This window comes from Ambystoma mexicanum, chromosome 5q, assembly GCF_040938575.1.
Source record: "Ambystoma mexicanum isolate Mex_15411 chromosome 5q, UKY_AmexF1_1, whole genome shotgun sequence".
Classification (NCBI taxonomy): Eukaryota; Metazoa; Chordata; class Amphibia; order Caudata; family Ambystomatidae; genus Ambystoma; species Ambystoma mexicanum.
The window spans coordinates 1,171,185,495-1,171,473,852 of record NC_090933.1 but is presented as its reverse complement, the minus strand read 5'-3'; positions in this window follow the sequence as shown (position 1 = coordinate 1,171,473,852).

Below are 288,358 nucleotides of genomic sequence, written 5' to 3'. Positions count from 1 at the left end.
AAAGGGGCAGAAGAGTCAATGGGTTAGATGCAGCCAGGAGACACAGGATGGATGGAATATGCAGCACCAGTATTATGTGACACAAAGAGGAGAACACAGCAAAAGTCGGGGCAAAGGGGCAGAAGAGTCAATGGGGTAGATGCAGCCAGGAGACACAGGATGGATGGAATATGCAGCACCAGTAGTATGTGACACAAAGAGGAGAACACAGCAACAGTCGGGGCAAAGGGGCAGAAGAGTCAATGGGGTAGATGCAGCCAGGAGACACAGGATGGATGGAATATGCAGCACCAGTAGTATGTGACACAAAGAGGAGAACACAGCAACAGTCGGGGCAAAGGGGCAGCAGAGTCAATGGGTTAGATGCAGCCAGGAGACACAGGATGGATGGAATATGCAGCACCAGTAGTATGTGACACAAAGAGGAGAACACAGCAACAGTCGGGGCAAAGGGGCAGAAGAGTCAATGGGGTAGATGCAGCCAGGAGACACAGGATGGATGGAATATGCAGCACCAGTAGTATGTGACACAAAGAGGAGAACACAGCAACAGTCGGGGCAAAGGGGCAGGTACTAAGTTTCTTAATTATTATATGGGGCGAGACAATCTAGGTGCTATTCTTACAAGATTGTCTGCGAAAATACACATTTGGTCTCGCTGGGAGCAGCAACAAACTTCAACGACTTATCTCCGCCAAGAACGTATGCTCTACCGTTCTGAGCAGTGTTTTGAGTTTGTGAGGCCCTGATGCAGAGATTACACATGAAACAGTGTCTAGTTTGAATGCACAAATGCGGTTTCACAATGCGCAATCAGCATTCCACATGATAATACTTTGATGTGCGTTACACATACAAACGTCTACCACTACCTAAATAAGATAGGAGGTTATTTCCTAGTCAGTTTGTACACACCCCTGACCCCCTCAGTGTCATTCTGTAGGTGCCTGATTGATTTTCTTGGACTGGTCTTCTTTTACCTCCCAGTGATTCTGACTTCCAATCATACCATTATCCCATGTGTACCATGCCACTTACCTGCTTTCTGAAAGCTACCCACAATATTTTCACTGATGTAGGCTGTAAACATCTCCGTGCTCAATCCTAACTCCTTTTTGGATAGATATGTACATGATCAACGTTTCTTTTCCACTACCAACATACCCTCAACTCAGTGTTGTTTGTATGTTCAAGGTATGTTCGGCATGCCGTGAACGTTCTGTTGTGATTTGCATTGACATGACAGCTATATATGTGATATGCATCTGCCACCCATTACAATCACATACATGAAAGTGAATGTGTGGACGCAGATGTACCCAGTACTGAGGCTCTATTCCTCAAACAACTTCTGCCCATGTCATTTCTTTGGGCATTTCTCTTTTGCACCTTTTAGTTTAGAATTTGGTTTGGAGCTTGTTCCAATATTTGTTGTCACTTCATTATGACCTGTGGGCATGAAGATGATTCAGTAAGGTTCCCTCTCAGATCTGTGCACATATGACATAATGAGTCATGATTTATACATGGGACTTTTAGGAGAAAACATGATTCGTTGCAGGTGCAAGGGAAGTGCAACCAGTCCTACCACACATATTCAGGTGCAATTCACAGTCATGATGCGTTGACACACGTTGGTCACCACAGCGACCTAAATGGTGGCTATTTTCAGTAGTGACAAGCCATAAAAGACAAGTAAGTGTGGATGCATTTTTGTGGAAATGTAAAATGTTAAAAGAAGCAAATGTGTTTCTATTTTGGACAGAGCAATAGTATGAGAGGCCTTTTCAGGGGCTTTTCAGAGGCTTGGAAGCATTGAATCTGGTTCTCGAACACACAGAGGCAGGATAACACTCGTCTGTGTGCCCTTAATAAAATCACAACTTTCGATCCCTGGCTGCATCACCATTCAGTGGCAGGCCAGGGATGCTCCTATTATTCTGGTTTAAAGCTCAGACATCAAACTTATGCCAGATATAAAATAGTCTTACAATAAATTACGCGCTGAAATCAAACATATTAGACCAATCTATGGCACTGAGGATATCTTCCAATCCTTGCAGCTTTTCAGTAATCATTGAATGCCATTGCCCCCAAACAGAGTGCGCATCAAAAGAGGGTATGTCAAAGACCACTGGTGAGAGCTCCCACCACACCTATTTGGCTATGATGGTGGAGGGGGCCGGCGTGTGGGGACATTTGAAGGACATACAAACTGAGACAAAGATTCCCTCATCTCTTTTGTAGCCACTTAATACAATGTAAGACCCCAAACTACAGGAAGCCTGGGGAAATCATAGAACACTGATTACTCCACCAGCTTACAACCTGATTTTGTCCTTTGAGAATTGGAAAACCAGACTCCCACAGGGGAATACGATGCTTACTAATCTCTCACTCTACTTTGCCGATCCATGTCATCTCTTTCTCCACCTGCACTCCCTCTTACTATAAGGTTTCATGGTCTGTCGCCCGACACAAATGATCTCCAGGGCGATCTACTCTAATTTTACCTATCTTTCGTCCTTGCCTCCAAGAACATTTTCTTTCCCCATCTTCTCCCACTACTCTTGCAATCGTAACCTTAAATTCCCAACCTATATGTAAAACAATCGCAATATTCTCGGATCGCTTTGATTTTCATGCTGCCCACCCCGTTGATGAGCCATGGTTAACACTGAGTCTTGTATCACTGAGACTTGTATCAACCCTTTTGCTATTTCTACCCCTGATTCCATACACACCAACTTTTCTATTGTCACTGCTATTTTCTTGCATTCTTCCCTATCCTATTAAAGCAGAGGTAGGGTTTGTCTGATGATCATGAAGGCCCATCCATCTGACCACTTCCTCCCTCTGATATTCTACTGCTATCCTCTTTTACTGTCACACAACTTGCGCACCACATCTTTTTACATCGTCTAATCTATAAACCCACAACTCCTTCAATTCCTCTGTGTGTGCCTTCTTTTCTAATCTGTAACTCTTTATCAACTCGATTCCAAATGAAGATCTAGTTTGTGACACCCACCAACTTGAATTTAACTCCCATACCAAACTCATCAATCTGCATAAAGACTTGTATTGTGTGGGATGTATTTACCCATGCATCCGGGCCCTACCTCAAAACTGTGCAGTACTGGCATTGAAAACATCATAATGGCCAGAGCTCCCCAGAAAATGCACAGGAAAATCCCATTTTGCCTATATTGTGAGTTCAGAGATGCAATGCTGATTGCCAAAAGCAAACCCATACTGTTGGGAATTCATTTTTCTTGAATGTCAAATATGGCAAAATCATGGGCACAGAATTACTTTACTGCAGAAACACACCAATGCCATGTCCTGAACATGGACAATCTACTCCATATAATATCACTTGCTGAAAGGAATCAATCTAAAAAAAAAAAAAATCCCAAGGATGGATGCAGTAACCACAAAATCCTGATGGTGGCGCTAGCGGTCTAAACTCTGACAGGAGAGCTGTCTTGCAAACTGCATGAGTGCAAAGAAAAGGGTCTTATTTCATCAAAGGTTCAAAGGGGTTGCCTGTCCTGAGAACTCTTGACACTTCAGAACTCAACACAAGAAGCCCGGAAATAACAGGGTTCTGTTAATTAAATGCAAAGTGGCCCCCTGGCCTCCTGATGTGAGCTTGCCAGACACCACACAAAGGACCCTTTCCTCTGAAAGGAATATGTTAATTCTGGATGTTTGCTGTCAACAAAGATCTGCCAGCCAGCAGAGATCTGTTGACTGACCCACCCAAGTCTTGGAGGCGGACTTCAACACTCTGAGGACTGAATTGAAAGTAAAATATATATTTTACAAAAACACTGATAACTCTTTGTAATCAAATGACAGAAATGTATAACTTTGAGAGCTTTAATTTAAAAAATGTACCTTTAATTCAAGCCCAAACTCCAATTTGTGTGATGTTCTGGGGCAAAACCCCATTGTTTATTAATATTACAGACTCCCTGTTTCAGCTAGACAAACGAAAATGCATTGGTATGTGGGTAGATATGTGAGGAACAGTTGTATAAAATTTAATGAAGATCCAATGTTGTTCAGCACATGAAAAAGTGCTAGAAGTTGCCATTTTTGAATGCAAGCTCCTAGAAAGAGCAGATTTGGACAGAGACATGGCTAAATTCAGCCACACCATGTATGTGTAATTTCAAACAACTGTGTAACTGTGAAATATGGATTTTGATCATATATAGATTTGGGTGCACAGATGATAGGGGAGTTGTTTCAAGAGATCATAAATGGATGACATCACTCTAACTCACAGCTCCTTCGCCAATCAAATGAGAAATGGAAGTTTGACCAATTAGAAGCTGAGAGAGAGGTAGGGTCAGTGATGCTAGAACACACCCACATTCTAAACACATAAAAGCAGACAGACAGGACAGATAGAGACCTTCAATTCCATCTGCAGCTGGAAGCTCTGCCGGAAAAATCCATACTTACCTCCATCAACCTCCAGAAAGCCAAACTAGAGACTTCAATCTATCCAGAACTAAGAGACCAGACCAGAGAGAAGGCAGTGCTGTATCCAGAGAGACCCAGACCAGCAGAGAGAGCTGACCCAGATCACTGTGAAGTGCAGAGGCCAGACCAGACCAGACCAGAGTCCAGTTTAAAACCCTGACCAGATCCGTGACGAGGCCCATTTAATTCAAGAATATAGTGTGAGTACCCAGCAGAACTGTGTAGAACCAATCTCTTAGTTTAAATTCATCTAATTCAATCTATTTAACCTAAGTAGAACTGCCTGATAGATCCAAATCTGTCACCTGTCATTCTAGCTGCAAAATGTGTCACTTGTCATTTTGAGCTTTTAAAATTTGCAAAACCAAAAACGACCTCTATTAAATCGGTCATAACTCTGTAACCGTTTGGGCTAGAGACTTGCAGAATCGTGGCTTTCCTATGAACCTAGAACCGCATTCCTACCCCTTATAGTTTTACCGCAATCGCGGAACACGCATTCGCGAATTTTACCGCGATTTGCAAATTTCTTCACATGTAAAAACTGCTGCTGCTTGCCTTCCATTTGCCAGAAATTCGTTTAACCTGCTAATTATCCCTGCATCATTGCTAGTGTGAGCCTGGACTAATATTAACTAGATACCACTCACCCTGAACCTCTGAAAGGGAATTAAAAGCATTTCCAGCATATTTCTCATCCATTGCTAGCACATATCAAAGCATTTTGCCTGTGTTTTCAAAACTCCTATCTGTTTTCTGTAGTGTAAGCTTGCTGGGGTGAACTGATTTACATTGATTGCATTTCTGAGAACTGTGTGTTTTCCTTCCATTTCCTTGCCTTGCATCAAGGGGGGGAGGGGATTGCCAGAGAAAAGTGATTACATTGTTTGGTTGAAATCATATTGAGTATTTTCTGTACTGCATTCATTGAATATTGCATCCACCTGAGCTTACATAAAGCATCCTCTACCACATTATACTTTTGTTCCTATTTACCAGTGTGCTACCTTATCCATTTCATGTCAACTCATTAGTGATTATAAGAAGTGTGCTAGTGCCAGATTCTCCGTTGTTGATCTTTATCATATCAGATTAAGTGTGCTATTCAATTATTAATTTATTATAAAGTGTGATATATATATTTTAAATTATCAAATAAACGTTTTAAACTTGCAAAACAGAACTACTTCTTGGCTCAGTGGGGTCAGGGGGATTCCAAGAGAGGGGTGTTATATAGGGGTAGTCATCCAGAACGCATGAACTGGACATAAAGATATATCAATAAGGGTTTTCATTCAGTATTATAGACTAGGCGTTGACTTAGCTGTAGTGTTGAATTGAATCCTCTTACAAATTGGGGGCTCGAGCCGGACGTTTGGGTTAGAATACCACTTGTGCAGCTTAATACAGTGTGCTAACTGACGGGATACATACATCCGGTCGGATCACCACGCTGCATTACGCTGTGAAGCATTCCTCAAATGGGACACTCCAAGAAAAGTTCTGTTCTGCAAAAATAAAATACTAACTTCTGTAAGTCAGGACAGAGACCAATCTCTAGAATGACGACCTTAGTAGACATGAAAATAGCCAGAGAGCACCTCTTGCATAAGCTATTTGTGAGAGGTGAATGGACTGAACAGGGCCAGGATGCCTGGTTGCAGCCATCACGCGACAGGTCACTGAAACAGGGTCAGATATATATAGAGATCAGGGTCCCTTACATGTGGCCCTGAGTGAACTATATATGGCTCCTAAAGCCAAAGAGGAACACAATAAGATTGCCAGGATAGCAGCATACCTGTACCTATATATGGGAGACATGCAGGATAGATGTGCTGAAAGCCAAAATCTGGCAAATAGGCAACAGATGGTGTTAGAGAAGGTCCAATCTGACCTGGTCTCTTCTGAGCAGAGGCTGCAGAGGAGCCAGGAGTCAGAAAATGACAGCAGACGGTACATCACTAAAATAAAGGAGGATATGGATATACTGCAACAGGAAAAGGTAGAACAGGATACTAGATTTCTGGCCCTGCAGAAGGAGCACCAAGACAGTTTGGACTCCTTACTGCAGAGCCAGAAAAAGCTGGAGCAACAATTAGACTTTAACAGGGCATGCACGGAGCAGGTAGCCACCCTGCAAAGTCATCTAGATAGAGTGAAGGTAGAGAGCAACAAGCTGATCTTGAAAGACCTGGATACCCAGGCAGAGTTTGATGAAGAACGCCAGAAAGCTGGTGCCTTTCAAAGGCAGAGGGACGACCTGGCGGCACAAATGCAGGCTCTTAGTCAGGAAAGAGACGCCTTAGGCCAGGAAGTCTGCCATTTAAAAAGGAAAATGGAAGAAAATCACCTGGCCCACCAGGGACTGGGTGACCTCCAAAAAGAACACCAGAACTTGTTAGAGCACACCAGGAGGGTGGAGGATGCTCTAGCAAGAAAGGAGCAGGCCAATAGGGACACAGCTCAGGAGGTAACCCTCCTGCAGCAAAGACTGGCCCAGTTCTCCAGGACCAACCAGGAAGCACAGAGGGAAAATGAGGCTCTCTGCCAGCACAATGAGAGGCTCCAGTAACAGGTAGCGATGCAGGAGAAACTGATAGAGTCGAGTAAGGCCTTAACAGAGGAACTGAAAGCACAAATGCAGGCTCTTGCATTGCAACAGGGAGCAGGGGCGGATAGAGATGAGGTCCGCTGGGAAAGAGAGACTCCTGACCATAACCGCAGGAGCCCTAACACCAGGGGCCTTCATCTCCCCCAGTCCCTGGACTCTACCACCCCCATGTCCCCTGGCGCACATGAGCACAGGGCTGCAGGGATGGCAGATTACTATCCAGCTAAGAGTATGGGGCTCATAGGCCAGTACCACTCAGGAATGGAGGGGTGGGCATCCGGGTATGGGCACCCAAGTACAGTACAGTTCGATGGGGAACCCCAGGAGAGTAGTCCCATTAAGGGCATCCTGAAAACCTCTGCCCAGTTAGGTCAGTGGAGGGGGTACCCATCAAATCCTGGCAGCAAGGAGGAATCTGAAGACTCCTCTGAACTGCGCAGGACACAGGAGACCAGGTCCCCACATTCTGCCAGCCATTCCCAGGCTCGCAGAATCCGGGAAAACCTGGAAGAACAGACGGGAACCTCTGGGAGCAGTGCCTCTGAGTCCGAGGATGAATGGACAAGGGTTACCCGAACCAAAAAGGCCAATAAGGCAAAAAGGGCCTTGCTTAAGGACCCCTTAAAGCAGGTTAAGGCGATCAGGAGCGTCATCACGCCTTGCCATAAGAACGCTAAGTATTCTGTTTGGGAGCACTTAGAGTTGTTTGAACAAATGATGGAGACTTTCCATTTGAAGGACAGCCAAAGCTTTATTCAATATGTAAAGTGGACCTTCTCCCCGGAATACTCCAGTTTCTTTGCGGGGCTGGAGGACCAAAATCATTTAAGATGGTCCACCTATAAGGCGGCCATCTTGAAACATTTTTCTGTTCACAGAAATCCTCAAGAGGCTCGCAAGGCAGCCTACAATTTGCAATGTGGGGAGGATCAGGCCCCACAAGAATTTGTGCAGGAGTTAAAGCGTGCTTTTGCACAGACCACAAGAAGGGTGCGCACGGATAGCAGGGAATTTATTAATACGTTTTTCCATGCCTTGCCCAAATATATCATGACCCAGCTCGTGAGGGATTTTCACGAGAAAAGATCTTTAGACTGGGTCATTGAACAGGCTACCCGGATCTATGAGGTGCAGAAACCGGTAGATAGCAAAAGTAATGCCCAGAAAAACCCCAAAGCCAACAGCACCCCTGCTGCTGCCAAGGTGGCAGAGGTAAAGGTCACCCCCATTTTGGATTTGGAGATGGGGGGGCCTAAAAACCTACCTGCACCTAATAATGCTAGGCCCAGAAGGTCCTCGGGCCAGTCACAGACAGGGAGCCAGGGAGGCAGCCCCACAAATGGGGTCCCTCGCTCTCCTGATTATGTAAGTCCCCGTTACAAGGGAAATCGACCCATCCTGGGTTATATGTGGACTCCTCCAGCCCAAGGGGGGGGATCCAGCCAAGCACCTAACCCAGGGAACTTCCCTCCAAACTTCCCACAGGAGGGCAGAAATTTACCAAACCCTGGGCAGAACTTTTTCCCCAGATATCCACCCGACTTTCAGCCCCAAAACCATCCATCCTTCTTTCCCCAATTCCCTGAGCCCAGACCACTGAATCCGGGAGAGGGGAGGCCAAGGGTGGAGGGGTACCCAAATCTTCCCAACCCGGGGTATTACCAGAGGAGGGACAGCTACCCTTCCCGGGATCAGCCCAGGGGAGAAAACAGGGCCCCGTATCAGCCTGAGCGGGTTTCCCAGTTAGAGCGCCAGGTTCAAAACATGGCGCGGGATCTGGGTCACATACTGAGGGCTCAGCAGAACCCTCAGATGGGCGTGCCGGCGCAGAACGCACCCAACTCTGGACCTGGTGCTCCAGAACAATGACGGGGGCTGCACCCCGATAACTCACCGGTTCCCAGGGAGGAGGCACAAAGGGAAGGGGGGTGTAAAGCCTTGGAGGAAGCTTCCTTCCTCACTTGTAAACAGCCCCTGGAAACCCAGGAACCGGAAACGAAATCTCTTGCCCCTGAAAGTCTGCCTCCTAAGGAGCAGAGGGGGGGTAGGAGAAACAAAAGACCCAAACAGACTCAGTTTGAGGAGGAGGTACAGATCTTCCAATTTGAGGGAGAGGGATCCTCAGAGGATCCTGGGAAAAGGATCTTCTCCTTCAGAGAGGGGGAACTCCCCCCAAAGAAAAATGGGTCCCTAGGGATGCAAATCCAGACTGGGGAGATGTGGAGACTGAGCTACCGCCGCCCACCATCTCATCCCAGAACCAACAGCAAGAAAATCCCCTGGTTCAAACCCATCCTGGGGACTGCCTCCAAAAAGGGGGGGGCAGCCCAGAACCGGAACCAGGGGAGCCCACAATGGCTCTGATCTCCAGTTGCCAACTTTTTCTTTCAGATTCCCAAGACTCTCCACAGAATTCTGCCCAAATCTCTTCGCTATCGATGTCCAAAACCAGAAAGTTAGCCCACCAGTTGTCCAAAAATGTGCATTATCTGTGCCCCCTTGAGGAGAAGGAGGGAAGATATTATGCCCCGGTACAAGTACAGGGGCAGGGTACAATCTCGGCACTGGTGGACACGGGATCTCAAGCTACCCTTCTGTCCAGAAGGGCCTTTGACGAACTGAATGCAGGAAGGGGAGAGAATTACCAAATTCCTCTCACCTCTCTTCCTGGACAACTACAGAACTTTGACGGGAAGGAAATTCCCGTCGAGGGGACGGCAGATTTGGACATTAAAATTGGGCGACATAAGTTGAAACACCCGGTCATAGTTGTGACCCCAGAGGGCACCCCTTGTTTACTAGGGAATGACCTCCTGAGAAGGTTGTCACCCCTAATAGATTGCGTAAACAAGGTCCTCTGGACCCAGACTAGCCGACCGATAAAATTAAAACAGAGTGTCAACCATGTTAGTTTAAACGGCACCTGCCACATGGTTGAACAAAAATCTGACCAAGTAGAATTTCACTTCCAGAACAACCAAATTCCAGACGTGACAGTCATAGCAGTAGGACAACAGACTGGTGATGGGGGGTCCTCTCTATTTCTGAAAATCAACCTTCCTTCCAGTCTAAAGTGGTATTCCACGCTGGAAGGAAACACTTTGAAATTCTATACCAATCCACAATCTGAAACTCCCACTCCTATAGTCCAGAAAGATGTGAAATCAGCTCAAAGCCTGGCTGATATTCAGCAAATTGGAGAGCAGTTGTTCATCCCTGTCCAGTTAAATGATGGGAAGGACTCTGTTCTCGCTCGAGTGTGTGTGAACAACGGTAAGAGCTTCATCAGCGAAGCCATGTTTCGCCAACTTCCAAAAGATCCAGCCATTCCCACCTTCAAACTGATAGACAAATGGGAAATGGACCTGGAAGCACCCAATTCAAAACATCTCCTGCCAAGCAGGTGTATGCTCAAAATCTCCATTGGCAACAAGAGCATAGTCCATAATTGTTGGGTCGTGCGAGACGTCACTGCCGCCTTTTACTTAGGCAGTGACATTCTCAATCGCTTTGCCATTAGTTTGGACCTAATAAACTTCAAAGCTTGGTCCCGATTAGCGGATAATCCCATGGGCTTTGATGATCCAGAAAAAGCATTTAGGTCAGCTCAATTGCTACCTTATGCAGTTGAAATTCAGGTTAAAGAGGAAGTCACCATCCCAGAAAGGACCCGACAATTCTCCCTGGAAGTGAAAGTTAAAAGGGGACAAGAGTTGAAAAACCCTGATGCTTACATACATCTAAATGCTTCTTTCCAACAGCAAGGGTTGGGGGTAAACCCAACTCCATTAGTCAACATAGAACATGACACCATTCCAATAGAGGTGGATAACAGCGACTTAAAGAGTATTACTCTAGCCGCAGGCATCATTATTGGAATGGCGGTCGATGACCGACATTTTTCCACCGACTTAGTAAATGAACTGTTAGGACCAATCCCCAAGGACTGTTTTGACAGTGACAGTGATGACAATACAACACCAGACAGGATCTTTACCCGGCATGGGGGGAACTTCCTGGTGTACACTTCCTGCCCCTATGGTAAGGAAGATGTGACTTGTGACTTCAGAAGGGATGAGGTGATTTTCCAGGTCCATGAGGGCTGCCTTTCCCACCTGAAGCCTCCGGTCCAAATCAGCACTCTGACCAGGGACTTCTCCACCCAGCTGGAGGAGGCCGCGGAAATAGCCAAACCAGAAGTCTTTCCAGGCTTCAGGCAGATGGTGGAAGAGAGAGTCAACCTAGCTGATGCCTGTGTGACTCTGGAACAAAAGCAAAAGTTGAAACAAGTTTTCTTGGATTTCCAAGATCTCTTTGCGGTAGACTCATATGACTGTGGTCGCACTGACATCCACACAACAACAATCCCCACGGACCCTGGCATGACTCCTGTGTTTGTGAAGCAATATCGCTTGCCTCTCGCATCAATGGAGTCCCTTACTGAAATAATTAAGAACCTTGAGTCCCGGGGAATAATCCGTCCAGTCCACAGCACCTTCAATAATCCGGTGCTGGGAATATTGAAGCCAAACGGCCAGTGGAGACTCTGTGCCAACCTCAGGGAGCTCAACAAACGGGTCCATACTTCCCGATGGCCTCTGCCCTACATTGACCAAGGGCTGGCCCAGATCCAGGGGTCACAGGTATTCACTGCAATAGACCTGACCAATGGATACTGGACTGTGCCTGTCAGTAGGGAGGACCAATACAAGCTGGCTTTTACCTTTGGGGGCCAGCAGTACACCTGGACCCGGACTCCCTTCGGATACCTCAACTCCGGCAATGAATTCAACATTTTTCTACACAAGGCCATGCCTGACTTGGGTGCAAGGGGTAACCTGGCTTATGTAGATGATGTCCTCATCAAAAGTTCATCTGTGGAGGAACACATAGCGGAGATCCGTTATGTTCTGACACAGTTGAGGGCTGCCGGAGCAAAACTTTCCTTTCAGAAAGCACAGTGGTGTAGAACCCGTGTTAATTTCTTGGGGCATGAGATTACTCCTCAGGGTCTCTGTCCCCAGGAAAAGAAAGTGGAAGCACTTCAGAAACTGAAAGACCCCACAACTCTGCGGGAACTAAGGAGCCTCCTTGGACTGACTAATTACAGCAGAAAGTTCATTGAGGGCTACGCAGAGATCACCAGACCCCTGATTCATCTCCTGAAGGGGGGGGTCAAGTGGGAATGGGGTCCAGAACAAGCCGAGGCGGTAAAACAACTCAAAAGAAGCCTCTCACAAGCGCCTTGCCTAGCTTACCCTGTCAGAAACAAGGAGTTCTTCCTGGAGACGGGGTTCTCTGATACGTGCTTGACGGCAGTATTATACCAAAAGCATGACAAGGTCAATAAAGTAATCTCCTATGCGAGCAAAACTTTATCCTCTGTGGAGGAAAAATTCAACGATTGTGAGAAGGCACTCCTGGCAACGGTGTGGGCATTGAAGAATTACCGCCCGTTTATCCAGGGGGAACACATCATAGTGGAGACTCCACACCAGCCTCTGCAATATCTCCAAAGTGACAGAATCCGGGCCGGAAATGTGAGTAATTCCCGAATTACTTCCTGGATTCTGTCAATGCAAGGCTTTCCTGTGGAGGTCAGATATGGCCAAAACAAGAAGAGTCCCCTCGCGCAAGGTCTGGCTGACTTGCATGATTGTGCCAGAGAAAACTGTCTCGAGGACGAAAGTCTGAAAATCAAGGACAACATGGAGGCATACCTTAATTCCCCACACAAAGTCTTTGAAGAAGACAAGTGTGAGGGAATGCCCACTGTGTATGTGGATGGAGGCTCTTACCATGTTGACAACAACGGGGAGAAAGAACTGGTGGCCGGCGTAGGGAATGCATGGGTGAATGAGTCCCCAGAACCCTCCGCTGGATACAAAATTGGTCCCCGAAGTAGTCAGGTGGCAGAATTGATGGCTGTGCATCAGGCCATCCTCACTGCTGTCCAGCATCAACTCCACGAACTGGTCATAATCACAGATTCGGATTATGTACGGAACGGGTTCGTGGAGCACCTGGTTAATTGGAAAACCAGAGGCATGTTATGTGTTAACAACAAACCCTTGAAACATGGGAAGTTGATCCAAAACATTGATGATCTGGTCACATCGAATGGGATGACCATCTACTGGAAAAAGATCAAGGGTCATTCCAAAGTAGAGGGACCAGACAAAACTGGAAATGACTTAGCTGATCAGCTGGCCAAAACCGGGGCCATCCAAGGGGATCTAATTGAGATTGAGTCCCTGTTGGGGGAAATCCAGGTCACTGCTATCACTAGGTCCCAGACAAATGCTCACAACGACCTTTCAATTGCACAATGGAGTAAGGAGACCCCTGATGATGATTTGATTACTGCTCAGAAGGGGGATCCAATTATTGGTAAATTTTACTAGCACCTTGAGGACCCTGAGAACTTTCCCCTGACGGATACCGATTACATTGGGAAAGAGGACCTAAGAGTGTTGATGAAATGTCCAAAAATGTTCCGGATTCAAGACGGTTTGCTGGTAAGGAAATCCAAAGCTGGCCACGATCAGTGGGTGGTTCCTACCTCATTCCGAAGCCTGATGTTAAGTCACGCCCATGATGCGGCCACCGCCGGTCATAGGGGGTTTCACACAACATTGGAAATCTTAAGAGAGGTTGCATACTGGCCACACATGGGGCAGGACCTTGACCAATACTTGAAGGGGTGTCTTGTGTGTGCACAATTTCAGCCATCATCCCTCACGCACCGTGCGCCTCTCCAAAAGAGGGGGATGACACTGCCATGGTCAGATTTACAAATCGACTTTGTAGGCCCTGTGATTCGCTCGGCTAGGGGGAATAAGTACATGTTGACTGTGACATGCTTGTTTACCAAGTGGGTGGAATGTCTCCCAGCCCCAAATTGCAAGGCAGAAACTGCAGCTGCCTTGATGATTAACCACATCTTTTCCCGTTTTGGTCTACCTCAAAGGATTGAGTCAGACAGAGGTAGCCACTTCACCAGTGAAGTAATGATAAAGATGTGGGAGATACTGGGGGTCAAAAGGAAGTTGCATATTGCTTATCGGCCAGCTTCTTCTGGGGCAGTAGAGAGATATAACCGGACAATTGTGAGCATATTAAAGAAGTTTGTGGCAGATTCTGGGCCAAGTTGGGATATCCGATTACCTCTGGTCCTAATGGCCATCAGATCTACCCCTTCATCTGCAACCAAAATGTCACCATTTGAGTTGATGACTGGGCGCAAGATGGTGCTTCCTCAGCATTTGCTCTACAGGACCCAAGAGCAGACACTGATAAATGCCTCCACTACTCATGAGTATGTAGAGAATTTAAGGAAACACCTCCAACATGCTTTTGCTTATGCTCAGCGGAATCTAGAAAGATCAGCTGATAGCATGAAGACCCATTATGACCTGAAAGCTTCCAGGAAGGAATATCAGGTGGGAGACCGGGTCTATCTATACAACTTCCAAAGGAACCAGGCCAAGCAGCGCAAATTTTTGCCTACATGGAAGGGACCCTTTGAGATCGTCGATAAGATCTCCCCTGTGGCCTACAAGATCCGCATCCCCAAAGGCGGTTCGGCAGAGGGGGAAGACAAGTGGGTCCACATAAACCAGTTGAAATGTTGCCATCCCAGGCACACTCTGCAACAACTGGAGGAATCCTCTGGAATCCTAGCGGGTACTGTATCAGACTAATTCAGTTCCAATCATAAAACATACCACATCTAGTCTCTAACATACTGTGATTTGTATGAAACTGTCTCTTAGTCATACTGTTTTTATTAAAATAAGAATGTATGTTTCGTTAGGATAAAATGCATATGCTGCCCCACTATCTCAACAGTGGTGGAAAAAAAAAATCGTCTATGAGTAGATATTGCCGCTTTTGCTTTATCATCCTAGGAGAGATGAAACCATGAAGAATGACCAAGAAGGACGATCCGGAGACCGGGAACGAAGATCCAATGGGCCCAGTGGACCGCCCAATACTCCCATCAGGACCGGCGAGGAGAACCGATCGATCCGACCGGATGGAGGAAAAGATGCTGAACTGTGCCATTTATCGGAAGAAGAGGAGAACTACATCCCAGATCTTGCGGGTCCCATTAGTGAAGGATCAGATGGCCACCGCAAGAAGGGGGGCTTGTGGGATGTATTTACCCATGCATCCGGGCCCTACCTCAAAACTGTGCAGTACTGGCATTGAAAACATCATAATGGCCAGAGCTCCCCAGAAAATGCACAGGAAAATCCCATTTTGCCTATATTGTGAGTTCAGAGATGCAATGCTGATTGCCAAAAGCAAACCCATACTGTTGGGAATTCATTTTTCTTGAATGTCAAATATGGCAAAATCATGGGCACAGAATTACTTTACTGCAGAAACACACCAATGCCATGTCCTGAACATGGACAATCTACTCCATATAATATCACTTGCTGAAAGGAATCAATCTAAAAAAAAAAAAAAATCCCAAGGATGGATGCAGTAACCACAAAATCCTGATGGTGGCGCTAGCGGTCTAAACTCTGACAGGAGAGCTGTCTTGCAAACTGCATGAGTGCAAAGAAAAGGGTCTTATTTCATCAAAGGTTCAAAGGGGTTGCCTGTCCTGAGAACTCTTGACACTTCAGAACTCAACACAAGAAGCCAGGAAATAACAGGGTTATGTTAATTAAATGCAAAGTGGCCCCCTGGCCTCCTGATGTGAGCTTGCCAGACACCACACAAAGGACCCTTTCCTCTGAAAGGAATATGTTAATTCTGGATGTTTGCTGTCAACAAAGATCTGCCAGCCAGCAGAGATCTGTGACTGACCCACCCAAGTCTTGGAGGCGGACTTCAACACTCTGAGGACTGAATTGAAAGTAAAATATATATTTTACAAAAACACTGATAACTCTTTGTAATCAAATGACAGAAATGTATAACTTTGAGAGCTTTAATTTAAAAAATGTACCTTTAATTCAAGCCCAAACTCCAATTTGTGTGATGTTCTGGGGCAAAACCCCATTGTTTATTAATATTACAGACTCCCTGTTTCAGCTAGACAAACGAAAATGCATTGGTATGTGGGTAGATATGTGAGGAACAGTTGTATAAAATTTAATGAAGATCCAATGTTGTTCAGCACATGAAAAAGTGCTAGAAGTTGCCATTTTTGAATGCAAGCTCCTAGAAAGAGCAGATTTGGACAGAGACATGGCTAAATTCAGCCACACCATGTATGTGTAATTTCAAACAACTGTGTAACTGTGAAATATGGATTTTGATCATATATAGATTTGGGTGCACAGATGATAGGGGAGTTGTTTCAAGAGATCATAAATGGATGACATCACTCTAACTCACAGCTCCTTCGCCAATCAAATGAGAAATGGAAGTTTGACCAATTAGAAGCTGAGAGAGAGGTAGGGTCAGTGATGCTAGAACACACCCACATTCTAAACACATAAAAGCAGACAGACAGGACAGATAGAGACCTTCAATTCCATCTGCAGCTGGAAGCTCTGCCGGAAAAATCCATACTTACCTCCATCAACCTCCAGAAAGCCAAACTAGAGACTTCAATCTATCCAGAACTAAGAGACCAGACCAGAGAGAAGGCAGTGCTGTATCCAGAGAGACCCAGACCAGCAGAGAGAGCTGACCCAGATCACTGTGAAGTGCAGAGGCCAGACCAGACCAGACCAGAGTCCAGTTTAAAACCCTGACCAGATCCGTGACGAGGCCCATTTAATTCAAGAATATAGTGTGAGTACCCAGCAGAACTGTGTAGAACCAATCTCTTAGTTTAAATTCATCTAATTCAATCTATTTAACCTAAGTAGAACTGCCTGATAGATCCAAATCTGTCACCTGTCATTCTAGCTGCAAAATTTGTCACTTGTCATTTTGAGCTTTTAAAATTTGCAAAACCAAAAACGACCTCTATTAAATTGGTCCTAACTCTGTAACCGTTTGGGCTAGAGACTTGCAGTAACTTTTATCTGAAAGCTTAGAATCGTGGCTTTCCTATGAACCTAGAACCGCATTCCTACCCCTTATAGTTTTACCGCAATCGCGGAACACGCATTCGCGAATTTTACCAAATTTCTTCACATGTAAAAACTGCTGCTGCTTGCCTTCCATTTGCCAGAAATTCGTTTAACCTGCTAATTATCCCTGCATCATTGCAAGTGTGAGCCTGGACTAATATTAACTAGATACCACTCACCCTGAACCTCTGAAAGGGAATTAAAAGCATTTCCAGCATATTTCTCATCCATTGCTAGCACATATCAAAGCATTTTGCCTGTGTTTTCAAAACTCCTATCTGTTTTCTGTAGTGTAAGCTTGCTGGGGTGAACTGATTTACATTGATTGCATTTCTGAGAACTGTGTGTTTTCCTTCCATTTCCTTGCCTTGCATCACGGGGGGGAGGGGATTGCCAGAGAAAAGTGATTACATTGTTTGGTTGAAATCATATTGAGTATTTTCTGTACTGCATTCATTGAATATTGCATCCACCTGAGCTTACATAAAGCATCCTCTACCACATTATACTTTTGTTCCTATTTACCAGTGTGCTACCTTATCCATTTCATGTCAACTCATTAGTGATTATAAGAAGTGTGCTAGTGCCAGATTCTCCGTTGTTGATCTTTATCATATCAGATTAAGTGTGCTATTCAATTATTCATTTATTATAAAGTGTGATATATATATATTTTAAATTATCAAATAAACCTTTTAAACTTGCAAAACAGAACTACTTCTTGGGTCAGTGGGGTCAGGGGGATTCCAAGAGAGGGGTGTTATATAGGGGTAGTCATCCAGAACGCATGAACTGGACATAAAGATATATCAATAAGGGTTTTCATTCAGTATTATAGACTAGGCGTTGACTTAGCTGTAGTGTTGAATTGAATCCTCTTACAAATGAAATTATCTTAAACTTGTCTTGCTTCACTGCTCACTCCTCACATCTTATCTCACTAAAGACCCTTCCCCTCATGACTACTATAATTGGTTATAATTATAATTGGTTATTTATAACGCTCTTAATACCTATAGGTTTCTAACCGCGGACCCATGGATCAAACCTGTGTTGCTCCACGTCGCCTTGCTTACAAAGTGAGCGTGTTGCCCCTGAGCTATTCTTGGGTCCTTTTACTCCACCCTCAACTTCAGTGTCACCATTTGCCCCAACTTTTCCTCCCTCCAATCCCCACCATTTCAACTTGCAAATTCAAATATGACTTTATATCATAGGCCCTGATTTTAACCTGGATCTCTGCTCTACATTGATCATCAATATCCCTCTCACTCATTCACCCCCTCTACTCTTTAATCAAACCCGGGGTCACCCCTCAGATACAACTTTTCAAAATGGGCATTCAATGCCACCAACATATGTGGAGCAAGTCCTGATAAACAAAATGTTTTCTCCAATATAAGAATGCCCTCCTCCCCTTCAATTTGGCCTTCCCTACCAAATTCCCAAATCTAATTACCACTCATCAATCTCATGACCACACTCCCTTCTACCCTCTCTTACCCTCATTGACAAACGTGGACACAATACCAACAGAATTATTGCTAAGTCAGCTGGCTGCTTACCTAGAAGCCATGCAGGCTCCTCCTTAATCTTGTGCTGTCTCCTCTTCCCTATCCTCTAATTACTTTGTTCATTACTTCTCTAAAAGTGAAAAAGTGGATACACTTGCTTCCTTCCTATCCCTCACCTCAGCCCCATCTTTCTCCTCTCCAATACCAATCTCCACCACCTCCGTCGTGCACTCCTTTGAGATCCCCTCCTGGTGCATTGATGCCTATCCATAGAAATCACAGCCTCTCTTGCACCTTTGCTAACCAGTTTTCCCCATAAATGTGAAGCAACTGGCACATCTTCACTGCTCCTATCTGTCCTGAATCTTAAACTTCAAAATATCCTCAGGAATCTTTCCTGACTGTGTTCAGGCTACCAATCTTAAAGGAGCCCTTGGCTGATCCCATCAAGTATGCCATCTATAGGTCATGATCTCTCTTTCCTCACTACTAAAATTGTATTTATTTTATTCATGGAACTTTTAGAGTGATAGAGCAGATCACATCACAGAACATTCAGATAAAAACATCACAATACAGTTCACAACAATATAAATAAAGAACCACTGTGTTAGGCAGAATCATACGCAGTACCCTTTGGGAACACCACACACAATTAAGACTACAAGTGCAAGTACAAATTCACCTTTGGTACAAGCCTGTACTACACAGTAAAGTGGTAGCGATGGCTGAGCAGCCAGACTTATCTCAAGAGTAAAGTGAGCAGTTTCAGAAGTTACACAAAGGACAGTAATTACTATGGTTCAAACAAACACGACTCAAGGTTTCTGAGTAAAAGAATATACATTCATTAACACATTCATTTGTAAAATAGTTCACTAAATAAAGCATCAGATAAATCACACTCTTAATATACTACACAACACCCAATCAATTCTGGACAAGTTAAGCTCAAAATGAAGTGTGAGCAAAATGGCACTCGAGCAATTTAAAAAGGGAGGGAAAGACGAGGTTATACAAAATTAAGCTGCACCAACAAGTAAGTAGGCATGGCAATTTAGAAAAGGCTTGCTACCATGAGGATTCAAATCAATAGGCCTTGGCCAATGTTAATGGTTCAGAGTCTTTGCAGAGGATCACACAGTTCAGAGTAGTTTGCGGTTAAGTCTTTGCCAAGAGTTTGAAACAAAGTTGGTCGGAAGAAAAGTTACTTAAAAGAATAGGGAAGGACAAACCCTCGGATTGGTGAAAGATTTAAAACACTTTCACTGCGGTTGGACAGAACGAACAACCGGGTTTGAACTGTACCTTTAGAAGAAGAATGATGCTGTAGCTGAGGCAGAAGTTCCTGGCAGATCCTGCAGGCTCACCGTTCCTGAAACGACTGTCTGACTGACACAAAGAAGGAAGACTGGAGGGTCCTGCACTGCCCAGGGAAGAATCCAGCAGCAGAGCAAAGCAATGACTAAAAAGTGTGCTCCTTAAAACCAATGCAGGGTACGGTCCTCCTGGCTATCCAGTTCATTGCAGCTGTGCACAGCAAATTCGACCAGGGGAGGGAGGTTTTGCTTGCTGTTTGGCGAACTGGTTGGTCCCACCAGCTCAAGGGCAGAAGATTCCTTGCAGATCTTCTCTGTCGTCGAAGATTGGAGATTTGTACCCGCAGCAGGGCTCCACCGGGAGGTTCAGTCGTGGTAGTAGTCCTCTTCCTTCAGCTTCTCTTCAGTTCTCTCGATCCAGTGGCGACTCTATATGCAGTTTTCCCCCATTCACACAGCCTGGCTGTCAATCACACAGCAGGGTGGCTGTCCTGGCAGGACAGTCACCTAGCCAATCAAACAAGAGTGTGACTTGGGTTTCCAAGGGAACCCATGGCAGGGGTCCTAAAACCCCTCCCTCACATCCTGTCTACCGAGACTCTAATCCGCCTAAGGAAGGCTTCTGTGCAGAAGCCCACCAAAGGATGACGAACAAAGGAACCAAACATGGTTTGGTGCACAGAGTAAAACACGAGAAAGTCCTTTACAAAAAGAAATGGAGAATAAACCTATCCGGAACCAAATAAAAGTAAATGGTGTCCAGCGGATTAAAGTTCGAGGCTACTAACCTAGCCCAAAACAGTACCAAGGCTATTTTCATAGACCATGGTGGGAAAACTATGGTAGATACCACTGCCACCAGACAAATCTTAAAGAAAGGGAACAAAATAATGTTCGATGAGAGACAGACAAAAAGGGATCACTATTAACCCTTTCCAGTACTCTATGTAAGAAAGTTTGTACTGGATCTGTGAATTTTCAAAGAATAATAAAGTCAATGGGAACTTTGCATGTTCTGGGAGACAGTAGTCAGTCCCAGAAAATGGAGTTTAAAGTGAGAAGTCTGAAAAAGACAACCCTGTGTCACTGCAGTAAAGGTGCTGTGTGACACACAGTAAAAAGATGATGCCAATGGAGTAGGTGATGCTCCACAGTCTATGAACCCAAAATGTTAAACAGACAGCAAAACACATGCAAGAGTGGGAAAAAAACCTCACACTCTTACCAGGTGAAACAAAAAATCCTAGAAATCCAGCAAAGCTGCTGAGGGACTCAGAAGGTAAGCAACATTAGCCATTCGGAGAAGTCTCCCTAACATGCTATTAACATATAAATAAAACACACATGATCTAAGTAAAACATAATACAAATTTGAGAAAAATTGAGTCATCATTTAGGAAAAATATACATGTTTAATAATGTTCTAAATTCCAACAAAGTCAGAACAGTATGAATATGTGAATTGTTGAAGAAAGTTGCAACATCATTTAAAAAGGCCTGTCTCTGAGGCTGTTACTTATTAACAATGAGAATACTAAGAACAATTGAATATCTTTGTCAAGAGCTTTAATTCATTCCTTAAAAATGAAGTTTCTCTGCATGATAGGCAGGGTGGTGGTATCTCAAGGTTTTAAAGTTAGGTAGCCTAATTTAAAAAGAATGTAGTGAATTTAAAGTAGTCCAATGTAAGGAATTTGAAATTGGAGAGACAAAGTCAGATTTATTTGCTCTTACAACAAATGTATCCACAGAGTGAAATGTTAGTTACAGGGGTCGGAAAGTAGGTTCAGAGACCACAATCAAAATCACATTACCCGCACCAATAGCCAATACAACAATGAACAACAGAATCAAAGGAATTTGAGGGTAACTAATATGTTATCCTCAAGAGAGGAAAGGTTGCTAGAATACCTCTTGCAATGATTGGCCACAGGAGAAATCATTGAAAGAGTGCAGTTGAGAAGAAATCCTAAGATACTAGGAGTAGAGTTTGCTTTTAAGGCTATGATTCTATTAAGCTATAAAAGCAACCAAAATTGGACAAAGTTGAACATTTTATCCCAAGCCAAACAGTAAACATTTGGAGTCATCTCTCCTTCAATGTCGTCCAGGCAATGCCCCAGGCAACAGGCATCCTGTTCTGATGACATTGATAGATATAAAGTAGTGGCATCTGCATATTGATGGATGGACATATCGTCTTTGTAAACTAGATAACTGAGCAAGTCAATGGCAAATCCTTGAATGTTTCGTCTCTAATAGGATATCCTCCTATCTGGACACCAATAACCTCACGGACATTTCGCCAAATCAGATTTTAACAGCTGTAATTCCAATGAACTAGCCCTCATCCACACCACTGACTATCTGACCTCTGATATCCCACATGCAAAAACATTCCCTCTTCAAACATCTACTGCTTGTTTTTAAATGCCTGTATGTGGTTGCACTTCTGTCTCCTAAGCTTACACTATCTTCCGCTACTCTCCTCAATGTACGTTCCACTCTAGTACTCTCCCCATTATCTTCATTCCCCAACCATCCTGCAATTAATGTAGCTTCTGTTCTTTCTCTCTTCATGCCCCACACCACTGGAACTCCACTCTGCTTCATGTTATAATCACAAATCAATGTACACTTTCAAATCAGCAAGAAGCTACACACTCCACTTACTCCCATATTTCACCCTCTGGATGACTGCCCTTCAACTAACTTCACTGTGGTTACTACCTTGTATATTTTCAATCCATTCAGAATAATGTGGATTATCTGTCCTGACCCCACACCTCTGTTCAAGTATCCCCCACCATCCACCCATCAGTTGATCACTACCTCTACCACTTATTTAATCGCCCTGACTCAGGATTGCCCCATTGACTGTCATTTCCTGTTTGTAAGTATAACTAGTTGATACACCCTGCATCCTTAAAAGATTAATAATGCAGTAAATACAATTCATTTAATGGAAGAATCGTGTAACCTTCAGTTGGGTGTTCACGTACTAGACCCAACAAACACGTGTATGGGGTTGCTGGTGGTACTCTCGTTCAGGTTGGAATTGCCATTGCATTTCGGTGCTGGACTGCCCCTGGGCAGGACAAAGACTGATATGCAAATGGATATTTCCCATCTGTGAAAGGCACAGTGAGTAAAAGCAGTGGCTGCGAACTCTGAAGTGGTTAATAACCACTGAACAGGTTATCAGGCCTTGTTCTGTCGAGAGAGGGGCGCCCGCTACCTTTGCAAACTAAATTTCAAGGAACCTGGGATTGGTAACCCTAGGTCTCCTGGGGGCAACCAGACGTGGTCTCCCTCTCACTGTGCTTAGAGAGGCATCAGCTTCACCTCACTGATGATCCCCAACAAGGGTGAAACACGTGTATGGGGTTGCTGGTGGTACTCTCGTTCAGGTTGGAATTGCCATTGCATTTCGGTGCTGGACTGCCCCTGGGCAGGACAAAGACTGATATGCAAATGGATATTTCCCATCTGTGAAAGGCACAGTGAGTAAAAGCAGTGGCTGCGAACTCTCAAGTGGTTAATAACCACTGAACAGGTTATCAGGCCTTGTTCTGTCGAGAGAGGGGCGCCCGCTACCTTTGCAAACTAAATTTCAAGGAACCTGGGATTGGTAACCCTAGGTCTCCTGGGGGCAACCAGACGTGGTCTCCCTCTCACTGTGCTTAGAGAGGCATCAGCTTCACCTCACTGATGATCCCCAACAAGGGTGAAACACGTGTATGGGGTTGCTGGTGGTACTCTCGTTCAGGTTGGAATTGCCATTGCATTTCGGTGCTGGACTGCCCCTGGGCAGGACAAAGACTGATATGCAAATGGATATTTCCCATCTGTGAAAGGCACAGTGAGTAAAAGCAGTGGCTGCGAACTCTCAAGTGGTTAATAACCACTGAACAGGTTATCAGGCCTTGTTCTGTCGAGAGAGGGGCGCCCGCTACCTTTACAAACTAAATTTCAAGGAACCTGGGATTGGTAACCCTAGGTCTCCTGGGGGCAACCAGACGTGGTCTCCCTCTCACTGTGCTTAGAGAGGCATCAGCTTCACCTCACTGATGATCCCCAACAAGGGTGAAACACGTGTATGGGGTTGCTGGTGGTACTCTCGTTCAGGTTGGAATTGCCATTGCATTTCGGTGCTGGACTGCCCCTGGGCAGGACAAAGACTGATATGCAAATGGATATTTCCCATCTGTGAAAGGCACAGTGAGTAAAAGCAGTGGCTGCGAACTCTCAAGTGGTTAATAACCACTGAACAGGTTATCAGGCCTTGTTCTGTCGAGAGAGGGGCGCCCGCTACCTTTACAAACTAAATTTCAAGGAACCTGGGATTGGTAACCCTAGGTCTCCTGGGGGCAACCAGACGTGGTCTCCCTCTCACTGTGCTTAGCGAGGCATCAGCTTCACCTCACTGATGATCCCCAACAAGGGTGAAAAACGTGTATGGGGTTGCTGGTGGTACTCTCGTTCAGGTTGGAATTGCCATTGCATTTCGGTGCTGGACTGCCCCTGGGCAGGACAAAGACTGATATGCAAATGGATATTTCCCATCTGTGAAAGGCACAGTGAGTAAAAGCAGTGGCTGCGAACTCTCAAGTGGTTAATAACCACTGAACAGGTTATCAGGCCTTGTTCTGTCGAGAGAGGGGCGCCCGCTACCTTTACAAACTAAATTTCAAGGAACCTGGGATTGGTAACCCTAGGTCTCCTGGGGGCAACCAGACGTGGTCTCCCTCTCACTGTGCTTAGAGAGGCATCAGCTTCACCTCACTGATGATCCCCAACAAGGGTGAAACACGTGTATGGGGTTGCTGGTGGTACTCTCGTTCAGGTTGGAATTGCCATTGCATTTCGGTGCTGGACTGCCCCTGGGCAGGACAAAGACTGATATGCAAATGGATATTTCCCATCTGTGAAAGGCACAGTGAGTAAAAGCAGTGGCTGCGAACTCTCAAGTGGTTAATAACCACTGAACAGGTTATCAGGCCTTGTTCTGTCGAGAGAGAGGGGCGCCCGCTACCTTTACAAACTAAATTTCAAGGAACCTGGGATTGGTAACCCTAGGTCTCCTGGGGGCAACCAGACGTGGTCTCCCTCTCACTGTGCTTAGAGAGGCATCAGCTTCACCTCACTGATGATCCCCAACAAGGGTGAAACACGTGTATGGGGTTGCTGGTGGTACTGTCGTTCAGGTTGGAATTGCCATTGCATTTCGGTGCTGGACTGCCCCTGGGCAGGACAAAGACTGATATGCAAATGGATATTTCCCATCTGTGAAAGGCACAGTGAGTAAAAGCAGTGGCTGCGAACTCTCAAGTGGTTAATAACCACTGAACAGGTTATCAGGCCTTGTTCTGTCGAGAGAGGGGCGCCCGCTACCTTTACAAACAACATTTCATTATTACTTGTGCATGAACAGCTGGATGAAAAAAGCAGCACCCTCCCTACCATGGCAAGCCAGGAATTTGATGCAAGGGAGTGGATTGAGAGGAAAATGGTGTATGCACATTCTTCTTCTGGGTTTCTCATGGGACATCAGTCCCTGTAATTGGAGCACATAGTTGGATTCTACACCTGTTAAACTTGGATTTCATAAGGCTAGGGAGCACAGTTTGTCTGAGGGCAGGCCTCTGCTGTTTCTTTAGAGGCAAATGCATGAGTGGTGTGGGCACTAGACTTACCTAAAAGCAAGCCCCTGCTTTAGGTGCTGCTGATGTATCTGCTGAGGAGGACTACTCAGGACCAGGGAGGTGTCCTGCTTGCCTGAGAGTACACCCATGCAATAACCTCAAAGGACTGGACTGGAGTCAGAGATGATAAACGCTAGGCCCAAGAGCAGGTCTCTTGGTGGAAATCTGCTGATTGCCATAGTACATGTGTATTTTAAGAATACATGGGCCATCTGTACTGCACCAATGTGTCCCTCAACTGCTAGATGGTGGAGTACAGCCAGCGACAAATCAAGCTTTAAGTTAACTTGACTTGGCTGCTGACCTTGCCTCTTCCCCTTCTAGCATCCTACATGCTCCCCCACCTGTTATGGAATTTTCCCCCAAGTCCCCTCCTTTCTAATGGTATTGCTTGCCCATGTCCAGTTTGTATTCCTAATGCTGTTGGAGTTTAATCACTCTGGCCTTTTTTTTGGACACTGTTTGAACATGTATTTGTGTTTCTCCAATCTGGACATCTTTTCCAAGGAAATAAGTTTATACCTGTCCTTCATTTAACTCACATTTGACATTGTATTTGTTGGGCTCTGCTCCACAGATTGTTCAGGAAACTTTGACCTCCTCCTTCACTAGGGTAACAATATCTTTCGCATCCATGGCAGTTTAAATGCATTATGTGTAATTAAACATTTGGTGTGGTCATTGCTTTAGATGTATGTTCACAGAGAAGGGAATGAATGAGATCTGAAGAAATTATTTCTGTGATACATTTTGATGATAAAACACATCATCTAAATACTCATAAGTGGAATTGCATTTCATTATATATATATGTGATATGATATTATATGGCATTTGTAACGCGCCTATACACAAGTGTTTCAATATATATATATAGTTCTTTTATACCTTGGTATAAAGTTGATGGAGTGCACTCCAAAAAGCAGTCCAGTGAGACTGTTCTACACCGAACACAGAGTCCAAAAACAAAGAATCTCCAAGCATTAAAAATATTCTTTAATTAGGTAAATGCCATGGACAGAAGAAAAGTGAACACAAAAATGACGCGTTTCACGGCAGAATGGCTGCTTGATCACGTTTCGGGTGCAAACACAAAGGAAGGACATATAAACCAGCGTGCTCTCTATGGTACTGATGTATAGATCGACGTGCACTAACACAACAGCTTATTTTACAAAATCCGCCATATTTGAACATGTTGCAGGCCCCAGTAGGTCGTGTTAAATACACTGGAATACATTCAAAAAAAGAAAGGACATCACATAAACTGTCAGTATTGCTCTTTTCTCAACAATATTTTAACCTGCGCAGTAGTCATTTTATGTTCACAATATAAATAATATGCAGTAGTATTTGTGGCATACAGAGAGTTACATATGTTGAGCCTCCTCTTCATGTGAATTTTCTTAATTACTGTTTGCAATCGGGATCATAAAAGGCATGAGGCAGCAAAACCCTGCATTGTTACAAGTGAAATAATGCCATAAACACATGGATCCGCCTGGTGTGCGGTTGCAATGGCCCCATTGTGTTTCCCTGCATGCCAGGTAGATATCCGATTTTTTGACAGACTCTGTGTCTGTTTGTATATCCGGCATGGATGAGACTGCATGTTTTTATATATAAATGAATGGCCAGTAAGCTCTAAAGTTGGAGACTGTGTCTATCGAGAAAGGTATTTCTCGCGAGGTAGAAAGTGAAGTTGCTAAAGTACATGGTGCTTTCGGCAATGACATATCAAGGTTTGTGGAGTTAGAGTTTTTTTTATATATTTTTTTTTTATAAATTGTTTTTACGTTACTAGGTATTGCTTCTTTAAAGTGCAAATGCCTCTATATGCTGTCTATGCAATTATGCAATAGACAATCTATTGCTAGTAAAGTGCAAGGTGCATTTATAGCAGCAATTTTAGTATTCCCTATATAGGGATACATTAAGTGCAAGTGCCTATATGTGCAAATATGCAGCAACCAACCCACAGTGGGTAAAGTGCAAAATGCAATTTAGCAGCCAATGATATACCCTATATGGGGGTATATAAAGTGCTTGGTGCGTGCAATACCTGAACATCAAATAGAAATAACTCACATTGCCAAATAAGAAATGATACAATTAAAATGCATAGCTACAAAAATTATAACACCACTATGATAAAACCTTAATACATTATGAGACACTTAATTATTTGCTGGCCAAATGCGCAGTTTAGAAAAGACATGTAAAGTTATTATAACTCTGCCAGTTAACTTGTGTTCCTAAATAACAAAGCAAAAGCACTGCCCACCCTTAAGAAACAAAGAAGATTAAAATTAGATAGCTAAAATGGAGAGAGACTAAAATTCATTCAATTTCTTTTTTGTCAGTAAAATATTGAATTGATAGTTTCTCTGTCCTTAAAAGCTAATCTGAAAAACTTTATGTCTGTCAACGAAATATAAACCTCTGTATATTATCAATAGATTCCATTATGAGTTTCTAAGAAAACTCACCTGTGTAGGATATACTGGTGTAACTAGAGATTATATTAAAAGTTGCCAGGGAATAGTGCAAAATAGAAGAGCGGTAATAGTGATAAAATCTACACTGTATGTAAAATGCCTTCATTACAGATTCCAGATACAAATACAGTCTGTTTGCTCAAGTGCCTAGAAAGGTATAAGGTTCCTCATCCAGATTGTGGCCCTTTGGCCTCTTTGTTTCCAGATCCAGAATGTACTTAGTCTCGGATTGTCTGAGGAGGAGCTTGCGATTGCCTCCTCTCGGTGCCTTCAGAACTGTGTATATCCCAAAGTAGGCGAAACCTTCTAATTACCTCCATGCTTTTCCTGAAAATGTAGGGCCATCAGATATGTGGGATCAGTATTCTTGATGGCTCTTATATGTTGTAGTATCCTAAGTTTCAGTTTACCAATAGTACTACCCACATACCATTTGTCACACGGACATATGGGTACATACAAAACATACTCAGTTTCACATGTGATCCGTGATTTTATAGTCATATTTTTGTGTAGTATTGGATGAAGGTATTTTTTGGTATTTTTGGCAAATTTACATGCCTTGCATTTCATGCATTTCTGAAAGCCATCTGATGTGACACTCAGCCAACTTTGACCTGCTGGAATTATTTTGGGGCTCATGTAGCTGGATACAAGGTTGTCCCGGAGTGAGGTAGGAATATATATATATATATGTATATATATATATATATATATATATATATATATATATATATATATATATTACACAGCCACAGTAGTAGTCCCTGTTTGCCTGTTTGTTTATTTATTTGTATGGCACACCGTACCCACTGGTATCTGGGTGCCTTTAGCACTGTTAAGCGTCTTCACTTCAACACTACAGCTAAGTCAATGCCTAATCTGGGATGCTGAGGGAAACCCTTATTGATATATTTTTAGGTCCAGTTCATGTACTCTGGATGACAACCCTTATATAACACCCCTCTTTTAGAATCCCCCTGACCCCACTGAGCCAAGAAGTAGGTCTGTTTTGCAAATTTAAAAGGTTTATTTGAGAAACATAACGATATCTATCTATCACACTTTTATAATAAATTAATATTGCATATCACACTTAAAATATGACAGTGATCAACAATGGATAATGTTCTACTGGTAAACTGATTTGGTTACTTAGAAGTAGTATAGAGGATGAGGTAGCTGAAATGCTTTATGGTTTCAAGGAAATGCAAGGTGGAATAAATTCAGTACAGAAAATAAACTGATATGGTTTCACAAGAGATAATATGTTCACTTTTCCCCTGGTGGCAATTCACCCCGCCCCCCCTATATGCAATGCAAGGAGATGGAAGTAACACACACAGTCTTCAGGAATACAATCAAATACAATACGGAATTCAGTTCCCCCCCAGCAAGCTTAGACAACAGGTATGCTTTTTAAAACACAGGCCCAAAATGCTTTTAAATGTGATGGCAATGGATGGGAAAAGGTGCTAACTGATTTTAATTCCCTCTAGAGATTCAGGGTGCGTGAGAGATGCTTGTTGGTATTAGTTCAGGCTCACTTTAGCAATTCTCTATGAGTTATTACCAGGTTGCAAACGGATTTTAACAAAGGAAAGAATGGAGCTGCTATTTTAACAAGTGGAGAAATTGAGCCAAATCGCAAATCACGGTAAATTTCGCGAGTGCGTAAATCGCGATTGTGGAAAAAAGTATAGGGCGTAGGAAGACGATTCTAGGTTAGTTGGAAATCACAGCTTTAAAATGAAAGTTAAATTTCGTTCCTAGCCCAAACGGTTCAAGAGATACGGACGATTTAATAAAGGTAGTTTTTCGGATTTAAAGTAAACTGAAAATGCCAGGTGACAGCTTGCAGCTGCAGAATTGACAGGTGACAGTTGTGCAGCTTTAAAAATGACAGATGACACGATTTCTAGGAGGCTGTTCTAATTAGGTTAAAATAGTTTGGATTGGATTATTTTAACTAAGAGATTGGGTTCTGCACAGTTCTGGCAGATACTCACTCCTAATTTTGAAATGAATTGGCCTTGTCATGGATCTGGTCAACACGTCCAGCGGCGGTTCTCTCTGCTCGGCGGGTCAATCAGGCACTGGTTCTGCTCACAGCGATCCGGGTCTGGTCTGCGGTTCCGGCAAAAATTCTGATTTTCAAACAGCTCTTGCTTGATTCTGAAGGCCTGCTGAGAATACGTTTGCTTGCAGTGGGCCTTCTTGGTTCAAATTTCTGTAGTCTCTGTTTAGCTTGGAAGTCTAAGTGTTGGATCTCTGGATGTGAAGTCGTCAGTCAGCACGCTCCGCAGCAAATGGAATTGAATGTCTCTACCTGCCCCAGCAGTCTCTTTTTTGTGTTTTGGAAGTGGGTGTGTGCGTGGCATAACTGAGCCTGCCCCTCTCTACTTGTCATTGGCCCAATTCTCCCCTCTCCCATGATTGGGGGAAGGAAATGGATTGTCATCATGATGAGGTCTGTTTATGGGTCAGAGGATCCTCCCCTGGTCAATTTGCCCACAAATCTATATTTGATTCAAATACATATTTCCCAGATACACAATTTGTTGAAATTACATGTACACATTATATATTCCTTATGGTCCATGCTTGTCCGCCTCTGATCTTCCTGGGGGCTTGCATTAAAAAATGACAACATTTTGCACTTTTTGACTGGTTTACCAATATCGGACATTTACCAAAAATTACACACATGTGCGCAAGGAGTATGGACATTAACTGATGAAGTGTCAGATTTTTAACATGCAGACATTTGGAGTAAGACCCTATTTTCCGCTAGCAACCCCCCAGCATACACCACAGGGTCCTAACACCTCTTAAAACGTGCACAGAAAATCACAAGAATAATGATATTACTTATATAATTCTGACAAGTCCGTACTATCCATCTTTTTTTAAATTATGCTCTGGCCCAGATGGGTGTGGTTTAGGTTCCAAAGCACATGGGGGGAACTTCTGTCTGCCCCCGCCTCCAGCTCGGGTGGCTCCCAGAGGCGCTTCTCCTCCCACTTCTCCCAAAAGGAAGCCACTTTACGGCCCCCCCAATATAACATTTGCCTGAGTCAAGGACCTCCTGCAGGTGCCCCTCCCCTAATCTAATCAGAGAGGTGTCAACTCCTTTTGGTGGGGAAGCAGGATGCAGCTAGGCCTGGGAAGAGTGGCTGAGCAGGTTTCTCCTGTCGGGGGTAGTTGTCGGGCAGAATTCAGCTAAATGTCACTTTAGTTCCCAGTTTAAATCAAACTTACAATGTTTACATATACATTAAATAATTATTTCCTTCAAGTCATTTCAGAATATAGTTTTACATTGTGTCCACCTCTTAGCAAGTCTTTCCATGGCCTGGTTTGGGTTCCTCTGTTCAGTTTTACACAAAATTCTGGTGGTTTTAAAACGCTGGCTTTCTGATAGTGGTGAGTACCGGTATTGCATCCATTTTTGGGATCTGTCTCGAATTACTGCATTTCAATAGAGTGGTCTTTTGCTTGATAGTATAGGACCCTTGCTTAACATTGTTTTGATGGCATCCTTACAGTAGAGTGGTGATATGGAACCCCCCACAAGAAGGTTGTCTCTTTGGAGTGGTCTTGTGCCAACTGCGCAGTTCTCCTGGATTCTGGCGTGAATGTGGGCGGCGATAGCTCATCCCCACATCCACCCAGTCTATTGATTTAGTTTGTTCTGGGATAGAATAATGGGCGGCGACCACTCATCCCCACATCTACCCAGTCTAAGGATTCAACATGGGTCAAAACCTTTGACAGCACATAGGATACAAGTATACTTTTAGCTTGGTTACAGCAGATGCAATATACAATAAGAAACATAGAAATATACAGGTTATACAAGAAGAGGATTTCGACATGATTTCTACATACAATGCAAAGAGTAATACAGTGAATGTCTATATACAGCGGCAACAGTAGAATAATGTGCCAGTTAAGGTAAATGGTACAAGATGGGGTAAAGGGATTATAAATATAATGTTCCAGGGCAGGGGTAGGAAGTCATAATCAGAATATGCAGTGTATAAGTCAGGAGGTCATGTAACCTAGTATAGGGCAAGACAGGGGCTATCCTGAATCGGTAGAAACCAACCAGTTTATGGTGTTACGCCTGAACATGTAGAATGGTTGGTTGGTTCTCAGTGAGATGGTTAAAGATTTCCAGGCTTGTGCTGCTTTGATGGGGAAGCTACTTCCTCATGCTTTTTTTAGTTTAAATCTAGGTACTACTAGACAGGATGAGTTGACTGACCTTGTGGGTCGTGAGGAGGATTATTTCATGATTCGCTCAGTGAGGTAAGTAGGGGCAGCTTGATTGAGGCATGTGTGTGTTAGAGATACAGTTTTAAGCATGATTTTGTCTTTAGTGGAGAGCCATTTTATCTATTTTCTCAAGTGCGGAATACGATGGGCAGCTCCAAGGGCGTTATTTTGCAGGATTTGGATTTTGTTGGTGATGTAGTTACTTGCTCCTGAATACAGAACATTACAATAATCCAATTTGGAGAGGATGAGGGCTCTGGCTAAGGAAGTGCAGTTATCTTTTGGAAGGAAGGGTCTACATGCCCTGATCAGTTTACAAGTATACGCAATGGAGAAAGCCATGGCGCTGACTTGTTTATTGAGTGTAAAGGTGGAATCAAGGTAAAAACCTAGGGTTTTTACTTCTTTAACCACTTTGAGGCTGTTACCGTCTATATTAAAGGCGGTGTAGTTTGGCCTTAGTTTGTTGAGGTTGGCTGTGTAAACCTGTCCAAATAAACATACACAACAACACATTTATAACTCCGAACACATCCACAACTGGCAATTCAAACACAATGTCATATTCCAAATAGATTTTCTCTGGTGTAAAATATAGAATATGCATGACCCTCCCTTCTTCCATTACAAACAATGGGTGCTTATTTGAAAAATATCCCACAAAATCACAAGATGATTAATTGAACTTTTCTCACTTTAAAGTTTATAATTGTTCTCACTTTAAAGTTGATTTCTTGTAACATAGGATGTATTCTCCTGTTAGCTGAATTACATTTCTTCCACATTTGGGCCTTAGTATTCATGGGTGTGCAGTTATATTGCTTCAAAGTTCTCCATTAATTCAAATTACACATACACTCATTCAAACTCAGTATTTGGGGAAAATGTACTCCAGGGCTCAATGTTGTTCTTAGAATGGGGTAGATCTCCATTGATCTTTGATTCTCCACACACTGAGCCACATGCCTTAGATTTAAAAGAAAGAACACACTAAACAGTTTTTGGGGTCAGTTTACCTTAGAGAAACAGTTGTGGGTTCCATTTTTGATAATGACATTGACACATCACCCAACTGACTCCCACCTCCACTGGCCCCCCATTACCCAGAGAATTGCTTTCAGAGGAATCTGCATTGTATACAAAAAACATCCAACTAAGAACACCATCCAACCTTCACAACAAACCGAAAACTATCAAATACACAAGCACAAGAGAAGCCCACCAACATCTCCTAGACATTTCACTCTGCCTACTAAACTGCACAATGATTCACGAAGTTGGCACCCGGAGTGTGAAAAACTCTATCACTCCACATCTGTACCAAAACCTCCATCATCACTATCTGCATAAGCCTCAAAACATAACACTGTTTGCACACCAGCCGGACCACGTGTCCTGCCATCCTCTTTCTATCCCGGTATCCCTATCCTGTCAGGAAAATGTTGTACATTCTTTCTTTTTCACATGCTCCCTTCTGACATTTAAAAGATTCTCTGAGATCATCTGGGTAGGGACAGCGCTGGACAAAAATGCTAATAATATAAATAAAATTAAAAAAAGGAAGTGATCCATGACTATATTTGGTGCCATGTGTATCCCTAACCCACGCTCATGGGAGTAATGTCCAGCAGCAAATCTTCCTGCAGGGTTTTATAAAGGATGCCCCGGAGACACACAAGCAGGGTGCATAGTATTTGCCATCATACATATGGGTGCTCCCAGCCAGCCTGTAAAAGGATGCGATACATGCTGCAACCTCCCTTGCGCTCAGGAACTTCAACAAATTACCTCTCAAACTCGCAACGAAAACATCAACTTCTCAGATAAACCAAGCAGCATTTTTGAAGAAGTTGTAGGGCTATTGCCACAGCGCCCCAGCTTAGAATGTTCAATTTTACAATGTAAAAGAAGAGTACAGATTGTGTTTGAGAATTAGGCGCACAATGGCATCCTATGCAGTGAAATGTGAATGTGACAAGGCCAACAGCATACACGTACAGAAGCGAATTGTAGGTTATTACACTCTCAAGCAATGCTTTCATATCTGAAGCCATTGCCCGTGCAACATGCTTCGTTTACTTTTTCATAAACAGCATTCATGAAAAAATAAAGGCATTTTTAAATAGAGAGTTTGATGAAAGCCTATTCATCCTGAACTATAGATGTGATCTGGTATACTGATGAACTCGAATTCCTCACACGTCCATTACATTAATCTCAACAAATTAACAAAGAGTATGGTTCTAACTAATACAGAATTATGGCAAGCTGCTTTCTGTTGAGAACTCTACAAACAATTTGAATTCACAGGAGAAGCTACAATTCCATTCTAATGACTACAGCTCACGTGGTAAGCATGGATGCACTACATGCGTGTGCCGGGTTTCATATGGTGCAAATCTTGCATTGAAGTGAATCGAGCAATTTACGATAAGGGGATAGAATAACATGGTGGAGTCTTGCGTATAAAATTAAGAGTAGGCTAATACAGATACTCTTGGAAGCACATATGCAGAGAAACATCAACTTTAGAAGTCAAGCATTTTGCTTTTGTGTGTTCGCTCTGCGGCAGGCCTGGACATCACAGCTGCAAGGCATCATCACTCGATGCAAAGCCTGCTTCCTCCTGAATGCATAGTGATGTGCTCAGACACCACCGCACTCAGGCATTGTCTCGAGGTGGCCAGAGAAGAACAAAGTGTCAGAATGAAGATATACAGACGAGGCAGGGTGCTGACAGCATCAGAGAAAAACCTCTCGCTCAGGCCACAAGAGGTGCTTCATTTTGGGCATAATGCGGCTGGGGAGAGATCCAGCCTCCTCGACGAGAGCCAAGATGCCATGTTCCAGATGCAGCAAGCACCAGCCCATCTGCTCTGGGAAATCAGAGATGAGATGCCCGATCACACTGCTGCGCAAGGGGGGCCAGGACTCGACAGCCCGCCGGAGAAGGCCAGGAACCAGAAGATGCTCATAAAAGCCTAACTAACAGGCCATTGTGTGCCAGCGAGCTGCCTTTATGCTGGCCAAGTGCGACAAGGGAGACACGATTGAAATCAGTGCCTTGCACAGGACTCCTACATCTGAGTTATCATTGCACATAAATCTTTCCCTGAAACAAAAAGATTCAAGGATTGTATTCCATTGTGAAAGTGTGTTTGCTCTCCATTACAATAGCTTCACTATTCATTTATTATTTAATTATAAATATCTTATATAACAGAAACGAGATATGTCTTCATCATATTCCATGTTGTATTTACATTCATAATCGACCATCCATTGCCTTCTCTGTTCTGTGAAAAAGTAAATAATTTGTAATAAACATGTTGCTTTTTAAACTTTTTTCTTAAACTCAATTTGCGTATACCACTCTATACAATGTGAACTCTTTGTCTGTTCTTAGGCCAAGCATTTGCAACATACTGGTTGCCAGTCCAGAAGTACACACTTACATTGCATTATATTGATAGAGGCAGAACTATTAGTGGAAGTAGGAGAAATAACGTTATTAGAGTAGATTTGAAGCTGTCGCCAGCAAACTAATTTAAAAGCGATACATCACATGCATTTGAACTTATAGTTACAATTCTATGCACTGCTCTTAACAGCACATATTGGCCAGATTTTTGAAAGCGAAAGCCCTTAGTAATTTCCAGGAAACTATAATGAGAAGCACGCGTTGCTAGGAAACAAAGGTTTATTACAGAGAATTAACGTCCGGGAGAAGTCAATCAGTCGCGTATGACCGAAAAGCTCAGAACTCGCCATGCCCGCATTAGTAAGTGGTATTTAGAGTCAAAAAACCACAAGAGTAGAATACATTTGCATGTAATCTAAATATTATGTATAACTGCATTCTAAGCATCGTATTGGCACCTGCCCAGATAAAACCTTAGTCAGCACATACTGCACTATTCTGATAGGACAGTACATGTCCCTATTCTCAATGGTTAGTGCATTTCCCTACTCCCATTGGTTAGTACAAAAACATGTCACATTTTGATGTGCATCTCCAAGCAGCTGACCTAATCATGCACGGTCAGAAAGAAGAGTGAAATAAACTAAATACAATGCCATTCTCCGTGAGACCCGATAACATGGCATCCTGTGCCATTCCCCGCGCCTGCAGCTCTCCCACTTTATAGCCTTCCAGTATTCCTATCACACAGGTGTCTCCCTCTGACACAGCCAAGTGTATCAGTGGCCTAACCCTTAGAAAAATAGCTATTATGAATGCTGCCTGGCCTTCCGTCCACATATTTGGAAGTTCACAGGCTCGGTGGGATGTGGTAGAAATGAAACTTAATTCAAAATGGCAGAGACTCTAAACTAAAATGGCTAAACAATGTGAGGCATACTTCCTGATAGAATGGTTAATATGGTACTTGTGCTGCTAGTTCACTCTTTGACTTGACAGCCCATAGCCTCTCTAGAATGATGCAGAAACAAAGCCTAATTCAATAAAATGGAAAGACCCCTTTGTTAATAGCAATCACACAGCATATATGTTCTCTTACTTTGAGGCCATTTCACCCCCATATTACATTTTTCAAAATGTTTTGGGCACAAGTGAGGACTGGAGAGGTGCAAGCGCAACTCCTCACTTGTAAAAAAAAAAACAGCAGCACAATTGTAGATGCACACATTCAGATGCTCTATTTATCACATTTGCACATTTCAACAAATAAGTGAGCATTTCCTGTCATTTAAAATCACATCCCAATTTCACAAACCTAACAGGCTCCCAGACATAGGGGGAGGTGCAAATCATGATAGGGTCTTTCACTGGCATGATTTTGTTTTTTAAAGTGTTTTTTAAAGTTTTTAAAGTGGGGCAGTCGTGGTTTAAACCCCCAAAGAATTAAATACCCCATCTTGGATGAATGTGCTCAGTGCAACCACGTGGCTGTTGGGAGTCTATCATAGCTTAGTGTCAGAACCTCAATACGAACCCTAATGAGTCTTGAGACAGCCCAATCTTCAGTCGTGGCCAAAAGAGACTCCTCTGGGAACAGCAGTCAGGATGAAATCCCATCATCAATACCAGGGCATCATCAGAGAGACCAACCACTGATGAACTAGGCAATCAGGTGAGGAGAGCATGTGTCATCACTTCTGGTTTGTGACTTCACTTTCTGTCTGTAACATCACTTACTGCCGCCATCTTAAAAATGTGACATCACTTCCTGCCACCACCTTGGATTGTTAACATCACAGCAATCTGGGATTGGTGCCGTCACTTCCTGTAGCCATCTTGGGCTGGTAACATAATTTCCTGTGGCCATTTTGAATTTGCCCAATCTCTAACGGTAGCCCTCTGAGAACAACCATCAGGAAGACAATGCCTCATCAGAGCAATGCCAGTGACAAAATCAGTGAGACCAACCAATGATGGACTTTGCAATGAAATGACGAGAGCAAGTGCCATCTCTACTGAACCCCCTAGGGGTGTTCAGTCAGGGGCTACCCAAGTGTGGGTGGAAGAGTGAAGGGTGAAGACCATCCACTGACCAGCCTCTTTGCCTCTTCACCTAGGACCTATTTGCTTTTGCCTTCTTCCCTGCTGAACCTGTGAGTACCCATATCTTGCTAAATACTGCACTGTCTCTCCACTCTTCACCTATTATATATTCACTCCTGCTGCTCCTTCTGCTCTTCCTACTCACCTCTCTCTATGCTTTGTCCAATCATGCTTCAACTTCCTCCTTTCCTATCCCATCTCAAAACTCCTACTACTCGATCACTCTTGCACCTTTTACTTCTAAAATGTAGAACACACTACTTCTAAAAAAACGAAGCTGACGAGCTAACCATGCCTCCCCTAATTGCCCAAATCACCTCTCTTCCTCTGAGAGTCAACCTCTCTTGTTTTCCTTACTGCATCAACTGAACATTTCACTCTGGACTGCTCAGTCTGTTGCAACAAAACCTCTTCATCACTGATTTCTTTCACACAAGCTCTCCTCCCCTAGACTTCCTTAGCATCACTTAAACCTGGATTTCTCCAACTGACACTCTGGCAGTCTTACATGACTCCAAACTATCCTTTATTTACTCTCATTGTCTAACTGGCATAGGAGGAGGCATAGGACACCTACTCTCTTCATACCTCAACACCTCACAAATCTCCAATGCCATGTCCTTTCCTACCTCTTTTGAATTCACCATCTTCACTTTTGTTCCCTCACTCTATCCACATCATCTCCATCTATCGCTGTCAAGTCCTACTGAACAATGCTTTGATGAACTTGGTCAACTCCTTGATTCTCTTTCCACTAGACATCAACTCAATCTCTTACGTGACTTTAATCTTCCCTCTCCAACGTCTTGTCAGAAATATAAACTACAGTCTTGTCTTAATGAGCATGCTCTCTACTCCAAAACCATCTCCTTTCCACCCACTGACCACTCCTTAGCGCTAGCCTTACCTATTGCTACAGGGAATATTAAACCTTCTACCTTGCCTCCCTTTCTCTCAGGCCTACAGTTCTCACTCTACTTCTTCACATCTGATGCCTCTTCCTCTTCCACTAACACTGCCTTTTCCAGTTTCCAACCTCTACTATATACGCAGTCTCCGCACAGACATGTCGGCTGCTGTGCAAATTGAGGCATGCCCACACGCAGGATGACGTCCAACTCTATGTCTCTGCCCTGAACTCTCCCAAGTCCCGTATTGATAGAACGAAAATGGAATTCTACCTCACCCTCATTGACTTTCACTCCAACCATCCTCACCGGTTACAAGGCGCCCTAAACTCACTCTTCCTAAAAAGATGACTATCAACTACACTCTCACAGCTAATGAACTAGTTGAATTTTTGCAAAATTAAAGACTCTTTTCTGACCTTCCTCACAATTCCTTCTCCTATATTCTACACTCCACCTACTTTACCAACATCCTCTGCCTTCATCTCTTAAATTAGTCACACTAATACTGAAGAAGCAGTATCTATATTGATAAAGACTAACCCCTCTTGTGCCCTATCAGGCGATCTTTCTCTTCAGCTAGTCATGCATATAGCCCTGTTAGTGGCCTCTCACCTCACTGAACTCATTAACCTGTCCTTTGACTCTGCTTGCTTTCCCACTATTTTCAAAACGACACTCATCCCTCTCCTGAAAAAAGGGGTTAACCCGAAACTACTGCTATCTTTTGCCCTGTGTATCTCCCTCCACGTTTCCCTAAAGTATGCAAATGGGTTGTGTTCAACTGTCTTACAAATTTCTTACCAGGAAAAAGAGCATGACAGACTGACCACCCCTCCCTCTAAGGTCTATCGACGACACAGATTGAGGTGCTTAGAAACTATTGCATGATTTTTTTATAAAAAACTATTAGTTGTTAATAGTATGCATGACATCAGAAAAACCAACTGTTTTTTCTGATGTCATGCATACTATTAACAACTAATATGCACAAAGAAAATGTAAATTGCTGAACCCTTATGTTACAGTACGAATGAATTAGTATGAAAGGTATGAATGGTGTATGAAAAAGCCAATAAATGCACAGTTTTTTTATAAAAATGTGTTTTTTTACCAAATTATTAAAATGATTTATACTTTTGTAATTTCACAGTCTGAGTCTAATAATCAGCGTCTTCAATAAGTACTTATTGCAAATTCATGCAATAGTTTCTAAGCACCTCAATCTGTGTCGTCAATAGACCTTAGAGAGAGGGGTAGTCAGTCTGTAATGCTCATTTTCCTGTTGAGAATCTCCCTGTTTACAGACTCCACCCCCCGATAACAAAACATTTTGGGAGTACCCATTGCTATAACTTACAAATTTCTTAGACACTCACAACCTTTGAGACGAGGCATGTTTTTGCTCCTGTTACTCCCTGGAAACTGCTTACATGAATGTCTCCAACTTCATCACCTCTGCTAACCACTCCAACCTATCCTCTATCCTAATTCTCCTTGACCCGGCTGCTGCCTATGACAAGGTAAATCCCTCTGATCTTGTTAATACTCTCTTTCCTTGGGATTTGTGATTAAGCCCTTTCCTGGATTAAATCCTGCCGGGTAACTTACCAATTCTCTGTCTACTAAAACAACAATACCTTTTGACTCACAACTTCAAATGTTGTTTGCTCCACAAGGCTCCTCTTGGGTCTCTTCCCATTCACACATTACACCGCTGCTCTTGGGGCACTAATCTACTCATTTGGATACTCATACTAATGTTTCACAGACATCTTCCTTTTTCCTGAACTCTCGTCTGATCTCTTTATCAAAATTCTGTACCATCTCTCTGCCATTAAATATTGGTTGGATTCACACTCTTTGATGTTAAACTCTACTAAAACATAGGTCCTTGTCTTGCCTGCCCAGTTCCCACCTGACAACCTCCCCTACTCTTATTCAGCTAGAAACCTCAGTGCCATCAATGACCCTTCTCTACTTTCATCTCCAAAACTGTAATGGCAGATCACCTCAAACTCCTAATTATTAGGAAAATCAAGCAATTCCTTTCAACACCACCAAGCATTGCTTAACCACTCTTACCTTCTCTAAAATGGACTACTGTGCCAGCATCCTCTTTGGTCTCCCCCTATATGTGTTCTGTCCTTTTGTGCAGATCATTAACTCTGGTACCAGGACTCTCTTTGAACTCCATCACTCCACACCTACTTCCTCGTACTGTCACCAGGCTGTATGACTGACGATGCAAAACAGGGTAGATTTCTATTTCTTCTCCTGGTTCACAAATCAACCCATGGTAAGGCACCACTGCATAGGTGTTGCTAAGGGGGTGGCTCAGGGGGCTATAGCCACGGGTCTTTTGGTTGTAGCCCCGGATAGCACCTCAGGGACTGCAACCAAAAGGCTATAGCTAGCACCTAATCCCACCAGTCCCGACATTAGATTAGCCCCTGATCTTTTCCAAACCCAGAAACACCCAAGCACCACTGTATGTATCCTCCTTTTTCCAACTCTACAAGCCTTCACATAATCTCTGCATTGCCTAGTCGCCTTCCCTTGTGGCACCTCAACCTCCCTGTGCTTCCTCTCACTTCCTCTTACTCGCCTCTTGATCCACCTATATGGAATTCTCTTCCCCTGGACATAAGAGAAGCAGTCCCAAACGTTAGGCTAAAAGCCAAACTAAAATCCTACCTCCTTGCCTCTGAGTTACCCTCTTAACCTACCTTTCATCTGGCTTCTAGCTAACATGTTTACCTTGCCTCTAACCTGCATCTGTCCCTCACTTTCTCTGCCTCCACTCTAGCACTTCATCCTTCGTGCCCACCTCCCTAACACAACTGGCTATACTGCTTACCTGCACTTAAAAAATATCTAATTTTGATTGTCATCGATCTATGAACGTCCATTCATGTTTTGTACCTGGTGACATTTACTCCCCTCCACAACCTTGTCAGAATGTCACTCTAACTCACAACTTTGTAAGAAACGTGTGGCTTCCCAATAAAGCTGATTTCTTATCTATTGTACATTCGTTTCTATTGTACATTCAAAAGAGCATTGTTCATTCCTGTATATAAGCAAATAAAGTATGCAACTTTACACCACTGTCCAGCCGCTCCTGAATTGCTCTGCTCACCTTTGAGATAAAGCTGATCTGAGCATTTCAGAAAGTATGCTAACACTGTCTACATGTTTGTTGGGTTATTTGGTAGTACAACATAGTGGTCATTTCAGTACAATGCAAAATAATGCAAAAAAAGAATGCAAACATAAATACATAAATAACTATACGTTTTATTAAGTGTTTTAGAGCGTGTGCAGAAATGTATGTTTTGCCATGAAGAAGACAAGACTTGCACAATAGTTTGGCCTGGTTTCTCGTTGAAATCAGCAAATTGGCAGTTGGGCGTCAGCAACAAAACATGCTGGACCTCAATAGATATATATATTATAATTCCTGGAAGAGCCTTGTCACTTCACTGGTTGGCATTTGAATAAAACTGACACCTGAGTGGCACCTTAATGAATGTTAGGCACGTTAATGACTTTTGAATGAATGGCACCTGAATTCGTTATGGAATCAATTGATGTCTCGCTCTTTGCACTTTAATATTTGCATTTTCTGTCTGTCTTGTCTGTCCTCTTATTACATCCTGATTGACTGTATGCTCATTCGCCCAATACAATGCTCAAATTAAATTGTATGGAATGTTTTGACTCTGCTCCGTGTATATATTACGATATTTATGCACTATGGTTTTTCTATGTAGGGTTTAGGTGATTTGTTTCCTATTATAAATACATTTCAACTTAACTCTAATGCAGTTTGGTATTTGCAGAAGAAGTTGCTTTGAAAGTAAGAATGCATCGATTGAAAAGTAAATGATTAGTCAGAAAGCATTTTGTGCTGGTGTGTGTAGAAGGTTTAACCAGGCTCTTTGTGATTTTCTTCTGTATTATATATATATATTTAATAAAATAGTGCACATTTAAAGGAACGTATTATCTGTGTTCCTTTCATTTGTTTTAGTATTTTAGCATCTGTCCCATTGTATTGTTGCTGTGCACACCTGGGGTCAGGTTACAGAAGCTTTGCTCCGGCACAAGTGCAAAGTTTGCACGGTATTAGTACTAGGGCAAAGTTTGCCCTATTTATAAAAAAAACGTGCAAATATTAGAAAAACATTGCTCCATGACAAGTGCATTGTGGCATGTTATAAGCAGTAGGTCAAACATTGCAAACATTGTACTAATGCAAAAAAAAGATACATTTTCACTGTATTCTTGCACCAGGGCAAAGTTCGCACTAGTGCTAATACAGAAAGATGTTAGCACTAGGGCAAACTTTGCCCCGGTGGGAAAAATGCATCACAAATTTATATTTTTGCACTGCTTAGAACATGCCAAAATGCACTTGTCATTGTGCAATAGTTTTCTAATATTTACAAGTGTTTTTTAGAAATAGGGCCAACGTTGCCCTCGTGCTAATACCTTGCAACCTTTGCACTTTCCCCAGTGCTACATGTCTGTAATCTGGCCTATGTCTTTTACATTCCACCGCATTGTGTGCATAGGTTGAACTACAGGTGTTGATGATCTGTACACACAGAAGGTGTGAGCAAGCCTTGTCCGGAGGCACAACCCTCATTCCTCACTATACACTTACATTTTTAAGGGTCAAGGGTCAGGAATAATGACCATATATTCCATTAAGTGTTCAAGAATGTACATGAGGCATTGTAATAACAAGTGACGCGTGATGCCCCGGTAAACCCGGTAAACCCACTACTAAATGCAGTGATGACAGATGAGAAATTGAGGTAGTTGTTATATATGTTACCCCCTAGATTCTGGTCTGCTTGAGCTAGATGTGTACTCAGCAGTGATCAGGACCACTGCTGCAATAGGGCTGTTCAGCCAGTTGCGTGGGCTGCATCCAGCACAGCAGCACCAGGGGCTCGATGTGTGCGATAAAAAAAAAAGAAGTTACACCCGTTTAAGAGGGGAGCCAAGATAAGATGGCTGCGTGAACGAGGAGCAATGCATCATGCCAATGGCCCAGACAGCGAGGAACAACGTGAGCAACTGCATAGCAGGTGATCAGTGACTGAGCTGCTCAGATATGTCACAGAGCGAAGAAAACAGGACATTTTAAATAATAATATAAATATGTCAAAACGGAAGTTGCTGAATGGTAATGCATTAGAAAATGGTAACTGACTTTTAAACAGCCAACAGGGATATTTTAATATAGGGTTGCTTAGTGGAATGCAGGCAACACAATGATAATGTTTTGCGCAGCATTTATGATAGGAAAAACACAAAACACAACATATTCCGATACCCCGAGCCCCAGCAATGCAGTAGTTGAAGAATCATCGATAACAGTACAATGTATGTAATTCCCAAGCAGATCACATTACTTAACCAGAATCCATGTACGCAGTATTTACATCTCAGTGAGTATGGGGTTACAACTACAAAACCGGAGAGGACGGGGGAGGTGACAAACTCAAGACATGGCAAGCATCATCAAACACAACAATGCAAAAGTTCCCATGCGATTTATCAAGCATAGAGCTCAGTGAAGGCTTAGCATAGCGAATTGTGAAACTCCATATATCTATGTGGAGCACTTTTCGAACCCGATTGCGTCTTCAAGTCCTGAATCCAACGTTCCAGATTTGGCATCTTTCTTCTCTTCCAAATTCTCGGTATTTGTCTCTTTGTCGTCGCTGTGGACTTATAAAAGATGGTGACTCAAGAGGCTCTTGGCTTGGAAACATTTTACCTAACACAAGATCCATCCTACTGAGAGCCTAACTCCACAGATGTTAGAATTACTTGAAATCACATATGCAAGAAGCATCCCAAGCAGTCATGATGGCCCATCGTTCAATTTCGGTTTTTGCAATGTGTCCAATGCAATCGAACCTATGCTCTTGCATGAACTTCAGCTAAAGGACGGCTTACAGGCATGAAGTGTATCATACTTTCCATGCCCTCTTTCTGCTAATGTGTTCCTCCCTAGCTCGAGTTCCCAGGTTTCCTGTAGCAACTTCCATTCATTCAGGATAGTAATTCCATCATCTTTCCTTGTTTGCATGGTAGCTACTGGGGAAGTGTATTTCCAAGTACAGCACATAGTGCAAGCTCTGCTAGAGTGTCCCAAGTCTGCCTGACCATAACCCTTTCCAGAATATGTTTTCTTGGAGTGCATCAAACGGTCTGAAAACTGAACATTTTCTGACCCACCCATGCATCATCATTCGGTATGCACCTGGACAACAAGGCCCTCAAGCAAATCTTTCTGTGCCACAAACTAACAATGTTGGCTGAGGAACCAATCTCCTCCAGATTGAGGGACAAAAAGAATGTGCCAGTGCCTCCACCCAAGCCCTAGAAGATGGCAGAGATATCTTACACACCAATCAAAGAAGAGATGCTAGCAATAATATGGGCAGCATACAAGTTCAGGTCGTTTGCTTGGGGCATACGGTCAGGAATACCGTAGAAGCGAGAAATAGGGGGTTCTTCTACAACTTTCTCACAATTGTCTTCAAATGTACCCATGTGCTGCCCCCCATCTCTCTGATTTACCTCGTTCTATGTGCCATCTTGCCCTCTCAGATCACAGAATGTATTTATTTTAACTGGTCCCGAACATCCCTTTGCTTTTTATCGCTTCCGATCTTTTGCTATACAGGTGCCCATAAAATTAGAACTCCATTCCCCGCTCACTGTGTTCTGCCTCATCTATCTATGTATTCCAATCAAACCCTAAAACCCATTCTTATCTTGGCTTGTCCGTTAATCCTCTTGCTTTCCCTTCTTCTGTTTTTACCCATGTTTACATTTTATCACAATCGGACCCTTGATCTATTTTGTTCCACGCCTTTGGCGAGAGGTGCTCTATGAATCCAATAAAATGCATGTAAATGAAATACTCACCACCATCAGATTCTGAAACTGATCTTGAATGTAAAGGACCTAGACAACGTTTTCTCTAGAATATGAAAAGGAGGAACACACATTCAATGCAATATATGTTTCCGGCTGTCAAAAATAGAAATGGCGGACTCGTCCTTCCCAAGAAATTCACTGGGAATGGCACAAAGACTGCAAGGAGGACGTATTTCTGTCAGGGCCTACTAAGAAGATAAACAAGACAACACTGAAGATCTTGGGACAAGAACCTTAGTGGGAAATCTTTTGCCGAAGGTAACAGTCTAAAAGGGGAGACATAATCATAGCCCCCAAAAATATTTGGCACCACATCATACATTTGGGGCACAAGGGATAACCGAAATAATACATTGATTAGTGTTGGCCCAGATATGATGTAAAAGTTGAAATACATGTGAGGGGATGTATCCTCTCTGAGCAAAGTGAATAGGTGTGTCTGAGTCACTGAAGTCTGATGACCAAAACCGCTGTTTCCTAGTTTACCTCAAGAGAGGTTTCCACAGCAGGGGAGGTCCAGCGTAATGGATGTTGTTCATTGATCTTTTGGAACTGTGGGTGGAGGTTACAATCCCTGGAAACATGAATATGAGCATAGTGATATATTTTCTGGATGCAGCATTTAGGGGGGAGTGTTTCAATAATATCCTTCTAACAGAAAACAACATCCGGGTAATGTTCAGGGAAAAAGGAGCTATCTTAGTGAACATGCAATAGAGCAATGCAATAGACCACTGTAGTAGTGCCATATGCCAATCCTAAACCAATGGGTTAGTCAAAAGACTCAACAAAATCTTTCAACATACCCCAAGGCAGACACAATCTTGCCAAAGCACTGCTATAGGGTCATCAAGAGTCTTATTAACCAATCTGTAAAACCCATTTCTTTAAAGAGTACATTCCAGGTATGACCAGTTTGCAATATAAAAAGCTTCCCCAGCATCAAAGAAACCCCCTGTTTTAGAGTCCTACCTACCATATTTCATTGAAGTTAAAGAAGATGACAATAGACTGCATCACTCCTACCTTATCATTATTTCAGAAGCTCACCTGTGATGCGTGATTGATATCTTAAAAAAGTGTATTTAGCCTCATGCATTATCGTCCATCATCCACAATTACTTGCACTTTGTTAAAGCTGACGGTAACCCGAATTGCCATGTATCACCAACGCAAGCTGACTTTATACACCTGTTGTGTTGGGTGTCCTGACCCACGTTTGAGCTATCATGCTGCAACATTTGGTGCTGTGGGCTTTGAAAATCCAAGATGGCCAAAAAACCCACATGTGCGCCAAAATCCAGGAGAACCACACCGTTTGTGCACACTAATATGGTTGCCTAACTTGCCACCCACCAGTGCGAGCAGGATGGGCCGGGATGCCATGAGTGAAATGTGTGCCAAAGGAAAAACCGCACTTTAAAATTACCTTTGGTTTCTCTGAATGCCAGCTCAAAAAGCCTATTTTCAAACATTGCAACACATCCAAAAATCTCACTGAACACCAGCGGACATCTGGCAGAATGAAGTATGTGTGCATACTAAATCTGGGAAGTTGAAGAGCCCCAAAACAATGTTCATAACAAGACTGGCTGAGCTCTGCAGGTCTGCAGCAGCCTAACTGAAACTGGATTTAAAACTACCAAAAATCGAAAATGTTTAAATTAACTGAGTGACCTACTTTTGAGTGTCACATAGTTTGTAACTGTTAAAATGTCATCGTTTTGAACTTAGAATCAGCATTCTAGCTGCATATGTAAAAATTGTCTTGACTTAAACTGGGGAACAAAAACTGACATTTTACCTGAAACCTGGCTTAAGGAAACTGGAATTCTGCCAGACAGCTACCCCCGACAGGAGTGGGGGCTTGCCCAACAAATGCATTCCCAGGCCTGGCTGCATTCTGTTGCTCCTGCCAAAAGGAGGTCACACACTCTCTGATTGAATTACCAGGGGATTGAAAGAAACTAAAGAAAGGGCCCAGGCAGATGGTTTATTAGGGTGGTCGTAAATGGCTTCCTTTTGAACAAAGCCCTGCCTTGACTCAGGCAGATGGTTTATTGGGGGGACCGTAAAACAGCTTCCTCTTGGCAGAGTTGGGAGGGGCAGGGTCTCTGAGCTTGGCAGAAACTGGATAAACTGGTTTCTATACCATGTGACCTGAAAAGACACACCCCTGTTGGCCAGAATATGATTCTAAGAAAGATGTATAACTCACTGTGCGGACTTGTCAAAATTATTTAAATGATACCATAATTCTTGTGATTTTTCGATGCACGTTTTAAGACGCGTTGGGAATTTGTGTGATGTTCTGGGGCAAAACCCCGCTATTTATTGACACCACAGACTCTGTGTTTAAGCTAGAGACATGGGAATTTACTGGAGTATGTATGGACAGGCCGTGTATATGTGTATAATTTTTAATGAAAAACCAATGTTGCAAAACCAGTTAAAAAACGCAAAATGTTGCCAGTTCTGAATGCGAGCTCTTAGAAACATCAGAGTTTGAACAGAGTATACCTCATGTGATCCGTGATGGGTGCATGTAATTTCAAACCACTGTGTATCTATGAAATATGTCTTTAGGTCAAATATAGATTTGTGTGTAATTAACAGGGGAGTATCCTTTCTGAAAGCCATTAAATGACATCATTCTGACACACAATCCTGTTCTCCAGTGAGAACGCAAAGAATTCTCCAACCTATCAGAACTCTGAAGGGGTTTGGCCTAGAAAGCTAGCCTCTCCACCCACTTTCAAAACACATAAAAAGAGACTGCTGGGACAGGTAGAGACATTCAATTCCATTTGCTGCGGAGCATGCTGACCGACGACTTCAAATCCAGAGATCCTACACTTAGACTTCCAAGCTAAACAGAGACTACAGAACTTTGAACCAAGAAGGCCCACTGCAAGCAAAAGTATTTCTCAGCAGGCCCAAAAATCATTTGCAGACTATCAACAGCCGGGAGAGCTGTTTGAATTCCCTGCCTAGAACATTGCCGGGACCAGTAGCAGTGTCCAGGAGCCGTGCAGATCAGCGCTGTGTCCGGAGAAAGCGGGACCAGGAGCCGTGCAGACCGGTACTAGACCAGACCAGCAGAACCCAAGATCCAGGAGCAGTGTCGGTGACCCAGAAAGCAGAGCTGTACTCGGAACCGGAGACCAGATCGCTGTGAAGTGCTGTGCGCAGTGACCGGATCCGTGACAAAGTCGCCTTCCTGTCCAAAATCTCTTGTGAGTACTCAGCAAAACTCAGAACATATCCCTTAGCTTAATATAATATAATTCAATCTACTTAACCTAAGTAGAACTGTCACCTGTCATTTTCTAGCTGCAAGCTGTAACCTGTCGCTTTGAACTTTTAAAATTTCAAATCCGAAAAACTACCTTTATTTAATCGTCCGTATCTCTGGAACCGTCTGGGCTAGGAACTTGGTTTAACTTTCCTCTGAAAGCTTAGAATCTCAGCTTTTCAATAAGCTTAGAACCGACTTGCTATATATGGTCAGTATACTCCTTATACGTTTGCCATAATCACGATTCACGCACTTGCGAATTTTACCGCGATTTGCGATTTGGTTAAAAATCCAGCCACGTGTAACCATGAGCAGTCATCTCTCTCTCTTTCCTTGCTAAAAATTTGTTTGCCTCTTAATCACCATCTCTGAATTATTGCTAAAGTGAGCCTGAACTCATATTAACTAGATACCACTCACCCTGAACCTCCTGAAGGGAATTAAAAGTATTTTCAGCATATTTCTCGCTGCATTGTCACCATATTCAAAGCATTTTGCCTGTGTTTCAAAACTCCTATTGTTGTATAAGCTTGCTGGGGTGAACTGAATTACATTTGATTGCATTTCTAAGAACTGTGTGCTCTCCTCTTCATTTCCTTACATTGCATAAGGGGGGGGGGGTGGATTGCCAGAGAAAAGTGATTACATTGTTTTGTTGAAATCATATTGAGTATTTTCTGTATTGCATTTTCATTCAACATTGCATCCATCTGAAACTAGATAAAGCATTCTCTACCACCTTATTCTTCTGTTCCTATTCCCAAGCGTGCTACCTCATCCTTTATACTACTCCTGGGTAACCAAATCAGTTTATTAGTAGAACATTACCCATTGTTGTTAACTGCTCATGTTCTGAAGTGTGATATTAATTATTAATTCATCATAAAAGTGTGATATATATATATATATATATATTGTTTAATTTTTCTCAAATAAACCTTTTAAACTTGCAAAACAGAACTACTTCTTGGCTCAGTGGGGTCAGGGGGATTCTAAGAGACGGGTGTTATATAGGGGTAGTCATCCAGAACTCATGAACTGGACATAAAGATATATCAATAAGGGTTTCCATTCAGTATCCCAGACTAGGCATTGACTTAGCTGTAGTGTTGAATTGAATCCTCTTACAGTTGGTCAGCTAAAATGGAACTATACTGTATTGTAATGTCTTTGTTCACATACGAAATGCCCCTAGATATCCTTGGGTTAGGTGCACTATAGAAATGCATAAATAACTAAATGATTAGCACATTTCTTTTGCATTATCTTGATGTCTGTATTCATTGATGAAAGATGTCTGTAGTTACCACATTGAGTGTGGTCCTTACTTGACTTGGTGAATAGAGAAATAAGGGCTACACAAATTGTTTCACATAGGTATGCTCTATCTATGGAAACATTTAAGAGACTGAATAGTGCTGGAGTGAGGTTTTGGGAGAAGCCGTGGTAGAACAATACTGCACGATCAATCATCACTAGTGACACAGCCAGATCCATCTATCCCGCAGACAACAGTACTGGGGACCTCATGAAGTTCAACAGTTCCTTCTAATTTCTCAAGATTCTCAACTTTCAGCTGGATCAATGTTCTGGAACAAGGAGCCCAGCACCAGTGCTATGGGATGCAACGGCTTATGGTATATGTTTTTCTAAAATGTGCCAATCACTGCCCTATTTTCTCTCACATTCTTTTTAACTTCAATGCAAAGTCTTCCTGCTGTTTTCCGTGCATGTTAACCTATCTGTTAGTATTCACCACTTTCTGTTTAACTTTATCAATCACTAATATTTCCAATTCCTGTTACATTGACTGCAGTGCATGTTTGCCCCTCGATATGTTACGACATCGTCATTATCAATATCCTTTATCTTGACCACGAGTTTAGAAGTTTAGAACTTCAGAGTGACAAATGATTACCACCCGTGCACTGTCATATTAATTGAGTACCATACTGCTCTCGTAGAGAGGCAAATCATTTTTAGGAACTCTCACACGCAATGCATTGAGAGGTCACTTCACTGGTCCATCAATATGAGCCTTCAATGTTATTACTGCTGGAGCATGATCAGATATCGCAATGCCTTGATGTTTCGACTTGCTCACCTTACTCAAGACAATAGAATAATCAATATGTGAGTAGGAGTTAGACTATCATGTAACCCATGAACACCACCCACTAATAATGGCGAGTTGTCAATTAAGACATCTGCTATAGCAAATATATATTCACAGATTGCAGCAAGCTGCTGAGACATGGAAGATCGGTGGGAACAACCCTTTTGCTTACTGGGAAGTTTTGACTTACTATGACCAGATAACCTCCATTCCAGGAGATGCTATCTGCCATAACAGCCCAATCTTAATATGGTGAGTAAGTAACAGCTTGCATTGCTGCTATCAAATCAACCATGGTCAAGAATGATGAGGACTAGGAGGCACTTAACATAAAGGCAGACATTGTAGGGAAAAGAATTACCAAAGGAAAGAGAACAGCCAAATTTTGATAGTCAGACTGAGGCCATTTCCAACTAATCTGACAGATTGACTACCATGGTCTCAAGAATGGCAAGCTTCACCTGTAGGAGCAACATAAGGGTGTCTGGATCTCCCTAGGCCGCAAAGAAGGGGGGCCTAACAGAATTACTCCAGAGGCACTTCCAAAGTTGTGCAATCTCCCCAAGGCCACGTTGCTAAAGCTAGGGATCAACTGAGAATTGATCTTTAACTTGATGAGGCATTAAGACCCTGACAATTCATTGTGGCATTTTTAAGGTACCCCGGTGAAGAAAGGATTTGTCAGATGAACTATGGAATGGGGAGATCTTCTACAGAGAGACAACAATGCAAAACAAAATATGACTTGCAGAGAGGTTGTGGACAAGTATACCGATTTCACCAAGGCAAAGGAAAACCCGTGACAGACACAACTGGCATCATTTATGGCGTTTCCAGACACACGTAAACTGGTTGTTAGAGGTTCAAGAGCAGATTTGTACTGAACAGCATAATACTGAGCCCATTCAAGGAGACCTAAATAGAGAGCCAATGGAGCAGTACACATCCACTTGAGTTTAGTTCACGAAAACAGGACATACAACTGTGGTCATATTGGTATTCTGGCATTTGACGTATTGAAGGCTCCTTGGGCGCTATAGCACATTGAGGCCTGGATTGGATAGCTTTATATATGTCAGTCTGTTAATTCTTCGGAGCAATGTTCACTGTGCCTGATGGTTGAGTATCAGTAGACAGATAAGAAAGATGCAGCATCTGGGGAGAATGTCTGCAGCCCGTTTCTATTTTTCTTTAATGTTGTTATTTTACTTTGCAATTTTTGGGGCTTTAGAAATGGCAGCACAATGGTTGTGTCACCCCCCCCCCTTTTATTTAATAAATCGTAAACACAGGGGCTCTCGTGCTGCAGAGTGCCTTATTCCTTGGGGATGAGTGCAGGGTCGCTGCAGTTTTCGCCCCTTTACACACTTGTGTATAGGCGCGTTATAAATGCCATATCATATCACAATAGGGAAATGTGTAAATGTCATGGGGAAGCAGAGCACCTAGGAGAGTGCCCGAGAGGCACTGACCTAACGTTTACATGATCAGTGTCTCTTCCACAAACTGCTGACAACTCCGCATTACTGTTAGGAGTGCTGGGGATGAGGAGAGGGATGTTTAGCTCTGTCACCTGTACTAAGCATCCTGGCCCTGGGCTAGCAGATAACCTGGTGAAACATTGGCGCAAAAAGGGGGTCCATCTGCTGGTTCCTGGACTCTGTATCCCATGTAATACAGGTGCCAACACAGACCCGCAGGCATATTTTGGGGATAAGCGGCAGGGGGCATAAGGCAGCCTGGTGCTCGGTTCCCAGGCTTTAGCGTGTGGCTGAACCCTGGTGGACAGGTGGGAGAGTGGCTATGATTTGGCCAAAGGCTGGTATTTACATTGATTAGACCTAGTTGTGTCACTGGCATGCAGAAATCATTAGGTGCCCGGGTCTACTTTATTGGCACTTGCTGTATCATTTGTGATGCATGATTGGTTAATGTGCTAGGGATTGGGGTCATGGTTGGTTAAACAAAGCTGGCTCATTCACTTCTCACACTTACTGAAAAGCATGCTGATTGATAATGATAGTGATAATGATGTGTTATTTATATAGCGCCTTTATCCAAAGCGCTTTACAGAGCACATATTTACATACAATATCACCCGACCGAAATTGGTACACTGATAAGGATGCTGGTGTGCAGCCTCTGCCTCTTCAACCCTTATTACGATCAGACATGTTCAGTAGAGCCCAACCAGTCACAGTCAAATACACTGCAATGTATTCTAGTCATGCACATTGATATTACACACTGCTTTCTTTTTTCTTTTGACCCCCATATTTCGGAATAGAAAGGCTGTTCGTGCCTCTGATCTATATACATTTAGAGCTGGGCTAAGGCACCACTGCAATGTGTATTGGCAAATCTAAGGAGCTCGTTACTTGATAGCTCAAGTATCAGTTGCAATGTCTCCAACTGTTTGTTACCTGATGTGCATTTACTTTCACATCTGATGCCTAAGTAGTCATAGATGGATACTTGTTTGAAAGGTATTCTTTCTCTGTCGGCCACACAATGTTGACCACGAAGAGGAGAATTGTATCCTGACAAGATTTCGGAGCATCAGTCGGCATATTAATAATACACAGGCAGACCAGTGTTGTTGCAAGAACTGAACCTTGTTGCACATATGCATATGGAATACCGTTAAGTGTCTCACCTAAACGCTCCATCGGACAACTGCTTCATTAGTACAGTTTAAGGTTATGAGAGCTTTGACTAACGGTGGTGGGGTAGCACATCCGTTAACCTTTCCCAAAGCAACATGGGGGCCACAGTCAAAGGCTCTTTCAAGATCTACAGAAGTACATAGAGTTAACATGTCTCAATGCAACATCATTGATAAAAATTAACAATAGCCTAAAGCACTGGCCGTGTGTGCTCACCCTGCGCTGAAGCCCCGCCTGAAGATGCTTTTAAACCTAGACGACCCTCATTCCAGTCATTCAGATGGCCCTATAAGACTCTGGCATATGTTTTATCGGCTGCAAACAGCTTACATTGATATACAATTACTAATAATATCTCTGCTCCCCTGTTTTTGGATTGGGATAATTTCAACCTTGGTCTTAGAGGTGAGTAGTAAAGAATGTGTACATTACTCCTGTCTCCCGCTTCTTTGTCTTGGTACCCCATTAGTGATTCATTATATCACACCTGCTCCTGCATCCTCGTCACCGTATTCATTCGTTCCAAATTACCCCACCTGGCGCCCATCCTCCATCCCAGTTCCTCACACTCATTCACTGTCGCAATCCCCCATGTGCGTCCACATCACAGTCCCTTGTATGCATCCTCATCACAGACCCTCACGCATCCTTCTGACAGTCCCTCATTCACCTCAACATCATCATTGTCCTTCAAACACATCCACCTCACAGTTCTTTGCATGCATTCTAGTCACAGACACTTTATTTCATTACTTATCCCTCTTCTGTGTTTCAGTCCCTGTTCCTCTTCCTAGCCCCATTTGCCCCTCCTTTTCCACAATGGTTGGCAATGCAGGAGACAGGCTATGGTGAAAGACTGAACCCTAAAGAAGTCATAGGACATATTCCGTGGCCAGATTACCTGATATGGGAAGAAACACATAGGGCCCGATTCATGGAATTATGTGTGCGTAAATCAGGAACGTGTGTGTCAAACTGCATGCTAAACACTACTCGCCGATACATGGAACTGACTGCGTGGGACTTTTCCAGGACTTGCGTGGAGCTCGAGCAGACTCAGCATGGTTCTGCAAGTGGCTGAATGCATTGCACGAGACTCCACACAGCGGTTGGGCGTGGCCTGCGTAGGGGCCGGGATAGGGGGCAGAACATGCAAAATGGGGAAGCACAAGCCAGAAAGTGGGCGATACGAGGGGCAGACCACAGGCCATCCATAGCACATCCACAAATTAGCACAAAAAAATGTATTCATGGATGTGACCGTGCAACTTCTCGCCTGTGAAATTCCCATGCATTGACCTTAAAATTTCTGCCACCCGGAAGCAGACAAATGGACTTGTAGGAATCATAAATCTGGGGGTGTGTTTGCATGCCAGATTTAGGGGTGCCTGCATGCAGACGGGGGTTCCGATCATACTGAGCGCAGTGCGTACACAGCATAGCAGGGATTTTTTTTCAGGGTTTAGCATGCAATTGGACCGGGTAAAGACATGCTTTCAGTGAAACTTTACGCATGTCCTCCGAGTGCCGGGTTGCAGTTATGGGGGACCCTGCACAGGTTCCCCAAGATGCAGGCACCCTTGCGGGGAACCCCTCACACTCTTTGAAGGGTGCATGTATTCACAACAGGAGGTGTAGCAAAGGTAGCTGTTCTGGCTGTTTTTGCTTTGCATGGGGGCGTGTTGGGGCGTTATGGGCTCTACCTGCGTATACGGTTACTTTGCGCAGACAATTCCATGAATACACACGGCGCGCATTTTGTGAAAAATAGCACAACAAAACTCTTGAAATTCAGTAAAAACATGTTGAGGTAAAGTGATGTTAAGATGCCTGTTAAATCAACAAAACCTAATAATTTTGGCAGGTGTTGGAAGCTACACAACACTAACTCCAAACTGCGCAATTGTGCGGTTCATGAGCACACTTATGACATCACTGATGACATTTCATATGAAATCACATAATGCATCTCTTAAATCATCATCAAAGACATCACTTAAAACTAGACCACATTGATGACATCACAAATTCACATCACTTATGACATCGCTGGAAAGTAAATGTCAGTATGAAAAATCAATGTCTATTTTTGAGAAACATTCTACCTGTACAATGTTAGTGTTTCCTAACAAATGAGAAATATACACCTTCAGTATGTCATGCCTTTCAAAATGAAATTCAAGGGGCCTCATTACGACCCTGGCGCTAATGGGTTAACGGCGCTGTGAAAGGCTGCGGCGCCGTTAACCCATTAGCGCCTGATTACGAGGTCCCTTTGCGGGACCCGACCTTAACTGCTGGTCTAAACCAGCCGTTAAAGTAGGGACCCGCAAAGGGACTTTGGTGCTAAGTACGGTACTGCAATTTGAGGTACGGTACTTAGCGCCTTCCCCATTCCCATTCAGCCCTATGGGGCAAAAATGGGAATGGGGAAGGGCCATGGAGGAAGGGGGAATTACCGCCCCGCCAACCTTGTAATGGGCTTGTAATTCCCCCTTTCTCCATGGCGGAGTCAGTAAGTTACCGGCATGGACCATGGTACTATTAGCAGCATGGTTTTCCACCTGGGTCGTAATGAGGCCCATAACGTGCTATATAAATGCCAAATAAGATAACATAACATAACATAACATTTGATTCAGATGGGAACTGCAGCCTGAATAGTATTGGCAGACTCCAGGAGTCCAAAGAGAACTGACTGATTTCCACACTGTTTGAGATACAGAAATGATGTCCATCTGATTGGAAACCAGTACTGCTATCACACACGGAGTCGGTAAGTTACCAGCATGGATTAGCACTATGGTTTTCCGCCTGGGTCGTAATGAGGCCCAAGGTCCAGAAAACTCCATTACATATACAGGTAATGAGATTGAAAGTTTTAGTGAACAATTGCATCCTCTTCCTCTCTTCTAACAACCTATAGCCTCCAAACATGCAATTAATGTTCCTCAAGAATGACCTTTAACTGTCCTCTTACTGAAGCATAACCATTTTACATGGTACCTTGCTGTATTCTCCTAGGAAGAACAGGCACTTTTTTGTAGAGTGCTCTTGGATCTACCCATCCAGAATTAACATCTGAAAGACTTTGTAATGTAATGTAGCAATATTTATAAAGTACAACACTAGGGCTCTAACGCATTTAGGCGCTAAAACAGACAGTGAGACCGCACCTCTAAAAGAAGCAAAAAAGAGAGTAGATTGAAATTTAGAAACAATAGATTTCAGAGCTTTCGAAAATGCATGTACATGATAAATCATCTAATAAAGGAAGAGTGTGGCTTTAAAAGATACTCTCCAGGCCTTCCAATGGGAAAGCCTGATCTAGCGTATTCGGTGTACTGTTTTTTGTTGCTCAAGCCTTACAAATGTGTTGTACGGTTAACAATCAGACAGACGGATGTCTTTTATATGCATCTGCGTCGTCTTCCCCAGATCACCTCAACACCCAAAGGTTATCAGATTTAAGAGAGAGCTGTTGGCAAACTGTGCCCATTTGAGCTTAATCACAAGCTTGTAGCGCGGAAGCAGCCAGAACGGCCTGAGTGAAGTCACACACAGCCCGTGGAATACCCAAAATGGAGCACAGAGGTTTCCCCTCTAATCTGTCTAACCACTTGAAGTGTTTTGATTGTAAACCTTCGATGCCATATTGTATTGCCGCAATAACGCTTGCTTTATATGTTTCAAGGAAATCCTCAACATTATAGCTGCCCTTCCTTAAAATAAATTTGTGAATTGCTGACCATTTCCTAAGGACTATCAGGTATTTGTGTAGAGTGACAGGTGAAGAGAAAACATACTATCCTGCTATTAAGCAGACTCATCCTGGCTGCAGTAGAGGTACCAATAAAAAGTGGTGTAGGTGGATATTTTTCACAAACAGGATACAAATGACTCAGGATTGGAGAGCAAGGCAAGTAGGAATCGTTAGTGATTTCTGTGTTCCAGGCGATGGAGAAGAAATGCATGGAGAGGAAGGTGGCAACCCAGTTTAGGGTGTTAACCTGTATTCCACGGGTGTCCAAAGGAGAGGGGGTGGTCTAACATAATGAAGGCAGCTGAGAGTTTGAAAAGAGTTAGAATAAAGGAGAGTTATTCATGATGACTATAGGCCAGAATGGTATAGGCTTAGATAAAATGAGTTTCAGTAGTCCTGCATTCATATTTATTTGTCTTATTTGTGTATAGGAGCTAACTGTTCTCTGATATATTGCTAATAACTGTCAAATGTTGTTTTGGCTAGAAAAAGCAAAGCAAGATACCCATTACTCCACACCAAGTTAAAACATCTGCAATCTCATTGACAATTAGCAATACCAAGTAATGAGGGGGGCTCTTTGTTGGATTGGCTATTCTGTAGTAGCCAGAGTCAGGTGATTGGTGGAAGTCTGTCTCCTTCTGTCTACCTTGCTCAGTTCACGTTTTGTTTCTTTTAATAATCTGCCACGTATATATCTTCTCATGTCACTTTATTTATTTTTTGTAGAAGGCAGACATCTATTTATTGTTGCATGGCTAAACACTTGTACAGGAGGGCGGAGTGACCTCTGACTGGGTCCATGGGATCAGAGGGCACCCTCGAGTACCTTTAAGATGAGATAGCTGCACCTTGAGGTGGATGGGGTGCGGGATTCTCTTACTCCAACATTAATCAATAAGGACAACTCAATGCTTTGGCAAAGGGAAGTCCGTTTAATGACAAGTACAAAAAACGGGGAAACAATAGGAAAGCCGAAGTTCAGTACACCCCTAATGTAATCTTATTTGGATAACAGTGATACGATTGCCCGTCTCACTTCAACTTCCAAAATCTTCATTCAAGCAGCAATTCTATAGGCAAAATTTGTCATCATTGACGTGTAACACTCGAAAGTTTGTCATGCAAGTCTATTGGTTGGAAAAGGTAACTTGAGTATAGGTACTATATCTGTATATGGTAACAGGGTGTGAGGATTGGATAACTCTTATCGGGTGGGCGTCTACGCCCATCCCTCTACATCACTCGTGCTAGACGTCACTACAAGTACGACCTCTTATTGGTTCTACTAGCTATAGGACCCTAGATTACTTGGCCCATTGTGATTGGGTCGGTTACACCCCTAGACATAAATCTCCACTTTAATTAGCAGCATGCAGAATGTTCCCGGGTGCGGTATGCCCCAAGATTCACCCTGCCTCCCTTCCCTCAATCAGTACTTTAGGGCTATGTGTCAATTAGTTGGCTGAGGATGGCCTCGAAACTGTAACTTCTTATCGGGAAAAAGTCTGCATTTTGGTTTTGGGTGACATCAGATGTTGGAACCTCTTTGCGTTTGGCTGGTCACATGTCAGTACACAGTGAATACGCTTAATTTTCCCTCTATTTGTGTATTTGATTCTCCCTTAGGCCTTGCCACCTGGCTGGGCCTCCTTATACTGACCTTCACGGGGCTGGCTGCTATGCTCTTAAGTTTCGATTCTTCGAAGTTGCCGCTCTCCTCCCTTCCTTAGGTTGACCTTGAATTCCCAGGCATGTGCTGCTTCTTGCTTAGTTTCGATTATGCTCTTTCGTCTGGCTTTGTGCTGGTATATGAATCCTGGCCTGTTTGACCCCTACCATCCTGGGCTTAATTCTGCTTTCATGTAGAGTGGACTGCACTTATATAATGTGCTTCATTGAGGTAGATATATATATATATTTGGCGCATGCCACTCTATTCTTCTACTAAGCATAGCAAGCAGTAATGTTTTCTTAGCTTCTTGCGTTACAAGCCTATGTACAGGCCTTCACTTTTGCATACTTTCATCCTGCTTTATGGTTACGTTTCTTTACCGTCTCTTCTATGTCTGTGATATCTTTATCCGTGGTGTTTCGTCTTAGTGTGTCATCTTTTTGGTTATTGTTTCGTTTATCTGTACATCTGTCAGGGCCCTTGTGTCGTCAACATTCGCCTAATGATTAAGGGCCTTTGGGTTTCTTCTGGGACAGTTTGAAAGTAGTCTTCATATCGTGTCAGCTGTTGGTACGGTTGTCTCAATGGGTACCTTGCTGTCCATGGTTGTCTGGTTATTGGCACTTCAACAGGTATTGCTCTTCCGATGGGCAGTGGGCAAAGCCCTAGCGTGGCTCTCTGCTGGTTTATTTGCTCATCATACGTAACATATCTTGGTGTTTGCTCAACATACGTCACATATCTTGGTGTTCCTGGTGCTTCAAAATGGGTGGCTGGAGTGCAGGCCATATCTGGGACCTCCTCTACCCACGGACAAATGTAGTTTGGCTAAAGAAAAAATTTGGTGTTTAACTCCACTCACCTAAATCTAGAACATCTGCTTAAGTTAATAAAAGTGAGACCTGCTAGTAGATGCGTTAATTCTCAATAGAAATGATCTCCTGGTAACATTACGCTGAAGATGACAGGCCTACTGAGTTTGCTGGAGAAATAGATGTAGAATGTTCCCCATTAGAGTTTCTTTTAGTTCATTGACAGAGCAGCTGACTTAACACGGTGCATGGATAAAGACGAAACAATAGTTTTGGCCATGAAAAATATGCAGCATTCGCTTTGATCCATGCTAAACTAGAACATCTACTAAAGTGAAAGAGGGACATGTATCTATGTTAAGTTGTAAATGTTAATAATTTGAGATGCAATCTGATTTATTGTTTGGAGGCAGATCTGGCAATTTTCTTGTGCTTATAACAAATAACAAATGCCAATAAACAGATTTGAAAATAAATAATCCAGAAGCGAATCTTTCATTCTTCCTGAAAATTAGCAAAAAAGCTGCTTATTGCTTAATATTGGTGGGTCTGTTACTGGATCTGCCATATCGTATAATCCGGGACTACTCCGGGACTACTTTGTAATTTGGGAATCTAGGGCTGTGCCGATTAGCATATTTAGTATTCGGCCGAATACTGAATAGTTTGTGAACTATTCGGCCGAATATGAGGCCTAACAGTTGCTTTAATTAAGAAATCGTTCTCCAAACTTGAATAAACACACTTATTATTAAAAAAATAATAAAGCACAATTTTAAATGCATTCTATACTAATTTCTCTTAATTATAATCAATGCAGCATCTTTATTTAAAGTATAAAATCCAGAAAAAAAAGCAGATTTAACCTTCATTGTCTGATTGCTCTGAGTAGGTGTAGGGTGTTTTCTCTCTGCGTGGTCGGGGAGTTGGGAGGTCATGCAGGGATTTATGTTTAGCAGCGATGGGCAAGCAGAATCCCAGGTAGCAGATTTGTGTTGTTGGGATGGGAGGTGAATGCCATGTATGGTATTTGTGTAAGAGATTCGCAGGCCCCAAGAAGGATGTTTATGGAGGTGTTTGGGAGGCAGGATGCAAGTAAGGTGGGCTTGCACTGTACGCCAGTAGAGCAATGGTGTTGTTGGTTCCAAGACTTGCATGCTCATTTTGTCGTTTTAGCCCTTGTTTGCCACCTGGAGCCAAGTCAGACTCCAAGACTCGGCCGGACTTGGCCCATCCCAGGAATTCTCTGGATCTCCCAACTCTACATCCTACAAATTCCACCAACAGCGCATAGGTCTCTGACTGTCTCATACAGAGTCCTCACATCTGTCTTGACCTGCTGTCAGACACTGGCTCACTTTGGAACTGGAGAAATTACTCAACATAAATTCCTCTGAGAGGTCTGTTATGTCAGGCAGACTAATATTCTCCCACCTAACCGAGCCCTGCCAGTCCCTACTACCTATTGTGAAGTCTTTATATTTCTACATGAGCCTGGCCTTTAGGAGCAAATGCTGCTCACTTTTCAATTATCCTGACCACTCCTTCTCGCCAGTACACAAACATATGCACCTTATCATTCCTGTTAAAATATCAGATAATGTAAAACTCAGGACTCAAGTCGTTAAAAAAAGAAAAGGGGGGAATATGACGTACGCAATGGGAAGTGACATGACAGGAACTGAATGTTTCCTGAAGTGAAAAATGCACATTTCTTTCAGTTTGTCTTTTCCAACTGAAGAAAGTGCACTTTGCTTATAGATATTCACCAAACGAAAAGGTTTTCCTATATTGTCGCTGGCTAAGTATAAAAGGTTCTTTCATGTCTAAGAATGTGTAACAAAACATGCCCTAAAGAGCAGATTACAATATAAGATATTTTTACAGCTGTGTGATAGCAATTTGCCTGGTCTTGTGGCTAAGTGTCTGGTATGATTGTATTCAGTTTTGCAAACTGATGTCTATATTTGCCTTTCTGAGTTCTTGTTGCATTGTATTCAAATGAGAATGACAAAGTATTCAGTAAGAGCCGAATAGCAAGAAACTATTCGGCAGCAGCCGGATAGCTTTTTTTTCAGCCAGAATTTGGCTGTATACTTACTTGAAGCCGAAGTTCAGTACACCCCTAATGTAATCTTATTAGGATAACACAATGGGCCTCATTACGACCCTGGCGCTAAGTGTTTAACGGCGCCGTAAAAGGCTGCGGCGCCGTTAAACACTTAGCGCCTTACTATGAGGTCCATTTGCGGGACCCGACCTGAATGGCTGGTCTAGACCAGCCTTTAAAGTAGGGGCCCGCAAAGGGACCTTGGTGCTAAGTACGGTACCACAATTTGTGGTACTGTACTTAGCACCTTCCCCATTTCCATAGAGCCCTATGGGGCGAAAATGGGAATGGGGAAGGGCCATGGTTCAATGGGGAATTACCACCCCGCCAACCTTGGAATGGGGTGGAAATTCCCCATTGAACCATGGCGGACCCGTTACAACACCGGCACCAACCGTGGTGCTAATAGCGCCATGGTTTAGCGCCGGTGTTGTAATGAGGGCCATTATCAGTGCTCAGGCAGTATTTGTACTGTTGTTATATGCTTTGCAATGTAAATCTGAAATTACAGTTCAAAAGAAAGAGATGTGTCGTTCTCCTGCATACACCCCAATCTAAACCGACTCCTAAAATAAATAGGGTCGAGCTGCTACATGGAGGAAAAACATTACATCTACCTAAAAAGTAGCCAAGCAATGAAAAAAACAACATGTCAAAAAAGGCATATTTGTATTCTGTACTTTGTAGTTCCTGTGGCCTTCTGTCACTGGCAAGCTGCCAAGTTTCCTTGCTTTGGCAGCTTGCTGGAATTCGCAAAAACGTTTTGTCCCTTCCTAAATGTTTAGTGATTAGTTTCTATTATGAAATTCTTTGGGAGGTTCTTACAGAGTCTGGCCCTAAGAACCAAGAATGCCCTGTTTCCCCATTTTCAGAATATGGTTTTTGGGATTTGAATCTGTGAAATACTCCTGAAGTGGAGTGCACATCTGGGAAATAGCATTGCAATTTGCACCTGAGGACATGTGTCCCTTGACCTTGAAGGGCACAATGGTCTATGCATAGGGATTTAAATATAATGTATATTAATACTGGTAGCCAATATTCATACCATAGCACCATAGATATGTGGTCAGATGTCTTCATATAGAGGAAGAGGAATTCTGTTTCTTTCTGGACTCACTGAGCACCACTATGATGTGTGGCAAAGAATTAGTTTGTGGTCCAACAACACCACTAGATTTGTCAACAACAGGTAAGATTGTTGACCTACTCCCACTGATGGATGCCAGACGGAAAATGACTAGGTCAATTTCAACATTTTCAAACTTGGAGGGATTTCATTTTAAGGTGTTTCGGCTCATCCAGTTATTGACTGCAAGGAGGCATTGCGAGAAAGCCAGGATGATGTCCTTAAGGCCGGGATGACATTTAAGAATCAGTTTGGTGTTTTGTACACAATTATACACTGACACACTGAAGAATTGATGATCCAAGTAAAGGAAGGATGTTGATACGGAATCGCAGAAATAGAATGATTCTTCTGAAGCCCACACTTGTGAAGTATCTATTTATTTTCAATTATTTTATTTTGGATATTTATTGGAAACAATCCTAGATTTGAAGTGCAGAGGACCTCTGTAAATCATATGTTTATATGATGCAATTTTAAGGGGCATATGTTGCAACAGGGTTCTATTAAATTACATTGTGTGGGGTGGGGACTGCTGGGGGTGGCATGGAGTGGTAATGTGTGTGATGAAGGTGTTCCTTGAAGAGGAGAGTCTTGGGATCTTTTCTGTAGATGTCTAGGGTGTGTTGTGAGTCTGATGTTGACAGGTATGAGGTTTCACAGATAGGTTGTAATTTTTGTTTCTCAGTTGGGTGCTTCTTGTGGAGCATTGGCTGCCAGCGATGGTGAACATGTGAGCCAGGCAGGTGGATGGTGCAGGTGACAGCTTTGTAATTGATGCAGGTAGATTTGAAGGTGATACATGCTTGAAGGGGCAGAACATGTTAGTGCATAATGTGGTCATGGTTGTTGCGGTACACTGGAGGTTGTTGGATACTTTGCCACCATCCAGTTGAGAAAGCAGAAGGGCCTGTACCATAGATGTGCATGTATAATCTCAAAGGAATGACTTGATTCTAAGCATGAGAGCTAGCTGCTTTTAAACTAACTGCATGATTGAACAGAGAGATGACTGTCAATGTGGGTTCCCAGGGACTTGGCACATGGTGTCAGATGTGGGGTACCTCTAGGACCATAATTGGCAGTCGTGTCTGGCTTTGGGTGTGTTCACTGAAATTTAAAAGGTGGAAATATTCTGTGTTAGTGGGATTTATTTTAATTATGCACTGAACATCCAGGATTGTACCAGGGAAACACAAACCTTGATGTTGTGGATATCTTTAATAGAAGATATTTTGAGGTAGATTTGTGTATCATCTTCATTGTGGTGTGCATGAATGTTGTAGTTGGACAGTAGGATTCGCAGGGGTTCCATGTAGGCGATAAAGATCAAGGATGAGAGGATGGATCCTCATGGGACTCCACAGGCGACAGATAGTGCAGGTGATCTGAAGGCAGGTATCTTGTACAACTACTGCCAGCCTTCTAGGTATGAGGTAAATTACTGTTTGATAATCTCACCAGTTCCAATGGGGATGTGCAGTATGCCAATGATTGATTGATGTTTTACTGTATTAAAGGCTGTGGGAATATCAAGTTGTACCAGAAGACAGATATGTCCATCAATGATGATTCAGGGAGTACTGTCTACCCACTTGCATCATGGCAGATCAGGGTATGAAACCATATTTATAGGTCTGTAAGAGATTGCTGGTGTCAATATGTGCTTGAAGTGTGTGGCTTTGGCTCTTTGAAACATCTTGCCTCAAAGTGGAAGGTAAGCAATGGAGCAGTAGATGACAAGGCCATCAGTCTCTAGTATTTTTGTAGCAGTGGGATTATTTGTCCAGTGTTTAGGGTACTAGAAAATTATTATTTGGGTGAGTTATGCATTTGAAAAAGGCAGTAAAAGATGGAGTGCTTCTGTGGGGAGTGTTTTGAGGATAATGGCTAGCAAGTTGCCATCTGAGTACAGGGTAGCTTTGGTAGTTGCCAGACTATTATTCAAGACCACCATGTAGAGTTTTGAAGGTGGTCCTTTGTGTTGTTCCTCATGATGTGATGAGTGCAGCAGTGTGTGTTATGTAGTTGGTGCAGATGTTTTGGTGGATTTTTCTGATCTTCTCAATAAAAAAGGTTGTTGATGGTAGTCGATATCACAATGGAATTAAAGTTTTAACGTTTTGGGAGAGGGCTGATGCACTGTTAAACTGCCAGGTTAGGTAAACGTGTGCCATGTTTTCCCTTGGTTTTGTATGACTCTTTTGCTGATGTTAAGTTATTTCATGTAGCTGGAGGCTGATGATTCATGTCTAATGGTGTGTTATTTCAATATAACATGCATGTTGATATCGTTTTTAGTTTGTTGAGATCTCCTAGGATGTTGATTCACTACTTAATTCCAGCTTCAGGTAGGGAGATGATTATGTTTTTGTGGTCATAAATGAGTGTTTCTAAATTAAATTCTTTGTAGGGGTGGAAGATCAGCTTGATAGGCTTACGTTATATCCAATTGATTGGAGCTATGATGCCGATATTGAAGGGAATGATGAAGTGATCAAATCAGTCATGGCTCATAGGTCTGTTGAAATGGAAGGTTGGTATGACAGTGATAATAACGCCTAGGAAATGTCCTTCCTTGTGAGCTGTGTTAGGAATGTGCATTAGCTGAAGTTCAGTGTGTCTAATAGGCTGAGCAGTGATGCCTTCATAGTCCTAGTGGCCATGCTTCCTGGGAGGTTGATGTCCCCAAAGACAATGTGGTAAGTGCATATGAGGGACATGTTGGTGACAAGGTTTGAACAATCGTCAATGAAGGAGGTGTTGGGCTTGAGGCCAGTAGATGGCATTGCAGTTGATTATTTCAATTGATGAGAGGGGACATTGGCAGGACAATTCTCTGAAGAAGCAAAGAGTGGCTACTATTATTCAGGTGCCAGGCCAAGAAGAGTTGTGGATGATGGCAAGTCATCTGCCTGTCTTGTTCAGCCTGTCTCTGAGTTGAATACTGTGACAGGTGGGGTGGAGATATCATGGATGTTGTTTGAGTAGAGGATGAGCCAGGCTTCTGTTATGAAGAGTGAATCCAGAACATATTTAATACCCTCTGCATAATCCACTAGGATTCTGGGGCCAGGGGCCGCACTATCTACAATGCTCTCTTCCTAAATATTCTTCCTCTAGAGCCCTCCACGCGTCCTCCTCCAACTCTTTGCGGGTGAACAATTTTTCAAACAGAGACTTGGGGATAGATTCTTATCTGCAGCAGGTGCCACCATCTGGAACAGCCTCCCTGCCTCTCTCTGTCTTGAGTCCTCAACACCTTCCTGTTCTATTCTTCCTTCTCTCTCCATCTCCCCTGCTAACCTCCTTTCTTTTCTCTCCTGCCTCCTTCCTCCTCTCTTCCCTAACTCTGTTCAGCCTCTTGCGGACTCCTCACCTGGTTCAACTCAAGAGCCTTACAGGTCCCAGGCTCCCCCACCAGTCTTGCACTTCCCTCTGGGCCTCTGCACTATCTTCCACACTACTGCACTTCAGCAAACGCCCCAGGTGAGGGATAACCTCTCTGAACTTAACCCAGGGCCGTGTGGACTGGGCACACTTGTTTCCCCCGTCCCCCTTCCTCGCACTACCGTCTGTACACTTGCATGACCTGAATGTACTAGTACTAGTAAGTGCATTTGACCTGCCCCCTCGCCCCCCACACTTTTTGTCTCCATTCCCTAGCTTGGTCACACCTGAAACACTTCATGCGCTTGCACTAGGAGAATTGCTGTCAAGACTATTACGCTAGTTTTTTGTTAGAGCATTTGGAAACTTCAAGCCCTAAGAATGACTACTGTATTCTTTTGTTCCCTTCCTGCCTTGAAGCGCTTTGAAGCAACCCACCTGCGTATAAGCGCTGTATAAATAAACAATTAGAATTACAATTACAATGGTTGGTAATGTTTTCTGTGGGCTGCATGTGTTATTGATGCATTGATGAGCTTCCACTTCTCCATGTTAGTAGGGGGTTCAGTTTATGTTTTGGTTTGAGTAGAATTTGGATTAAGCTGTTGTCATATAGATTCCATTATAGTGATATAATTGTGTGTTGTCTGCATTGTCTTATGATGGTAGCGATAGACAGTGAAAAAGAGGAATGAGACTCATGATATGGGCTTATCTGTGTTGTCTGCTATAGGGGTCCTAGGTCCTCCAGGCCCAAAGAAGGACACCCTGTTGAGGAGGGTTTAAAAGCAGAAATTTAGTTGGGAAGAACCGCACATAGGACTGAAGGTGGGTGGGGGTGAACATAAGAGGGAAAAGCAAGCAAAAAGGAGAAGAGAGGAACAGTACAAGGGGTTGGAGGCATGCAGGCGAGAAAAAACAGAATGGGAAAAAAATGGGATATGGGAGGAGAAGTAGAGCTCAAATGGTCGGAGGCAGTTTGGGAGAAAAACAGAAAAAGAAATGGCCTGATAATTCAGACGCAAAAGAGGGGAAGATCCCAGAATGCTAGAGATGGGTGGTGGAAAAAAACAATAAAAACGTCAAAAAGTAGGCCTGTAGCCAGTGTCAAATGATGGGTTTCAAGTAAGCAGAATGGGCCTAAGACAAACTACTAAATTTGGTTTGAGAAGTAGAATGTCAGCCCACTTAAGGCAGTCCCGTTGATGTCCACAGCCACAGGTCTGTCATACGGAATGTTGTAGCTCATATTTTGAAAAGCAACTGAGAATGGAAGAAGGAACAGAGTCCACTGCTGCCTTCCTCTGTCATAATCTGCAGGTTGCCACGAATTTCGGTAACATCTCTCTCTGGCCCATGGAAGGGGCATGAGCCTGACTGGTTTGATACTTTGAAACTGTTTTTGCCCAACAGGGATTGTTCAGATAGGACAGAGGATTGCCATGCTTTTTTGTCATTTAAACTTTATTGTGACGTATTTGACAGTGTACCAAAAACGGTGACCGTACATATCCATCATGGAACAACGTCGGCCATATTATCACAGAAAATTCAAGAGGACACATGAAAGAACTGCTGTTACAATACAATGGTGTTTGAGTAAAGAACTTTTAAACGATTTTAACACTTTTGAAAAAAGGAAACAAAAATAATACATATCCAAAATCAGCCATACTTGATGGAAAAAACAGGTTTCAAATACAGTGCATAGTGTGTATATAGGTACACATTCTACGTCCCATTTCACTGGTGACAATAATGAAAAAGATGACAACTCGTGTGGCTTGTGATGAATGCTGGGATCATCGTGGTCATTCATGAAGATTATCGACAGGCTCCAATCTGACAGAAATTGCGTAATTTTTATCTCGCAATGGCGCATAGCGGCCACAATTCACACCCATACCCACCCTTCCAGTGGGACCTTGGATTTCCAGTGTGTTGCAATCACAAGATGTGCTGCCACCAAAAAGTGAGAGGTCAACCTACAGCTTCGGGCATTCAGCTCGTAATGGCCCTAGGAGTCTTTGTTACCTAAGACAAAACTAGGGGGTCCATTTACAGTTCAAACCTACATATTCCCCATATCTGGTTGATCACTGCCCAAAAGAATAGAATTTTGGGACATCCCCCACCACATGTGAAAATAGGAGCCTGGCAATGCACCACACCACCAACAATGGGGGGAGAGCGCAGGAGACATCGGGCCTCATTACACGGTAGGCGGTAGCCATTGTGCTATTAGTGCCATGGCTACCCCCTTACCGCATTCTGGGTCCGTGTTCACGGAATGGGGACTTACCGGGTCATTCCGACCTTGGAGGACCCGGTAAGTCGCCATTCCGGGAACCATTCCCCATTCCCATTTGAGCCCCCATAGGGCTCAATGGGAATGGGGATGGAGCTAATAACGGGCCCATTAGCTCTGAAGTCCCTCAACGGGTCCCTTCCATAATGCCTGGTACCGGTGGCGGTAATCCCTTACCGCTTACTGTGCAATGAGTCCCATCTTCTGTATCTGCGCTGACGTGAGATATCATTGCATAACCACTTGACACTAGTTTCCCTCAGTTGCACAGCTTGAGATGTCTTGTTAGCCCTTGTCCAAATATGGTAACAGGCCCGATCATCAATGGGTGCTCCTATGTATTCCTCCCACCTAGACATGTGCTGTGCAGGGATTTAAACCTAGCTGCATTCAGCACCTTTTATAGTTATGTCAATCTAGCTGCCAGTGGGTCACCTACGAATAAATCCTCAAATTGAGTTGTATCCCGCCTCCCCTGAGATGCTACATTCATTCTAGATACCCAATGCCCGAGCTGCAAGTACCTAAACCCACCCCTCTCCTCAACCATGTGGGCCTGCTTGCATTCCTCAAATGTGAGAGGCCGATGGTCTCTGAACAACTGGCAGAGCCTGTACAGACCTCCCTCCTTCCAGTGGCGAAAGCCGTTCTGTGTCCATCCCCGGGGGGAACTCAGCATTATCCCAGATGCCAGTCATAGGTGAGGGGAAAGTGGTTGTGTCATATATACGTGCCACCTTTTCCCAGTACTCTAGGGTAGTTCTCGATGTTGGAAGTCCCCGCCCTTCCCATCTCCAGGACCCCAGGGAATGCCAACACCAGCAATGCAGGTGAGCTCCTAGGGTGTCTTGTTCAATAGTCACCCAGCGCTTGGGATTCCGCCTATTTGCCTGACTTTCCAGATTGGGAGCCAATTAATCTCCATATATGTAGTTTTCGATATCTGGCACTGTTAATCCCAACGCACTCTTAGATGCCATTAGTGTGTGTCTGGCTACTCTTGCAAACTTTCTTGACCTTATAAATCGGAACACATGTGACTGCAAATCTCTTAGCACCTGGGGATTGCCATGTTACAGAAATCTTGATGAGCATTCCTGAGACGACCCGAGGCATATGCAAACTTTAGAGAGTTTGGAAATATTCAACAGACCAAGATAAATTAATGACCTCTAAATATTTTAAAACTATAACTGGCATTTTGAAAATATGTGTATATTGATGATGGAAAGAGGCATTAGGGGAAACCAGGCATTTGTGTGCTTCCACTAACTTGACTAGTTTCACATTGGAGAGTGGAGTCAAGAGGGCATGCTAGCCTGTGCAGTACATTTAGGGGCATTGTGCATTACTTAAACATTGCTTTTCAAAAACAAAATGTCTCCAACACATTTTTCAGAGAAGTGTTTAAAATCTTATCGTTTAAAGCCGATGCATGTATGGGTGCAATTTGGGATCTTGGGTACTTCGCAAATATGAAAGGTTCCTCTATTATTAGTTTTGCAAGTTGTTATCCTCTATATCTTCAAATCCAGACCTATTTACTTCACCGCTGTATGTTTACCCTGCATTGAAGTTCATCCACAAATTGGTTTAATAACAGACATATAGTTTGAAGCGTTTTCCCTTTTAAGCTGTTTAGTCCTCAGTTTCTGAGGTGTTTCTCTGCAAAATGGCTGTTAAAAAAACAGATTCGATTTGCTTAAAGTTTAAATATTCTAAATACTTTCCAATACATTACATTTTAAACAAAACAATCAAAGTTCTTCCAAGTGGCAAAAAAGGAATTACTTACTCTTAATGATTGATTTTAGCAATATATGTCAATGGAAATATATTGACTGCCAAGTCAGGGTGGACAATTACTTGCTTAATTACGCTGCAAACAAAAAATCAGACATGTAGACAATCTTACTTTGGTGTTCAGGTCGGGGCGGGGCTCTGGTGAGTTTGGGCACACAGTTTATGCATATAGGGTTGGAGTTTGTGACCAGTCTTGTAGGCAGAGGCAGAAGGTCATTGCCAGCACAGCTATTGAAGATAAGAGTTTTGGAGATAACAGTGTTCACTTTTTAGAAAATCCCAGAGTTGGTTTGCAACATGAGATAACATTCAGTACTGGAAATAAGAGTTGTATCTTTCATCTATCTGTGGCTATAGAGAAGAGAGTCCCTAGTGGCCACCTTGCATAAGATCCACACACACACCCACACACACCACATATTATCAATAATCACCTGGGATGATATCATCTCAGAGTTGTCTGGTTCTAAGTACATTTAGCGGCTGTAACTGAGTGTGTAACACACATGCTATGGTGTTGCTAGGCGATCTCAGTAACCAAATCTAATGACATCCAAGTAAGGGACATTTCCTTTTAGTCACTAAGAAGGAGGTGACACTCCTCTAGAATTGTTCAGAGTTGAGAGATTTCATTTAGTGGCTAAAACTGTGACATCTTTTGTGTCTAGGAAGAGGACATTCGCTGTGACAAACTTGCAAGACATACACTCACGTGAACATTGTTGAGTGACAAATAAAGATGGGATGGATCCCAAAGTTGGCTGGTGGGTTTGCATGCTTCAATGCACTGTAACTGAGTAACAATACACATGCTAGTTAATTGTGACTTCTGTCTTGTAAATAATGTGAGTGAAAATCATCCATGACATACACACACACATGATGCATGTTGTTATTTTCTTCTATGGCATGGAACATGTCAGAGGTTTTGGGAGGCAAGAGATTACATTCAGAGGATGGACCTGAGTGTGATATATGTGTGTGAATAGGCAATAGAACAACTTAATGATCAGCTTACATGACATTGACATACAACATCTACTGTCTGAAATTACTAAAGAGGAGACCAGCTCAGGCTTAAATACAGGTAGAACCGTTCCTTCAGTGGACATAAATGGGAGTGCAACAAACTATCCATCTTACTGGAAACAGGGAGGAGTGTATCCAAAAGACCAACTTGTCTGACATGCATGTATCCATCAAGTGTTGTGAGTAACTACTATTAGAGGGATACAATTCCCCTTGGAGTTAGTTGTGTGCTGATTTGAAATCCATGAATTAATGCCATTTCTAAGTTTTAATATAGCTGTTCTGAAAATTAAATGTTGACTACATGTACATCCTACACACGCATACATTGGAGTGAGGGACTAGTTTGGTCAAACTATGAGATGGTCATGCATGTGTTAGATGGTTGATAACCATAATGAAAGTTCCCTGTTGTGGTTAAAACACAGAACTGGTTATATTTGGCTTAGGAAGTGTGTGAAATGATTATTTCTCAGTTATGGTAAACGTTCCAGTTATTGATATTATTTGTGTTATGATATGAGAATGCATAATGTGCACAGCAGCACTTTTCATTATCTCCAGGTGCTCTGGTATATTTGAAAGAGAGTGGGTGGGATTGGTAAATGGGGTTAGAGATGGAAAAACAAGATAGCTTTTACTTTGTGTTGATGTTTGCAGGTTTAATGTATTCTGAGAGCTGAGTACAAGGTAAGATTTTAGGTGTTCAAGAGCATTGAGCCACTTGTGTCCAGAAAGGATATCTCTTGTGAACATAATGCTGGGACGCAGTGGTTGTAGATGTGATATGCACATCAAGGGTATTAGGAAGTTATGTGTTAGTCACTTAGTTGGCGTGTAGTGTGTTTGGTGGCCAACACTGAGCAGAATTTACAGAGCAGATGTATTTTTTTACATATGCACCACAGCACCACTGACAACTCACAGGCTAATTCATAGAATCACGCGCACAAGTAGCGCACGCGGCTGGCGCACAGCGTGCGCCTGCGATAGTCTGCGCCAGGCACGTGCGCTAAAACAGATTTCCGCGCACAGCGTATTCATGGATTTCAAGCTCCCAAACCAGCCGTGGCGCAGAGAATCGCAGCGAGCCTGCAGCAGCGCCAGTAACGCCCCCAAGAACGCCCTCGCGCAAGGAAAAGCCATCAAAATCGCTAAATCATCGCTAAGGGCTGCGCTAACCCTGGACCACTTCACAGGGCAGGCAAACAAGAAAAGCAAAGCGGGCAATCTTCAAATCATGAGTACGCGGGAAGTACTACACGCGACTAGGCAGGGAACGTGAATTACAGGGGTACGCGGGAATCACCACACGCGAACAGCCAGGGTGCGTGTATTACAGGGGTACGCGTGAAGTAGAACACGCGATAGGCCAGGGAACGTGTATTACAGGGGTACGCGGGAATCACCACACGCGAACAGCCAGGGTACGTGTATTACAGTGGTACGCGTGAAGTAGAACACGCGATAGGCCAGGGAACGTGTATTACAGGGGTACGCGGGAATCATCACACGCGAACAGCCAGGGTGCGTGTATTACAGGGGTAGCGGGAAGTCCAACACGCGATTGGCCAGGGTACGTGTATTACAGGGGTACGCGTGAAGTAGAACACGCGATAGGCCAGGGAACGTGTATTACAGGGGTACGCGGGAATCATCACACGCGAACAGCCAGGGTGCGTGTATTACAGGGGTAGCCGGAAGTCCAACACGCGATTGGCCAGGGTACGTGTATTACAGGGGTACGCGTGAAGTAGAACACGCGATAGGCCAGGGAACGTGTATGACAGGGGTACGCGGGAATTATCACACGCGAACAGCCAGGGTGCGTGTATTACAGGGGTAGCGGGAAGTCCAACACGCGATTGGCCAGGGAACGTGTATTACAGGGGGACGCGTGAAGTAGAACACGCGATAGGCCAGGGAACGTGTATCACAGGGGTACGCGGGAATTATCACACGCGAATAGGCTGGGTGGGCCCTCACAGGTGTACCCTGTACACCCTCCACGGCCCCTGCAGGCAGCCCACAAAACAGTGGACTACCCTGCACACCTGATCATGTCCCCCTGCACCCCCATCCACCAGGGGCACCCTCCACCAGGCCCCCACCCATGTCTCCCACCACCCCCACCCCCCAGCAGTGCAGGGGCACCTGCCATCAGGCCCCCACCCATGTCTCCCACCACCCCCACCCCCCATCCACCAGGGGCACCCTCCACCAGGCCCCCACCCATGTCTCCCACCACCCCCACCCACCAGCACTGTGGGGCACGTGGCCAGCAGGCAGTCAGGCAGCAGCAGATGGCAGGTGGGAGCGTGCTCAGGGCTCTGGGGGACTTTAATTTGGCCTCCTGGCCAGGAGCGTGGTCTTTCGTGTTTGAACGCGTGGACAGCCTGATAGGGAGTGATTTTGCACGTGAAAACCCCACACTCAGCGAATCGCGCGAAAAGCCGTCACCAGCATATGTGCGTCAATAGTTACCTGCACGTGCAGTGTCAAAGCGTGTGATTGGTGAAAAAGGATCTACACGCAGGAGTGACAAAGCATGTGATTGGTGAAAAGTGAGCTACACGCAGGAGTGTCAAAGCGTGTGATTGGTGAAAAAGGATCCACACGCAGGAGTGACAAAGCGTGTGATTGGTGAAAAGTGAGCTACACGCAGGAGTGTCAAAGCGTGTGATTGGTGAAAAAGGATCCACACGCAGAAGTGACAAAGCGTGTGATTGGTGAACATGGGCCAAGCACGTACACGCCGTAAGTGACGCTGTACGTGTGGGCCTGTATAAAAGGTAGTGTTGAACACCATTTCCTTGTACGTGCTTTTCGTGGAGAGCGAGTGGGTGAATTCTGTACTTCTTGTCGTTTCACACGCGATTTACTTCACGGCGTTTCCAGTTCGTACTCCCTGTTACCTCTGACAGCTTTTTCTCTTTTTCCTCTAGTACTGGTTTACCTGGGCCTGTTCCCTCAAACAGTGTCCCCTTCTACTGTTGTCCTGTCTCCTCAGACAGCGTACACATCTTCTTTTGGCGGGGGTGTTGCCAACCAAACGCGCTCATTTTTCACGCTCTTTTACCTGGCAGACGGTGAGTCACGCACGTATCTAACTTCTGTGCTTGCCCCGTGTGTAGCCTACCCCTTCAGAGGTCATTCTAGGCTGCGTGTGACACGCATACGTTCATTGTGTTACTGGATGCCACAGCGTAGTGCAGGGTTTTCCATCAGCACACGTGGTCTAGGAGGGGTATTGTGCACGTTCCTTAACTTTTTTGGGGTGCCTGTGCGTTGCGTGACCCGTCATCTTTCCCCAGGGGTGTCATATAGCCTTGCCACTGCACTAGGGTACGAATACCATCTGGTACCCAACCCCTTTGACACCCAATTGCCCAGGACAATTGTGCACACCGACTCCCATACGCACAATACCATCAGTGCCATGGTTGGGAGGCGTGCAAGCCGTAAGGGTGGCAAAGGTGGCCGAGCCACACGTGGTGGCCGTGGAGGATCCACTAGGGGACGTGGTTGTGACTTGCAGGGTGCCCCTGTCCCCCCCAGTCTGGAGGACCAGTCAGGGACACCCATGCCCCCCCCCCCCCCAGTTGAGAGTCATGTGGCTGATACCAACCCTGATCAGCCCTTGTCGGACCAGGCCATTGTGGCACCAGACCTGTCCGAGGGTGATCCCATCGCTGACATCCAGGTCAGCAGGTCCACTGCACGTGCACCGGTGCACATTGGTGTCATCAGGGCACGCGCATCTATGCCAGATAGGTCATCTGCTGGCCCCCGTAGCCAGGGTGTGGCTCCATCCACCCCACCTCTCATACACCCTGCCAAGACTGTGTCGGTCCTAGTTCATGCACCTCAGATCAGGCCTGACCCCATCCCACTACCCCCAATGCCTGCACCTACTCCCATGCTGAGTGGGCAATCCCACACACCCAGTACTGAGTCCACCACGGCTCCTGCCCCTAGTGTCCACAGCGGCGTAGGACACACTGGATCCCCACCCCCTTCCAAGCGCAAGAGGAAGAGTGCACGTCCGGCACAGGCTGATGCACCAGGCACGGCTGCACAGTCCGGCCCATCAAGGAAGCCAAGCTTCACAGACGCCGAACTGAATGCACTTGTTCAGTATGTGTCAGATCATGATAGGGAAATGGTCATCGTTGCAGGGTCCAAGACCACACATGCCAGACGCCAGGCACACTGGCAGACCATTGCTGACAGAATAAGTGCCCTTGGAGTAGTGAGGCGCACAGCTAGTGATTGCCAGAAGCGCTGGAATGACCTTAAGCGCAGGGCAAAGGATAAGCTGGCCTCAAGTCATGCCGCAACCTTGGTGACTGGAGGTGGGTCCCCAGCACAGGAAATAGAACTCACACCACACGAGTCCGTAGCTGGATCCTACGTCACCGAGGGACAACTCCAAGGTGTGGGAGACCTCCCTGATTACGAGGCATCATCCGGTGAGTGCACATGCATGTGTGTATTATCCATGTGCATGGTGTGTGTGTGAAGCATTCATGTTGGGTGCCTGTCAAGGGGGTGTGTGGCAGAGTTGATAGTGGCACCCATGTGCCCCATCCAGTATGTTCAGTGCAACACCATCTGCCCACAGCACTATCCCTACTGGCAACAGTGCACATATGGCCCGACACCATGGAAGTTGCCCTTGAATTGTCATTTTGTCACTACATTGTTGCTCATACTCCCCTGTCTATTCATCTGATGTCTTACATACCATTCCTATACTTTCCCCCAGCCATTCAAGTTTCATCTTCACATGCCTGACATGCAATGATACCACATGCTAATGCGTCCTCTGTATATAAATGCCAACCAACATGCTGTCATACTGTGGATGTTGCCTTGACATCCACCTCCTACCTGTGGGCTTTGGTACCGTCTGGTTTCGAGCCCCATTCCCTCACACTCCATGCTGCTCTTCATGGTCTATCTTCCATGACTTCTACAGTTCAGACCATCGTGCCCTACTCACGACACCTGCTTGCCAAAAGTCAAATGAGGGCACCCTGCCCTCCAATGCGACCCACCCTATTGCTGACCAGTGCATCTGAGCCTACTCAAAGCTAACTCTCACTGACATCTGCTCATACATGCCTTTGCCTGTCCCATAGACCCTTCACATGGTCCCTGTCCTCTCTCCTTGCTCCTCTTCCACCATCAATGGTGGGACCCGTTGGGGTGTACTCCTGGCCTCCTTCCAATCCTCAGAGGCCACTATTGATGTGCATGGTAATGGGAGCGTCCCAGTCCAAGGCCCTTAGGCCAACCTCAATCTCCTTGAGAAATGCTACCCACATCTCATCAACTTCCTTACCTCTCCTGCTGTCCCCCCTCCTCTCTCCTCATCAATCCTGCACTGCCTCCCTGCACCCTCCCATGAACCTTCTCCGCCTCCCACTCCAACTCCTACACATGCTGCACCCCTGATCTCTAGCACTCCCCGTAAGTCCTACAAGGCTGTCAACCTCCTCCACAATTACACTCCTTTCACTGCGGCTGCATCAGGCATTCCTCCGATATCTGTCACTTACATGAGGTTATGCACCTTGACATCCTTGGTCTCATGGAAACATGTCTGACGGCCAGCTCTGTCTGCATCCTTCACACACTCCTACCTGATGTTCAGGAGACCCTCTCCTTGGCCCGCCACTACTGTGCAGGGGGGGCGTGCCCTTGGCTTCCCTGAGGGTATTCCTGCCACTGTCACTCCTACTTAGACCTACTCCACTCTGGAATGGCTTGTGTGACGTCTCTCTCCACCACACCTTGACATTCTCAAACAGTGCGTACTGTGTCTGGGAAAACTGGTCAAATGTACTACTTCCTTTCTGAGTGTCCTCACCTCTCCTCCTCACTCATGTCCCCAGACACAGAAATCCTCATCCTTGGTGCTGTACGCATCCACCTGCATGCTTGTTGACGCCCCCACGTGACCTTTCTGTGACCTCAGCAACTCCCTCTCACCCTCTAGACTCCCGTCTGTCCCTACTCATTCTGCAGGGCACACTCTTGATGCTCTGATCTCATCTGACTTTCCCCTCTCCGTCCATCTCTGCACTCCTCTCTCCTGGAGTGATCACATTCTCCTCTCCTCCCAGCTCACCCTCACCACCCCACAGGCAAAGCCACCCTCACCACTGTCACACACCTTCTTGGTATTCCGACCCATGAAGTGTGTGTCAGTCGAGGCTCATGCTGCCAAAATCTCCCCCCCATCCAGCTCCCCCTTAGGCTCACTCCCATCCTGACAGGGCCCACTCCATGCTCCACTCCATGTCAGGTACACTGGATGTCTTTGCCACGGTCATGACCACCTGTCTGAAGCCCCATGCCAATGCAGAGTCCTGGCATGACTCGGATCTTGTGAACCCAAACCACAGGTGCCCGGTGGCAGAGAGGGAATGTCCTGCATCATGGCCATCCTCTGGCAAACTGGCCTGCCACATGCTCCAAAGGCAATAGCGCCTCACCCTTTTCACCAAGATGAGATCCCCAATCCAAGGGCACATATCTGCGGCATGTGACAACTCTGCAGGACACATAGAAATCTGCAAGGACCTTGCCGAGCCAGATGCAGTGTGTACCTCCCCTGTCCCCTCCGAGCCCACAGCACTGCATGATTGACTCTGTACCCCTATAGGCCACCCCCCCAGAACTTGTCTGCGCCTAACACCATCTGCCCTTGACGTCAAGTCCTACTTACCTTGTACAGCACTTCCAGCCGCCACTTCCCCTTGCACTTCATTGTGCCACCCACCCCTGCACTTGCGTGACATGAATGACACCAGCACCAGTAGGATTGTTGACTGGCATCCCCTTCTGCCCCACCACCCCTCAGTGCTCCGCTGTACCTTCATACATTTCTGGACCGGTGCTTCACGAATGCAATATGAATCCTTTACAGGTGATGGGGAGGTGGAATCACATTGTTTACTGCATTTTGTTGATGTAGACAAGGCACTGTGCATCGTGGCCTATTTGGACTAGCAGATCCATGTACAACATGTATACTTATTGAAGTGACGATGCAATGTCAGGACCAGAGTGGTTGAAATCCAAAAAACTCGCCCTCCTCTCCCTCTTCACTTGGTGGCTATGTCACATGCCATGTGTGTGATGGCATGTGCCTTTGACATGGCAATCACCGGCCAATGTGTGATGGCAGTGCTAGGCAGCATGGTGAGCAGGCGTTGCTCTCCAATCTGTACATTGTATGCCCTGAGCCTCCCCTACAGACCCAGTGATGGTGAATGCATAGGAGGTCTCCCAGTCATGTGGGACATGTGTCGTAGAACTACTGCCTCTGTTGTTCATCAGCCCTTGTTGCATGCCATGGTGCTAATGCCTGTTTCCATTTTTCTCTTTCATGTCTTTGCAGGGGACGAAGCACTTGTTGATGCTGGGGATGTGGTGGTTGAGCCGTCCCAGGAGGGCAACCCGGGCCGACCTACCACAAGTGAGGGACGTGGTGTGTTTGTGGGTGAAAACCCACAAGTGCTGCAGGTCGTGCTGTCGAGGGGTGTCTCTGGGGGTTCCTCCCCCGAGCAGTATTCAGGTGTAGACTCGGAGGATGACACCTATGTGCAGTCGCAGGTGAGTGTTCTTGGGAGAGAATCTCCTCTGTCCGACCCACCTGCAGCCGGGCCATTGCCCTCAATGGGGATGTCAGTGTCGGCAGATCAGCCTCCGGTGGTTACGGATGCAGGGCCACACCACCCAATCTCTGATCCTGTTCCTGGGGCTGCAGATCAGAGAGGGAATGCAGTCCTGCAGCCTGAGGCCTTGCCGGCACAGCAAGGCGCAGTCCGCCTTGCCCCAGGCAGGTGTGGTGCCCGTCAACGTGGTGGCCGTATGCCACCTGGCAATACCGTTTGGGAGCAATCCATCTACGGTATGGCCACCCAACAGGCAGCATCATCCGAGATGATTGCACAGGCCATGGATAGGGTGGCCACTTCCATTGTCCCCCCAGAAAGGCTGATGGAGCGACTGGAGCAGGCTACAGAGTCCATCTGCCAGGCACACAGGGAGGATATGTTGGCGTCCAACATGGACAGGCGGGCGGCACTGGCGACTCTGCGGGAATCACTTTCCATGGAGTCCCAGCGCCACAGGGAAGGCCTGAGGGAAGAACTCCGTCACCTCAGGTCGACCCTGTTAGAGCTTGAGGCTTCATCCCATAGAAGGACAGAGGAGCAGCTGGAGCGTCTGACACGGACGCTCTCGGCCGAGATGCAGGCAACTCGTGCGGAGGTCAGGTCATCCCGGGAGTTACTGCATGGGGACCTCCGCATGATTATAACCCAGAACCAGAACTACCAGACCCGCCTGCTTGCAGCCATGGAGGAGCAAACTCGTGCTTTGCGTGGGCTGCCTCCCATTGTCACACCATCTTCTGAGGCAGCTCCCCCACCTCCAGAGTCAGCTGCAGGGTCTGGCCAGAGCCATAGCGACTCATCTCCCACAACAGAGTAGCCGTGTGGGCCACGAGCCTATGGGGTGTTTTCGTTTCCCATGATCCACACAGGTGGATTGTGGCGTGCATCCTGTCCTCGGACCTCATAGGTGCCCCCCCCCCCGCCGGCCCTTTCATGGCCATTTTTTCTCTATTTTATTTTTATTTTGCAAGAGTGTTGCCTTGTGTGGGTACCTGGGCATACACTGTATTGTGGCTGGGCACATGCAGGCTTGTCCTGAGTTTGGTTTCGATGCTTGGGTAGCAGACATCCACACCCCTCCTGCTTCCGTTTCCATGGGCTTGCAAAGGGTGTGCCCAAGTGACATCAAATTACACAGTGACATTGGACTCCCATGAGCTGTTGGCCAGTCCATAGTCAATACTGTGTAGACATTCATAGTGTTCATTGTTGTTGCACCTAACTATGCATGATGGTTTGATATGTGCCTCTACTTACATATGTTGCTCATGTTTTGCAGGTATTTCACACAGATCTTCACAAGGGCATACTCTCTGGAGTCAGACTACATGTCGGTAGATGTGCACTGACACTTTTGCATGGCGCCATCACTGTACATCTGGACGGTGAGGACATACCAGCAGAATCAGGTAATGAGACTACCATTGATTACATGCATTGGGCCTCATTACGACCCAGGCGGTAAGTTACCGCCTGGGCCGTGACTTTACCACCATGGCGTAAACTACGTTTACGCCATGGTGGTTGGCGGACTTACCGCCCCATTCCGAGGTCGGCGGGGCGGTAAGTCCCCAATCCCCATTTACCCTTCCCCATTCCCATTTTTGCCCCATAGGGCATAATGGGAGTGGGGAAGGCGTTAATTACGCCACCGTAAATTACGGTGGCGTAATTAACTCCATGGTCCCTTAGCGCCATGGATTTTAACACCTGCTAAAAGCAGGTGTTAAAAGCGCCATGGCGCTAAGGGACCTCGTAATTGGCGGTAAGGGGTCGGCGCAGCTAACGCTGGCGCTAACCCCTTACCGCCAGGGTCGTAATGAGGCCCATTGTGTCTTGTTTGGGTGGGCTTCAGGGTGGGTTGGTGTGTAATTTGATTGAAATTACTCTTACACAGGTGTGTAGTAGTGGCTCCAGGTCCGTTAGCTGCTCAAGTGCGGCTATGTTCCATTTGGGGCACTGCTATTTGTGACACTGGTGTCATGTTGTGATGGCCAGTTTGTTTGCTGTCACATACCATGACATGGTGTCCTCAGTGGCGGGACTGTGAAGGGAATGGGTGACATGGCAATGTTGTCATGTAGTGAATCGCCTGTGGCAATGCATATTAGATTGATGGAGTTGTGTCTTTGCGTTGTGATGCATTGCTGGTGTATGTGTAGCTAGGGGTGCACACATATTGACACTTCCATGTTAACAATCTCAGGCTGATGTGTATCTGACAGTTTATTGTCAAGTAAATTTCAGACATTGTCAGGTAGTGTCATCATTGATTGTCAGATGGTATGTGCCAGAGCAGTGTGCACTAGCCAGCACTGTGATTCCTAGGTGAAGAAGTTGGCCACCAGTTGCGTACGGGCTGCCTCCCCCCGTGCCCTTTCCCCTCCCATGGGCAGCGGGCGTGCATGTGGTTGTGGATGTGGGGCCCCACCATGTCCACGGGCAGGCCCCGGCGTGTTGCAACGTTGTGCAGGACACATGCTGCCACTATGATCCTGCACACTATTCGGGGAGCATATAACAGCTGCCCGCCAGAACGGTCAAGGGAGCGAAAGCGTGACTTGAGCACTCCGAATGTGCGCTCCACTATGCCCCGTGTTGCAATGTGGGCTGTGTTGTACCTTACCTGGGGTGGCGTGGTGGGGTTCCGGATTGGGGTCATCATGTGGGGGCTGATAGGGTAGGCACTGTCCCCTGTGGAGGTGGTGATGGGTATCATTAGTGGTGTTGTGTCATGACCCAGTATCTGACATGCATGCATGTGCAGTGGCATTCATGCTCACCAAGCAGCCATGTATCTCCATGCTGTCCAGCCTCTAGGTCCTGGCATAGGGTAGACATTCTGTAGATGAAGCTGTCGTGGGTGGACCCTGGATAGTTGGCATATACTGATGTGATTATTCCCTTGGCATTGCATACAACTTGCACGTTGATGGAATGCCAGTGCTTGTGGTTTCTATAGATGTGCTCTGTTGCCCTGGGTGGACGTAGAGCCACATGTGTGCAGTCAATTGCACCAAGCACTTTGGGGAATTGAGCCACACCATAGAATTCCTGGATGCACGTCCGCCTTTCTGCATGAGTCCTGGGGAGATATATGTGCCTGCGGACTGATGGCCGTGCAGTGATGATGTTCAAGACCTGGTGTAGGCAGCGTGACTGCGTGGCCTGTGACACACCACCCACTATGGCACTTGTCCGCTGAAAGGATCCAGTGGCCAAGAAGTGCAGTACATTCAGGACCTTCTGCAGGGGGCTGAGTGCTTGGGAGCACAGGGTGGGTGATGTGAGGTTATCCTCCCACTCACTGACCAGGTCCAGTATGATGTGTGCTGGAAACCTGTACCTCCCATACACCTGGTCATCAGGCATCCCGAATAGGCTGGTTCTGGGTGTGAATATTCTGGCCCTGACTCTCCTCCTCCTCCTCCTTTGGTAGCCCACTGCCACTGCTGCTAGGAACGGTATGTTCATCCTGGCATCTGGCTTGTTTATTGAAAAGTGCGCAAATTAATGCCTTGCGCGTGTTGTAGGCGAGCGTGTGAGCCTCGCACCCCTGGAATCGAGTTCCCACTCCAATCGCGTGTGGAAATTCCCACGCAGCAGGCATACAGGTGCGCTGACGTACTTGCTTGTGTAAGTGGCCGCGCACCCCTGAAATACACGTACTTATGCCAATGGCGTGTACGCGCACTTTTGCCCAATTACACGCGATGAAATACACGTACATAGGCCAATGGCGTGTACGCGCACTTTTGGCCAATTACACGCGATGAAATACACGTACATAGGCCAATGGCGTGTACGCGCACTTTTGGCCAATTACACGCGATGACACTCTGACGTGCAGTATTTCCGCGTGTGCTCCGTCTTCACGTGCTGAGTGAGGAACGCCCGTGCGGATCACGTCAGACGCGCTTACGCGATGAGGGACTCTGGTCCAATAGAATCGCGTATGCGTGCTGACGCACTTACGCGCTAAGGGCCTTTCCTCGGATTTCACGCTGACGTGCAGGAATTTCACGTGCCAAATCACTCCGTATCAAGCTGGCCACCCGAAAACACACGGAACACCACGCTCCTGCCCCGAAGGCCGAGTTACTGCCCCCACAGTGCCCTGAGCAGCCTCCCACGTGCTATCTGCTGCTGCCTGCCTGCCTGCCTGCCTGCTGCCACCGTGCCCTGCCATTTGGTGCCTGCACATCAGCCATCTGCAGGGGTCCAGTTGCTGTGTCCACCCCTGCTGGAACTGAAGACTCCCAACTGGGATTACATCGCTCCACAGCCCAGCCCCAGGACCCAGTTGCCCACCCACACCTGCCTCTGGGGTTGCCATGTCGGGCACTTCTACATCTGGCACCAGTGGCAACCCCGGGCCAGAGGGGCAGAGGGGCACCAGCTTCACTGCCACCGAAGTTGGTGTCCTGGTGGAGCATGTCCTGGGGCAGTATGATGCCCTCTTTGGATCGTCCAGCGCCAGCAAGGAAGGACGGGAGAGGATCTGGGTCGACTGTGTGGTTGCCATCAACGCGGAGGGGGTGGCAACCCGCAACGTCTTGAAGATCAAGAAGCGCTGGGAGGACTTGAGGTCCAGGACCCTTGTGAAGGCCCGGCGCCTCGTGGAGGGGGGCCGGGGCCACATGAGTTCCATCCAGAAGAGGGTCCTGGAACGCGTACGCCCAGCGCTCCACGCCCAGATCCTTGAGAGGGAGACCCGTCTGGAGTTGAGCGGTAAGTGTCCAAGCATCACTGTGTGAGACAGTGCATGTTGCGGTGTGCTGGTTCTATGATACTTGCCTGTATGTGTGCCATGGGCCATGTATGCATGTATGTGTGCTGGGACATCATGGTAATGCATGTGCGACCAGTGATGTGTGACCCACATGGTTGTTGCATGTGTTGAAATGCGGCATGGGGAGCACTATGCAGATTTGGGACATGAGAGCATGCCAGTCTCTGTACCTGGACATGGATGGGGGTGAAGGATGGGTGCTGATGCCAGGTACATATATGGTAGCCATGTCTGTGTGCCTGACCTGCATGTCTGTGACTTGTGCATGCCATGGATGCATGACACATGTGTGTGACAATGCACAGATTCAGTGACGCACCCAACTTCCCCTTGTTTTGCCTGTGTTCGGTGTGATTGGGGCCAGATGGATGTGACTGAGGTGAAGTGTGTGCATGTGATATGCATGAGCCATGATGCATGTGAGTTACATATCATTGAATGTTTCAAGAGTCAATTGGACATGCATGGAAATGTGCATGGCATGCACCATGCCTGTTACTGTGTGTGTTTTGCCTGGACTGACCCATGTGTTGTGGAGGGACATGATGGAAGTGTACTTTGACAGGGGTGCTCATCTGCTATTGCTTCCTGTCTAGGGGACCATTGTACAGTAGCCTGATGCTTGTGTCCTTTGTCTCCCTCTACGCAGCGGCTAGTGAAGAAGAGGGCGGAGACGGCGCTGTGGAGCAAGGCGGCGGGGATGCCCCCACGGCTGCAGCGGAAGGGGTGGGTGAGCCCCCACAGGGGCCTGCTACGGCGGGAGACGGTGAGGAGCCATCCAGGTTGGTGGTTTGCACAGAGGAGGAGGAGGCCGACACTGGTGCACACATGGGGCCTGGTGGGAGCATCCCTGCTGGTGCAAGTGGTGCAGTCCAGGGCCAGGGGCAGGAGGCAGCACAGGTCACCGTGGAGGTGCCTGTGCATGTCGCTGTCCCTGACCCTGTGAGTGCACCACCATGCACCAGCAGGGATGCCCCGTCCCAGGCCCGTCCGCAGGTAGAGGGGATGTCCATGTCAACTGACTCCCCTCCACCTGCGGCCGTGGGAACCCCTGGCCGCGTGGAGCAGGTCCTGATTGGGGTCGCGATGCGCACGGCTGTGATTCGTGATGCCGTGAATGCTTCCCGGGAGGAGCACGCACGTCATCACGAAGTGCACCGTGCCGACGTGGCCCAATTGGGATCGGCCATGTTCGGGGGGTTCCTGCATGTGTTGGCCAATCTGACGGCCCTCTCCTCCTCTGTGCAGGCTATCCACCGGTCGTTCTCCTTGCCGTCTTCCGGCCCAGATGCCACCATGGCCCCCTGTGGACCTGCCCCGACCAATGCAGCCAGCTCGGTGGGGATCCCATCCCTGCCGCAGTTGGGAGTCGGAGGTCCAGCAGGGGTGGACGACACAGCAAGTGGACCCCAGCAGATGGAAGATGTGCCGGCATCATCGGGCAGGGCACGTGCACGACGGCGTCGGTGGTTACCATCAGCCTGGATGCCGTCGTGCTGGCAGAGGCAGTGGCGTCGGAGGCAGCAGCGGGCTCGACGTGGGAGGCATCATGGCTCAGGGCCATCAAGATCAGAGGGGCAGGCATCGGCCGGAGGGCAGGGCAACCCTGGCATGGCGGTGTGTTCCGTGTGGGAGGAGTTTGGCCAGCGGATAGGTGCGGAGCGGCAGCGGGCGGAAGAGGAGCGGCTCGCCATGGCCAGGGCGGAGATCTCCATGCATCAGGCATTGAGGCGGGCTGAGTGCCTCGAGGAGGCTCGCAGGGAATTTGGTGAGCACATGGGGTTGTCCCTGCGAGACCTCGGGGCCAGGACTGAGTCCCGCCTCCAGGACATTGACATGGAGTTCGAGGATGCCCTGGCCAGCATCACCAAGTGAGCCGCAGGACTAGCCCGCTGCCTTTGTATATAGTTTTTTAGTTAGTTAGTGCTAGGTTTCCTTTATTTCTTTTTATTATTTTGGACCGCTTGGACAATGGCCACTTTTTTGTACATATTTTTTAACTTAGTTAGTATTAGGTTTCATTAGTGGTGTTGGGCTCATGGACCCTTGAACATTCCTGTATATATTGTTATTTTTTGGGAGATACATTTTTTTAATTTCATATTGTTTACACCATGTCGTAATGGTTTTTCTTTGATTTCATGCTACATGTGTTTGCTTTGGACAAAATCTATTGATTTTTCTATCCTTTGTTTTTTGGTTTCTCATTTTTGTTCCCGGACATGGACCTTTTATTTGCTTTGCCAGATAGTTGTATTAGTTTACTTATTTTTTTATTTAATACATTTTTATATTATCTTACACTTGTGTCATTTTTTCTTTGGTTTCTTACATGTCATGATATGGGTTTTGACATTCACTTGCACCCATTGTGTATGTGTGTGTGGCGGACATGTGTTCTTTTCCATACTTGCCTTTGGGGTTGTGTCATGTGATTGCATTCACTATGTGGGTGCATGCAATCCTTGCCTGGGTGTTTGTGCTGGGTATGCTGGCCATTACTGCCATTATTGTGTATCGTCAGGACCAGGGGCCAGGGGGACATGGGTGGGGGCCTGGTGGAGGGTGTCCCTGGTGGATGGGGGGTTGGGGGTGGTGGGAGACATGGGTTGGACATGGGTGGGGGCCTGCTGGCAGGTTCCCCACAGTGCTGGGGGTGGGGGTGGTGGGAGACATGGGTGGGGGCCTGGTGGAGGGTGCCCCTGGTGGATGGGGGGTTGGGGGTGGTGGGAGACATGGGTTGGACATGGGTGGGGGCCTGCTGGCAGGTTCCCCACAGTGCTGGGGGTGGGGGTGGTGGGAGACATGGGTGGGGGCCTGGTGGAGGGTGTCCCTGGTGGATGGGGGGTTGGGGGTGGTGGGAGACATGGGTTGGACATGGGTGGGGGCCTGCTGGCAGGTTCCCCACAGTGCTGGGGGTGGGGGTGGTGGGAGACATGGGTGGGGGCCTGGTGGAGGGTGCCCCTGGTGGATGGGGGGTTGGGGGTGGTGGGAGACATGGGTTGGACATGGGTGGGGGCCTGCTGGCAGGTTCCCCACAGTGCTGGGGGTGGGGGTGGTGGGAGACATGGGTGGGGGCCTGGTGGAGGGTGTCCCTGGTGGATGGGGGGTTGGGGGTGGTGGGAGACATGGGTTGGACATGGGTGGGGGCCTGCTGGCAGGTTCCCCACAGTGCTGGGGGTGGGGGTGGTGGGAGACATGGGTGGGGGCCTGGTGGAGGGTGCCCCTGGTGGATGGGGGGTTGGGGGTGGTGGGAGACATGGGTTGGACATGGGTGGGGGCCTGCTGGCAGGTTCCCCACAGTGCTGGGGGTGGGGGTGGTGGGAGACATGGGTGGGGGCCTGGTGGAGGGTGTCCCTGGTGGATGGGGGGTTGGGGGTGGTGGGAGACATGGGTGGGGGCCTGGTGGAGGGTGTCCCTGGTGGATGGGGATTGGGGGTGGTGGGAGACATGGGTTGGACATGGGTGGGGGCCTGCTGGCAGGTTCCCCACAGTGCTGGGGGTGGGGGTGGTGGGAGACATGGGTGGGGGCCTGGTGGAGGGTGCCCCTGGTGGATGGGGGGTTGGGGGTGGTGGGAGACATGGGTGGGGGCCTGGTGGAGGGTGTCCCTGGTGGATGGGGGTTGGGGGTGGTGGGAGACATGGGTTGGACATGGGTGGGGGCCTGCTGACAGGTTCCCCACAGTGGTGGGGGTGGGGGTGGTGGGAGACATGGGTGGGGGCCTGGTGGAGGGTGTCCCTGGTGGATGGGGGGTTGGGGGTGGTGGGAGACATGGGTTGGACATGGGTGGGGGCCTGGTGGAGGGTGCCCCTGGTGGATGGGGGGTTGGGGGTGGTGGGAGACATGGGTGGGGGCCTGGTGGAGGGTGTCCCTGGTGGATGGGGGTTGGGGGTGGTGGGAGACATGGGTTGGACATGGGTGGGGGCCTGCTGGCAGGTTCCCCACAGTGCTGGGGGTGGGGGTGGTGGGAGACATGGGTGGGGGCCTGGTGGAGGGTGCCCCTGGTGGATGGGGGGTTGGGGGTGGTGGGAGACATGGGTTGGACATGGGTGGGGGCCTGCTGGCAGGTTCACCACAGTGCTGGGGGTGGGGGTGGTGGGAGACATGGGTGGGGGCCTGGTGGAGGGTGTCCCTGGTGGATGGGGGGTGGGGGTGGTGGGAGACATGAGCAGGTGTGCAGGGTAGTTCCCTGTTGTGTGTGCTGCCTGCAGGGGCCGTGGAGGGTGTACAGGTAATGCCTGGGAGCACATAGCCAATTCGCGTGTGGAACTTCCCGCGCACTCCTGCAATCCACGTACCCGGCCATATCGCGTGTGGTACTTCCCGCGCACCCCTGGAATCCACGTAGCCGGCCATATCGCGTGTGGAACTTCCCGCGCACCCCTGGAATCCACGTACCCTGCCATATCGCGTGTGCAACTTCCCGCGCACCCCTGGAATCCACGTAGCCGGCCATATCGCGTGTGGAACTTCCCGCGCACCCCTGAAATCCACGTAGCCCGCCATTTCGCGTGTGGAACTTCCCGCGCACCCCTGAAATCCACGTAGCCGGCCATTTCGCGTGTGCAACTTCCCGCGCACCCCTGAAATCCACGTACCCTGCCATATCGCGTGTGGAACTTCCCGCGCACCTCTGCAATCCACGTAGCCGGCCATATCGCGTGTGGAACTTCCCGCGCACCCCTGAAATCCACGTTCCCTGCCATATCGCGTGTTGAACTTCCCGCGCACCCCTGTAATCCACGTAGCCGGCCATTTCGCGTGTGGAACTTCCCGCGCACCCCTGCAATCCACGTACCCTGCCATATCGCGTGTGGAACTTCCCGCGCACCCCTGCAATCCACGTACCGGGCCATATCGCGTGTGGGACTTCCCGCGCACCCCTGAAATCCACGTAGCCGGCCATTTCGCGTGTGCAACTTCCCGCGCACCCCTGGAATCCACGTACCCTGCCATATCGCGTGTGGAACTTCCCGCGCACCCCTGGAATCCACGTAGCCGGCCATTTCGCGTGTGCAACTTCCCGCGCACCCCTGAAATCCACGTACCCTGCCATATCGCGTGTGTAACTTCCCGCGCACCCCTGCAATCCACGTAGCCGGCCATATCGCGTGTGGAACTTCCCGCGCACCCCTGAAATCCACGTTCCCTGCCATATCGCGTGTGGAACTTCCCGCGCACCCCTGTAATCCACGTAGCTGGCCATTTCGCGTGTGGAACTTCCCGCGCACCCCTGCAATCCACGTACCCTGCCATATCGCGTGTGGAACTTCCCGCGCACCCCTGCAATCCACGTACCGGGCCATATCGCGTGTGGAACTTCCCGCGCACCCCTGGGATCCACGTAGCCGGCCATATCGCGTGTGGAACTTCCCGCGCACCCCTGTAATCCACGTACCCTGCCATATCGCGTGTGGAACTTCCCGCGCACCCCTGAAATCCACGTACCCGGCCATATCGCGTGTGCAACTTACCGCGCACCCCGGTATGCACGCACACGTTTATTTTTTCTCTCTGCGCGTGTCTGTGTTTGTGGGTACCCCTTTGTACGTCATTTGTCCTGGAGGGCCACAGTATTGGACATTGATCATGTCTGTATATAGGTGCTATTTGTTGGCGCACCTTTTAGCGCACATTTCTTGCAGGCGCAGAGACGCTACCGCCTGCTTTCTTGTGGCGGTCGTGTTTGTGCCTGTTTGTGCCTGTGCGCTGCTTTGAGCGTGCGCTTTTTTGCCCTATTCTATTCCATGAATACGTGTTGTATGCGAGCGTGTGGGCGTTCCGCGCACTTGCCTCCTAAACTTTCCCCGTGCCGCCCACATTCTTCCCCATTCCGAGTGTTGTGCCCCATTTTATTCCCCATTCCGAGTGTCCCGCCCTGTGTCCCGCCTACTTTAGAGCTGTGCGCTGCGCTCGGAGTGATGGCGCAGTGGCCGTGGCGCACGACGTTGGTTGACCTGTGCGCCGGCCTGCGCCGCGCGTTTTTTCCGCGCACGTCCTCTGCTTTTCTTGCGCAGGGACTTCCATGAATCGACGTGCGCTGGTTTCCCTGCGCTTTGCGCTGATTTTAGGCGCAGCGCACGTATTGGCCCCTCTGCGCCGGGATTTTCGGCGCACATTTATTCCATGAATCGGCCTGATAGTTGTTTGACTGTCACCCAAAAGATGAGCATATGTAATAAGCTCACCTCCAGCTAGCTAGCTGGGTTTTTTCTCTGGGGTTTAGTGTAGTGGGAAGGGTATTAAGAAGACATGTGTGAATGGTTTAGTTGATTTGTGTAGTGCGTTTGAGAGCAGAGCTTGAAAAATGAGTGGCTATGCTACGTACAGACTATAGTGAAACATTAGGGAGCAGATATCGTTTAATTTCCCATATAGTATAGGTGTTTGGGTTCCAATCACACCTTGCTTTGGTGTATGGTGTGACATTTGGGACAAGGTACCAGTGGAAGAATGAGAAGGAACAGGCAAGTCTTGTATTCTGTGGGGAAACTGAGAGCAAAAGTCACATTATGTTTAAACCTGTTTTGTGGAAAGGGAAACCAGACTATCTATCAATCCTTCATCGTTTGACTGAGGCTGAAAGGGTGATAAGATGCCATTAGCTAAATGCTGAGTTTGTAGTGGTGAAGAAAACTGTGAGGCCTCTGTTTGCTGCTGGATTAGGTATTGAAAAGCAAGGCCTATCATGTTCCTGAAACTTAGCTGATCCTTGGGTGTGCAGATTCCCTTTGATATAGGGTTTCAGAGTGTGACTACCATGTTGCAGAAAGCCAATCCTCTGTGTCTCACTCTAGTTTGTGTGTGGTTGCTAGTAGTAGTTCCGTAATAGATCTTAATCTACTTCTTGGTTGGTAATGAATGATCATATCTAAGATGAATTGAGCTGCATGGCCCTAAATGCCTCTGTGTGTGATACATGTTTTAGAGAATCCACGAGTTTAACAGCATCCACAGATACAGCTTTCTAAACACGTGATGTCTCTCAGGACTCGTGATACAACCATAGAAGCAATGGTTTCCCTCCCAGAGGTCTACATGTTTGCAAAAAAAGCAAATTGATATGAGAGGAACACAATATTGAAAAAAGCTCCTCAGAGAATACGTGCAATACCCCATTGTCAGGAAATCAACCCCGACTGCAGAAGAGAAATAGCAGGAAAACAATATAGACAGTTATAGGACCACATTGCTGAGCTGGAATGGATGTTGTGCAATTTTAAGGAGAGCTCAACACAATGACGCATAACTTTAAAATCCTCTCTGATTTAGGTGCTATCAGCCTTTGGGAGAACCCATCAGCCTGTTCAGATTCAATAATGGCTTCTCAGAAAGAGGAAGCACAATCAAGATTAAGGCAATGCTTGGAGACAAAAGTAGGATGGCTCAAACATGGCCCCGTACTTGCCCATCCTCTTGATGGGCAAACATAATTTCTATTTGGATGAAATTACTCCTGCTTATGAACAATCCCTATATATTTGCCCCAGACTGGGGATGTTACAAACAGCATACTTTACTAGTTCATGGTCTGATGTGGGGTCAGGTCTGTGCCTAATGTCTAAGACCGCAAATGAAATATTAATACATTGCATGCTAATTTATCCTACCACCCTGAGCCTAAGACACACCTATCTGAAAACGATATTGAAGGAAGCAGGGATCGGTCATGCAAGAGGTGCTATGATATACCTAATACAATTCGTACACCGCCAAGTTATCTTTGCAACTGCAAGACATACATATAGAACATGGCTTCAAAGAGGGCAGATTTTGGAAAGTGCCTCTTTTAGAGATTGAATAACAAGCAGCTGCAACTCTTCTGTATGTATCCTTTGTTATGAAAAGAGTAGGGCCAAATTGTTTTTAACAATGGTACTCAAAATGAGATTGTAAGAAAGGACCGGATTTTGGCCCAGCAACTGAGGCTGCAAGCAATGCTCTCCTCATAATAATATGTTTAGAAATAGGATTTTATGGAGCTATTCTTATTAACAGCCTAAACATGTTTGTTTTTAAATTAAACTAGCACTTATGCCTGGAAACATTGTTTTTTACATGCCTCTGTTTTGACTATGTGAAGAGCTACAGCTAAATGTTAACTGATAAATGCTCACTTTGAATTTAGTGTTTTACATGAATTTTGTGCTCAAATATATTTTACTGAATAAAAGTTTTTTGACTGACTGGGTTTATTTATTTATTTAAATATGTATGTATTTATTTTGATGTATTGATGCTCACTACACAATGATATTGCACCTCATTACAAGTATTGGGGTCTGGAAATAAGTGTGCTGGTAGCAACGTACCGGACCTTTATACTATGATGATGCCAGTATGGATCACACAGCAGGACTGCTCCCAGGGATTTTCTTATCTTATTTTTTTATTTTTATTTTTATTTTTAATACGAGTATATAATCACCGAAGTGATTTTTACAAGAAGATGAACATAACATTTCACAGCATATTTATCCAGACAAGAGAATAAGACTATAGTCTTATCTTATCACAATTACCCCTACTGGCATGGTTGACACAGAGGCACCGGCACCGTAAGTACCGGTGCCAGTATTTCTGTGTCTCCATTTCTATGGAGACGTATGGGACTCCATGGAAGTGGGGAGTAACCATTACCACCAACACTTATGGTATCCCAGTGGCACCAGGATATTAGGAGGTGGAACGGCTGTTACAGGGTTGACGGAAGTCTGTCACCTGCCGGCGGGCTTTCCAGCAACCCCGTTATGGGGGCCTGTTAGGCAGAATTACATGCAGTGCCCTTTGGGAACACTACACACAATTAAGACCACAGGTGTAAGCACAATCTCACCTTTGGTATAAGTCTGTACTATACGGTTTTGTGGTAGCAGGGCTGAGCAGCCAGGCTTATCTCAAGAGGGATGTGAGCAGTACAAGGTGTTACACAAAGGACTTGCAATGACAGTGGTACAAACTAACACTTACTCAAGGTTTCTTGGTAAAACAATATTCATTTATTTACACAGTTAGTTAGAAAACATTCCACTAGTATAAGCAGGTCAATATCACACTATAATACACTACAGTTCCAAACCAATAGGTTTCTGAACAAGTTAGGCTCCTCTGAAGTGGCACTTCAGTAACTTTCAAAAGTGGTAAAAAGACAAAGGTTATAAGAATCAAAACACAATTACTTTCATAGGCAGGGCAAATAGTTGCAGTTCACTACAAGAGACACTTCAAATCAATAGGTCTGCGCAAAAGTTAATGGATCAGCGTCTTGGATAGGATAGCACAGTTATGGTAGTAAAGGGTTAAGTCTTTGCCAATGTTCTTAGAAATAGTTTGCACGAAAAAGAGTTATATGTCGGATTAGGAGCAAACAAGACTCCAAAGTTGGCAAAGAGGATTTCTCTACCACATTTGCACAGTACCTTTTGAATGAAGAAAAGCTGTAGCTGAGGCAGCTGTTCCTGGCAGTTCCTGCAGATCTCGCTCTGTTCCTGAACCTCATTCATGGGGACAAGAGGGGGGACATCGGGAGGTGCCTGCACATCTAGAAGCTTGGCAAAATGTTGATTTAAGGTGTGAGTGCCTTAAAGTCCACAATCTGGTATTGTTCTCACTGGCTATCCAGTTTTCAACAGCATTCTGAAGAAAAATTGACCAGTATGGAGATGGTTTCCAGGTGGCTTGCAAGTTGATTGTTCCCACCATCTCAAGGGAAGAAGTTGTCCTTGAAGGGGCTTCTCTGTTGAGGGAGTTTCATGCAATTCGGACCTGCAGCAGGGCAAACCAACGGTCCAGGAGTTGCAGCAGTCGTCTTCCTTCAGCACATCTTCGGTTCTTTCATTCCAGTGGTCCACTCTGCCTTCCAATTCCCAGAGACCTGCTTTTAAACAGTTTTCTCCCATTCATTCCAGCCTGGCTGTCACTCACACAGCAGGGTGGCTGTTCGTGCTGGACAGTCAACCAGCCAATCATGCCAGGGTGCTTTCAGGTCTCCTAGGAAACTAAGCACAGGGAGTTTTGGGCACCTCCCTCACATCCTGTCCACCCCAGACACTCAGGCACCAGAGCGGGGCTTCAGTACGAAGCCCGCCAAAGGCAAACAAACAAAGGGACCTTTAAAAAAAAAAATGTCGAAAGAAGTCGATCGGAATCTGCTTGTACGACGCCATCTTGAAAAACATGGCTCCAGTGGATTCAGCTAGCGGAGCGTTTAAACGGGTTACGGTCGGGGGAATTATGGTAATACCACTGCCACCAGCCATTCTGAGAGGAAAGGGTAGCTTTTGAGGGCTACATTAGTTTTTTCTAGGCATAGGGAACACTAGGTATTCCCTCCAGCACTCTGCTGTAAGGCAGGGTGTGCTGAGTCTAGTAATTTAAAAAGACTAGCAAAGTCAATTTAACTTTAAATTCACTGGGAGACAGTAATCACTCCCAGAGAAGGTATTTAAACCTTGGGAAATCTAAAAGACATCCCTGTGTCACTGCACTGAGGGTGCCGTGTGACACACAAGAAAGTGATGATGCCCATGGAGTTGTCTAAAACTCCATATCCAAAGAACACAAAAGTAAAACACACATCAAAATACACGAAAGAGTGGGAAAGAAGGCTAATACTCTTTCCAGGTAAAAATTAAAGTCCTAGAAATCCAGCAAAGTTGCTGGGGGTGTCAAAAGGTAAGGGAAATTAGCACATTTATGAGAATTCTCCCTAACAGGGCCCTTGTTTTATTCCTGCCTTATTGGACCATGTGATCACTGGCTTTTTTACAACATTGTGCCTCTTTTTAGCCATGCTGTTTGACATATTGAATATGTAATTGCAGTGGTGGGATGTAACCACTAAATGCAGTTTGCGAAATGTCCACATGGTTTACTATTGATGTATCTTTCTGTTATCGGCATGGGTTTTCCCCTGCTCCACTGAATGCCTGGGTTCCCCATTGCCTTCTTAATGACATGCACAGCTATATGCCCTGCCGATGTACCACTGATCCAAAATGCATAGGCTTTTTACAGCTTTTTGGTATTTTCTGCAGTATAGTGGTTAACGCATTGAATACAACATTGCTTTGTCTCAACAAAAATGTGTAGTTGTGTACCTTTTTCAACATACAAATACAACAAGATCACTGACACCATTAAGGTATTTTGCTCTGGCTCTTTAGCCAGATTAAGGGTGTGCAACCCACACCACTGGCTTTCACTAGCCAAGGTCCACAGTTCTGCCATTATCTTGAATGCCATGTGCAGATGCATTTTCCAACACGTAGACACCTCTCACTTTGACATGAAATAGAATAACCAATAAACAATTGAGAATACTGAACCTAACTTTAGCGATGCCCGCTCACACCCAATATTGATACCACGTTAGTGTCTTCAATGGGGTTTTCTTTTTATTCCTTGAGAAGATTCACATGGCAAATGTGAGTTTTGATTTTTCTATCTTTTTGCGAGACTAAGTATTCGTACGGCCCTGTTTGATCTATTATTTAGTAAGAACCATAGCACCTAGAGAGCATTTTGTTTTCGGAAGAGAGGAGGAAAACTATGACTCTTTGGGCCTCATTACACGGTAGGCGGTAGCCATGGCGCTGTTAGCGCCATGACTACCCCCTACCACCGTCGGAGTCCGGGTTCCCGGAATAGGGACTTACCGGTCTATTTCGACCTTTGCGGGACCGGTAAGTCCCCATTCCGGGAACCATTTCCCATTCCCATTTGAGCCCCCATAGGGCTCAATGGGAATAGGGAAGGAGCTAATAGCGGTACCGCAATTTGCGGTACCGTTATTAGCTCTGAAATCCCTCAGCGGGAACCATCCATAACGCCTAGGCAGACCACACGTTAAGGACGGGACCCGCTGAGGGACCTCGTAGTAGGGCGGAAGGGGATTATCGGCACCAGTGCCCTTACCGGTGCCAGTAATCCCCTACCACCTACCGTGTAATGAGGCCCTTTGTCCAATTGAAAAGGACCTTAATACAGCTTTTCTATCATGGTAGGCCTTGTGGTGTTCCATGGTCTTTTAACTGCCATGGGTTTTCCCCCCAGTGCCAAATCCTTTTTTGGTGATTTTGGTATTTCGCCATTCTATGCCTTCTAACGTTTTCTGTTTCATTAACCCCTTAAGTGCCAAGGACGAGGTATCTCGTCCTTGGCAACAGGAAGGTAATCCCAAGGACGAGATACTTCGCCCCTGGCACTTCATGTTTGTCTGCACTATGGTTCTAACTGCCGCCATTTGCTCTTTCAGTCTCGGGAAAGTTTAGGATAGTGGTTCTTGTTTTGCAAATTCTGTTGTAAATTCTTTGACCGTGTGGCACAAAACAGCTGTGTGCCTGTGTTTACACAAACAAACACAATGTTTATTTGCAGTGGCGGACGTGGTGGTGGATGTGATACTATGCTAGGTGCCTTCCTCTAGGCTGCAAGCTGTAAGCAGTGCGGTGCAGCGCTGGAGTGAGGATCTCTCTTGTTCTGCCGCACCAGCCAATGTTGAGTCCTGTTGGGTGCTGAAGAAAACGCAGAGGAAAAAGTGGGAGAGAACTGCCTCAGACAAACAGACCTGTGGGTATTGTAAACCCCCCACTCCCCATGGTGGTAAGCCAAGCTGTTTAGGAGCTGGGCAGAATGAGGCCCCGGGAGTTCTATTGTGCGTCTCCTTGTATTACTGCTTATTTGTCTTGTGTACGTCCGGTGCGTGCAATTGGCACCTTGTTGGTGACACAGCTGGAGCTGGACACAGCGGAGATGGTTCCTTTAAACATTCACCTTATTAATTGTAGGGTCTCCCTTCTGGTTATTAGAAACTGGAGATGCCCAGCAGTTCACTTATTATTAGATCTGTAAAGTGAGGCTACCGCAAGTTGCATATGCCTCTAAATATCAAAGGTGTGTGCTACGCAAAATCAATAACTACGACTTTTTCTTTATTCATGTATACCCTTTCCATGCTTTGGGAATTTCACCGGGTAGCTCCATTCATTCATTTCTGTGATACACAGCAAACTACTTGCCCCAAGGCTACTAAAACCAGACCAGGCTGTGGGCTGTCTTAATGCCATTTGAACTTCTTTCCTCCGCCGTAAGCAGTGTGGGACACTTAAGTGGTGTGCTTCTTTATTCACTTCGAGACACATAGCAAATTACTTGTCTGAGGACGGCTGTGACCACAAAATAGTGTGGTGACTGCGGGGGTGTGTAAGCGCCACTTGAACCACTCCACAACGCCGTTAGCCTGAATGGCGGATGGAGATAGCAGAGCACTGACAACAGGTGATAGGATCAAGGTCTGTTGTAATCTGTATGTAGATCAGGGCAACAGTGCTATGGACATTATCCCAGAGGCGACCTCAGACAAGGCAGCAGTCATTGATGCATGCACTTATCCATTCAGGCACCCATATCCACCTCCCCACCCCCACCCGCCCCCCATGGTAATACAAGCACCAGCAGGGATAAACAACTCATTGAGAAATACGGTCCTAAAGAATTACTAACTTTGTTCTGATATGTGATGATCGAGCGAACAGGTATCTCAACTTGCTGTAACTCGAACTTTCCGAGAGACTAGCATGCCAGGGCCCTACAGTGACAGACACTATTATTGATGTAATCTCCCTGGAACATTTTAACTTGTCTAAGGGACCATTGACTAAGGGGTTGAAAGCGTCTTTTGCAATTATGGCACTATCGAGGACCAATCTACCTGTTTGCAGCCTTTTTCTCTGGGAGTTGTTGCTGTGGGCGGGTCGGAAAATGTGACAGCAGGCAGTCCAAACCAGGCCACTCATGGGGACCTATATGCAGTCACTGAATATGTTCTGTGCAGATTATAGTGATATACCTGATGTATCGAACCATATAGAATTGGCTGATGCTGCAGGCAGGAGAGGACATGATTGAGCTATTAGCGCCATGGCTACCCCCTTACCACATTCCAGGTCCGTGTTCCCGAAATAGGGACTTACTGGGTCATTCCGACCTTGCAGGACCCGGTAAGTCCCCATTCCCTGAACCATTCCCCATTCCCATTCAAGCCCCCATAGGGCTCAATGGGAATGCCATGGAACGGGCCCGCTATTAGCGGGCCCTTTATTAGCTCTGAAGTCCCTTACCGGGTCCTTTCCATAACGCCTGGTAAAACCAGGCATTGAGGAAGGGACCCGCTAAGGGACCTCGGAATAGGATGGTTAGGGATTACCGGCACGGGTGTCCTTTCCAGTGCTGGTAATCCCTTACCGCCCACCTCATAATGAGGCACTAAGTGTGTTATGGATGAAAATAGTTAGGTGGAGTCCAAACAGACCGTTATTGGCAGTGGCTGTACATTTCAAACAGAATCCCTGGTAATAGACTGTTGTGCTCTTGTAATTCCAGGGGGCATTCACATTACACACATGGGGGACCATATGGGAGACCATATGGAGATTTTTGGTATAGTGATGCTACATGAAACCTGGTCTATCGACCTGTATGCAATGCATGGGTTTGCCTCAATATCTACAGTAGCTCATAAAGGACCAATTGGAAGACCTAGAGGAAGTCTCCTCACTGCAGTAAACAACATATGGAGCATTGAAAAAGTGCATACTGGCTGTGAATGTGTTTGGGTAGGTAAACTGGCTGATATACCTACTACGGATATGTGTACCACCCTCCTACTAGAGCTATGCATGTCATTATCATGCACAAGGCAGAGGAGTCACTAGCCATAGTAGGCACTCAACACATCCTGGTAATTGTTGAAGGGGATTTTAATGCCCGTATTTCACCACACACTAGTAAGGAAGTATGGGAGGAAGTGATTTACATGTTCATACCTATTGTATACATATGGTTGTGTGGGCCTAAATGGCTATTGTACTAGGGACAAAGCAGGTGGATAAACTAGGGTAAATAGACACGGTGGATCCATTATTGATTATATCTTTGTTAACCAATATATGCTTCCTTTAAAAATTGATATGGGTATTGTATATTGAGAGGAAACCGAACATGTCCCTCTATGTGAACTTTTTGATATAAAGAGGCAGAACTGTAGCTGTGATATTTGTGGTGAGATCTCAGTTAACATTGCTGGTAATCACATCAGATGGAACCACATACGATTGTTAAAGGCTAATGATATAGCCAGTGAGGCTCTTGGAATCACTGATGGAGACTGTATTATGAGATTTGAAAACAAGAGGGTGGTTAGAGAGAGTACTATAACACACAAACCATCTGTAATTATCGCTATGATCGCAAGATGCATGCCGAAAAAAGGCCTTGAGACAGAATATAGAGCAAATGGTTAAACATCTCAAGTATGACATGGGGAAGGACGAGAGTGCCAATCTTGCAAGACTGATTAAGGAGTGACATAATACTTATCGCACTTGGGTATGCAGATATTTCAAACAGGTGCAACGGGCAAAGTGGCACATTTTATCACCATGTGCCACTAGTGGGAACACTCTAGAATTCTGGAAAATCATAGCCGATACTGACATCCAACATTCTCTGATCTCAGGGGTGTCAGGTACATATTGGGAGGGACACATTGGTAACACTCTGGGTAAGATGTGACACCAATTATAAGCATCTTGTTAATTACGATGCACAGTGCTACGGTGTCCTCTCTATCTCAGAACATTTGGGTATTATCAAAAAGTTAAACTGCTCCCGACCTGCAGGGAGGGATGGTACATGCGCCCTGTTGAAAAATTCTCCTGTGGTATGGGCAGAGGCACTGTGTGACTTGATGGCTTGCATCAGTACTACTGGCATTGTTCCCAGCTCTTGGACTGATAGTAACATTGTACCACTGTATAGAAAACTGTACACCAGGCAACTATCACAAGCTTGCAGTGATGGATATTCCATCAAACATATTTGCCAAGTTCTGCTTAAGGAACTCAATGCATGGGCAGATGATAACCAGCTGGTTCGGCACTTGGCTTGGTGTCAAGCAAGCGTGCCTACTTGCACTGACTCTATTTAATCTATATCTGACAGACTGCAACAGGCCCTTCATAGAGCCGACACCAGTGCAGTTAAGTACTGGAAGCATGGCGTATCATGTTTGGGGTACGCAACTGACATCATGATTATGATTATGGATTATACACTAAGGGTCTACAAAAAAGGCCACATGCACGTGAGAATTATGACATATTGAATGGTCTCTGTTGGGGGGCTGCTCCGGGTCACCGGGCAGCCCCCATACTCATGTGGGGTGACACCCGACGGGACTCACAGGTGCAGCGATCACGCCGCGGATACAAGGGTGGGGGGTCACCCCACCCGCTACGGACCACCGGAGCGACACACGTGGCCGGGGGCACCCGGCGCACAGCGGCCCCGGATCTGAGGGCACCCATGCCGGGGACGCCTCCCAGACCCGCCTCAAATGGTTAGGGGGACCTACAGGGACAGCGTTGCCATGCAGGGACACCGCCCGGACAGCGTTGCCCAGCAGGGGCACTGTCCTCAAGCTGAGCCCTGTCCTTGGGCCCAGCGCATGAAGCAGAGCAACAGCATCATGCTCCAAGGAACGACGCTGGAGCCAGTTGGTGGTCAGACTGTCGAGCCGGAAATAGCTCAGTACTTTTATTATGTTGGTCACGTGGCTACTGCCATGTGACCCATGACAACATCCTGGGAGCTACCATGCTCCCCGGGAGGTTACTTTACAACAGTCTCCCGATTAATGTCAGTAAAACAAAAGTCATGGAATTCAGAATGGGTTGGATAAAAAGAAGTAGTACTGTGTGCAGTGAAAATAACAGTTGGGTCGAGGTGGTCTTGGGTTACACATATCTAGTTGTGATTGATGACCAACTACCCTGGTGCGCACACTGGGAGTACATGCATGGTAAGGTACAGCAATGATTAGGTGCACTGAGGAAGATTGTTGGGATAAATGGAGGACACACTTTTAATACTTTTCTTACCATCTATCAAGCAAGTATACGATCCCTTATATTATATGGTGTGGACGTATGGGGGGCACAAATTCACCAGAGAACTAATAGTAAATCCCTGAAAACACTCTTGAGGCTTCCTCGGCGTATGCCCAGTGTGTACATAATGCTTGAGTGAGGTCTGTATAGTATTGGCATTGCAGTCTCGATAAAACTATTACTGCTGACTAGGACTAGGTCGAGGTGGTCTTGGGTTACACATATCTAGTTGTGATTGATGACCAACTACCCTGGTGCGCACACTGGGAGTACATGCATGGTAAGGTACAGCAATGATTAGGTGCACTGAGGAAGATTGTTGGGATAAATGGAGGACACACTTTTAATACTTTTCTTACCATCTATCAAGCAAGTATACGATCCCTTATATTATATGGTGTGGACGTATGGAGGGCACAAATTCACCAGAGAACTAATAGTAAATCCCTGAAAACACTCTTGAGGCTTCCTCGGAGTATGCCCAGTGTGTACATAATGCTTGACTGAGGTCTGTATAGTATTGGCATTGCAGTCTCGATAAAACTATTACTGCTGTCTAGGACAATTAATTCAATGGAACCGTCTGCTCTCATTCATATAGTGGCTGGAAAAATGCCCATGCACAACTATTGTTTGTAATGGGCAAGAAAGACTGATGTTTACTGAACTGATCCATTGCGTGGCAGCTTGGGGGGATTAACATTTTCTAAGTATAAATAGAGGGTGAAGAAATTGTTGAAAACCACTAATAAAGAGCAGCAGTCTGTTGGTATAGCAGTCTGTTGATCTGGCTACATAGAAAAACAGTAATAAATTAATGGGTTAATTTGATAAAAGGACAAACAACCCTAAATACCTCAGGTCATATCCAAATGCTGCCATAATTAGCAATTGTATGTTAATAAAAGTAAACTTTGAATTCATTGGTGCATGCATTGTCATCGTCTGTGAGCAGTGGTTCTTTAGATTCTGCTGGGAATCCGTTATTGAAACTATGAGGGATGTGTTTGTTGATTGTTTGAGTCTGAATGTCATTTGGTACCAACATTGTATTACATTCAGCAAGTATTGTTTTAGACGTTCTAAACAGGAGCTCTGGAAACGTTTTATGGGTGGGGACAAACTTAATATTTTGTATTTTTGTGTTTGATTTATTTATTGGTTATTTTGAATGCGCATATACACGTTGTTCGAGGTGCACAAAGACAAGAGAGGGACCAGGGTGAGCCAACAGTAACAATCCTACTAGACCTTGTGATATTCAGATCATGCAAGTGCACTAATGAGAAGTGCAGGGGAGAAGGGAAGGGGGAACTGCAGGTTAGTGCGGAGGAGCCCATAAGAAGGTGAGTGCCACGGGAGGCTAGGTAGACAGAACAAGGGAAAGCAGACAAAACAGTGGAAGAGGGTCAACTAACTAATTCCGAGGTAAGGGGCTGAAAGGGCTAAAAGGTGTGTTAAGGATTTCAATCAGGCACACACCCGGGTCTCGCCTAGCATGTAATGCACAAATGAAATACTTATTTATTAAGTTTATAGGTTAACAATTCTGAGTGATATACCACTCATATCACACCAGTCTCAAAATACCCCCCAGGTCACAGTGGAACAGGAATCAGGCTGGATTGTAAAGGTATCTATTTATTTATTTATTTATTTAAAATTCAATTCACACATCATTTTATATATATATATATTCAATGAAAAAACTTTGTTAAAAGGGACGTTATGGTTAAGTTGCGCTACTAAAAACCTATCAAATTCAGTAAAAAACTTTGTTAAAGGGACGTTATGGTTCAAAGTAAAACCGAAAAACCCCTGAAGTTCGGCAGTTATGGTAAGATAAGCAACCATAACTCCCACCACCGTGCACTGCTAACACTAACACCCAGGACATCAAAGATGGCATCACAAATGTCATTGATGACATCACTGATGACATCACATGGCTGGCTCTCACTTTTTTTCCTTTACTGACATATCTAAGCCACATAGTTTTCTTCAGTAACAGTCAGGAAGTAAAAATTGAAAAGGTGACACACGCCCTAGAGCTCATTCTCATTGTGTTTCTGGCTATTCCACAGAGCACACTGCATTTTGCTGCATACTTTGCAGATTTTGAGATTTCCATCTCCAAGACGATGACATCCATGGCTCCACAATTGCCACCTGGTGCTACATCTGCCTCAGCACCACCCACACCCTCTCCACCACCACCATCTCCCCAAGGGCCTGAAGAGGGGAACAGGAGTGAGGATACAGAGGAGGAAGAAGAGGATGACGAGAATGAGATAGAGGAAATTTCTACTACCCGCCCTCGGAGTGATTCTTGGGTGTGGCGGTTGTTTACCGTTCATGGGAATGTTCCTAAGGCTCGTGCGAACCGTGTCACCTGCAATGAATACAAAATGGTACTCAGTCGAGGGAGGCATGGTGCGTACAGCTTTGGGACCACGACCATGAAGCGACACCTGAACTCATTCCACACTTGGGCCATTCGCCAGGTTGTACCTTGCGAAGAGCATAGTAGGTTGATTGCCTCTACTTCATCCTCCGTTTCTGATCCTGTCACCACAAGGACCACCTCTGTGGGACAGCGTCTTCCTCAAGCTGCCTCACAGGCCATACAGAATTCTGATGACCCTTACCTTTTGGGGGTCACAGTTGTATGTATGTACTGTGACACAGTACTCTGCAGGGGGGAGCGACTTCGGAGTGCTTTTGAGACTATCGTCTCAGAGCACGAGAAGACCTGCTCACTACCCAAAAAAAACCCACTCTACATCTTCCTCTCTCAGCTCTCCCTTTCTTATCCCTGTGGTTGGTGTCCCCCCCTTTACCCTCCTTTCCCCTCCTCTCCTAGTGTGTCATGTATAAAAAAACAAAAAAAATACAAAATAACAAAAATAAAAAAATAAATGAGGCTCTTTTCAGAGCCGCCTTTCACAGTTAAAAAATAGAAGTGAAGATAAATAAAGCAGGGCCCTTTGTATATCTTAAAAGTCCGCAGACAGTACGCGAACATAAAAAAAATTGGGGTGCTACCCTATTGTAACCATTGCATTTTTCTCTGGGAGCAAGTGGTGGCTCTGAAAAGAGCCTTTGGGAGGTGTTTGTATGTCAAAAACTATAAATACTTAACACCTACTTCAAAATGGATGCTGTATTTCTAAAAAAGGTTGCAATGCATTTTGCACATTTCTCAGAAAAATCTGATTGCCAGCATAAGTAAGATGGACTCCATCTCTGCGAAAAATGTATGTACTACGAAACATAATATTTTCATTGTGAAAAGAGGACATGCCAAAATCTTTTACGAAGGCACAAACAGCCTTATTGACATTACGCCTTGCTTTCTCCATTTGTGGACCACATGAGAAAGAACAAAGCCACATTTGTCTCGGCGCAATCTGTGAAAAAATTACTTTGGAGTTTGGAAACATGTCCATGATCTTCTGAAGTCCATCTTTCATTGCAAATTGCAAAGAAATTCCAGAGACATGTCCTAAACTGTTCCCTCCACAATGAATTACAATTATGTCTGGATGTTCCTCTATCTTCAAAGTTGCACAGAGAGGTAGCAAGTCCAACCACTTCATTCCACGCACTCCATGCCAGTGCGCTTCCACATGTGGGAATCCAAGATCTATAGATACTCCACAACTTTCTGCATGCACCTTCAACCAATGTATCCACGAGTTTCCCAAAATCCACACACCATCTGTTTTTTGAAACACTCAGCCATAGCCATCTGTTCTTCTCTCATCAAAAAGAATATCTGAGAAAACCTCTCCTAGCACAACACACTCACTAAACTTTACTGACCAATCCCTTTGCTACATTCAATCTCATTTGCATACCTCCCCACCCCAAATTCCCCGGATGTAATACGCGGTGTCCTAGAACTACGGCCATGTCCGCGAACATATCGTAACATGGAGAGCCCTTCTACCATTTCCACTTCACTCTCTGTACCATTCCCTCATTGGATGTAGCTAAGAAATCACATGACCATCCACCAATCAAATCCAAGACCTCTACATGTAACTGAATCATCATAGATCAGCACTGCAAATGTACAGTGAATCTCTCGGAGTACAAGTCTCATACCATTGGCAAGCACGATCTACGAGAAATACTATACAAGTCTCCAAGATATCTACTTGCAGCTTCGTCCATATCCATATGCATGAACACAAACTACAGGCATGCATATTTTCTATACAGTACATGAACACATTTTCTAACCGACTTTTACCTTGTATAATCTGTAAAATGAATCTACGATAATTTTTTCACTGTCCTAAAATGAACTGTGACTTACAAACCTTTATACCGTTTAATTTCTTCATACACACACACACACACGCAAGTAATGTTAAACCAACATTTTTGAAATAAAATATATGGACTACAAATAATCAAACAAAAGCACATGCACACTCTATGATCAAATCTCAAACAATAATATTTGTACAAACACATAATTGGTTTTAATTTTTTCAATTTATATAATTACTTACAATTATATAGGACAAGCAGGCTATGACATTGACTCACTATTACGTGGAAAAGCAGGCTATGACATTAACTCACTATTACGTGGAAAAGCTTAGTTACAGGAATAGTGGTATACAGTGGTACATTATGAATTTCACAAGCCATAGTAAAGTTATTTTCTTTCCTACAGCTAGTCATAAGATAGTTTTAATGGTTTTGAGGAAGGCGCTGAGCATTTCAATTTAAAAAATCTATGTCTAAATTAAAAACAGTGTTATATACAAACCAAATTACTAATTTGTTTCTTTTACAATTGCAGTGAAGACCATTCTCCAGAAAAGAAGCAGTCGAATTTGAAGTACAAAGAACAACTAAGAAGTAAACTGCTCATTTTCGAAAAAAAGTAAATAAAATGTTACCATAATATTTGAATTATTACTCAAACACACGGGTTAATTCATGCTATTTCTGTGCCTTAAAATAGAGATTCTGCACCATTCTGACCAAAAATCCCCCGTCGTAAACAGTGATTTACTGGCAGAATGGTCCACAACTTCCTATTTTTCGACACACAAGTTAACCCAATTCAGCCGCTAGAATTTAGATGTTGTAGAACAAACAACTCTTTTAATTGTATAGCTTTAGATATACTATTTATACTTCTCCAAACCACTGGCTTACTTTTTTCTGTCATCTGAACCCCAGTTTAGTAACACATTAATTCAAGAATACCCATCCCTAGTAGTAGTACTTCCCAAAGCACAATCACACACCATTACATACATCTTTATCACCTTACTCAAACACTCATGCACACAACACACATGCATTCCAGAACACTGCAACCAATACCTTCTGTATTTTTTTCAACAGATCTTAAAGAATGCCTACCAAAAGCAACTCCGTAGAAAGGAACGCAGAAGTAGAGCAAATGAAAAGAAAACTCTCCAACATAAACATCCATCTATAGCAGAATTTGTGAAAAAAAGTTGAAACACAACAGCTAATACAGTCATGTAGTGAAACAGAAGAAGTTTCTAGTACAAAAACTTTGCCTCCTCTATCAAAAAGTAAAACAAACCAAAAAACAAATAACAGAAAATGAACTATCACTACAAATAAAAGTTCTTCTATAAATCTTGATGTAGTACAAAGTAAGCCTACCAAGAAAAGTATATTAGCCAAAATGTTCCGTCACAAAGTCCTTCAAAATCTTATGAAAACAGGAGAGAAACCAGGTTCAACACTTCAAACCTATTGCAGAAAAGTAATCTTAGAAGCATTGATAGACAGTGCAATTCTTCTCAAAAGAAAGTTATTTATTTTAGTGTTAAACAGAATAAAACCACTAACAAAACTAATAACTAAATTACAAAAAAGACCTCTCAATAAATGAAATGTCAACAGAAATAACTTCTTAAATATCTGTGGAGGTGAATGGAGTCACACTACAAGCACAGAACCATACTTTAATGAAGAAGCGTACAAACAAAAGCAAACAAATACAATTGCCATACATAGCAGTGGTCGAGGTTATGAAAAAGTTAATAATACCATAATGGAACAAGAAGTACTCCTTACAAAAATATGACCTGAAAACGTAGATTTACCCCTCCATTCAACTGAATCAGAACATCTAGTGTACAAATGGCCATGCACGTCAATGTGTAACATTCCCAAAAAAATGCTCAAGTCTTTACGCCAATTCCTCAATCAATATGTGAAAAGCAAAGACAAGCAAGGACATTCATTGGCCTGCATTACAGGACCTTCTTGCAAAACAACCTTCCATGATATCAAAAGAATATCAACACATCATGCAAGTATAATAAATCTAGTTTATAAACTGTACTATGCTAAAAGTCCTGCTTTAGCACTAGCCAATTTAAATAACATTCTTCTACATGGTACAGCAATGACCTACTAAAAGAAATCGACTATGTCCAGACAAAATATTTTGGAAGTGAAACCCACTTACAAGATGAATTAGCTGTAAACCAACTTTGTAAGTACTTCAGCTGAAGTACCAAACCACGTGTGTGTATGTTGCCGCAGAACTTTTTATAAAAGTAACACAAAAACTCTAGACCTATCATACAAAATAGAAGACAATGAAGAATCTAAATGGTTTGAATTAGCTCTCTACCTTATAGCAGAAAACAAATACGAAATAACTGACCCCATAATACTTTGCAGTTACTGCACTACAAAACTTGAAAACAACCAAACTCCTTCACGTGCTATCACAAATAACTTGGAATTATATCCACTACCAAAACCCTTTCAACAACTTAATTTATATGAGAGCATCATAATTCAACTGTTCACCCATTTCAAGCAATAATATACCTTCAACCAAAACCTGCAAAATTACCTCCCTCTGAATTAGTGAAAGGCATTTGTGGAAAAGTAGTGTATTTACCATTAGATCTAAAAGAAAATATGCACACTTTAGGAGTGCAACGTCCAATGCAACAATCTTTAATTATCTTGGTAAATGGAGTACCTACAAAAGACAAAAAAAATTGGCAACAACTGGTAGATTTACATAAAGCTAGAAAAGCCCTGCAATGTCTTAAAGAGAATAATGAATATTACAAAGAAATTAATATTGAAGAAAACTTGAAAGATACAACTGAAATAATTCAAGAGACACAAGAAGCTGGTCAATTTGAGCTTCTAGATCCTGCTACAATATCAAACACTTTAGACCATTATACAATTCATTCATTGCACTCTAATGACACCATAGAAGATGCACTGGAAACGAACCAAATGCGTCAAACAAAAGGATCACCAATCAGCATATGGGAAAAAAGTATAGAAACACGTGCTTTTCCTCTACTCTTTACGACTGGCAAAGGAGGAAGATACGATGATAGACCTATTCAAATATTGGCATCAGAATATCGCTCATTACAAATGTATTCTGAAGATCCCAGATTTTGACAAAATGTGGACTACATATTCCACCTACTCTTTGAAAGTGAACTAGCAACTTTATGTTACGGAGTTGCACACATATTAAAATCAGGATCACACTTTCAAAATATGACAGCTACACAATTATTACAAAAAGTTCAACAAAAAGATGAGGTTTTACAAGCAAATCCTACAAATCTATAAGCAAATACGCGTTGTACTAAAAAGTACTGGTTTCGAGGTCATGGAGATGTACATTGTATGTTCAGAAACCTTGGCCCACCCACTTGGCTTGTTACATTCAGTTGTGCAGAATATGCATTGGAAGATTTACATGCTTTCCTACGCATATCAAACGATAACAAAACAAACATAGTCTCACCTGGAGACTTTGTTCTCAGGATCCTGTTAATGTTTCAAGATATTTTCACCATCGCTTCATTGCTATGCTACATTTTATTTGTACTAAAACTGTTCCTCCCCTTGGAGAAGTGCAACACTTCTATTGGAGAAAAGAATACCAAGCCAGAGGAGGACCACATGTCCACATGCTTTTATGGATTAAAAATGCTCCTAAATTTGGTCATGTTTATTGAAAAATATGTCACTTGCGAAATTCCATCAGAATCCACAAATAGTGATCTTCATGCAAAAATGTAACAATTCCAAAGACCATAAATGTGGCAAATATTGTCGACGCAAATACAAAAACAAAGGGAAATACTACACCAAATGCCGATTGGTTTCCCTAGATCAGTTACAAATACAGGTCAGGTGAACAACCTCATGTCTTCAGTTAGACATAGTGTTAAAGGTAAGTCACCTAAAAATACATATTGCATAAAATGAAAAGAAGAAGAAAAATATATCAATGATTACAATGCAATCATTGCCCACTTATGGAATGCGAACGTAGATGTGCAGTACATTGCAGACAATTCTACTGCAGTTGCACAATATGTCACAGCATACTTAACCAAATCAGAAAAGACAGAGCTCCAAGACCTCTGGAATGACCTGTCATCAGATAAAACAGTGTCTCAGAAATTGTACAGCTTGGGCATGAAAATGCTGTCCCATAGAGAATGTGGATCCTATGAAGCAGCTGATCGATTAACTGGTACTGCATTGCATGGTAAATCTGCAAATATAGTATGGCTAAATCTTGGTCCAGCTAAATCTGGAAAAAGAGTTCTAAAATCATACGAAGATATAGAAACAATAGCCAAACATGATCCCAACAACCAAGACATTTTAAAAAACAATTTATTGGACACATACTACCCAAACAGGAATACCACTTTGGAAACCATGTGTCTATACCACATAGCCCAAAACTACACATACAAAAATAATATAAAATCTGATGAACAAAACCGTAAATACAAAATGACAAACTTTGAAGGCAGCTTAGTAAAACTCACCAAACCAAATTTAATTAATCATACCAAATTGTCATTCAAGACTCCTCAACATAAACAAGTATATCACATGTCCCTGCTACAACTCTTTAAACCATGGAGAAAAGAAGAAGAAATACTAGATAACTATGACTCATATGAAGACACTTTCAAAGCAAATGAAGCAGTATAACTGATGCAAATTTTGCACAGTACAAAACAATGTTGCACAATGAACAGCAACACGAAGAACTCCAGGCCCAACTAGATAAGGACACTCCTGACAGTAGTCAACCTACTGTCACAGGAAACCAAGAACCACTGGGAGACCCTCTAATAACAAATGAGGCAGAATTAGCTATGATAGAAGTAGAAAACACCATGTGTCAGTATTAAGATAAAGAAGACTTAACTATACTACAATGAAAGCTAAACAATGAGCAACATAGCATTTTTCAAGAAGTAACAACAGAAATTGCACATGGTGTACAGCATGAAAACAAAGAATACACCTGTCAAAATTACAAACCTATACTATTGTATGTAAGTGGTCAAGCTGGTTCTGGCAAAACATTCCTAATCTAAATCATCAGAAAGTTCTTTCAACAATTGACAAACAACAAACTGTCAGCTGTTGTCACTGCTCTCACAGGTTTAGCTGTCTACTACATAGGTGGTGTCACTTTACACCGATTACTACTATTGCCAGTAGAACACCAGAACAAATCAGATTATTACAAACTTTCTGCAGAAGCTGCAATGGAACTACACAGAGTATGGAAACAAATGAAAATGCTACTAATAGATGAAGTGAGCATTGTGTCCAACCTAATGTTGGCTTTGATTGACCTCAGATTACAAGAAGTACTCAAAACAAACTATGAAGAGCTCTTTGCAGAAAAACACATTATTGTTTTCGGAGATCTTCTTCAATTGAGACCAGTAAAAGGTGAGCCTATTTTTAAAACATTAGGACACAAACTCTGCCGTAAAACTGTTGGCAGCATAGGAAATGTCAACCTTTGGCAACATTTCCAATACAGAGAATTAACAGAAAACATGTGCCAATCTGCAGATCTCATTTATGCCAACATCTTAAAAAGTATCAGAGTTGGTATACTTTCTAAAGAAGCAGAAGCAACATTGAAAACCCGGCACATTCATGCACTTTATGGTGATAATGCATGTGCTACAGATGTTATGGAACAATTAGCCCACAAAAATGTCAATTGTATGGCCTTAATGCCAACTCTTGCAAGCTGTTTCAAATTCAATGAAATAATGTTAAGTAAAGAAATGCAACCAATAATGGAAATTAGCGCCACAGACAAACTAGATGTACATGGAATGACACTACCCATGTGTGACCAAGCCACAACAAGACTAAATAGTTTAGAAAAATCAATCTCAAACACAACAGGCTTGGAAAAGATATTAAAATTATCCTTAAATTGCAGAGTAATGCTGAAACGTAACCTTGGCGTGGACCAAGGACTAGTTAATGGAGCACTGGGTACAGTTGTTGGCTTTCAAACATACCCACATGACAACAAAATTCAGTTTGTCAATATTCTCTTTGCCAAACTTTCAGAAGTAAAAAGAATAGGATGCTCAACAGCTCGATTCCTTCTCTTCAAAGACATGTATGTACGCAGAGAACAATTTTCTCTAACTCTTGCATACGCAGACACCATTCAAAAATCACAAGGTCTTACCCTAGACAAACCAATGATAGACTTTGGTAACACAGTCTTTAAAGAAGGCATGAGCTACGTAGCACTATCACGCTTACGTACACTTGGCGGTCTATTTCTAATCAACTTTGATGCAAGTAAAATAAACGCTATATTCCTTGCATTTTAGAATACAATTGATTTTGTTCACTATACACTCCCCATCTAAACACATATTCTGTTCCACAAAAAGTAAAACATTATAAAACAAAAATAAATTAAACAGAAAAGCAACAGGATGTCACTGCAAATCCTCCAAAGAGAGTAAAAGAAAGTAATACTTCATCAAGTGCCACAAGCAAAAAAGAATCAATTAGGGAAAGTAAACCAGGTACTTCTTCAAAGAAGGAAGACAAACTCCAAAAAAAGCAGTCAGATACAGAACTACCTGGTCCATTTAAACTCTCAAATATAGTTGGAGTAAGTTGCTACGCAAATGTAGCAATGAATATTCTATTTCAATTGCCACCAATTGTTGAGAACATTTACTTACACAGTACATACCCATTGTGTTTGCAAATGTTAGTACTTCAGAGAAACGCAGCAAACAATCCTGACAACACGTATAGTGTTTATGGAATAAGACAACCATTGGACTACTGTGCTGGAATGGTGAAATTCACTATAAACTCACAGGAAGATCCACAATAATTTCTAATGTACTTACCTTTAGTACTGGAAAACAAAAACATACCTATAAATAAATCTTCCGGATTGCATACATGTGGAAACATACATGCACTCTCTGCAACAATGTAACACAAGAACAAATCCCCAATGAACGCTTTGTGTATATATCAATACCTAATTGTTAATCTGTTCCATTTCAGCAACTTGTACAAAATGCAAACCATGGCAGATTATGTTTGACCTGCAATTCAGATAATCGCTCCACGTTAGTAATACAAACACATATTAAATACGTAATACTAATGCTTTTACGTTCCAATGCAGATGGTACCAAACACAACTGCAAGCTGACTGGATTCATACATAGTCAAATATCACTTGGTGGAAAAACCTTCACAACAATAGGTATAATCTACCACGCAGGAGCCACAACCAATTCAGGGCACTACACTGCATATATAAAAGTGAAATGTGGATGGTTTGAATGTAATGATAGTACCATTACTCTAAAGCAGAGATTACCAGCAAATCTTACAAACATTTATTTAATGTTCTTAAAACCAAAATTTGATAACTAAACTGTACTTAAACCTTAAGTACGCTTGTAGTAAAAAAATATAAACTGTCACAATATTCCAAAAGCTATCTAACTGCCCAAAGATGCTACAACTAATCAGATAAATTAATACCACTCAAATAGAGAAAAAAATAGACAGTTAGAATATGCCAATTGATATCTAACTGTCCCAAAATTTAGAAATATCCAAACAGATAAATCAATACCACGAAATTATATAAAAAAATAAACAGTTAGAATACGCCTACTGGTATCTAACTGTTCCAAAATTTTACAATATCCAAACAAATACCTAATATCTTACTGCGCCCCAAAACTGGAACAATCCAATGTATAAAGCGTTAGCCAGAAACAACAAGTAAACATTGAAAACAAACAAATAAACTTAGCATAACACAAAAAGTTTTTTTTTTTAATCCAACATGGATTCTTTTTTTTTTTCTCCCACAGACCCAATGATTTTAGCAACAAACACAGAAACTGAGCAAATTGCACAGTACTGTGGTTTGCCATCTACTAAATATGAGGGTCAAAAAAAAGAAGAAAATGTTGATTGTACAATGTAATAAGTCTTTATAGAATACTAATACTAACATACAATTTTCTTTTATCACAGAAATGAACAAGAAAAACATGGACTTCCGTTACTAAACCAAATAGTAAGTATAACATGATAAATACAACCATCGCAGCATATCCCACCCATACTGGCTTATAACATCATCAATGATATTTGTGATGTCATCTTTAATGTCCTGGGTGTTAGTCTTAGCAATGCAATTAGATGGTGCGAGTTATGGTTGCTTAGCTTACTATAATGGGGGAATGTGCAGTGGTGTTTGGTTGCACTGTGAAGTATAACATTCCTTTAGTGAAATGTTTTCACTGAATGCACATATATATGTATGGCAGGGAAGGAAAAGCGAGTGGCTAAACAAGTGGTGTTGTCATTAATGCCATCATTGACATTTGAGATGACATCTTTCATGGTCTGGGTGTTAGTGCACAGGGGTGGTGGCAGGGTTGGGGGCTTAGTTTACCAGTGGAGAGTGCTGATGGGAAAAATGTGTTCTAGCCTACCATAACTGCCGAATTTCAGGGTTTTTTAGATTTTACTTGTAATCATAACGTCCTTTTACAATTTTTTTGTACAGAATGGCATACGTTTTTAATAGGGCAACTTAACCATAACGTCCCTTTAACAAAGTTTTTTTGTAGTGAATTTTCAATGTTTTTAGTAGGGCAACATAACCATAATGTCCCTTTCACAAATGCATTTTGAATGATTTGCATAGATTGGCATTACTGTAAGTGATTCATAACATACGTTCACCACCATTTTTTTTTATGATAGCCAAGGATGCCAATAGTAACACATAAGCATACTGTAAAGGAACATTTGACTGCACTGGCCATCTTTCTACGAATTGCACAGTAGCCACAGTAGCATATGCTCTTGCACAGCATGGCCACATGGTGCAGAACTCATACACACTTCACAATAAGATGTGCGAGTCATTGACAGTGCGGAATGACATTGTATGTTGTTATACAAACTTGTAACTGCAACACTTCCCATGCACAACTCAACAGGGCAAGTTGCACCACAATAGAAGCAAGAGTGCATACAGAGATCTTTCAATCAGTAAACGCCATTCCCCTTAAAAAAAGGGGGGATAAATTCCACTGCCAAGAGAGATTTTACGGCACTAACTCATGTGATAAAAAAAGGATTTTTTATCTTCAACCGGAACGCATCCGGCATTCCCGTTTGAAGAGAACAAATCCTTTTCCAAGATGGCCACCATGGAAAGGGAAGGCGGGCATTCCATAGAAAGTCTTTTTGCACTTTCCATTACAGCTGCCAGAAAGTAAAAAAGGAAATTGTGCGACCGTAGTGGGTGAACAACATTTGTATTTGTTCCAAAATGTGTGGTTATCAGCAACACCTTTAACAGAAAGGCAGTGCCTGGTGGACATGGCAACTTCAATATAATGTTTTGTCCCAACCAGTAAATGGGAGTATTTACCTCTGTGACATTGGGGTCAGTAAGCATACTTACAGGCTACCGCTCAGAGACGAAAGGCATACCATTCATTTGTTATGTGCATGACGACACTTGTAAAGTATCAAAACAGTACAACATGTGAAACACAATGGTGTTTGGTCATGGACAATGAACTTTACATAAATGTGTGGAACATATAATAAATATGTTTGGCAGAAATGTGCGTACAGAAGTCAAAGGAGTAGTCTTCTAACTTCTGGACAAAATCACAACAAACTCTGTGAAGAGAAATGAAGTGCACTAATGGCAGAAAGATGGCAAGCAACACCCTTACCACTGACCAGTGCACACATTTTTGTATAACTGCCACAAGGTGAAAAGGGTGAAGAAATGTGTAGTGCAAAGGTACAATGAAGCATTGCTTTTGAAACGTTTCTGTACAGCAAAAACTTTCAGTGCACCTGATCTCATTTTTCCACTCTTAGAAAGATACCAAATCTGACAACATCGCGTCTTCATGCAGAAGTAATCTTTGTATTTGGGGCAGCTGGGTAACAGAAAGTACCCTCACGGCACAAAAGCATAATAGATGGGCCTTAGCCTTATATTGCCAAAGCAAGTGGTGTGCAATAGCGTTCTGGATAACATACCTTTGCAGAGTAAACAAATGCTTTCGTACAGGCTTATGCACCGAAATACGGCACCTATTGAAAAACATACTACAACCTGCAACGTACCATGGCAGATTGTGAAGAGCAACATGAAATGAATAAAAAACACACTCACATGTAAAAAGTAGTACTGTACTTTTATTTCACAATGCACAGCGCTAAATCATCACCCTTTTCTCAGTTGCAAAGGAATTTGAAGTTTGTGTCTCCGCCGCACCATGAAAATGTTAATTTTGACGGTCACATTGATGTGTTTCCACACAGTCACTATGCGTTGGCACCACATTTTTTATCATGCACACAGTGTGCAGTGGTGACACAGTAGTCGGTTTCCTCTCACATTCATTGCCAAGATTCCATCAATCGCTGTGATGTAGTCCATCACAAAGTATAATGTTAGGGGCAATTGTGACATTGTTGGGTAACCACATATAAATTATGCGTTGTTGACACAGTAGGCGTATTCCTGTCACAGTGATTTACAAGGCAACGTGAATGGCAGTGAACTATGACACCATAAAGGAGGGTATGTTGCTTCTTACTGCTACAACTGCATAGGAGCATAGAGGTCTGATGCGGTCATCCCATTCAATGATGACGCACATACAACCGGTGACGAATAGCTGCAATTGACGATTGAAAAACCTGTCACTCCGACGCTGCAATCCATGACACTGGCAATACGGAATGAAGTAGCTGAGAGGAAAATGACAAAAAAGATCTATCAATATGAAGCCTTTGCGGAAATGTAAGGCATACTACATAGTATCTTTATATATAAAAAATGTTATATTGGGAAATATACTGACTCCCTACAAACGGTGACAATGTGCAATAGAGATGCTAGGTAAAAAAGTATCAGTGCCACATACATTTCGTAAGTCATAACGGAAATTGTAGTGACATCGTACAGACGGCGGTAATGTGCAATCTGAAATGACATAGCCACACAAACTTCCGAATGCATTAGTAGTAACAGTAATGTACAATATGAAACTTCAACGGCACACAAACTTCCAAGTGCATTACTAGTAATATATTTATTTTTTTTCACACTAAGTAAATAATGGCAGTTTGGTGTAAAGGCCTGAAAAATAAGCTTACATTATGTGCACCGGCTCATTTTGGCCTCCGCAGTCACGCAGTAGTTGTTTGCAGTAAGACGTCCTCGGGAACTGATATATCATGAGCTTCACAAACCTTTTTTGAAGCATAACTTATCAAAGGGAATGTTTCATAAACTGTGACTCCCTCCATTCTTTCTGTCTCTATTCCGTGTATGTCAAGGTCGAAAAACAATTGACCCTTATGAGGTTTGCTACATGTGTGCCCATACTGAGCGCCTACTGAAAAAATGAAATGAAATGAACTGACCTTCACTCCGAACACAAATACTTTCTCATTTTTCAACAACATATCAGCAGTCAATAATGAGAACCGTTATTCCCGACCATGTGCAAACGCGCCGTGTTGACGAATCCGTTCAGGTGGCTGCCTGAGATTCCAAAACATAGGATGCCAGTCTAACCGCACTACTTTTGGTGGTGGCTTCTTACATAGACGCATTAACGGCTTGTTGTACGTTGCCTACCAAGTTTCAATGTATGGGACGATGTTGGTAACAAGAATAAAGCACTGTTTCACTTTGTACTACCACATATAACTAATGCTTACCTTTTCGACACAGTGTTTCATGAAGGTATGTTTGCGGGAATTTCGGTGTTCAACACAAAAACTAAATGACCATGGTGGCCGTACCAAAAGAATGCTACGCACTTGACTCTGAGGCAGAACCAATCGGTGAAAGCGCTACATCTTGACGTACAGCATGCCCTAGATTAGCCAATGGAAATCTGCTCCACTGAGTGAACAGGGAAGTGGGACCGCCGAGCGGACATAGATATCACTAATTCTGAGACTACTACTTTTTGATCGTTTTAAAGGAAAGTACAGTATGATTTCTCACAAAATTTACAAAAGCACGTTTTAGGGAACAAGCCCCTGCTCCTGCTGCAAAATTGATGACAATCTGGCCAGTGGTTTGCCCTGTAACCGTGCACAAAGTTTTTACCCCATTATGTCTATGGAAAGAAAAGAAATTTTGGGACCCCCTCTATAACTTTGCCCTCCCTGGACGATTCCTTAGCAAACTTTGGGGAAAAATTCAGAGTGGCCCATATGCTTTTTTTGCAAACTTTGGTAAGGATTCGTCCAGGGGAAGCCGAGTAATAAACCGCGCCAAAAAGTGCTCTTCCCATGGAAACAGCAACTTAACCATAACTACTTGGCCACTACCGTGGCCATGTAAAATATATATATATATATATATATATATTTATATATATGGACAGGAATCACCACTGTGGTGACAATACAATCAGAAAATAAGTAAGGCAATTGAATTCACTTTTAAGCAGCACAGAAGATAAAACACACAGGGAAAAGACAGTTTTGGTTTGTGAACAGACAGTGCTTAGGTTAAGATAACCCCTGCAAAGTTCTCAATTCACAAATGAGCAATTCTACATAGATGTAAGTAAGCAGCAGGTATTCGGGAATAAACAACAGCATACAGTGTTGGTATGTTATCTTCCCTCCGCAAACAAGAGAGAAACGTTTTTGGAACTTTGACCCTTTAAAAACTGACATTTGGAAATGGCTTTGTGAACAATGAAAACAATTCCTATGAGAGCAACACTGAACAGGTCCTAACAAACATGAGCTACAAGATAAACAACAGTACACACTTTAGATCGGAATGGAAGTTAAGAAACACTTTGGATGGGAAAATACATTTGTAAAACCTTTGCAAAATGTGGATTTGCGGCTACATTTCACTATACGATTTTTAATAAAAATTGGTCAAATATACCATTTTGGTTTTTAGTTGTGGATGTAGCTACAGATCCTAGGTTTAACTGAGAGTTGAAACTAAGTCTCTAGCTATACAATTAAAGAAATGATGGAAGTTTTAGTGAGAGACGGTTTTGAAAATATAGAACAGAGAAAAGCAGAAATTTGGTTTTAAAAAAGACAGATTGCGTTATTTAAAATACCTTAATGACTATGAAAAAGAGAATGCCACCCGTGAATCTCCACAGTTGCGCACGGCCGATTGTAACTCTTCACATATGATACTCTGGTTTCTGTTTTTTACTGGAATTACTTTATTTAATCCAAATCACGAATGGGTTTATGGTTTTTTGAAACAATGAGAAAAATCTGCACAAAAATGGTTCTGACAATATTAGGGTTGTGAAGTTAAAGATGGCATGGGTTAAAATAGGGGTGGGACAGGGCAAATATACGATGGGTTACTCTGATTCCTGTTTATACTTACAGTCCAGCATAATAAAGATTGGACCGGAGGGTTATCACGGGTCGGGTCTACCGGCAGCAGGGCAACTCTGGCAGGATGGTCAGCTGGTGGTTCTGGTCAATTTGGACTGCACCTCAGACTGGATTTGGATTGGCCCTTCTGGTTACTGGACACGGTATATTAGCAGGATGGCGAGTTCAGTAGGCAAGCATGAATGGTAGCAAGCCAGACTGGATCAGATTTATTATTTCCTGAAGTTTAAGATGGTTCAAGATTTGGGAAGAGTTCAGCAAATGCTGGTCCTGGTTTTGCAAAGTAGACTGGAATCAGGACAAGATGAAACATTCTGGACAGGATGAAGAATTTAGGAACAAAGCGCTGCGCGTAAATCAAGAGGTAGTCAGGAATCAGTGTGTTTCTGTGTGTGGTAAAGTTCCTATATTCATCATGCCAAGTGACATCACAAAATGTATGGTAGGGGCAGAATTTCAAATCACACTCCCACGGCTGTGAGTGGTCAAAGGCACTTGCCTTGTTCTGGTTGGAAGTCAGAAAAGAGCTGTCAACTTTATGATGTGTTTTGGGAACTGCCGCATTGATTTGAACCACAATTTAACTTTTGCATAAATGCACATTACTATAATTATGCCCCCTAATGAAATCGGACGCATACATTACATATTTTGTGAGTTAGTCTTACGTCCAATTTGCATCTCTGTGAGAGCTGTCTTTGTCGTTCTGTGGAATTTTGGCCACGTTAATCATAACAGTTTGGCCTAACAATTTCTAGTTCAATACATATCTGGGAGATTACCCCTAGAACATGGGTATTCAATATCATATTTACAGCGTCAATAGTTTTGCCACAATTCGGGTTTGGTGGGGGCGTGACCTGAGCGCATGGCGTGAAGAAACTGCCTAGCAGAGCTCCTGCCCGCCATCTAACTATGATCCTATTACAGTGGACAAACACACCAAACTAAGAAGAAACCACAGCTGACTGGAGATGGATTCTCTCTCCCACCCCTGACATCAAGTCCGTTGAAAATAGAAGCCTGCATACCCCGGAACAGAGGGTTCATAATAGCACCCCAGTGACACCCAAAATGGCGCCTGTGGCTGAAGCTCGCTGACTGCACTAGCAACGGTGAGAGGAGGCTGACACATGCATTGAATGCAGCATGCCCCTAGCCAGGAAGACATCATTCTGACCGCTGTCGGCACCAACTGAATGCTGAATGCCTGAGCGGAGAACGCGGAGTCACGGACCCTGGTGCCTGACACTGGGGACGCCACGTTCTTAGTCCTCGAGAGTCTGGGCTGCAACAGAGCAACTTCACGAGAGTGAAGAGGTGAGCGGAGTGGGGATGGAATGCACAGCAACCCCACAGCCAGTGTGCTACTTGTGCGGAGGAGGGGAGTGGGTATAACACATCAATTGGGCCACCCACAGCACCAGACTGCTGATGCCGCAATGTGTGCCTGAATGCAGCCAATAGTCACACGAGAGCCTGTGCGCATTGTGTTAGCTGCCACCTGGCCCCTGCCAGCACTGCAACACACGCACCATCCCTACACTCTGCAAACGACCGGAGGCGGTTGTCGGGGAATTTTCACCCATGATACTGGTACCGGGGGAAGCTGAGCCGAGCTGGTGAGAGCCCCCAGAATGGACACCCACGCGCATCTGGGGATACCGGATGTCCTTGTCAGACCCAGAATTTAGGGATTGCTGTAGTGGAAACTAGGGAGGAGATCCCATTCGAGGCCTGAGGCAGGGAGACATACCACAGAGACAGTTGGTCACTGCTGCACTGTGAACGGGTGCGGTTGTCTCCCCAAAGGATTTTGATAGCGTGCCCACACACAACACAGGATCTTTACGCTCCAGGGGCAGGCCTGCGCCCGACCCAATAATAACGGACAATTGCACATAGTTGGCGGGCCTACCCTCCCATGCACCACAGCAATAGGAGAGCAAACGGGAATGACAACCTGAGGTCTGGCAAGACGGTGTCCCAACTCACACTCGGAGGGGCCGTGGAAGGAATACTGGATCAGCAACATAGCTGTGTTCATCCTGATGCACTGGGCTGACTGCGACACTGTGGGGATTGGCTTGTTTTGACCGGACTGTCTACCTCTTGATTCCGAGGGAAACAGGCCCCTGCCCTAGATAAGCACCACCAAACACTAACAACTGTACCCCCGGGGTTGTGGGGGTGGCCTTTTCGCAGATCACCACAAATCATGCAACTCATTGATCAGCCCGGCTGGACAGTCGCGATCACTGCTGAATTTAGACTAGTTGAAATGCATCCTCGCAGACCAGCTTGGAGCTGGGAACTAACTATCTTGCATACTGAACAGACATGTCCCCTAGCAATAATAAGGCTAAATCAACGATAATTGATTCTTTTACCGCAACTTAACAACGCACTTCAGTGCAAACTGATACGATCCCCAACACTGAACCACAGGCACTTGAAGATGGCTCCAAAGACAGGCACGTGCTGCAGGCCATAGCTGCACACCGAATATTTATAGACACAAAAATAGAGGAGGTTAAGTCAGACATGTCATTAATGAGGCAAGATGCCTGAAACCTGGCAGAGAGGGTTGCCACGGTGGAAACTGGTCTCCAAGAAATGACAGAAACCATGGCAGACTTGAAGGCGAGAGTAGGGGAGCTAGAGATGAAGATGGCAACCTTTGAGGTGAGGTCGGAGGACGTGGAAGGAATGGCTCGTCGTAACAACATTCGTCTACTGGGGGTTCTGGAAGGAATGGAAGGCTCTAACCCGACCGGGTTCGTAGAATTGTTGCTACAACAAGAAATTGGCGCTGGTAAGCTGTCCCAAGCCTTCACAGTGGAGAGAGCCCATAGATCCCTATAGACAAGACCGCCTCCAGGTTCACATCCCGGCCCGATGATTGCGAAGATCTTAAACTTTCAAGACAGGGAAATAATACTCAGGTACTCTAGGGAAGGGGGAGGGATCAAGAGAGATGCCTCCAGGATTGCAATCTATCCGGACTATACGCTCATGGTGCAACAAGTAAGGAACTCATTTGTTCTGATAAAAGCTAGACTTCGGCAACTCAACCTGAAATACATGTTGATGTACCCATCCCACCTAAAGGTACTCTACAAGGGGAAGGCAGTATTCTTGGAAACTCCGGCAGCAGCCAATATGTGGCTAGTGTATAATAATCTGGCTGGTGGGGAAGAACCAGTCACATGAGCAATGTTACACAGGGGGGAGGAGGAGGAGCACTGGAAACATGGGACTTTAAAGCATCTCGTAATGCTGCCGGTGTTTCCTCGTCCACCTGCAGGCGGGCGGTGTTAAACCCGCCAGGTCAGACCCGTCTGCAGGAGTTGTGATCGCCCGGCATGGAAACAGCTGTGGCGGCGGGTTTACCGCCACCATTGTTTCCATACTGGGCGATTTGTAATGAGGCCCATAGTGTTTGGGCGGGCAGGGTTATGGAGCTACATACTCCAAGTATGCTAGAGGTGTGTTCACTTGGATAAGCCCGCTGGTACCCTTTAAACTGAAAGTGGAGGTGAATGCGGGAGGCAGATACCTGATATTGTGTGGCCATATTGAACAGACTCAAATATGCATAGTCAACTCCTACTTTCCGAACCATAATATTCCTGTGCACCTGCAAACACTGAGCGCTGAGATAACCCATTACAGAGGTAGCTTCTTTATTTGGGGGGAGATTTTAATAGTGTGAGCGATTTAGACCTAGACATGCCCACCCCGCCATTGGCTCGGACAGGGACCTCCAAGGCATTAAATGCAACTCTAGACCAGCTGGACCTGGTAGATGTCTGGCGAGAACTACATCCGACAGAGAGGGGATACTCTTACTACTCCTCACCACACGGCTTATACACCAGGATCGACTATATATTTATAGGCAGAAATCATCTTATGCAAATAGAGACAATAGAATACTCGGGCAGATCGATCTCGACTCATTCCCCTTTAGTGATGGAATGGAAGATCACGGGGCCTAGACCCCCTATCCCATTATGGCGAATGCCCACAGAAGCACTCACCGATTTGGCCTTCAGGGAAAACCTCAGGGATAGTTTAGAGTGATACATAGAAGAGAATGTGGGTAGTGTGAAAAACTAGAGCACCGTATGGGAGGCGTTGAAGGTTGTGGTGCGAGGGGAGATCATAGCCAAGGCGGGGAGTGTAAGGGGAACCTTGCACGAGGACCTTGAACAGTGGGTGGGGAAATAGGATGGCTAGAGACCACAGCCCAAGGGATGAAACTGGATGAGGAGGCACTGAGTCAGACGAGAATTAAATGCAAAGAGGCATGGGGGCGGCTTGCCAAGTTTGATTACGCAACAAGATCTATCCGGGCACATAAGGAAAGGGACAAACCAAGTCGCCTCTTAGCATGGCTTTGCAGGAGAGAGAACCCCATAAATCTAACAACTATACTCAAGGACAGTGAGGGCTTGACACACCAGACACAACAGGCAATCAATGACACATTTAAATCATTCTATGCCCATCCATACGCACACGATACCCCGGTACCCCAAGACGACATACAAAACACATTGGAAGAGATTGGACTGCCTGCGCAGACCCCGGAACAATGCAAAACGCTAGAAGCAGAGATCACTGTTGACGACATCAATGAGGCAATAAAATCCCTAGCCACTAGTAAAACCCCTGGAAGCGATGGGGTACCCCCTGAATTTCATAAAGCATATCAAGAGTCACTCACACCACTGCTTCATGAGGTATACAAAGAGGCGTACAAGCTGGGGACAGTCCCGGGAAGCATGAGGGAAACACTACTGGTACCAATACCTAATCCCAGGAATGTGATTCGTACCGCCCGCTTGCGATGCTTAACTATGATTTCAAGATACTGACTATCATACTGGCTAAGCGGCTTTTCAGGGTGGTCGGTGGGCTGGTGCATGGTGACCAAAATGGCTTTGTGCCAGGCCGTAATACAACGGTAAACATCCGTAGGCTCCAACATGTTATGGCCCAGACAGAGGCGGCTAATGAACCATTTGCGTTGATATCGCTTGACACAATTAAAGCATTCAACTCCATATACTGGGAGTGGCTCCTGGCGGTCCTGAGGGAAATCGGGTTTGGTGAGAGGTTCATAAGATAAGTGACTGTTCTATACACCAACCCAACTGCCAGGGTAAAGTCTGGGAGAGTGGTGTCCTCGACCTGGGATATATGCAGAGGTACACCTCAGGGATGCCCTTTATCCCCTATGTTGTACATACTGGGTCTCGAACCAATTGCTATCTATTTCAGGAAACCATTCTTTGACGCCGGTATATGGGTGGGCGGGGTGGACCACATAATTTCACTGTATGCAGATGATGTTTTGCTGTATGTGAGGGATCCACGCCAGAATGTGTCAGTTATGCTAGAATTGCTGGAAAACTATGCTAGGGTCTCTGGGATTCACTTTAGTTTGCAGAAGTCCTGCCTGTTTCCATTAGCGGGCCTGAAAGGCAAGGGAGTGGTGGATTTGCACAAAGTTGCAATTCAATGGCAGCTGAGTTTGTTCAGGTACCTAGAGGTCAACATTTGCCATACACCCGAATCAATGCATTCAAATAATACTGGGGCGGTGGACAAAGGTCTGCGTACATCCAAAAAATTCTGGTTGAAACTGCTATTGTCAATAATGGGTAGGCCGTCAATCGCTAAAATTATCATTCTTCCGAGATTTTTATACCACTTCCAAAACAAATTTTATTACATTAAGGCCCCTTTTTTCCGCTTACTGGAAACACTGATCAGGGAATTCCTTTGGGGCAAAGGACAGCATAAACTATCACTGACCACACTGACCTTGCCCTATCCTGAGGGGGGCATACAACTACCGGACTTTGAAAAATATCACTTTGCTGCCCAGCTCAGATTTGTTGCCCGCTGGCTATCAGATGAGGCCACATCTGAGACAGGACTGCTGAGGTACTTGGCCAATACAATTGAAGGAATTGATCTGGGTGCCTCCTGGATTCCGGGAGAACATCCCCATTATAGTGGCCCTGGGGAGGCAGGTCTGGAAAAGGATGAGAACACTTCTACACCTAGAACACTCTTACTCACCAGACATCCTACTGGCTGCAGATGTGTTCAAAGTTAGTACGGATCTCTCGACAGTCAGGCACCGGGATAGATGGGGGGTGTATACGTGGGGCGACCTATACGAGGAGGAGGTTTTTAGGGATTTGACTCCTTGCAATCCAAAGAAGGACTACCAGCTCGGCAATTCTTGTGGTATCAAAGGGTCAGACAGGCGTCCAAGAAGAAATGGGCGGAATGGCCAGGGGAACCAGCAGCGCACCCAATGATAGATATTACTATACAATCTGGGCGATGTCTGGAGACCAGTATCTAGGATAGATAAACAATTAATTGACAAACCTAACCCTCGCAGTGGTGGCCTCAAGATGAAATGGGAGGAGGATCTCGGGGTAGATAATAATGAGAAAGAATGGGCGTGGGTACTAGCATTCCCTAAAGAAGTGTCAAGGAACGTCAGGTTCAGATTGATACAACTAAATGTGTTATACCACACCTACATGACGCCTAGCAGGGTGGCCAAATTCAGCAAGCATATCCAACCCCGATGCACATGGTGTGGGATGGACAGAGCAGGATTACTACACTTATTCTGGGAATGCCCCAAATCACAACGTCTATGGGACAAAGTGGAACAGTCCTGCAAGAGAATAGGCATAACACAATATGATTGGTCCCCTAAAGAGTGTCTCTTGGGAACTTACGCCAGGATAGCTAAGATGAAACACATAGGGCCTCATTCCGAGTTCGGAAGTAACCACACCGCTATTTGCGGCATGGCTGCCTCCGAACTCGTCCAAACTCCGGCCTGGTGAATGGAGTAATTACTGGTCCATTCTGAGGTCGGAGGGACTGGTAATTCCCCATTCACCAGGGCCATTCCCCATTCCCATTTGAGCCCCCATGGGGCTCAAATGGGAAGGGGGAAGGCGGCAATAACAATACCGTAATTTACGGTACCATTATAGACCTTGGAGTCCCCTTGCGGGTCCCGTCCTTACCGCCTCTAAGAGAAGGACCTGCAAAGTGAACTCGTAGTAGGGTGGTAAGGGTTTAACAGCACCGGTCTCGTTACCGGTGACCGTTAACCCTTACCACCCTACTCAGAATGAGGCCCCTAGTCAAGCTCGTGGACATGGCATGCATGTTAGCTAAGAGAACCATGGCAATGGCCTGGAAACAAACACAGGGCCCCCAGTACGGTACATTGTATAGGGAAATGGAGCGATGGTCAGAAGCGGAAACCAAAGCATGGGGGGAGGGAGTCTCAAGATCGGAAGACGGGATGAGTGTGACGTTCAACGCATGGAAAGCTCTGCTATGGGACATGTTTCACCCCTCAGATGATAAAGCCCCCTGAATAATCATACCCCACTAAAAAAATAAAAGGAATGTACAAATAAACTGCAAATAAGATCTCTCGGCAGCGTGCCGAGACCAAGGACCCAACCAACCTATGTACAGACACGACTTGCTATCATCATCCACCTAGTACAGTGTTCACTAACATATCCATAGAAATAGCATAAAATTAGATTTAAAACTACCCATTTTTAGATTTGTCCTCCTCCATGGCGCAAAGTTAAAGGTTAAGGCTTAATCACAAATAGGCATTTTAAACAACAGATTTTAGAAGGCGGTTTCAGCAATAATTTATTTTGTCTCTCCTTTCAACAGACAACAGCTGTCAAAGCCCTTTGATCAGGGTGGGATGTGGAGGGAAGTTTCCTGCCCCTCCCCAGAAGGAATCAATTTTCTGCCTGCCATTGACCTTGGCTCAGCCAAAGACGAATGTCTAATGAGGTCTTTGTTCTAAATATGTGAGAACCTCGAGCATCACTTAAGCTTTCCTGATAGCAGCATAGTGTCAACATGAAGTGTCATCTTTCCCAGGCTGGAAACTGTCCAATTATAATTAACCAGTTAACTCCAAACTGGGTAACTTTAAGATTCACCTAAAATCATTCATTTAAAATATATAAAATGCACAGAGTTTATAGGGTATTTTGACAATTAAAGGAATAAAGCCATTCAAAAAGAAATGCTTTTAAACAGATGAATTTTGCATTTCTTCAAGGAAAAAGCACTTTTACATCAGAGTTTCCTTTCCATCATCCACATCTACTCAGCACCATTTCTGTCCTTGAGTGCTGGAATTTGTTTTCAGTTTGGAAATAAGTATTCAGCCTTTGCTTGGAGTTTTCTCTGCACAGCTGAGATTGTTATATGTTGCCACTTTTAGCTGCATTTCTCCCATGAAGTTGAAATAAATGTTGCTGGGTTGCCTTTTTCATGAAATACATGTCTTAGCTGCTGTCAGTCAGTGAGGCCCGGTTTCTCTGAGCCCTCCTCGAGGATCTGTGATTTCAGCACACTTTTAATTTCAATAGTTCACTTGGAAAATGACTGAATTTAGTGCCAAAACAGCACTTTGAAGGTTGCAAGTGGTTGGGGAAGCTGCATTTTAAAAGGCATTTTCGGTTTTTAGCCCACTTCTGTGGCCTTGCTTCATGTTACATGTCATTTTTATGTCTGGCATTCTCCTGCAGTGAGTTCTGTTTTTACCCCAATTTCGACTGTATGTGACAGTGGTGTGCAGCCATTTGTGATGGCGAACCATGCACAGTTTTGCAGATGTTGGCATGCACAGGGGTTAGCACATCTATTTTTGGCTGTTTCCTTCCCCATTGGCAAAGGGGTGGAGTGGGGCTCATCGGCATGGGTAAAAATATCCCACACGTGCAAGCCCAGCCAGGCTAGTGTATGGGTAAGGACCTGGAAGGGCAAATGCATGATGAGGGGGCGAGTCAGTGGAGACCAAGTGCTGGGTTAGACTGGATTTGTAGGGCCTGGTGTCCAGTAAGACTCTGAAGGAAACATACAGCCGATCTAGGGCAGAGGGGAAATAAACAGGGGCGGGTGAATGAAGACAAGAAAAGGACGGTATTGAGGAGGTTCTGTAACTTAAGGAGTTCCAGATCAAGTCTGAGAAGGTCAGGGAGGCCATTCTAGAGGGAGGTACCTGCGAAGGAGAGAAATCTACTCTTGACTCTCTGCTTGGTGTTATTGTCAATAGTGGGGCTCACCTGTGTTTCGGTGTCTGATTTGCAGAAAGATATTTCAGCCTCAGCAGATGGCGTAGTCCGGTCCGGAGTCTTTTTTTTAGAGAAGAGATACGGTCTGTTCCGGGAACTCGCCACAGTGGTTGTGTAAGAAGGCAGACAGCAACCAAGGCGGAGGATTCCCTGCACAGCCTGTTGAGGGGAAAAAGCCAGTGGCAGAAAAAACCCCTGAATTATTTGAATGTGCACAGGGCTGGATGGCAGTCCAAAGATCTTTCAGTTCCGGGAAGAATACAGTCACTGAGGCGCGCTAGAGTAAGCGCCACGAGGAAATAAGGACAAGGGGGTCCGCAGCAGGGGATCCGGTAAGTGCAAGGTAACAGGTCCAGCTTCAGTATCCGACAGAAGAAGGCCGGAAAACCAAGTCCTTTCATCCATCCAATAAAGGATAGGCTGCAGGTAGGGTGTAAGGGAAAACTGGAGAAGGACCAAAGAAACTAAAAACAGAAGCCGTGAAACTAGACGTGATGCAGCAAAGACAAGAATGAATAGAAACAGAGAAGCGGACCATAAGTATAGAAAAAAGGGAAAGGCAGAATCCAGATGAACTCACCCAAACGTTTACGAGGAGAAAAAGAAAGTAGAATCAAAAGGAAACTCGGAGAGGAATGCGAAGTGAAAAAACCAGAGGCTAGAAGGAGCTGTGAAAATGGCAGTGTGAAAGTAAAGATGTCCCGGAGGAAAAGCAGTCCGAAAATGCCGAGAAAAGGAGGCGGAGTTACCAGAAAGTGAAAGCCTGAGCGCAGGCAGAGAAACGGAGGAAATAAACAGAAAGAAAAAGATGCCGAGAGTAGCACCGCTAAAGGCGGAAAAATAAGGATCAGGAACAAGGACGCTATAGAAGAGAGAATTCCAGTCGGGAGGAAAATACACAGAGGGCACGGGAACCAAAGGCACCAGTGTAGCGAAGAACAGGAAACAGTTGCAACGCAAGGATGGGGCGTGGCTAACCTCAATATGAAGAGCACAGAATGTAACAGCTAGAACGATGCACAGAGCGCCGTGACGGGTGTATAATGGCGCTTCCACCGTGTCCAACACTTCCATCGTCCTGTCCTCATGACAGTATGCCCCCTTCTAGGGGCACCTACCACGGGTTTACCGGGATGAAGGGCATGAAACTGCCGTACACATCTGGGAGCTGAAATACTGCTCACGGGTTCCCAGGAATCTTCAGCCTGAGAGTATCCTTTCCACCGGATCAAGTACTGAAGTCTGCCTCTGTAATACCTGGAGTCCAGGATCTTGTCTACTTCATAGACTTCTGGGTCAGGTTCCCTGCTCCTTATCTGGAACCTTTTCTTCCGGTGGTGAAGATCAGGGATAAATGACTTCAACAAAGAAGAGTGAAATACTGGGTGGATTCGGCTGAGTTGATGAGGAAGTTTTAGTCGAAAAGCCACTGGATTAATCCGAGCAGTGATAGAATATGGACCTAGATATTTGGGGGCCAATTTTGATGGATGAGTCCATCTGGGTAGGTACTTAGTAGAGAGCCAGACCTTATCTCCGACTTGCCAGTTAGGATCTTGGGTGCGGTGTAGGTCGGCCTGGTGTTTATATCGGGCTCGACTTTCTTTTAGATTACTTACAGCCGTCTTTTGGGTCTTGTGGATGTTTTCCTACAGAGAATCCACCGTTGGTATGTTTGAAGGTTGGATCTTATCCAGTGGAAAGGATCGAGGATGTTGCCCATAAATGCAGAAGAAGGGTGACATCTTGATGGCTGAGTGTACTGTATTATTATAAGAGAATTCGGCCAAGGGGAGGAGTGACACCCAGTCGTCTTGTTGATCATTGACAAAGCAACGGAGGTACTGCTCCATGGTGGCATTGAGTCGCTCTGTCTGTCCATTTGACTGGGGATGGTATCCAGAGGTGAGAGCCCTTTCAATCCCTAGTAGGTCACATAATGTCTTCCAGAATGTTGAAGTGAATTGTGAGCCTCGGTCAGATAGGATGGTAGTCGGAATACCATGGAGTTTAATTATGTCTCTGAGAAACACCTGCGCCATCTCCGGAGCCGAAGGTACTCCCTTCAGAGGGGTAAAGTGGCCCATCTTGCTGAAGCTGTCAACAGTAACCATAATTGCAGTGTATCCTTGTGATAATGGAAGATCTGTTACAAAATCTGTGGAGACATGTGACCACAGAGTAGTTGGTAGTCTGGGTTGTAGTAGTAGCCCCGCCGGTTTGGAAAAGATTGTCTTACTTCTGGCACAGATAGGACAAGAACTAACAAATTGTTTGATGTCAGAGAGCATGGATGGCCACCAAAACATCCGTCGGATCAGGTCTGATGTGGCCGCGAAGCCCTTATGACCTGCGATCCGAGAATTGTGACCCCAATGAAGGACTCGTTCTTGTAGTTTGGCATCGGGTACAAAGAGTCTTCCTTGATGGAACCACATTCCTTCTTTCTTGGTTAATTTGTTTCTTACACATCTGGGAAGAGGATTGAGAGCCTCTACTGAGGCTTCTTTTACTTTCTGAAGAAACTTTGAAATTGAATTTACAAATTGGACTTCTGGGAACATTCTTCTCCCTTAAAAGGTGGACTGGTGAAAGAAGAGGGACTCCTAGATAAGCAGTCTGCCAATATGTTCTTGCTACCCGGAAGGTAGGTAATGTAAAAATCATATTGAGCAAAGAAATAAGCCCATCGGGCTTGTCTGGAGTTCCTGCACTCCATTTGCTGTAATACCTTAAGATTGCTGTGGTCTGTACGAATTTCAAATGGGTGTCTTGACCCTTGAAGCAGATGTCTCCATTCCGAGCATGCCTGTTTAATGGACAGCAGCTCTTTCTCAATTACTGAGTAATTGTACTCACTGGGGTTTAGTGTGCGCAAGAGGTAGGCAATAGGGTGTTCCACCCCGTTATGCTCTTGTTTGAGTACTGCCCCCAAAGCTCCAGCTGAAGCGTCCGTTTCAACAATGAAGGGTTTTCTTTGATCAGGTTGTTTTAGAATGGGTGTGGAACAAAAGGCTTTCTTCAATCCTTGAAACGCTTGTTGCGCAGTGTGATTCCAACTGAGGGAACATCTTTTTTCAGAAGAGTAGTGATGGGGAGTACTTGTTCAGAGAAGTTGAGAATGAACCTTCTATACAAGTTGGAGAGACCCAAGAAGGCTTGTACTTCTTTTACAGTGGAAGGAGTGGGCCATTCGAGAATAGCCGTGACCTTCATCTGATCCATTTCAATGCCTTGTTCGGATAGGATAAATCCTAAATAGGGTACAGAAGACACAGCAATAATACATTTTTCTGGTTTTGCAAAGAGTTGATGGCGCCTCAATCGCTTCATAACCTCGGTGAGATGTTCCTGATGTTGATGAGGATGACGAGAAAAAACGAAAATGTCGTCCAAGTAAACAATTACTGAAACAAACAATAAGTCACCAAATAGATGGTCCAAAAACCTCTGGAAGGCTGCCGGGGCATTGACTAGACCAAACGGCATAACTCTGTATTCGAACAGTCCAAAATGAGTACGGAAAGCCGTCTTCCACTCGTCCCCTTTCTTTACCCTTAAGAGGTGATAGGCGCCTCTTAGGTCTAGTTTACTAAACAGGCGTGCCCCTTCGACTGCTTCCAGTATGTCCTTGATCAAAGGCATTGGGTAGCGATCTCTCACAGTGATCTTGTTTAGTCCTCTATAATCGATGCAAGGACGCAGCTCGCTAGTATCCTTCTTGGCGATAAAAAACAAAGAAGCCCCGGCTGGGGATTTAGAAGGCCGGATCAATCCGTTTTGCAGGTTTTGATCTAAATAGGTTCTTAGGCCTTGCTTTTCGGGTATGGTCAAGGAGAACATGCGCCCAAAGGGGACCGATATCTCCGGAATCAGGTCAATGACACAGTCTTCAGGACGGTGTGGGGGTAGATCTTTAGGTAATCGGTCTTCAAATACGTCAGCATACTCCTGAAATACTGAATGGATATGATGGACCTGAAGAGGTTCAGAAGCACAGAGGGGCACGAGACAGCAACTCTTTCTGTTTGATGATGGAGACAACAATGTTGGACACAAAACTCAGAATCAAATTTTATGGTGTTGAGGGACCCGTTTATCGTTGGATTGTGTCGGCGTAGCCAAGGGATCCCTAGAATTACAGGAAAATGTGCTGCTCTTATAACATCGAATTCAAGGGTTTCCTTGTGATGTGAAATACATACTTGGATGTTGGTAGCGGCTTGCACAATGGGTCCAGAACTCAAGGGGCGTCCGTCCACTCCTTCCACCTTTTGTTTCTCCTCTTTATTCACTAGGCAGATGCCTTCTTGTGTGGCCCAGTTTACGTCGAGGAAATTACCAGCTGCTCCGCTGTCAATGAGGGCTAGGGCCTTCTTCTTAGGTTGATCCTTCCACTGCAGAGTGAGTTGTAAAACCATAAGATGTGGATCTTCTCCTGAAGTTTGAGCACAAGGTGAGCCTTCCACTACACCCCGGTAAGCGGCTCCTTCTAAAACCGGGGTCCGTCGTTTCCCCGACGCCGTGGGGGTACTTCTGGGCAGTCCCTAAGAAGGTGGGCGTCTGATGCACAATACATGCAAAGGCCTCTTTCTTTTCTTCTGCTTCTTTCCACGGAGGAAAGGGGACCCCTGGTAGTGCTGATTTGCATTGGTTCTTCCCCTACCCGGTGGGATGTTTGAGGTGTCGAGGATGGGGGTCCAGGAACTGGGGATATCTGGGATCGACCCTTCCTTTTCTCTGTCTTTCATTCCAAAATACGATAGTCTATTTGAAGAACCAGAGAGAATAATTCAGCTAGCGTAGCAGGTCTAGGAACCCTTGCCAACTCATCTTTTAGATCTTCATGTAGACCTCTTCTGAATGCAGTATATTGCACGGTCTCGGGCCAACGCACTTCAGCTGCCAGTCTCTTAAATGCTGAGATATAGGACATTAGGTCTGTAGATCCTTGCTTGGTGTCAAACATAGCTTCACCCGCAGAGAAGCCAATCTCCTGGCGTTCAAAAGACTGTCGTAACAGGTTAGTGAAGGCGTTATAATCTTGCAGGACCGGATTATTGGACGTGACCAATGGAGTAGCCCATGCTAGGGCATTCCCAATCATGTTCGATATGAGAAATCCCACTCGAGTGCGGTCTGAGGCATACGTAGTTAGCCGGAATGTAAAATAGACCATGCAGGCATCCAAAAACTCCTTAACTTTCTTGGGTGCTCCATCAAATTTCCCAACCGCAAGAGAAAAAGGCGGTAGGTCAGACAGATGGGCATCTCTGGTGGTCACCATCTGTCGGAGCACTGCATTTTCAGCCTTCACTCCCTGCATCTCCAGGGAGAGGCTCTGTACTGCATTTATCAACTCCTGGACCTGCTCTGCTGTGGCCATAAGTGGCGTTGCAAACTGTCAATAGTGGGGCTCACCTGTGATTCGGTGTCTGATTCGCAGGAAGATATTTCAGCCTCAGCAGATGGCGTAGTCCGGTCCAGAGGTTTTTTTTTAGAGAAGAGATACGGTCTGTTCCGGGAACTCGCCACAGTGGTTGTGTAAGAAGGCAGACAGCAACCAAGGCGGAGGATTCCCTGCACAGCCTGTTGAGGGGAAAAAGCCAGTGGCAGAAAAAACCCCTGAATTATTTGAATGTGCACAGGGCTGGATGGCAGTCCAAAGATCTTTCAGTTCCGGGAAGAATACAGTCACTGAGGCGCGCTAGAGTAAGCGCCACGAGGAAATAAGGACAAGGGGGTCCGCAGCAGGGGATCCGGTAAGTGCAAGGTAACAGGTCCAGCTTCAGTATCCGACAGAAGAAGGCCGGAAAACCAAGTCCTTTCATCCATCCAATAAAGGATAGGCTGCAGGTAGGGTGTAAGGGAAAACTGGAGAAGGACCAAAGAAACTAAAAACAGAAGCCGTGAAACTAGACGTGATGCAGCAAAGACAAGAATGAATAGAAACAGAGAAGCGGACCATAAGTATAGAAAAAAGGGAAAGGCAGAATCCAGATGAACTCACCCAAACGTTTACAAGGAGAAAAAGAAAGTAGAATCAAAAGGAAACTCGGAGAGGAATGCGAAGTGAAAAAACCAGAGGCTAGAAGGAGCTGTGAAAATGGCAGTGTGAAAGTAAAGATGTCCCGGAGGAAAAGCAGTCCGAAAATGCCGAGAAAAGGAGGCGGAGTTACCAGAAAGTGAAAGTCCGAGCGCAGGCAGAGAAACGGAGGAAATAAACAGAAAGAAAAAGATGCCGAGAGTAGCACCGCTAAAGGCGGAAAAATAAGGATCAGGAACAAGGACGCTATAGAAGAGAGAATTCCAGTCGGGTGGAAAATACACAGAGGGCACGGGAACCAAAGGCACCAGTGTTGCGAAGAACAGGAAACAGTTGCAACGCAAGGAGGGGGCGTGGCTAACCTCAATATGAAGAGCACAGAACGTAACAGCTAGAACGCTGCACAGAGCGCCGTGAAGGGTGTATAATGGCATTTCCACCGTGTCCAACACTTCCATCGTCCTGTCCTCATGACAGTTATTTACTGCGATAATTTAATGGAAATATTTTATAAACTCATGTATGAATTGGATGTGTTTCTATTCTTATAATTTGTGTGATTATTTAATGGAAATATTATATGAAATTGGTTTATTAATTGAATGTCTTTCTATTCTTGTTGTTCTTTTATGAAGTGTATGGATTCTATTCATATTGAAAATATTCTATGTTGGAAATTGTACAAAGACGTTTTTAGATTATGTGTGCAACAAATAAATAAATAAATACATAAAGATATAAATATAGTGGTAAAGTAGCTTTCTCTTGTTCCTCCCAGGTTTCATGTAACATTTCTAAGACATCTTGCGGTTCACTCCCAAATAAAGGTTCAAATGAGAAAATCCCATCAAGGATTGTGGTAACTTTCTTATGACACAAGGGCCATTGGTTTCATAACATCACAATTCCTTACATCAACTTCAACAACCAGTTTCTTTAAGACATGCTTTAAAGTCTTGTTGAATCGTTTGACTAAACCATCAGTTTGAGTATGTCAAATTTTAATTTGAAGAAATTCCTTTACCTCTGACATGGGTTTAATCATAAAGGTAGATACTTGGTCTGTTAAGATCTCCTTTGGAAACCCAACTCTAGAAAGAAAAAGGAATGAAAAGCTTGAGAATATGTTGTGCCATGCTGTTCCATAATTGATAGTCTTCAGGGTAGTGAGGTTCATTGTCTAATATCACCTGTATATAGCAGTGTCTCAACGTTGATGGCTCTACGGGAACAACTACATCCACACCGATGTGTGAAAAAGGTTAGGTTGCCTATAATGGGTAGGGGTTGCAAGGGAGCCAAGGGGGCGTTTCACTACTGGTTTTCTGACATAGGGAAAGGGTGACCACAAAGTTGTTTACATCTGCATATATCCTGGGCCAATAGAACCGGTTCAGGATCTGTGCCTGGGATTTGGCTGCCCCTAATTTTTCCTCTGTCCGGTCGGAATGGGAGATCTCCAACAAAAGCTTCTCATAGCTTTTGGGCACCACCACTTGTGACATAGGGACACCCTCAAGTCTCTTATCTTATCCCTTCTATACAACAGTCCAGTCTTTCTTCCTTCCTTCTTCTTCAGGTAAAACGTAAAGAATAATGATGGCAAGCAAGGGATAATTCCATTGGGCAAAGTCTAAATCATGGATGAATTCAAGTTGTTTCTCTGTCATAGTACTTAGAGCTGCCTCAGTTCTAAAGTCAATTGCTGTGTTTGCTTCCCCAAAACCCTTGGTTCCTCTTTCAGTTTTACTAGAGGTCTTAACTTCCTGGAGTTTAAGGAACAGAGTATTTTCAAAAATTCCTTTAGCTATTCTCTACCCTGCATTAATTTGATAGACCTCTTTGCCATTATTTGCATTAGTACCTTCATATTTCACCAATAGTCAGGGGTTATGTTGCCTGATTATATGTGTAGGCCAAACCTCAAGGCTAATCCCAATTTAGAGGCAAGTGTAAGGCAGGTTCCAGGAGGGGGAATAAGAACTTAGTCTGTAGCTATTAGAATTCGGCCCCTAGGTTGAATCAATTCCCCCCTGCTACTAGATAGGTGAAATCCTATAGATTGTTCAATGGCAATTCATTTGTCGGGAGCTCGGTTACTGAGTTTCTCAAATCTAAGAGTTCCCCAGTTTATGGCAACTGAGCACCATCCTAGCTCTGAAACAATTTATGAGGGGTCAAAAATAAAATCTATATACAAAGTTGTCATGTTCTCAGGATCAGCCATTTATTAAACAAAAAGGGGTTGGGAACATACCTCTGCAGCCCTATTCTAAAGAGGAACTTCCCTACCTAGAAACTAAAACTAAGGTGCCTGTATATGTCAGGATGTCAGTTATTAAAGGTAGCCATTCTTGTGTTCAAAGTGCCCTAATCTGATCCTAACACTACAAATAAAACAACAAAGGCTGTAAGGAAATGTCTTTATCTTGATGTTGGCGAAAAGTGTCTAAAACCAAAAGTATAGGGATACATCCAATGAAATGTTCTCGAAGGTAAAGACCCTTGGATCCAGAGGTTGATCACATTCCCCTGGATTCTTAGATAGGATGGCAACAATGTCTGTGTAGTTAACAGTTCCTTTGTGTCTTCACTGCACTCCCAAATGTATTGTTTAAACAATTTGTTTTCTGACAGTCTTTCTTTAGTGTTTCTTGTAACTTTGCAGATCACCTGGTATACTCCCCTGCCAGGTATCTCCATACAATTTCAGCTGCATGGTGTACTCGTCTGCCAAGACTTTTCTTATGGTTTCTCAAATCACCTGGTATACTCCCCTGTCAGGAATCTTCATACAATGTAATCTGTCTAGTGTACTCGTCTGACAAGTCTTCTTATGCATTCCACAGTTCTTTAGTTATACCACAATAGCATATACAGTGAGGTGCTTGGCATATCTGTCTATGGTAAAATGTCCTGAAACCTCTTCCACACACTGGCATCTCATGCATCTGTACTTGATTGGGGTTTGCATTTGTACTTTGTCTTGTCTGCATTCAAACATTATTTTTATTGGATGTGTACTTTCCCTTTAATGTATTGAAACATTCTTTGGGTATTTCCTTCATCAGCAATTTCATACCATTCAAACATTTGCTGGCATGCCTTCCTGAATGCCCCTAGGTTCCCAGCTGCTCTGGGTAGATTCATTGGTTTCTTCCAGCGTCTCTGACTCTGCCTGAACCTCTGTTATGTGGTTCATTCACCGCCTTTCACTGCAGAGTGTGCTGACATTCTTCCAGCATCCTGCATGGTTCCATGATCACACGCCAGGTTTCCGTTTCAGCCCAGACTGGAGAGAGATGTCTCTCCAAGCGGCCCAATATCCAGGAGCACTGCGCGGCTCCCAGCATCTGAACAATCCTTCTTGCTCGCACGCAGTCTTTCTCGTCCAGTCCCGGCGGCCTATTCCTTTCCACAACAGCTGTCTTTGTGCCTCGAAGTTTGCGCATTTCAGCATGGTGTTAAACAACTTCTCCTGCACTCCTCAAGTTAACAGTGTGGTTGCCATCTTTAATGTCTCATGCACTGAAGGCTTTGAAAAACGACTAGCCTGTATGCTGAAACTTAAGCTCCAGTCACTTTGCACAAACTCTTTCATCCTCTTCCTCATCTCAGTACCCAAGTGATTATGGGAGTTGGAGTCCATGGATGGTATTGGACCTTTAACTCTTAGATGGGTTTTCTCAGGGTTTTCACATAAAGGAAGCTCAGAAACAAAAGGTTATGGGTGTTTGGGTCAAAATGGAGGCCTGACCACAATGACAATAGGTCAATGAAAACATAGTTATTAAAGGGTCTTCCTCACGGGGAAGGCAGGGGTACCCTGCCTTGGCGAATGCAGTCAAAACATCTGCCCAGTAGTTGTTTCCTCCCATGTGATTTTCCCTCTTAGAAACACCCCCAGGGTCAGAATCAGGTTGTGGCTGCTAACCACATGGGAGGAGCTACCCGCCGGGGAATCTGTGATGACTCCACTCGATTCAACAAAGAGGTCAATACTGGTAGTTATTGACTGCACTCAAGACATTCTGATTGAATAAGATGAGGCCAATAACAATTTCTATTTGCTAATATTTCATTCAGTGCAAGTGGAAAGGGAATTATGTCTTTGAATTATTTGTGTATGTATTCTGAATGTATTACACTGTAGCTTGTCTTTGCTACCAATGTATAACACTTCATATCTAAGGAAAATGCATTATGGAAACATAGCTTGTCCTTATATCAAAATGTGTTGAGTTAAAACGTATATTGTAGCTTATCAGTGTTTATTTTTTTCATTTAAAATGTTTACTTGTGACAAACATGACTGTATTTAGAAGGTAAAACTCACTTAAGACTGGGAACTGACAGTACACCAGAGCACATAAGATTTTGTGTTGGTATTGGATCATTTCCACAGAAGGATTACAGTAGTTTTTTAGTTAGTGATGCAAAAGCATCTAATGATTGAAGAGTACACTCAGAGCCTGGATTTAAAGACATGAACTGCAGGCTATCCCCATGTCTGGTGTCTTGAATGTCAAGAAGATTAAGTTATTGCACCAGTTTGCAGTTTGATCATGGCTGGTTGTTTCCATAGCTGCAGTGGACAGTAGATTAGTACACACAGAGGGTGGGGGCAAAACTTTGCTGGGGTATACCTGAAATACATGCACGCTTTCATTTGGGAAACCATGAGTCAGTGTTCAGGGCAGACAGGCTGATGGTGCAGATTTGCTATTATTCATTGAGTTACCTTGAAGGTGCTTAATCTACTACTGGTAAATGTGATCTTGTGAAATGTTAACTCTTGAGTAGGAGACTAGAGACAAGGTACAGCACAATATCACTTTGATCTGCTAGCGAAATGCTCATTCGACACAAAAATGTATCTCACTGTGTGACTCATATGGTGCAACAAGGGCATTAATGAAACTTTAGTAGTTAGAGTGTTTGACTGGCTATGAACAGTGGTCTGTTTCTCCCATGGTGCCCTGCACCACTGATTGGTGGCATACCACCAGTTGTACTATGTTTCATGGTTGCTGTGAGGGATTGCCAACTGGAAAGGGTGTATGTTAGGGAGAATGCTCTGTTTAGGCTGAATTTCCTAACCTAGTGAGTCCCCCAGCAGCTTTGCTGGATTTTTGGGGTTTATTTTTTTCTCCTGCCAAGAGTGAGACTCTTTTACCCTCACTCTTGGACCTGACTTGAGAGTGTTTCTGTGACTTACTATGTGCTTATGGGCTATGGGGTTTTGAATGTGTGTTACACAGCACCCTCCGTGCAGTAACACAGGGGTGTCATAGTGACCCCCAAACATAGACTCCACACCCTGGGGCTGACTACTGTCTCCCTGGGTCTGTAAAGTCACCATTGACTTTACTAGTCTTAACTTAGGAACTGAACCAGTACAAACCATCTTACTGTGGAAGTACTGGTAGGGGCAATTGGATTGCCCCTGGGTCTGTTGTCGAGGGGGTACTGTCCCGTCCCCCCTCGCCGAGTTCTGGCTGGTGGCAGTGGATACCACGGAAATATTCCACCGGAATATTTCCCAATGGGATTTCCCATTGTTTTGAATGCACCACTTTTTGGTGCATTGTTAAAGATACCGCCGGTTTATTTATTTAATATAAATTCACCGGTTGGGATTTGTTGCCAGAACTCGCCGCCAAAATGGCGTCTAGGTTCACTTCAGTAACCCTGAACCCGAGTCGAGCCTTTGTTCCACTTTTGGTGGGCTTCTGCACAGAAGCCCTCCAAAGTGGTGCCATTCTGTCTGGGTACCACAGGGGGTGTGGGAGGGGGTTTAGGCACCCTGGACTGAGTTGCCTTGCCAACTCAAGTCGCACTCTGGTGTGATTGGCCCAAGTGGTGAGCCCCCCCGCTCACCACTTAGCATGTTTGAGTGACACCTAGGCTGTATGAATGGGGGTTTGCTGCATAAAAGCAGGGTTTTTGGGACTGATTCTTCAGAAGTCGCCACAGGACCTAAGAAGCCGAAGAGGGAGAAGCCGAACCGACCTGCCAAGACGACACCACGGGTGGAGCCCGGCAGAACCGTCTCACCACTTTTTCCGACGACAGAGGAGATCTCCCGCCGGAGAGTCTCCTTCCCTTAACTGGTGGGGACAACCAGTTGCTGCCTTCTTTTCGCCGTCCCGAAGCATCTAGTGGCCGCCTTGCCTGTGCCAAGCACCCCGGCAACCGGGATACCACTTTTTACCTCAACCGCGACAGAGGGGTAAAAATCCTTTGTGACCGGAAAACTCCACGGCTGGTCTCATCCCTGGTAGTGCGACGACGTGCAGCTTTCCTCCACGTCGAGATCATTCTTCCTCTGGACGACGCCGCGACTTGCACCCACTACCAGGAACAACTACCACCGCTGGAGGATCCTTTCCACTTTTAAAGGTACTGTGTTCCGCCCGGCTTCCCTTGCCACCGATTGTACGAGGTAGATTTAGCCCTCGGCTCTCGAACCTGGGTAAGCCTGGGACACCCTAACTAAACTTTTCTAATCTCAGAAAACCCTTTTCTACTCACCTGTAAAGACTTGTGACACTGTGTGATCTTGGGCATATTTTCGCTTGGCTCCCTCTAAAGCGGGCCCCGAACCAATTCTCCTTGTCCCACAATTGATTGTCTTTCTAACCTTATGTGAAAAGTGTTTTACTTGATGTTTGCATTACTCCTACCTTTTTTCCTCCCTTTTCAGTAACTTGTTGGAGTGCCATCTAACGTTAAGCGCTCGCCTCTGTTTGGAAATAAGTGGTGTTAACTTAGACTTGTCCAACAAATGACTAGGGATGTACATATAATTAATAGTGACTGTGTTCTGACTTACTTACCTTTTTCTGTGCTAGTGTAATTTATGAGTGTTCCTTTAAAATAAATAAGTATATACTTTTACACCCAGCTCTGGTCAGTGTTTGCTTATACTACTGTGCCTCTGTACCTATCCTGTATCCTCTATATACTGTCTAACTCTTCTTGAGGGAAGTCTGACTGCTCAGCCACAGCTACCACAGTGAATCTGTGTGGTACAGACTGCTACCAAGTGGGTTTACTGCCCACACCTGTAGACTTAAATCTTTTGCAGTGGTCCCAGAGGGAACTGCACAGGTTTCTGCCTAACAGTGTATTAGACAATCCTTTCTTGATTGTCATTCACAATACAATGATGTTCCTAATCCATCTCAGAAAGTTTGATCTAAAGAACAGATCCTTACATTTCACACCATACCAAAATATTTTTGGGATGTGCACCTGAGTCCTGGTTTATCAGAATCCTTAGCTTCAGCCCTTGCTCTCCAGTGGCACATAGCAGTTATAGAGGTCACATATACCTTGTTTGACAGCTGCTGTGACAGCAAAGTTACTCCACTGCAGAGCCTGCATTTCAGTTTGCACTTTGCTTCAAAACCCTGGTAATTACTCTAATGCATCACATGGTGGCGGGATAATATTGAAATACATGCAATATGTTTTGGTATGGCGGCTGATTTGGCACATAATTGCTAAAACCACATCTGATTTGTGGCATACCAGTTTCAACCCTGTGAGTCCACACTGCTATGAGAAGCAATGTGGATTCTAGGCACCTTATTATCTGCATTCCGAAGACTGGCACAAAAGGCAGGAGGCCTGCCTCTGTTGACGCTCTGGGAGGTTGGATAACTCATGCCTGCCAGGCCAATCAGCTCAAATCAATAGTTCTCCTGGGCTTCTGGCTTCAAAAAGGAAATTCAATATCAAAGGCCTGATTCACACAAGAGGGTTGCTTGCACACTAGAGTGAATTTAAAGCTGCAGCTGTGAATGGTGTGACGTTATGGCATGCAAGAGAGCACGGTATGATTCAGGAAGGGTTCCTCAATTTTAATTTTCTGGGTCATTGCTCTTCTGCCTGTCCCCTCAACTTCCTGCAGACCAAGGCACTCTGGGTACAGTATCAGTAGGCTGTTTCACCTGTCTGATACAGGGGATTGGATGATTTAAGAGGGAGTCCCACTCATTTGTGAATTAAAAATGGACTTCAGGAAGAATTCCTTTGGACCCTGTTGGAAGAGAAGTCCTTTCCAGAGCCATCTACCCGATGTCCCTAGACAGGGGAAAGGTCAGCCCACTAGCCATTCTCAGGGCACATTGGGGGTGACTTAGTTGAGATCCAAGGCATACTATTCTGCTAGCAGACCACCATAGGCTGGCGGAGCAAAGACTAAACATGACCACCTTGTTCTATTACCTTCAGCAGTGAGACTCACAACATTCAGTGGGCCAAAACATCAAGGTTTCCTATTTTTCATCACTCAAACCAATTTAAACTGCATTCGAACTGTGTTTGCCATTTTTGAAAACCCAGGACCAAAGATGGTGCCTTTGGCACTCAACTTCAAACTTTGAACCAACGTTGCAACACCATCAAACCAGCTTGACGTGACATTGCCCCAGCAGAGCCATGTCACTTGTTTGACTTGTGCACCAGTGCCCCATGCAGAAGACTTGAAATCGACACATCAAATCAAGCATCCAACCGCCAGGACTTGGCATCACAGCTTGACTCAAACCGCATGATCATCAGATCACTCAGTGACCTGAACCAATGGTAGTCATCCTTTTGAACCAAAGGTCCAGCGTCAAACTGTTCTTGGAGTTCCATCGACCTGCATTGCTTGACACCATCTTCAAAACACAATGAGCACCACTCGAACAGACTCAGCAGTAAGTTGCTACCTGGGATCAATGCGACTTACCTCATCTGAACCATTTCAACCTGCATCTACAGCATCTCGAAGCATGGTTTGATCCTGTCGAACTGCCTAAGCACTTGAATCAGCTTTTGTGCAATGTACACACATCCTTTGTGTGACATTAGTGCAGTTATTGCCTTTTTCTTCCCTGCTAAAGTATCCATGGTGCCTAAACTTATTTGTTTAACATTTGTTGTCTTCTTTACACAATTGGATTTTGTACAGTCTTATTAACAATTAGTTGTATAATTATTATAATTTTTTTTAATGAAAATATATGTACCTTTATAGGACCTTGGTTGGACATTTTTATTTTTTAATTTGGAACAATTCTACTATTGTGGTTTGAGTAGCTACTTTCTCATGTTCACAACACTCATAAGTGTATAGTCTTCCCTTTGGCTCACATTACCACAAAAAGAGAAGTAGGTCTATCACTTGGCTGTACCTGTTTTAACTTTAAGACTGCTATCACAGTTGGTTTGTAGCAGTGTAAGGACTGGGTAGGCTGTTTATGCAATACTCATCATTGTACTCCTAAAGAGCAGACGTAATTTCATCACAGTTACAGGTCCTTTCAATCTCTTTCACTTCATCCTTTTCACTTGTTTCTCAAACTTTATAATGTGGTGTTCCTCAAGGGTCTGCCTTGTCCCCCAGTTTATTCAACATATACATTCAGCCACTGGTTGAGCTCATCCATTTCACACGGCCTCCACTGCTACTCATATGCTGATGACACGCAGATAGTTTTTAGGCTGGACCTGCCTGATTCTGGCCCAGCGTCTCAGCTGCGAGGGTGCACGGAAGCTGTGGGCAGATTAATAACTGGCTGAAGTTGAATGGGGACCAGACTGAATTGATTTTGGGGGTCCCCCTTCTGTCTTCCCTCTCTGGACTTCGTCTTTCTGGCCTCACTCATTGGGTCCGTTCCCCTCTCCAGTGGCATCTGTGACAGATTTAGGTATCAGGCTTTCATCTTCCGTGTCCCTGGAGGCACGAATGGCAGCTGTAAGTCAATCGGGGCATTACATGCTCAGGGTTTTACGCAAGGCTGCATGCTCCTGCAGTAGCTCAGCTTGTGCTTATCATTATCGACTTCTGCAATTCTCTTTACCTAACTCAATCACGTTATTTAATGCACCACCTCCAGCTTCTGAAAAAGCTAGGCTGGTAACCCAGACACCCTTTTGTATGTATATTTCATTTTTTATCACACACTAGGACATAATAGGATTGAGATTGCTCGTGTCGGAAGGCCTGTTCGGAGGCTACTGGAGGTGTGGCTTGACACAACGTTTTGCTACGATCGAGGATCCTTTCCTTGGAACTGAGAGAGTGAGAGAGTGCGCGAGCCGTAAGCTGGGAAGCTGGGAAGCTGTGAACCATGACCCGCAAAGCCGTGAAGCTGCAGCTCTTGCCCTCAGCCTCAAGAGCCCAATACACCTTGGCTATACCCTTGATATAGAAATTGCGCTGCGAGATTGGTGTCGGCATCTGCGTTGGCCTTAAGGGAGCCCCAATCACCATCCATTCCACAAGGATGTGTATGCACCTGAGGATGCTGGAGGACGCCTGAGACCGTGGCTTGGCTGCAGCGCCCCCAGCGCCCAAGCCCTTTGGGACCCTTGCTCCATTGTGCTGCTATAGGTGAGCAAACTGAGCTATTTTGGCGGCAGTGATATTTAATATTAGTGCCCCATTATAAACTGCTGGGGCTGGGGTACCACTGGTGCACCTGCTTACTGACTGCTTCTGGTCCTTCCTAGGTGGTGCTGCAGACGCCTTGATTTGCCTTGAGCACCCAATCACCTGGGCACCCGGACATATGTGCTGCCACTGATGTACTAGTGCATAGCACGTTTATTGATTGCCTTCCCAGACGGTGCTGCTGACACCTTGTGGTGCCTTGAACACCAGACCTCCTGGGTACTTGGATGTATGAGCATTTGTATACCTTGTGCCTGTGTGACGTGAGCTGGAGACTGTCTGGAGAGTTAATTTTGATCCGGCTCACTAACACTGCTATCAAGGTCACACGATAATTAAGGTCTGTACATCTGGTAGATCTCTATTATTCCTAGTGAGTGCCACACACACACAGACATATAGGCGAGGCTTTACCGCTTTTCTTAAAAGGCTTCTGAGCTTCTCTGACTATTTAATAGTCGGAAGCATTGAAATACAACCTCACATATGGTGAATCAGATGAATAGATTGACAAACTGAACACATCTCGAGGCAACTGTGGACCTATTAAAGAGACAATAGGAAAGCCTGGAGTTCTAATTAAATAGCGCAGATCAAATTGTTGTAACAACCGAACACACTTTACTGTTTGACATCTGGACTGTGATCTCAGGTGCAACTAGTACCCGGCTATTGTAACAAAGAAGCTAACAGCCAATCTGCTACATGCTGCAGCGCAAGAAGGCTCAGGAAATAACTTACAACCTGCGCCAGCGAAGCACTAAATGCAGCACACATATTGACGACCGTGTGATGACTAAGGGCAAGCAGAAAATTCAAGGATCTTTAGTTAAAGGAGCAATCACAGACTTTTTCCAGTGAATGAACATCCTGAAAATAACTCTACTACCATGGATGAAGCTGAGGCAGTAGTGATCAATAACACAAATCCTCAGTATCACTCTAGCTACGGCGACATCGACAATAACTCTCTGGTGGAGCTCTGCCTGTCTATGCAGAGATCCATGACACTAGCAATTACAAAACCCCTGCAGATACAATCCAGTGGTTCCACCATTGCAGACCCTCAATCTCAGAGGGATGAATCAGTGAGACTGTCAGCTTCGCCGAATCTGAATATACAGATGGATCCCTGCTCAGAAGGAAGAGACATCGAAGTGATTAATGCTACCTCTGCCCGTCCTTCTGACTTGGCTGAACTACAATTGTCCATGGCCTCGCTACAGTTTGCCCTTAAGATCCTGCTTAAAATGTGTGGCCGTATACTTGAAACTACAATTAGTCTGATACCACAAGACAATTCACTGCCAGAGATATATATCCCTAAAGCCAACGATAAGCCCGATGTTGTACCTAAAGGAAAGGACACATCAGAAGAATTTTTCTCCCGCAAGCAGCGGAGGCTAGCCAAAAGAGCAGCAATGAGCAAGAGACCATGTATAATGGCCTCACCTCTACCTGATACTGCACCTTTGGGTAAGCGCACCAGAAAGGCAAAGAAAAAAGCAGCAGTAGCGAAAAAATGTAACGATAAGCAGGCGGGCTATTTAACTAGCTGGCTCCTATCAGATAATGAATCTGAGAGTGATAGAGACGATGGAGATCTGCCTGATTGGGAACTATACATCTTGTTGAGGATCAAGATAAGAACTCTTCTACACCAAATAAAAAATCTAAATACCCAGCCGACGTGGAATTGGTTAATATCAAACCAGATGAGTTGGTTAAAGATAAGGCGGCTATGAAGTCTGGTAACCTGGTGTGCCTCATCAAAAATCTTTACCAACAAAGCGAACAAAGTTGGTTAACAAGGACCGAGCTAATTTTAAGACTCCATTCAGTATCTCAGCTATGGGTACTACGATCAGAAGACTTTGAGTTTATCAAACCCCTGTAAGTAATTAACACAAACATATCGGCAATTCACTATAAATTCCTCTCTTCTGCCCAAATGATGCAAAGTTTCAAGGAGAGCCTTTGAGTGGTGGACATCGAAATAGACGCTGATCCTGATTTGGAAGATCCGAAATGGCCCAATAAGATCATGGTGGAAACGCAAGAAACAGTTTGCTCCTCTCCCATACCTAAGGGCAAACATATCGAGATTACTGACATTCAGAAAGTCCTAACCTGGCTTGCAGCTTCTTTACCTAAGGTTGTGAACTCGCAGTGAGAATCTGCAATTGTGTCGTGGAACTGCAGAGGGTTCAGGCATTTGTTTTCCCCTTCGGACTCGCTCCACTCTCTTACCAACCACCTTTACATATGTCTACAGGAAACCTGGCTGACCTCATTCATCACCCTCAATGGCTATACAATTTATCAGGACTTGGCCAGAAGGGGAGGAGAGGAAGACCCTATAGCGGTCTGATTATAGGAATTAGGCATATGGTAAAATCACGTCAGATTCTCAAAGATAAAATAATTGCGGTTGAACAAGAGGGTTTATATGGAGCTTCCATTGAAAGAATTATTTTAATTAGCCTGTACAGCCCACCAGGAGGTAATACAACTGAGACCATTCAGGAAGCCATTCATGAGCGCTCACATCATGGTCATTGACACCTGGAAATAAAATGGTAGCTATTACCGGGGATTTTAACTGCCATATCAAAGGGTTTGTGTGCATTTCTATCAATCCCTCACTTAATCCTAAAAGTACTATGATACATGATGTTGAATATCTTGAGGGGCTGTGCTTCCTGAATTTCTTCAGCAAATCGGAGTTGGAGTTGATCAATGGTAGAACTCTCAGTGATAACCCAGGAAATTATATATGACACAATGGTAGATCTAAAAGCACTTTAGACTACGTATTTGTAAGCCCTGAGATGGCTTTGAACGTAACAGACATGAAGATCAACTTGAGTGGGTGGAGTGACCATTGTTCACTCACCTTGACATTTAAGATTGACTGCCCAGAACCAACAGCTAAGTCTCTGGGTAACATGGCAGTCAACCACCCTGGTACATGCATTCGCTGTTCAGAAAAAAAATATCAACAAAGCAGCCCTTATGGCTCAATCCCTGCACATAACTGATCTTGATCAGTTCCAAACAATGTCAGTGAATGACATCGAAGACTGGATCGCATCTTTTTCCTCAACACATGCCACATCCACTATCTGGATGATAGCTAAAGATGACAAGCCATATGAAACTTATGATAAAACCATCAGGCATGCAAAAAGGGTACTTAGAGCTACAATTCACAGGGCGAAAAAAAACAGTTGATCACTTATTTCTTATCATTCCACCTGCAGAAGAAATGACACCTTTGGTATCTCCTTTTAGCATTACAATCGACCATTTAATTCTTAAAATCAAAACTCTCAAGTCATCATGTGCACCTGGACCGAATGGTTTAGCAAATATAGTAATGAAAAGCAAACCTGTTGAAAATCTTGTTTGAAAAAATATTGGCTGAGGGAAGGATTCCTAAGTCTTGGCAAATAGCCTTTCTCGTTCCAATCTTCAAGAAAGGCAACAAGCTGGACCCCAGCAATTTCAGATTTTTATCTATGCTTAATTGCACGGGTAAAATGTTTGCGTCATTACGCCTTGAGAAACTGGAGGAACAGGCCGTTAATGCTGAGATATTCAATTGCATTCAGAGCGGCTTCAGGAAAGGATATTCTATGATACAAAATATCATCATCTTAGATATCTTACATACGAAGGCCATAAAGACTAGTAATCCCTCCTTGAATGCCCTTTTTGTTGACTTCCGGGCAGCCTTCGATTCAGTGTGTAGAGAAAAACTATGGGCTAAATTTGAACTTCTGGGATGCCCTTATGTACATATGACCTAAAACTATTTCACCAAGGCAATTCTGTGGCGCTTAGATTAGATAGTCAGGGGAATATGACAGCTGCAATCTCACAGAACAGTGGAGTTAAGCAGGGCTGCATGACAACTCCCTTTCTACACAATCTATTTACTTATGACCCCCCAGTCATTATATCTGCTGAACATAATTGTCCTCCAGCTGTTGGTATGGCCCACTGTCCGTTGTTGGCCTATGCCAACAATCTCATAATCATGGACCACACTTTTAGTGGGCTACAAAGATCAGCTAAGATATTATGGGATTATGCAGAGAGTAAATATCTGATAATCAACCGGGGAAAAACCCAGCTAATGGTAATCTCTGGTAGAAAGATTGCCCGTCTCTGACTTATAGTGCATGAAACCAAAATCAAATATACACAACAATATAGGTATTTAGGTGTTAAAGTAGACATAAAGAGTGAGTATAACTCATGCATTCAATCACGCAAAATTAGGGCCACTCAAATAACATCTTTGATAAGTCAATTTGCAACCAAAAATTGCGGCTTTAGTCTATGCGTAGTCCGTCAACTATATACACAGGTTCTGGCTCCTATGGTTGTGTATGGGCTAGAGGCACTGTTATTTATTGATTTGAACTGGTTACAAGTGGTTGAGGGTACATTTTGGCAGAGAATACTAGGCCTTCCACAATCTGATGGCGATAATTAGATTTGAGGTGGGTCTATCTTCTCTAAAATCTATAGTAATGAAAAAGAGAACAGAAATGTATTTAAGGATGGGCAGCAAGCCGGAGAATCTTCTTATGAGAGCTATTTATTGTGAAATCTCCAAAGAAACAACTAATTACCATCTCAAAAATAAAACTGAACATTTCCTGAAGGAGATGTTCTAGATTACCAGCAGTAATCATTCTGCAAAAATAGCCCTATCAAAAAAGGTTGATCTTTGGGACTGGCTCGAAAACTAGGAACACCTTGGTAAACTTCGGAAATACCAGTACATACATGATATGTTATATACATTCAAACAAATGCAGAGCTACTTGAATCTCTGTCCCTCAAGCAAGCTCAGACGATTCATTCTTTTATTGAGGATGGATAATCTACTGTTCTTGACAAATAGGAGTGTATATAGACATCAGTCCTCCTCGGAAAGATGCTGTTGTATATGTAAAAATGGATTGATCAAAAAAACTGTAAAACACATGCTCACAGAATCTGTAAACATGGTAGATATGTACCAATTATGCTATAGCAATTATGTACATGACTTGGAATCCATCAGAGAACCCATGTTTTGGCCATGTTGTATTAATTCCCAAAGCTTCGAGGTATTAATTGCTTTATTTAATGTTTGGCTAAAATAAGATCACTCGATAATTTTGAGTTCATGTAAATCAATGTAGAAAGTGCCATTAACTACTGGGCAAAGACCAGCCAATGACCGATATATGGACTGGACTTAAAACAATTGTGGTTGAAGCATGAATGGACGTGAGATGTGCCTAGCTTGTAGGCTTACTGTATAGTGACAAATTCTAAACATAATACTTAGATAAGAGGAAAGATGTTATCATCCCTGTCTTTACGTTGTAGATATCTATTTCTGTTTCTATAATATGACTGTATTTGGTGACTGTTTAAACTGGAAGCATTAAGAATTAGATCTTTTTTTAACTGCACACTTAATGTTTTTTTTATATTATGCGTTATATTTTTCTACTCGTTTTATTACTTTTTATTTGTTTTTGCTGCGTATCTAAATTAATTTGTAATCATGTGTAAAGTTTTGTTTATAAGCTGTATCACATTTTTAGAAAATATATATTTTGCCTGCCCTGAAACTATTGCACTGGCTTCCAGTTGTTCAGAGAATCCTCTTTAAGGCCATGTGCATTGTTCATCAGGCCTACTATGGCACGGGCCTGAATATGTACAGGTTATATTCCACCGCTATGTGACTTGTCTCCCTCTGCGTTCTGAAGAATCTCTCACTATCCAAGTACCTCAGATCTGGTTTACTCGTGTGGGGGTTGTGCTTTCTCTGTGGTAGCAGCAACGCTGTGGAATTCACTGCCATGGGCGCTGCATGCCACTAAGGCTCATTTATCCTTTTGCTGTCTTTTATAGACTTTACTGTTTTAATCTGATTGCTTGTCTCCTACAACCCAGTCTGTGTTCCAGCACCATGATGCCTTTTGGCGTACGGTGCACTCTATGAATATGAATAAGATAATATAAGGGTAAGGATCATCACAGTTACAGTGGCCTAACACAAAACATAAGGGCCCCCCTGTGAGCCATGCTGAGCCCCCCCCCCTCTAACTCAGCAACAAAGCACAGGTTGCGCCACAGTCTGGACCAGCCTAGATTACCACGCTTGCGCAATACACACAAATGTTCTGCTGCAGGAGTATGCACACACTGCACTAGGAGAAATATCTAAATATGTGTTTTAATGCATTATACATCACACTTTCTGAAAAAAATTGGCTAAAAGACCAGAGTGATTTTTTAGGGTAACACTAACCTAAAAATCCAATACATGCAAGTCTCCATCAGTGCACAGGAACATTATTGCTTTCATTAATATAATGCTTTTCTCTTAAAAATGCCACAATTAAAACATGTCCAACTGGCTACACAATATACACCAGTCTAGTCACATAATAACACATTGCAGTAAAGCATGCCAGGCCACATTTAGACATACCTAAACCGGTTGCACCAAAATGCCAGTCGAAGCATTAACACTTATCATGGTTATTTTATAACATGCTCAGAGAAATGTACAATGCTGCAGTACGAAAGGATAGACTGGCAGCACGCAAATGCCAATCTAACCAGGTAATTACACTTAGCAGAACTTCTTTATCAGAAAAGCCCAATTAAAAGAGGTCAAGCCAAACTAAGACATTACTAGACTGGCTGCACAAAAATGCCTCTTTAGCCACTAACACCACATAGCAAGCCTGCTTAGCCTGGACATGGATGACCATTACAATGTATTGCACAATCCCCATCTCACCTTACCACCCATTGCTCCCCACAGATCCCCTCTCCCCCCCCTGACCCAACCCCCAAAATCAGCTTCACGGCCCAGAATTACATCACACGTCCCTTTTCCTTGTCCCCATGCTTACGAATGAGGCTCCTTACTTCATAGGGAAGTACTGGGATGCAGGAGTAATGAATATTACAAGTACCTAAGCCAGTCATTGCCTCCATATCCCTCTACCTCATTCCAGTTCTTATGTATGGGTCAAAGTGCCTCATACACAAGTACTAGGACAAGGAAGAATAGGTCTATGATTAATGAAGATTACCAATAAGTAACCAAGGGATTGAACACAAGTAGTGGAAAAACACCATTGAGCTGGCTGGGCTTCACCATACCCCCCTTGACATTTTGGGCTAGTTGACTCGACAGGACACAGATGTTAAATGGCACCTGGGTTTCGCTATTAACAAAGGCCCAGCAATTACTAATGTAAAGCATTTCACTGTTAGTACCTGCATTGAAATTGATTATTCTTTAGGCAATTGCAATTGTGATGTGGGTTTAGTACTTGCATGCCAGGGAAGTGTTTGGAAGTGAAGAGTGGGGACAGGAGACTACTTATTCTCTCAGCAGTCCATAAGTGGGTGCTTTCAGACTTAAATGAGAGAGTGAATTGCTTTTGACATTGAAGATGCACTGTAATAGTCAAACTAGAATGCATAAAGAAGTTAGATGCCCAACACAAATAGGTTTGCCACTCCCCCACTGCCCTTGAAGATAGCACCTCTCTCAACATTTGAAGGGTTAGCCCCCATCCAAAATGTAGGTTTTGTTGGGACGCTGGACGCAAGCACACAAACCATCCAACCTACACATATACGGACACACAGCCACCCATACATCTTAGTGTGTACCCTTTCACCATACAGGCACACCCAGGCAGCCACTCAAACATTTAAGTGTGCACCCTTTCCTTTCACCATACAGGCATACCCAGGCAGTCACCCATATATGTAAGTGTGCACCCTTTCACCATACACTCACACAGGAAGCCAACTATACATTTAAGTGTGCACCCTTTCACCATACAGGAACACCCAGGCAGCCAGCCATACATGTAAGTATGCACCCTTTCACCATATACTCACACAGGCAGCCACCTACACATTTCACTGTGCACCCTTTCACCATACACTTACACATGTCGAGGGGCTGAGGGGAGCCCTATGGTTTACTTTTGAAGTCATAACGCTCCCCCACCCCATGACATGGATGCCTCCAGCCTAAAGGTTTCCATGTGATGGGGTTGGGGGAGCCCTCAGACTTCATAAAGAAAGAGTTTATTTGTGTAGTCCTTCTGCCTTCATAAAGACTTTTGTTTTCTCGTATACTGTAACATAAATAGCTTTTTTTTATAAAGGCAGAGTGACTAAAGGACAGTCGATCGCGGAACCCCTTGCAGCGTGGGGGTTACGGAGGCCCCCGCTACGCCAGTGCACAGTTACAAGGTAAAACAAAAGCATTACCGTTCGTCACTAGACCAGCAAAAATGTTTCTTAATTTTAAACTAGAGCTGTGATTTTGCTCATTTATTATGAAGAACCCAACTCCAGACTCAGAGGGGTAGGTCAGTAACATTTACCAAATGTTTGCTCTTTACGGCAAATTCTTGACAACATATTGTATTGAAATTCTTTGGCCAGCTCCAAAGTTTTCAACATTGAAAACTATTGCCAGGCATCAAAATATACTTATTTTTTTTCAGAGAACTTTCATATTCTGGTTTTGAGTAAACAGATGCTTTGTCCTCATGTGAATCACGTGCAATGCAGTGTTTTTGGAAGAAGAACATATTTTCAAAAATGTGTATTTTTGTAATGATCGATGCTTGGAAATGATATGTGCTTAGAAATGAGAATCTACAGCAGATTTCCCACAGAACGTGCCTACAGTAGAAATGTAGCACGATAACCTTGGAGCGAGTTATGTTTCCCAAGGCCTACACGTTTGTGACTCAGCCGCGTTTTCATCTAGTGATCCGCGATAATGTAGACAGTGTTTAAAACCTCTTTAACAAGAGGACTCCCGGGGACTTTTCTAATTAAGCCTGACTCACCTCTGCTCTGTATTGATTAAATTAGTTTCATGATTCTTGAATTCCTGTTCATTAAGTAAGGACCTCATTAATCAAGGTCCGCAAAGGGTTGCAAATCCTGCAGGAGATGAAAATGCAACCTTAGCAATCACATGACCTAATTCCTGGACTGTATTTTTAAACTGGTTCCTGAAAAATATGACCTTGAGACAAAAGTGTACTTACTAAAAATGTCTATAATGTTGATAATTAGTAAAACAACCTAGCTAATTGAAGGGCATTCGTGCATTAATTGATTCACTATTCCTTTATCAAATTAAACATATTTGTTATACTTGTTTTGGCATTGACGCATTTGACTAAATAATGTACTAGTGTATGTATTTGTATACAGCACAGGGAACTGTAATTTTCATATATATTTGGCTACAATCATAACTTTTAATCAAGTCATAATAGTGAACAGAAATCATCTGGGCCCGAGCTCCTGATCAGACAACACGCACGCATGGATCGACACGTGTTTTCTCCCTCTGTCCCCACATGCCATTCACACCGTCATCAGGCAACATCAAAGTCAACTTCTCCAGTGGTGGGGTGAGGACAGGTGCTCCTTGGTACAGTAAGTTGTGCATTTGTAAAAGTTGTATTCTTGAGCCGCAGCGTGTGTGTGCCCACTACCCCTTCCCTTTGTTCCAGTTGCTTCCTTGTTCGTTGGCCCTCTCCATCCCTCCCTCCCACTGTTCTCCCATTGGTTGGCTGGCCCTTTAAATCAGCCACCCAATCAAAACCCCTGTCGTGGCAGCCCCACAGCCAATGACCAGAGGCTAAAAACTGCTCCAGTGGTGACTGCCGGTGACTGCCATGGTAGCACATAGCCTGCAGACTTCGACCTGTTGCAACTGATAGCTAAGTCAAATCTGGGTGTGTTGTATTGTGTTGTGCTCAAAAACATAGCATTTTCCGCCCTTCTGGTAAAGTAAAATCTGGGTGTGTTGTAATGTGCTGTGGTCAAAAACATACAGGGTAATTCATAGAATTTCGCACAAAAGTGGCGCACGCGGCTGGCGCACAGTGTGCGCGTGCGAATGTCTGCGCCAGCCGTGTGCGCTAAAATCGATATCCGCGCACAGCGTATTCATGGATTTTAGCCTCCAAAACCAGCCGTGGCGCAGAGTGGCGCAGCGACCCTGCAGCAGCGCCAGTTACGCCCCCAAGAACGCCCTCGCGCAAGGAAAAGCCATAAAAATTCCCAATTCAGCTTAAAGGGCTGCCCTAACCCTGGACCAGTATACAGGGCTGCCAAAAAGCAAATGCCGAGCGGGGAGCGTGTATTACTGGGGTGCGCGGGAAGTTCCACACGCAATTTCAGCAGGGTACATGTATTTCTGGGGTGCGTGGAAGTTTAACACTCGATTTCAGCAGGGTACGTGTATTACTGGGGTGCGCGGGAAGTTCCACATGCGATTTCAGCAGGGTACGTGTATTACTGGGGTGCGGGTGAAGTTTCACACGCGATAGGCCCTGTGCGAGTGGGGTACGTGTATTACGGGGGAGCAGGGGAGTCCTACACGTGAATTGCCAGTGTGGGTCCTCCCAGGTGTTCCCTCTACACCCTCCACGGCCCCTGCAGGCAGCCCACACCACAGGGGAGTACCCTGCACCCCTGGTCATGTCCCGCAGGCAGCCCATCCACCATGGGCATGCCCCCCCAGCCAAGCCACATGTCACCTTGCACTAGTGATCACCAACGCATTACCCCCTTGCACCCCCACCCCCCAGCAGTGCAGGGCACCTGCCAGCAGGCCCCCACTCATGTCCCACTCATGTCCCCTTGCACCACCGCACCAAGCAGTGCAGGGCACCTGCCAGCAGGCCCTCACTCATGTCCCCCAGCACCCCCACCCCCCAGCAGTCAGGGGCACCTGACAGCAGGCCCCCACTCATGTCCCACTCATGTCCCCTTGCACCCCCACCCCCAAGCAGTGCAGGGCACCTGCCAGCAGGCCCCCACTCATGTCCCCCAGCACCCCCACCCCCCAGCAGTGCAGGTTACCTGCCAGCATGCCCCCACTCATGTCCCCTTGCACCCCCACCACCCAAGCAGTGCAGGGCACCTGCCAGCAGGCCCCCACTCATGTCCCACTCATGTCCCATTGCACCCCCACCCCCCAGCAGTGCAGGGCACCTGCCAGCAGGCCCCCACTCATGTCCCACTCATGTCCCCTTGCACCCCCACCTCCCAGCAGTGCAGGGCACCTGCCAGCAGGCCCCCACTCATGTCCCTTTGCACACCCACCCCCCAATCAGTGCAGGGCACCTGCCAGCAGGCCCCCACTCATGTCCCCTTGCACCCCCACCCCCCAAGCAGTGCAGGGCACCTGCCAGCAGGCCCCCACTCATGTCCCCTTGCACCCCCACCCCCCAAGCAGTGCAGGGCACCTGCCAGCAGGCCCCCACTCATGTCCCCCAGCACCCCCACACCCCAGCAGTGCAGGGCACCTGCCAGCAGGCCCCCACTCATGTCCCCTTGCACTCCCACCCCCCAGCAGTGCAGGGCACCTGCCAGCAGGCCCCCACACATGTCCCTTGCACCCTGTATGGGAGGATAGGTCCAAGAGAACCCCCTCCCCTGCAGCCCCCCCCTTGTGGAGTCCATGGCTCGTCAGGGACCCCCCTGCCACCAGGGCCCAGGTGGCGGGTAGACCACTGGCTGACACATTGACCAAACGTGCTGTATTAAACTAGGCCCTGGAAACCATTTTGTGAAACCAGAATGACATGGGCCCCTGTGCGCTGCAGCACGGCCCCCACCCTTGGAGAGTTCTCACTTGTCCCTGTGGCCGCAGCTCCCTGGCAGATCCGCTGAGAGCCCGTTCCCACGAACCGACGGACATGAGCTAGTGTTAGAAGCAAACACTGTAACATTCACCTTCCGCAGTGTATCACTGTCCACTGTATGACCCGGCCAGCAGGGCCAGGGTGGAAAAGAACTGTAACATGGTCCCCCGACAAAAGTAGAGACCCTAAATACCAATATGCAAACTGCCTGTGATGAAACTCTTTTCTCCATGACCTTTTGATAAAATATGTAAACTCCATGAAGATGGCAGAGTGTGTGTTCATGTGGCATCCTGGTTGAAATACCAATATCCCCTTAGCTATGTGCAAATGGTAGAAGGGTCCCGGGTTCTATGTTATATGTTTCTCCGAGAAGAATGTACTCCACGGCCATATGCCATAACTGAACTAATGCTGCTAGAGTGCAACGGAAATCAAGTGCAACTACATTGGGAGCTCATGTAAATTGTGTAAGAAAGCGCATAGAATGTATTCGAATGTTCAAGCTCACCATGTGTCAATGCCATCTGTCTTATTGGCCAGTTGTTCCTGCGCACTCCACCAACCTTAATACTACCTCGCTTATCGTGTATGCATAGAGTGTAACAAAATGTCGTGGTTGTTAAATACTTAACATAGAGTTATCAATAGCAAAATTGGTATAGGTAACGCATTTGAAATGGCCATGTAAAGGTACTAACAATGTAGAAATGTAAGCTTTTTAAAAAAAGACTCAATGAGTATTGTACATTATATGAATGTTTATGCCTCTTTATATAATCTGGAACACACGAGGAGAATACCATTGTGGGCATATCCAAGGCCATTTCCCCTCCCTCCCCATTGAAGCCTGCCAGACGAAAGGCAAAGGCCCGGGCTGCTCTGCCTCACCTCCCCCAATTCGGCTGGAGTCTTTTCAAGCATTCACGTCCCCCCCCACACAGCTCACATGGCCACGGCCTGCCACCTGAATTATTTACAACCCAGCAGTAAACCCTGGCCATAAACGCAGGCCAGAGGTGCCCTGTCCTAGACTCCACGACCCACCAGTTTACCCCAGGTTAATGGCCCCTGTAAAATTAGGACACCCAATATTATAGCAACACTGTAGGAACACATTCATAATGACTTCAAACGAGACATGAAAACTTGGACAGCTCACACCTTGCCCTGAGACCTAACCTCGTGACCTATGATACCCGGCCAACAGGATGATGGTAACCATATATTGATGTATCACCAAAGGACCCCACTCTAGGTGCATTGCTCCTGTGTTGCATTAACCTGTAGAATAACCTATTGTAGGATTTACAGGGAAAGATAATATTGCGGTATTGAATGAATGGGGTGTGCGTGGCCCTTAGGGCAGAAAGCCAAGGAAGACGTTCATCACTGACACTGGCCACGCCTGGCACCGCAGCACCGCCCGGATGAGCCCAGCTGACCTGCCCGCCCCACGTTGGCACCCCGTGACGTCCACCAACAACGGCGTAACACATCACAGCTGCACCTATAGGTAGTCATCGCCACCCAATCCCCACAAACATGTGCCCCCTATAGTGTGTAGGCTCTTATGAGGCGTTTTGTAAATATATACGCCTGTCTTTGCTACTGTCAGACAGAGCGCTCTCGGAGTTTGCAGAGTCCTTTGCATGCCCTATTTTGACTTATATAAACTCCCATTAAGCTCACCCGCACTTTGTCTTAGCCTTATTCCCATCTTGGGAGAGTCCATTACTGCCTCTCATTGTGGGGAGGGTCGTGCTATCTGGGGACGCTCGCCTTCAGTGGTGACCCCGACGTGATTATTTTTTTTAATATATCCCTACCGTCCCCTTTGGCACGAAAAGGGATACGCACGGTGCGCCGGCTCCGGTAAGCTGCCCGTCAACGGCAACCGGTACGCTTAGAAGTGCGCACTCAACAGAGAGAGGGTACGGGATCCCGGTTGAAAAATCCCCTTTGAGTACCGATCGCCGGAGCAGGGGCTGACCGTTGAGCGTGCGGCAGCGCTGCCTGGACGGACCCAGTTCGGAGACTCTCGGTTCAAGACGGGCACATGAGTATTAAGTGCGAGCGACCATAAAGGGAGCAGGGGAGGAAAACGGGACAGGGAACGAGGTCATATAAAAAGGGACACTTTGGGAATACTAACCACTCTAGACTTTCTTTACTTTTTCTTTGCATATGGCCATTAGGATCAAGAGGTGAAAAGAGATAAAGAGACGGGAACCTAGCTCCGCAAGGGGGTAGAAGGCGGCGCTGCATAGTGCTATCTTGACTAGTACTGGGAATATATGAAGAAGTGAAAAATAAGATAAAGGTGTCTGGTAAAAAAGGCAGACACGGTGAATACATTAGTAACTGCTATTCTTTCTATTCTTCTCTCTGGGTTTATGGGGAAAAACAGGGTTAGTACTGAAAAAAAAGAAGGAAAAAAAAAAGAGAAGATAACCTAAGTAAAAAGACGTGTTTATATCAAACTAAGAAAGAAGAAGACAACTAGGGAGGGAGGAAAAGGATTACGAGTTGAACTGTGAATAGAGTGTTGCTTGTTGGTGTATATGCATCGTGTGTGTCAGAAACATAGTTTGTTGAGACGAATATAGAATAATGGTAAAATGTGCATAATTATGGTGTGGTCATGCTAAGTGTGACCAGAAGAAATTTTACGGGGATGAGCTAAACTGACTTTTTTTTTTTTTTGAATAAATGTGCTGGAGATATTGGTAGTGCACAAAAGGTGGTTTGCTCTTGTATGTGCCCCCTAAACTATACAGAGTATAAGCTGTGCACACCCACTCCCATATTGCCCAGGTGGTGAAAACACACAGGCCCCTACACGCAGATATATATATATATATATATATATATGTATATATATATATATATATATATATATATATATATATTACATGGCCACGGTAGTGGCCATGTAGTTATGGTTAAGTTGCTGTTTCCATAGGAAAACCACTTTTTGGGTGGCTTATAACTTCGCTCTCCCTGGACGGATCAACACCAAACTTTGCAAAATAAGTATTTGGGTCACTCTGAATTTCTTAGCAAAGTTTGGTGAGGATTCGTCCAGGGGGGGCAAAGTTATAGGTGGGGTCCCAAAACTTTTTTTTTCCCCATAGACTGAATGGGAAAAAAATGTTGCTTGCGCCTACAGCCCAAACCACTAGACGGAGTTCCACCAAATTTGGACCAGGAGCAGCGGCTTGGTTCCGAAAGGGTGCTTTTGCAAATTTGCTGAAAATCCGTCCAGTATTTTTTTTTAAAATGACCAAAAAGTAGGTAAAAAAAATTAGTGATATCTGTGTTCGGTTCGCGGACACACTTCCCTGTTCGCTCCGCGGACAGTGTCCTGATTGGCCAATCGTCTTGCGTGATGTTCGCGGACATGCAACGTGTTCGCTGATTGGACGGCGTGGAGCGTGAAGCGCGTCAGATTTTTCGGTAGCGCCCGCCATCTTGGATTCGTGGACGTCCGCGGACAGCGCAGTGACACTTTGTTCAAAATGTGTATTTTGTGGAGTGTGTTGGTGTGTAGGAGTGTTTGGGAAGGGTGGGAGTGTATGAGATAGGATGGAAGTTGTGTTTTTTATGTGTTAGACGTTCTTTTTGTGTTGGATTTGTTTGCGGACATCACAGGTGTTCTGAAATGTTCTAAATAAACTGACTGGGGGGTGTTCTAAGGACTCAATATGTGTCCGTTTTGTTCGCAAGCAAAGTGAAACTGTTCTAAGAACACTTGCGGTGTCCGGGGAGTGTGCGTAGGGGGTGTCCTGAGGACGCTGTCCGTATTGTTCTCTGTCAAGTTGAATGTGTTCTAAGAACACCCGCGGTGTCCTGAAATGTTCGCAAATAAACAAAATGGGGGTGTTCTGAAGACATTTTTGAGAACACTCCCGGTTTCCTGAAATGTCCGTAAGGGGTGTCCTGAGGACGCTGTCCGTATTGTTCTCTGTCAAGTTGAATGTGTTCTAAGAACACCCGCAGTGTCCTGAAATGTTCGCAAATAAACAAAATGGGGGTGTTCTGAAGACACTTCTAAGAACACTAGCGGTGTCCGGGGAGTGTTCGTAGGGGGTGTCCTGAGGACGCTGTTCGTATTGTTCTCTGTCAAGTTGAATGTGTCCTAAGAACACTCGCGGTGTCCTGAAATGTTCGCAAATAAACAAAATGGGGGGATCTAAAGACGCTTCTAAGAACACTCGCGGTGTCCGGGGAGTGTTCGTAGGGGGTGTCCTGAGGACGCTGTCCGTATTGTTCTCTGTCAAGTTGAATGTGTCCTAAGAACACTCGCGGTGTCCTGAAATGTTCGCAAATAAACAAGATGGGGGTGTTCTGAAGACGCTTATAAGAATACTCCCGGTGTCCTGGAATGTTCGTAGGGGGTGTCCTGAGGACGCTGTCCGTATTGTTCTCTGTCAAGTTGAATGTGTTCTAAGAACACCCGCGGTGTCCTGAAATGTTCGCAAATAAACAAAATGGGAGTGTTCTGAAGACGCTTCTAAGAACACTCGCGGTGTCCGGGGAGTGTTCGTAGGGGGTGTCCTGAGGACGCTGTCCGTATTGTTCTCTGTCAAGTTGAATGTGTGCTAAGAACACTCGCAGTGTCCTGAAATGTTCGCAAATAAACAAGATGGTGGTGTTCTGAAGACGCTTCTAAGCACACTTGCGGTGTCCGGGGAGTGTTCGTAGGGGGTGTCCTGAGGACGCTGTCCGTATTGTTCTCTTTCAAGTTGAATGTGTCCTAAGAACACTCGCGGTGTCCTGAAATGTTCGCAAATAAACAAGATGGTGGTGTTCTGAAGAAGCTTTTAAGAACACTCCCGGTGTCCTGGAATGTTCGTAGGGGGTGTCCTGAGGACGCTGTCCGTATTGTTCTCTGTCAAGTTGAATGTGTCCTAAGAACACTCACGGTGTCCTGAAATGTTCGCAAATAAACAAGATGGTGGTGTTCTGAAGACGCTTCTAAGAACAATCGCGGTGTCCGGGGAGTGTTCGTAGGGGGTGTCCTGAGGACGCTGTCCGTATAGTTCTCTCTCAAGTTGAATGTGTTCTAAGAACACCCGCGGTGTCCTGAAATGTTCACAAATAAACAAAATGGGGGTGTTCGGAAGACATTTTTGAGAACACTCCCGGTGTCCTGGAATGTTCGTAGGGGGTGTCCTTAGGACGCTGTCCGTATTGTTCTTTGTTAAGTTGAAAGTGTTCTAAGAACTATCGCGTTGTTCTGAAATGTTCGTAGGGGGTGTCCTGAAAACGGTGTCCGTATTGTTCGCTGGCAAGTTCAAAGTGTTCTAAGAACACTCACATTGTTCACGGACATTAAAAGTTTCCCATAGATCATAGTTGAAATGTTTGACTCTATGGATGTGATATGCTGCGGTGTTTGTTGCCAGGGCATAGAGTCTTGGGTGCATGGCCATTTGGCCATGCACCCAAGACTCTATGCCCTGGCAACAACCACCGCAGCATATCACAGTCATATTTGCTTATAACTTTGGGTGAAAAACAAATGTATAAGGAACAAAGGTATTAGATACTATGGATGTGATATGCTGCTATGGTTGTCCTTATTATTGTATACCTACTGTTTGGTCTAGTAATGGGAGTCCATGTTTTTCTTCTTCCTTTCTGTGATAAAAGAAAATAGCATGTTAGTATTAGTATTTTGTAATGACTTATTACATTGTATAAGCAATATACTTTTATTTTTTTTCGACCCTCATATTTAGTAGAGTACAAATCAGAGTACTGTGCAATTTGCTCAGTTTCTGTATTTGTTGCTAAAATCATTGGGTCTGTGGGAGAAAAAAAATCCATGTTGGATTAAAAAAAAACCTTTTTCTGTTATGCTACAGTTTATTTGTTTTTTTGTTTTCAGTGTTCACTTGTTGTTTCTGGCTAATGCTTTATACTTTGCTTTGTTGTATTTTTTTTGGAGCAGTAACAGATTCTTCATTTGTTTTGATATTATAAAATTTTGGAGCAGTTAGATACCAATTGGCGTATTCTAACTGTCTATTTTTTTAATATATTTTAGTGGTTTTGATTTATCTATTTGGATATTGTTATATTTTGGGACAGTTAGATACCAATTGGCGTATTCTAACTGTGTATTTTTTGTCCTAATTTAGTGGTATTCATTTATCTGATTAGTTGTTGTAGAATCTTTGAGCTGTTAGATATTTTACTTAAAGGTTTAAATACAGTTTATTTATCAAATTTTGGTTTTAAGAACATCAAATAAGTGTTTGTAAGATTTGCTGGTAATCTCTGCTTTAGAGTAATGGTACTATCATTACATTCAAACCATCCACATTTCTTTTTTATATATGCCGTGAAGTGCCCTGAATTGGTTGTGGCTCCTGCGTGATAGATTATACCTATTGTTGTGAAGGTTTTCTTACCAAGTGATATTTGACTATGTGTGAATCCAGTCAGCTTGCAGTTGTTTTTGGTACCATCTGCATTGTAACGTAGAAGCATTAGTATTACGTATTTACTATGTGTTTGTATTACTAACGTGGAGCGATTATCTGAATTGCAGGTAGAGCATAATCTACCAAGGTTTGCATTTTGTACAAGTTGCTGAAATGGAATGGATTCACAATTTGGTATTGATATATATATGAAGCGTTCATTGGGAATTTCTTCTTGTGTCACATTGTTGCACAGAGTGCATGTATGTTTCCACATGTATGACATCTGGAAGATTTCATTTATAGGTATGTTTTTGTTTTCCAGTACTAATAGTAAGTACATTAGAAATTCTTGTGGATCTTCCTGTGAGTTTATAGTGAATTTCACCATTCCAGCACAGTAGTCCAATTGTCGTCTTATTCCAAAAACACTATATGTGTTGTCAGGATTGTTTGCTGCATTTCTGTGAAGTACTAACATTTGCAAACACAAAGGGTCTGTACTGTGTAAGTAAATGTTGTCAACAATTGGTGGTAATTGAAATAGAATATTCATTGCTACATTTGCATAGCAACTTACACCAACTATTTTTGAGAATTTAAATGGTCCAGGTAGTTCTGTATCTATCTGCTTTTTTTGGAGTTTGTCTTCCTTCTTTAAAGAAGTACCTGGTTTACTTTCTCTAATTGATTGTTTTTTGTTTGTGGTACTTGATGAAGTATTAGTTTCTTTTACTCTCTTTGGAGGATTTGCAGTGACGTCCTGTTGCATTTCTGTTTGATTTAGTTTTCTTTTACAACGTTTTAGTTTTTGTGGAACAGAATATGTGTTTAGATGGGGAGTGTATAGTGAGCGAAGTCTATTATATTCTAAAATGCAAGGAATATCAGCGTTTACTTTATTTGCAACAAAGTTGATTAGAAATAGACCGTCAAGTGTACGTAAGCGTGATAGTGCTACGTAGCTCATGCCTTCTTTAAAGACTGTGTTACCAATATCTATCATTGCTTTGTCTAGGGTAAGACCTTGTGATTTATGAATCGTGACTGCGTATGCAAGAGTTAGAGAAAATTGTTCTCTGCGTACATACATATCTTTGAAGAGAAGGAATCTAGCTGTTGAGCGTCCTATCCGTTTTACTTCTGAAAGTTTGTCAAAGAGTATATTGACAAACTGAATTTTGTTGTCACGTGGGTATGTTTGAAAGCCAACAACTGTACCCAGTGCTCCATTAACTAGTCCTTGGTCCACGTCAAGGTTACGTTTAAGCATTACTCTGCAATTTAAGGATAATTTTAACATCTTTTCTAAGCCTGCTGTGTTTGTGATTGATTTTTCTAAATTATTTAGTCTTGCTGTGGCTTGGTCACACATGGGTAGTGTCATACCATGTACATCTAGTTTGTCTGTGGTGCTAATTTCCATTATTGGTTGCATTTCTTTACTTAACATTATTTCATTGAATTTGAGACAGCTTGCAAGAGTTGGCATTAAGGCCATACAATTGACATTTTTGTGGGTTAATTGTTCCATAACATCTGTAGCACATGCATTATCGCCATAAAGTGCATTAATGTGCCGGGTTTTCAATGTTGCTTCTGCTTCTTTAGAAGGTATACCAACTCTCAAACTTTTTAAAATGTTGGCATAAGTTAGATCTGCAGATTGGCGCATGTTTTCTGTTAATTCTCTGTATTGGAAATGTTGCCAAAGGTTGACATTTCCAATGCTACCAACAGTTTTACGGCAGAGTTTGTGCCCTAATGTTTTAAAAATAGGTTCACCTTTTACTGGTGTTAATTGAAGCAGATCTGCAAAAACAATAATGTGTTTTCCTGCAAAGAGCTCTTCATAGTCTGTTTTGAGTACTTCTTGTAATCTGAGGTGAATCAAAGCTAACATCAGGTTGGAGACCATGCTCACTTCATCTATTAGTAGCATGTTCATTTGTTTCAATACTCTGCGTAATTCCATTGCAGCTTCTGCAGAAAGTTTGTAATAGTCTAATTTGTTCTGGTGTTCGTAATAGTAGTAATCGGTGTAATGTAACACCACCTATGTTGTAGGCAGCTAAACCTGTGGGGGCATTGACAACAGCTGACAGTTTGTTGTTTGTCAATTGTTGAAGGAACTTACTAATGATTTTGATTAGGAATGTTTTGCCAGAACCAGCTTCACCACTGAAGTACAGTAGTATAGGTTTATAATTATGGCAGGAACATTCTTTATTTTCATGTTTTACACCATGTGCAATTTGTTTTGTTACTTCTTGAAAAATGCTACTTTGCTCATTGTTTAGTTTTGATTGTAGTATAGTTAAGTCTTCCTTATCTTCATACTGACACATGGTGTTTTCTACTTCTATCATAGCTAATTCTGCCTCATTTGTTATTAGTGGTTCTCCCAGTGGTTCTTGGCTTCCTGTTACAGAAGGTTGACTACTGTCAGGAATATCCTTATCTAGTTGGGCTTGGAGTTCTTCTTCATGTTGTTGTTCATTGTGCAACATTGTTTTGTACTGTGTAAAGTTTACATCAGTTATAGTGCTTTCATTTGCTTTGAAAGCATCCTCATATGAGTCATAGTTATCTAGTAATTGTTCTTCTTTTCTCCATGGTTTGAAGAGTTGTAGCAGGGACATGTAATATACTTCTTTATGTTGAGGAGTCTTCAATGACAATTTGATATGATTAATTAAATTTGGTTTAGTTTGTTTAACTAAGCTGCCTTCACAGTCTGTCACTCTATATTTACGTGTATGTGTAGTTTTGGGCTATTTGGTATAGACACATGTTTTCCAAAGTATTACTTCTGTTTGGGTAGTATGTGTCCAATAAATTGTTTTTTAAAATGTCTTGGCTGTTGGGATCATGTTTGGCTATTGTTTCTATATCTTCATATGATTTTAGAACTCTTTTTCTAGATTTAGCTGGACCAAGACTTAGCCATACTATATTTTCAGATTTACCATACAATGAGGTACCAGTTAAACGATCAGCTGCTTCATAAGATCCACATTCTCTATGGGTGAGCATTTTTATGCCCAAGCTGTTTAATTTCTGAGATACTGTTTTATCTGATAACAGGTCATTCCAGAGGTCTTGGAGCTCTGTCTTTTCTGCTTTAGTTAAGTATGCTGTGACATATCGTGCAACTGCAGTAGAATTGTCTGCAATGTACTGCACATCTATGTTTGCATTCCATAAGTGGGCAATGATTGCTTTATAATCATTGATATATTTTTCTTCTTCTTTTCTTTTTATGTAATATGTATTTTTAGGTGACTTACCTTTAACACTATGTCTAACTGAAGACATGAGGTTGTTTACTTGACCTGTATTTGAAACTGGTCTAGGGAAACCAAATCGGCATTTGGTGTAGTATTTGCCTTTGTTTTTGTATTTGCGACGACAATATTTTCCACATTTGTGTCTTTGAAATTGTAAAATTTGTGCATAAAGGTCACTATTTGTGGCTTCTGATGGAATTTCACAAGTGACATATTTTTCAATAAACTGTAAAACAGTGGCATCACTGTCTTGACCAAATTTAGGAGCATCTTTAATCCATAAAAGCATGTGGATATGTGGTGCTCCTCTGGCTTGGTATTCTTTTCTCCAAAAGAAGTGTTGCACTTCTCCAAGGGGAGGAACAGTTTTATTACAAATAAAATGTAGCATAGCAATGAAGCAATGGTGAAAATATCTTGAAACATTAACAGGATCCAAAGAACAAAGTTCTCCAGGTGTTATTTGATATGCGTAGGAAATCATGTAAATCTTCCCATGCATATTCTGCACAACTTAATGTAACAAACCAAGTGGGTGGGCAAGGTTTCTGATCATACAACGTACATCTCCATGACGTCGAAACCAGTACTCTTTAGTACCACGCATATTTGCTAATAGATTTGTAATATTTGATTGTTAAACCTCATCCTTTTGTTGCACTTTCTCTAATAATTGTGTAGCTGTCATATTTTGAAAGTGTGATCCTGATTTTAATATGTGTGCAACTCCGTAACATAAAGTTGCTAGTTCACTTTCAAAGAGTAGGTGGAATATGTATTCCACATTTTGTCTAAATCTGGGATCTTCAGAATACATGCGTAATGAGCGGTATTCTGAAGCTGATATTTGAATAGGTCTATCATCATACCTTCCTCCTTTGCCAGTAGGAAAGAGTAGAGGAAAAGCACGTGCTTCTATACTTTTTTCCCATATACTGATTGGCGATCCTTTTGTTTGACGCATTTGGTAAGTTTCCAGTACATCTTGTACGGTGTCATTACAGTGCAAAGGATGAATTGTATAATGGTCTAAAGTATTTGATATTGTAGCAGGATCTAGTAGCTCAAATTGACCAGCTTCTTGTGTTTCTTGAATTATTTCAGTTGTATCTTTCAAGTTTTCTTCAATATTAATTTCTTTGTAATATTCATTATTCTCTTTAAGATATTGGAAGGCTTGTCTAACTTTATATAAATCTACCATCTGTTGCCATATGTTTTTGTCTTTTGTAGGTACTCCATTTACTAATATAATTAAAGATTGCTGCATTGGACGTTGCACTCCTAGAGTATGCACATTTTCTTTTAGATTTAACGGTAAATAAACTACTTTTCCACGAATGCCTTTTACCAATTCAGAGGGAGGTAATTTTGCTGTTTTTGGTTGAAGGCGTATTATTTGTTGAAATGGGTGTACTGTTTGAATTATGATGCTCTCATATAAATTAAGTTGTTGTAGAGGTTTTGGTACTGGGTATAATTCCAAATTATTTGTGATAGAACGTGAAGGAGTTTGGTTGTTGTCAAGTTTTGTAGTGCAATAACTGCAAAGTATTAAGGGCTCAGTTATTTCATATTTGTTTTCTGCTACAAGGTAGAGAGCTAATTCAAACCATTTAGAATCTTCATTGTCTTCTATTTTGTATGATAGGTCCACAGTTTTTGTGTTAATTTTATAAAAAATTCTACGGCAACATACACATACATGGTTTGGTACTTCAGCTGATGTACTTTTAAATTTTAGAATTTCTTTTTTGTATGTGTTTAGCAAAAGGTTGCCATGTGTAGAATTGTTGCTTAATTGGTTTAAAGCTATTTCATTATGTAAATGGCTTTCACTTCCAAAATATTTTTTCTGGATAGAGTGAATTTCTTCAAGTAGGTCTTTTGCTGTACCATGTAGAAGGATGTTATTTAACTTTGCTAGTGCTAAAGCAGGACTTTTAGCATAGTACAGTTTATAGACTAGATTTCTTATAGTTGAATGATGTGTTGATATCCTTTTGATATCATGGAAAGTGGTTTTACAAGTAGGTCCTGTAATGCAGGCCAATGAATGTCCTTGTAGTCCTGTGTACTTGCGCACTGGACAGGTATCTATATTTTGCAGTAATTTAATTTTGATTTTGTCTTTGCTTTTTACATATTTATTGAGGAATTGGAGTAAAGATTTGAAACATTGTTTGGGAATGTTACACATTGACGTGCATGGCCATTTGTACACTAGACGTTCTGATTCAGTTGAATGGAGGGGTAATTCTAAGTTTTCAGGGCATATTTTTGTAAGAAGTACTTCTTGTTCCATTATGGTATTATTCACTTTTTCATAACCTCAACCACTGCTATGTATGGCAATTGTATTTGTTTGCTTTTGTTTGTACGCTTCTTCATTAAAATATGGTCCTGTGCTTGTAGTGTGATTACATTCACCTCCGCTGATAATTAAGAAGTTCTTTCTGTTGATATTTTGCTTATTGAGAAGTCTTTTTTGTAATTTAGTTATTAGTTTTGTTAGTGGTTTCATTTTGTTTAACAGTAAAATAAATAAATTTCTTTTGAGAAGAATTGCACTGTCCATCAATGCTTCTAAGATTAATTTCCTACGATAGGTTTTAAGCTTTGAACCTGATTTCTCTCCTGTTTTTATAAGATTTTGAAGGACTTTGTGACGGTATATTTTGGCTAAAATACTTTTCTTGGTATGCTTACTTTGCACTATATTAAAATTTGAAGAAGTAGTTTTATCTGTACTGATAGCTGATTTTCTGTTAATTGTTTTTTGGTTTGTTTTACATTTTGATAGAGGAAGCGAAGTTGTTGTACTTGAAACTTCTTGTGTTTCACTAAATGATTGTATTAGCTGTTTTGTTTCAACTTTTTTTACAAATTCTGCTAGAGATGGATGCCTATGTTGGACACCTTTATTTTCATTTGCTCTACTTTTGCGTTGCTTTCTACGGACTTGACTTTTGGTAGGCATTCTTTAGGGTCTGTTGAAAAAAATAAAGAAGATATGGGTTGGGGTGTTCTGGAATGTATGTGTGCTGTGTGCATGAGTGTTTGAGTACGATGATAAAGATGTATGTAATGGTGTGTGATTGTGCATTGGGAACTAAAACTAGTAGGGATAGGTATTCTTGAATTTATGTGTTGCTAAACTGGGGTTCAGATGACAAAAAAAAAGTAAGCTAATGGTGTGGAAAAGTACAAATAGTAAAACTAATGTATACAATTAAAACAGCTGTTTGTTCTATAATATGAACATTTTAGTGGTTCAGTTGGGTAATTTGTGTGTCCAAAAATAGAAATTTGTGGGCCATTCTAGCTGTAAATCGCTGTTTAAGACATGGAAATTTTTGGACAAAATGGTACAAAATCTCTATTTTTAGAAACCGAAATAGCTTGTATTAATGTTATAGTATATTTGATTAATAATACAAATATGATAGTGATATTTTACTTACTTTTTTTTTAAATTACCAGGTAACTTCTTAGTTTTTCTTTCTTCTTCAAATTTGGCTGCTTCTTTTCAGGAAACTGGTCTTCACTGCAATTGTAAAAGCTTCAAATTAGTAACTTTGTTTGTATATAGCACTGTTTTTAATTTAGATATTGATTTTTTTAATTGAAATCCTCAGTGCCTTCTGTAAAACCATTAAACTAATTTATTTACATAAGATACATTGCATCAGTTCAGTAAATATGATATGTTCTTAATGAACAAATTGTATTGAATGACTAACTGTAGCAAAAAAAAATATCTTTACTATGTCTTGTGAAATTTATAATATATTAGTGAATACCACTATTTCTGTAAGTAAACTGTTATAGGTAATATCGCCTCAATGTCATGTCTAATTTAAAGTAATTAAGTAAATAAATAAATAAAAACAAAAAATATGAAATTGTATAAGTATTTTTATAAAGGTTTAAACATAGATTGTGTTTGCATGCAATTTTGTTTGAATATATGTAGTCTATATATTTCATTTAAAAAATGTTAGTTTAACATGATTTGAGTGTGTGTGTATAAAGAAAGTAAATAGTATAAAGGTTTATAAGTGATAGTTGATTTTAGGAAATTGAAAAAAGTACAGTAAATTCATTTTACAGATTTTACAAGGTAAAAGTCTGTTTGAAAATGTGTTCATCTACTACACAGAAAATATGCATACCTGAAGTTTGTGTTCATGCATATGGATATGCATGGAGCTGCAAGTAGAAATCTTGAAGACTTGTACAGTATTTCTGGTAGATGCTGCTTGCCAATGATATGACACTTGTACTCAGAGAGATTCAGAGTACATTTGCAGTGCTGATCTATGATGATGCAGTTAGATGTAGAGGTCCTGAATGTGATTGGTGCATGGTCATGTGATTTTCGAGGTACATCCAATGAGGGAATGGCAGAGAGAGTGTAGTGGAAATGGTCGAAGGGCTGTTCATGTTACGGTATGTCCGCGGACATGGCGGTAGTTCGCGGACATCCGGAGTTACATCCAGGGATTTTTGGGTTCAGAAGTCATGCAAATGAGAATAAACACTGAAAGGGATTGGTCAGGAAAGTTTGGTGGGTGTGTTGTGCCAGGAGAGATTTTCTCAGATACTCTTTTTGCTGAGAGAACAAAAGATAGCTATGGCTGTGTGTTTCAGAAAACAGATTGTTTGGATTTTAGGAGATTCGTGGATACATTGGTTGAAGGTGCATGCAGAAAGCTGTGGAGTAGCTGTAGATCTTGGATTCCCACATGTGGAAGTACACTGGCATGGAGTACGTGGAATGAAGTGGTTGGACTTGCTACCTCTCTGTGCTACTTTGGAGACAGAGCAACATCCAGACATAATTGTAATTCATTGTGGAGGGAACAGTTTAGGGCATGTGACTGGAATTTTTTTGCAATTTGCTATGAAAGAAGGACTTAGGAAGGTTATGGACATGTTTCCTAATTCTCAAGTGATATTTTCACGGATTGCGCACTGAAGAAGAGACAAATGTGGCTTCGTTCTTCTTCATTTGGTCCACAAATGGAAAAAGCATGGCGCAATGTTAATAAGGCTGTTTGTGCCTTTCTAAGAGATTTTGGCATGTCTTCTTTTCACAATGAAAATATTATGTTTTGTAGTACATACATTTTTCGCAGAGATGGAGTCCATCTTACTTATGCTGGCAATCAGATTTTTCTGAGAAATGTACAAAATACATTGCAACCTTTTTTGGAATTACAACAACGATTTTGAAGTAGATGTTAAGCATTTACAATTTTTGACTTACAAACACCACCCAAAGGCTCTTTTCAGAGCCACCACTTCTTTCCAGAGATAATTACAATGTTTGTGATGGAGTAGCAACCCAATTTTTTTAATGTTCGCAAACTGTCCGCGGACTTCTAAAAAATACAAAGAGCCCTGCTTCATTTATTTTCACTTCTATTTTTTAACTGGGAAAGGCGGCTCTGAAAAGAGCCGTATTTTTTTTTGATTTTTGTAATTTTGTATTTTTTTTGTTTTTCAGACACGACACACTAGGAGAGGAGGGTAAAGGAGGGTAAAGGGGGGACACCAACCACAGGGATAAGAAAGGGCGAGCTGAGACAGGAAGATGTAGAGTGGGTTTTATTTGGGTAGTGAGCAGGTCTTCTCGTGCTCTGAGACGATAGTCTCAAAAGCACTCCGAAGTCGCTCCCCCCTGCAGAGTACTGTGTCACAGTACATACATACAACTGTGACCCTCGAAAGGTAAGGGTCATCAGCATTCTGTATGGCCTGTGAGGCAGCTTGAGGAAGACGCTGTCCCACAGAGGTGGTCCTTGTGGTGACAGGATCAGAAACAGAGGATGAAGTAGAGGAAATCAACCTGCTACGTTCTTCGCAAGGTACAACCCTGCAAATAGCCCCAGAGTGAAATGACCTCAGGTGTCGCTTCATAGTAGTGGTCCCAAAGCTGTACTTACCGTGCTTCCCGCGACTGAGTATCATTTTGCACTCATTGCAGGTAACACGGTTCGCACGAGCCTTAGGAACATTACCATGAATGGTAAATAACCGCCACACCCAAGACTCACGCCTAGTGCGGGTAGTAGGGTTTTCCTCTACCTCATTCTCATCATCCTCTTCTTCCTCCTCCGCATCCTCACTCCTGTTCCCCTCTTCAGGCCCTTGGGGAGGTGGTGGTGGTGGAGGGGGTGGGGGTGGTACTGAAGCAGGTGCAGCACCAAATGGCAGTTCAGCAGCCAAGGATGCCATCTCGATGATGGTGTAGTCTGCAGGTGGCAGCTAAAATCACTGTGTTCTGAAGAATAGCCAGAAACACAATGGGAATAAGCTCTTGGGCGTGGTCTTTTATAGGGGTGCTTGTGCGCGGTTCGCGGACATGCGCACTGTCCGCGGACAGATCGAACACAAAAAAAGGATCGGAAAGTTTCAAAAGGTATATAGAAACTCAAGATTGCTATGTGGGACTTGTGCCATGGTGAGATTTTATTGAAAAATATTATGGATTAATTGAAAATGTACTTTTAAATTGTTCGGGGACACGAACAGTGTCTGCATTTCAGGACACACGATGAGCGTGGGCGCGGTCATATGATCCGTTCGCTAACTAGTCCGCGAAGGAAGCGCCTGTCCGCAGGACACCAAGTGCACGGAGATTGGTTAGCGCATGCGCATTGATGTCCTACGGACACTGTTCGGGTTCTGAAGTAATTAAAAGTGCGTCACCCGCGTGTGTTCTTAGAACAGTTTAAACTTGGTAGCGAACAGTAAGGACAAATATAGTGTTCTTCAGGACACGTGTAATTTTGTTTATGTACGAACATTTCAGGACACCAATTGTGTTCTTAGAACAGTTTCAACTTGCTAGCGAACACTACGAACAGGTATAGTGTTCCTCAGGACACCTCCATTTTCGTTTACGTACGAACATTTCAGGACACCAATAGCGTTCTTAGAACAGTTTGAACTTGCTAGCGAACAGTACCGGACAGGTATAGTGTTCTTTAGGACACTTTAATTTTTGTTTGTTTACGAACAATTCAGGACACCGCATGTGTTCTTAGTACAGTTTCATGTTGCTAGCGAACACTACGAACAGTTGTACTGTTGTTCAGGACACATCATTTTCGTTTATTTACGAACATTTCAGGACACCAATTGTGTTCTTAGGACAGTTTTAAGTTGATAGCGAACATTACGGACAGATATAGTGTTCTTCAGGACACCTCCATTTTCGTTTATGTACGAACATTTCAGAACACTCGCACTGTCCGCGGACACTTTTATTGTTTTTTTAAAAAAAAATCACAAACTATTCACAATACAATATAAAAATTAAACTTTATTTAACATATATTAATAATTTATGACAGAGAAAGTGAGGCAGAAACAGAAACAAAAACAGGAGAATTTGGGGTTTCAACATGATTGGTATTAGGTGAAGAAGGGATGGAAGTCTCATCAAAACGTTTTGGATTATGGAGAGGGTTTGGGGATAATTGACTACATGTGGGGCAATGGTACAAGGTTTTTGGTTTGAAATGATTTTCTACAAAAGTTTTTAAATTATTAAAATTAGCCAACAATACATCCATTTTTTCTTCTATATTGTGAAGACTGTTATCCATAACAGGGTTTTCTGAAGTTTTTTCTATTTTGGTATGCTCTGTACAAAAAAATAATATATATGTTAAATGTATATAAAAAAATAATAAATAAATGGTTTATATTATAAAGTGTTTACCATTAGTTTCACTATCTCGTGACATTTCTTCATGTGGGAAATTGTCCTCTAGCCATTCCAGAGTACTAGACATTTCTGTGAGAAAAAAAAAAAAGATAATATATTTTTTAATCTAATACAGAAAGTTTATGAATATATGAGTAAAATGAAGTACACTTACTATTTCTGGTAAGATAAGTCCTATGTATTCAGTGGGTCTGGTCTTGTTCTCAGTTCTGTTGTGTCTGTGAGGTAATTATGTTGGAAGCCAATTTATCTTCTTGTGGTATATTCCATTTCAGAACATATTGTATTTAAATGAATGGTTAGTGTGTTACATATATGGGTTACATTTCTTATGTATTACTATATATAATGTGTTTGTGTGCTGCTTTTTGAATTTGTTAAATGTTCCTATATTATGATATAACAATCAAACATACCCCCCCACCCCCCCCCCACAGTTTTTAGGTAGTGGTACTGTTCTCCGAACATATCCGCGAACATTAAATAAGTTCGCGGACATCAAGTTCATAAGAAGAGATCTAGTCAGTTCCATATGACATGTATATAAAGTTAAAGTCATTATTGTTAAGTTGTGCTACTAAAAAACTATGAAATTCAGTGAAAAAACTTTGTTAAAGGGACGTTATGGTTAAGTTGCGCTACTAAAAACCTATGAAATTCAGTGAAAAAAACTTTGTTAAAGGGACGTTATGGTTAAGTTGCACTACTAAAAACCTATGAAATTCAGTGAAAAAACTTTGTTAAAGGGACGTTATGGTTCCAAGTAAAACCGAAAAACCCTTGAAATTCACCAGTTATGGTAAGCTAAGCAACCATAACTCGCGCCACCACCGTGCACTGCTCAGACTAACACCCAGGAATCTCAAATTCCTTCAAAAGGCAACCATAGTCCACAGTGTCTTGGTTTTCTTTGACGTTATGTTTCAGTTTCTCTACTAGTAGGAGAATAGCGCTCGCTTTGATTTTTAGCCTTGTGCGTCCGCCCGATAACTCCAATTCAGGAAAGTTTCGGTACTTAGGCTCTTCCGTCTTCCAGAGAAGCTCAATTTCAAGCAGAGCATGGTCACTGACCATCTGATGGACTACTTTGAAGGAGTTTCTCCAGGGTAAGGTGTTTCTGGTGACAAAACAGTAGTCAAGGCAGGCCGCCCTCGAGTTCGCTGACCAGGTGTTTGATCCTAGGATGTCCCCTACTGTTTGACCGTTCAACATAGACATCTCCATGGTGTCTATTTCAGCGAGCCAGAGTTTTTCATTAGGCGGCAGAGTCTGTCTTCTTTTCAACAGTCCCTTTTTATCCAGCAGTTTAATATTTAGGTCCCCACATAAAATAATCAATTGGCCCTCATCCTCTAACATTGCTGCATCGATAGCCCTCATTATCTCCATTAGATATTTACTCGTGGATATTTCTGAGGGGTTCCAATATGTATTTATTAGAAGGAGTCTCCTTTCATTTCTACCTCTGTTTTTCACCACTTTAAGTATCTGTAGGAACGGGTTCAGGGTTTGGTGTTCTAGTACTTGCAGTTGACAATCCTCCTTCACTAGGGTTACCAGCCCTGCCCTCGGTCTTCCTAAGGGTCCTTTCTGTGCCGGATTTATGTAGACTTGATAGCCTTCACACACCGGGGTTCTTCTGATCCAGCTCTCTTGTATACAAATTAGTTCATATTTCACTAGGAAATTACTCTCCCCCGAGTAGAGATGACCAAAACCCAGTGTGTTCCATGATGCCAATAGTGGTTTGATTCCTTTTCCACTGCAATTAGTCTATTGTCTCTTTTTTTCTGGTATGATAGCGGGTTTGCTTCTTGTTTCCCCTTCTTTCAGTCTCTGAATACCGATTGCAGTCCCTTTTTCCCTCTGGTTTGAATTATCAATCGTATATCTCAGTTTTGTTAAATGATCCTCTGTGGCCTTTCGGTAGGTATTTATATTGCTCGTTAGATCTGAGCAGCGATCCCTTGTAGCCTCCTGGTGTTGTCTGGCACTTCACTTTTGTTTTAACCCCACTTCTTGCCTTATGTTCTCGGCTTTCCTTTCAAGGGTTTTCATAATGTTTTCCACCCTCACTGTAGGAGGTCTGACGGACTTTACCTCTCGTTAGTCACTTTTTCTTCCTGGGTCATCGAGTCTGTATCCCCAGGACTCAAGGTTATACCTTAACCCCCACAGATTTTCTTTTACTTTTCTTGTCCTCAGATGTAGTAGGACCACATCCGGCTTTTTTTCATCGATAAACTTGACTATTGCCACATCGTCACTATGGATTCTCGAGGTTGATGGTAGATCTTTAAATAGTGCCATCACCCTCGCCCTGTTCAGCACTATCCGTTTTCTATCACTCCACATCCGTTCCAGTCTCAATGTATGAAATTGACCTTGCTTACCCACGGTGTCCCATTCATCTCCTTGCTGGCTTACTTTTGTTTTCTTTTCTCGGTTCCTATGTCTCAGAGTTGTTCTCTCTTTCGAATACCGCTGATTGAGTGGGCTTGTTTGGAGTCTTTCATTACGCCTGACTTCCAGCTGCTTTAATAACTCCGGATTTTTTGTTGTGTTATTAGGGCTCCTTTTCCAGTCCGTTATAGTTAATCGAGGCTCTTTAGCTACGATGTCTCTCTTCCTTTCTTTGCTATCATTAAATCTTTCGTCACGATATTCGTGGGGAGATCTCCCTCTGTTTCCATGGTACCTGTCCCCTTTCTTCCTTTGGAGGCTTTTTCGAGAGTCACACCTCCTATGAGATCTGTTTTCTTGGTACCTTTTTACTGGGCTTCTTTTCTCATTTCGATGCTCCTCTTTCAGACGGTTGGTACCTTTAGATCTTTGGTTGTCCACTCCATAGTTTGTTATTTTTTCGTTGGGTTTCTCTTTCCTTTGGTCTTCGGGTCTTCTTATTTTTTTCTCCATAGGGGCAGAGTCTAATTGGTTGTCTATATCTTGCCATTCAGATAAGCTGATGTTGTCCCACAGCTCATTGAGTTCTTCAGCTGTTTCTATGAGGTCACTCAAGCAGACACTTATATCACAATCTTTTTCATTCTGTTGGCTCGCTGGTTTCCCCTTTGATGGTCCTGACAGACTGAGTTCTCTCCTTGGCCTCTTAGGTAAGGGCTCCTCCCTCTCCTCAATAAGCAATTTGATGTTCCTCAAGAATGCTCTGGATCCATTTGCTTTGCGCTTTTGAGCTTGATTTTTTGCTTTCTTTTGACTTGTTCCTTTCTTTTCTTTGGAAGAATTTTCTGGGCAGACGCTCCTTTTTTCTGCTTGATACGGAGATTCTTTGAAGATCGCATACGTTGATTTCTTTTCCTCGTCGTCTATTATCAACAGGCAGTCTGAATTATTGGGTCTAGTTGTCTTTAAACCCTTCCCTAATATTAGGGGACCGCCTGTTTTTTTTTTGCATTGATCACTTGACGCTTCCGGGTCCTGATCCCATTCAGAGTTTCGTTTGGGATCTGTTTTCAAAGAGGACTGCTGGTTTTGCTTCCTTATCCACTTGTGATCCTCAAGTATGGCTTCCATCAAGAGTTGCTTATCATTGGATTCCTGGCGCGCCAGGTCACAAAGGCGATTTTGCCACTGATGTGACAATTCAGATTCTTTTTGCAGTCTCATATCCAGTTGCTTCGTGAAGCTTACAATTTCCCCCATTCCTTCCTCAGTTTTTAATGCTAAGGTGTGTAGTAACTGCAAGTTTTCGTTCAGCTTCAAGAAGGGGGCAAGTGTGATGTTCAATGATGCCATCATCACATTCTGAATATGAGCCATGTCGTCCCTTTTTCCCTTGCAGAATAGATCGCTTATTTTTTCCATAGAAATGTCATCAATAGTCATAGGCTGTGTCATTTTCAACGGCCCCTGCGGAGCTTTACTTCTGTAGTCCGTTTGTCTGGGACTTGTATTTTGCTGTAAATGTCCCCCTCTTTGTGAGATATTAGCATCCAGTTGGTCTGTCAGGTCCGCCTCGTCATCAAGCGCTGCCAGTTTATCCTTGATGAATGAAAGACTCCTCGTTTTCTCCCTTACTATTTTATCAGTAATGTTTGAGATGTCCAGGATTAATTTAGCAGCGAGATTTGAGTTACTAAGCTTATCCTGGGTCGTGCCGTTGCAGCCACTTTGGGGAAGAAGGGTCGGCAAAGGGCCATTTCTCTGTTCCCTGTGATCACCCGGACTTTGGTCCGAGATGTTCAAAATGTTTGCGTCGAACATTCTCTGCCCCTGCCCCTCATTTGGTCGTGGGGGTTCCCCCCAGCTAGAGAGTATGCACTGGGTGGTCAATTTTTTCTGGGGCATCTCTTTCTCAGTAATCGAGTATACTGTGGTCACCCCCTTCCTCGTTGGTGTTTTATCCCGGGGGGTTACTGCCTCCCCTGCTTTGGGACAGGCTCCTGATGCGTCTTTTTGGGCGACCCCCTCCTCTGCTGTGATTGGGTCAGAAGTTTTGACCCCTTTTCCCCCCACTCCCAGCAACTTCTCTAGTGGAGCCTCCCGCTCTGATTGTTCAATGCAAAAACAAAGAGGTGATGGCTGGAAGGTTTAGACTGAATCTTAACCACTAGCATTGCTCGGGGCAACCCTCCAGACCATCGTTCTTCGCCTGCCAAGCCATTACAGAAGGAGAAAGACCATATGCAAATCAGGCTTGGCCCCACCCCAAAAGAGGCAGTCCAGCCCAAACTGCTAGGTCACATCCCTTTTGCACGAGACCACAAGCATCCCCAAACATGTTTCGCCCTTGTTGGGGTTCATCAGTGAGGAGTAGCTTGGGTCTCTAGGCCCAGCAGGCACGGGACCCACGTCTGGGCATACCCGTCCCACTCGGGGTGACAAAGCAAAAACAAAGAGGTGATGGCTGGAAGGTTTAGACTGAATCTTAACCACTGGCATTGCTCGGGGCAACCCTCCAGACCATCGTTCTTCGCCTGCCAAGCCATTACAGAAGTAGAAAGACCATATGCAAATCAGGCTTGGCCCCACCCCAAAAGAGGCAGTCCAGCCCAAACTGCTAGGTCACATCCCTTTTGCACGAGACCACAAGCATCCCCAAACATGTTTCGCCCTTGTTGGGGCTCATCAGTGAGGAGTAGCTTGGGTCTCTAGGCCCAGCAGGCACGGGACCCACGTCTGGGCAAACCCGTCCCACTCGGGGTGACAAAGCAAAAACAAAGAGGTGATGGCTGGAAGGTTTAGACTGAATCTTAACCACTGGCATTGCTCGGGGCAACCCTCCAGACCATCGTTCTTCGCCTGCCAAGCCATTACAGAAGGAGAAAGACCATATGTAAATCAGGCTTGGCCCCACCCCAAAAGAGGCAGTCCAGCCCAAACTGCTAGGTCACATCCCTTTTGCACGAGACCACAAGCATCCCCAAGCATGTTTCGCCCTTGTTGGTGCTCATCAGTGAGGAGTAGCTTGGGTCTCTAGGCCCAGCAGGCACGGGACCCACGTCTGGGCATACCCGTCCCACTCGGGGTGACAAAGCAAAAACAAAGAGGTGATGGCTGGAAGGTTTAGACTGAATCTTAACCACTGGCATTGCTCGGGGCAACCCTCCAGACCATCGTTCTTCACCTGCCAAGCCATTACAGAAGGAGAAAGACCATATGCAAATCAGGCTTGGCCCCACCCCAAAAGAGGCAGTCCAGCCCAAACTGCTAGGTCACATCCCTTTTGCACGAGACCACAAGCATCCCCAAACATGTTTCGCCCTTGTTGGGGCTCATCAGTGAGGAGTAGCTTGGGTCTCTAGGCCCAGCAGGCACGGGACCCACGTCTGGGCATACCCGTCCCACTCGGGGTGACAAAGCAAAAACAAAGAGGTGATGGCTGGAAGGTTTAGACTGAATCTTAACCACTGGCATTGCTCGGGGCAACCCTCCAGACCATTGTTCTTCACCTGCCAAGCCATTACAGAAGGAGAAAGACCATATGCAAATCAGGCTTGGCCCCACCCCAAAAGAGGCAGTCCAGCCCAAACTGCTAGGTCACATCCCTTTTGCACGAGACCACAAGCATCCCCAAACATGTTTCGCCCTTGTTGGGGCTCATCAGTGAGGAGTAGCTTGGGTCTCTAGGCCCAGCAGGCACGGGACCCACGTCTGGGCATACCCGTCCCACTCGGGGTGACAAAGCAAAAACAAAGAGGTGATGGCTGGAAGGTTTAGACTGAATCTTAACCACTAGCATTGCTCGGGGCAACCCTCCAGACCATCGTTCTTCGCCTGCCAAGCCATTACAGAAGGAGAAAGACCATATGCAAATCAGGCTTGGCCCCACCCCAAAAGAGGCAGTCCAGCCCAAACTGCTAGGTCACATCCCTTTTGCACGAGACCACAAGCATCCCCAAACATGTTTCGCCCTTGTTGGGGTTCATCAGTGAGGAGTAGCTTGGGTCTCTAGGCCCAGCAGGCACGGGACCCACGTCTGGGCATACCCGTCCCACTCGGGGTGACAAAGCAAAAACAAAGAGGTGATGGCTGGAAGGTTTAGACTGAATCTTAACCACTGGCATTGCTCGGGGCAACCCTCCAGACCATCGTTCTTCGCCTGCCAAGCCATTACAGAAGAAGAAAGACCATATGCAAATCAGGCTTGGCCCCACCCCAAAAGAGGCAGTCCAGCCCAAACTGCTAGGTCACATCCCTTTTGCACGAGACCACAAGCATCCCCAAACATGTTTCGCCCTTGTTGGGGCTAATCAGTGAGGAGTAGCTTGGGTCTCTAGGCCCAGCAGGCACGGGACCCACGTCTGGGCATACCCGTCCCACTCGGGGTGACAAAGCAAAAACAAAGAGGTGATGGCTGGAAGGTTTAGACTGAATCTTAACCACTGGCATTGCTCGGGGCAACCCTCCAGACCATCGTTCTTCGCCTGCCAAGCCATTACAGAAGGAGAAAGACCATATGCAAATCAGGCTTGGCCCCACCCCAAAAGAGGCAGTCCAGCCCAAACTGCTAGGTCACATCCCTTTTGCACGAGACCACAAGCATCCCCAAACATGTTTCGCCCTTGTTGGGGCCCATCAGTGAGGAGTAGCTTGGGTCTCTAGGCCCAGCAGGCACGGGACCCACGTCTGGGCATACCCGTCCCACTCGGGGTGACAAAGCAAAAACAAAGAGGTGATGGCTGGAAGGTTTAGACTGAATCTTAACCACTGGCATTGCTCGGGGCAACCCTCCAGACCATCGTTCTTCACCTGCCAAGCCATTACAGAAGGAGAAAGACCATATGCAAATCAGGCTTGGCCCCACCCCAAAAGAGGCAGTCCAGCCCAAACTGCTAGGTCACATCCCTTTTGCACGAGACCACAAGCATCCCCAAACATGTTTCGCCCTTGTTGGGGCTCATCAGTGAGGAGTAGCTTGGGTCTCTAGGCCCAGCAGGCACGGGACCCACGTCTGGGCATACCCGTCCCACTCGGGGTGACAAAGCAAAAACAAAGAGGTGATGGCTGGAAGGTTTAGACTGAATCTTAACCACTGGCATTGCTCGGGGCAACCCTCCAGACCATCGTTCTTCGCCTGCCAAGCCATTACAGAAGGAGAAAGACCATATGCAAATCAGGCTTGGCCCCACCACAAAAGAGGCAGTCCAGCCCAAACTGCTACGTCACATCCCTTTTGCACGAGACCACAAGCATCCCCAAACATGTTTCGACCTTGTTGGGGCTCATCAGTGAGGAGTAGCTTGGATCTCTAGGCCCAGCAGGCACGGGACCCAAGTCTGGGCATACCCGTCCCACTCGGGGTGACAAAGCAAAAACAAAGAGGTGATGGCTGGAAGGTTTAGACTGAATCTTAACCACTGGCATTGCTCGGGGCAACCCTCCAGACCATCGTTCATCGCCTGCCAAGCCATTACAGAAGGAGAAAGACCATATGCAAATCAGGCTTGGCCCCACCCCAAAAGAGGCAGTCCAGCCCAAACTGCTAGGTCACATCCCTTTTGCACGAGACCACAAGCATCCCCAAACATGTTTCGCCCTTGTTGGGGCTCATCAGTGAGGAGTAGCTTGGGTCTCTAGGCCCAGCAGGCACGGGACCCACATCTGGGCATACCCGTCCCACTCTGGGTGACAAAGCAAAAACAAAGAGGTGATGGCTGGAAGGTTTAGACTGAATCTTAACCACTGGCATTGCTCGTGGCAACCCTCCAGACCATCGTTCTTCGCCTGCCAAGCCATTACAGAAGGAGAAAGACCATATGCAAATCAGGCTTGGCCCCACCCCAAAAGAGGCAGTCCAGCCCAAACTGCTAGGTCACATCCCTTTTGCACGAGACCACAAGCATCCCCAAACATGTTTTGCCCTTGTTGGGGCTCATCAGTGAGGAGTAGCTTGGGTCTCTAGGCCCAGCAGGCACGGGACCCACGTCTGGGCATACCCGTCCCACTCGGGGTGACAAAGCAAAAACAAAGAGGTGATGGCTGGAAGGTTTAGACTGAATCTTAACCACTGGCATTGCTCGGGGCAACCCTCCAGACCATCGTTCTTGGTTTTCTGTGCAGAGGGGACCCGGCGTAGCAGTTCGGGCTGGGCTGCTACCTTCGGTGGCGGCAGCTGCTGACTGATTTGCACATGGCTGGTCCCCTTTTGCAATGGCGCAGACGGGCTAAAAAACGGTGGTGTGGAAGGTTGCCCAGAGCAATTGCCAGTGGTTTAGATTAATTCGAAACCTTCCACCCATCACTTTTGTGGTCAGTTTGTTTCTCCTTGTGAGAGAGGGTATGCCCAGACGTGGGTCCCTTGCTCGCTGTGCCACAGGGAACCAGGCTGCACCTCACTGAGGAGGTCCAACAAGGCCGAAACATGTCTGGGGTTGCTTGGTTTTCTGTGCAGAGGGGACCCGGCCTAGCAGTTCGGGCTGGGCTGCTACCTTCGGTGGCGGCAGCTGCTGACTGATTTGCACATGGCTGGTCCCCTTTTGCAATAGCGGAGACGGGCTAAAAAACGGTGGTGTGGAAGGTTGCCCAGAGCAATTTCCAGTGGTTTAGATTAATTCGAAACCTTCCACCCATCACTTTTGTGGTCAGTTTGTTTCTCCTTGTGAGAGAGGGTATGCCCAGACGTGGGTCCCTTGCTCGCTGTGCCACAGGGAACCAGGCTGCACCTCACTGAGGAGGTCCAACAAGGCCGAAACATGTCTGGGGTTGCTTGGTTTTCTGTGCAGAGGGGACCTGGCCTAGCAGTTCGGGCTGGGCTGCTACCTTCGGTGGCGGCAGCTGCTGACTGATTTGCACATGGCTGGTCCCCTTTTGCAATGGCGCAGACAGGCTAAAAAACGGTGGTGTGGAAGGTTGCCCAGAGCAATTGCCAGTGGTTTAGATTAATTCGAAACCTTCCACCCATCACTTTTGTGGTCAGTTTGTTTCTCCTTGTGAGAGAGGGTATGCCCAGACGTGGGTCCCTTGCTCGCTGTGCCACAGGGAACCAGGCTGCACCTCACTGAGGAGGTCCAACAAGGCCGAAACATGTCTGGGGTTGCTTGGTTTTCTGTGCAGAGGGGACCCGGCCTAGCAGTTCGGGCTGGGCTGCTACCTTCGGTGGCAGCAGCTGCTGACTGATTTGCACATGGCTGGTCCCCTTTTGCAGTGGCGCAGACGGGCTAAAAAACGGTGGTGTGGAAGGTTGCCCAGAGCAGTTGCCAGTGGTTTAGATTAATTCGAAACCTTCCACCCATCACTTTTGTGGTCTGATTGTTTAATGGTCAGATTCTCTTCGATTACGTCGGGCAATTCCTCAACAAGGTCTTCCCCGCTGAGCGTTTCTGAATGGATGGACTCGTTCAGGGCCTCATCAGTCTCCGGAGACCTCTGGGGGCTTTTCTTGTCACCCTGTTCGTTTGGAAAAACTAACTGCGTTACCCCTGCCTGGCCCTTTCCCACTCCAAGAGGGGTCTGATCTTGGGCGATTCTGACCTTGCTAGTGATTTGGTCATGATCTCTGTCATCGGGTGTTACGGCCGTCGGTGCAAGGTCTTCCCTGGCCGTTTCAGTCGCCAGGTGCTGGTCCTTCTCTGGGACTATTTTTTTCGGGAAGGCCAGTCGGCTTTGTCTCCAAGGCAACATGCCTTTATTGAGGCCTTCCGTAGTTGGTGATTGGCCCCCAGCAGGGACTGGATAAGAAGCAACCCGCTGCCTTACCTATTGTCGGATTTTCACACTTTCATCCGCCCCTGGATCTGAGGTGTCACTTTTCAGGCTTCCCATCATCGTGCAGCTCCTCTCTCTTTGCACCAGGAGAGAGGGAAACTTAATCTCCTGGTCGAGTGAAATGTGTCTTTAAACACTGCTCGGCACACCACAAGGATCTTCCCCTCTCAGCCACCTAACAGTCACACAACAGTCAGCGGCCTTTACCCCTGACGGGCTTAACGCTGCAAGGGTGGTCTGTGCTCCTTTTTGTGCCGGCAACTAAAATCACGTGACCTGTCACGTGATCGTGATGACGCTCCGCCTCCTCCAGGAAGCGAGCGTGAGGCCGTGAGATGATGTCACTGAAGGTAGACAGCTGGTATCCCAACCAGCAGCAGTGACAGCAGCAGCAGGAAGCTAGTTCACGGCCAACAGATGTCCAATGGAGAGGTAAGTATCAGCTAAAAGGATTGCAGTAATTGGGATGGACATAGATGGGTGTGAATGGCGCACTGTACTGTGCATCAATGCTGATATCGCCCTACGTGACTTGTCCGATGAGGATCTCTTTTCTGATTCAGAGAGTGATGGCGAAATAATAATGGAAATAGCAATACCATGTGAGATTTTAATTCAAACAAGACAAGTGCCCGTCCAGTTGATGGCAGTGGTGGGAGCACCGCCGCCATTTCTTGATGATGACATGAGACTGGTGCCACACAATCTGTGGACAACAGGCCCCCATGATGTAGGGTTGTTGCATGGAGTAACACCAGTAGTAATAAAACTCAAACCAGGGGCAATTGTGCCCCGAGTGAAGCAATACCCACTGTCCCGCGAAGCTGAGGAAGGGATAAAAGAGACAGTAAGTGCATTGCTAGCACAGGGGATAATAGTGCCCTCAAACTCCCCATGCAACACTTGTTCAAAAAAGCAAAGGGAGGGGCTTGGAGTATGATCCAAGATCTACGCCCCCTAAATGACGTCATACAAAAAAAATTTTCTTTGGTCCCGAACCCTGCATCCATACTGTGCAGTATCCCGAAGACGGCATCACATTTCACAGTAGTTGATTTGAAAAATGCATTTTTCTCCATCCCCTTGGCAGAAGAAAGCAGATACCTAACAGCATTCACACTAGGGGGGAGGAGATATGAGCATTGCAGGTTACCACAGGGGTACTGTGAGAGTCCCAGCATATTCAACCGCATACTACACGAAGACCTGGGTAATCTAACAGTTGAAAGTACAATCATTCAGTACCTAGACGATTTGCTCATCTGCGCACAGAATGAGGAGATATGCAGAACACTGCTGGCCCATAAATGGTACAAAGTGGACAAAGGGAAACTACAATACTGTCAGTCAGAAGTGCTGTACCTGGGACAGCTGATATCCAAGGATGGGAAAAGAATAATACCTGACAGAGTGGAAGCAATAAGGTCAGTGAGAGAACCAACCACAGTGAAAGAGATGCAAAAATTCCTAGGAATGTGTATCTATTGCAGAGCATGGATACTAGATTATGCAGCCTACACCAGACCCTTGCTGCAAGCGCTCAAAGAGGCCCAGCAAGAAAACAAGAAAATAGAGTGATCAAAAGAAATGAGTGACTCGTTTGGGTCACTAAAAGAGCTGATTTCGAGTGCTCCAGTACTCGCCAATCCTGACTATGAGCGCGAATTATACCTGTTTTCACATTGCAAGGGGACTCTTATGACAGCTGTGCTGACACAAAAGACTTCCCTAGGACACAAACCATTGGCTTACTATAGCGGCACATTGGATGCAGTAATGCAAGGCCAATTCGCGTGCGAGCAGTCTCTCGCTGCCGCCGCGTTCGCCATTGAGAAAAGTGCCACAATAGTAATGGGGTGCCCTGTGACGTTGTTTGTGGAACACTCATTGTTTGCAATACTGGAAAGATCAAAAAGTATACTGACTACACAGCGAGCAACTGCCTATGAGATAATATTGTCCAGCGCCAACATTCACGTAGTGAGGTGCAGGACAGTAAACCCATCAACATTCATCACAGAACCGTGCACGCTAGAAGACATGCAAGAACACAATTGTGCAACATACACAGGAGAAACAGGGGAGGGCACGGCAGTGTGTGAAAATGCCCTGAGCGAGGGAGAGGTGCACTTTGTAGATGGGTCAGCGTCAATTGACATGGACACAGGAGAGAAACATGTGGGACTAGCAGTAGTGAGGCTAGAAGAAGGTGAGTATGAAGTGTTAGTACAATACCGCCTTCTATCCCATTTCTCAGCCCAAGCAGCAGAACTTATCGCCCTAATAGAAGCATTACATGCAGCTAAGGGATGTGCAGTGACGATATACACAGATTCTGCTTACATGACGACCACCGTACACGGAGGTCTAGCCCGGTGGGGGCGGAGAGGGTTTCGAAGAGCGGATGGGACCCCAGTACAGCATGCTGAACTGTTGAAGGAATTAATTGAAGCTTTAAAAGGCCCAACAATGGTAGCAATAGTGAAATGCCAAGCACATACGTCCAACAACGACGTTGTGTCTTTGGGGAACGCGTCAGCAGACGCTGCTGCCAAGGAGGCTTCGTATTTTGAAAGACATGGAACAGGTGAGTACCTTTTGCAGCACCAGACGAACGAAGAACTTAAAGAAGGATACAATGCAATGCCCATATCAAAAATACTAGAGCTGCAGGAAAGTGCAAGTGGAGAAGAAAAAATGTTGTGGGAAAAGAGGGGTTGCAGCCAATCGGCAACAGATTTATTGTGGCGCCAAAATAACTCAGGAAAAGTAGTGACCATCAAACTGTTAAAAATAGCATTTCAGCAATTACACTTTCCAGCGCACAATACTAAACAACACATTGCGGCAGAGATACAGGAAGATTGGTTCGTGCCATGTCTCCAGGAGCATATATCCAGGTTGACAATGGAGTGCACGACTTGCCAAATATATAACCCCGGGATGACCCTACGGACACTCAGGGGGACAATTCCAAAACCAACAGGGCCCTTCAGAGAACTGCATATTGATTATGCAGACATGGGGGAGAGGTGTAATGGGGCACGCTACATGATAGTGGTTGTATATCCATTCTCAAGGTGGGTGGAAGCGGGTCCATGTGCGCGCCCTGATGCTAAGAGTGCTGCAAAGTTCCTATTGAGGGAAGTGTTCCCACGCTGATGAATTTGTGACGTAATTTGCTCAGACAACGGCACTCATTTTGTGAACAAACTCTTCAAGGAAGTGACTGCATTATTGGGTATAAAGCATAAACTCTGCTCGATTTATCATCCCCAAAGTAACGGCATTGTTGAGAAGATGAACGGCCTGTTAAAAGGAAGATTGTCTAAATTGTGTTTTTCGTTAAAGAAAAACTGGATCTACTGCCTACCGCTTGCACTGTTTGAGCTGAGGAATCAGCCGAGCAAGGATCATCATCTGTCCCCGCACGAAATTGTGACGGGAAGACGGATGCACACAGCACATTCCCCACTGCGCCAACACTCAGATGCACACAGAAGCGCCACAATATTAGGAGATGAATTCACAGATTACCTAAAGAAGCTAACTAGGGCAGCGCGTGCAATTTCAAGGCAACTCTCACCACCATTTAAAAGGGAAGAAGGGAAAACAACGGTGTCCTTTATGGAACCAGACACACAAGTACAATTAATGCCAGGAGAGTCCGGAGCTTTGTGTGCCGGTGGAATGCCCCAAGGTTCCATGGCCCATACGAGGTAATTTTTTGTACACCCACAGCTGTAAAGGTGAAGGGACTCAGATACTGGATACACTTAACAGATGTGCGAAAGGCATACAATAGTGTGCGGGAAGAAGTGGATGAGGAGGCACAGACAACAGCAAACAAAAATGATGGAAGTGATAAGTAAAGAGGAATGAATGGAGGAGTGGTAAATTAAGATGTTAACAAAACAATTATATTACAGGTTATTGATTGAGATAAATGAGAAAAATTAATAATGAAAAAAAATGTGTTTAATTAAAAATAATGGTGTAAGATATATGTATTTTCTTTTCCCTTCTCTGTGCACCCCTCTCCCCCCACACAACCATCTCCCTTTCTATGACTTCCTGGTACACACAGTACCAACAAAAATGTTTACATGCACATACTTAATGCACTTTTATATTTTAAACAGGAACTACCATGGCAACAAACGGGCATCCCGCAACGAATAGATTGATTAGATGTAGAAATGATTTAGCTGAAAGGTGTAGATATTCGTATGAGTGTGGATTGTCTGTATGCATTAAATTATTTTTTACAATACTGTTTTGCTTGGCTACCTATTGGTTTATAGCGTTCATCTCTATCGAGATGAACGAGGTGGGAGGGAATAACGGGACTAATGTAACAAATCAAACAACAACTGCGAATACTAAAGAAGGAGATTTTTTGGTGTGGGACGGATCTAAACTTGTATGGGGATATAACACGAAAACGCCCAATACAGCTACCTCGCCACATGAAAGACTGCAGGATAAAATGCAAGATAGCACCACTTCCCCGCCGAATACTTCCCCGCCAAATGTCTCCGATTACAATGCCCACAGTTGACATGATCGCAACCCTTCCGTTATATCATGGCTGTACAACACCCCCCCCACCGCACCCACACATGTAACCACCCCCACGACAGAGAACACACTGCCTGATAGAATAAAGAAAGAGAATGAGGAGATGGCAGTGAAATACGCAGCATTATATGATGAATGGGAAAAGGGGGGTGAAGGGAAGAAAGGGGGGTCTAAACTGCTCCTCACCCGTGAAGCCAGGAGATATCTTAGAAATCATAGGAGGAAAAGGGAGGTGGGAAGTAGAAAATACGACGAGTATTACGGGTTGGGACTGGACAAGATGGAAGACCCACGACACCCCATCAGACAAATAAATGGTATGCAGACATGAGTGCAACCGCCAAACAAACAACAAATGAGAGTTGCTATGCCTGCTCCCTTATTCTCCATGCTTCAGGTACACCCAAAGTATTGCTACCAAAAGAACTGCCTATTGTGGATGCCCAATGTCTCCTTCATCTCACGTTGTGCAGAATTAAGAACACCTTCCAGGCACACGAGGTAACTTTTAAAATGCTGCAGAATGAGAAGACATGTTACCCGAAAGCGGAAGGAGTAATATGTTTGGAAGAACCATTTTTCATAATAAAAGGGACCTTATTTTCAGAAAATAAGTGTAAAGATGAAGAAATAATGTGCAAAGCTGAGGCGCTGCGAGGTGTGACACCAGAGAAACTGCAGTGGATAGACAAGACATGTACACCAGTATGGAAGGACCACATCTCAAAATTGACCTGGGTGACTGCCATTGAAAAGCCCTTCAAACTACAGAAAGAAATAAACTATGAAGTGTGTTTCAAGGGAGACGGGAAGACTATCATGGGGGTAAACAAAAATTACAACAAGACCCTCACAATCCCGGATATGAGAAAAGGGACAGTGGCACTCATGGACACTTACTGGGTATGTGGCAGCCAGGCATACCTGCACCTCCCACAATCCTGGAGCGGCATCTGCTCATTGGCCACCCTACATTCTGCACTAATGGTGATACCAGAGAGCCACATTGGTGGGAGCAAGAAAATGTGAGAGACTCCTCGGCAGAATGATGCCCAACCAACTGCAGAGTCACAACTAGATGTCCTGTCTTCTGGCAATAAGGGGGAGATGCTGTCTCGGAACAGACGCTTGTCGAACTACATATCAAAAGCATCTTCAGAACTACTGGCACAGATCCCAGACAGATATCGATTGTTCAGTTCTGCAGAGACTTTCTTCGCCTCACTCATCCCCAGCATCCAGGCACGGGCAAATGCGAAATGGCTCCAAATCACACGCTGGGAGCTGATCCAGTTGGCGAATGACACTGAAGAAGGGTTTAACGTAATAAAAGTGGAGCTGAGAGGACTGCGGCTAATGACCATGCAGAATAGGTATGTCTTAGACCTATTAACAGCGATGGACGGAGGTGTTTGCTGAAAAATTGGAAGTGCCTGCTGCTCATTCGTACCTTCTGAAGATGCAGATAATGGTACCTTAGCCCATGTGATCGAAGCAGTACATAACCTAGGAGAGAGGATGAAAACGGAAGGTGGAGCCGAAGCAAGCACATGGTTCGACAACCTCTTCTCCTGGGTCCCGTCATGGCTGGGAATGACTGTCAACTTGCTGATGCCCACGGTGGTGTTACCCCTTTTTATTTTTTGTATGTGCCAGGTGGGTCTTCGATGTTGTGCAAACGCAGTACCAAATGGTGCGATGATGATGGTGACAATGGGCAATACTCGTGGTGCAATACAAAATGTGCAGGAGGTGGAGGTGCAAACAGGAGAAGAAAACACACCAAAATTCCAGATGGTGCCCATATACCACAGTGGGGATGTAGTAGACAGGCTTTGGCACACCACAATTAAAGAACCCCATTAACTCGAGTGGTATAAGGAGGTGTGGGTGGATTTGGAAGGGGACGGGGACTGTATATATATGACCTGTACACCAGACGAGTATGCTAGAAGGGGGGAAAGCCTGCGAGAGGTATGTAGGGCATGGATGCCCATAGAAGGCACCCCTGCGTGGGACGAGGCAGTAGCTGAAGAAAAGGAACGCCAGAGGTTGAGGCAGTTACAGTATTCGTTACTTAAGTAACGAAAGGGGGGAAATGCATGGGAGGATAGGTCCAAGAGACCCCCCTCCCCTGCAGCCCCGCCTTGTGGAGTCCATGGCTCGTCAGGGACCCCCCTGCTACCAGGGCCCAGGTGGCGGGTGGACCACTGGCTGACACATTGACCAAACGTGCTGTATTAAACTAGGCCCTGGAAACCATTTTGTGAAACCAGAATGACATGAGCCCCTGTGCGCCGCAGCACGGCCCCCACCCTTGGAGAGATCTCACTTGTCCCTGTGGCCGCAGCTCCCTGGCAGATCCACTGAGAGCCCGTTCCCACGAACCGACAGACATGAGCTAGTGTTAGAAGCAAACACTGTAACATTCACCTTCCGCAGTGTATCACTGTCCACTGTATGACCCGGCCAGCAGGGCCAGGGTGGAAAAGAACTGTAAAATGGTCCACCGACAAAAGTAGAGACCATAAATACCAATATGCAAACTGCCTGTGATGAAACTTTTTTCTCCATGACCTTTTGATAAAATATGTAAACTCCATGAAGATGGCATTGTGTGTGTTCATGTGGCATCCTGGTTGAAATACCTATATCCCCTTAGCTATGTGCAAATGGTAGAAGGGTCCCGGGTTCTATGTTATATGTTTCTCCGAGAAGAATGTACTCCACGGCCCTATGCCATAAATGAACTAATGCTGTTAGAGTGCAACGGAAATCAAGTGCAACTACATTGGGAGCTCATGTAAATTGTGTAAGAAAGCGCATAGAATGTATTTGAATGTTCAAGCTCACCATGTGTCAATGCCATCTGTCTTATTGGCCAGTTGTTCCTGCACACTCCACCAACCTTAATATTACCTCGCTTATCGTGTATGCATAGAGTGTAACAAAATGTTGTGGTTGTTAAATACTTAACATAGAGTTATCAATAGCAAAATTGGTATAGGTAACGCATTTGAAATGGCCATGTAAAGGTACTAACAATGTATAAATGTAAGCTTTTTATAAAAAGACTCAATGAGTATTGTACATTATATGAATGTTTATGCCTCTTTATATAATCTACAACACACGAGGAGAATACCATTGTGGGCATATCCAAGGCCATTTCCCCTCCCTCCCCATTGAAGCCTGCCAGACGAAAGGCAAAGGCCCGGGCTGCTCTGCCTCACCTCCCCCAATTGGGCTGGAGTCGTTTCAAGCATTCACGTCCCCCCCCGAAGCTCACATGGCCACGGCCTGCCACCTGAATCTGAATTATTTACAACCCAGCAGTAAACCCCGGCCATAAACGCAGGCCAGAGGTGCCCTGTCCTAGACTCCACGACCCACCAGTTCACCCCAGGTTAATGGCCCCTGTAAAATTAGGACACCCAATATTATAGCAACACTGTAGGAACACATTCATAATGACTTCTAACGAGACATGAAAACTTGGACAGCTCACACCTTGCCCTGAGACCTAACCTCATGACCTATGATACCCGGCCAACAGGATGATGTTAACCATGTATTGATGTATCACCAACGGACCCCACTCTAGGTGCATTCCTCCTGTGTTGCATTAACCTGTAGAATAACCTATTGTAGGATTTACAGGGAAAGATAATATTGCGGTATTGAATGAATGGGGTGTGCGTGGCCCTTAGGGCAGAAAGCCAAGGAAGACGTTCATCACTGACACTGGCCACGCCTGGCACCGCAGCACCGCCCGGATGAGCCCAGCTGACATGCCCGCCCCACGTTGGCACCCCGTGACGTCCACCAACCACGGCGTAACACATCACAGCTGCACCTATAGTTAGTCGTCCCCACCCAATCCCCACGAACATGTGCCCCCTATAGTGTGTAGGCTCTTATGACGCGTTTTGTAAATATATACGCCTGTCTTTGCTACTGTCAGACAGAGCGCTCTCGGAGTTGCAGAGTCCTTTGCATGCCCTATTTTGACTTAAATAAACTCCCATTAAGCTCACCCGCACTTTGTCTTAGCCTTATTCCCATCTTGGGAGAGTCCATTACTGCCTCTCATTGTGGGGAGGGTCGTGCTATCTGGGGACACTCGCCTTCAACCCCCACCCCCCAGCAGTGCAGGGCACCTGCCAGCAGGCCCCCACTCATGTCCCCTTGCACCCCCACCCCCCAGCAGTGCAGGGCACCTGCCAGCAGGCCCCGACACATGTCCCCCAGCCAACACGTCACCACAATCTAGATCCCTGGCCCTTATGGCCAGCCTCCACATGCCAACGACCCACCCAAGTATTGCATCCACCCACATAGAAATGCCAATTACATGATACAACCCCAATGGCAAGTATGTAAATGAACACATGTCCGTCACACACACACAATGGGTGCAAGTGAATGTCAAAACCCATATCATGGCATGCATGAAACCAATGAGATAATACCACAAATGGAAGTATAACTAAATATATATTAAAGATAACATGAACGTAAATCAAATTAAACACAATGGGAATAAAAAAATAAATGGTCCATGTCCGATAAATAATGAAAATCCAGAAAACATAAGCAAAAGAAATCCAAAAAGAAATGTTGTCCAAAGTCACAGTTCAAAAAATCAAATCCAAGGGAAAATAAAAAGTAAAAAACATTGCTCCATGGTGAACACAAAAAAAATATTAAAAAAGATGAATCCAATGTAGAACTATGTACAATTGAAGAATCCAGGGTCCATGAGCACAACATAAGAAATGAAACCTACCAAAAACTACTACCTAATAAAAAAACTATATACAAAAATGTGGTGCATTGTCCAAGCGGTCCAAAATAAAGAAAAAACGAAAGGAAACCTAATACTAACTAACTAACTATTTACAAGGGCAGCGGGCAAGTCCAACAGCTCACTTGTTGATGTCCCGGTCCAGGGCATCATCGAACTCCTGCTCGATGTCCGGGAGGCGGTCCTCTTCCATGGCCCCGAGGGTAAGCAGGGACGATGACATCTAGATCTCCAGGTCCCTGCGAATGGCCTCGAGGCACTCGGCCCGCCTCAGGGCCCTACGCATGGAGTTCTCCGCCCTGACCATTGTGAGCTGTGCCTCTTCCGCCCGCTGCCGCTCCGCATCTATCGCATGGCCCAACCGCTGCCACACGGAAGACACTCCCATTCCTGGGTCCATATGGCCGATGCCTGCCCCTCTGATGTTGATGGCCCAGAGCCATCATTGCTCCCACCTACAGCCTGCTCCTGCTGCTGCTGTCCATGTGCCCTGTCCGATGGTGCCTGCACATCCTCCATCTGCTGGTCTCCCGACTGTGGCAGGGAAGGGATCTCCACCACGCTGACTGTGTTGGTCAGGCCAGGTCCACAGGGGGCCCTGGTGGAATCTGGGCCAGAAGACGATGTGGAGAACGACCGGCGCATAGTCTCCACAGAGGAGGAGAGGTCCGCCAGAGTGCACGTCACATGTAGGAACCCACCGACCAGGGCCCCTCCCAGCAGTGCCATGTCACGACGCTGCTCTTCGTGATGGCGTGCGTTCTCCCCCCAGGAAGAACGCACGTCATCACGAATGTCACGCGTGCGCAACGCGACTCCCACCAGGACGGATCCCATACGGTTGCGGGACCCCTCGCCCGCAGGTAGTGGAGAGGCAGGTGATATGGCACTCTCCCCTACCTGCGGACGGGCCTGGGACAGGGCCTCCCTGCTGGTGCATTATGGTGCAGTCACAGGGTCAAGGACAGCGACATGCACAGACCACTCCGCGGTGACCTGTGCTGCCTCCTGACCCTGGCACTGGACTGCACCACTTGCACCAGTGGTACTACCCGCACCAGGCCCCATGTGCGGCTCAGTAGCGGGCTCCTCCTCCTCTGTGGAGACCACCAACCTGGATGTCTCCACACCGTCTTCCGCCATTGGAAGCCCCTGTGGGGGCTCACCCGGCCCTTCCGCCACAGCCATTGTGGCAAACGCTGCACCAGCCCCCTCGCTCCCGGATGATGGTAATTCCTGGAAGGGTGGCTAGGCCATGCGTCGCCGCCCGGTGGAAGCATCCCCGCCGCTTGGCTCCACAGCGCCGTCTCCGCCCTCTTCTTCACTTGACGCTGCATAGAGGGAGACTTAGAACACAAGCATCAGGGTACAGCACAAAATACCCTAGACAGGAAGCAATAACACATGAGTGGCACTGTCAAATGTCACTTCCATCCTGTCCTTCCACAACACATGGGTCAATGCATGCAACACACATGCAGAAACACTCCCGGCGCTTGCAATCAACATCAACACCCATGTACAAGGGCCCCTGTAAACCAAGATGTTGCCTTCAAAGTCACATGCATCCATGGCGTTTCAAAGTCAAACACACACTTCTCTGGCGCACACACACATGCACCATACATGTATATGACATCAGCACCCATTCCTCGCCCCCCCCTCCATGTCCAGGAACAGAGACTGGCATGCTTTCAGGTGTGCATTCTGCATAGAGGTCCACCATGTTGCATTAAAACACATGCACCTACCATGTGGTTCACACATAACTGGTCCCACATGCGTTACCATGATGTCCCTGCACACACACATCCATACATGGCCTATGTCACACATACAGGCAAGTATCAGACTACCAGCACACTGCAACATGCCCTGTCTCACACAGCAATGCTTGGCCACTTATAGCTCAACTCCAGACGGGTCTGCCTCCGAAGGATCTGGGCGTGGAGCGCTGGGCCTACGCGTTCCAGGACCCTCATCTGGATGTTGCTCAGGCTGACCCGGCCCCCCTCCGAGAGGCGCCGGGCCGTGTTGAGGGTCCTTGACTTGAAGTCCTCCCAGCGCTTTTTGACATGATGGAATTCGCGGACTGCCACCCCCTCCGCGTTGATGGCGGTCACGATGTCCGTCCAGATCCTGGTCCGTCCTTCCTTGTCCGTCTTGTTCCGAAGAGAGCATCATAATGCCCCAGGACATGCTCCACCAGGACACCAACTTCGGTGGCAGTGAAGCTGGTGGCCCTCTGCCTCTCTGGCTGGGGGTTGCCAGTGGTGCCAGATGGAGATGTGCCCGACATGGCAACCCCAGAGGCAGGAGTGGGTGGGCAACTGGGTCCTGGGGCTGGGCTGTGGAGCGATGGAATCCCAGTCGGGAGTCTTCTATTCCAGCAGGGGTGGACACAGCAACTGGACCCCTGCAGATGGCTGACGTGCAGGCACCAAATAGCAGGGCACGTGGGCAGCAGGCAGACAGGCAGCAGCAGATGGCTCGTGGGAGCGTGCTCGGGGCTCTTGGGGGCAGGAAAATGGCCTTCAGGGCAGGAGCGTGGTCTGGTCTTCCGTGTGTGTACGCGTGGCCAGCTTGATACGGAGTGATTTGGCACGTGAAAATCTTGCACATCAGCGTGTAATTCGAGGAAAGGCCCTTAGCGCGTAAGCGCGTCAGCACACGTACTCGATATCATTGGACCAAAGGCCCTTAGCGCGTAAACGCGTCAGTGACGTATTGTGCACAAGCGTTGCCCTTTCGCATGTAAAACTTGCTGCGCACCCCTGAAATTCACGTACTCCCTCGAACAGGGCCCTTTCGCGTGTGAAACTTCATGCGAACCCCGTAATACACGTACCCTGCTGAAATCGTGGATGAAACTTCACGCGAACCCCAGGAATACACGTACCCTGCTGAAATTACGGGTTGCCCCGAGAAATGCCAGTGGTTAAGATTCAGTCTAAACCTTCCAGCCATCACCTCTTTGTTTTTGCTTTGTCACCCCGAGTGGGACGGGTATGCCCAGACGTGGGTCCCGTGCCTGCTGGGCCTAGAGACCCAAGCTACTCCTCACTGATGAGCCCCAACAAGGTTGAAACATGTTTGGGGATGCTTGTGGTCTCGTGCAGAAGGGATGTGACCTAGCAGTTCAGGCTGGACTTCCCCTTTTGGGGTGGGGCCAAGCCTGATTTGCATATGGTCTTACCCCTTCTGTAATGGCTTGGCAGGCGAAGAACGATGGTCTGGAGGGTTGCCCCGAGCAATGGCAGTGGTTAAGATTCAGTCTAAACCTTCCAGCCATCACCTCTTTGTTTTTGCTTTGTCACCCCGAGTGGGACGGGTATGCCCAGACCTGGGTCCCGTGCCTGCTTGGCCTAGAGACCCAAGCTACTCCTCACTGATGAGCCCCAACAAGGGTGAAACATGTTTGGGGATGCTTGTGGTCTCGTGCAGAAGGGATGTGACCTAGCAGTTCGGGATGGACTTCCCCTTTTGGGGTGGGGCCAAGCCTGATTTGCATATGGTCTTACCCCTTCTGTAATGGCTTGGCAGGCGAAGAACGATGGTCTGGAGGGTTGCCCCGGGCAATGCCAGTGGTTAAGATTCAGTCTAAACCTTCCAGCCATCACCTCTTTGTTTTTGCTTTGTCACCCCGAGTGGGACGGGTATGCCCAGACGTGGGTCCCGTGCCTGCTGGGCCTAGAGACCCAAGCTACTCCTCACTGATGAGCCCCAACAAGGGTGAAACATGTTTGGGGATGCTTGTGGTCTCATGCAGAAGGGATGTGACTTAGCAGTTCGGGCTGGACTTCCCCTTTTGGGGTGGGGCCAAGCCTGATTTGCATATGGTCTTACCCCTTCTGTAATGGCTTGGCAGGCGAAGAACGATGGTCTGGAGGGTTGCTCCGAGCAATGCCAGTGGTTAAGATTCAGTCTAAACCTTCCAGCCATCACCTCTTTGTTTTTGCGAAATCACGGGTGAAACTTCACGTGAACCCCGTAATACACGTACCCTGCTGAAATCGCGGGTGAAACTTCAAGCGAACCCCAGGAATACACGTACCCTGCTGAAATCGCGGGTGAAACTTCACGCGAACCCCAGGAATACACATACCCTGCAGAAATTGCGGGTGAAACTTCACGCGAACCCCATAATACACGTACCCTGCTGAAATCGCGGGTGAAACTTCATGCGAACCCCAGGAATACACGTACCCTGCTGACATCGCGGGTGAAACTTCACGCGAACCCCGTAATACACGTACCTTGCTGAAATCGCGGGTGAAACTTCACGTGAACCCCAGGAATACACGTGCTCCGCTCAACAGGGCCCTTTCGCGTGTAAAACTGCACGCTGTACCCCAGAACTACACGTACCCTGCTCGCTCGCACAGGGCCAATATTCCTGGGGTTCGCGTGAAGTTTCCCGCGATTTCAGCAGGGTACGTGTATTACGGGGTTCGCGTGAAGTTTCACACGCGAAAGGCCCCTGTTCAAGGGAGTACGTGAATTTCAGGGGTTCACGGGAAGTTCCACTTGCGATAGGCCCTGTGCGAGTGGGGTACGTGTATTACTGGGGTTCGCAGGAAGTTTCACACGCGATAGGCCCTGTGCGAGTGGGGTAAGTCTATTTCAGGGGTTCGCAGGAAGTTTCAATCGCGATTTCAGGAGGGTACATGTATTCCTGGGGTTCGCGTGAAGTTTCACCCACGATTTCAGCAGGGTACATGTATTACGGGGTTCGCGGGAAGTTTCACACGCGATTTAGCTGTCAGAGCGGGGTACGTGAATTTCGGGGGTGCGCGGGGAGTCCTATACCTGAATTGGCAGTGTGGGTCCTCCCAGGTGTTCCCTCTACACCCTCCACGGCCCCTGCAGGCAGACCACACCACAGGGGACTACCCCGCACCCCTGGTCATGTCCCGCAGGCAGCCCATCCACCATGGCCATGCACCCCAGCCAAGCCACCTGTCCGTTTGCACCACTGATCACCAACTCATGTCCCCCTGCACCCCCAAACCCCAAGCAGTGCAGGGCACCTACCAGTAGGCTCCCACTCATGTCCCCTTGCACCCCCACCCCCAGCAGTGCGGGGCACCTGCCAGCAGGCCGCCACTCATGTCCCATCTCATGTCCCCTTGCACCCCCAGCACTGAGGGGCACCTGCCAGCAGGCCCCCACTCATGTCCCACTCATGTCCCCTTGCACCCCCATACCCCAGCAGTGCAGGGCACCTGCCAGCAGGCCCCCAATTCATGTCCCATTGCACCCCCAGCCCCCGGCACTGAGGGGCACCTGCCAGCAGGCCCCCTCTCATGTCCCATTGCACCCCCAGCACTGAGGGGCACCTGCCAGGAGGCCCCCACTCATGTCCCACTCATGTCCCCTTTCACCCCCACCCCCCAGCAGTGCAGGGCACTTGCCAGCAGGCCCCCACTCATGTCCACCAGCACCCCCACCCCCCAGCAATGCAGGGCACCTGCCAGCAGGCCCCCACTCATGTCCCCCAGCACCCCCACCCCCAGCAGTGCAGGCACCTGCCAGCAGGCCCCCACTCATGTCCCCTTGCACCCCCACCCCCCAGCAGTGAAATGGCGATCTCATGGCACAAATCAAAAGTCAACTATGTACATCAACACATGTCCGCCACACGAAGGCAGGCGGTAGCGTTCCTGCGCTAACAAAAAGCCTGTATATACAGCTCTGATGAATGTCCCATACTGTGGCCCTCTAGGACAAATGATGTGCAAAGGGGTACGGGACAAACACGGACACCCGCTTTGTCAAAAATAGCGTGTATTGCGGGGGTGCGCGGGAAGTTTCACACGCGATTGTGCCTGGGCGAGCGGGGTACTTGTACTTCAGGGGCTCTCGGGAAGTTTTACACGCGATTGGGTCTGGGTGAGCGGGGTACATGTACTTCAGGGGCTCGCGGGAAGTTTTACACGCGATTGTGCCTGGGTGAGCGGGGTACGTGTACTTCAGGGGCTCGCGGGAAGTTTTACACGTGATTGGGCCTGGGGGAGCGGGGTACGTGTATTACTGGGGTGGGCGGGGAAGTACAGGAGGCAAATGCGTGGAACGGCCACACGCACGCGCCAAAAAAGATGCGCTAATCCGGAAACACGTACGCCAGCAGGAAGCAGGCGTACGTGGACCCGCGCAGCATAAAAGTACGTGCAAACAACAAGCAAGCTCAGACGCCAGGATGAACATACCTTTCCTAGCAGCAGTGGTCGTGGGATACCGCAGGAGGAGGAGGAGGATAGTCAGGCCCAGAATTTTCACACCCAGAACCAGCCTTTTTGGCATGCCTGATGACCAGGTGTATGGGAGGTACAGGTTTCCACCTCACATAATACTCGACCTGGTCAGTGAGTGGGAGGATGACCTCACATCACCCATCCTCTGCTCCCAAGCACTCAGCCCCCTGGAGAAGGTCCTCAATGTACTGCACTTTTTGGCCACTGGATCATTTCAGCGGAAGAGTGCCATAATGGGGGGGTATGTCACAGGCCACGCAGTCACGCTGCCTACACCAGGTCTTGGCCATCATGGCTGCACGCCCATCAGTCCGCAGGCACATATACCTGCCCAGAACACCTGCAAAAAGGCAGGCTGCTGTCCAGGATTTCTACAGGGTGGCACAATTCCCCAAAGTCCTAGGTGCCATTGATTGCACCCATGTGGCTCTACGCCCCCCCAGGGCATCAGAGCACATCTACAGAAACCGCAAGCACTGGCGTTCCATCAACGTCCAGGTAGTATGTGATGCCAAGGGAATCATCACCTCAGTATATGCCAACTATCCAGGGTCCACCCACGACAGTTTTATTTACAGAATGTCAACCCTAAACCGGGACATAGAAGCTGGGCGGCATGGCGATACATGGTTGCTCGGTGAGTATAAATGCCACAGCACATGCATGCATGCCAGATACTGAGTAATTCACAACCCTACTAATGATACCCATCACCACCTCCCCAGGGGACAGTTCCTACACTCTGAGCACCCACATGATGACGCCAATTCGGAACCCCACCACGCCACCCGAGGTAAGATACAACACAGCCCATATTGCAACCCGGGGCATAGTGGAGCGCACATTCGGAGTGCCAAGTCACGCTTTCGCTCCCTTGACCGTTCTTGCGGGCAGCTGTTATACGCTCCCCTAGTAGTGTGCAGGATCATAGTGGCAGCATGTGTCCTGCACAACGTTGCAACACGCCGGGGCCTGCCGGTGGACATGGCGGTGCCCCCACATCCCCAACCACATGCACGCCCGCTGCGCATGGGAGGGGAAAGGGCACGGGGTGAGGCAGCCCGAACGCAGCTGGTGGCTAATTACTTCACTTAGAATCACACCCCTGTGGAGTGCACACAGCCCTGGCACATACCAACTGACAATCAATGATGATGACTCAAGGGACAGTCAACTGTCACTACCATACCAGCCTGAGATTGGTCACCTGGAAGTGTCACAATGTGTGCATACCTACCTACAGAAACACCACCAATGCTGTGTCATCAAAAGACACATATGCTGCTAAATGCATTACCCCCTTGCAAAATACAACATGAGGACAGTGCCATGTCACCCAACCCCTCCCCAGCACCACCACCCAACACACCATGGCATGTCATGCTATGTGAGAGCAAACAAAGCAATCCCGAAAACCTGACACAAGTGTCACAAAGTACAGTGTCCCTAATGGAAACTGGCCACAAACAATATGCTCCCAGTAATGTTGAACTAACGACACACATGGCCAAATACTTACCAACAATACAATGCAGCTACACAAGCTCAAACATAACTAAATCATGACAGTACTAAGTTAAAGTGGTCGTAGTCTTACAACCTGAATATGCCACCACATCGCCCCCTTCCAACTGTAGTCTTGCAGGCTTCAAAACTTGTCTGTGTACTGCATACAACATGAACTCCATCTCCAAAGTAGACGGCCTTGTGAAGACATGATGAATGAACCTGCAAATTCAGAGGGAGACATGGAAGCAGAAGCATACATAATTCCAACATGCACTGTACAATACAACTACAATATACACAAGGAATGTCTAAACAGTATTGACTACAGACTGCCCACACAGCTCATGGGAGCCCAACATCACTGTATACATCACTGTCACTTGGTCACACCCTTTGCAAGCCCATGGAAACGGGAATCAGGAGTGGTGTGTGTCTCATGAACCCAAGCATCAAACCCAAACTCAGGACAAGCCTGCATGTGCCCAGCCGGAATACAGTGGATGCCCACGGGAGCCACACAAGGCAACACGCTGTCAAAAAATAATCAAAAAGCAAAAATCAAAAAAGCAAAAATCAAAAATCAAAAATGGCCATGTGGGGGCCAGGGGGAGCACCCAGGAAGTCCGAAGAATGGGTGCGCACCAACAGCCGCCTGTGTGGATGTTGGGAAAAAAAAACACCTCCATGGGCTCATGGCCTGCACGGCTATGCCAATGTGGGAGAACTGCTGCTGTCGCTCTGAACACCCTCTGCTGCTGCCTGTAACGCTCACCTGATTCCCGTAGAGGCGCCGGTCTTGACTGGGCGTATACCGTATCTTCAAAGGTGATGTGTAACACACGGCTGGCTCTTTGGGCTGGACCTCTGTGCACTGTATGTCTGACTCGAAGGGTAAGATGTCTGCAGATAGAAAATATGGGATTAATGAACTGGGTTATTGAATGTCTCTCTCTTCTTCCCTTTCTCTTCTCCTGTAGAACCCCAAAGGTTAACGCTCTCACCTTAGGTAAGTGAACGCCGTGCTCTCCATCTGCCTCGGGGCAGGGTGCTGTAACCAGTTTCTTCACTGGAGAAGGGGAGCAGGCCTCTTGACTTCAGAGGACTGCTGTCCGTCGTTTACTGCACGAACGGTAAGTTTCGAGTAATTCTAATGTCTTTAAAAGTCTTTAGTAATGATGTCTCTTTTTTTGCAGGGTTCCGGCGATGGCGGATGACGGGCTGAAGTGAGTTGAAGATGGAGCCCGTGTGATGAATAGAAGCGCCTGGAAGCACGTAAGTAAGCGCTTGTTGCCTGCTTCACGATGCGCTCTAACTGTCTTTTTATTTTGCAGGTACAAGTTCGGAGCGGCTGCAGGGTGCCGGAATACCCACTGGGTTAGATGTGGAAAGGAGTAATGGCATGTGAGTATTAAAGTTCCCCGATGTCTTTAAACGCACCTTGTTTTGTCTTTCAGATGCGGGATGCAGCGCCGAAGGTCTCCGGAGCGTGCGAAGAGTTGGTAAGCTTTTGTCTTTCAGATGCCGGAATGCAGTGCGAAGACCTCCGGAGCGCACGAAGAGTAGGTAAGCCTTTGTCTTTCAGATGCCGGAATGCAGTGCGAGGCGTTGGTGACAGCCGATGGACCAGGTAAGTGAAGCACTGTCAATGAAGACCGTAATGCTAACCTGTTCTTTCTTGTCTTTATTGGTGTTGCCGAAGACTGGATTCAGGATGGTAAGCCTTTTTCCTTAGGCCCAGGATCAGATGCAGAAGACACGATGAGCGTTCTGCTGCAGAGGATGCAGAATAACGCAAAGCAAGATTCATCCATCGGGTGTGGTTTAAATAGCCTCCTGTAGTGCTTAGGTGTCTCCTTCCACAGCCACGCCTAGGTAAGAAAAGAGTTCCTGCTTTCCAGAAGAGTTCCAGTGTTCTGAACCTAGGGAGTGGCTCCTGCCCCACCCAACAGGAAAAGTAGTTCCAAACAGAAGAGGATCAGAGGCTCAACTGGCAGGCAAGTAAGCAGCATGGTCTGCTGCAGGTAAGTCCACCCAAGCATTATGAGCCCGGCGCTTCCAGCGCTGGGACTGGGCATATTTATGAGCCTGGTGCCACTGGCGCCAGGACTGGGTCCAAAAGGTCCCAATTGGGACTGGTTGGCCCTTGGAACCTGGGTTATGGATCTGCTTCCAAGGGAGTTGGGAAAACCCTGACCTTTTGGAAGCAGAGATCATGACACTGCCACAGGAGGTGGTGGTGCTATGGGAGGCAGCCCACGCAAAGCCCTGGTATGGTCCTCCATGGCAGCAAGCATGCGGGTGTGGAAGGTCTCGTTCTGGAGGATTATAGTGCGGAGATCCCCATGCAGCACCTGACGTGATGCCCGGATCTCCTCCCGAGTTGCCTGCATCTCAGCTGAGAGCGAATGTGTGAGCCGCTCCTGTTCTGTCCTCAAGTTAGTGGAAGTCTCAAGGTCAACAAGAGTCTCCCTGAGGTGATGGAGTTCTACCCTCAGGGCTTCCCTGTGGCCCTGGGACTCTATTGAAATCAATTGGCATAGAGTCTCCAGTGCCGCCCGTCTGTCCCTGTTGGACGCCAACATGTCGTCCGTGTGTGATTGGCAAATGGAGTCTTTTGCCTGCTGTAGTAGCTCCATCTGCCTTTCAGGGGGGGCAATGGAAGTGGCCACCCTCTCCATTGCTTGAGCCATCATCTCAACTGATGCTGCCTGTTGAGTTGCCATACCGTAAATGGATTGTTCCCATGCGGTATTGCCTGTAGGCGTATGGCCACCGCATCGGCGGGCACCACACCTGTTTGGGGCAAGGCGGTCTGCGCCTTGCTGTGCCGGCTCTGCCTGAGGCTGCAGGACTGCATTCCCCCTCTGATCTGCTGGCCCAGGAACAGGATCAGATGTTGTGGAGTGTGACCCTACACCCGTAACCGCCAAAGGCTGACTAACCAACACTGACATCCCCATAGAGGGTTCTACCCCTGGTGCAGGTGGGTTGGACAGAACAGAACCCCTTCCAGAAACACTTACATGCGACGCCACATAGGTCTCATCATCCGATTCAACACCTGAATAGAGGTATAAGGAGGTGCACCCAGAGACACCCCTTGACAGTATCGTCTGCAGCAAGAGTGGGTTCTCACCCACCACCACACCACGTCCCCCACTGCGTGGCCGGTTGTGCCTCAGGTTCCTCCTGGGTCTGACCATCTCCTCAACCTCACCAGCATCAAGTGTGTCATCCCCTGCAAAAACACGAAAGACAAAAAATGGAAACAGGCATTAGCACCATAGCACACAAATAGGCCTGACAAGCTACAGAACCAGTACATGATTTACACATGTCCCACATGACTATAACCCTCCCATGCATGCACTGTCACATAGTTGGAAGGGGAGGCAAATGGCAGACACTGATGACACCAAGATGGAAGAGCAACACATTTGCTGCATGCTGGGTTTCACTGCCATCACACATTGGCCTGTGAGTGGCATGTCCTATACACATAAATGACACATGACATCACACAGATGGCATGTACCATAGCCATGGCACATTGCACAAGTACATCCATATGTCAGTGAATGAGTACTGTCACCCATCCATGTGAGATGGACATGAAGAGATGAAAAATGCCACATAGTGTGAAAAGATGCGCCAGGTGACACACACTGCAACACATCCAGTGTACAAAAATACAGTGATTGCAGGGCCATGTACACATCAATGGTTGTGCACTTCAACATGACAGAAAACAACTAGCATGTTCCACATTCAAACAGGCCCGAAAACATCATGTGATCAGGACAATACTCATTCAGCCTGAATGGTCAAATCTTTCAACTACCAAGGTGACACACGTGGGACTATGTGGGGTTCTTCACTGACAGAAGCATGTCACATATGTCACAATAGGGCTGAGGAATGTGTTGCAAAAGTGGGAGAATTGAAACAATCAGCCAGAAAGAACACTGAAAAATACAAACAATGTTGTTGCATGATGCCACCTCAAGGGCAACTGCCGTAATGTTGCACTAAATTACTACTGTGGGCAGAAGGGATAGTGTCACACCCAAATTCAAGGCCGCAGAATGTTTTGGATGAAGCACATGGGTGACCCATACTACTCAGTCACACAACCTGTCACCCAAACAACAGACACATGCATTACACACACACGCATGGGCACTCACCGGACAATGTTTCATAATCGGGTAGTTCTCCCACACCTCGGATCTGTTCCTCTGTGATGAAGGTCTCAGCAACAGACTCATGTTCAGTGAGTTTGTTGTCCTCTTGTGGAGACCCACTGCCAGTCACCAGAGTAGTGGCATGACTTGAGGCCAGCTTGTCCTTTGCTCTGCGTTTCAGGTCGTTCCACCTTATGTCGTTGGCGATGGTCTGCCAGTGTGCCTTACTTTGACCAGGTGTGGTCTTGGACCCTGTAGTCACCACCATTTCGTGGCTATGTTGCGACACATAGCTCACAAGTGCATTAAGCTCCGCGTCATTAAAACAAGGCTTCCTTGACGTGCCGGAGTGTGTAGCCGTGCCTGGGGTCTCAGCCTGTCGTGCCAGAGCACCCTTCTACCTCTTTTTAGAAGGTGGAGCGGAGCCAGAGTGGCTAACGCCGCTCTGGTCAGTAGGGGCAGAATCACCGGTGGACTGGGTTGTTGGAGTGTGCGAATGCACATTGACCATAGAACTTGGTGCAGGCATTGTTTGAAGTGTGATGTTGGCAGGGGGAATATCAGTATGATGGACCAGGACCGACACTGTCCTGGCTGGGAGAGTCAGAGCTGGGACGGATGGAGCTGCAGCTGCCCCTGCAGCCTCACCACCCTGCATACTTGGGGCAGCAGATGACATAGCTGCCCCAGATCCACGTGCCTTGGTGACAACTTGCACCGCCACACGTGGCCTAGACTTGCTGACCTGGAAGTCAGCCAGGGAGTCATCCTGTGCCAGGTCAGGTGCCACAATGGGCTGGTCCAACAGGGGCTGAGCTGCGATGGTCTCAGCCACGTTTCCCTCAACCATGGGGGGGCATGGGTGTCCCTGATTGGTCCTCCACACATGTGGGTCTACGGGCACCCTGCAAATCCTGGCCACGTCCCCTACCGTGCCCACCACGTCCACCTTTTGAAGGTCGGCCACCTTTGCCTCCCTTACCGCTTGGTCGCCTCCCAACCATGGCACTGATGTTGTTGTGGGTATGGGAGGAGCAGTAAACTATTGTCCTGGGCAATTGGGGGTCAAAGGGGTAGGGGACTAGATGAAATTCGTACCCTATGCTCTAACAAGGCTGTCTGTGACCACTGGGGGAAGATGACGGGTCACGCAACGCACAGGCAGCCCAAAAACAAAAATAAACGTGCACGCAACCCCTCGTAGACCACGTGTGTGGAAAAATGAACCTGCACTACTGTGTGGCACCCAGAAACACAGAAATAAGCGTACGCGTAATACACGCAGCCTACAATGACCTCTGAAGGGGTACGCGACACACAGGGAAAGCGCAGTTGCTAAGTACGTGCGGAACTCACCGTCTGCCTGGAAAAAGAACGTGAAAAATAGGCGCGTGTGCGCGTTGGCAACACCCCCGCCAAAAGAAGAATTGTACGCTGTCTGAGGAGACAGGACAAAAGGAGAAGTGAACACTGTTTGAGGAAACAGGCCCAAAAAAAGTAGAAAAATGAAAGCTGTCAGAGGTAACAGGGAGTACGAACTTGAAACGCTGTGAAGTAATGGCATGTGAACCGACAAGAAGTAAGAATCCACCCACTCGCTCTCCACAAAAAGCACGTACAAGGAAATGGCATCCTACATGTACCTTTTAACCCGGCCCACACATACACGTCACTTACGCGTGTACGTGCCCTTTCCTCCAATTACACGCGCTGACACTCGGACGTGCAGCTTTTCCATGTGTGCTCTGTCATCACGTGCTATGAGGGAAACACCAGCGCGTGTCACGTCACAGATGCGCTTACACGCTAAGGGCCATTGGTCCAATGAAATCACGTACGTGCGCTGACGCGCTTACGCGCTAAGGGCCTTTCCTCGAATTACACGCTGATGTGCAAGAGTGGAAGACCACGCTCCTGCCCAGAAGGCCGAATTACTGACCCCCAGAGCCCCAAGCACGCTCCCACCTGCCATCTGCTGCTGCCTGATTGCCTGCTGCCCACGTGCCCTGCTATTTGCTGCCTGAAGGTCAGCCAGGGGTGCTGTTGCTGTGACCACCCCTGCTGGAACCGAAGACTCCCGAGTGGGATTCCATCAATCCACAGCTCAGCCACAGGACCCAGTTGCCCACCCACTCCTGCCTCTGGGGTTGCCATGTCGGGCACACCACCATCCTAGACCACTGGCAACCCCCAGCCAGAGAGGCAGAGGGCCACCAGCTTCACTGCCACCGAAGTTGGTGTCCTGGTGGTGCAAGTCCTGGGGCAGTATGATGCCCTCTTCGGAAGGTCACGTGCCGACAAGGAAGGACAGACCAGGATCTGGACGGACATTGTGACTGCCATCAACGCGGAGGGGGTGGCAGTCCGCAAATTCCATCATGTCAAGAAGTGCTGGGAGGACTTCAGGCCCAGGACCCTCAACAAGGCCCGGCGCCTCTTGAAGGCAGCGGATGCTAAGGGGCGCCAGGGCCACCTGTCGGAATACCAAATGAGGGTCCTGGAACGCGTATGCCCAGCGCTCCACATCCAGGTCCTTGAGAGGCAGACTCGTCTGGAGTCGAGCGGTAAGTGTACATGCATACTGATTGGAAGCTGTCCGTGTGGTGGTGTGCCAGTAGTGTGCAGGTTGCACATGTGGTTTTGTAGGGCCATGTATGGATGTGTATGTACAGGGCCGTGAGGCTGACACATGCAAGTCCTTTCATGTGTGAGACACATGGATGGTGTATTTGTGGGTAAGCATGCAGGCCAAATGCAGATGTGTGAGCACACATGTTTGAATGACTGTGTAGGTCAGTTGTCAAGGTTGTGGTGTCACACATGGATGTTGGTTCCAGCTGCATGTATCTGCACTGTGTACATGTGCATGTATGTGTATCTGACAAGTGTGCAACTGTCATGCAACATGGATGCATGTGAGACTGATATGTAGAAGACTGATTGCCAGATGTGACATGGATGCCAATCTCATCACTGCGACACTTGGTGGACGTGTACACATGCATGTAAGTGTGGTGGCGTGTGGGCATGTCTAGTGCACTCCCTGTGTCTCATGTGATGTGTGGCTCACCTTTGCCTGCTCATGCTGATTTATGTGTATGGATGGTGCTGGCTGTTGCGATTTGGCTGTGGAATAGCTCATGTGTGTGATTTGAAATGTCATGTGTGTTGGGGATTGTGATGCCATGTCTGAAGTTTGACAATGACACTCGTGTGCAACTGTCATGTGTGTATGAGTCCATTGTACAGTGCCCTGATGCCTGTGTCCTATCTCTCCCTGTCTGCAGCGTCGACTGATGAAGAGGGCTTAGAGGGTGCTGTGGAGCACAGCGGCAGGGATCGCACCGCCAGCCGGAGATGCAAGGCCCGGCTCCCCTCCCAGGTTGTCATCTCGTCGGGGAGTGAGGAGTCCGGTGCTGCATCCCAGGTCGCAGCTGCAGAGGGGAAGTCCAAGAGGCGGAGGTTAGAGTTGGACTCCTCGGCAGCCAAAGGGGCTGCTGAGACCCCACAGGGCCCGACGGAGGAAGATGGCACGGAGTCATCCAGGTTGGTAGGGGGTTTGGTGGAGGAGGAGGCCATACAAGGGACAGAGACGGGGTCTGGAGGTAGGGATTCCACTGGTGCTAGTGGTGCAGTGCAGGGGCAGGGACAGGAGGCAGCATAGGCCACCGCAGAGGTGCCTGTGTGTAATCCTGTCCCCGATCCTGTGACTGCATCATCCTGCACCAGCAGGGATACCTACGTCCAGACCCGTTCTAAGGGAGGGGATTGGCTTACACCAACTGGCCTTCCTCTCCCTGCGGATGTGGCTATCCGGCACCGGGTTGAGCCTGTCCTGGGTGGGGTGGCGTTGCGTCAACGTGCCATGAGAGCTCACCTGCAGTCTTTTCATGAGGAGACTGCACGTCTTCTCGCATTTCTCGTTGACCGCGTTGACCCACTGGGACAGCTTACCAGGGCCGGATTCCTCCGTTTTCTGGACCTTGTTCCGACCCCCTCCTCAACTGAACCCCCTATGTGCCAGTCGTCCTCTGTGCCATCTTCCCACCCATGTGTTACCTGGGTGCCCTGTGGAGCTGCCTGTGACCCTGCGGCCAGGCTGGTGGAGGACACATCCCTGCCACAGTCGGGAGTCGGACGTCCAGCAGGGGTGGCCACCTCAACAACTGCACCCCAGCTGGAGGAGGATGTGCAGGCAGCAGGAGCCAGGGCACAGGCAGCGGCACAGCAGCAGCAGCAACAAGGTGGGAGCCATGATGGCTCGGGGCCTTCATCATCGGAGGGGCAGGCATCGGCCATAGGGCAGGAGGACCCTGGACGGGAAGTGTCTTTCGTGTGGCAGCGGTTGGGCCATGCGATAGAAGCAGAGCGGCAGCGGGTGGAAGAGGTACGGCTCACGATGGTCAGGGCGGAGAACTCCATGCATAGGGCCCTGAGGCGGACCGAGTGCCTCGAGACCATTCGCAGGGACCTGAAGATCCAGATGTCAGCGTCCCTGCGAACCCTCGGGGCCATGGAAGAGGACCGCCTCCGGGACATCGAGCAGGAGTTCCATGATGCCCTGGCCCGGGACATCAACAAGTGAGCCGTTGGACTTGCCCGCTGCCCTTGTAAATAGTTAGTTAGTTAGTATTAGGTTTCCTTTAGTTTTTTCTTTATTTTGGACCGCTTGGACAATGCACCACATTTTTGTATATAGTTTTTTTATTAGCTAGTAGTTTTTGGTAGGTTTCATTTCTTATGTTGTGCTCATGGACCCTGGATTCTTCAATTGTACATAGTTCTACATTGGATTCATCTTTTTTAATATTTTTTTTGTGTTCACCATGGAGCAATGTTTTTTACTTTTTATTTTCCCTTGGATTTGATTTTTTGAACTGTGACTTTGGACAACATTTCTTTTTGGATTTCTTTTGCTTATGTTTTCTGGATTTTCATTATTTATCGGACATGGACCATTTCTTTTGTTATTCCCATTGTTGTGTGTTTAATTTGATTTACGTTCATGTTATCTTTAATATATATTTATTTATACTTCCATTTGTGGTATTATCTCATTGGTTTCATGCATGTCATGATATGGGTTTTGACATTCACTTGCACCCATTGTGTGTGTGTGACGGACATGTGTTCATTTACATACATGCCATTGGGGTTGTATCATGTAATTGGCATTTCTATGTGGGTGGATGCAATACTTGGGTGGGTCTTTGGCATGTGGAGGCTGGCCATAAGGGCCAGGGATCTAGATTGTGGTGACGTGTTGGCTGGGGGACATGTGTCGGGGCCTGCTGGCAGGTGCCCTGCACTGCTGGGGGGTGGGGATGCAAGGGGACATGAGTGGGACATGAGTGGGGGCCTGCTGGCAGGTGCCCCGCACTGCTGGGGTGTGGGGGTGCAAGGGAACATGAGTGGGGGCCTGCTGGCAGGTGCCCTGCACTGCTGGGGGTGGGGGTGCAAGGGGACATTAGTGTGGACCTGTTGGCAGGTGCCCTGCACTGCTGGGGTGTGGGGGTGCAAGGGGACATGAGTGGAACATGAGTGGGGGCCTGCTGGCAGGTGTCCTGCACTGCTGGGGGTGGGGGTGTAAGGGGACATGAGTGGGGGCCTGCTGGCAGGTGCCCTGCACTGCTGGGGGGTGGGGGTGCAAGGGGACATGAGTGGGGGCCTGCTGGCAGGTGCCCTGCACTGCTGGGGGTGGGGGTGCAAGGGGACATGAGTGGGGACCTGCTGGCAGGTGCCCTGCACTGCTGGGGTGTGGGGGTGCAAGGGGACCGCAGAGGTGCCTGTGTGTAATCCTGTCCCCGATCCTGTGACTGCATCATCCTGCACCAGCAGGGATACCTACGTCCAGACCCGTTCTAAGGGAGGGGATTGGCTTACACCAACTGGCCTTCCTCTCCCTGCGGATGTGGCTATCCGGCACCGGGTTGAGCCTGTCCTGGGTGGGGTGGCGTTGCGTCAACGTGCCATGAGAGCTCACCTGCAGTCTTTTCATGAGGAGACTGCACGTCTTCTCGCATTTCTCGTTGACCGCGTTGACCCACTGGGACAGCTTACCAGGGCCGGATTCCTCCGTTTTCTGGACCTTATTCCGACCCCCTCCTCAACTGAACCCCCTATGTGCCAGTCGTCCTCTGTGCCATCTTCCCACCCATGTGTTACCTGGGTGCCCTGTGGAGCTGCCTGTGACCCTGCGGCCAGGCTGGTGGAGGACACATCCCTGCCACAGTCGGGAGTCGGACGTCCAGCAGGGGTGGCCACCTCAACAACTGCACCCCAGCTGGAGGAGGATGTGCAGGCAGCAGGAGCCAGGGCACAGGCAGCGGCACAGCAGCAGCAGCAACAAGGTGGGAGCCATGATGGCTCGGGGCCTTCATCATCGGAGGGGCAGGCATCGGCCATAGGGCAGGAGGACCCTGGACGGGAAGTGTCTTTCGTGTGGCAGCGGTTGGGCCATGCGATAGAAGCAGAGCGGCAGCGGGTGGAAGAGGTACGGCTCACGATGGTCAGGGCGGAGAACTCCATGCATAGGGCCCTGAGGCGGACCGAGTGCCTCGAGACCATTCGCAGGGACCTGAAGATCCAGATGTCAGCGTCCCTGCGAACCCTCGGGGCCATGGAAGAGGACCGCCTCCGGGACATCGAGCAGGAGTTCCATGATGCCCTGGCCCGGGACATCAACAAGTGAGCTGTTGGACTTGCCCGCTGCCCTTGTAAATAGTTAGTTAGTTAGTATTAGGTTTCCTTTAGTTTTTTCTTTATTTTGGACCGCTTGGACAATGCACCACATTTTTGTATATAGTTTTTTTATTAGCTAGTAGTTTTTGGTAGGTTTCATTTCTTATGTTGTGCTCATGGACCCTGGATTCTTCAATTGTACATAGTTCTACATTGGATTCATCTTTTTTAATATTTTTTTTGTGTTCACCATGGAGCAATGTTTTTTACTTTTTATTTTCCCTTGGATTTGATTTTTTGAACTGTGACTTTGGACAACATTTCTTTTTGGATTTCTTTTGCTTATGTTTTCTGGATTTTCATTATTTATCGGACATGGACCATTTCTTTTGTTATTCCCATTGTTGTGTGTTTAATTTGATTTACGTTCATGTTATCTTTAATATATATTTATTTATACTTCCATTTGTGGTATTATCTCATTGGTTTCATGCATGTCATGATATGGGTTTTGACATTCACTTGCACCCATTGTGTGTGTGTGACGGACATGTGTTCATTTACATACATGCCATTGGGGTTGTATCATGTAATTGGCATTTCTATGTGGGTGGATGCAATACTTGGGTGGGTCTTTGGCATGTGGAGGCTGGCCATAAGGGCCAGGGATCTAGATTGTGGTGACGTGTTGGCTGGGGGACATGTGTCGGGGCCTGCTGGCAGGTGCCCTGCACTGCTGGGGGGTGGGGATGCAAGGGGACATGAGTGGGACATGAGTGGGGGCCTGCTGGCAGGTGCCCCGCACTGCTGGGGTGTGGGGGTGCAAGGGAACATGAGTGGGGGCCTGCTGGCAGGTGCCCTGCACTGCTGGGGGTGGGGGTGCAAGGGGACATTAGTGTGGACCTGTTGGCAGGTGCCCTGCACTGCTGGGGTGTGGGGGTGCAAGGGGACATGAGTGGAACATGAGTGGGGGCCTGCTGGCAGGTGTCCTGCACTGCTGGGGGTGGGGGTGTAAGGGGACATGAGTGGGGGCCTGCTGGCAGGTGCCCTGCACTGCTGGGGGGTGGGGGTGCAAGGGGACATGAGTGGGGGCCTGCTGGCAGGTGCCCTGCACTGCTGGGGGTGGGGGTGCAAGGGGACATGAGTGGGGACCTGCTGGCAGGTGCCCTGCACTGCTGGGGTGTGGGGGTGCAAGGGGACATGAGTGGGACATGGGTAGGGTCCTGCTGGTAGGTGCCCTGCACTGCTGGGGGTGGGGGTGTAAGGGGACATGAGTGGGGGCCTGTTGGCAGATGCCCCTCAGTGCTGGGGGCTGGGGGTGCAAGGGGACATGAGTGGGGGCCTGCTGGCAGGTGCCCCTCAGTGCTGGGGGGTGGGGGTGCAAGGGGACATGAGTGGGACATGAGTGGGGGCCTGTTGACAGGTGCCCTGCACTGCTGGAGGGTGGGGGTGCAAGGGGACATGAGTGGGACATGAGTGGGGACCTGCTGGCAGGTGCCCCGCACTGCTGGGGGGTGGGCGTGCAAGGGGACATGAGTGGGGGCCTGCTGGCAGGTGCCCTGCACTGCTGGGGGGTGGGGGTGCAAGGGGACATGAGTGGGACATGAGTGGGGGCCTGTTGGCAGGTGCCCTGCACTGCTGGGGGGTGGGGGTGTAAGGGGAAATGAGTGGGGGCCTGCTGGCATGTGCCCCACAGTGCTGGGGGGTGGGGGTGCAAGGGGACATGAATGGGACATGAGTGGGGGCCTGTTGGCAGGTGCCCTGCACTGCTGGGGGGTGGGGGTGCAAGGGGACATTAGTGGGGGCCTGCTGGCAGGTGCCCCTCAGTGCTGGGGGGCGGGGGCGCAAGGGGACATGAGTGGGGGCCTATTGGCAGGTGCACTGCACTGCTGGGGGGTGGGGGTGGAGGGGGTCATGCGTTGGTGATCAGTAGTGCAAGGTGACATGTGGCTTGGCTGGGGGGCATGCCCATGTTGGATGGGCTGCCTGCAGGACATGGCCAGGGGTGCAGGGCAGTCCCCTGTGGTGTGGGCTGCCTGCAGGGGCCGTGGAGGGTGTAGAGGGAACACCTGGGAGGACCCACACTGCCAGTTCACGTGTAGGACTCCCCTGCACCCCAGATATACACGTACCCCACTCGCACAGGGCATGTCGCGTGTGAAACTTCGCGCGCACCCCCGAAATACACATACCCCGCTCACCCAATGCCAATCGCATGTGAAACTTCCCGCGCACCCCAGATTTACACGTACCCAGGCCAATCGCGTGTGAAACTTCACGCGAACCCCAGGAATACACGCACCCCACTCGCACAGGGCCTATCGCCTGTGAAACTTCACGCAGCCCCAGATTTACACGCACCCCGCTCGTCCAAGGCCAATCGCGTGTTAAACTTCCTGCGCACCCCTGAAATACACGCACACGCTATTTTGGACACAGCGGGTGTGCGTGTTTGTCGCGTACCCCTTTGCACGTCATTTGTCCTAGTGGGCCAGAGTATGGGACAATCATCAGAGCTGTATATACATGCTTTTTGTTAGCGCACATTTTGGCACACATTTTTTTCATGCGCAGGGACGCTACCGCCTGCCTTCGTATGGCGTACGTGTTTAGGCCTGTGCGCGTCTTTGGCGGTGCGCTGGTTTGCCCTATTCGATTCCCTGAATACGTGTTGTAGGCGAGCGTGTGGGCGTTCCGCGCACTTGCCTCCTTTACTTCCCCGTGACGCCCACATTTTCACCCGTTGTTCCACATTCCGCGTGTCACGCCCTGTGTTACGCCTACTTTTGTTATGTGCGCCGCGCTATGTGCGCTTTCGCTGTGCCCGTAGCGCACACCGTTAGATGACCTGTGCGCCGGCATGCGCCACGCAGATTTTCAGCGCACATCGCACATTGTACTCGCGCACGGACTTCCATGAATCGATGTGCGCGGGTTTTGCTGCGATTCGCACGGTTTTGCATGCTTGCGCAGGAATTTTCAGCGCACATTAATTCCATGAATCGGCCTGATAGCCTTTTTCCCCCTTCTAGGAAAGTAAAATCTATTTTTTTTCGCATTCTGGTAACTGTGGCATTGTTGCTGGATCTCTCTAGGCTCCCACCTAGATGCACCCCACCCCCCCTGCAAGACGTGCCGTTCATTGTTGTGAATTACTTGTTCCCCTCCTGTGTCTTCCTTTTTTGTGACCACGACCCTCCTCCTCCACCTACCCCTGTGCATTTTCTGAGTTGTGTGCCACAGGGCTGTGCATCTCTCTCTCTTCTCGGACGCCCCTTCTCCTCCACCTACCTCCTTCACACCCCTTTGGTGCACTCTTTTGGCCACCCAAAACACCCCCTACCATGGCAGCCCCCTCAGCCAAGGACCAGAGGCTAAGGACAGCTCCAGTGGTGTCTGCCAGTGTCCGCTGTGGCAGCACATAGCCTGCAGCCATCCGCCTGCTGCGACTGATCAGGTAAGTCGAATCTGGGTGTGTTGTATTGTGCTGTGCTCAGAAACCTAACGTTTTTCCACTGTCTACGAAAGTCGAATCTGGCTGTGTTGTAAGGTGCTGTGCTCAAAAACTTGCCTTTTTCCCCCTTCTGGGAAAGTTGAATCTCAGTATTTTCATATTCTGGTAACTATGGCCCCCCTCCTCCTCTTCCCACTGTGCATTCTGAGTTGTGTTCCACATGGCTGTGCGTCTCTCTTCTCTCACTCACTTTTCCTCCACCTACCTCCTTTGTACCCCATATGGTGCTCTCTGTCTCCCCCATCTTCGCTGACTGCTACTCTATCTCTTACCCTATCCCTCTCACTAAGTCTGGATGTTCAAGAGGGACCTCTGGTCTCCAACCCAGGCTTCCCTATCGCTGATTCCTACACCAGTGCTTCATCCAGACAGACTCTCACTGACATCCTCGTTGTCATATCCTCTACAGACCTATGGGCCATTCATATGTTCTCTGGTCCATCTCCTTTATCCTCCTCTCCCATTCACGGTGTAACTAGGTGTGAGGTCCTCTTGGCCCTCTTCCACTCCTCCAAGACCATCATTAATGTATGTCTGAACGGCACTGTTTGATAGGTGTTTCTGCATCTTATCAACTTCCTCCTTCCCCTGCTGCTCCTTCCACCACCTCTCTGGCACCCTCATCTTCTTCCTCTACCCACCCTTGGGGCCCTCTACCACCTCCGCAGGGTGTAACTCAAGCCTGTACCCCTCAATAGGAGCCGTTCAAATGTGGCAGCCTGCTCAACGTCGCTACTCTCAACTCTCATTCGCTGTCAAACACTCCTCTGACATCTGTCACCTCCTCAACGAACTCGACCTAGATGTCCTTGCTCTCACGAGACATGGTTTACATCCAGCTCTGTCATGAGTTTTGACACTCTTCTCCCTCTGCACTACAAGATCCTTTAGAAACCCAGAACCAACCGTCCTGGAGGTGGAGTAGCCCTGATCTTTCTGGATAGGGCCCCAGCCTCTGTCATCCCTATGCATGCCTATTCCTCCTTTTAATGCCTTGTCTGCAGGCTCTCTATCTCATCTGGCCACGTTGTCCTCTACCTCTCTGAATAGGTCGACCCTTCCTCTTCTCTCTTTTACCTCTACTTCTCAACTTCCCCTCCTCAGAGATCTCAACATCCACCTTGATACTTCTAATCCCCCCTCTGGGATTTTCTGCAACCTCTGTGGCACTCTCTCTCTTTCCATTCTGCCATCTGGCCCAACACACTCTCACCACTCCTCTCTCTTGGTCTGACCACTTTCTATTCTCCGCTCATATGAAACTCTCTATCCCTCAGGCAAAGACCCCTCAGCGCTGCCACTTACCTTCTCGGTCATTCGGCCCATGAAGCGTGTCTCAGTGTATGCCGTTGCCTCTAGTCTCAGCTCCTCCTACTCCTGCGGCTGACTCACCCTGGCACACCCCTTTCTAATCTGCACCTTTCTATTTCCAACACCCTCGACATCCTTGCCCCTGTCATGAGAATCCGGCTAAAGCCTACCTCCAAGTGCAACTCTTGGTACGATTCCGACCTTGCCGTCCGGAAATGCAAGTGCAGGGTGGCTGAGAGGAAGTGGAGGACTTTGGGCACATCCTCTAACAAACTGGCCTGCCACCTGCTCCAAGGGCAATAAAAAATATCTGTCCTTTCCAAGAAGAAACACACATTCAAGCCCGTGTCTCTGCAGTCTCTAACAACATGGCTGAACTCTTTCAAATCTGCCATGAACTGGCCTATCCTGCTGCAGTCTCTACCTCTCCTGTTCCCTCCGAGGCACTTTTTATGGCTCTGGCCTCTCACTTCTCTGCTAAAACTCAGGGCGTCTGCCGATCCTACATGCCAGGCAAACTATCGCCCAATCTCCATCACCCCTTTCCTGGGCAAACTCTTGAAAAAGCTGGCCATCTCCCAGCTTACTCTCTACAGTGAATATGTTGGGTTATCTCCATGATGATCAGTCTGTCTTCAGAGATGCCAGAGGCACGGAAACTGCTCTCCTGAGCACCCGTGAACACCAGCTCTCTAACCTTGATTCCAGCATTCCTTCTGTCCTCATCCTCCTTGATCTTTCATCTGCTTTTGACATGGTCAACCATGCATCCTGATCAATCAACTCCGTGAGAACATGGGCATTACAGATCAGGCCATGGAGTGGCTGAACTCCTTCCTCTTTGACCGCTATTCCCAGGTTCAACTTGGTCCCTTTCTTTTTGCCACCTCTCGCTCTGCCTCTGGTGTTCCCCTCGCCTCTATCCTTTCACCCTGGTTTTTCAAACTCTACTTGGCTCCTTTGGCCCACCTGATCTCTACCTTCTCCTCTAAACTTCAGTGTCATCTAGATGACACACAGCTTTCCCTCAGGGTCCCCTCAGCCTCCTCTCCTCTCTCGCTCTTTCCTGACTGTCTATCGGCAATTCAGGATCGGTGCGCACCAATGATCTTTGCCTTAATGCCAGTAAGAAGGAGATCCTTCTCATTGGGACCCCTGCCCCGGCTTTCCCTCTTTCACTCTGGCCGTTCCCCGTGGGCCCTCTTCCTTCGCCTTCCTGCTAGGCAAAAAACCTTGGTGTCATCTTCGACTCCAATCTCTCTTTCTCTCCTGACATCTCGGACATTGCCAAGAAGTCCCACTACCAGCCGCACCTTCTCAAAAGGACTCTTCTCTTTCTCACTTTCCCCCAGAAGCTCACTGTCTCCAGAGAACTGGTTCTCTTAAGGCTGGACTACTGCAACATCCTCTTTCTCAATCTGCCTTCCTCTACTATCCGCCCTCTGCAATTAATCCGGAACAGGTCTGAAAGACTTATTCTTGGCCTTAAGCCCAGCAACTTTATTTCTCCAACCCTGAAATCTCTCCACTGGCTCCCGGTGGCTGCAATGATCAAGTTCAAGACCCTTTGCATCGTCCACAAGGCTTTCTGGGGCCGGGGCCTGCACTACATCCAACGCTCTCTTCCAAAATACTTTCCTTCTCGAGCCCTTCGCTCAGCTACCTCCAACTCTCTAAGGGTTAAACGCTTCTCAAGGCAGAGAGTGGCGGGTAGATCTCTTTCCTATGCAGGTGCTACCCTCTGGAAAGGCCTCCCTGCCCCTCTCAAACTTGGACCTGACCACATGAAGTTCTGTAAGCAGCTCAAAACATTCCTCCATTTCTCTGCTTTCTCTCTCTCCCTCCCCTGCTGACCTATCTGACCTACCGGTTTGCTGTTAACTGGTTGCTTGGCTACCCTCAGAGTCACAGTGGGTACCAGGCTCTTTCTTGATCAGTCACCCTTGCACTGCCTCCAAGCCTACCACGCACTTAGGGGCTGTAACTGTAACCATACAGTCCCTTGTTCTCCTTGCACTACCAAAAGCCACGCTGCCCTGGCTGCACTTACTCAGAGAATTGCTGACCTGTTTTCCGGAACCCTCTCCCTTGCACTTCCCCCTCCCTTTCCCCTTTCACTTCTCATTCCCGTACTTGCACGATCTGAATGACACAAGGCCAAGTAAGATTGTTTGTCTTGTCCTCCCTCTCTCTTCCATCTTCTGTTGCACCTAGAAACACTGGGGTACTGGCGCGTTAAAAATGACTTAGCATATCATATCTACTCTCCTCGTGTTTGCCACATATAGAGGCAACACATTCCATTAGCCACATTTCATTTCAGTCACATTGCTACTTGTGAAGATAGCAGAATGCATGCATGTAACCATCTGTCCCTGACATATCATTCACAGTGTCCTCCCTCTCTCTCTCTCTCTCTCTCTCTCTCTGTCTCTCTGTCTCTCTCTCTCTCTCTCTCTCTCTCTCTCAATTTGTTGTCTGCATGCAATTTCAATAACCACCCAAGTTGTTATCAACAGCACTGTGGCCAGAAGTAGGTTTCCGATACCATGAAGGAGAGGATGGGTGCCATTATTTGTTTTACAATTAAAAGATTGTGAATTAACCTTTTATTTGCAGATAAACATTATCAGTTTTTTTACGTCTTCTGGAGAATCTTTCATTCTGAGGGTACATTGGGGCTCATTCCCATCTTAGTTGCTATGTTGATTGTGTCATTGTTTGCGCCTGGATGCTCGCAGGCTGTCGGTGCATTATAAATACACAAAATAAATTCTGAGTTTGGTTGTAACTCTGTGGTAATTTCACTGAATTACTGGCAACATGAGTTATTGTTACTGCCATTTGGTCCCGTGGGTTTTCCACGGGAGTACAAGTGGTGGTAGGGTGGTGTTTGTCCACATGTATGGAGTCCATGGTTTTTTGGCGGGAATTACAACCAGTGGAATTAGAGAGTGGTAATGTCACTGATTTTACAGGGAAAAATCTAGGATTTATGTCCAGCATCAAGCTGGAGTTGAATCCTCCATAGTTCCTAAAAAAAATCGGTGGAATGATCACTTTGTAATTCTGCCGGTGGTCATTATGCCCAAACTTGTAATTTGGAGGTGTGGGAAAAATTGAGGTAATTCCATTAAAAAATGTGGCTATAACTGTTTGACATACCGGAAAACTAATAATTAGCCCCATTGTCCATATGGGGGTTGGTCAGAGCAACATGCATAGGCTTTGCAGGAGATGCAGAGGTTTTGAACGTCCATGTAATGGACTAGAGGACTAAGCTGTACGGCATATTTTTAATTATTTGTATTTGTGCATACTGTAACAGCTTCCTGAGCTGTAGTAAGAATCAAAAAGTGGCCGTTACTCAAAATGTAACATTGCCTTTGTTCTCATAAGAGAACTAGATTTTTGGTGTGAAGACTGCCGTGAAAGAACACATTTTGATATTGAAATGCATCATTTCAAGATGGATAGTGAGGGCCCTGTTACTGTACTCTTCTGAGAACTCTTTTAAAAAGAGAAGGGGAGGAAATAGCAACAATTAGGGTTGTGGAAGTTTTTGCTTAAAGTCAATGAAGAATTTTGGAACATATGAATGACCACAGATCTTTAAATTCCATGAATGTTTCATGTGTATGATTCACTCTGGTGATGGTGCTCATTTCATTTTTCTCACGACTCAAACTAACACTAAAGCATTTTTAACCATGAACCATATATACTCTTGCAGAGAGTCTCAAGCTTTTAATGTTAAGATAACATGGCTGCAATAGTTATCTATCTCCTGTTTACTTAAAGTTTTCACTACCCATTTTAAGGTAGAGCTTCCACTTAGGTGGTATCGATGGGATTCCCTCCAAAATTTAGTGTGCAATATCATTCTCTCCATTGAGGCCCAAGGACTGCCAGAACAGAGACCACAATTCCGGAATATTGGGAGAACCTTGCTTGATGGTGGAAGAAGAGAGGTTGAGAGGGGATGCAAGGTAGCAGGATAAGGATGGCTGTGTGAATACTAACCCCAAAGGGCACAGACCCTCTTAAAGAATGATATTTAAGTGCCTTTAAGGGCCTTTATTACATGTTACATGGAATAAGCTGTGAGGAGACGATACAGGTCCCACCACCCAGGCTGAAGGTCCCCAACCGACTATCTCAGAGCTTTCATCCAGAACGTCAGCATACACATGTTCCATCACTGACGTGGCAACATTCCATCAACCATCCACACACATAGGCACGATATAAAACATCTCCCTCCTTTATGAAATAATAGCACAACAATACACACAAACACACACTAACGGACACATCCCAGTTAAAATACACAACTACCTGCAAACCGTCTCTGGAGGCAATCTCTGCAAGTATAACAACCAAACACTAAACCCTACTAACTCATGGAAAGCTCTCCTAAAATAACGAATCTCCTTCTGTTAGCTCCTGCCACGAACCATCTTTTAGGCTCACACCCTAGAAACAATCCACCCGGTAGCTACCAGGTAAACACCCCTACACTCTACACCATCTACTAAGAACACTTGTCACCTTCCACCCGCCCCCGCCACAGACGGGCCCCGCGGCTCTCACCCCTAAGCACTACCTGTTCTCAACAGAGAACAAATACATCACCATAACTGCAGAAAAATTACCCACACGGCCGAAAGATATTCTCCAGCTCATAAAAATATTGCACAAGTGAGGACAAATATCTGCTATTAAACTTTCCCAAAGCAAAATGTCACTCACACCTTACAAACGAGAACCACACACAACAGGGACCCCTGATTACTATTATTGCAACACATCACACGGATGCCAACCCGTATACACCATGTTCCCACCTCGCATAATTTCAGAGATACTCAGCAGTGTTCTCCAAAAACATGCCACAACCCTACTAATTCCCCTTGCACCCAGTGACAAAATACTGTCACAACACACCAAGACCACATTCTCAGGGTAACAATGTGGTTCTTATTTGACCAGCACAAAAAAATAAAACATTATGACAAATACCCATTCCCACCAGAAATCCGACCATCCAAATTATAACGAAAGGACATCTCCTCTAGTCACCTACCATCTCCTATGATTTCAACCTGCAATTAATAATAATCATATGATCATCAGGACCCCAAAGTACAATTCAACCACCACGAAAATAATTTACACTTGACTGTCCCAAGCCGTAGCAGTACTCCCAAACCAAATACTCCCCACACTCCAACACCTCAATCACTTGAGCGATACTCTTCACCAAAACTAGTCAATAGAAATATTACACCTCCCCTCTCTAAAACACGGCCCCAACCAAAAGGAACATTAAACCCACTAGTTTCAAACAACCTGAGTAAACCTAAAGCAGCAAAAGCATCACGCTCCCTACGCATCATATCCACACTAAATGCTTGTTCATGCATGCTCACCATACTCACTCACTGCTTTGACTTTATTCACAATAATGGAGGCGCTACCTCCTTCATCCCTTTTTTTTTCTTACCGCTGGAGAGGTGCAGCCTTCCCAAGTCAGAAATATCCTTACTCTCCACATTCACCATTGCATCATTTAGGTGGAGGCGCTACCTCCATCTCCATGACTAATTACATCAGAAAGGCGCAACCTTCCCAATACACTCCAAACCTTTGCAGATTTCACACATAATCCTTATTCCGGTTGATAAATGCTTTGGATTTTGTAATCAATTCCTAACCCCATAACATAACGCATCATTGAACATGAGGCCATTGTCCATACCTGAAATTCCTCAATCCATGCCCTTCCGTTTGAAACAGTCCACACAATGACACCATGATGGCCTCTAACGCCATCCCTGGAAATCCTCAAAAAGTTATAACTAAATACACATGCCTTTGGACCTTTCACATCCGCACACATGTCACCCATAACCAAACTGTAGTCTAACAAGATTCTACCAAACTAGCATTATCATTGAATGCTTCCCTTTTTTCCAAACGTAAGCTCCTTAAAAAAAAACATTAAATCTGGATCGAGCTCCTGAAGAACCTGCAAATAACTAACATCTGCATTGTTCAAAATATAACCACATGCGTGGCAAAAGTAAACGTCGGACCATATTTCCTCATCCACGGATCTCTGTGGTGCTTCTGTGGTGATTCCTCATCTTCAGCTGAATGCTTTTGGACACCATGAAGAAGTGTCTCCTTCCCGCCATTCTCAGCTCTCTTAGCCAAAAGCTCGCCAAGCTCATCACTGTTTCCATCACCGGACCTCTTCAACTGTCGAGCACGATGCACATCGCACTCGTGAGTTTTACCATGTTCCACTGGTGCGAGCTTAGCACTGCCCTGGAGGGCGCTGGACACCTCAACACATCGAGGACTGCAGCGTTGAGACTCTATGTCAAGTCCACCAACATCCTCGAAATCATTTTCGCCCTCAACCATGCTTTGATAAAGCGGCACACCACCTCTCTGCTCCATTGCAACACGTGTCTGTATATACCAGAGTTTCCATCATCTTTCTGATTCCATTTTCATGGAACGCATGGAATCCCGCAGGGCTGCGACCAATCAGATGCTCATGCAATTGGCGCTGCCAAGTTTCTTTTCTCTAGAACAATTCACAGCAATCTCCAGGCAATGACTCCAATGTTCCATCATCCGAACACATACTCAGGTACTCCCGGGGTATGGTTATGTCATCACCATTTTCAAAACAGTACCGTATGGGACAGCACTTTGCGAGCCAACTGTCACACTCGACTAACATCACAGTTACAAATCACGCACCTGCTCCAATATCCGCCCCAAAGCTCCAGAAAACAGCCACTTCTTTATACATGCAATAGGAATTCCATTATGTGCGTATCTTCTTTCCCCAAGCATTGCACACAAGCTCTGATGCTTCCTTCAATTAATAGTCCCCGGGGCGCCTTTCCACTGGCCACCCCCGTCAGTGGATGTCAGCTTTCCAAGAAGTCATTGACCATTACCAGGACATTCAAACCATCAACCCACAGTTCCCTCGTGCCTGCGCCACGAACGCTGGGTGAGCCGTTCCGTTAAATCACCCTGGTCACCTTGGGTTGCCAAACTGTTCCTGGATGGGTATTCCCTCCCACGCTCAGGACGGACGTGCCCTGGGTGGTGGGACTTACTGTTGTTTAGGGGGCGGTATCTCCTCGTTCTTCCAGCTGCCCCCATCCAGCAGCACTCCTATCTGATTTGGGACTTTTCCTGCACGGGTCCTTTGTGACAGTTGCCTCCTCGCCAACGTAAGAAAGTTAATCAGAGCCTTCCAGATGCCTTTAAGTGCCTTTATTACATGTTCCATGGAATAAGCTGTGAGGAGACGATACCGGGTCCCACCACCCAGGCTGAAGGTTCCCAACCGACTATCTCGGAACCTTCATCCGGAAATTCAGCATATACATGTTCCACCACTGACGTGTTAACATTCCATCAACCATCCACACACATAGGCACGATATAACAGATATGTATATGGATAGGATAGGGATCTGCAACCCTCAGATCAGCCAATGTTTTCAGAAAATCCCTCACCATGGACTTTGATGGCTAGGACTTTTGTGAGATATATTCCAAAGTATCTGGCAACCCAAAGATTTTGGAATGCTGATATAGGAGGACATAAAGGTGATAAGATGATTATTTTCTTTTTTCGAAGGGATGGACACGCTGGTTGGAATCTGATTTGAGAGTTGTATTCAACTCAATTGATTCAAACCATTTGAATACGAATCTCAAATTTATTATATAGTTATATATATTATTATATATTTATAATGCACCTATACACAAGTGTTTCAAGACGCGACGAGGCAAGGGAGGGGGAACAGAGGGAAGACAGACAACGATCTTACTAGGCAAGGTGTAAGTCAGATCGCGCAAGTGCGGGGGGGAGTGCAGTACATGGAATAATAAAATAATAACATAAAATAAATAAAGAATGGCCAGCTGGTGGCAAATGCAGGGTGAGTGCAGACATAATTGCTGGTTTGGGGACTGTAGGGATACAGAAAACAGTCTCCAGGTGCAGGGGTTGCCAGGGAGGCAGCGCAAGCGTGCAACTGGCAGGGCCTGGGCCCGAGATCAGATGGGTGGCCAGGTAACCTGTGCAGTCTGATTATCAACCAGGACTTCAGCAGGGGAGAGGGGGAGAGAAAGCAGAAGCAAAGAGGAAGGTTTTTAGGTGCTTCCGGAACCGAAGATGGTTCTGCTCAAGTTTCAGGGAGGCAGGGAGGCTGTTCCAGGGGGAGGCCGCAGCCGAAGAGAGAGATCTACCACCAACTCGTTGCTTGGAGAAGCAACTGACCCAGAGGGAGTTGCAAGGCAGATGAGCGAAGAGCTCGAGAGGGAAGATATTTAGGTAGAGAGAGTTGAAGGCATTGAGGCCTCTGGCCCAAGATGGCCTTGTGGAAGTTGCAGAGAGTTTTAAATGTAATCCTCGCAGCCACTGGGAGCCAGTGCAGAGATTTCAGTCCTGGAGAGATATTATCCCTGGGCTTGAGGCCAAGGAAAAGTCTCACAGTCATGCTCTGGATGAGTTGCAGAGGGCATAGAGTAGAAGCAGGAAGATTTAGAAAGAGGCTGTTGCAATAGTCGAGCCTGGAGAGAACCAGAGCTCTGGAGACAGTGAGCATCTGGGGGAAGGAGAGGAAAGGAAGAATACCTCTAAGGCGGTGGAGATGGTAGTGTTACTTCTTATAGACGTCAGAGATGTGAGAGGAGAAAGAGAGTGTGGAGTCAAAGATGACCCCCAGGTTGTTTGCCTTTGCAGGAAGAGGGCCGAGAGAGGCCGGCCAGAGGGCGACAGGAAAGGAGGGAGTGGGTGTGCCGATGAGGAGAATCTCAGTCTTACTGGCATTAAGGCAGAGGTCATTGGCGGCATACAACTCCTGGATATCAGAAAGACAGTCAGAGATAAGGGATGGGGAAGAGGTGGCCGAAGGTAGCCAGAAAATTGAGTGTCATCCACATAGCATTGAAAGTTGGGCCAGAGAGTGGCAATGCGGTGGGCAAGGAGTGCCAGGTATTGGTTGAACAGCCAAGGAGAGAGGTTAGACCCCTGGGGGACACCACAGGTAGAGAAAAAGAAAGCAGAGAGGAAGGAGCCAAGTTGGACCTGTGAGGGTCGGTCAGAGAGGGAGTCAGGGCCTGACCGGTGATACCTAGGTTATCACAAAGACACTTTAGTGAGTGCTTCAGGAGGGATGGGAAGACTCCAGTAGTGGTTGCAGAAGTCAGCCAGAGCAGGAGCCAGAGTGTCAATGTGGTCCTTGATGGTTTTGGAGGAACAGGGTTGAACCTGTTTTAACGAGACTTTCATGGATCAGGCTTGTCTAGAAACCTTGTCTGCGGAGAACAGGGGAAAGGCAGAGAAGGAGGTAGGAGGGGTGGCTGCAGAAGGGCCAGAGAAAGAGCAGGGAGTATAGGGAGGGAGGGTAGAGAATGAGAGTGAGGACAGGATATCCTGAGTTTTAGAGATGACATGAAAAGCCAGTGCCGTGCAGAGGGCCTAGGAAGGGACAGGAGAGATAGAGACTGTGGCAGGATTGGCCAGTTCATTGTAGATTTTAAAGAGTTCAGCTAAGTTATTAGATGCCGCTGGGATGCGGGCTTGGATATGATCTCTCTTCTTGGTGTGGACAGAGAGCCGGTATTGCCTTTGGAGCAGGCGGCAGGCCAGTTTGTCAGAGGATGTTCAAGAAGCACACCATTTCCTCACAGCCACTTTGCACATGTGTTTAAGGGTGATGAGGTCTGAGTCATACCAGGAGTTGCACTTGGCTTTGGGATTCAGGTGGATCCTCATGACAGGGGCAAGGATATCAAGAGTATCAGATATAGCAGAGTGGAGTGTGAAGAGGGCTGTGTCAGGGTGAGAATCAGTCAAAGGGGGAGGTAGGGGGAGAAATTGGTGGCGAAAGCCTCAACTGATACGCGCTTCATGGGCCGGATGACCGAGAAGGTGGGTGGCAGTGATGGAAGTGGCTTGGCCTGTGGGGTAGAGAGTGTGAGATGGGAGGAAAGGAGAACATGATCACTCCAGGAGAGAGGAGTGGTGAGAGGGGAAGGTCTGAGGAGATCAGAACATCCACAATGTGCCCTGCAGTGTGAGTCAGGCCAGAGGGGAGAATAGTGAGTGAGAGTCGCAGAGGTTGCAAAAGAGTCCTGGTGGGTGTCCTGACCCACGTTTGAGCTATCATGCTGCAACATTTGGTGCTGTGGGCTTAGAAAATCCAAGATGGCCAAAAAGCCCACATGTGCGCCCGAATCCAGGAGAACCATGCAGTTTGCGCACACCAAAATGGTTGCCTAACCTGCCACCCACCAGTGCGAGCATGAGTGGAATGGGTGCCAAAGGAAAAACACCAGTGCCATGTGTTGAACCTGGAGAATATACTTCCATGTAATATCTCTTGTTTGAAATGCTTGAATCCAAGGCAGATCCCAAAAATGGCTGCAATACTGGTGCTCACCACTATCAGAAAGCCGGCGTTTTAAAACAACACCAGACCTTTGTGTAAAACTGAATAAATGAACCCAAAGCAGGCCAAAGAAAGACTTACTGAGAGGTGGATACAATGTAAAGTTATATTCTGAAGTGACTTGAAGGTTTGTAACAAGACTGGCTGAGCTCTGCAGGTCTGCAGCGGCTTACACTGAAACTGGGTTTAAAATTACCAAAAATCGAAATGTGTAAATAAACTGAGGGACAGACTTGTGACTGCAACATAGTTTGTCACTGTTAAAATGTCATAGTTTTGAACTTAGAATCAGCATTCTAGCTGCATGTGTAAAAATTGTTAGTTTTATTTGAATGCAGAAAACTGGGTAACTAAAAGTGACATTAGCTGGGGCCTGGCTTAAGGAACTGGATTCTGCCTGACAACTTCCCCCCAATTGGAGTGAAACTGGATCCACAGCAGTTCTCAGGCCTGGCCGCATTCTGAGGGGAGGCTACCCCTCTCTGATTGAATTACCAAGGGACTGCTAGAGACTAAACAAAGGACCCAGGCAGAGGGTTTATTGGGGGGAGGTCATAAATGGCTTCCTCTTGAACAATGGACCTCCCAGGGCCCAGGCAGATGGTTTATTGGGGGGGCCGTAAAATAGCTTCCTCTTGGCAGAAGCTGGGAGGGGCAGGGTCTCTGAGCTTGGCAGAAACTGGATAAACTGGTTTCTACACCATGTGACCTGGGAAGAGACACCCCTGTTGGCCAGAATATGATTTTAAGAAAGATGTATAACTCATGGTGCGGACTTGTCAAAATTAACTAAATGATACCATAATTCTTGTGATTTTTCTGCCCACATTTTAAGAGGTTTTAGGACCTGGTGGTATGATCTGGGGGGTTGCTAGCGGAAAATAGGGTTTCACTCCAAATGTATGCATGTTAAAAATCTGACACTTCCTTATATAAATGCATACATGCCTTGCGCACATTTGTATACATTTGAATGACAAACCAATGTTGCATAGCCCACTAAAATCGAAAATATGTTGCCATTTTTGAATTCAAGCCTCCAGGAAGAGCAGAGTTTGATCAGAGTATACCTCATGTGATGTGTGATGGGTGCATGTAATTTTAAACAAATGTGTACCTGTGCAAATATGTATTTGGGTCAAATATAGATTTGTGTGCAATTTGACAGGGGAGTATCCTTTCTGCAGACCATAAAACAGCATCATCATGACACACATTTCCTTCCCCCAATCAAAGCAGTGCGGAAAGCTTGACCAATGGGCAGTTGAGAGAGGGGCTGGCTAGTGATGCTGCACACACACCCACTTTCAAAAGACATAAAAAGAGCCACTGGAAGCTAGAGAGGAGATTCAAATCCAGTTGCTGCAACGCGCTCTGCCGGACCACACAACATCCAGAAGATACCAGATCCAACACTTAGACTTTAAAACTCCAAAGAACTTGATTCAGAACTCAAATCAGAGGCCTAAACCCACAAACTGAGAACTCTTCTCAGCGGGCCTCAGCATCCAGCAAACCTAACAGTGGTAGCAGCATCCAGGAGCCGTGCAGATCAGCGCTATGTCCAGAGAAAGCTGTGCAGAAAGATCCAGGAGCTGTGCACAGACGCTGTACCCAGAGATCCAGGAGCAGCGTCAGACCAGACCAGAAGAGCAGAGACCAGACGCTGTGCGCAGAGACCGTCCAGGGCGAAACCAGAACCGAAGCCATCTTGACCCGATCCGTGAGACCTAGACCTTCCAAATACACTGTGAGTGCAGCTAGGACGGTGTGAAACCAAATCTCTTAGTTTCCAGTGATATAATTCAATCTATTTAATCTAAGTAGAACTGCCTCCTAACTGTCACTTGTCAATTCTGCAGCCGCATAGCTGTCACCTGTCATTTTTAAAGGCTGTCACCTGTCATTTTGAGTTTACTTTAAATCCGAAAAATTACCTTTATTTAATCGTCTGTATCTCTGGAACCGTTTGGGCTAGAAACTTTTGCTGTAAACGTGATTCACGCATTCGCGAATTTTGTCGCGATTCGCGATTTGGTTAAAAATCCAGCCACGTGTGAAAACAGCAGCTTCCTTGCGTTCCTTTGCCAAAAATGTTGTTTGCCTCTTAATCACCATCCCTGAATCATTGCTAAAGTGAGCCTGCACTCATCCCTAGTATCTCTCACAAACCCTGAACCTCCTAAAGAGAATTAAAAGCATTTTCAGCATATTTTTCACTGCATTGTCACCATATTCAAAGCATTTTGCCTGTGTTTCAAAACTCCTATCTGTTGTATAAGCTGCTGGGGGGGAATTGAACTGAATTCTATTTGATTGCATTCCTAAGAACTGTGTGCTCTCATCTTCATCTCCTTACATTGCATAAAGGGGGGGTGAATTGTCCAAGAAATTGATTACATTGTCTTTTGCTAAAATCATATCAAGTTATTTTCTGTACTGCATTTTCATTCAACATTGCATCCATTTGGAATCCTAAAAGTATTTTTGCTACTTGATCCATCCTATACTAACTCATCATTGATTATAAAGAAGTGTGCTAGTGCCAGGCTATCCATTATTGATTACTGCTCAGATTAAGTGTGATATTCAATTATTAATTCATTATAAAAGTGCGATATATATATATATATATATATATATAATGTTTTTTTCAAATAAACCTTTTAAACTTGCAAAACAAATCTACTTCTTGGCTCAGTGGGGTCAGGGGGATTCTAAGAGAGGGGTGTTATACAGGGGTTGTCATCCAGAATATGAACCTGGACATAAAGATATATCAATAAGGGTTTTTCATTCAGTATCCCAGGCTAGGCATTGACTTGGCTGTAGTGCTGGATTGAATCTTCTTACAGTCCAGAGGGAGGACAGGAAGCATCCAGGTGGATGTTGAAGTCTCCAAGAAGTAGGAGTTGACTGGTCAAGGCCAGGAGTGAGGAGGAGAGGTTCGCCTACTCAGAGAGGAAGGAGGAAATCTGACCAGGTGGCCGATAGATAGTAGCCACAGTAAGGGAATGGCTAGGGGAGAGAGAGAGAGAGAGCCTGCAGACGAGGCATTCAAAAGAGGCGTAGGCCTGCATAGGGCTGACAGAGGCAGGAATCCACTCGTGGAGATCAGGGCTACACACCCTCTGGAGTGGTTGGACCTGGGCGCAGAGTGGATCTTGCAGCTATCAGAGGGGAGTATGTCAAAGCTTGTGGCAGAGCTGGCCGTGAACCATGTCTCAGTGAGACAGAGGACATCGAGGTCAGGTTCTTACAGAAGGCGGCAGATGTCGGAAGAGTGTTTGACAGATGAGCAGAGTTAAGAGTGGCAATGTGGAGAAGGTTGCCATCCTTGAAGGACTTCTGGGGAGATGTACAGATCAGAGGTATGCCCTGCTGAGGTCTGGAAGGAGCCCGAAGAAAGGGAATGAGAGGGCAAGGTAGCCGAGGAGGCAGCGGGGGAAGGCAAGGAGGTCATGGAGGGGGTAGATTGGACAGCAGGAGAAGAAAAGAAATTGATGAGGCGCGGGAAGCATCTATCAAAGAGGTGTAGGTTGGCCTGAGGGCCTTGGGTCAGGGTGGTCCCATTAGAATAAACATTAATGAACACCTTAGAGGAATGGAAGGAGGCCAGGAGGGCATCCCATTGGTTGCAGCCATTAATGGGAGAAGAATAGCAGGAGAGAGCACAGAGACCAAATGTAGGGTCCATAGGTCCGGCAAGGGAACGACAAAGAGGATGTCAGTGTGAGTTTCCTTGGAGGGTGGACTGGTATAGGTGTCAGCGATAGGTAGGCCTGGGTTGGAGACCAGGATATCCTTTTCAAACTTCTTCCTAGAATATTTTGTGAGGAGGCCAGGATTGTCAAAAGAGAAGCAGTTAGAAAAGATAGGACAGACAGAGAGTACCATAGAGTAGGAGGGAGAGGAGAGAGTGGAAGGGTGAGGGGAACATTATGGAAGGACACCGGGCACGGTGCAGGCAGACAAGACCGCGAGAGAGAAGAGGGTTGAGCAATAGGACAAGACGACAACACTCAGGATTAAGGAACTATCCAAATGCACGTTTAAGACAGGGGGAATCTAAGTTTGAGACCCTGAATGGAGGGAGAAGGCCTAGGTTTCACAATGCAATTTTAAGTACTGATACAGTGCAAATTACACAACAGGGGGACAAAAAAAAACATAAGTATGAGAATCCTGAATAGAGAGAGAAAGGCCTAGGTTTCACAATGCAATTTTAAGTACTGATACAGTGAAAATTAAACAACAGGGGGAAACACCACCTAAAGTTGAGAATCCTGACTATATGGAGAAAGGCCTAGGTTTCACAATGCAATTTTAAGTACTGATACAGTGAAAATTAAACAACAGGGGGAAGCACCACCTAAAGTTGAGAATCCTGACTATATGGAGAAAGGCCTAGGTTTCACAATGCAATTTTAAGTACTGATACAGTGGAAATTAAACAACATGGGGGGACACCTGTAGGTGGAAGGGGGGAAAACAGGGAAGTCAGAGGGATGGTGTCTGGCAACTGGCGTCACCTGTGGACACCTGCGGACACCTGCAGACACAACTAGGAGCAGCCTAGATGGGAGCAGCCCTTTGCCTAGGCGCCCTTAGCAGCAGGGGCTGCCGGGCAGGGGGCTCCCCAGGGAAGGTTGGTGATAAGGGAGGAAAGGTCAATCAGGGAGGGTGAGCAGGCTGGGAGGCAGGAGGGAAGGAAGGGAAAGGAAGTCGGAAGGGGAGAAAGGAAACAGGGGAAACGGGCAGGCCCTGAAGGGCAACGAAATGCACAACAAAGGCAGGTAACAAAATTAAAAAGTCAAGGTGGGAAAAGCAGACGGCAACAGAACCTTGCGCACTCACCTGCTCAGCCAATGTGAAATGGTGAGCGAGGTGAGCAGCAGCGGTCTGGACCCGGTTCCCAGAGACAGTGCGTCAATCAGGAGGGTGGGCAGGCTGGGAGGCGGGAGGGAAGGAGGGGAAAGGTGACAGAAGGGGAGAGAGGAAACCGGGGACACGGGCAGGCCCAGAAGGGCAACAAAATGCACAACAAAGGCAGGCAACAAGATTCAAAAGCCCAGGAGGGCAAAGCAGAAGGTAAGAGTACCTTCTCGCACTCACCCGCTCAGCCGATGTGAAACTTGTCAACATAAAGAATGTATCTAAAGAGGAAGGTGTCAGAATCATGTTATCTTGGGTAAAATTGTTAGGGACGTGAGATTCTTTGTATCCCTAGTTGAATGAAATGAATAACATCTAAACATTTTTTAAGGCAATGATTTTATCCAATTTATCACTCTTCAGAATTTTTCAAGTGCCATCCTTACAACAAGGGATGAACCTTAACAATTTTTTATGGAACAACAATTTTTAGAGGCGAGAGTTTGCTAAAAGGAATGTTTCTTAACAATGAAGCAGCTACACAAGAATGTATGACAGTTAATTTTTCCAGGTGCACCTTTTGTACAAGGATGATCTGTAACATTTGTTCCAAGAGCATCTTTGCTACAAGGGATGACTTGTAACAATGTGTCAATGAGTATCTTCACTACAAGGGAAGACACGCAGTAATGTTTCAGTGAGTGGCTTTTCTATAAGGAATGCTACTTAATGTTTCAAGAAGAAGCTTTCATACGAGGGATAACACCTAATAAAGGTTCAAGAAGTGGCTTTGCCACAAGGGATGACCATTAGCAAGTTTTAAAGCAGTGGCTCCACTACAACAGATGACTCATAATTATGTTGGGGTTTCAGCTTTCATTCAAGGGATGGCCAATAGCAAGGTTTCAAGTCAATTCTTTCATACAATGGATGCCCCTTAACAACAATATTAGGTTTCCTAGCCAGGTGCCTCAGCATCCCTGTGTTGGTAAAATATGCCCCTTATCCATCTTATTATTCCACCCCATTAATGTTGCATACCACCTTTGCATCATTTTTGATTGATGGTTCCTATGAGGCAAAGCTATAATATCTCCATGCCCCTGCTTTGAACTAATTTTTGAACCCACTATCCTTGAGGTTTGAAGTCTTCCAGTGGGCCCCTGCGGCAACACAATTGTGGATGTTGGACCTTATTTCACTGCAGCAGCCTAATGCAGTGGCTGCTGATGCTGCATGTCCTGACTTGGGATTTCCTGGCTTGGGGCAGTGGAGGAATAATCTCCCTCTGAAGTGTGATCCTTCCTATTCTCCTTCTACTTCTCAGGTTCATTCCCCTGTTTTCGTGTTTTACAAAATGTTAACAAAATCACACACCAAACACACACAGCACTGCCCCTTTGTCTCTGCCTCTTTCTAGTTCAAGCCAACTTGATACAGCTCAAATCAGCAGATTCCCATGGCTCAAAAAAGATTACGTTTATTTGAATCAGTAAGCATCTACTGGTTAAAAAACGTTGTTCCATCTCAAGCAATAGAGACTTATTGGATTGAAGTGGATTGTGTTTACACAAGCCTTGAATTAGTTCAATCATATATGTGCTGGCTCTGCTCAACTCCACTCATGAGCCATTGCTATGGAGATTTGAATGGCTTGAGGTGAGTTGAACAATGCACTCCATTGCTTAATCCGGTATTCAACTCAAGCACATCAAGGCCATTCCATCACTAGTTTTAGTGCATTCATGAGTTTTGCTCTTATTTCCATTTTTACTCATTTATTTTACTAAATCGAAAACCAATTCCCACAATCCTCTAAGAATGTGTGAACACTGCGCAGACAAGAACAAAAAAGATAACGAAAATGCAACATAAGACAGAGGTATGCTTTTGGGATTACATAACTACAATGTCCTTGTTTTGGTTGATGTAGTAGATAGTGGATGTATTTGTTTATTTATTTATTTATTTATTTTATGTTTTCCATTTGTAAAGTGCCTAAGCCCTCAGGCATCAGGGTGCTTTTGCATACCAGATACATTTTACAAAGCTTCGGATTTAGAGTTCAATACAATCACAGGGCAGAAGGGGATGCATCCTTATTTGTAAAGGCATGTTATTTTTCAGCAACTAGTTTTCAATTCCTTTCCAAATTGCAGTATGAATGGTGTGAATTTGCTCTGAGTGCTGAGTCCTACCTTCAATGGAATGTCCAGACCCTCACCACTTACCAGGGTTTATGAAGGATTCCTTCTTGCTCCTGAAGCAGTGCATTGTATGGTGACATGTCAAGACTGGGGTGCCCCAATCAAATGAGAAATGAGTAGTGAGGAAAAGCTCATCTTCATTGATCCTTCATGAGAAAAGATAAAAAATCTTCTTGAAAATTGCTAATGTTTAATTTTTTTAACAGTGTGATGCTCCATCCCTTTTTAAAGCCAAAGGTTACTGCACTTTTTATTTCTTATAATGTATAACAAACTTCTGTTGAATTGTGCTATATACCACAATTTTCAAATACTGATGCAGATGGCTAAAGTTATCGGAAGTCTTTAATTCAAAAAGAAAATATTTGGTTGGGAAGAGAAGATTATTAGTAATATGGGTTGCCACTGTAGCAATGTGGACAGCAGAATTCTGGTGCACATTAGACTACTTTCATGAATCCGACGCTGTTCACCAAAGTGCTCATAGTGATAACTTTTATGGTTATACCAAAAATACACAGTACACAATGGAACGTGTAGGATCACTTGTGGGATATGGAACTGGTGAGAGGCAACAACCTCCCTATGGACAGGAGAGGGTGCTGATGGTGAGCTTGTGGGCTGCGTTAAATGCTAGAGTCAAGGTCATGACTCACAAGAGATGGTATTCCAGTGATGGGGCAAGGAGGGAAAGCTAACCAATTGAAAAACAACACACGCTGGACTGGTGATGGAGAATTGGAGATAGGTGTCAAAATAAAGTTGGTCAGGAAGAGAGTAGCGGGTGCTGAACATAGCTAGAAATAGTGGGGAATTTAATTACTAGAATAAGAAATTGTACTAGATATCAGTGTTGCATAGTAAGACAACCAGCACAAATGAAAGAAAAAAAACAGAGATGGTGGAGATACAGGTCAAGATGGAGAAGGTACACATATAGAAGTTTACAATATTATTATGGGTCACATTAATAAGGATTGAGGACCAGGTTAAGCTAGAAGAGTAGTGGTGTTGAATGGGTACATGGGTTAAGTAAGTACAATAGTTAGTATGAATGATTCACCTAAAGGAAATTGACCAAATCTTACATATTGAAGGGAGTCACGAAGGGTCAATGCATTTCATGACACCTGCTCTTTCAGTTTTACTTTCAAGTACATTTCATTATCTAAGTTTGATCAATGGTTTGGTTCATAACGATCAACCATACTGAACTGGCCCGGCTTTCACTACGTCTTGTTTTAAATACAGGAAATTAGGTCAGGAATAGAGTAGAGGGTGATCGAATTATCTAGGAATGGTGGGGCTAGGCTATTATTGGATTTAAAGATTAGAAGAAGACATTCAACTATTTATCAGTGTTGCATAGTGATCCAATCAGCACAAATGAGGAATGCAGAGATGGAGGAGGAGGAGGGATAAGGGACGAGCCAAGATGTAGAAGGTGCATATATCAAAGTTTACAATATGTATATGGGTCACATTAATAGGGATTGAGGACCAGGATGAGCAGCAGTGATGTTGAATGGGTGCAAGGTTGAGTAAGTACAAGAGTTGGCATCAATGATTTTGTGGCTTGGTAATTGAGAAAGAGATGCAGTTTTCTGATTTTAGGCAGACTTAATTTGGCAGCCATTCCTCTTACAGTGAAATTGTACAAATGCTTTAATCTGCTATGAAAAAGACTTTTCTGAGTTTTAGGTAGGGAAATTAACCTAAGCATAACATGTTGATAATTTATGACACCAGTTGTATTTGTGCACAGTTGATGAACACATGACCAAATTTAGCACCCTTTGTAGGTTATCATGATAAAGTTGCACAATTTGAAAATATGGAATAGTTGATGATCTCTTTACTCAGTTAATGGCTTTGGGTTCACCTAAAGGACATTTACCAAATCGTACATTTAACAGGGAGCAAAGCAGGGTCAATATATTTCATGACAACTGTTTCTTTCACTTTCAACCGCACATTATTATTTTAGTTTGATAAACGATTTGGTTCAAAATGATTAACCATGCTGAACTGACTTTGTCTCACACTATGTATTGGTTTAGACTCACATTCACTCTCAGAAAATGATACTGGCCCTCATTACGACCCTGGCGGAAAGGGGTTTACGCCGGCGTAAAGCATGGCGTACCTTTCCGCCTGACTACGAGTTCCCGTAGCGCCATGGTGATTTTTACGCCTGCTTTTTGCAGGCGGAAAAATCCATGGCGCTACGGGACTTGTTGTTAATTACGCCACCGTAATTTACGGTGGCGTAATTAACGCCTTCCCCACTCCCATTATACCCTATGGGGCAAAAATGGGAATGGGGAAGGGTAAATGGGGATTGGGGACTTACCGCCCCGCCAAGTTCGGAATGGGGCGGTAAGTCCGCCAACCACCATGGCGGAGTTGGCAGCTTAGCGCCATGGACCATGGTGCAAATTGCACCAGGGTTCTCCGCCAGGGTCGTAATGAGGGCCACTGTATTTTTTTGGGTTGCTTTTGTCATGTTTGCCCCAAGATCATCTGGATAGGACCAGCACTGAAAAGAAATTCTAATAAAATAAAATAGATTGCATGTATTGTGACTTACAACATGGAGTAAGGGATTTCCATTCAGGTGGCTGGCTGCTGAAGCCACAACAAAACAGAAGAGGCAGGGGATACCAGGAACATCTTGGTACTATGATCTGGCCTGGATAGAACCTATATATTTATGTTAACATCAGAGATCATAGTACTTGTGTTTCTATGTGGTGAGCTCAGGCGTAGTTAACTCATGTTGACAGTCACCATTTCATCATAACTTCAAAGCATTGTGAAGAAAGCATGTCTCTAAACAGTGAGATGAAAGGCATTCAATGGAAATCAAGGACTCTCTCTAATAATTCAATATTTTTATTAATATGTAGAAAAACATCGTAAAAGATTGATCTCATTATTTTTTAGAAAAACATCACAAGTGTCAAAATCAGTGTAAACATTTACCAATCTGAGAAGATCACTGGTTCTTCTGATAAAATACATCATTCTCATCTAAAACCACATCAAACCATACGCCAAAAATACCTCATTCATATTCAGATGATTCATCATTTCATTCACGACTAATATCTAAATCATCACTTAAAAACAACATCCTACAATACAACAATATGACTTTGTGTCCATTACAAATATGAACGGTAGGATTTTAACAACTGAGTCGACCTCAATTATTTGGTCTAGTACATCACAAAAAGGCTCAGTATCATTTATATCAGTGCTGTTACTAATGACAGTGTTAGGGAGAATTCTCTGTTTAGGCTGAATTTCCTAACCTAGTGAGTCCCCCAGCAGCTTTGCTGGATTTCTGGAGTTTGTTTTTTCCATCCTGCCAAGAGTGAGACTCTTTTTTCTCCCACTCTTGGACATGAATGTGTGTAATTCCTTTGAATGTCAATGTGTTCTATGGGCTATGGGGTCTTTTACTCCATAGGGTCTCATATATTTTTCTATGTGTGTTACACCGCACCCTACGTGCCGTAACACTGGGGCGTCCTAGCGGACCTCCGTCATAGACTCCATACCCGGGGACTGACTACTGTCTCCCCGGACATGTAAAGTCACCATTGCTTTACTAGACCTAAATTTACTAACCGAACTAGTACAAACCATCCTATTGTGGACGTACTAGTAGGGGTAATTTGATTACTCCTGGGTCTGTTTTTCGAGGGGGCACAGTCCCGTCCCCCCTCGTCGAGTTTTGGCTGGTGGCAGTGGAAACTACTTGTTATATTCAAACCTGAATATAACCCTATGGGATTCTTCCCATTGTTGGAGATTGATACTTTTTCTCGTTAGTCTCTAACATACCACCGGTCTACTTAAATAAGTCTATCGGATGGTATTTTCTGCCAGAACTCGGTTTTTAAAATGGCGTCTGTGTTCGTCTCTGTGACTCCTAAACCAAAGGTTGAGCCCTTTGCTCCACTTTTGGCGGGCCTCTGTACAGAGACCCTCCAAAGTGGAGCCATTCTGTCTGGGTTACCACAGGGGTGTGGGAGGGGGGTTAGGCACCCAGGACGGAGTTGCCTTGCCAACTCCGGTCGCACTCTGGTGTGATTGGCCCAAGTGGTGAGCCTCCCCGCTCACCACTTAGCGTGTGTTGATTGACAGCTAGGCTGAATGAATGGGGGTTTTCTGCATAAAAGCAGGGCTTTTGGGATTGGATCTTCAGAAGTCGCCACAGGACCTAAGAATCCGACAAGGGTAAATCTGAGCTGACCTGCAACGACGACACCTCCGGTGGAGCCCTGCTGAACCGACTCACCACTTCCCGACGACAGAGGAGATCTCCCTGCCGGAGAGTCTCTTCCCCTGACTGGTGGGAACAACCAGTCCCTTTTGCTTTTTCTTTGCCTCAGGACGCAGTGGTCGAATTGCCCGTGCAGAGCAGCTCGGCAACCGGATAGCCACTACCCCTGTACCGCGACCAAAAGGTGGTGCCTTGTGACGGAGCACTCCGCGGCTGGTCTCTTCCCTGGTGGTGCAACGATCTTCAACTTTCCTTCGACGACAAGATCCTCTCTTCTCTTGGCAAAGACCGGACGTGCATCCACCAGCAGGAACAACTGCCCCCGCCGGAGCTGTCTCTCCACAATCAAGGTACTGTGTCTGCCTGGCTTCCCTTGTTGCCGGATAGAGTGAGGTGTCTTAATCCTCGCCTCCCCATAGGGTCGCCTCCAAGCTTTCTCTAGCGTACTGTTCTAAACTGGTCCAATCTTCCAATAACAATTTGCTACACAGACTCGAACGCATTTCCACAAAGAGACTTTTTGGGACATATCGCCTTGCCTCTCTCCGAGTGGGCCTGGCCTCTGAACTTTATGATCTATTGTGGTTCTTGTTTTCTTGCCTTGCATTTTTCCCGTGAAGTATTGAACTGTGTTGATTTCGTAACCTACTTATTTTTCTCTCCCGTCCTAACGAATATTAGAGTGCCATCTAGGTTGAAGCATACACCTCTGTCTGCAAATAAGTGATGCTGGTAAAACCTAGACTTGTCGAACTATTGTTAGGGGGATTGATCTTTTTCTTCGTAGAGTAATTGTAATTGAATTGTTTGCCGTGATAGTGCCAGAGTGTTTTCTATAGATGTTCCGTTATAAATAAAAACCTTTATATCTTTACACTGAAGCCTTGTTGTGTGTTTGCGTGTCTTACTGTGAAGAATGTCCCTATATTGTATACTCCACATACTGCTTAACTCTTCTTGAGGGAAGTCTGACTGCTCAGCCACAGCTACCAAGTGAATCTGTGTGGTACAGACTGCTACCAAGTGGGTTTACTGCCAAACACCTGTAGTCCTAAATCTTTTGCAGTGGTCCCAGAGGGAACTGCACAGGTTTCCGCCTAACACTGGTGTACAGCGGTGGGATTTGTATCGAGTATACAGTTTAGAGTGCTTTTCGACACTTTAGGATAACTAACCACAAAGCTTAGCACTAAAAAGCAACTTTCAAAAACATGTCTACGATGGAAGCTTACAGTCAAGAATCCTTGTCAGGTGAAAATACTGAGAGTTTACGAGCTCTCTGTAGGCAAGAGAATCTTTCTGTAAAGGGCAAGAAGTTAGAACTAATAGAGAGATTGCTGGCGAACCAAAGTCTGGGTACTGGTTCAGAGGAACCAATTTCTCCAGCAAATGTAGATAACAGTGATGGTGTTGATCTAAATCGTAATTCTGATGATAGTGATGAAGAGGCTGAAGAGGAAGGAGAGGCTAACGAAACTGTCTCCCCTGCTCCTCTACCTGCCTTACCAGCTGTACCTACGGGGCCCATACCAGGTCCCACATGTAACCCTGCTTATTTTGAACTCGAAAAAAAGAAGCTCAAATTAGAATACAAACGGTTCTTGGCTCAATCTGAACGAAACCAAGAGCTCGAGTTCAGACGGATGAATGCCCAGGCTGAGCAGAAGCAAGCTGAGTTAAGACTTAGGGAAATAGAACTTAATCACGAGTTAGAGATGCAAAAGCTGTCTATGGAAAATGCTTCTCTCTCCTCTGGTTCCTCTAGGAGCTCCAGTCCCAAAAGACCCAAGATGCCGAAGGAATTAGTGGGTATGTATAAACCGAGATTGGATGTGTTGGATTGGTTAAAACTGTTTGAATACAATCATGGGCTCCAGGACATCACCGGGAACGATTTACTTCCCTGGTTGTTCTCTAGGCTCCCTCCTGTTGCGACTGATGTGGTAATGGAATTGGGGGAGGCGGATGAGACGGATTACGAAAGTGTCAAACTAGCTTTGATAGCTAGATTTGGGAAGACCCCTTCCCAGTATTGTAAGAGGTTTAGAACCCTCAAAAAGCATGATGGTACCTCTTGGGCTACCTGGGTGAGTGAAGGGTTGAAAAACTTAGAGGGATGGATTAAGGGTTACAAAGTGAACACTTATGAGGGTATGAAGAATCTTTTTATGTTGGAGTCTATTTATGATGCCTGTTCTCCTGAGCTCAGACAGCACTTGGCTGATTCGAAGGAATTGGATTCCCGGAAGCTAGCTAAGGCTGCTGACTTATGGGTTGCCAACAGGGCTACCCATAAGGATTCTGGGGCAACTCAGAAAAAGGATGAGGGAAAACAGCCTAAAAAAGACTCAAAAGAGAATTCTAATAACTCAAATTCCAAAGAGGGCCCCAAACAAAACCAGAAGGGTAAGCCACAAGGAAAACCGCAGCAGAATAGTGTTTCTTCTGGTGTAAAACCGGAAAGAGGCCAGAACAAGCCACCATTCCAAAAACCATTTGGTAAATGCTTTGTTTGTGGCTCAACTGACCACGTGAAAGGAGATCCCAGATGTAAGGGTAAACCTTCAGGGGTCCAGCTTGTCTCCTTAGCCTTCGCTCCAGAGGAGGAAGTCCAAATGGCAAGTGGAAACTTTCTACTGCTAGCTGACGAACCCATTGGAGTCTCAGCCAGCGTTTCTTCAGTATCTCTGGGGTTGTGGGAACAGCAGAATTTAGATGTCTATAATTCTATCCCCGATAATACTAAAGAGTATTATAAGGACAGTGTCCAGGTGAATGGTCAGGAGACTCCTGCCATTAGGGACACTGGGGCCAGCATAACTGTGGTGGATAAATCGTTTTTTCAGGCTGAGGATGTTGCTAAGGCACCCAAACGCCTCACCAAGTTAGCTGGAGGGCCTGTGCAGGTGCTTCCCCAATTACCAGTTCTCATCCAGTGTAACGACATGACTGTGAAGATACCTGTCAGCATACAGAGTGAGGTACCAGGACGCGTACTGTTGGCTAACGATTTGAAAACTCTCGGAGCTGTATCGCATACTCCCAGAACTCCTAGTAAACGGTTACAGGAGCTAACCAGACCCGCAAGAGAGAGGACCATGCGCGGTACTCGCCAGGAGATGATGAAGAAAGAAATCACTCCTGCTCCACTGGAATTATCGGCCGCGGTCTCGAAGAAAACGGAAGCGAAAGGGAAACCTAAGACTCCTTCCCCGAAATCAGCAGCCGGCATTACAGTGCAGCCAACACGGACTTCCCCGCGGTTGTCCAAAGTTACACCCGTAACTCCACGTCCGGCTGAGGCTGAGAGGGAGGTACAACCCTGTGTGGTAGAATTAGACTCTGAGGAAGAGCTAATAGAAGGCCAGGAACTCATTGGAGATCTGGATCCTGTTGACCATCATGAGCTGCAGTCTTTACTGGCAGAAGGTGGACCCAGCAGGGCGGACTTCAGTAAGGGACAGAGAGAATGTCCAACTCTGGAAGGTCTTCGCCACCAGACAGAAGCTCTGGCTGAAGGGCAAGAGCCTAGGAAATACAGGTTGCACTGGGAAGATGGCCTCTTCTACCGTGAACCGACCGAGTCTGCACCTGGAGACTACAAACGACTTGTAGTTCCCCAAGAGAACGGACCACAGTTTTTGCAGTTAGCCCATGAGATTCCTTTGGCTGGTCACTTGAGTTTCAAGAAGACTAAGGAAAGGCTCTCTCTCTACTTCTATTGGCCGAAGATGGGGGCCGAAGTGGAAAAACACTGCAGGAGCTGCCACACCTGCCAGACCTCTGGTAAGGTTGGCTCCAAGAATGTGGCACCTTTAGTGCCTCTCCCAGTTGTGGGAGTCCAATTTGAGAGAGTAGGGATTGACATTGTTGGTCCCCTTGATCCTCCAACCTCCTCAGGCAACAGGTTTATACTTGTTGTAGTAGACCATGATACTAGGTATCCTAAGGCAATTCCTATGAGGACTGTTACAGCTCTGGCTGTACTAAGGCCCTCCTTGGTATTTTTACTAGGGTCAGGTTTCCTAAGGAAGTAATCTCTGACAGGGGATCAAACTTTTTGTCCCACTACATGAAAGCCATGTGGAAAACCTGTGGAGTTACTTACAAGTTCTCAACAGCTTACCACCCACAAACCAATGGGTTGGTAGAACGGTTCAACCGATCCATGAAGAGCATGATAGGTGCTTTAGAAGAACCCCTTAAGCGTAAGTGGGACCTTCTACTGCCATGCCTTCTCTTTGCTTATAGGGAAGTCCCTCAGGAGGGAGTAGGTTACTCTCCCTTCGAGCTTCTCTATGGTCATCCCGTCAGAGGTCCATTGGCCCTGATTAAGGAGGGGTTGGAGAGTGCTCCTTCGCCCAAGCCAATCAGAGTGACTGACTACGTGATAGGTCTCCGGAGGAGAATGTCGCACATGATGACGGAAGCAAGCGATAACTTGAAAGCTGGACAAGCATTGGTCAAGCACTGGCACGATCAAAAGGCTAACATGGTTGAGTTCGCTCAAGACCAGCTTGTTCTCGTTATGATCCCAACAAGGCAGAGGGCCTTGCAAGACAAGTGGATGTGACCCTTCAGAGTTGTGGGTAAACTCGGAGAGGTCAACTATCTGGTGGACTTGGGCAATCCCAAGGAGGCTCCGACAGTCTTTCACACCAACCGACTCAAAGCGTATGTCTCAAGACCCGATGTAGGAGCGTTGCTTCTAGCATCATCCGAGGGAGAAGAAGAGAGTGAAGCTCTTCCGGATCTCCTCAGAGGCTTACCTTTAGACGAAAAAATTGAAGGAGTAAATCTCTCCTCCAATCTGACACCCGAGCAACAAGAAGAGTGCAAATCTATGTTGAATCAGTTTGCCTCTCTGTTCTCGCTTTCACCAGGCTTGACCCCCTGGGGCCAGCACGATATACTCACTGGTGACTGTCTGCCGGTCAAAAGCAGAGGATACAGAATGTCAGAAAACGTACGAACCCACATCAAAGGTGAGGTCAGCAAGATGCTCGATCTCGGGGTAATAGAGCCCTCTACTAGTCCCTGGTCTAGCCCAGTTGTTTTAGTACCAAAGGCCGGATCTAAAGAACTTAGATTTTGCGTGGATTAAAGAGCTCTTAATGCAGTCACCAAGACTGATGCCCACCCTTTGCCAAGAACAGATGAGTTGGTGGATAAACTTGGTGCCGCCAAGTTCCTCAGCACATTTGACTTGACGTCAGGCTATTGGCAAATAGCCCTGACAGACCATGCCAAGGAGAAAACTGCATTTTCTACCCCCGTTGGCTTATACCAGTTTAAGGTTATGACTTTCGTATTGAAGAATGCACCTGCTACGTTTCAACGGATGGTAAACCAGGTTCTGAATGGGATGGAGGACTTCTGCATGGCATACTTGGATGACATCGCAGTGTTCAGCCATTCCTGGGAAGAACATGTAACCCACCTGAGAGATGTTTTGCAGGCTCTTGGACGAGCCAATCTGACCATAAAGGCAAGTAAATGCCAAATTAGACAGAGTAAGGTAGTCTATCTTGGACATGAGGTAGGAGGTGGAGAAATAAGGCCTTTGCTCAGTAAGATTGAAGCTGTGCAAGATTGGACAACACCTACTACTCAAACCCAAGTGAGAGCCTTCCTAGGCCTCACTGGGTACTACAGGAATTTTATAGAGAACTATGGGACCATAGCTTCTCCACTGAATGTCATCTCCTCGCCCAAATTCCCTAAAAAGGCTAGATGGAAGGAGGAGTGCAATCAGGCTTTTGAAAACCTGAAAAAGGCTCTTTGCCAAGCCCCAGTACTCAGAGCTCCTGATTACCGCCAAAACTTCATTGTGCAGACAGATGCTTCAAATGTAGGAATAGGTGCCGTACTCAGTCAACTGGATGGGAAAGGTAGGGAGCACCCCGTTTGCTTCATCAGCCGCAAGCTGAAGGATCCTGAAACAAGGTGGGCAACAATCGAAAGAGAGTGCTTTGCTATCGTGTGGGCTCTGAAGAAGTTTAGGCCGTACTTGTATGGTTCTACTTTTGTCATTCAGACTGACCACCAACCCTTGAGATGGTTAATGCAAATGAAAGGGAAAACCCAAAACTATTGAGATGGTCGATCTGCCTGCAAGGGTTTGATTTCACCATTGAGCACAGGTCAGGGTGTCACCACCAAAATGCTGATGGTCTCTCTAGGATGTATGTCATCGACTAGAGGTATGAGATTCATCCAGGAGTGGATTAAATCCTCCTGTCCCTTAGTCTGGAGGGGCGAATGTTAGGGATAATTCTCTGTTTAGGCTGAATTTCCTAACCTAGTGACTCCTCCAGCAGCTTTGCTGGATTTCTGGAGTTTGTTTTTTCCATCCTGCCAAGAGTGAGACTCTTTTTTCTCCCACTCTTGGACATGAATGTGTGTAATTCCTTTGAATGTCAATGTGTTCTATGGGCTATGAGGTCTTTTACTCCATAGGGTCTCATATGTTTTTCTATGTGTGTTACACCGCACCCTACGTGCCGTAACACTGGGGCGTCCTAGCGGACCTCCGTCATAGACTCCATACCCGGGGACTGACTACTGTCTCCCCGGGCATGTAAAGTCACCATTGGCTTTACTAGACCTAAATTTACTAACACAAACCATCCTATTGTGGACGTACTAGTAGGGGTAATTCGATTACTCCTGGGTCTGTTATTCGAGGGGGCACTGTCCCGTCCCCCCTCGTCGAGTTTTGGCTGGTGGCAGTGGAAACTACTTGTTATATTCGACCCCGAATATAACCCTATGGGATTCTTCCCATTGTTGGAGATTGATACTTTTTCTCGTTAGTCTCTAACATACCACCGGTCTACTTATCTTAAATAAGTCTATCGGATGGTATTTTCTGCCAGAATCGGTTTTTAAAATGGCGTCTGTGTTCGTCTCTGTGACTCCTAAACCAAAGGTTGAGCCCTTTGTTCCACTTTTGACGGGCCTCTGTACAGAGACCCTCCAAAGTGGTGCCATTCTGTCTGGGTTACCACAGGGTTGTGGGAGGAGGTTTAGGCACCCTGGACCGAGTTGCCTTGCCAACTCCGGTCGCACTCTGGTGTGATTGGCCCAAGTGGTGAGCCTCCGCGCTCACCACTTAGCGTGTGTTGATTGACAGCTAGGCTGAATGAATGGGGGTTTTCTGCATAAAAGCAGGGCTTTTGGGACTGGATCTTCAGAAGTCGCCAAAGGACCTAAGAATCCGACGAGGGTAAAGCTGAGCTGACCTGCAACGACGACACCTCCAGTGGAGCCCTGCTGAACCGACTCACCACTTCCCGACGACAGAGGAGATCTCCCTGCCGGAGAGTCTCTTCCCCTGACTGGTGGGAACAACCAGCCCCTTTTGCTTTTTCTTCGCCTCAGGACGCAGTGGTTGAATTGCCCGTGCAGAGCACCTCGGCAACCGGATAGCCACTACCCCTGTACCGCGACCAAAAGGTGGTGCCTTGTGACGGAGCACTCCGCGGCTGGTCTCTTCCCTGGTGGTGCAACGATCTTCAACTTTCCTTCGACGACGAGATCCTCTCTTCTCTTGGCAAAGACCGGACGTGCATCCACCACCAGGAACAACTGCCCCCGCTGGAGCTGTCTCTCCACAATCAAGGTACTGTGTCCGCCTGGCTTCCCTTGTTGCCGGATAGAGTGAGGTGTCATAATCCTCGCCTCCCCATAGGGTCGCCTCCAAGCTTTCTCTAGCGTACTGTTCTGAACTGGTCCAATCTTCCAATAACAATTTGCTACACAGACTCAAACGCATTTCCACAAAGAGACTTTTTGGGACATATCGCCTTGCCTCTCTCCGAGTGGGCCTGGCCTCTGAACTTTATGATCTATTGTGGTTCTTGTTTTCTTGCCTTGCATTTTTCCTGTGAAGTATTGAACTTTGTTGATTTCGTAACCTACTTATTTTTCTCTCCCGTCCTAACGAATATTAGAGTGCCATCTAGGTTGAAGCATACACCTCTGTCTGCAAATAAGTGATGCTGGTAAAACCTAGACTTGTCGAACTATTGTTAGGGGGATTGATCTTTTTCTTCGTAGAGTAATTGTAATTGAATTGTTTGCCGTGATAGTGCCAGAGTGTTTTCTATAGATGTTCCGTTATAAATAAATACCTTTATATCTTTACACTGAAGCCTTGTTGCGTGTTTGCTTGTCTTACTGTGAAGAATTGCCCTATATTGTATACTCCACATACTGCTTAACTCTTCTTGAGGGAAGTCTGACTGCTCAGCCACAGCTACCAAGTGAATCTGTGTGGTACAGACTGCTACCAAGTGGGTTTACTGCCAAACACCTGTAGTCCTAAATCTTTTGCAGTGGTCCCAGAGTGAACTGCACAGGTTTCCGCCTAACAGACAGCACATTCCAAAACCCGACATGTTTCTTTCTGTACAACGATTTTTCAACAGAAATTTTTCAGGGGCACAACAGTCCAGCGTTGTCAAAGGAACGTCAGTGGAATTAGGAACATGTAGACTACACCAACAACTCACCTATAAATAAAAACATAGAAACACAATCAATCGGACTAAATGTGCAAGTCTCCCTATTGATCATTGCTATCACTGCACCGTTAATGTACGGAGTGCAGAGTAAGGGTTATTAATACCCCTATGTTTCCTTCACCAATACCGGGATCATGCAGACCACCAAGGGAATCATGATCGGTACACCATCTTAATTGATGTATTTGAAAAACACCATCTCAATTAGTGTATTCAAAAAACACCACCCTCACCGACACCGCATGACACATCAGGACATCCAGGACTCATAATGCTATCCCAGAGGGTAAAGAAGTGAATGCCTCGTACCGAATAACAAATCAATAATATAACAAATTTATAAGAATATATCCAATGAACACTCACAGCTGGTCTCTAATTCTGGTGTTCACTTGGTACGCTCATCTCATCAAAAATGATGGTGCTGTGTTACCGTTTGCATGGTCATGATCTGCAATCTTAGTGACGGATGCAGAAATGTAGAACCCGATGATTCACAAGGGCAGGTCCTCACAAACCTACGATAACACAAAAATGGAAGCGAGTGTAAGGAAAAATGGGAAAAATGACTCCAAGGTCACTCCCTCATCAGCTAACCTGTCCTTAAGCAAATGGAAAACATGTGCTTATCATAACAACTGGTCCTAACCTTCACAGTCAGGAAACACTGCTTACCTCTTATATCAGAGAGTGTACCAGGAACCACGTGTTAGTGATTCAGCGAGCCGTAGGAGCAACATATGAGCTTACGGACACTGGATCATGTGAGCTCTCGTACTGTCACGTGATATTCACGTTACGTGAACTTGAACGTGATCAGTTTTTAAAGGTGTAGCCTCATTATGTGGGTATAAACGGGTCGATTGGGATCAAGCTCGGTTAAAAAAATCGCCAATCTATGGACAGTCAATCCTAAAATGTCCAACAGTTATTTAAATCTGTCGAAGTGACAAAAAATATTATGAATTATATCTGCCATTCAAGAAAGGTAGAGGTATAACACTAACTCATCCCGGGGAGTCCAAAACATGTAACGCTGTGTCGAATGATGGTGATATGCCCCAATGGCAAGGAAAACATACAAATCCCACGGACAATGGCTGTGCAAAAACACAACAAAACAGAAGAGGCAGGGGATACCAGGAATATCTTGGTACTATGATCTGGCCTGGATAGAACCTACTAGGTAGACACAAATCATCATACCATCTAACTCAGACAATTCAAATAAGACTTAACCCAGCATCTCACATGGACCGACATTGAGATATATGTGATTTGTTTATTAGTTACCAGGGAGACAGAAGGATATTTAGAAGGGGGTATCTTGGCTCTATTTGTCACTATTATGGATCAAACAACATAATTGTTGGATTTCATAATGTGCCTGACCTTGATGATCTAATACAAAGTGGATCAGGTCATAGTTCTTTATGGGAAGATGTAAATGTATGTTGGACAATATTAGTTAGTGTTTTTATTCTAGCATTTAGTTGAATTTAGTGCCCAGTTACTCCTGTTAAAAGTTCAGCATACATAGTCACTAGCCTACTTTAGGAAAGTATGTTATAATTGGCATTCCAATCATCTTGTAACCCCACTTTCATTGCAGACCAGGCAGTTCCTGGTGATAGGTGTTTGGCCTAATATAACAGTACACAACATCAGTTTTAGCTCAGAGGCACCGTGCAGAGTGGTCCGCTTCATGCTAACAATGGTCATCTGAATTCGAAAGTGGGATTATCTTAATGATTTACAATAAGGCACTTAAAGAGGGTGCACTGTTTATATTCTGTTGGCTTGCATATAGCAATCTTAACAAAACTATAAAAGTGCAGAATGTGCAGGGTGTTAAGTTGGTGGCCGTGTGGACACTGTGTTAGAACATAATATATTAACTGATAAGCTGTAATTGGAGGCACCCTGCACTGGCTCTGTTTTTTAATTCTTGTTTACTAGGGATTGTGAGAGATGTTGGTTAGGAGTGGTTTTAGCCCCAACCCCTGGGGCATCACAACTTAGCTCTGGGACAACAACACAGGCAAACGTCATGGCTGGTTCAATTGTCATTAGGCCATGGGCTGCAAGTAGCAACAGTCCACAAGTTGCCCATCCCAATAGCTGATGGAAACTCCAGAGTTCACTGAAATACACTCTTGTGGTCAGACATTTTACCAAGATACCACACCAATCTACTTGGCCCAGTGAATCAGAGTAGGGCTGACGCTCCATTTAGAGGTTGCACACATGTGTTCTGCTTTGGCACTCACTGTGATGGGTGAATTTGTCTGTGGAATATGCCTCCATTCTACTTGAAGTGAAAGGGTTGAGGGATTAGAGACTGCCTGTGGAAGACACACATTGATATTTTGCTGATGAGGGAGGGGAGGCCTGAATACTAGCATGCAAGCAAACTGAAGGAGGAGCGAATACTTACATGTTTCGTTCTAATACATGAATAAATCAGTTTGTTGCTATCATGACTCTCATTTCTTCTCTGGTGTATGTGTTGTGGGAGAAAAACTATACTAATGGAAGGTATACAAGGAGGTAGGAGGCCATCAAAATCAAACTTCTGGAACCATGTTGGGATGTCTGTCTGAGGGCTGTAGCCAGGTGGTGACTTGTACATTGTGGGAATGAGAATGAGGTAGTCATGGTTTACCAAGGACAACCCAAGGCAGAATTACTCCTGGTGAGCATCCTATTAAAGGTTGACCTTACCTTTGAGATACCTTATGCTGGGCTACTCAAACTAACATCCTGTGCTTAAATGCCAGGATTGCCATTGTAAAATTGTGTTTTTGCTACTTGTGACCGGTGTTCCAATATATGACAATATTTTCATGCACAACATTTCAATGGTGTCTGGAATCCCTCCAGACCAGCCAAATGGTGGGGAGCTTCCAGACACCATGGAAAATTCACACAACACAGACACACACGTGTGCACTCATTCAATCTCCCTCACACAAATTAGAAAATTACACTCACAAACCTGAGAGCCTACATTTATCTTTGGTAAGGCTTGGGCAGAAATGGCGTCCTCCTCTTCTCACCTCCAGCGGCACCAGCTTCTTCTGTTACATGTACACATGTACACATATGCAAGGCCAGTCCCAGAATCCTATCATTATCCATCTACTTACTTTCCCTACAAGCGAGCAGGGATGCAGTCAGCTTTGCAACTTCACCCTTGATATGAAACACTGTTGGAGAGTCAGTGATGAGGAGGCCTTCATTTTGATTATTGTTCCGGACTTCAGGGTTTTTACTTCACAACACTGGCCTCCTTACTGCATGTGCTGCACATGATGCAGAGGCTGGGCGGTGTATGGCCCAGGCTCTGCTCCAAATTGGGCCTCATTATAAGTTGGGTGGTGCGGTAAAACTGCGTTAGTAATACAGCTACTGCCGAAAGGTAATGCCGCTGAAATCCCATTTGCAGTCCTATGGACTCAAACTAATGGGGACGAACGCCAACTACCACCACTTGTAATCCGGCAGTAATACCACTGGACCAATTGGTAGTAACGGTAATTCTGTCTGGTGGTATGGTGCATTTACCATTGAGATACCACCAAACTTGTAATGAGCCCCTCTGTAAGTTAAAAGGGCTTCAAACATTTCAGCAGTCTTTGCATCTGCAAATAATCTTAAAATGTGTATATTCTTTTCAAATATGATTGTAATTTTTGCATTAAGGATTCAGTTACAGTATCTCACTTCATAATGAAAATTACAATAATTAAGTCTACATAACCCACTGGACTCTATATATGGGCGACCGGGGCCTGAGTGCCCGTGGGCATCAGTGTCCCCATTTTGAGCTTCACACTTATGGTCTACAATGCTACTTTGGTTTGCTTTGCTTTGCTTTTGAAACAGAATTAGTATACTTCACTACCCAGTGCAGGAATTTATATGAGGTGTATGAGTAATTCCAACATTTCCAAAGGATGGCTAAACACAGGACTCAATTTGTCCAACTAAAGTAGCAGGGTTATTACTCTATTCAGTTTTGCATTTAAAATGCATGCCACTTTCATCTTATAATAGAATGTTCTCGTAATTATTTTTCAGTGCAGCGTGTGGCATGTGTTTGTAATTACGTCAAGTTATCTCTTTGTTCTGCTTCAGGAATTGAAAGCGCATTTTGCTGCTTCACATTTTGATAAGCTCGTGCATTCGCTCCTATATATATACATGTTCATGAAAGGGCAGCCGTTTAGCAGAGATGATTGGCATCTGTAGAGCAGCACAGGATTCTAATCACAGACTCATTTGCATTCATGGTGCTCTTCTCTTAATTAACACCTGTACTGTAAATACACTTGCATATCTATGTGGATTTAAATATATTCCTAATTATTTTTTGTATTGCTAATAGATCTGTTCAATCTGTGTTTGACTAACACTTATTAATTCATCATGCTTTAGCATATGGTCACTACATTTTTCAAAAATAGCAGAATACTATATTATTTAGATGAAAACAGAGTAAGCAATTATTGGAATTATAATGTGTGTATTCCTTTTATAAATGTGCTAGTTAGATGCAACACAAGATGACCCGGTGTTTTTAAAACTAAAACCACATCATGGTGGAAATGTTGTGGTGTGGAAATGCTTCTTAGTGTATTTTTGTGCTACCAATATTTCTTTTGAAAGGCCCATCCATCTTGGGTAACTTCACAGGGCATCCATTTTCTGACCATTCACTTGTGAAGCTCCTGAATAGCCACAGCAAACCATTTATTAATGGAATATGACAGCCTCAGTGGACAAAACAGCATAATATCTACTGTTACTGTTAAGGCGCGTTATAAATGCCATAGCATATCAAATGGTTTTCATGGGGAATATGTCGGGACCATGACCAGGAAGAAGCCAGTGATGTCATTTAGACCTATAGTGCTCTGATAGTGGGCATCCATTATTTTAGGAGTCCACTGCTGATAGGCTAGTCCGGAGTGGGGTTATCTGTGGCCTTAAGGCGCTCGCCATGCACCCAGTGGCTGCTTACCACCAATCTGCAGCACACACACATTAAAGAATGTATGTTGGAGTGGAAACCTCAGAGATCATGAACCCCGCCTGTGCCCCAACCTGGGGGGCCATGAGCTTGCCTAATATTAACAACATAATTTCCCCTGCAGCAGTGTCATCAGGACAGACTATTTGTCAGAAATGTTTGTAAACTCAGGGATCTCACAAGAAGAATCCCACCAACCTTTGACCAGGGATGTTTGTCCCTGGTGGATCGTAGTAGCTGATGTGCATAAAATAATCTTGTGACAAGTCCAGCATAACAGTGTCCCAGGCTGCTCTTCAGTCTTCCGCATCCCCTCTTCCTCACACATGGGTGGTGGCATATCCATCCTCCCCGCAGAAAAACTGCAGCAGAAGAATGTGTCATATGGAAAAGGACAAACATCTATTGATTTAGAATCTTTCGGGTGGGCTGGCATAAGTGCAACTTAGAGAGAGAATCAATACATTGAGGTGGTGTTACTGCAGTCCAGGGGGTTTCATTTTGTAATATCTGCACTATGGACTGTTGTATTCCAAGCACTGCCCAGTCGTTGATTCATCAAAGCCACCCCAACCCCCATATATAGTCATTAATGCTGAAATACAGTAGTGGGATAACCCACGGAAGAAAAGGGTTCCATGTGATTATCCCTGCAAAAATGTTGCCATATAAGAATGGTGTTTTTTTGCAGTGACATTACCACATGGAACCGGGGGGACACCCCTGCACCCCCAATATTATTTTTAATTGAGTGGGGGCCACCCCCCTCTCCCATTTACCCCATAAATGATCCCCATAATTAATGTTGCCAATGTTTCCTGGCAACTATATGTATGACATTATTTATGGGGATAATATTACCAGATACAAAGAAAAGTGGGTGCACGCCTCGGGAGGTTAGGTCAGGGGCAACGTGCTCGACTTGGAAGCAAGACGACAGGGAGGACCTCAGGTTCGAACCCAGCGGCCGCACTTTGAAACCTCTGGGTAAAAAGCGCCTTATAAATGACCCATTATATATATCATATCATGCACCAAAAATGCAAGCTGCCTAAATACTCACAACAAAAGCTATAGTAAAACAAGAATTTATGGGACTGATTTTAACATGTTCATCAAGATTAACGATTCCGACAATGCCCTTGAGGCAATATGGACTACTGTGCTGCTGTCCACTTCCATTGGGAAATCAGTGAGCTAACTTGAAACGAGAAATAGGTTCTACAACATGTGTTTCTTTTTAAATCTCTGGAAGGGGAAGAAATGGGGTGAGGAAAGAGGGCATTCCTTAAAGCTTTAATACCAAGCAAACTGAACATCAATGTCAACCTCTCCTCTTTGGTGCAGAAGGCTCACAGGGTCCCATAACACCCCAACCCAGGCCAAACAAAAGTACAGCAAATTATTTTCATGCCCATGCATCACTTTCACCTAGTCAAGATTAACTAGGCACTACACAATATCCCTGATCTGGTGATCAAGGTCACAATGATCATCATCCAACTGTACTTAACAAAATAACTAAAGGGTACAGCTCAATAACAATAAAACATATGTGTTTCCTGCGACCCAGGCTGAAACCAGCTGGCCTCCACTTGACGCTCTGGAAATGGAAAGAGCAATGGCTGGCAGTGCTCCCTCCTGACCCCAATAACAGAGTTGCTAATAGTTGCTAACTTATTGAGGAATAAATGCCAGAAGCAATGAAACTGGCAATTCAATGGGCCTCATTCCATGCTTGGTAGTAGTAAACATGCAATTTTTTCTGGCACCTGCGAATGGGCAATTACCGGGTCATTATGGCCCAGCCGGACCCGGTAATTGCCCATTCGCGGGCGTCGGAATGCATTACCCCCATTCCCATTTGAGCCCCATAGGGCTCAAATGGGAATGGGGGGTCGGATGCACCAGGCACCATTGAGGATGGTGCCTGGTGCATCTGGCATGCTCTGCTCGCGGGTGTCGGTACGGCCGCCAGGACAGACTTGGTGGTCGTAATGGCACCCGCGAGCAGAACTCGTAGTTTGCCGGTCCGGGTACTATGGTACCAGCAAGCTTACCGGTACTGTAGTTCCCGGACCGGCAAACTTGTAATGACCCTCAATGTACTTTAATTACAGTAGGAGTATGATATTGTCTTGTCTGCTTGATTCCATAGATCTGCTGTATTTTGTGATGTTACTTGTAACAGAGCTACAGTGTTCTTTTTCTAGGATCGCTTCATTTAGCTCTCCTTGTGGAATGCATTGTCTAGAAAAGTTTGGTGATAATAGCATTAATTCCTGTATATATCTAGTTTGTACGGGTTGTGATTTCTTGAAGTCTCAACAACCTGAATTTACAAAGATGTCGGGCATGACACAGCCATTTTGGCTTTACCCTGATGTCGGCTTTAACATACACCACAATAAACACGAGCCTGATGTGAGCTCGAGCTCAATAAGGGCCCTCTGACACTCCTATGTAGCCTTGTATATACCACCATGAAATAGACCATTAACTTATGTACTCCTTCCTCCTTTTTAGTTTTAACACATTGGGCCTCATTCTAAGTTTGCCGGTCCGGTAACAATGGTGCCGGAAGACTACCGGCACCTTTGTTTCCAGACCGGCATACTATGGGTTTGCCTGCCGGAGCCGCTGTGCTCGACAGGATGGATGCTGCCAGGCACAGCGTTCACAGCAGGCAAAGCCGTCATGGAAGCACTGGCACCATTAATAAAACAATTTCACTTTTTGAGTATTTTTCAAAACACCAAACTCCTTGATGGTGGGTACTCCACAACTCTACAGTCAAACACTTCACATACTATTGTATCCAGCATGACATACGGTCTGGAATTGACTCTCTTCTGGTATCATGAAATCTGGCTTTGCAGAGTAACTAATCCAGATATCCTACTAACGGCAAAATTAGACCATTTATGCAGAACAAAGTTACTTATCTAATGACAGACACCACCTTAAAAGTGGGTTCACGCTTTACACTAAAACACCCTCCCCCCATGATAAAGTCAGTAAAACTTAGATAATTTAGTCAGAAAACCTCAGAGCAAATTTAGTTGGGATTAACAAGGATGTCCTTAAATCAACTATCAAAGGTTTCATGATCATGCAAATGGCTGGATAATACACAACATTCAATTAAAGGGCTCTAGGATATTGGAGTAGGAAATTACAAAGACTGTGGGATGTTCTAACCCACTAGTCTATGCCCTGCAACATCACTGTGTGCTGTGTTCATCAAAACAACAGAATCAGAAGTATGCAGGGAAACCTGAAAAATAGGCAGCCAATCCATTTTTCCTATGTCAGTGGTAACACAGGAGACCACTGCCAAAACCTATCATGGAGCTGCCCATGGAGTAAAATGAAACTACTTGAAAAAGCAGTGTTGCATTGCAAGGGAAACCCAGAACTGCTTTAAAAATCTGTTTTTCCTTGCCTGTTAAATTTGCAAAATAATGATTCTCAAACAGTACAAAAGATCCATAATCCTTTTTGGGTGTTAAACATCACTCTATTTAAAGAATCCCATAAGCACACATGTCAGGAGAAGCACATTTCATCAGAAGAATATCCACCTTCAAAGGTGCTTGCTTGGAAAAATATGTCAGATATGGGCGCAGTACCGCCGCTCACCTGTGTCAGAAACTGTCATTTACTTAACCTGTCAGTTTAAACTTGTACATTAAAATCAAAGTATGGAAAAGAAGAGACTTCCTATCAAAAGCAATATAGGTTGTACAATTCAATCTCTATGTTTTAAAAAGGCTGGAATTAAGAGATTTGTGGCTATATTTGTTATAAATGTTAATTGTATTTTAGAAAGAGACCATTTTAAACAGTGTTTCAAAAATGAGCTAAAACCAGCCACACTTGACTTCAAAAAGGCATTCCACAACTTCTCCCAAACAAAGGAATCTTCCCCCCTGCTCTCTGCTGAGGAACTGGCAGGGAGTTGCTTATGGAAGTTGGAGGGGATTTTGGCCTGTTGCTCTGACAGGAGACAAAAGAGTCCCTTGACTGAAAGGAAATGCAAATTTGGGTGTCAACAGAAACCAGCTGCTGGCAGGAAGAGACTCAGGTTGCTCTGGCCCGGCCAAAACCTTGGGGGCGGGGCTAGACTGAAATGTGTATCTGGCGCAGTAGAAAATATATGTTTGAGAAAAAGACTCATGGAAAATTGTGACAGACTGGTAAAAATCTGAAATGTATAGGTTGTTAAAATGAAAATGTGGCTCAGAGTTTAAAACTACTCTGGAATGTGTGCGATGTTCATAGACAGAACCACAAAAATGTTGATATTGTAGCAATTGTGATAGTGCTAGGAATATGAACATTTACAGGATTGTGCCCAGGTGTTATGTGCATGTATGTGGACAAATTTGTACAGATCTGGCACTGGGTAACCAACCAAAAGCGCGAAAAACTGTCAATTGTGAACCAAAACCCTTAAGAAGATGGGACTAGGACAGATATGTGCCTTATTTAATTTGGGATGTAAATATGTATTATTAGCAAGTTGGTGATATTGTAAATTTGCTTTATATGAAAAATAGATTTTCTGTGTAAACACAAAGGGGAGTTTTTTTTTTCCCTGGACCATATACACAGCATCATCATAACACATCATGCCACACTGTTTCCTTCTCAAATCAGGAGAGAGGGAATACTTTGACCAATCAGTTTCCTAGAGGGTGGGCTTATTATAATCAGCCTATCTAACCCTTTGGGAAATAAATAAATAGGGACAGTTGAGGACCTAGAGAGACACACATTCACCCATCAACTGATTTACCGGCAAAGCGCTCTGCAGGAAGAACCCAGATCCAGACTCCAGAACTCTGAAAGCAGAAGGCCCAATTCCAAAGCTGAACCCTTCTAAGCTGGCCTTTAAAATCTTGCAACCTGATTTTAACCCCAAACTTCCAAGGGGCACAACCAATTCAACAGCCGGGCTGTGCTGTTTTTCTGCTTCTTGCCAAGAACTCTTGCTAGTACCCAGAAATCCAAACAAGTAGAGCAGAGCTGTAACGCAGAACCAACCCGTCAGAACCAGAACCAGAGGCCGTGCAGTGTCCAGAGTGCCATGCTGAGTGCAGAACCAAGTGCCTGAATCCTGTCCGGTGGCTAGCAGATTCCAGTCCAAAACCCTTGACCAGATCTCTGACGGGCCCATTCCAAAACCATAGTTGTGAGTATTTAGCATCGAATTGTCCGTAGCCAATCTCTTATCCTTAAGTAATCCAATCCAACTCATATCCAGAACTGCATTACAGAATCTATTTTGTCTATCCTGAATCCTTCACTTATCCATATATTCCTGTGATAATTGTAATGATAATCATCTTTGCCATAATATATAGTTGCTGAAGGAAGGCAAGTGTTGCAGCGGGCAAAGATCAGACAGAGGAGCCTCTGGACTTGTGGCTGTACCGTTGGTATCTTCCATCTTCATAGCCCCTTAGTGTAAAGCCAATCCTTGTTTGTAATCTTCAAAGCGCATCTCTCATTTGAAATGTTGGCCCTTTTTAGAAAAATCAACCTTTACTAATATCTTCATAACTGGTTTACCACACATGCTAGGAACACAATTTAAGTGTCAAATTGAAGCTAACATCCTCAGCTTATATATATATTATAATCGCGCTTAACGTGCGAGGAAAGGTTTGCCGCGATTCTGCATTTGGCTCAATTCATTCCATGTAAAACAGCTATTTCTTTGCATTCAACCTCTGAATTTAGTTTCCAATCTGCTAGTTATTCAATCATCAGTGCTAGTGTTTACCTGAAGCCATCCAAAGCGGCTCCCAATAGTTCTGAATCCAATTTAGCGAATTAAAATCCATTTTTAGCATTTTTCCCATTCATTTAAAATCACATTCAAAAGCCTTTGACCTGTTTTCAAATCATTCCTGTTTCTCTCTATGCTTGCTGGGGGGAATAGGGATTGAAACTGCATTTGTAGAGTGTTTATTCCTAAAACCTGTTTTCTCTCCTTCCATCTCTATATTGTATTTTAGGAGGGGGATTGAATGGTATCAGGGGGAAAGAGTGATTGCTTCGCATTTGATTAAACACACAAAAGTATTATTTCTGTGCTGCATTAATTTCCTATCATTTCATTTCATTGAACCCACACAAAGTTTTCTTCTATGCTACATTATTCTTCTCATCCATACTCCTACAGATTAAAGAGATTGTTGATTGTAATATCACCCATTGGTGATCATTGTATAAATATTAATAGTGTGATATCTAGATATTGTTCAAATTCATAAAAGTGTGATATATATAGTTCAATTCATAAAATAAATCTTTTAACTTTGCAAAACAACCTAATTCTTGGTTCAGGGAGACCGGGGGGGAATCAAAGAGAGGGGCGTGATATAAGGGTACATCATTCAGAAATAAAAGAACTTTAGACATAAAAATATATAATTAAGGGTTTCAGCTGGGCATCTCACGCTAGGCATTGACTTAGGTGGAGTGCTGTGTGGAAACCACTTACAGATTGGGGGCTCAAATCTGGGATTTCTGAATTAGATATACCACTTATGACAGTGTAATACAGTGTGCTAACTGACAGGGTACATAGATCCTGTTGGAATACCACGCTGTGTTACACTGTGAAAAGCACCCCTCAAAAGGGAACGCTCTAAGGAAACGGTCTGTTTTGCAAAAATAAAATAAAACTTCTGTAAATCAGTAAGGAAATTAATATTACCAGAATGGCGACATTGGTAGAGATCAATATGGCTAAAGAACACCTTTTGCATAAGTTATTTGTGAGAGGTGAATGGACAGAGCAGGATCAGAATGTGTGGTTGCACAACAGATCACTGCAACAGAGTTAGAAATATGGAAAGACCAGGGTCCCTTACATATGGCCCTTACATATGGCCCTGAGTGAACTATATATGGCCCCTAAGACAAAGGATGAGCAAAACTAGATTGCCAAAATAGCGGCATATCTATACTTATCTATACTTATCTATTGGAGTCATACAGGATAAATACGCTGAAGGCCAAGATCTGGCAAGTAAGCAACTGCAGGCATTAGAAAAGGCCCAATCTGATCTGGACTCTTCTGAGCAGAGGCTGCAGATGAGCCAGGAGTCAGAAAATGAAAGTAGGCAGTATATAGTTAAAATAAAAGAGGATATGGGTATCCTGCAACAGTAAAAGGCAGAACAGGATATCAGAATTCTGGCCTTACAGAAGGAGTACCAAGAAGGTTTGGACTCCCTACTGCAGAGCCAGAAAAAGTTGGAGCAACAACTGGATTTCAACAGGGCATGCGCAGAGCAGGTAGTCACCCTGCAAAGCCACCTAGATAGAGAGAAGGCAGAGAGCAACACATTAATTCTGAAAGACCTGAACACCCAGGCAGAGATTGAGGAAGAGCGCCAGAAAGCTGGTGCGCTTCAAAGACAGAAGGACGACCTGGCAGCACAGAGGCAGGCTCTTGCGCAGAAAAGGGACACCTTAGGCCAGGAAGTCTGTCATTTAAAAGAGAAACTGGAAGAAAATCACCTGACCCTTCAGGGACTGGGTGACCTTCAAAAAGAGCATGCAAGATTGTTAGAGCACACCAGGAGGGCTGAAGATGCTCTAGCAAGGATCGGGACAGGGCTCAGGAAGTAACCCTCCTGCAGCAAAGACTGGCCCAGTACTCAAAAACAACCCGGAAGCACAAAGAGAAAATGAGGCTCACTGTGAGAACAATCACAGGCTCCACAGACAGGTATCAGGAGCTGATAGAGATGAGGTTCGCTGGGAAAGGGAAACACCTGAGCATAACCTCAGCAAACCTAGTACCAGAGGCCTTCATCTCTTCCAATCCCTGGACTCTGCCTCCCCCCTGTCCATTGAAACACATGAGCCCAGGGCCACAGGGATGGCAGATTTCAATCCAATCAGAAATATGGGGCTCATAGACCAGCTCCTTCCAGGAATGGATGGGCGGGCATCTGGGTATGGGTACCCCAGTAATTTAGTGGGGAACTCCATGAAAGTAGGCCCACTAAGGGCATCCTGAAAACCTCTGCCCAGCTAGGACAGTGGGTGGGGGGTTACCCATCAAATCCTGGGAGCAAGGAGGAATCAGAAGACTCCTCTGAGTGCCACACGACACAGGAGACTAGGTCCCCACATTCTGCCAGCCATTCCCAGGCTCGCAGAATCCGGGAAAACCTAGAAGACCAGACGGGCACCTCTGGGAACAGTGCCTCTGAATCAGAGGAGGAATGGACCAGGGTTACCCGAACCAAGAAGGCCAATAAGGCGAAAAGGGCCTTGCTTAAGGACCCCTTAAAACAGATCAAAGCGATAAGGAGTGTCATCACGCCTTATCATAAAAACGCTAAGTATTCTGTTTGGGAGCACTTAGAGCTCTTTGAGCAGATGATGGAAAATTTCCATTTGAAGGACAGCAGTAGCTGTATTCAGTATATGAAATGGACCTTCTCACCAGAATACTGCAGCTTCTTTGCGGGCCTGGAGGACCAAAATAATTGTAGATTGTCCACCTATAGGGCGGCCATCTTGAAGTATTTTTCTGTGCATAGACATCCTGAGGAGGCTCGCAAGGCAGCCTACAACTTGCAATGTGGGTAGGATTCAGGCCCCAGAAGAATTTGTGCAGGAATTAAAGCGTGCCTTTGCGCAGACCACCAAAAGGGTGCGTACAGACAGCAAATAATTTTTCAATACTTTTTTCCGTGCTCTACCAAAGTACACCATGACCCAGCTAGTGAGAGAAGGTCACAAGACTGGGTCATGGAACAGGCCACCCAAATTTATGTGGTGCAAAAGCCCATAGAAAACAAAAATAATCCTAAAAGCCCCAAACAAACCAACACCCCCGCTGCTGCTAAGGTGGCAGAGGTGAAGGTTGCCCCCATTTTAGATTTATAAGGGGAACAGACTCATCCAGGTTTATGTGTGGAATCTTCCAGTCCAAGGGGGGTATCCAAACAAGCACCAGCTAACCCAGGGAACTTCCATCCTCACATCCCCCAGGAGGGCAGAAATTCCCCAGATCCAGGACAGAACTTTTTCCCCAGGTACCCACAAAACTTTCAACCCCAGAACAATCCATCCTTTTTACCCCACTTTCCTGAGCCCAGACAACCCAATCCGGGAGAGGGAATGCCAAGGGTGGAGGGGTAGCCACATTTTCCAAACCCGGGGTATTTTCAGAGAAGGGATAGCTACCCTTCCCGGGATCAGCCCAGGGGAGACAACAGAACCCCATATCAGACTGAGCGGGTGTCACAGCTAGAGCGCCAGGTCCAAAACATGGCACAGGATCTTGGTCACATGCTGAGGGCTCAACAGAAGCCTCAGATGAGCATGCCGGCACAGAATGCATCAAACTCCAGACCTGGTGCTCCAGAACAATGACGGGGGCAGAACCCTGACAACCCACCGGTTCCCAGGGAGGAGGCACAAGGGGGAAGGGGGTGTAAAGCCTTGGAGGAAGCTTCCTTCCCTACTTGTAAAAAGCCCCCGGAAACCCAGGAACCGGAACCAAAATCTCCTGCCTCTGAAAGTCTGCCACCCAAGGAGCAGAGGGTGGGTAGGAGAAACAAAGAAACCAAACAGACCCATTTTGTGGAGGAGATACAAATCTTCCAATTTGAAGGAGAGGGATCCTCAGAGGATCCGTAAAGCACTAAAAACACATCTCTTCACTTAACCAACATAACATGCTTTGTTTTCTGTGTTTCTGTATGCTCAAAGAAAATGTTGACTAACTGTATTCTGTAACTAAGAGACCTTCTGGTCAGATGTAACCACACCAATGAAAATTCTTTGCAAACTCCTGTAACAAGTGCCACGATGCCCCTGGGCTGTATGTGCGCTTTACACATGCGAATAAATAAATAAAATAAAAAAATCCTGGGAAAAGGATATTCTCCTTCAGAGATGGGGGAACTTCTCCCAAAGAAAAATGGGTCCCAAAAGATTCAAATCCGGATTAGGTAGATGTGGGGACTGAGCTAGCGCCACCCATTATCCAACCCCAGAACCAACAGCATGAAAATCCCCTGGTTCAAAGCCATTCTGCTGACTGCCTCCAAAAAGGGGGGGCGACCCTGCACCAGAACCAGGGGAACCCAAAACATCTCCCATATATAGTTGTCCACTTTTCTTTTCAGATCCCCAAGACTCCCCACAGAATTCTGCCCAAATCACCTCCCTATCAGTGTCCAAAACTAGAAATCTAACCCACCAGTTGTCCGAAAATGTACATTATCTGTGCCCCCTTGCGGAGAAGGAGGGAAGATTCTATGCCCCGGTACAAATACAGGGGCAGGGTAGAATTTTGGCACTGGTGGACACTGGATCCCAAGCTACCCTTCTGTCCCAAAAGGCCTTTGATAAACTGAATTCATGAAGGGGGGAGAATTACCAAATTCCTCTCACCCTTCTTCCTGGACAACTTCAGAACTTTGACGGGAAGGAAATTCCCGTCGAGGGGACTGCGGATTTGGACATTCAAATTGGGCGACACAAGGTGAAGCACCCGGTCATATTTGTGACTCCAGAGGGCACCCCTTGTTTACTAGGGAATGACCTCCTGCGAAGGTTGTCACCCCTCATAGACTGTGTAAACAAGGTCCTCTGGACCCAGACTAACCGACCAATAAAATTAAAACAGAGTGTCAACCCTGTTAGTTTAAACGGCACCTGCCACATGGTTGAACAAAAACCTGACCAAGTAGAATTTCACTTCCAGAACAACCAAATCCCAGACGTGACAGTAATAACAGTAGGACAACACACTTGTGATCGGGGGTCCTCTCTATTACTGAAAATCAACTTTCCTTCCAGTCTAACGTGCATTCCACACTGGAAGGAAACACTCTGAAATTCTTTACCAATCCACAATCAGACACTCCCACTCCTATAGTCCAGAAAGATGAGGAATCAGCTCAAAGCCTGGCTGCTATTCAGCAAATTGGAGAGCAGTTGTTCATCCCTGTACCGTTAAATGAAGGGAAGGACTCTGTTCTCGCCCGAGTGCGTGTGAACAACTGTAAGAGATTCATGAGCGAAGCCATGTTCTGCCAACTCCCAAAAGATCTAGCCATTCCCAATTTCAAACTGACAGACAAATGGGAAATGGATCTGGAAACACCTAATTCCAAACATCTCCTGCCAAGCAGGTGTATGCTCAAAATCTCCATAGGCAACAAGAGCATAGTCCACAGTTGTTGGGTCATGCGAGACGTCACTGCCACCTTTTACTTAGGCAGTGACATTCTCAATCGCTTTGCCATTAGTTTGGACCTAATAAACTTCAAAGCTTGGTCCCGATTAGCGGATAATTCCATGCGCTTTGATGACCCAGAGAAAGCATTTAGATCAGCTCAACTGCTGCCTTATGCAGTTGAAATTTAGATTGGAGAGGAAGTCACCATCCCAGAAAGGACCCGACAATTCTCCCTGGAAGTGAAAGTTAAAAGAGGACAGAAATTGAAAAACCCTGATGCCTATGTTCATATAAATGCTTCTCTCCAACAGCAAGGGTTGGGGGTAAAGCCAATACCACTAGTCAATATAGAACACAACACCATTCCAATAGAGATGGATAACAGCGACTTAAAGAGTATCACTCTGGCCGCAGGCACCGTTATTGCAATGGCGGGTGATGACCGACATTTTTCCATAGATTTACGAAATGAACTGTTAGGACCAATCCCCAAGGACTGTTTTGACAGTGACAGTGATGACAACACAACACCAAACAGGATCTTTACCTGACATGGGGAGAACTTCCTGGTGTAGACTTCTTGCCCTTATGGTAAGGAAGATGTGACTTGTGACTTCAGGAGGGATGAGGTGATTTTCCAGGTCCGCGAGGACTGCCTTCCCCACCTGAAGCCACCAGTCCAAATCAGCACTTTGACCAGGGACTTCACCCAGCTGGAGGAGGCCGCTGAGATAGCAAAACCAGAAGTCTTTCAAGGCTTCATGCAGATGGCTGAAGAGAGAGTCAATCTAGCTGATGGCTGTGAGGCTCTGGAGCAGGGGCAAAAATTGAAACAAGTTTTCTTGGATTTTCAAGATCTCTTTGCGGTGGACTGATATGACTGTGGTCGCACCAACATCCACACAACAACAATTCCCACGGACCCTGGCGTGACTCCAGTGTTTGTGAAGCAATATCGCTTGCCTCTCGCATCAATGGAGTCCCTTACTGAAATAATTAAGAACCTTGATTCCAATCCGTCCAGTCCACAGCACCTTCAATAATCCAGTACTGAGGATATTGAAGCCAAACAGCCAGTTGAGACTATGCGCCGACCTTAGGGAGCTCAAAAAATGGGTCCATACTTCCCGATGGCCTCTTCCCTACATTGACCAAGGGCTGGCCCAGATCCAGGGGTCACAGGTATTCACTGCAATAGACCTGACCAATGGATACTGGACTGTGCCTGTCAGTAGGGAGGACCAATACAAGCTGGCCTTCACCTTTGGGGGGCAGCAGTACACATGGACCCGGACTCCCTTCAGATACATCAACTCCGGCAATGAATTCAACATTTCTCTACACAAGGCCATTCCCGACCTCGGTGAAAGGGGTAACCTGGCCTATGTAGATGATGTTCTCATCAAAAGCTCAACTGTGGAGGAACAAATAGCTGAGATCCGTTATGTTCTGACCCAGTTGAGGGCCGCCGGAGCAAAACTTTCCTTTCAAAAGGCACAGTGGTGTAGAACCCATGTAAATTTCTTGGGGCATGAGATTACTCCTCAGGGTCTCTGTCCCCAGGAAAATAAAGTGGAAGCACTCCAGAAATTGATGGACCCCACAACTCTGCGGGAACTAATGAGCCTCCTTGGACTGACAAATTACAGCAGAAAGTTCATTGAGGACTATGCAGAGATCACAAGACCCCTTATTCATCTTTTGAAGGGGCGGTCAAGTGCAAATGGGGTCCAGAACAAGCCGAGGCAGTAAGACAACTCAAAAGAAGCCTCTCACAAGCACCTTGCCTAGCTTACCCTGTCAAAAACAAGGAGTTTTTCTTGGAGACAGGGTTCTCTAATACATGCTTGACTGCAGTATTATATCAAAAGCATGACAAGGTCAATAAAGTAATCTCCTATGCAAGTAAAACTTTATCCTCTGTGGAGGAAAAATTTAACGATTGTGAGAAGGCACTCCTGGCAAGGGTGTGAGCATTGAAGAACTACTGCCTGTTCATCCAGTGGGAACACATCATAGTGGAGACTCCACACCAGCCTCTGCAATATCTCCAAAGTGACAGAATCTGGGCCGGAAATGTGAGTAATTCCCGAATTACTTCCTGGATTCTGTCAATGCAAGGCTTTCCTGTGGAGGTCATATATGGCCAAAACAAGAAGAGTCCCCTCACGCAAGGTCTGGCTGATTGCATGATTGTGCCAGAGAAAACTGTCTCGAGGACAAGAGTCTAAAAATCAAGGACAACGTGGAGGCATACCTCAATTCCCCACACAAAGTCTTTGAAGAAGACAAGTGTTAGGGAATGCCCACTGTCTATGTGGATGGATGCTCTTACCAAGATGACAACAACAGGGAAAAAGAACTTGTGGCCGGTGTGGGAAATGCATGGGTGAATGAGACCCCAGCTAGGTACCAGATTGGTCCCCGAAGTAGTCAAGTGGCAGAGTTGATGGCTGTGCATCAAGCCATCCTCACTGCTGTCCAACATCAACTCCACGAACTGGTCATAATCACAGATTCGGATTATGTACGGAACGGGTTTGTGGAGCACCTGGTTAACTGGAAAACCAGAGGCATGTTATGTGCTAATAACAAACCATTGAAACATGGGAAATGAATTCAAAATATTGATGATCTGGTTACCTCGAATGGGATGACCATCTACTGGAAAAAGATCAAGGGTCATTCCTTAGGAGAGGGACCAGACAAAACTGGAAATGACTTAGCTGATCAGCTGGCCAAAACCGGAGCCATACAAGGGGATCTACCTGAGATCGAGTCCCTGTTGGGGGAAATCCAGGTCACTGCCATCACTAGGTCCCAGACAAATGCTCACAATGAACTCTCAACAGCAAAATGGAGTAAGGAGACCCCCGATGCTGATTTGATTACGGCTCAAAAAGGGGATCCAATAATTGGTAAGTTTTATCAACACATTGAGGACCCTGAGAACTTTCCCATGATGGATACCAATTACATTGGGAAAGAGGAACTCAGAGTGTTGATCAAATGTCCAAAAATGTTCCGAATACAAGACGGTTTGCTGGTAAGGAGATCCCTAGCTGGCCATGATTAGTGGGTGGTCCCTAACTCATTCCAAAGCCTGATGTTCAGTCACGGCCATGACGCGGCCACAGCCAGTCATAGGGGGTTTCATACAACACTTGAAATCTTAAGAGAGATTGCATACTGGCCACACATGGGGCAGGACCTCTACCAATATTTGAAGGGGTGTCTTGTGTGTGCACAATTTCAGCCATCATCCCTCACACTCCGTGCACATCTCCAAAAGAGGGGGATGACACTGCCTTGGTCAGATTTACAAGTCGACTATATCGGGCCCGTGATTCGCTCCTCTAGGGAGAATAAGTACATGTTGACAGTGACATGCTTGTTTACTAAATGTGTGGTATGTCTCCCGGCCCAAACTGCAAGGCAGAAACAGCAGCTACCCTGATGATCATGTTCAGGGAGGGGAGGAAGTTACTGATGGGCCCATAGGTCAAAACTCACCCTTCGAGCTTGTAAGACAAGATAGCTGCACCATGTGAGGACAGGGGGTGCAGGATTCACATACTCCAGCACAACTAAATAATGAGGCGTCAGTAAGTTGGAAAAGTGAAGTCTGTTTAATGGCAAGTACATCAAAATGGGAAAACAAATGGAAATCAGCAGTGTTGCGATCACCTCTCGCCCCGACTTCCTCGAACTTCACTTGAACAGCCACTTTTATGCATAAAACTCATCATCATTGAGGTCTAACTTTACAAAAATCATCATGCAATACAATTGGTTAGGAAAGGTAACTTAAGTATAGGTGCTATATCTGTATACAGTAACTGAGCATGTGGATTGGATAACACTTATCCGGTGGGTGTCTCTGTCCAACCCTCTACATTACTCGTGATAGACATCACTACAAGTACAATGTCTCATTGGTACTACTGGCTATAGGACCCTAGATTACTTGGTCTATTGTGATTGGGCGGGTTACACCCCAGACATAAATCCCCATTTTAATTAGCAGCATGCAGAATGGAAACCCAGGTGCCTGGTGTCCCGAGTTTCACCCTGCCTCCCTTCCATCAATCAGTATCTTAGGGATATGTGTCAATTAGTTGGCTGGGTATGGCCTAGGGACTGTAGTCTCTTTTCAGGAGAAGTTATGGCATCCTCGGGCTCTGGATGACATCAGGCGGTGGTACTTCTTTGCGCCTGGCAGGTCACGTGTTTGTTCACCATAAATCTGCTTCAGTTTCCAGCTTTTATTGTATTTAATTCTGCTTCGGCTCTGACACCTGCCTGGGCCTCTCTTATCTTGACCTTCACGGGCGAACTGGTATGCTCCGGATTCTGATTCTTGCGAGTTGATGCTCTCCTCCCCTTCTCTGGTTGACCTAGATTTCCTAGGCATGAGCCGTTCTTTGTTGAGTTTCAATTCCACTCCTTCTCTTGCCTTTGGCTGGGTTTCGAAAACTTGGACTGTCAGGCCTCTGGCCGCCTGGGTACATTTCTGCTTTTACAAAATGGATTCGCACTTGTATAATGTGCTTCTTGAGGTAGATATATAGTCGGTGCATGCCGCTTCTATTATTCTACTAAGCATTGGAAGCAGTATCGCTTTCTTAGCATCTTGCGTTTCAAGCCTATTTAAACACGTTTAATAGGGCGGTTGCTTCCATCTTGTCTTGTAGCACCGTTTCCTTACATTTTAACATTGTCTCTTCTCTGTGTCCATTACATTTATTTTTGTAGATACTTGCACTGGCATGCTTGTCTTCGATAGCCACTTTTGTTAATTTGGGACTCTGTTCAGGTACTTATGTCATTTCTACTGGCCTTCCATTAAGGCTTTTGGGGTCTCTTTGTGGACAGCATGAAGATACTCCTCATTTCGTATCAGTGGCTGGTATGGCTGTCTGATAGGGTACTGTGCTGCCCAGGGTTGTCTTGTTATGGGCACTTCAACAGGCACGGATCTCCTAATCCATACTGGGCAGAGTTCCAGTGCGGCTCTCTGTTGGTTCATTTGCTCTTCATATGTCGCGCCCCTTGGCGGGTACCTTCTTGGCAGATCGAACTGAGGGGCAGGGGTGCAGGTCATGTCTTGAACCTCCTCTACAATCAACCACATCTTTTCACGTTTTAGACTACCCCAAAGGATCGAGTCAGACCAAAGTAGCCATTTCACCAGCGAAGTAATGACAAAGATGTGGGAGATACTTGGGGACGAAAGGAAGCTACATATTGCTTACCGGTAAGCCTCTAGGGGTGCAGTGGAGAGATACAATAAAACCATTGTGAGCATATTAAAAATGTTTGTGGCAGATTCTGGGCCAAGTTGGGATATTCGATTACCCCTTCATCTGCAAATAAAATGTCACTGTTTCAGCTGAGGACTGGATGCAGGATGGTGCTTCCCAAGAGCAGACACTGATCAATACCTCCACAACTCATGAGTATGTTGAAAATCTAATAAAACACCTTCAACATGCTTTTGCCTATGCTCAGCGAAATCTAGAGAGATCTGCCAACAGCATGAAGACCCACTATGACTTAAAGACTACCAGAAAAGAATACAATGTAGGAGACCGGGTCTACTTCTACAATTTCCAAAGGAAACAGGCCAAACAGCACAAATGTTTGCCTAGCTGGATGGGACCTTTTGAAATTGTATCTAGTATCTAGCTAAAATCTCACCAGTCACCTACAAAATCTGCATCCCCAAAGACAGTTTGGCGGAGGGGGAAGATAAGTGGGTCCATATTAACCAACTAAAGTGTTGCCATCCTAGGCACACTCTGCAGCAACTGGAGGAGTCTTTTGGAATCCCAGAGGGGGTCACTCCAGCTCCCTAGAAATCCAACTATAAAATATTCCATATATAGTCCATAAATTACAATCGGAATATGTATCCTGATTGTCAAAATGTATGTGTCCGCCCCCTACATTAATAGTGGTGGGGAAATGTCTACAAATATGATTTTGCTTTGTCATCCTAAGATTGGAAACCATGGAGACGAAGACCAAGGAGGACTACCCAGGGACCGGAGGAAAGTTCCAAGTGGCCCAGAGTATCGCTCAATACTCACATCAGGACTGGGCAAGGAGAACTGGTCGATCCACCCCTGATGGAGAAAAAGATGATGAACTTTGCCATTTTTGGAACCAAAAGAAATGAGACTGACATCCTAGTCTTGCAACTTCCCATTGATGGACGAACAATGCCAAACCGCAGGAGGGGGCTTGTGGGATGTTCTAACCCACCAGTCTATTCCCTGCAACATCACTGTGTGCTGTGGTCATCAAAACAACAGAATGGCTGCCGAAAAGCCTCATGTGGGCTAGAAATCTGAGAAGTGTGCAGGCAAACCTGAAAAATAGGCCGCCAATCCATTTTTCCTATGTCATTGGTAACACAGGAGACCACTGCCAAAACCTATCATGGAGCTGCCCACGGAGTAAAATGAAAGTACTTGAAAAAGCAGTGCTGCATTGCAAGGGAAACTTAGAACTGCTTTAAAAATCAGTTTTCCCTTGGCTGTTAAATTTGCAAAATAATGATTCTCAAACAGCACAAAAGATCCAACATCCTTGTTGGGTGTTAAACATCTCTGTATTTAAAGAATCCCATACGCACAAATGTCAGGAGAAGCACATTTCATCAGAAGAAAATCCACCTTCAAAGGTGCTTGCTTGGAAAAATATGTCAGATATGGGCGCAGTACCGCCGCTCGCCTGTGTCAGAAACTGTCATTTACTTAACCTTTCAGTTTCCACTTGTACATTAAATCAAAGTATGGAAAAGAAGAGACTTCCTATCAAAAGCAATATAGGCTGTACAATTCAATCTCTATGTTTTAGAAAGGCTGGAATTAAGAGTTAAGAGATTTGTGGCTATATTTGTTAAAAATGTTAATTGTATTTTAGAAAAAGACCATTTTAAACAGTGTTTCAAAAATGAGCTAAAGCCAGCCACACTGGACTTCAAAGACATTCCACAACTACTCCCAAACAAAGGAATCTTCCCCCCTGCTCTCTGCTGAGGAACTGGCAGGGAGTTGCTAATGGAAGTGGGAGGGGATTTTGGCCTGCTGCTCTGACAGGAGATAAACGACTCCCTTGACTGAAAGGAAATGCAAACTTGGGCGTCAACAGAAACCAGCTGCTGGCAGGAAGAGTCTCACATTACTCTGGCCCAGCCAAAACCTTGGGGGCGGGGCTAGACTGAAATGTGTATCTGGAGCAGTAGAAAATATATGTATGAGAAAAAGACTCATGGAAAACTGTGACAAACTGGAAAAATCTGAAATGTATAGGTTGTTAAAATGAAAATGTGGCTCACAGTTTAAAACTACTCTGGAATTTGTCCGATGTTCAGAGACTGAACCATAAAAATGTTGATATTGTAGCAATTGTGATAATGCTAGGAATATGAAAATGTACAGGATTGTGCCCAGGAGTTATGCACATGTATGTGGAAAAATTTGTACAGATCTGACACTGGGTAACCAACCAAAAGCGTGAAAAACTGTCAATTGTGAACCAAAACTCTTAAGAAGATGGGACTTGGACAGATATGTGCCTTATTTAATTTGGGATGTAAATATTTATTATTAGCAAGTTGGTGATATTGTAAATCTGCTTTATATAAAAATAGATTTTCTGTGTAAAAACAAAGGGGAGTTTTTTTCCCCTGGACCTTAAACAGAGCATCATCATGACACATCATGACACACTGTTTCCTTCTCAAATCAGGAGAGAGGGAATACTTTGACCAATCAGTTTCCTAGAGGGTGGGCTTATTATAATCAGCCTATCTAACCCTTTGGGAAATATGTAAATAGGGACTGTTGAGGACCTTGAGAGACACACATTCACCGATCAACTGATTTACAGGTGAAGCGCTCTGCAGGAAGAACCCAGAAGCAGACTCCAGAACTCTGAAAGCAGAAGGCCCAATTCCAAAGCTGAACCCTTCTCAGCTGGCCTTTAAAATCTTGCAACCTGATTTTAACCCCAAACTTCCAAGGGGCACAACCAATTCAACAGCCGGGCTGTGCTGTTTTTCTGCTTCTTGCCAAGAACTCTTGCTAGAACCCAGAGATGCAAACCAGTAGAGCAGTGCTGTAGCCCAGAACCAACCCATCAGATCCAGAACCAGAGGCTGTGCAGTGACTAGAGTACCTTGCTGAATCCAGAACCAAGCGCCTGAATCCTGTCGGGTGGCTAGCAGATTCCAGTCCAAAACCCTTGACCAGATCCCTGACTGTCCCATTCCAAAACCATAGTTGTGAGTATTTAGCATAGAATTGTCCATAGCCAATCTCTTATCCTTAAGTAATATAATCCAACCCATTCTATCATATCCAGAACTGCATTACAGAATCTATTTTGTCTATCCTGAATCCTTCTCTCATCGATATAGTCCTGTGATAATTGTAATGATAATCATCTTTGCGCTAATATATAGTTGCTCAAGGAAGGCAAGTGTCGCAGCGGGCAAAGATCAGACAGAGGCGCCTCTGGCCTGGTGGCTGTACCATTGGTATCTCGCATCTTCATAGCCCCTTAGTGTAAAGCCAATCCTTCTTTGTAATCTTCAAAAGCGCATCTCTCATTTGAAATCTTGACTCTTTTTAGAAAAATCGACCTTTACTAAAACCTTCATAATTTCTGTAACATCCTCAGCTTTCCAATTAATCCAGAGCTGCATCCCAACTCCTTATGGGTTTGCCGCAATCGCGATTATCACGCACGGAAAAGTTTGCAGCGATTCCGCATTTGGCTCAATTTCATTCCATGTAAAACAGCTATTTCTTTGCATTCAACCTCTGAATTTAGTTTCCAACTGCTAGTTATTCAATCATCAGTGCTAGTGTTTACCTGAAGCCAACCAAAGCAGCTCCCACTAGTTCTGAAACCAATTTAGCAAATTAAAATCCATTTTTAGCATTTTTCCCATTAATTTAAAATCACATTCAAAAGCCTTTGACCTTTTTTCAAATCATTCCTGTTTCTCTATATGCTTGCTAGGGGGAATTGGGATTGAAACTGCATTTGTAGAGTGTTTATTCCTGAAACCTGTTTTCTCTCCTTCCAGCTCTATATTGCATATTAGGGGGGATTGAGTGGTATCAGGGGGAAAGAGTGATTACATTGCATTTGATTGAACAGAAAAAAGTATTATTACTGTGCAGCAATAATTTCACATCATTGCATTTCATTGAACCCACACAAAGTTTTCTTCTATGCTACATTATTCTTCTCATCCATACTCCTACAGATTAAAGAGATTGTTGATTGTAATTTCACCCATTGGTGATCATTGTATAAATATTAATAGTGTGATATCTAGATATTGTTCAAATTCATAAAAGTGTGATATATATATATTGTTCCATTCATAAAATATATCTTTGAACTTTAAAAACTTCTTGGTTCAGTGAGACCGGGGGCGATTCAAAGAAGGGGCGTGATATAAGGGTACATCATTCAGAAATAAAAGAACTTTAGACATAAAAATATATAATTAAGGGTTTCAGCTGGGCATCTCACGCTAGGCATTGACTTAGATGGAGTGAAACCATTTACAAGACGGTGTGCCTGAAAATCCCCCTCAAAGCCCAGAATTCAGCGGTGCCTTGAATAACATTCTTAAGGATACAACATATTCTTGAAATGCAGGGCAGGCATTGTTGTTGCAGCTGGGACATCTAGGGAATTGATTGCTATGGACCAGGCAGGCAAATTGTTTGGTGGGCATCTGAGAATACAAAATGGCATACCCAAGTCACTTTGGGTAAATATGAGAATGGAACCATTATGCAAGCCTTGGTGGATACTATTACTACATTTCTAATCTTCAGTAAAGAAATACTAGATGAATACATTTCTTAGTGCACATCAGTTGCTGCCCTCTCTATGGGGATGCATTATGATCTTGAATCTTCATTTTTTCTTTGGGAATTGAAGTAAAAATACCAGTGTGATGAAATCTGAAAGGGACCTTGGTCCAGACACACTTGTGAAGAATGTTATAAGCATTTTGAAGATGTCCTGGTTCCACAACTTCAATGACTATTCTCATATTTTTGGTGTTCTGGTTTAATTACTGGCATTGTACATGACACTCTGATTGTCTGTCATCCCAAAGCCTCTAAGGTTCCCAAATAAATCTGCAATTACTACTGTATGGCATTATCCAATGAATACTGAAAGATGTATGCAGAGTGGTTGGCCAATACAGACTGATACACGTGCTTAGTCACCTTATTAGCACCGATCAACATGGTTCCCTAAAAGGGAATAATGCTTGGATAATGCATGAATTCTGTCAGTCAATTTTGTGCATGCGCATTTCTCTAAACCCTGGAGCTTGGTTTTGAAGACCATTCATAGATGGTGGTCTGTATGACACACCTTTGCTGCTAGTGATAGGTAGATACTACAGAAAAAATGCTATTCCCAAAATGGATTGTACACACCCAATCTCCTCCTGCTGCTATTACCCCAGACCTTGTTTAAAGCTTTAGGCACCATGCTGGCAATCTTTTTTATGGGAACTTCAAAGAGCAGTATTGTGGTCCACTTTCCAGACTTATCCCTGTAGCATGGGACAACCAGCGACAAGCCTGAAGTGAGGATGATGTCCAGCCAAAAAAATAGAAATGGCCCAAGGTTGTTAGGCAACTGATTGCTTTATTTATCTTAATAGTTGCCCTGGCTAGCTTACGCATTTTTAAAGAATATGAACGCAGATGATGAAATAAGCAGTCCTAGCTGTAAATAGCTGATTTAGACATAAACACTGGAATGCTCCACAATGACATCTCTTTGTGTAATCCTGATTTAGCTGTCACAAAAGCTGTCATGTGTAAGCACAAGAACTGTGTGTATATTTATTTAGAATGGTGTAGTCACCTTAAGTAATTTCTTAAGTGTATTCAATACAAAAGTGAACACTTTCATATGAAAAGCTTTTTTATTTCTAAGTTCTACTTTCTTCTTTTGCAAAAAACACTTTACCACGTATCTAGATTTTGGATCACACTTCTCCAAAGATTTGTGAACACTCGATAGTGGTACATTTTCCTTGACATATCTTTATTCCTCTGTTTTAAATTGATAGCACATTTGCTATTTTTTCTTCTAAACATCTTTGTTTTTATAATAGCTACTAACAGATTTGATGCATGTTTTTCTGTTCTTACTTGCACTAAAAACATTCCTGCTTCCATCAATTTGTTCAGTTGGTGCAACTTCTATTTGAAATTGAAGATTTTTAAAAGTATTATCAATTCAAGGTATTGTAGTATTATCTACAGTATCTGTATCTACAGATTAAGAACACTACATTTTAAAATATTATATTTTAAAACGTGACTACCCAGCACATGATTCTTTATTATGGCACAATTAACATGGTATAATGTACCATAACATGTTAATTGTTATACATAAATGTGTGGCAAGATAATCTGGTACATATCTTTGGTTTGATGTAGCAACCTGCCATTCATTAATCTCTGGTGTGTCCTCAATTCATGAGGAAGGTGATGAGGTAGTAGACCTGCAAGTTAATGCACTGCCATTCAGTTGCTCCATCCAGATTCCAGTTTTGACACCTTACAAACCTCTACTTAAAGACTGTAGCTCAACTCCATGCACACAGCATTGAGTAGGCTGCTGGTCACATGACCAAAGCCTGCCACTCAATTACTCCTCCCACCACCTATTTAATCAATCCTCCTTAAGTGTCATAATCAAAGGACATGCACAGATAAGGGCCTTAGCCACTATCGGGCATTTCACCTAATCACTAATTGCTACTACTGCTACTCAACAAAAGACATAACTATGTTTGTCCTCCCTCCACTGCCCATCTCCACTCTCACTAGGGTGTGAATGGCCTAGTGCCCTGGGCAGCCCCAGCATGCTACCCTAGCGAACCGCATCAATAATGCCATTGCCCCCATTTCAGTGAACATTTCTTAAGCAATACCTGAAATACTGTAGCCATAGCTTCAGAGTAAAATTCCCACACCACTTCTAAAGAGAAGAAATGTTCACTGGACGCTTACCAATTGACATTAGCTTTCGCTGTAATACATGAATTACCCAAAATATAAAAAATATAACATTTGCCAACATCAAAACCGATTGAGCATTTATCAGCTATACTCAATCATAAGACTTGTCATATTTAAGGCCACATTCAAAATTATCCACAAATCTAACACAAAAGTATTTTCAAATATGGAATCATAGTGAAGGTCTTGATATCCAACTTCAAACCACAAACACAGCAGCAATATGTCTTAAGGGTAGAGGTATGCTGCTTGTTTAATGATACAAATTACTATGCACCCCTATTCATTTTACATCTCCCTATGTCAGTATATTGTGTAACAATTACATAGCATGAAACCCAAAGAGGTTCCTGCCCTTCCCAAGCACACCATTTCCAAGCAAGTTTTGAAACTGCTAAGTTTGCTGATTATTATTGCTAAATTACTACCAGAATTAGATGAGAGTGGAAATACTGCAGTATAAAAGAATGCCCATGTAGACCTCTCCTCTAAGTGCTTAAGTAATGTGGGATGCTATTGAGCAGCTCATATAGCATACATAAAATGAGAAAAGTAGAGTTTCACTAAGTATATCTTTCACTTCATATATGAACATCACTGTGAACACCATTCTCAAAATTCTCAAATTCTCCACAGTTTTCTGAACAATGAAAATCCTCTACTTCTGAAATTAGCAGCATGTTTGAAATATCTAATCAAACAATAAATATACCCCAAAATAGCACAATCTCCTAAAACTACACCTCAGTCTCAAGCAATACAAATTTACTATGTAGAAAAACAGTTTTATGGCATGTATGAACATACTCAAAACAAACATTTTATGATAGGTTCAACAATTCAACAGCATTTTAGGTAATTGACATCCTATTGGCAGCCACCCAACATAGTGAACCGGGACAGCCGATGCAGCACTTTAAGGTGAGGTAGCAATACTTTGAGATGAATGGGGATGCAGGAGTTATGCAAACATCAATAATCAAAATGACTCTGGAAGTTGGCAAAAGTTAACTTTTTTAATACCAAGTATCTAAAACAGGGAGTACAACAGACATCAACTGATGTCTGATAGCATGGTTTCTCAATTTGCTTGAGAAAAAACATCATACTTGTAGTAAAAATGTGTCATTTATGACATTAACCTATGCACTCACTAACGTCATCCTATGTGACAAACTATAAAAACTGAGTGGCAAATGTGATAGGCTTAGAGGGAACTCTAAGTATATGTTCCATACTAGACTAAGAAAGTGATGACATCCTATTGGTTACACAAACTATAGGGGTCTTAATCATGCGACCCACTACAATTGGTTGTCACTCTTACAGCTGTCAGTACTTTTCGACACACTTTAGCAGCATGCACGCTGGACTTCCAAGTGCTGGTGAGCTGGTCATAACCATAGCTTAACACCAATTAGAATATCATCTATCATCTATCATCACCTCAGTGGCTGCACAGAAATTAAGACTTTGAACTTGGCCTTGGAAATGTTCCTTGTCCATGAGAATACAGGGGAGTAGAGGCACACTCTGCCTTTCTTCGTAGGTGTGGTCGGTCATGTTTGTCCAATCCCATCCATTCATGTGACTGAAGACCACAAATCTGAGCTCTAGTGCATTTAAAATACTATTTTTAATAGACCTCTGACGTCTTTCTTGTTTTTGTCTATTCCTTCTGAACAGGAGTTTCATTCTTTCACATGATTGGAACTAATATCTGCTCATCCCAGTCTCATAAGACCTTGGCTTCTTGGGACTCATCCAGTCTCGCCTTTCTGAGACTCACTTCTGTAATTCTGTTGTTTTACAACTGCGACACACTGGAAAAAAAGCCTTCCTTCTTTGGTCCAGCACTGCTATAACATATTGTGGAAACATCCACTCTTTACTTCATTCCTACATATGTATACGTTGGCGGATGCCGCAATCTATTCAATACATAGCTAGCCTAAATAATATTTTGTCTGTTTGTGTTTCTTTGCATCTGTACACATATAAAATGGGCCTCATTACGACCCTGGCGGAATGGGTTAACGGGTGCCGCAAATGGATGCGGACCCGTTAAACCCATTCTGCCTGATTACGAGGACCCCTCGCGGGACCCGCTAAGGACGCCTTGTAAAACCAGGTGTCCTTACCGGCTCCCGTGGGGGGACCGGGGAGCTAATAATGGGCCGGTCGTAATTAGCCCATTGTTAGCTCCCTGCACCAATTCCCATTGAGCCCTATAGGGGCTCGAATGGGAATGGGGAAGGTCCGGGCCCAGTTTCCCTGAGGGAGAAATTACTGGGCCCTCAAAACTCAGAATGGCCCGGTAATTCCCCTTTCAGGGAACCCGGACCCGGTTTTGGAGGCATCCATAACGCCAATAGCGGCATGGCTACCGCCAAAGCCGTAATGAGGCCCAATGACTTGATATCTTCATTGTTTCTGTAGAATATGTTTCCACATCTCGAGCCTGAGATGTCACTTAACTTGATACTGTCTTGATGCCTTATAGACTATGTTCACTTCTCTTGTTTCTGCATCTCTTCCATGTACATCAGTCTGGCTTTGTGTGACGTCACCAATCTGTGTTTTCATTTATTGGTCCTGCTTCTTCTGATATTTCATTCAAATGGCCATCATAATGTCTTGTATGCGGGTATGGCTTTCTCAATGTGAACCTTGCCTCCAGGATTCTTCTTGGTATCACATTTTCACTGGTACTGCACGTGTCTCACACTCTGGCTCTCAAAATGTAGGCAAAATGGCCAAGATGATTGAGGTAGGGGTACTTGGCTCCTTCGCTACCACACAGACAATGAACAATCAGAAAGTAAATACAAACATTCCACCATCTCTCCTCATGTACTCTTTCTCCATTTCTAATTCCAATATCTAAAAAATGACGAGCCGCAATTTCTTCTACCACACTAAAATGGAAAACTGCATGCAATGGTTGGAGAACAATTATACTACAGAGGAAGATATTTAAAAAGAAGATGCTGCAGAAAAGGAACCAGAAGAAAATATGTGTCTTGGCAGGCGAAAACGATGGTCTGGAGGGTTGCCCAGAGCAAAGCCAGAGGTTCAGATTAATTCAAAACCTTCTAGCCATCACCTTTTTTGTTTTGCTGCGGTCACCCCGAGTGGGATGAGTGTGCCCAGACGTGTGGCCCATGCCTGCTGGGCATAGAGACCCATGCTACTGCTCACTGATGAGGCCCAACAATACTGTTGCGACTGCCCTGCGGTGGATGCATTTGTGCTTGTCCCTGCTGTGGCACTTGCTGTACTTGCATTGCTTGCGTCTGATAAGATGTGTTATCTTGGGCAAAGCCCTCTCTCATCTCTGTGTTGTATGGCAGAGGATAATCTGTCTCCCTCTGGAAAAGTGGCCAGTTTGTACAATCCCTCGGCTCTCGTTTGGAGTTGCGTCTGGTCGCATGCAGAAGGGAGGTGATCAAGCAGTTAGGGATGGACTGCCCCTTTTTGGGGTTGGGGCCAATTCTGTATTGCATATGGTCTTTCCCTTTTTGTAATGGCTTGGCAGGTGATGAACGATGGTCTGGAAGGTTGTGCAGAGCAATGCCAGAGGTTCATATTATTTCAAACCCATCCAGCCATCACGTCTTTTGTTTTTCTGTAGTCACCCTGAGTGGGACGGATATGCCCAGAACTGGGTCCCGTGCCTGCTGGGCATAGAGACCCAAGCTACTCCTCACTGATCAGGCCCAGCAAGGCTGAAACATGTTTGGGGCTGCCTCTGGTCTTGTGCAGAAGGGATGTGACCAAGCAGGTTGGGCTGGACTGCCCCCTTTGGGGTGGGACCAAGCTTGATTTACATATGGCCTTTCCCCTTTTGTAATGGCTTGGCAGGCAAAGATCAATGTTCTGGAGCGTTTCTCAGAGCAATTCCAGAGGTTCAGATTAATTCAAATCCATCCAGCCATCACCTCTTTTGTTTTGCTGTAGTCACCCCAAGTAAGATGGGTAGGCCCAGACGTGGGTCCCGTGCCTGCTGGGATTAGAGACCCAAGCTACTCCTCACTGATGAGGCCCAACAATACTGTTGCGACTGCCCTGCGGTGGATGCATTTGTGCTTGTCCCTGCTGTGGCACTTCCTGTACTTGCATTGCTTGCGTCTGATAAGATGTGTTATCTTGGGCAAAGCCCTCTCTCGTCTCTGTGTTGTATGGCAGAGGATAATCTGTCTCCCTCTGGAAAAGTGGCCAGTTTGTACAATCCCTCGGCTCTCGCATACGCACTCAATATGTCCTGTCATTCCACAATTTCAACATACTGGGGCAGCCCTTCTGATAATCCCTCTTTGCTTATTTCCTCCCTGAGCACTCTGGTTCTCATTCTGTCTGTTGTTAAACCCACCTTGGTTATTCTGAAATCTGCCACCTCTTCCCCTATAAACCACACCTCTGCCTCATGGTGTAAACTCATACCCACATTGGTCCATTAGGCGAGGATTATTTACCTGTGATACACCCATTACATCCTGCATTCCCATTTCTTCTCTGCGTGTCAATATCACCCCTTCTATGGCAGATTTTTACAAACTTTTCTGAACCAACTTTGCTTCCTCAAATTTTCTATTTTCATCTTTCTTTTTGCTCTTCTCTTGTAATAACCAGCAAAGGTGTACAATTGTCAGCAATATCTCAGTCCATGGATTCGCTTCCATCCACACTTGTTTTTTCATCTGTCTCTTTACTTTTTCAGGTAACCTCTGACTTAAAATATGATATGATAATGCCATTCCCACAGCTCCCGAGTTTCAAGCTGCCATTTCTCTTGAATATCTTGAATATAAGAAATATGGTCTTCACTTTCTAACATTTTGGATGTGATAAGTGCACCAATATCTGATGTGTCAGGATATTGTACCCTGGGATCCCTCCAAACATCTGCCCTACAATTATTAAATGGTGCTCCATCATGTGCTATGTTTTGTTCAGTCACACTTGTATATGTCGCTCTACTCCATATGTCATCAGCCCTCTCTCCAAGAATGGCTGCCGGGTTGCAGTGTTTGGTGCCTATAGCCAGCGTATCTAACAAGGGGAACTGCGTGAACCCCATCCCATAGTCAGATTCCACTATTAATCTATCCATGGTAGGGGAAAATGGTCCCTGTCTGTCTTCTTGCCAGCAATTAACCTGCTTACATATGGTGGAGACTCTCCCTTCTCACTATGTGATCATCCTCGGTGACGCTCAGGATCTGCTATGGGAGCTGGGGTTCCTTCTTTGGGATGTTCCAGATCTGACCATCTTACTTCTTTATCCAACTGTGGGTTTCTGCCTCACGACCTGACTCTCTTGCTTTGTCTGACATATCATCCACCACTTATCTAGTATACACAAGGACAATGCTTGACGTTCATCACTAAACAGGTTTCCTTCCTCACTTTGTGATTGAGGTACTGGGGAGCGATCATCGTTCCCTCAAACTCCATACTCGTTATCTCGTCTTAATTGCTGATAGACCTTATTGATCTTTTCTCCAATGCTTTCCGCATCATCTCTTTCTTCTTCTAGCACTATTCTAGATACTGCTCGATAAGATACTGCTAGATAAGGTCACTCGTGCCTGGACCCTGTGGAGGAGCTGGAGCTCCCCCACCCCACTGCAGGAGCAGTGCTCACCTGAGAAGGCCAAACGCGCACCTTAATTGCAGGTAGGCCAACTGGCTTTCACCTCATTTCGAGCGCTCCTATGTGCAACAGAGTTTTTTTTCCCTAAATATCTGGACCCCTGCCTCAACTCATTCCTGCTGCCTAGATGCCCCTGTGTGCTTGAAAAGCACTGCAACTGCCCATGAATCTACTTGTCTGCAAATACCTCACCAGGTGCCACAAGGTTGTAAGCCATTTCAAAATGGCCGTTCGCCATTTTCAAAAAACTCTCTCTGCCTGAGCAAAAACAACAGGCTGAGGAGCGTGCTGATTGGACAAAGGCACCTTCTTTTTGGCCAATAGCGAGCCGCAGGCTCAAGCCGGCACACACATCAAGGCACATAGTAAAAGGCACCTTCCCTGTTGTGAGCCTGTCTGGAGCCTAGAGCCACGACCCTCAGACTTCTGCCCCCACCCCTGGATCACCTTCACCCACTGGAAAACCCTGATCCTAAGTCACTATTTGCTCGCTTCACCAAGCTGCTAACTGCACCTGGCTGACATTGGACTCAGAACCATGTAAGAATGTATACTTTACCGCTTTAAACAGATTGTGAACTATTACCCTTCTACTGTTAAAGCTTACAGCCTGATGTCACCATTATTACACATCTGCCTCAAGAATACGCATTTTTCGTCCAGGTATTATGCATGTATCTCATGTTTCACTGTTTCCCTGCATCTAATTTGCCTGCCTGTATCCAGTAGCATTGTTCACTGGCGCTATGTTTCTTATGTGTTGTCTACCTGTGACCGGCTTAGCACTACCTAGCACACGTCAGGAAACTGCAATCAGGTTTTATAATTGCTGCTCTTAGTTTAAACGCTATTGTAATTGATCCTACCTATCTGTACAGGCCATTCTCACAGTCAGACCCTGCTGCCACAGTTGCTATTACCTGCTTGCACACTGTATTTTACCCCAGGTTGTAATTTTCGAATCTGGACAGGTTGCAATAGTTGCTATTACTTACCTGCACACTGTATTTTACCCCAGGTTGTGATTTTCGAATCTAGACAGGTTGCCATAGTTGCTATTACTTGCCTGCAGACTGTATTTTACCCCAGGTTGCGATTCTCGGATCTAGACAGGTTGCCACAGTTGTTATTACCTGCGTGCACACTGTACTCTAGCCTAGGTTGTGATCTCTGAATTTAGCCAAACCTTTTGTCGCTAAAACTGCCCCCAAAGTTGTCATTTATGATGCACTCAGCAATCACCTGCATCTCTATTCGACTGCTGTATTGATTACTGCATTCTGGTACCTTGCTGCCCCATCTTTGAATACCCCCCGGGCATCTAAGATGCACCTAGTAGCTACCTGCCCTTCCATCTGACCGCCACATCTAACCTACACCCAACAGAATGTACCACCCAGGCATCTACTCAGCATTGCTGAGAGTTATTCTCCACCTCATCCATTTATCCGGCCAGCCTAGCCCTACCTTTAGCTCTGCCTCCATAGACAACATTCCCCCACTCATTTTGTATCTCACTACACTTGCAGCCTCACCGCTAGAAATGCCAAACTACGGGCCAGATTACCCAAACTATATGAACCTTTAGCCGGGGATTCCACCCAGTCTAAATTGACTAACCGGACCCCACCTATGTGCACAGTCACTCCTACCAACTGCCCCACGGACACACCCAAGCATAGCCTAACTAATACTATGACCAAGCATAAGGCTCACAACTTAACCACTATACCCACCTGCTCCAAAACTATTTCCACGCCCATAAGAGGTGCCTTAATTAATGCGCCATCTGTAGTAGCCCATGCCACAGATATAGCAGACCTTATTCTTGCAGTTGAACTAGATTTCCTAGCCATTACTGAGTCCTGGCTCCATGCAGCCGCTGGCCCAGCTCTCTCACTAGCCATCCCTGATGACTATACTATCCTCCGAGCGGACAGAGCAGAATCCAGAGGCGGTGGCCTCGCCATAATTGCCAAAACGCACCTCAACATTATACTTGACACACAAACCTCCTCCCTTCGTGTGAATCTCTCACAGCTAAGCTTCCCACTGCCACTCTCAAACCATCAATATCCATTTATTCTACAGGCCTCCTGGTCCTTTAGGTTCCTTTGAGGAAGACCTCACCACCATCCTCACTAACAACCTAAAAAATACCTCCCAGAGTCTCCTTCTAGGAGATTTCAACCTAGGCCTCAAAGATCCCAAAGACCTCCAGGCTACCCTCATTAACAATACCCTGTCAGAAATAGACTTTACCCAAAGAATATCCACCCCTGCCCACAACAAAGGGAGAACCCTTGACTGGGTCGCAGACTACAACTGTGTGGCCTCCATCACCGCTAATGCCCCTCAACCATGGTCTGACCACCACCTCCTCCCTTTCAACCTCGAAGCCTCAAGCCCCATCACCAATAACTTACGTGCCACAGCTATTCCTTCCTAATATCACAGCTGAAAAACTCATCCCCCTCATTCTACCGACCTTGAACCAAGGTTCTCAGCCACCTCCAACCCCCACCACCTTGTTGAAAGTTACAATAACAGCATGCGCTCAGGCTTAGACTCTATTGCACCCCTTAAACTGAGAAAATGTAAGCCAAAAAAACACCTGAACACTTGGTTCTCTACCCACCTAAAAACTCTCAGACTCGAGAAACGCATAAAGGAAAAAGCTTGGAGAAAATCTCCTACAGATACTAACAAGTTGATCTTCAACAAAATAGCCTCCTCATACAAAAAGTAAATAATTCTCGCTAAACAAGAATCATATAACCAGAGAATCTCACAAGCCAAATCCACGAACTGTTTTCTATTATCAAAGAGTTGGAAACTCCTGTCTTATTTTATTTATTTATTTTATTTTTTACATTTGTAGAGCGCACTGCAGCCCATAGACATCGAGGCGCTCTTACATGAAGGCGTAAGCAGCAAGATTATGTAAACATAAAAAACATAAGGTACTTAGTTACAGAGAGAGGAGCGGAGCATAGTTACAAATGACACATGTGTCATTTTGTGTGAATAGTCCCAGACACATGTGTGAAAGATAAACAATGGTGCACTAGTGTCCAAAATGCCCTGTCCAAAAAGTCACAGGCCTTCAAATCAAAATCAACAACAAGAAAGAATCCCTAACCAACTCTACTAACTCCACCAACACTCCCCCTTACCCACACCTCAGAACCCCATACCCAACCCACCCACCGGCTTCAGCTTCTCCAAAGTCTCTACATTGAAACTGGAAAAAATCACCCTCAGCCTTAAACCGTCTAATTGCCAGGGCCACCCTTGCCCCGCACAAATAATTAAAGACGCGGCAAGAGACCACTCACCATTCATTACCAAACTCATTAACGCCTCCTTCTCTTCAGGCATCATCCCCAACAACCTCAAAGAATGGTGGGTTCTCCCTCTACTTAAAAAACCCTCACTAGACCCTTACATACCCACAAACTACAGACCCATCACCACCGTCCCCTTCCTGCTCAAAATATGAGATAAGACTGCCTATCAACAAATACAAAAATATCTTGAACAAAACCACCTCCTGGGAATCTGGCAATCAGGCTTTAGACCCCAACATGGGACAGAAACTGCTCTCATTGATCTTAAGGCCCAAATCGACACTCTGAGAGATAATAGGAAAACTGCTCTACTACTCTTCCTAGACCTCTCAGCAGCATTTGATCTAGTAGATCACAAAATTGTATGCAACCACTTGGACTCGGCTGCTCACTTCTCCCAAGAAGCCATCGGTTGGATTGAGTCATTTCTGAGCAACAGATCTACGCGTGTCTTTTCCACCTCAGCTTCTGCCGACCCCATTCCCATCACATGTGGGGTCCCTCAGGTTTCATGTGTCTCCCCCACACTGTATAACGTGTTCACAAAGCCCCTGTTTGATGATCTTGACGGTCTGGGTATCACCTACACTAATTACGCCGATGATACCCAGATCCTCATCCCGTTGACGGGAGATTACAACAAGGATTTGGCCTTGGTGAACAGGGTATACCTCATCAGCCAGGCATGGATGGCCTCCCACAGTCTATGCCTGAATGATGACAAGACTGAACTCATCATCCTCGGATCCACCCACAATCTAAATAAACTGGACCATAACTACACCAGCTTCATTATAGACAGCAATCTCATCAAGGTATCTAAAGAAGTTAAAACCCTAGGAATCTACCTAGACTCTGCCCTCTCCTTCCATAAACAGGTTAGCTCCATGGCCACCTTGACAGCCTACACATGTAAGCTTATAAGAGCAGCTAAACCTTTCCTATCCACTCAGAACTGCATTACCTTAGCCAGAGCCCTTGTATTATCAAAACTGGACTATTGTAACACCCTCTACGTAGGAGCCAACAAAAAGGTAACCAATAAAATCCAGACCCTACAAAACAATGCTCTCAGAGCAGCGCTCAGCATCCCCAAGAGGGAACACATCTCTAACATCAGGAGAACTCACAATTGGCTTACCACCGACAAAATCCTGCTCAAAGTAGCCTCCTTAACACACAAATACCTCAATAATGCAGCCCCCCGCTACTTAGCCGACAGAATAAAAAGATACACCCCTAACAGGCCCACCAGATCCACCCATGCCAACTTACTTCCAGTTCCCAGATTCAATCGAACCAAAATGGGCGGCAACAGCTTCCAGGTGAAAGCAGCCCAACACTGGAACTCTTTACCACCCTCCCTTAGGACACCTCAAACCTATTCCCACTTTAGGCGTAGCTACATTCAGTGGTTAAAGAATAATGACCAATAACTGACCTTGCCTTTACTAATCATGTAATTATGCATACCTGTAAACTGTAAACTGTATAATACTGCATCCATCGCAACTGTATCAACCTATGTACACACTGTAAATTACTGTACACCACTGTAACCAAGCTGAGAATAACCTTGCTACTCCGGCGCCCTCATACCTTCGGGTCTGGCGCGCAATATTAATGAATAAACATAAACATAAACATAAACATAAACATAAACTGCTGGCGTTAATTCCTTTATTGGGAGAATCTCATCCACTCGAGCCTATAATATTTCTGGGCTTAGCCTCATTTGTTTCTTACAAATAAGACTGGTATCTGAACCTCACTGCCTTCTTGTTCACTCTATTTCTTAATCTACTTCCCACTGTTTTCCCGCATCTCTTCTAACTGTAACTATTTCTTCCTCTTGCCTTTGTTCTTCCCTCCTTACTCCTTCTTTTCTTTCCTCTTCTTGCCTTCATCTATGTACTCTTTCATCACTCACCCTTTGTGCTTCTTCCTCTTCTTTCTGTCTTTTCTTTCTGTCACTCTCTTCTGTTGTTCTTTGTCTATTAACGTATTTTCTTTGTTCCTCTGCCCGTTTTTCATCTTTTTCTTGTTCCTCCCTATATATGTTTTATCGTCATTCCCTACTTTTCCTTCTTTGCTAATCTTCCTTTAATCTCATTGCTCGTTCCTTATCTGTCTTTTCTTTTTTGTCTTTATCTGTTCTTTGCCTAACTTCTTTGATCCAGTAATATCTGTCCTCATCCATTTGTTTAATACATGTGCTACTTTGTCAGCCTTATCTTTTCCTCCTTTCTATCTCTTGATTACTCTGTCTATGTCTGTCGACAAATTTGAACGTTTGCTTTTTGTTTCTTGTCTTGTATACCTTTACAAATATCTTCCTTTCTTTTATTCTCTTCCGGACTATCATCACTACTGCAAGCGGGGGACTGGATTACTTTAACACGCCACTGATCTTAATTCCTATAAAGGATACACTCGTATCTCTTCTGTTGCAACACTCTTTTCTGCAGACAAGGTAAGGGGAGCTGAGGACTCAACGCCTGCCCCCTTATGCTGATTAAGCATCCACTCCTCAGGTGACAGGTCTTATTTTTCCTCTTGGTGCATCTTCTAAAGTTCTAAAAATGGTCATCTTTTCTCTAATTTCTTCCTCGTGTATGCAGCGTGTAAGTATGTGGTCATGTGTTGCAATACCGCTTTTGATAATGATCCCCCTTGTGCCCATGGAATGAACATTTTATCTGCTGTGCCCTTTACCCATTCTGCACTATACTGTTTGAGCTTGGGCGTGTGTTTTGGCAGTATCTTGAGTAAGTTAGAGGAGTGTCCTCCATAATGAAAAGTCTCAATTGACTGTCAATACTTACAAGAGCATTAAATAAACCCTTTACCTTGACTTAAATCACCATGTTTAATGTTTTAAAACAACAATTATGAGCAAGCACCATCAATCACTGCTCAATCCTCTTATTTTAATGACCTATCTATTCCTTTGATTGGCAGCAATTGTTTGCTACACTTTATCTTTAATCACTGTTACGTTTTCAGCTCTTCACAATTCTATCTCTTCTCGATACTTTATTTAACAAAACACATTTAGTCTAGTCAGGCATTACACATTATGAGACATTCGTCCTCATTACGACCCAGGCGGTAAGTTACCGCCTGGGCCGTGACTTTACCACCATGGCGTAAACTACGTTTACGCCATGGTGGTTGGCGGACTTACCGCCCCATTCCGAGGTTGGCGGGGGCGGTAAGTCCCCAATCCCCATTTACCCTTCCCCATTCCCATTTTTGCCCCATAGGGCATAATGGGAGTGGGGAAGGCGTTAATTACGCCACCGTAAATTACGGTGGCGTAATTAACTCCATGGTCCCTTAGCGCCATGGATTTTAACACCTGCTAAAAGCAGGTGTTAAAAGCGCCATGGCGCTAAGGGACCTCGTAATTGGCGGTAAGGGGTCGGCGCAGCTAACGCTGGCGTAAACCCCTTACCGCCAGGGTCGTAATGAGGCCCATTGTGATCACCTTCACACTTATTTATTTCTCATTCATAAATACGGGG